The 250,577-nt window shown below is 36.4% G+C and overlaps 3 protein-coding genes across 5 annotated transcripts; 1 reads left to right on the top strand and 2 right to left on the bottom strand.

The window, feature by feature from the left end:
* Positions 1-19,883: 19,883 nt before the first annotated feature.
* On the bottom strand, positions 19,884-33,321 carry alx1 (ALX homeobox 1). The gene is made up of 4 exons (XM_028795177.2): positions 33,046-33,321; positions 30,527-30,840; positions 28,271-28,399; positions 19,884-21,137 (listed from the first exon to the last, which is right to left on the bottom strand). The coding sequence occupies exons 1-4, from the start codon at positions 33,260-33,262 to the stop codon at positions 20,817-20,819; spliced, it is 981 nt and encodes a 326-aa protein (XP_028651010.1). The 5' UTR covers positions 33,263-33,321; the 3' UTR covers positions 19,884-20,816.
* A 9,885-nt stretch (positions 33,322-43,206) lies between these two features.
* Positions 43,207-192,412, bottom strand: lrriq1 (leucine-rich repeats and IQ motif containing 1). Its single transcript, XM_028814864.2, has 27 exons — positions 192,315-192,412; positions 188,529-188,698; positions 181,738-181,846; positions 168,815-168,885; positions 165,091-165,175; positions 160,244-160,473; positions 157,320-157,394; positions 152,789-154,387; positions 150,145-150,297; positions 149,843-149,993; positions 148,561-148,754; positions 148,296-148,423; positions 144,909-144,982; positions 144,579-144,672; positions 136,578-136,754; positions 125,518-125,964; positions 124,653-124,875; positions 111,957-112,076; positions 105,719-105,808; positions 101,312-101,454; positions 97,682-97,765; positions 95,163-95,251; positions 91,714-91,815; positions 54,524-54,653; positions 46,937-46,997; positions 46,253-46,382; positions 43,207-43,436 (listed from the first exon to the last, which is right to left on the bottom strand). The coding sequence occupies exons 2-27, from the start codon at positions 188,652-188,654 to the stop codon at positions 43,303-43,305; spliced, it is 5,019 nt and encodes a 1,672-aa protein (XP_028670697.1). The 5' UTR covers positions 188,655-188,698; positions 192,315-192,412; the 3' UTR covers positions 43,207-43,302.
* A 12,860-nt stretch (positions 192,413-205,272) lies between these two features.
* LOC127525972 (tetraspanin-19-like) lies at positions 205,273-244,393 on the top strand. 3 transcript variants are annotated; one of them, XM_051919502.1, is made up of 10 exons: positions 205,273-205,410; positions 209,249-209,323; positions 210,347-210,459; positions 210,589-210,664; positions 215,011-215,144; positions 219,351-219,425; positions 220,004-220,117; positions 229,954-230,124; positions 239,325-239,408; positions 243,134-244,393. In XM_051919502.1, the coding sequence occupies exons 3-10, from the start codon at positions 210,367-210,369 to the stop codon at positions 243,194-243,196; spliced, it is 810 nt and encodes a 269-aa protein (XP_051775462.1). In that variant the 5' UTR covers positions 205,273-205,410; positions 209,249-209,323; positions 210,347-210,366; the 3' UTR covers positions 243,197-244,393. The 3 variants fall into 3 exon arrangements, with proteins under 3 accessions (XP_051775462.1, XP_051775464.1, XP_051775463.1); XM_051919504.1 differs by lacking the exon at positions 219,351-219,425; XM_051919503.1 differs by lacking the exon at positions 209,249-209,323 and having other exon boundaries at positions 205,301-205,410.
* The last annotated feature ends 6,184 nt before the right edge of the window (positions 244,394-250,577 follow it).

Genomic DNA, 250,577 nt, shown 5'->3' with positions numbered 1-250,577 from the left:
TGAGTATGTCTGCTGCTTTTTGTTACCACTTCATTCTGGAATTCTTTTTTAGCAGGATGTTGTACAGCACTGAATTCAGTTCATTATATTTTTCCTGCTACTGACTGCTGGTTGAATGGACAGTGTCACAAGTGGACTAGTCATAGAAAGATTAGTAAAAATGTTAAAGTGGTTTGTAAATCTATAAAGCATCCAATAAATATATTCCACTATTAAGAAGGCAATATTTTTAGAGCAGTGTAAAGCAGCACAACACCAAGTTTTCTACAATCAGTCTCAAATTTAGAAAATAATTGACCAGACTATTTTCTTGAGGTCTGTTATCTGGATATTAATCAAGTGCAATATTGATCATTTCTGGCTATACATTTAAAGTTGTGGCCCTTAGATCTCTCTGCTTTCCACAGCCACAGATTTACAAATGGTCTAACATTATCACCCTGGACTACAATAAAACTTCAAATGGCCTGTCCACAGAGAAGTTCAAAATGTACATATTTTTCATCCTCATACTGCCTGTTCTACAAGGCAGACTGAGTGCATAATAGAAAAAAAGCCTGTTTTTATAAGGTATCCACACACTCACATTAAAGTACCTCTAACATGGCAACCATCCAGCAGCTAACTCCCCAAAGGAGTCCATTTATTAATTGCTTTAGTCAACCCTTCAAGGTCAAATCCATTCTTGTAATGATGGATCTCATCTGCTGCGGCCACAGAGAAATGTTTTCTTTCACTTGCTGAAGTTGTAAAGACTCATTCATCTCTGTGGGATCTAGGGAGAAATCAGACATCTTCTGTGAGGGAAGGAGTATCCAAAGGGCAACTGATGGTCAACAAGATATTTTCCATTTGCTTTATGAATAGTTACATGTGTATGGTAATCTCTGAAAGAAAACAGAACTTACTTCTGGTAGACTTGATCTCTAATTTGTTTTCTTTTTTACTCAAGTGGTCAATCTATACTTTTATAAAAAAAATGATGTATAAATATAAAGAAAACAATGCATGAGGAAAACCGTGTAATATTAAAGTATTTTCTTGTTACTGCTTAGTATCATTTACATTTAATAAAGAAATATAACAAGTTGTTCATCTATTCATTACCAAATCTGACCAGAATGATTAGGAGCGCTCTGAAACTGGAATGAATGACCAGCACCTTACAAAAGCGGGGTTTATTATGAAAATGAGAGCACAAGAAAGGATCCAACACTATTATGAAGCAAAAATTACAAAAGAAAAAAATAGAAATCCAGGCTGTCTCACTGGGCCTAACTAATAGGAACTGCACTCATATGTGATGGGTGGGACCTTCTATGAACTTGCCTCTTCGTAACCAACACCAATATGACTCCTCTCTATTGAATCACTTTCCAATACAAATTTTATTGGCACCCTGGCCTCTCTTCCTCCTTCTACTGAGCTCTTATCTTCAGCCACTAATGACTTGTTTGGAGGTCTAGCTAAGAGGAGCTTTGATTCCTCAGAGAGTAACTAATTTTAGGGGTCCTCCAGAAATTACTTTTGGGGTTAGTGGTGCTTTGTGGAACTCCTGGAGTCATTCTTCTAGAGCTACAATTAGTGGTGAAAGGGTTCCCTGCAGTCCTGAGTCACATGTTACATGTAAAGGACCATGCAACCCCCATGTATTATGTAATGTTGTCACCTGTCAGACTGGGAGAATTCTAAACCATTATACATCATTCCTCAATGATCTGTACCCATGTTTGCAACACTAAAGTTACAGTACTTTTTTCAGTGCCCTTCCTATAAACTTAAGCTCTACCGATCTCTGGAGGTAATTCTTTTTTCTTTATGGGCCTGTGTTACCAGCAGTGTCGGTCTAAACCTTCACACTGTTCATTTCACTTCAAGGTGGTAAGGACAAGGCTGAAACAGTCCTGCATAGGGAACCAATCTCCAGGGGTCTCCAATCTTTTTTACCCTGAGAGCTACCTTTACAAAATGAAAATGGCCAAGAGTCACTCATGTTTTCTAACGTTTATTATCATAGCTTATTTCAACCCAAACAAACTGAATAAGTTTGTTTTGCCTGAACATTTACAAAATGTTGGTGTCCACAACTCACATTTTGCATTAAAACATCACAAAAAATATTTAGTTCACCTGCAAGTGCATTTTGTATGTCTTTATGCATTTTCTAGTGTATCTCACACTATTGAATTAAAAATAAATGCTGTCAAAACAAAACAATGCACTTACAAATACACAGATATTACTTATTAATTTGTCATTTTGTTACATGTCACTGTTTCACTTCACAAGAGTATTCACATGTCCAGTTGCATGTGTGATGAGTTTTTTAGTTAGTCAGATGACTGGCACTGCATGGAGTCAACAAGAGAGGTGTCTGGTGGAGTGGAGCCACTTAGGTTTACTCTTATGGAGTCATTTAAATGTTCGTCCGTCAGTCTTGTTCTGAACTTTGATTTCATGACATTCATATCAGAAAAGGCAGACTCACAGAGGTATGTAGACCCAAACAAAGCAGACATTTTCAGAGCTGCTTGGTGAAGATTCTTATAGTTATCTGCCTCTACTAAGCTCCAGAAATGCTGAGAATGCTGTTGAGAGTTTAACTCAACAATATTTTGAAGGTTTACTAATATATAATATATAAAATCCAATGTCTGTCTACAGTGGCACAGTGGGTAGCGCTGCTGCCTTGCAGTTGGGAGACCTGGGGACCTGGGTTCGCTTCCCGGGTCCTCCCTGCGTGGAGTTTGCATGTTCTCCCCGTGTCTGCGTGGGTTTCCTCCCACAGTCCAAAGACATGCAGGTTAGGTGGATTGGTGATTCTAAATTGGCCCTAGTGTGGGCTTGGTGTGTGTTTGTGTGTCCTGCGGTGGGTTGGCACCCTGCCTGGGATTGGTTCCTGCCTTGTGCCCTGTGTTGGCTGGGATTGGCTCCAGCAGACCCCCATGACCCTGTGTTCGGATTCAGCGGGTTGGAAAATGGATGTATGTCTGTATGTCTGTCCGCTTTTCACGAGAGAACTACTTAACGGATTTAGATCAGGTTTTTTTCTATAATTTGTTTGAACATTCTGGTTGATTTTGTGACTTCTTCTCTCATTTTGCTATGTATCATAGTTCACTTGTGGTACTGATTTATTTGGTGGAATCTGAGAAAAAGGCAGTGGGCCGAGGGGAGAGGCCTTCCTCACTCACTCGCCAGCTTCAGGGAGTGTACATTAACTTCGCTTAGCTAGCGAATGAGAGAACAATTGAATTAAACTTTGTTTAATATTTAAAATAAAGTGTTTCTTAGGTCTTGATGAGTTTGAGTCTGGATATTCTCTTAAGTGTATGCCACATTGAAAAGATAGATTGCAATTCAGATTGTGGATCGTGATTTTGTGTTAAAAGGATCGTGATATGATTTTTTGGAAAGATCAGCCAGCACTGATTTGACTAATCAACTTTTCAAATTTATGTAGGATTCATTAACCCTGTGGCGAGCTACTTGGAAAGGGGTTGTGAGCTACTTGTAGCTCACGAGCGACATGTTGGAGACCCCTGGTGTAGGGCATGTTCAGTCATATTGGTCCAGTTTAGAATCTCTGACAAATATGCACGTTAAACACGAGCAGAATAGACAGACTCTTTTTAGACAATAACAATGCTTGGATTTGATATTCAGGACTGTGAGGGAGTAGCACTAAATACGTTGCCACCGTGTCTATCTAGAAAAATTGCATTTTTTGCAAACTAGCATGACTGTTCTAGTTTTGTTTTGCTGCCATAAACTGGCTAGGAAGGAACCTAGTGTCAGCTACACTTCACCAACCTTACACATGTACATGAATGTTATATCATGTGAAGTAGTGACTCTGAGTTGGTATGCTTTAAAATATTTATTAAAATTGGGGCCTCAAAAGGCCCATATATGCCACCAACACACTAGATGACTGAGTAGGACAGCGTGTCAAACTTAATGACTCCAGTTACTGGATCTTGGTTCCATGAGGATGTCAGATTGCATAAATAGGAATTGTAGGGGACAATGATTACATGATTACCTCATGACTTTCAGCACAGTTTCAGTTTTTAGAAAGTATAGCAAGTTCTCTGCATTTTGATAGACAATTTATATGACCTGCCTGACATGTCAGGTGACAACACACATGGTTTCCAGATATGCTGAATTCATCTGCAGTCTTGACTTGTCTGTTTCCTTTTTCAATTCCATTGTAGTACATCACCACGTGAAACTGGAGAGTTTGTGTAGTCCAAAACACTAGCTTTCTTCTTCCTTGCTTTCACATTGTATGAGCCCACCCCTACTACTTAAAATAAAATTAAACCTGTTTTATTTTATCAAGGCAAGTTGCAGACTGTTACACTGAGATGCTAGGGATGACACACTAAACAACTGGAGGTGACAGATGTGTGCACTGTGACTCACTAAGAATATTTAAATGAGGGCTACAATTGAAAATCATTGGAAAAGTCATTTATCATAGCAAGGGCTTTACCACTCAATATTACTGTGATTTCCTTTGTCGTTTCAGCCAGTCAATCAAAGAAAGGTGTCACGGAAACTTATTGAGCATCCCCATTCTGCTTAATGACAATCTCCCCACTCATATAGTAAGGAATGTGAAAAGATGCTACAGTCATGCAGTTTTGCCGACCTTGCCCCTTGAGACAACCACCTGAGGGGTTTTGCCAATGATGAAGCTGTCAGATCAGCTAAAAAAAATGTCATATTAGTGGCATAGAAATTGCCACTGAGGCAGCGTGTTCTAAAAAGTTAACAAAAAGGGGGGCTGCACTGAGTGCTATGGAGAGGGGCGGGCAGAGACACAACTGCCACTCTTAATAAGAAGCCTCTGGGGAGCTAGGGAGGAGGGACTTTTGGAAGGGAGGTTCAGGTAAAAGAAGAGTGTGTTTAACTCATGGTGTGGGATGGTTATTGAGTTCAGTGGTTGTTTGTTTGTCCTGACAACGTTGTTTTTCAGCTTGTGAAATCAGAAGAAAATAAATAAAACCATTGTTTAGTTTTTTTGGACAATTACCACTACTTGCTTGTGAGATTTATTTGCCCACCTGGGAAGGGATACTACAATATCAAGTCTATCAGTGCTCATGGGGATTTTGTTGGGGAACAAAACTTGTTTGGTTTTATTGTTGTGTCTCTTAATAAGTCAGACTCAAAACATGTTAATCACTCCATATAACTGCACAGTTTGGATGTTTTCCTCATTTACAAGGGTGATTCTCCTGAGTGTTTTAGCTTTCTTCCAGATCTCAAAGGTGCACTGCTTGGTTATTTAGTGAGTCTAAATTGCATGCTCTGTTTTCCCTCCAGATGCCCTTATGGCATGTCTCCAAGACATAAAGACATGGATGACTCACAATTTTCTCCAACTAAACAGCAATAAAACTGAGGTGCTCCTCATTGGCTCTAAATCTACACTTGCTAAGGTTAACCATTCTTCTATTTAAATCAACAATATTAACACAAACATTTCTTCCCAAGTTAAGAGCCTGGGCGTTATTCTTGACAGTACTCTTTCTTTTTCTTCCCATATAAGTACCATTTCTTGGACTGCCTTCTTCCATCTCCGAAACATTTCTAGACTTCGCTCTGTTCTTACCCAGCATAAAACTGAAGTATTGGTCAATGCCCTAGTATGTATTCCTCACGTATAGATTACTGTAACGCTATTCTATCTGGCATGTCACAAAAACTTATTCATCGCTTACAGCTTATTTAAAATTCTGCAGCCAGGATAATAACCTGCTGTTCTAAATCCACTGAACATATTATACCTATTCTCTCTCAACTTCACTGGCTCCCTGCTAACTACGGAATACAATACAAAATACTGCTCTGAACATTTAAAGCTCTCCTCAACCTTGCTCCTCCCTACCTCACTGATCTCCTCCAGATTTACACTCCCTCTCGTTTACTCAGATCTTCATCTGCAGCTCTACTTTCTGTACCAAACATCAAACTCAGTTCTATGGGAGCCCGAGCGTCTCTCATAGTGCTCCTTAACTCTGGAATTCTCTTCCCTCTCATATATGTCAGCTCGATTCAATAGCACAGTTTAAAACTACCCTCAAAACTTATCTTTTCAAGCTGGCATATCAATTGTGAATTCTACACTCTTACTGCCTGTCATATTTGTTTGTTTACTAATTATTGCTTTGTGATTTATCATTTTCTTGTTTTTATTTTATTAATTATTGTTTAACTTTATTGTAAGGTGACCTTGAGTGATAAGAAAGGCGCCTATTAAATAAAATGTATTACTATTATTATTATGTGTGTATCTGATTACTATGCTAGGCACTGACTGACACATTCTTGATGGTTGCTTTTTGCCCCGTGATAGACTTCAGCTTCTCACCATACTGTAAGGGATTAAATGATCTCAGAAAATTGTTGGATATACTGTATATTTTTGTGCATACAGTAAAAAAAATTGAATGATTGTCTCTCAAAAACAACATTTCCTAAACTGCCTGTTCGGGCGCCGCTGAGAGTGGCAGCCTTTTCAGCAGCTCCGTGTATGACTGTATGTGTATGACTTTATTTTTTCTACTTTTCTAATTTTCTTTTTTCTTTTTTTTTATTGATCACTCCTATCACTTTATTTTATGTGGATTTCATTCCCTGGACACACTTACTTTTACAACGTGGGCATGGATTTTTACACGCCAAGACTCGTCTATTCAAGTACTCAACTTCGAGCGCTGAGAACAAATGCCAGTGTTGTGAATTTCCCCTTGGGATTAATAAAGTATCTATCTATCTATCTATCTATCTATCTATCTATCTATCTATCTATCTATCTATCTATCTATCTATCTATCTATCTATCTATCTATCTATCTATCTATCTATCTATCTATCTATCTATCTATCTCCTTAGTATCATTTTATCTTTATTTTGCATACCATTATTCATATGTTGTAGAATTAACAGTGTGTTTTAAAGATCAGTTTCATAGAAATAAAACTGAATGCTTTTCACATGTAGATACGGCCAATAAAAACAACAAAATAGTGCAAGTGAAGTGCAAGGCAGCATAGAAAATTAAAAGACCATTAATGATATCAGATTAAAAATGAGCTGTATTAGAAGAGAAGTAGATCCTACATTTGTTTTAAAATTTTGGAACCATAGGTTGTTTTAAAATAAACTCTTAAAAGACGTTCTCGATAATGGTCATAATAGAGCAAATTATTTTCAAAAAATGTTTTAAATAACATATATCAGGTGGGCCAACTATAACAAATTAACCGATAAGAGGCACGTCAAAATGTATTCAACAACTTGCTTAAGCAGCAGCATAATTGTGAAAAAGCATGAACGCGGTTTCTTTGTGCAATCAGTGCCTGAACAAGAAATGTTTTGTATCATTTTACTTATCTTGGCAAAACAGTATAGTTCTCTGTCCAAGACTGATATTATTTCTTCACATTGTTGTTTGCTAAGCACATAGTTCTACTATTATGTAACATTTCCAAGAAAGTGAAAAAATGATGCAGCAACTGTCAGGCTAGTGGTTAAAGAGATACTAATTGTTTTTTCGCTATGATAGCAGCACCATTGGGTATTCCTTAATGGGTGATTGTTGGCTAAAAACTCTGTAGATGGCAAATACCTGAGGACCTAAACAAGAAATTACATTTCAGATTTCAAAGTTAATATTTCTATAGCTAGAATATCACATTTGAATATAACATCTGTACTGTAAAGTCATATATGGAAAGAATGTCGGGACCAATTAAAGGGACAGTAAGTGAACTGGGCAGTGCATATGATTACTTGATCATAGCTAATAAAAGCTGTTTGTATCAGCCCCATGGATTTAGTAGGCTTGTGATCAGCAGTTTAATAAGTGCTAACACTTAATAAGGCTAAAACCAAGTGCATCAAGTCTGACACAAAAAAGATATACAATAATCACACAATACAAAGTCCAGAGAAGAAAGACTAGACTTATTCCAGGACTACAGGGTATGACCTACGAAACAATGAAGTTAAAAGTGAACTACAGATGGCAGAAGTGGTCAAAGTTATGAAGAGAATTATTAGGGTGGTTAGCCATCTTCTACCTTAAATCTGCTAGTTTAGGCTAAATTTGAAAGAAATGTTTAAAAAGGGCTTATTCACAGACAGCCATAGATACGTTAAATAAGTTAACAAGTAGTGTGGTAGATAATATTACTTTAGGAATATACAGATCTTGATGGGATACAATTTTGGAAAAATTAGGATAATAAGGACGGATGATGTATGTGGGCAGAATGACCAGTTTTCATCTGAATTGTACTTATGTTTTGTTGTTGAGATGTACACACTGAAGTACTATTCATTGAATGTACGTACAAGTGGAAATGAATATTAAACAGAAGCAATTTACAAACATCAAACAAATAAAATGTATAAAACTGCTTTGACAAAGAATTGTTTTCTTAAGTATGTGGTTAAGCATAGTACTGGGTTAGGGTAAGCCTGTAATACTGTAATGATTTGTTACATTAACGATAACAGTGCTGATCAAAAATAACCATGCTGTCTTTTACATGCTCTCTCATTATTAATCATTAAATTTCTAATAATGAAACACTTCCAGGTTTGCCTAAAGTAAGTAATATACAACCCCGAGATGAGAGGGTCCACTGTCCTTTTTTCCCTTACAGCCTCAAGAAACCGCCCCTTCAGGCTACTGAAGCGAAGGAAAGCCTGCCTCTTCTGGTCCTCCCGATATAAAAACAGAACGCTCCTGGAAGGTGGCGTCTCATTCCGATGCTGACCTTGCTTCTGTACAGACTCAAGGCAGAGCCTGTGACCAAGTCAATCCTGAGAGAAGGCTGTATGTTCTAGGAGGTGCATTGAGGTGCATATTTTTGTTAAATTTTCTTATTTTTCTATTTCAATTAAACAGGGTTTTGCCCAGTTGGCACCCCAAGCATTTGGCTTTGCCCTCCCTCTTCATTAGCCCTGCTACACTTTGTTCACCTAAGTGAACTAAAAGTACTCATTTGATTGTTATTTGATATGATAAACAAAACTAAAAAGAAAATATGAAAAATATATATTTCACATATATTTAAATCGAGTAATTCAGGTCTCTGTATCTTTACAGAGACTGGAAAGTAACTATTTTTCCCAGAGTAGCTAAATGTGAACTTTTTCAAGTCATTATTAAGGCTTTCAACTGGAATTATGCATCTCATCGCAGGCTCATTTTACTGGAGATTATTTGCATCAGAAACACTATTCTACACTGATTGATGACAGGATTTCATAAAAGGCTGGGCCTAAATTTGATATGAGTGGGCTTGTTTATAATTTTTAAATATACAATTATTTAAAAAAAATTGAAGTCCAGTCATGCCCACAAAAATAGTTATTAGTTTTTTGGGTTTTTTGTACATATAGATGAAGTTATCATTTTTTGGTTAATTTCAACTTACAAATGGTGAAAATTAACAGACTGCCTACCTTTTGATGATACCTTTGAGATTCTAGCCCATTGCAAGGTGCAAACAGCCAAATAACAGCCATTATTATTTTGGTCAATAACATTACATGACAGCAAACAGACGAATTACCATTTTTGCCTTTCCTTTTTATTTGTGAATTTGCAAATCGCTGCACCATGAGTTTCAGTAATCTTATGTTTTGAACATGACTGTTGAGTCTGTATCCAGTCTCTGAAACTACAAGTGAACCTTTTCAAATAGATTATCACCAACATCCCATCTTTCGATATCCTGTATTCCAGCAACACACTAAATCCGTTATACAAATGAGCTGTAAACCTGCATGCCTTACCAGCTGTAATAGATGTTGCAAACATTAATACTGATTGAGTTGATAATTCATGAACATCAGTCAAATCCACGACCTTGGCTGAGCCTTCAAAGTTTGGCAGAGGAATAAGTACAAATGTTTCTGCATACTCAGAAGTAGTGCTAGCAGCAGTCCCATTGCTAAAATTAGCACAGCTAACAGCAGGGTTCTCACCTGCCTTTGGAGCTTCATCAAAATTTTCAGTACCGACATCAGACTCTGGAACATTTTATAGTTATGTTCATTTCTTTTTACTAATGAAACATCAAAGGTTGTTTGTCAAGACATTGTTAACGCTTATCAAATTTCCCACCAACAGTACCTACCTATTCAATTAGTAATTTCAGTTACTAGTTAATAATGTCATGTTAACATCAGTTGTTTTGATTGAGTGTTATTGGTGATTTTGCTGTGTAGGTTTATAATATATTCATATTTTAATCAATAGAGATGTAAATCTAAATGCATTAATGCAGAATAAGCTCATTTAAATTTGTAAAAAAGATTTAAAAAAATCAAAAAAGTGAAACTACAAAACAGTGTGGGCCAATGAGCAAAGTGGGTGGGCACAGGCCTACCCAGGCCCTATACTGGCACTGCGCCTGATTCCATTACGAAAAAAATTACAGTCTTTTATTCATTTAATGATACATTCATGTTCCATGGAAGGTTCAAGGTTCCTTGTAATCTGCCACTCCATTCCAATATGTTCTTGTCATGAACATTTCTGGTTAAGCATTGAGAAAGACGTGACATCACTGCTTGTTTGCTGCTGGAGTTGTACAAAAACAATCAAGAATTTCCTCTGAATTTTTTTTTCTGGCAAAAAACGAAATGGCACGGAATAGGGTAGAAGTATAATTCTCCAAACGCATTGTGACCATAATTGAGATGATTGTTTTGATTTTTGGATGGTGCAATGAGGTAAGAGGTTGTGGTTATGTTACATCTTGATGAAATCAGGATTTAGAGTTATCTTCCCATCTCTTGTCTCTCTTCTCCTATACCATGAGACTGCGGCATATTTGACTCATTGTTTATATTAAAGCAGGGGTGTCAAACTCCAGGCCTGGGGGGTATTTTTCATATGTGGATTACTCGTTTAGCTGGATGTAATTGTTGATGATTTGGCCTGATCCTGGATCTGTCGGTTTTTTGAAACTCTTGCTGGATGTGTTGTCATAGCAGCACATCCTAATCCTCAAACCTGCTCGGAGCAGGATATATTGACAAAGGTCAAATATTTGATGAAGACACTATGTCTGATTATTCATCGGGAGGAGAGGTACATTTTCCAAATAATGTTTGATCAAACTCCACTGTGATCAGTCCCATGTGCCCCAATCACATTTGGAAATCCTGGGTAATGAGAATGTTAGGCTGATTGTGAGATTCTTTATGGAACTGTGGGTGTTTTTGCCTGTGTTTTACCTACTTGCAATGGCATGAAATGCCTCTTTTATTGTCTGCACATGCAGGTGTCCAGGAAACACTATGAAAACCTGAAGGAAATATTTCAGAGCCAAACAGACTTTACGAATTGCCTGGCAAACTGCACTTTTAGATAGATTTTCTGCATCGCCTACAGTATATAAAAATGTGCCACTTGCAAAAAAACTCAAAGCAATGCCTACAGGTTTGAGGATTAGGATGTGTTGCTATGACAACACTTCCAGCAAGAGTTTCGAAAAACCGACAGATCCAGGATCAGGCCAAATCATCAACAATTACATCCAGCTAAATGAGTAATCCACGTATGAAAAATACCCCCCTGGAGTTCGACACCCATGTATTAAAGTGTAACATCAGTGATGTAGAAAAACTATTATGTCTCTGATTTCCATGCATAAAACCGAGCAGCATATATGTCATCAGGCACAATTTCATTTAATGAAGGTGTCTCTACTCCTTTCTAGTATGAGGAATCTTTGACTTTTGCATATTTGGGGAATATGCTACAATGGACAGCCACCTTGTTCAGGTGTTGTTCCTGCCATATGCTTGCTAAGATAGGCTCCAGTATCCCCGTGACCCTGATCAAGACGAAGCAGGTTTAGAAGATGGATGGATATGGATATGGATGGATGGATCTTCAGGGCAGGAACCTCCTGTAAACAATTCAAACAGGAGGGCATGCCTGCTACAGAGACACACCCTACACCACAGACACTTCTCAGTTTCTAAAGCTGCATACTCAAATGTAAGGCTTTGGGGACAACATCAGGTGCAAGGTGGGAATCAAACCAATCCATTTTGAGGCACACATACTCACACAAGGGCTCATTTTATATCTGTCACTCGCCGCAACCAACATGTTTTTATGATATGAGATGAAACCGAAGTATCAAACTTCTGAGAACACTGAGAGTCAAAAGTATAAAAGAACAATTGCTGGGCTAGCATTTCAGTGCAAAACCTGTTAATCTTATACAGTTTAATGAAAACAATGAAATCAGCTTTTGTGCCAGTTTGTAAGTGTATTTAAGTCAGAATTATTGTTTTAAAATTTTTATGTAAGAAAACTACTCTTAAGACTACCTATTAATTTCCAATTTAAGTGCACAACAAGACAAGCTGGCAGCATTGTGTGGAAGGTAGGAACCAACACTGGAGAAGGTCCCAGTCCATCATAGGGTACACTACGGCTTGAGTTTTGGAGGTAAAATGAAATCCCCTGTGAAAACCCACATAAACACAGGGACAATCAGCATACTATAATAGTATAATAGTACAGCTGACTGCCTGAGGTGGGATTTGAACCCAGGAGTCGGTATCTTTAGCTTATCAACGCTAACTTTTACACATCTATGCCACCCAAGCCTACATTATGTATAAAAGAATAACATACATAAAAAGGACGAAATTCTTACATTACCAACACCATTTTGTTCATCTGTTCTTAACTTTTTACTGTTTTAATATAATCCTGTAACAAGACGTAACACTTTGAGATATAACCCATTTTTTTGTATTCTCTTTCATTTGCTTCTTGTGAATCATATGCAAAACTGTATTTGTTGAATTCAGCTTGAAAAAAAAAATTAAGAAACAAAAGAGGAAACATGTGGCACATACAGTGTTCATCCCTTCAAGTTTTCATATTTTTTGTTATGCAACATTGAATCACAATAGTTTGAATTTGCCTTTTCTAAGACTGTTTCAACAGAAAAAGACTCTTTAATGTAAAAGTGTAAACAGATCTTTGCAAAGCGGTCTAAATTGTTTTATGTTTCTAATTGATCACTTAAGAATTCACCCCTTTAATATGACACACCAAAATTATCTCTGGTGCAGCCAATTGATTTTAAAAGTCACATGATAAGTTGAATGGAGATCACCTGTCTAGGGTTTCAGTTGGCTGTAGCATAAATGCATCTTATCTTGAAGGTCCAACTTGGGGTGAGTCAGTATTGTCGCCTAATTTACACAATGAAGACAAAAGAACACTCCAGGAAAAGATGATTCAAAAGCACAAGGCAGAGGGGATGAAGACACGAAAATATCCAAGTCACTGAGAATATCCCTTGGAGATGAATTAAATCAGTCTTTAAGAAATGGAAAGAGTATGCCAGTACCGTAAATCTGCCTAGAGCAGGCCATCCACAAAAACTAAGTGATTGACCAAGAGACTTATATCTCTGAAGGAATTACAAGCTACGGCGACTGAGATTGAAGAGACAATGCAGACAACAACTGCTGCTTGGATGCTTCACCAATCATAGCTTTAGTGACAAAAAGAAAAAAAAATGCTCATGACATCTCAACCAGAGTTTGCCAGAAGGCACATGGGAGAAACTGAAGTAAGCTGGAAGAAGACTCTATGGTCTGATGAAACCCAAACTGAATTTTTTTTTGGTAATTATACTAAACATCATGTTATGTGTAAGCTAAACAATGAACATTACCAAAAACACACCATCCCCACCATGAATGCATGGTGACAACAGTATCATGCTGTGGGGATGCTTCTCTGCAGCAGGCCCTGGAAGCCTTGTAAGGGTAGAGAATAAAATGAATGCAGCAACATATAGGGAAATCCTGGAGGCAAACCTGATGTAGCATGCAAGAAACCTGCACCGTAGGAGACGATTTGTTTTCCAGCAAGACAACAACCTCAAACATAAAGCCAAAGCTACACAGGAATGGCTTAAAAACAACATTGTTAATACCCTGGAGTGTACAAGTCAGAGTTTAGATCTCAGAAAATTTGTGGATGGACTTGAAAAATGCTGTTCACTCACGATCCTGATGCATCGAACAGAACTTAAGCAGTTTTGCAAAGAAAACTGGAGAAACCTGGCAGTTTCCAGATACGCAAAGTGTACACAGACTCAAGGCTGTCATGGCTGCCAAAGGTTCATCTACTAAATGCTGACTTGATGAGGGTGAATACTTACGTGATCAGTTATTTTGTGTTTTATATTTGTAATTAATTTAGACCAATTTGCAGAGATCTGTTTTCACTTTGACATTAAAGAATCTTTTTTTTTTCCTGTTGATCAATGTTAAAATGTCAAATTAAATCCACTGTGATATGAAGGTGAAATGTTTTACATTAACAAAAGTTTTACTTTAAGCTAAAGTGTACACACTTCAATGCAAAGGTCATGCTGTGGAATTCAGCAACATACAGAGAATTATTTGCCCGGGACAGACTGATGTAAGAAAAGAAGCACTCTTAACTAACACTTACAGTATATACTGAATAACCCAAGTGCCATTGGAAGTCCAAGAATTATATAGTACATACTCAAACATTTTCAATACTGTCTCAGTTCATCCTGAAACCAGCTAGAGGTAACTATGCTAGGCTCCCATGGCACCTTGATATAAATAAAGGAACTTTTGAATCATCTGAGCTTTGACTGAATTATTTAGTGAAGAGAAAATCCTTGAAACAAGAAAATCTGGAAACTTCCAAGGGAGTGAATCTATTTTATGGGCACTGTATATTAGTGCAATCAAAATATTCAGTGTTTTATTTACTGTACTTAGGCCACTTATTAGTATATCTACTGTATATATGGCTCTATTCCAAAATATAAATTCATCTAAATGAAAAATATTACAATCAGACAGCTAAAATTCTAAGACTTTCACTGGCAAGTCTATATGTCACCAAGGGAATTTATCAAAGCATTCAGAAAGCCACCTGCTAACACATACAGCACACATGTTCAGTATTGTATTTTAATAAAAATTAGGTCTGACAAGTAAACCAAGTCATTTGAAGTCTTTTTCTACCAACGTGTATTATGCGCATCAGCAGTGGGTTAAAGCCTCATATGCATTTTGAGCTGGTGAGACAGGTTTTGCAGTTGTACGTACTGTATTTTACATTTTTGGGAGACAATGATTGTGTGTTTTTGTTCTCTTGTATAATCAATGGGCAACCTTTATTAGGTGCAAATGTATTATTCCAGGTGTATTACCCCTTTAGGGCCTTCAAGTGGAAGTAACAAATGGAAGGAGGGGAGGTTTCAAATGAAAGGAATTGGTGTTCTTCCCAACTTACTTTTTAGCTGCATTTAAAAAAATAATCTAAAGAAATTTCACGGAATTGTAGGTGGCTATGTCTATGCAACATAAGTCGCATGGCCTCTGATGATTTCTTTACTATGTGAAGTATATGCAGTATTTTGTTTTTATATGGACCCCAAAGTGGACTAATGCTTAGTCTAGGGTTACAGTTGTTCCTACTTTGCACCCTGTGTTGACAAAGAAAAGTATAGCCCCCATGACAGTGAATTTGATTAAGTATTCAAAGTTATATTATGTTATGTCATATAATGCATTTTTGTCAGCTAGTTATTTGCCAACAACTGCAATGGCAGTACCAGATGAAAAATTAAATGCAAGAATACAATAAAAATCACTCAGTACAATTAAGACATTTACTTACTTGGCTGACGCGTTTATCCAAGGCGACTTACAACATTTAGGATCTATATATATAATTCACTAAGCCGCCAGCAAGCAAGACACCCATGGAGCATGCAGGACGGAGCCACGCCCACCAACTCTAAGGCCATTGGATACGACGACAACTCGCAGAGCCACGCCCACCAACTCGGACAAAGCAACTCACAAAGCACGGCGTCATTGGATACGACGACAACTCGCAGAGCCACGCCCACCAACTCGGACGCAGCAACTCACAAAACAGAGCGTCATTCGCGTTCGTCTCTGCTACACTGCACATGCACCTCTGAGCCACGTTGACTTTTCCTTATTCTTTTCAGTTACGACGCACAACCGCGTCCACCATCGCAAACTGTTTTACACGTCATTGTCTTAGAGTTGGTGGGCAGGTCTCAGTGAGTTGCTCTTGCGAGCGGGCACATGATCAGGCGGTGTGTATGCTCCGAGAACGAGGGTGGACACGGCAGGACCATCTAAGAAGAGGCATGTTTGTCGCGGATGTGAATCATTGTATGCAGCATGTAAAACAGTTTGCGAGGGGTATCCCATGGTCTTAGAGTTGGTGGGCGGGTCTCTGTGAGTTGCTCTTGCAAGCGGGCACATGACCAGGCAGTGTGTATGCTTCGAGAACGAGGGTGGACGCGGCAGGACCATCTAAGAAGAAGCATGTTTGTCGCAGATGTGAATTGCTGTATGCGACGTGTAAAACAGTTTGCGAGAGGTATCCCATGGTGTTAGAGTTGGTTCGAGTGCGAGGGTGGACGAGACAGGACCATCTAAGAAAAATCATGTTTGTCGCGGATGTGAATCACTGTATGCAACGTGTAAAACAGTTTGTTTGTCATGGATGTGAATCACTGAATGAGCATGCGACGGCAGTCCTCCAATTGTCAGGCACAGACAATTGTATGTTGCCCTCTCCAGAGTTCCATCTTTTCATTCACCTACAGTCGTATCCTCAAATTCACCCCATTTGCACAACTGTGTCTTTCAGGAAGTGTTCACCCATCAATACATAATTATGCTGCGTATGCTACGCCGTGGGTTGGCTAGTACAATTGGTTACATTTCTCTTGGCATTTCCAATTGGAGCACAGGCAGACCACGTGACTTGCTCAGGGTCACACACTGTCACTAGTGGGATTTGAACCGAACCAACAACCTCAGGGACTGAAGTCCAAAGCCTTAACTACTACACCACACTGTCTGTCTTGTTATGTTTCGCAGGTCAAATTAAGCCGTGCAAGTCAAAAGTATCTGTAATTAACACATCCACAATTCAATACTCACAAATGGACTTTTCCAACACACTTAATCGACTACTACACCACCCTTTATATACCTTCTAAAGAAAATATTCTTGTTTGTATGAGAAACTATTTGTGAGTCATTTTGTCCAGCTCATAGCAACTAGGCTAACAATTGCCTCCTACAGATTTTTCATCCTGTCCAACCAAAAGATAACCTGCAAGATTAAAATTTACTGGTGGACATTCTTCTAAGTTCTCAAAATTCACCAATGGATTAAGCTGTAGTTTGAAGTATGAGGATGGAGATGATCACACAATATGAATAAACTGTTAATGGGAAACGTTTTTGAACCTAAGGAACACTTGCTGGCAAAAAAAAACAAAAGAATATCCTAAACAATATCATAATTGATTCATAGATTCAATACGCATGACACTTGATCTAAAAAAGACTTGAAAATAAATAAGATCTTGAGCTGAAAATCTGAAGACACATGAGGAAACATGACCTCAGTCACTTGTCTTAAACCTACAGTATTCTTGTTGTTTGATGATCATCCCGGAGGAAAAATTAAATGTGTTAAACAGTATGAACTTACTGTATATACAATAGCACCACAAAATTACAAATATTAAATGTATTAAAAACTATACATAAACATAAAAACATAAAACAGAGCTCTCAGTGTGCTCCAGAAATACTAAACTGACACTCTTCAAACATTTCTGCCTATGGCCTGTAACAATGCAAAACGTAATAGATAACACATTTCCGGACAAAGGCTTTTACAACAAACAGATTGTGTTCCTTGTGTGGTTTTCTTAAATATTCAGGGCTGTTTTTCCAAATACACAAAAAAGTCTAATCATTAACCAAAACCATATTTCAAAGTGGATCTATTTGCCAAGAGATTTCATCTGCACTTCAATTTTTATATGTATTTCATGCAAACATAAACTTTATTTTATAGAAAAAAAATGGTGCTCGATTTAACTATTGCAAACTTTGAAACTGCAGAAGTGTGATTTTCACAAAAAGATAATTCTACTGACATGACTTGAGCTTTAGTGTTCAGTACTCCATAATGCACATCAGATGTCAGTTGGTACTGGCGATCTCAACTTACTTATTAATATTTTATTATAAATTTATTAAAAAGTAATTGTTCCCATTCATTTGCTTTGACTTTTGTCAATTATTGGCTCACAGAAAAGCTGTAGCTTTCCTTGCGTCTGCCTCTTTTCATATACGTCTACTCCCCCACACCATCTGGACCTTCACTTGAATTCCTTAATGTATAACCTTTTGTAAGGAGGGTAGACCCTGCCAGGCTTCAACTTTCCACAGCAGCGCTACAAGACAGATAGAAACCCTTGAACTGCCAGTGTGCTGAAATACAAAATATTTCTTCCAGTTGTTAGCACATGTGATGGTATAAATGAAGAATTTATTAAACAGGCATCATCATGCTTAGCTCTCATCATTTTGTCCTTCCAACAAGGAGGAAATGAAGAAAAATGTTTACATTTAGTCACTTTTTATGGACAGGTAAGGAGACTTTAATATAACTCCAGGTTTTTTACAAACAAAAATGCATTTTACCTATTTGGACTATGACATGATTAGTCATAGTAACCCTTGGATAGATAGATAGATAGATAGATAGATAGATAGATAGATAGATAGATAGATAGATAGATAGATAGATAGATAGATAGATAGATAGATAGATAGATAGATAGATAGATAGATAGATACTTTATTAATCCCAAGGGGAAATTTAGGCTTCATCTTTAGTTTATGAAAAGCTAATGCATTACATTTGGTATTTCGTCTTTTCTTCATATGATTTTCAATGGCACAGTTCTAATTTTAATTCAGGTGATAAAGAACTAGAAATACAAATACAGGTGCCTGAGTTGTTATTCAGAGCAATGCCATAGGGGAACCATTTTTGGTTCCCAAAAGACCCACCTATGTGAAGGCTCCATTATTTATTTAGATTTGTAACAGGCTCCATACAGTAAATAAACATGAATGTGACACAGGCTTAGTCCAGGTTTTCTTAATCTGACAATGCCCTCTTAGGTACAGCCTACCATACATTAAAGATTTCATTTTTTTCCCAAATATTAGGTAGTATTTCAAAGCACAAAGAGCCAATTTCATATGCAGTGATCCCTTTCCAGTATAGAAAGGTTATTTGTCAAGAAATAGTTCGACGAGGATCCAGCAAAGAACCATAAAATGCCATTAAAAACCTTTATTTTTAAGAGTGTAATAAAATAGTCATTAACCTTTTTTCTATACCCCTTTTCTCTTGTTGGGCATACAAAGGGGTTAGAAGCCCACAACAGTAATGCTTACGGGACAGGAACCTGTCTTAGATACGAGGCATGTTCAAAAAGTTTCTGCACTTTTATATTTTCGTTGGAAACAGTGAAGGTGGGAGGAGTAGTAATTGGGCATTAAAAAGTTTGTACGACGCTGGGAAAATTGCATCGCATGTAGAATAGTGATGTAATTTGTTTTTTGAAATTCTTAATAAATAGAGTTCAAATAAAGTGTGGAAACTTTTTGAATGTCCCTCGTAGGATGCATTTCATACGTAATTTTACTTACACAAAGCCATTCTACACTCTTAAAAATTGACAGATCTTCAATAGTACTTTACTAGATTGAATGATTCCTCATAGACTTAATGCTTGACAAAGAACCATTTCATTTTGACATATATATATATATATATATATATATATATATATATATATATATATATATATATATATATATATATATATATTTATTTATTTATTTATACATATATTTTGACATATGACATTAACTTTGAAAGGGTTCCTAATATGTATACAAAACTGTAATATTTAATGTATAGCTGACTATATAGAAGAATACTGACAGACAAAGAGACCCTGAACCTAGCCTGTTTAATTGTGTGTAGCAAGAGTCATTTTAAATTCATGAAGCCATTGGCATTTAACAAATCTGTTATTATCTGTTCATAATTATTTAAGGTCACTGTTCTAAATAAATAAAGGATCTTTCTGGAACCTTCATGAGGATGCAGTGCTTGAAGGTAACAGTTTTAAGAAAGACTAAAGTCAACAAAGTGTTTGAAATAAACACTCATATAATTGCACCTTTAATACAGTATGTGGGTGGCATACAATGGGCTGGTGCCCATTACCAAAGCTGGTATTTGCCTTCTTCCTGATTTTTCTTTTTTCTTTTCCAGAATATAGCTCTGGCAGCATTCTAACTACAAAGACATAGGTTCAGAAAATGGATGGAACTAATGAAAAGGAGTAAACGCTCTTGTGAAAGTGGATTTTGGCTTCTTTTTTTAAAAAGAGTAAAAGTCAAACCCATCAAAATGCTGTGGAAAAAAGTAACAATTTAATGATATAGAAAAATGATGCTTTGTTACAAAGCAGACAAGTTCAAAGTACCCTCAACTAAACAATCATAAATTGTAAACAAAATAGAAACAGATAGTAAAAATACGATAACCCTAATGCAACTAGTATGCATATAATTATTTGAAACTTTTTACTTTATAAAAAAATACATAAAATTCTGAAAACCAAGTTGGTAATTTGTGTTTAACACACGATAAATGATATAATTCAGCTTTTAATCAAAGCGACTTTTAGCTATGCAGTTTGCCCTGTGAATCTTCATTGCATAGTTCCAAAAATGCCACCCCACTCTTAACAATTAACAATAAAAACTGAGCAAACGAAATGCAGCTCAGATATTCATCGGCAAGTTTGCGTGCTCATATGGCCCACGAGATGTTGGCAGCGTGCTCCTTGGCTTTCATTCGAAGGACAGCGATACTAGAAGACCTCCTTTCAAATTCAGGCTTTGCTTCAAAAGCGTGTCCATTTGGAGTCGCCGAGAGCAAGGAGTCTGTGAAGAAGTTATTGAGGGAGACGTGAGCAAATTGGTTCTGCTGGTTGCCGAATCCCACGTAGCTCTCGCTCCGTGGGGAGTGGGGGTATGATGTCACACAGGGGGAGGAGTCCCGAGCGATCATACAGGAGGAAACCACGGAGCTGTTTGAGGCGGGTCCGCCAGTCCACAAATTGTTCGGAATCTGAGACGTACAATAGAAAAGAAAAGAAAAGTAAGAATGAAATACAGTAAGTAAAGAGTCAAGCGAATTAGACTTAAAGGCACTCGACCTTAGGAAAATAACAGCCCGGTGGTCTGTGCCAGCTACACTTTTTTTCTGTCTGTTTTAACTGTGCACATAAATTGAATGGAATTATTATGGTGGAAATAGCACAACTGTTTAAAAAATGATGAGCTGTAAATTCCAACACAGTTTCCCTTTCTCTTTGCCTCATAAGAAAACATACAAGTGACACAACACAAGTATTATATGTATGTTATCCAAACACATCTCATATTGACTATACCACTGGGGACTGTGTACTGGAAATCTGTCTGGGTTTATATGTGAGATTCCTTCGATCAAAACATAACACTCAAATAATAAACACAGTAATAGATATACATTTATTTTGCATCCACTGCTATTGTTAATTTTAAAAATCTTTATCCATTACTAAACAAATTGTTCTGAGATTCAACTTTTTGCTCTTTTGGATTTTAAACAGATCAGTGAAGGCAAAGATATGCACAACAAATTAGAACTCTTTTATACTTGTCATACATTTTTTATTTGTGCCGAAGCAGTTTACAGAATGTGATAGATAGATAGATAGATAGATAGATAGATAGATAGATAGATAGATAGATAGATAGATAGATAGATAGATAGATAGATAGATATGGATGATGCTTCTTATATTACACTAAGGAACCCTTGTGCAATTCTGATGGTTTTACAGTAACTGTTGGTTAAATTCTAAATTCAATTCATTATTTGCATTTAGTTGCTACAATGTGGGGCGGCACGGTGGCGCAGTGGGTAGCGCTGCTGCCTCGCAGTTGGGAGATCTGCGGACCTGGGTTCGATTCCCGGGTCCTCCCTGCGTGGAGTTTGCATGTTCTCCCCGTGTCTGCGTGGGTTTCCTCCGGGGGCTCCGGTTTCCTCCCACAGTCCAAAGACATGCTGGTTAGGTGGATTGGCAATTCTAAATTGGCCCTAGTGTGTGCTTGGTGTGTAGGTGTGTTTGTGTGTGTCCTGCGGTGGGTTGGCACCCTGCCCAGGATTGTTTCCTGCCTTGTGCCCTGTGTTGGCTGGGATTGGCTCCAGCAGACCCCCGTGACCCTGTTCGGATTCAGCGGGTTGGACAATGGGTGGATGGATGGATGCTACAATGTGCTTTGGTGATTAAGAGAGTATAATATTATATTCCCCTCTCATATATCTTGGATTTAAATGATCTCATCCATTTGTTTAAGTAACTGTTTGTTCTGATGTCCTGTTTCACGGCACTCATGGTTTCCACCCATATCTTAAAGATGTGCAGACTTGGCTGACTGGCTATTCTAAACTGGCCTGGTATGACTGTGACTGTGGGTGTGCCCTGTGATTGACTAGCCTCCTGTCCAGAGCTGCGTCCTGCTTTTTGTCCTGATGCTCTGATGCTGCTGAGATAATGTAGTTTCCAGCCATCTGCTGTCCTGTATTTTTAACAGATTTTAAAAAAAGAATGAACTTTTTAAAACATGGCAAGAATTCATCTATTATATTTTAGAATTTGCACGGTGGGCCTGTGATTGACTCTTTTGTTACTGATTGTTTTATCACATTTTAAAAATTTTTGCCTGTTCTTTTTCTCTTGGGTGCAGATTGAATCATGTTTTGCTTTTTCCCCCTAGTATTTCTATTTTACCTTTGTCCATCCATCCATTATCCAACCCGCTTTATCCTAACTACAGGGTCACAGGGGTCTGCTGGAGGCAATCCCAGCCAACACAGGGCGCAAGGCAGGAAACAAACCCCGGGCAGGGCGCGCGCACACACACACACACACACACACACACACACACACACACACCAATGACAATTTAGTATCACCAATGCACCTAACCTGCATGTCTTTGGACTGTGGGAGGAAACCAGAGTACCCGGAGGAAACCCACGCAGACACGGGGAGAACATGGAAACTCCACGCAGGGAGGACCCGGGAAGCAAACCCAGGTCTCCTTACTGCGAGGCCACTGCACCACCGTGCTGCCCTATTTTACCTTTGTATTCTTCGTATTTATTTAGAAGTAAAATGAATGTTTCTCTTACAAAATGTTTGATTGCATTCCATTATAATGTTCTGCTTAACAATAATAAAACATAAAAACGAAGGAATTTACTTCAGCCCTATTTTGGTCCAGCTTGCTCTGTTTTAGATTAAGAGGATGCTGGTTCCACTTTGCGTGCCATTTGATGCACTCCATGCGATCAAGTAGGTGTTCTTTGTTTTTTCACCCACATTTAATTTTTTTTTTTTTAGAACATTGCAACAATTTTGATAGGATCTGGTACATTTGGTCAAACAAAGCTCATCAGTCTCATTTACCTAATTTCTCTGGTTCTCTATGTGACAATAAAAAAATCAAATGTTTTGTGCAAAGTTATGCAAACAGTCTCTGGAACTTAATTTGGCTTTAAACTGGTTTCAAAATGATGGATAGATAGCACATTGGATGCATGTTTATTGAATCTAAAGAATTTCAGTCATTTATAATTTTACAGAATAGTTTTAAAATGTAACTTCTACAATATTGGGTACATCTTTATAGGAAAAGAGTAACATTAACAGATTGAGGACGCAACATGTTGTTATTCCTTCTTACACTGCTCTCTATATTGAAGGAATGTAGGAATGTAAAGGGAAGTAACATGGATGAAAGTAATTTCACAAACATATATTGAATTAAATTAAATTATTCCAATTTGATTAGCTAATCATCAATTTGTCTCAGTATGTTATGCATATGATTGTTAACATTTTCTATGATCTCTGCACTAGCTACATGACTTTGTAGGTTATTATTTACACAACCATTTCTTAAAAAGAAGGTCAAGAGAAGAGCAAGTAGGCTTAAAGTGATCTGGCTATATAAAGAAACCTTTCAGCCTACACTCTTAAAAATAACCTTCTAAAATGACACTTTACTAGGTTGGGTGGTTCCTCGAACAGCCATCGCTTGGCAAATAACCTTTTAATTCTGGGAAGGGTTCTTTGAAATAAAATTGGTTATTTAGGCTTTGATAAGGTTCTTCATACATGGACAAAAAACAAATATTTAAAACACAGTAGGCTGCCTTGCAGGAAGCTGACAGATCAGGAACTTTAAACGTGGTCTATGTTTTAAGATTTAGTTGCAGTCCATTTAAAACCTGGATCATTCACAAGACTATTATCATCATCTATTCATGCTGTACTTATTTATCGAACCTGTTATGGATCAAAATAAATAAAGGTTCTTTTTGGAACCTTCGTGTGGATGGTCTTTTGGGAACCCAAAATGGTTCCCCGCTATCAGGAACTAATTTGGTACCTTTAGTTTTAAGAGTGTACGGTGACAGAGGGTACATAGTGAAAGCAATTTTAAATGGGAAAGGAACTAGGCAAGGTTGGTGCCATCTGTTACTTATGAATAAACTCTTAAAAATGGACACATCCAGCCATATATATAGAAATGGATAAAAGTGAATTTTGCACAAATGTTTGAAACAATTTGTTTGTACTTAGTATCATAGATGCATAGAGCCAGTTATCTAGAATTGTGCATAAATACTGAGATTACATTTGGGTGCAGTAGGTGAGTAACAATTGATGAGCTATTTAGGCCTAAATGGCCAATCTAAAACTTGTTTTTTAACTTTTGAATTAAGGATTGCTTTGTGATAGTCATCACTGTTCAAAATATATAGATTGATGCCTAAACGTTTTATATCCTGAAGGTATATCAGCGACAAAATATTAGTCACAGTAACATAGCAGTAAGTGAAGAATCCTATTATGAAATGAACATACTGTACCACTATAATGCTTTCTTGTTTTGTTTTCATTCATCCTGCTTCACTAGAAGAATCTGCACTGCATTTCTTTGACATAAATTAACCATACAGTGCAATTAATGACACAGCTCTCTCATATTCCCGTGATTTTGGGTTCAAGTATTAGCTCCGCAGACTGTTAATATGTTCTGCATGGCCTGTCCTCCGCGGACTCCCGTTTTAATCTGACATCGCACAGACAGGTTAGGTTAACTGACACCATCATATTGATTCATGGTGGGTGTATGCGTGAGGGTGCCCTATAATGTCCTGACGCTACGTCGCCATCCTGTGTTGTTTCCCTTCCTGCACCCTGGCAGACGGGATTGGCGGCACGAAACTGGAAAAGCGGTTGGGTATGTGACTACACGTAAAGGTAAAAGAGTCATAGTCATTGATGAAATAATCATTACTGTTGTGAACAAAAAGCGCTGAGCAAACTGTAATATGCAGATACGTATTCGAAAAAGTGGTCCTCCCAGCTACAGTGTGCGTCGTGTTTTACTGGGCGGTGGTGGAAATGGAAAAAACGTGCACGGTTACATTGGCAGCAGCGGTCTGTGGTTTTCTGATTAAATCTATTTCAGGCATAAATGATTTGTTTTCTGAATGTATGCTTTGATATGTACATACTGTTTGCAGTTTAACTCATTAAGGTCACGGCCTATAGTATAACGAGTCCTCTGTGCAGTCATTACTATAACTCCACGAAACGAACCAAAAAACAAGACACGTAGAACGAAGTCCCCCAACTTGTGAAATGTAGAAGACTGGACACTGTTGGAAAGCGAAAACTGGAAAAGCTAAAAAGAAGACTCGCTTTATACGGCACTGCAAAAAAAAAAACACATTTACCTGACAGCCATAGCACAGCATTTTTTAGTGAATTGTTTTATTTGGAAACCCCAGGTAGAAAAGCAGAGTCTAAAATGCAAATGTCTCCAGGACCTCTATGATCGTCTGGCTGGAGCACCGCTAGTCGCCGACTCGTACGGCTGGGGATCTTTTAGCTACTGGCCAGTGGCGCTGGGGCATGATTATCATTATGTATGGCGTGTATGATCTGCAGTGTTGCAATAAGTGGGTGCCACTTCTTTTATTTCATTTTTACACTTTTATGACTTAGCTGGAACAAATTGAGCTTCCCATCAAAAATGTGCTATCACTTAACTCAGATTATCACTATTAGGTTTCTTCATTATAAGGGATTCTTCATTATAAGGGATAAACATTCATATTATTTATATATACACAACATTAAGAAACTGCCAATGGGACATGCGTTGTATATTAAGAATTTAAGCAGATCGTTTTCCGTAAATAAATAAGTTAAAATTCAGTGATTCATATTACTGCATTGCGCTTTACAAAAATAATGTATGTAAGCTCAATAAGTAAAATGTTGTGACCATAACTGCTTTTCTGCAAGAAAATAACCCTCACCCATTATCTATCTATCTATCTATCTATCTATCTATCTATCTATCTATCTATCTATCTATCTATCTATCTATCTATCTATCTATCTATCTATAGTCCTTTGAGAATAATATGGGGAAGACAGATTTGAATATTTTGTACACAAAATGTGGAAAGGAAAGAGAGAGGTACAAAGAGCACAATAACCAGTTCTTATCAAATCGTATTTTTAAGAACACTTGCTCTTAGCATGTCACTCTCAAAGAAATGAATTCAAGTTGCACGTCAAAAGAAAGAACGTATTATATTATCAATTAAAAAAACTTAAATTCGAAAAAGGTAATTGTGGAAAGTAATGGTTTAATCTTTAATTCTTTCTTATTCAATGAAGCTGAATGTCGCACATAAACCGTGTTTTTAAAAAAATACATATCAATAAATCTGTTGTGTACTATTTTTACGTATATACATAAACGTTTAAATTCGCTTATTAAAATGGAACATCACTGTCGTGTTCTAATTACTTTTATACCATTGAAAACAAAAAACGGCTTTTTACTTACTCGTTTGCCCACTGAGACGTCATTCTCACGTGTCCTTGCAAGCACCTACTGTGAGAAACCTAAGCCACATATGCCACAATAGGCCTACAATGGGACGTACGCCACAGGGCCATTGCAGACCATTAACTTCAAGATATTTTACAGCCTGGCAGACATTTATTGGTGTCCGACTAAATTAATTGAACTTTTTTTTGGTATCACAGTATCACTGAATGACTACATCGTTTTAAACCTTTCTCATTGTTTGCCTTTTTGATGGGCAGAAGAAGAAACGTGATCTGAATAAAACGTAATACCGTTAATCCTACCCATCTGAAATGTATGAATTGAATTAGCCTTGAAGCCACTAAAATAAAAGAAAGAAAGAAAGAAAGAAAGAAAGAAAGAAAGAAAGAAAGAAAGAAAGAAAGAAAGATTCTATTTAGAATATACAATAAGTATGTCTTTGGAATATGGAAGAAGAAGCGAGAAAAGCCCACTGATACATGAGCAGAATGTGTAGGCTCTTCATAGACAATAATCAGGGCACCCAGGGCACAGGAGAAGTGAAGGAGCAGCACTGACCACATTGCAAACATCAACTCTTAAAAGAGAAAAGTGTCAAAGTGGTTCTTCAGATGGGAGCCGTTTTTGGAACCCCACAAGAACCATCCACCTAAAGGTTCCAGAAAGATAATTTTAAATCCGTAACAGATTCCAAAAATAATCATAGATAACATATTTGTGACATATTAATAGGTTCGCGATTTTAAAAGAACTCTTGTTGCATACAGTAACACAAACTAAGTGCTAGTTTTCCTGATCACTTTGTATCCTGCTAGGTAGTCCATATACATTTATTATTTTTGTTTAGTCAACATACTAGAAACCTTTTTTAAAGCTTAAACAGCCATTTATATATCAAGAACCTTCCTAGAATGAAATGGAACTTTGTCAAGCAATGGTTCTACAAGGAACTACACAACCCAGAAAAGAGCCTTTGAAGAACGGTCATATTTAATAGTTTTGTACATGTTTTGTAAATTTTAAATACACCTTTTTTTTGTTTACTATTCTGGCACATGCACTCTTTCAGAAATGAATTATATTTACAATATGAAAAAAGTTAACCATGCACTTAACATGGATGAAAGATCCTTGGGTGAATTACATAAGAGTACACATTAGATACTTTACACATCTTTCTTTCTTTCTTTCTTTCTTTCTTTCTTTCTTTCTTTCTTTCTTTCTTTCTTTCTTTCTTTCTTTCTTTCTTTCTATTTAAAAGCTCACCTGCGAGTAGCTGTCCGCTCTTGGCAAGACTGAGATGTCGTATGTGGCCGCAAAGTGACTTTTTGCTTGCTGGATCTGACCGTAACGTTCTCTTTTTCTCCATTTCGCCCTTCTGTTTTGAAACCAAACCTGAAAATCAATAGAAACTCTTCTGTAATTAATGCTTCTTGTAAGTCGTGAGTTATCTGCATGGCAAATTATGAAAGGTAAAAATTATTACAATATTCTCACTACCATGTTACACATTTAAAAAGATTCTACTGTTGCTTTATATCGCCGACAGACGAGAGAATTTTTTAAACCTTTTACTGCTCTTACCTCTTCCTAATGTTAAATATTTCTTATATATTTAATTGTATTTGTTTATTTTATGATATAAGATGTTTTACAAATATTGTTCAATCTAATTAGGGCAACTATTTCTATTTTGCACTGTGGATGGTTACTTTGTTAAGAGACAGATCCAAACAGTAACAAATCAGAGACTTTTCAAGGCTGACACGGCTATGAATTTAACAAATCACAAAATGGCAATTCTAGTATGCAGGCAGTTGAGCTGGTCGATGTGTTTGGGTGTTTCATTGAAGCTATTAGTTTGCCTGTCAGAGGTCACAGGATGACATGTTCAGTAATCCAGAGGTGCCCTTGGCACTGTTAAAGGCTTGCATGGATTCGAATAACGGCATTTTACTCCGTTTTTTTGTCCTGCATCCCAAAGAGATGCCCATTGGGTTCACTGACAACTTCAATTTAGCCCATCGTGAGTAAGTATGGGTGTGTGTGGGGTCTTTCATCCAGGGTGGGCTTCTGTGTTGTGCTCAGTGCTGATTAGGATCGGCACCATCTCCACCTAAGCCCGAACTGGATTACTGGACAATAACGGCAAAATCAACTTTTTTGTTTTCAACCGCATTTTTTTTTTTTTCATTCTCATTCTAAATAAGCGATATTAGCGTTAATTTACATGCTCGCTTACACAATTAAAGAAGCATTCATTTTAATGTTAATACACCAGGAACAAAAGATACACATATTTTAGAGACAAATCCGATATTAATGAGGCATATGACTCATCTAAGTAGTCCCTTAATTGTTTTAAAGCGATTTTAGACCTGTACCGGTCATTTTACATCAGCTAGTATCTGCAATAGCAACAATGAGATGTAAACATTCGGCAAAACTGCTGGAACTTGCCGTTTGTAACTTATTTTTCCACCAAGACGATTAACATTTACCCATTTATCGTACATTTCCAAATTGTAATACTTATACACTCTTAAAAATAAAGATGAGAAAGTGGTTCTTCTGAACGATGCCACAAGGGGGTCATTTTAAGAACCATCCACATAAAAGTTCTAGAAATAACTTTTATTTATTTCGATCTGTAACAGGTTCAATAAATAACACTAACAAATTAAACCATATGTAAAAAAACAAAACCTGCGGCTTCCTGATTCGAAAAGGACTTTTACCAGCAAAGTTTAGGTTTTCTTGATCTGTCATTGTAAGTAGTCTACTATTCAGTAAAGAGTTCTGTTTTCTCAGAAACACTTTTAAAGCCCATAGATCCGATTTTTATAAGCAAAGAACCCTTACCAGACTTCTTTGTCAAGCTATAGACCACGGAGCCCAGTAAAGTGTCATTAAGAAACCGTTATTTTTAAGTCTACAGTAAGCGATAATATTGTAAAGAAAAAAGGTTGCAGTGGTTCATCATTATTTCCCATTAAGCTGATGTGTTTATATAAAGCAAAAAACAGTCCGCTTTAAGGACATTAGAAACACGAAATTCAGCATTAAAAGTAAGAAAATGAAGCAAGATAAATCAAATTGATAGGCAGTGGCAGAAAAAAAAGTGCATGATGCTTTTATTATAATTTATTAAGATTTCCACAGTAATCCATCATAAACCTTATCGTTTTGTAACACTGATATCCACACAAGTATAAGAAGGCATGTGGAGCTTTATGACTAACTCAATATGGCACTAAGGAGACTTAAGCACCAAATGATTTATCTGCTCGTTCATTTTTTCGAGTCGATCCTTGCAGCATTGATACCAGTCCATCTCAGGGAACACTCCCTCGCCAGTCAGCCTGAGCTGCAAGTCTTTGGCATCACGCAGGCTCCACACAGACTCTTGCTGTCCTGACACCTGTCTAACGCTCATTCACTTGGACTGACCTCCTAAAGTCATCTCTATGCGCAACCCCCGTAACCCCGCACCCCCCAAACCCACGTGTTCTTTCTCGATACCTGCACTCGAGCTTCGGTGAGCTCCGTCCTCATCGCTAGCTGCTCCCTCACGTACACATCTGGGTAATGCGTCTTCTGAAAGACTTTCTCGAGTTCTTCGAGCTGCACGCTTGTGAAGGTTGTCCTGTGCCTCCTCTTCTTGCTGCTGGAAACGTTGCTGTCACACTTCTCCGCCATGTCATCCATTTCTACTTTGTCTTGATTACCTGAAGTAACAGGCGACACGCTTAAGGAGCAGCAGCTGTCCATGGATCTGGCAAGGTCGTTGCGCGGTGTGTGTCCGTCGGATTTTGAAGGGCCGAAATTTGCGACAACTGTGGAAGAAATATTGTCAATTGATTATTCGGTACAGTAGCAATGTAGTAACGTGACAAATACACATACATATGTAAAAAGAAACAAAGAATAAGGAATAAAAAATAAAATTAAACACAACTTCTGTTCCATCCTTCCATCGACAGATTTTTTAAATCTGGGTTTTCTAGTTCATGTTTGCGGGATGCCGGAGACTATCTCCGAATATTATTAGTGGTGTCATGTTGTCAGATTGAGTCACATAAATCCTTATAACCGCTTAAACATGTCAGTGTTAATTTGACATTGGTAAAGTTGCTGTGCTTTAGTGACAGTGATGGAATTAATACCACGATATTCGCGAAATAACGGAGTGTGCGCCTTACTTATTGTCAACCATAGCTCTGTAGTTGTCACCGAAATGCAACATTATACATTACAGCATATTCATTCAGCTATCACAATATAAGGTTGGGGAGCTTTAGGGGGATGAAGAACTAAGGCAATATCTATTGATATTAAATAAACAGTGTTTAGAATCATTGAGTAATAGAAAAGAAACGGTACGAAGAAGAAGAGATGTTCAAAATGACCTGCAGCGTCTGTACTTAACAAGAAACGCCACTTGTAATAGAATGTTAGACAACAATGCACATCTACTGTATATTGGTATCCACTTATAATAATTATAAAATAGCATCAGCAAAGTATTGGAAATAGGAATCATAATATAATGCATACTTTCAACAAACAGTATAATTCCAAATATTTTAAAATTAGAGCAAGACTTTGTCATTTTTTCCATTCTTAACACTGGCATTGTTTGTAAAGTGCCCAGGTTAGTAACGTTATATTATAATATCTAAAGTCGCTAATGTGAAGTGCTGTTTATGGAATTTAGAAGATAAACAGCATTCCATAAACATTGTACATATTGATTTTTATTGATACTAATATATTTGTTTATGTTTTCTTTTACATTATTCTTCTAATGCACAGTTTTGTAGTTTTAACAACTAAGCATTTTACTACATATTATACTGTGTGTATAAATTTTATGACAAATAAAAATTGATTTGATTTGTATTAAATTATTTAGAGAATTCGCCTTTCACTATATGTAAAAGTGATTTTTTTTCACCTTAAAAACAATCTGAAACGTTTGAAAGAAACACAGCACAGTGTAACGTATGCTGACGAGTGACCTAACTATTCACGTTTTCACCCGTAGGTGATGATAGAAATAACTTTTGAAATAAGAATGCATTATCTGAATAAATAATGTCTACACACACCGTTTTTTTCTGGAAGTTGCCCTAAATTGTTCTTTTAACACACGAAAGTTTTCACTAATAAATACACGGAGTACATTTTCAGCTATTGCGTACTGCCGTCATTAATATTTAATTGATTATTATATTCTGTCAGGTCACGTTCTCCATATGTTTTAAATGACTTTCATAATGCTGGACATATATATAGGCCTATATATATATATATATATATATATATATATATATATATTTGATGTGATATACATTATAAATCCCCGAATGTGGGAAATTAAACCATAATTATCCAATTAATGAATTATCCACAGTTTTGAAAACATTTTAAAACACACATTGACTCTTATATGAACTATTTTTCTACTCTTTTTGAATAGTAATGTTTTAAACGACAAAACCTTTATTCAATGAAATGACGACCTTTATTAGAATGCATAATTGTGTGTTTCTGTAAAAGAAACACAATGTAGTAGGCAGGATCATCTTTATAGCTCCAGATTTCTGAAGTACAATTTGTAATCATTCAGTTAATGAATCGGTCGTTTATACTGTGAATCACCTTTTACCGGGTTAGAGAGTTCATAAAAGCTCATCTTCACTGTAAAACTATAGTGTTCCATTTTTAACGGAAATCTGGACTCATAACAGAGGAGCGGGAGGAAAATCCTGTGTATAGCGCATTTATTAGTGTATTAATGTATACCCTGTTACCGCAAAGAAAAATTACAAGAACAATAAGAACGGATCTTGCTTCAGTTTCAAAGAGTAAAGACTCCCTTGCTTTTATTTAAAAGACCCCCCCATTAAGGATGCCCGTTCTGCTCAGGTTTCCCCAGACCCGCGAAGGCTCCCAATGTTAGCCCACTTGAAGTGAAGCGCTTTGCTCGGCCACTCCCCGCATTCCGGAGTCGGTGTGTTCTCTCCAGCATCACTTACCGTTTTGATCATCACACGGAGATGTTCGCCCCTGCTGCTCACCGCCTTGCAGATTAAATGCTTGGATGCACTTGGCCGACGCCTTGCTGTAAAACGGCACGCTCTCCATACTTTCCATAACTTGCTCCAACGTGCTTCCCGATCCCACGTAAAAATCAGCGCTTTTAACGCCGTGGTTCTTCACCACAAACTTCTCATTCAGAAAATCCATAATCATGGAGACCCAGGGTTGATCCAAAGCCCTCGAGTTCAATTGTTTGTAGGTGCAGATGTCTGATACCAGCAGTGATACTGTGGATTTTTTTCTTTCTTTTTTATGGTGACTTTTAATTTGTCTTGTCTTGAAGTAACCCGAGGCGTCCCTTTATATCGACAAGCGCAGCGGGATACCAAAGGCTGCCTCCGTAGCACTAATGAATATGGAGTAACAGGAGCTCCTCCCTCCCAAATGTACCGCGGGCTCTGACTGCGCCAGAGAGGCGGGGGGACATAAAGTGATAAAGCAGGAACTATTAAATTGCGCTTCATTAGCGGCACGTGCTTCAGTACAACAGTTAAAGCGCCCTGATTTATGACTATATACACAATACGCAGAGTGTTGTTACTTTTTCCTAAAGTGAACCGAGACACGTCCGTTCACACTTCCAAATAATTCAGAACAGACTGCTGGTCACTTGCCACTAAATTAAGATAAATAGAACAGAGCATAATTCGCTTACTGCTTCTTTAGGTTAATAGCATCGTCAGATCGTAGTAAATCCTAATAATATTAAAGTGCTCGCGATTTTTACACTTGAAACTGATTAAAAAGCGATGTTAGCGTTGTTTTTATGTTACTGACACTGACATTTGTTTCCTAAAGCCAAGATGCCATGCTCGCGAGAAAGGCGCTATATAATTAAAAAGTATTATTCTTACTACTCTTCCATTACAGCAGCATCTTTTTTGATCGAATGCAAGGCTTGCACTGACTCGGGTCGGGATGCCGGGCCTCCTCAAGACTATTGAAGCGCCCTTTTCAGTTACCTAACAAACCTAACTTACAAGTCTATGAATTATCGGAGAAGAGGGAAAAAAACTGAGACGGGACACAGAGAGAATCCGGGCGTTCATCCGAATCCGCTCTCTGGCAGCAGTGAGCTCGAACCGTCCGATATTTAAATGCTCTCATAATGTACTTTAAATTACATTTATTTATTTTTCCGAAGCCTTTATCCAAAGCAACTTATATCTTTTGCGATACAAATGGTTACTTTTTTTCTTTTTCCATTTGGAGCGAAGGCAGGTTAAGTGATTTGCTCAGGGTCACACAGTGCAAGTAGGAAGATTGGAACCCACAACCTCAGAGCTTTAAGTCCAAAGCTTTAACCACTACGCCACACTGTTACACACATTTGACCTTGCTGCATTTTAAAGTTCCTTATTCTTTTAAATGTTAGTGTTATTGCAAATATTGTTTATAATTTTGAAATAATGAGAGGAGTGCTGTTCTTATATTTTACAAAATGAAGAATTTGACAATATGCTATATTTCATAATTATATTAAATATATTTGAAAGCGCAGTATTTCACGTTCGCTTTGTCCGCTGACTGCAAAAACACCCAGACACACTTCAACTAACTTGTTTTTCACACAACGTTCTGCATTGTTGTTTAACGCTATTTTCAGTTTTCGCATTTGAAATTCAATTTAGTGTGTCTACATTGTATGCGGTGTGTTGGGTGGACGACGCACTTCCATTCACCACTGTTTCCCTCATGAAGGCGCTATACAGTCACAGAAAAGCAGTCCGTGAACATTTGATTGGCCACATTCTCACGAAAATTTTTCTTTTTGCACTTTCCTTACGAATATATTATATTACTTATTATCTGGCTCATATCTTTATCATCTGAAGCGTACACTATTTCAGATATGATTGATTATATTTTGTTTTGTATTTCCAGTTGGAACGCACTCAGGTAAACGGACCTGGTTACTCAGTAGTGGGATTTGAATCCACCACGGTAGCGCACGAAGTCAGAAACACTTGTTAACGAACCGACCGAATATGTTTTATATGTCTTAATATCATTTTTTATAAATTCTTTAAATTTTCTGATGACACTTTTTATATATTGGGTTGTAAGGAAGTTTAGAATTAAGATTTTCGAGAATTTTGCATATGTCAATTTATTTTCTGAATCTTCGGAGAGCCGAATATATAAAGAGCTAGAACGGATATTGTGCATTTACCCTTTGGATCGGTCGTTTTTGCGATTTGCAATTAACAAAGTGTGCATTGTGTTATAAAATGTTTATTTCCCCCAAATAGTACGAACACTGCACACCACTAATCAATCACAGAATGTGGTGTATTTATTCAGTACATAATATGCACGGAATTACGTTAATGTGACTATATAGCGCAATCCGAAATTTTAATTACTTTTTAGCATCACTGATATTCATTCTTTCAATTTGAATTGTACGTTCAGGCAACGCATTTGCATGCAAAACTATCGATCTTATTTAAAACGAGATGGCTGCAGATATCCATAGTGAATTGTTTAAAACTGAAACGGTAAAATTAGCAAATTGTATTCTTTCGTGTACAAGTCCGCTAATCTAATGAAGTCATCAACTACACAGCGTCCATATCCGATATAAATCAGAAAACGTATCCATCAGGAGCAACGCACCTATTGAAACGATCTTAACGCACCAATTCAAACAATCTAACACCAGCCGCCATTTGTTCAAAATGTCCTTGGGTTTTCAGTCAATTTGTCTCTCCGTTCATGAGAATCGCTTCTATTGAACACGTCCTTCACTCGTGACACACTTCTGAGCGCTACTCACCTGCGCACTCCCACACCCGCTCAGTTAGATGCGATTGACACGCGCTGAGGTGGCTGCTCAAACGTACCGTGGAAATCGGAACTGTGATGTGTCCGGCAACTGCAGCGTTTTAAAATGTGTGTTTTACAAGCTTTCCAAACGGGACTACGCTTTTTACGGGCTAATTTGTTTCAATTTCCGACTAACTTGTAATCTCGACTATTAGACTGCTGATATCAATGCCTCAGTATTTTTTTGTAGTTGTAAAGAAGTGCAAGTTGCGAATTCCTATAAAGTGTAAGAAATTTCCACAATATCGAAGCTATGTGTAAAGAGGAATTTTTAAAGTCCGCACTTGAAGTTTTTGAGAAATTTCAAAAGCATTGCTCGATAGCGAATTATTACAAGAATCATTCCGTTGTAAGAGACGGTTATTTGCTTGTGAAATAAGTTACTTTGAAAATCGCAAACTGAGATTAAAATAAACTGGTTGCTAAAAAAATTAAAGTCTTCAATATTCCGCAGACCTTCTACCGGACGGATTAAGAAACTTCTTAAATTTTTGTTTTCATGAAAACAATAATAAAACGGGAAACATAAAACCCATTTATGATTATTCGTTTTTTCCATGCATTCTACATTGCCATTAACTTAGACTATGACTGTTAGGTGCATTCATTCTAAATGATGAGATATATTTGCATTTCATCCAATGTTACGTTTTTGTTTTCAGCGTACAGGTGGGATATTTGTGCATATAAACAGTTTTTAGAAACTGCCAATGGGACCTGTGCTGTAAATAAAGAATTTAACCAAATCGTATTGTGTAAAATAAATAAATAATAAATGAAAATTTAGTGTTTGGGAATGCTGATTACTGCACTATGCTTTTAAATATCCTGTATATCAGCTTAATATACTGTTTAGTCAAGAAATATAACTATAACTTTCTTTTTCTTCATGAAAATAGCCTTCACTCATCTATCTATCTATCTATCTATCTATCTATCTATCTATCTATCTATCTATCTATCTATCTATCTATCTATCTATCTATCTATCTATCTATCTATCTAAAATTCAAAGGAGCAAAAAGTTGAATCTCAGAACAATTTGTTTAGTAATGGATGAAGATTTTTAAAATTAACAACAACAGTGGATGCAAAATAAATGTATATATATTACTATGTTTATTATTTGAGTGTTATGTTTTGATCGAAGGAATCTCACATATAAACCCAGACAATAATCACCAAAGCACGTTGTAGCAACTAAATGCAAATAATGAATTGAATTTAGAATTTAACTAACAGTTACTGTAAAACCAACAGAATTGCACAAGGATTCCTTATTGCAATATAAGAAGCATCATCCATATCTATCTATCTATCTATCTATCTATCTATCTATCTATCTATCTATCTATCTATCTATCTATCTATCTATCTATCTATCTATCTATCTATCTATCTATCTATCTATCTATCTATCTATCTATCATTAGTTACTATGGTGACTTGTATAATGGACTATTTGTAGGGCAGACCTCAGTTTGTGGGACTCGAGGACTGTGTTCCTGATAGTGATGTGAGCAACACTGGAGCACCACAAGGAACAGTCCTGTCTCCATTTCTCTTCACTCCATACAACAGAAATTGTCAGATGGTTTTACACTTATGGCATTTATCGATTAGGGGAATGGGACAGGAGTACAGGAGTCAGGTGGAGAACTTTGTTTCTTGGTGCAAATCTGCAGCTTAACATCAGCAAAACCAAGAACTGGTTATTTATTGACTTTCATCACACCGAAGAGCCTCATTGTCCAGCCACTATTTAGTTCCATTCCTACAAGTATTTGGGGATCCACATCAATGACAGGGTGAACTGGTCTCTATATGTTAGAGTGACTATATAAGAAAAGGGCAAAGCAGGCTCTTCTTCCTTAGGAAAATGTGTTTCTTTAGTGTAGTGACTTCCTTCACTTCTTCTACAGTTCTGTGATGCACAGTGGATTCTTCTATGCTGTAGTGTGGTGGGCCGGTAACATCACTTCAAGACAGGCCCACCGAATCAAGAAACTGATTAAAGGGACAGGCTCAGTTATGAGACATATTCTGGGCCCCTGGAGGTTGTAGCAAAGCAGAGAATTAAATCAAAGCAATGCTGCACATCCTCTCTATGACATAGTCATGCCGAGTACCTTCGGCCAACAAATTATTCAGCAGTAGTGTGTCAAGAAATGCTACTGGGGCTCCTTTATACCAGTGGTTGTATGCCTGCTAAATGTCTCACTAGGACTGCTCTCTTATCTTTAGCCAAGTCACAAATCATCTTCTTTTTATATTTCTTTATGCATGTCTGATGGAATTATTGTTGTTATGATAATTCTGTAAAAGCTAAATTTCCCCCAATGGAGAAAAATAAAGCAATATCTATCTATCTATCTATCTATCTATCTATCTATCTATCTATCTATCTATCTATCTATCTATCTATCTATCTATCTATCTATCTATCTATCTATCTATCTATCTATCTAAATATAATATCCTCAAAACATTAAATCCAATTCAGTACTGGAGACAGAGCCTATGCCAGCAGTGTTACTTTTATCTTAAGAAAGATGCTATGTGTATCTGCTTTAAAATCAATATCTCAAAACAGGCTTTCATCACAAAATAACAGTTAATTCATATACTATGTCTATGTATTATCTTCAAAAAGAAGCATGTACTCTTTAGGGCAAACAAATATATAAATCTTTTTGCTGACAAATGATAAAAATCAACAGATCCATCGGTTCAGTTTGATGCTTTTTTTATCCACTTCAGGTTTTTAAGGAGCATTTGTTTTAAAAATGAACACATTTTCTTTTCATGAGATAATGGCATAACAGAACAGAATTTGTATTGTCAAGTCAGTCTGTAAGGACTTAATCCCAACACATTCACTCGATGTCCTCAGTGCCTCAGAATTTCTCTGGAATGTGTTTTACATTTGGATTATTTGGTATTCCATTTTGTTACCGTGATATGTGCGATTTTAAGTTGCCTTATAATAATGCACCCAATGAAGATGCCATATAAAATAGAATAGTCGATGTCCAGAATTTAAACGTGCATAAATAAAACATACTTAAGGTTTACACCAAATAGGGAACTATGACATAAAATACTGCGAGGCACTTCTGTTATCTTACAGCGTCTTGCCAATTTGTCTTTCTGATCGTTCTGTCTGTAATCTACCATAATGCATTTGCATGTTTACAATTAAAACAATACAAAAATATATAAATTGATACATCATTTACATTAGAAAGAACATTTTTATCATTTTAAACTGAAAGATGAATGTGCAGATTCCCTGGCTGTGACAGACTGCCATCCTGTCCTGGGTTGATTTGTGTCAATCACTGTCACCTTTGGGTTACCTGCAATCCAGTGTTGGAATAGACAGGGTGAGAAAACAGATGCATGATGGAGGCAGAGCCACTAAAAATACTGGACGAGTTAAAGATGATTTCTGTTGGGTATTTGAGTGCACAATATGACCAGAACTTTCAGTCCTATTAAATGGATTTAAATGAGCGTTTTTCCAGGCCTAATAAGTAAAGGATCTGTGTGTGTACTGATGAAAGCCAAGCACCCTGACCTTTGTGTTGCTACCCTTTCCCTCTTTTACGTGTTGAGATAGCTTTAATGTATTTGTTTTTGAATTCCAGAATCAATAAGAACAACTTGTATTTTCCTATAGTGTTTTCTATTAATGCCAAGGCACTTTATCACAAATGTTTACATGCATTTTATACAACTGAAACACAGGCAGGCCAAGTGACTAGCTTAAGATCACACATGTCCTTACACTTTTCAGGAGAGGGAAGACGGGGCAGGCAACCTTGAAGTTTAAAGTCCAGTGCCTTAGTCATAATGCTGAAGGGCTTTAAACTGCATTATTGTTAAGCCCAAATATTTATCTGCTGATTCTACTTCATGGTCGCAAGGACCCAGAACAAATGAGGCCAAATGAAAACAACTTCTTTAAAATGAATGTATTAAAATAGTATCACCTGGAAACTGAAAGATAAAAGCAAATCAATGTCTTTGAATAAATATGGGTGGGTGCATGAGTGAGTGTGCCCAGAGATGGACTGGCTTCCCATCCAAGCTTTGTGTCCACTACTGGGATAGGCCTTGGTCTTCCTAGTGCTCAAAAGCGATCACACAAGATCCTCACACAGAATATGGATTTATGGATTGACTGAATGAATGGCAAATTAAAATGTTCATTTCAATATACCGTGTTTAAAAGAAAGTGGCTTCTTAGAGGTTTCTGCTGCTGTCACCAATGCAACAATTGTAAGCTCAGGCCATATTTTCGCTTTTTTTAGCCTTCACTTACTTCTTGTGACCCTGGATCTATTCTTTAATTATAATATATTCAGACATCCTTGTTTTATTGAATACAAATGTCAGGTTTATTTCGTTTACTTGTTTGTGTTCTCAAGATCACGTCTTTACGTTTTTTATTTAAATTGTCATATGTTATACACATTTTGGCTAAATAGGCTACAGCCTCTGCAATCTTAAACCGACATACACAGGGCAGGAAAACAGATGAATGGCTTGATGGGTCCAGAAAATGAAAACACTTAAATGTCTCTTAGTGTACATTTATTTCTGTTTATTTACCCCAGTAACAGTTTACTTTCATTATGACGTATATTTTGCTTGTTACCGTCTTTAAATATTTGTAAACCCTTGTTATGTTTCTGAGTCTTGTAAGCTGTATGACATGAAATCTGTATATCTCATGTTACCTTGAAAAGACATGTCTCTTAATGGAACGGGTTCTTTGGGCATGGCTTTGTCGAACTGAAATGAGTTTCAGTCCTAGTCTGCACTATTATTGAGAAAGCGGTGAACAAGCTTGGAGTGTGCGAGAAGCATCTATAATCTCATCACTAGATGTTTTTAAAAAAACTCTCCCATATTTGAAAATACAGTAAATACATTATGTACCAAATGTCACATATGATTTGCTTTTGTGCCTAAGATAATTTAGCATAATGATTTAAGAAATGAGTACAGTTATGCCACTGCAAAAAACCTGTCCCCATCTTGGTTAAAAAAAATAATCAAAGTATAAACCAAACATGTATTTTACTATAATCAATTATGCATTCTGTTTGGCCCCTTAACATCATACTGTTACTAAATGACAAAAGTATGTACGGTTGTTTGTCAAACACTACAATCTGTCCACTCCACCAGAATAGACTGCAGCCTCCCACTCCAAACTTTAAGCAAAAAGGCTTTGCCACTGGACTTAGTATATTGTTCACTACTTAGATAAGGAAGAAAATTTTATATGGAAATCTAGAAGAAATTATTTATGTAGATAATGGTGGGTGTCTCCAATGAACAGTCTAACACCTATTAGACTTACCGTGTCAGAATGAGATGATTACAAGAATTATTTCTATAAGCTGCACTTTCTTACACACTTTGCATGTATGCTCTTTGTTAAAGGCCTTATGATCAGGTGGAACTACTGTATATAGCACAAAGTCTGCATTGTTCTGTTTAGCAACTGTTATTAACCATAATGACGTGTCATATAGATATATCATATGTGCTGTTTACTATATGTATCTGAATTTTTATGATGATTAGAATATGTTAACGTTTTTGCACAAACATACAAATCACATTTTGCTGTGATTTGCATGTTTTAAACATTTAATAATTTCATTATTTTGGCAGTGTACATTGACACACAAAGATGGATGATTTACAAATGAATAGACTATTCTAAAATTCTGTTTAATGCATCAAAATCATATTTTATCTATCTATCTATCTATCTATCTATCTATCTATCTATCTATCTATCTATCTATCTATCTATCTATCTATCTATCTATCTATCTATCATAATGATTAAAGCTTTTTACAGAAGGACAGGAAACAACCCCACACAAAGAGTCACAAATCACAGTACATAGAACCCATCTTGGCTTTTCCTAGTGAGGGTCACAGTTATCATAATATACATTTTTAAATAAAGGGTTTATATAAATAACAAAACATACCATGTTCTCTATACAGTATAAACAGAACATGAAAATTACTAGTTTACCGAGTACCTATGGTCTATACCTTAGGGGGTAAAATTTTAATATCATTGCAAAAGGGAGGCAAAGTCCTAAGGTTTCAAAAAATAACAGAACTTTCATCATGAAGTAACCTACGTCTCTAGTGTAGACAAAACTTGGGCAGTCAAAACACAAAAGAAAAGGATAAATCCTGACATAAAAATAAACAGACTGTGGTTGACTCTTGACCGAGCGCTTCTGTCAGCTATTTTATATTTGATTTTGGATGTAATTTTAAAAACCAATTGGGTATTATTGCACGATAAATCCAGTAGTATTGGTATTTTTAAACTATCAGTTGCAGTTGTAGTAAGTACAGTATGAAGCAATGGGTAAAGCTTTTCTGTTTCTATTTTTGATTTCATAAAAAAAAACATAGCTTTGAAACAGCATTTGTAAATTGTTGTGGAGGAAAAAAGGATCATATTAAGGAAGTCTTTTATAAGTAGTAAGGGTTCATATTTTCAAGAGTACAAAATGAAATAGTACATGAAGTCTAAATGTATTTCTAACATTAAACATGTGAAAGTATTTGTATATATTGTGTAAAGCCAACAATGTTTTCTAATAATAGGGACCTACAGCCTTGATTATGATAACTATAGTACTGTTGCATTCTTCACTCTTCAGTAATGCTAACAACTGTATTTTTTTAAAAAAGGTTGCAGTTTGTAGACATTCACGTTCTTGGCTCATTAGTTCTTTTCCACTTTGAGTAGCAATCCTGTCTTCCTTTTCACTGTATCAGACTGACTGATAACTGATTTTGAAAGGAAGTACAAAGTTTAGTGTCATTCTCACTTGGTTTTGTCAAAGTACTGCATATATATAATTTTAGATGGCATTTTAATGCAAAATATAAATGGCACAAATGAGTGTTACATGCATTAGTTTAAAGAATACTGTGCTAATATTTTGCTATAGTTATTTAGTTCTAGAAATAAAACAAAAAATACATAATTCATTTTTATCTGTCACTACCTGCAACTAATACTGAGGAATTTTTTGTGTATATTCATGTAAATGTAAGTCCATATTTAATATTTTTTAATGCTGTACAGCATATCTATTCTAAAAGTATGGATGATTACAAAAAGCATATTATGATTCAATCAATAACTAAATATACATCTTATATAAGCTGTGCACAATAATTATTTAGTTAAGGAAAATATGACAATAGTATCAAAATGTAGTATTGTTTAATTTTAAAAGATATATAAACACTTAGCAACTAAATGTGACTAACAGAAACTACAATACACATGTATGAAGTGTCCTTCAGGAGTTAGGCCTTGCTTTCTTCTTTCCACTGCCCCAGCCAGCACTCAGTTGAACTGGGTTTACTCGAAAAGAAATTTTCTCCTTTTTGGCTGGTGAGGACTCTGCTCTTAGAGGTAACGGAACTTCTTTTTCTGCAATAAATAAATAAATACATATAGAAACATTATCCATTTTTGTAAAGGCAAACCATATATATAATGTAAGTTTTTATGCTTTGTTTAGGTACAGTTATGAAACTGCTATCAGGGCTCTTTTTCACAGCTCTTTTAACAATACAGAGCTGGCACTCTTCATGTTATATGTCTGTATGTTTCCTCACTCCTCAATATATTTACACATACACAAATATATAAATAAAATAAAGAATAGAATTAGTACATATTACAATACCTCTATCTCTCTTTATTTACTCTGCCAAAATTTCCCTGGGGACAAATAAAGTTCTATCTATCTATCTATCTATCTATCTATCTATCTATCTATCTATCTATCTATCTATCTATCTATCTATCTATCTATCTATCTATCTATCTATCTATCTATCTATCTATCTATCTATCAAATTCTTTAAACTGCTTCGGCACAAATGAAAAATGTATGACATGTATAAAAGCGTCCTAAGTTGTTGTGCATATCTTTGCATTCACTGATCTGTTTGGCATTTCCAATTTGTGCTGCTCACATATTCTTTAACTTTCATGTGAGCTTTTTAACCTTTGGTCCTTTATTTCATGAACAGTATCTTCAAGTCAGCATATTTTATTTCCTAAATAAATGTAATGCAAAAAAGAATTTCTCATCTTTGTTTGAAATTATTTTATCATATGAGTGTTAAGAAAATAAAGATATTATTCCACACCGCCTTTTTCACAAGTCACAGGTAATGTTTTGAATTATTTTAAGGCTGCAACTGGCATTAAGCTAACCACAATGATTTTGGTAATGCAAGCAATAAAAATAAATATGGGGTTCAAAATGAGTTCTATGGTAATGGCCCAGTAAGAAGCCAGAATCACGTTACAGTATTTACATATTTTTACTGTGTGCCCAAATAAATGTATTCTCAAAACATTTAAAGCTACACACTGATTCAACAGATTTTACAAACTAAAATTGTGTTTTTGTTATAATATATTTCAAAGGGGACATTGTAACAGAGTATTAGCTCTCATTTTAGATTAAGGGCTGTCAAAACCTACAGACAAAAGATCATCTATACAAACATTCTTTTTTTTTACATTTCACTTTGAAAGAAGAAAAAATAAAAGGAGACCATATGATTTAACTTCATTGATAAAATTACAAACGTAAATCATTATTTGAACATTTCCAATATTTGCCCTTTTGAAAAGTATTATTTTCTGTTATAATATTTAGAGTATGTTCTTCACTAAAACCTGCTGTTAAATCAGAGCCACAAGGTCTGCAGCATAAGTTGGTTTTATTTAAGGATATATAGTCATTTCTCATATATTTGGTTTGTGCCTCTCACAGTAACTTCAAGAGACGTTTAGTACTAATTGAAACACCCTTCTCGTGGGTTTAATTTTCATTTTAATTAAAATCTAATTTGTCCTTGTTAAAATGGACAGTGTTTTCTTTTATTGAGATAGGCCTAGAAAACTTTGTTAAACTTTTCAATGGCTTGTTCTTCTTGATTTTCCACATGTGTAGAATCTTTGTCACACAAGACCCTGAGGTAAACCTTTGACAGAGGGGCAGTCTTCCTTTTAAAATGGAGCCTCTTGCCGTTTCCTGCCTGACATTTTTGTCATGTCCTCTGAATGACCCCCTTTCCTTATTTCCAGCAACAGTAAGCAAATAACATTTATTATTTCAAAATGAAATAGTGTGTCATATTACACAGTAGAATGGACATTTTATTATTGTCCTGCTAGAAAATGAGTAATGCTACTAAAACAAATCTGTATTTCACATTATTTCACAAGTATAACAATATACTTTATTTAAGTGCATAGTACCATTGTCTGTTTTAAGAGTAATGTGAATTGGTGTTAATTATGTATAATCTTTTGGATTTATTTTAAAATGTTATACATCAGCCTTACTTAAATTAATATACAGCTTTGAAAAACTGTTTTTTGAGTCCACTTTGGTTGCTTTCTGCTCAGTTTTTAAAATGAAACTTGCAACAATCACTTTTTAAAAGAGATCTGTATACAAAATGATTTTTAACACATATTTTTCACAGCTGTTTTTTGAAAAAAAAAAAAAAGACGAATTTTACTTTCTCTCTCTTAATATCATTGGTTCTTTATTCTGGTTCATCATGTTTGAATGAAAATTTCTTGATCCTTTTAAACAAACTTGTAATTTCAAAAGAATATTTGTTAAAATTATTATTTGCTGCAGAGTAATTCAGGTGTTTATACTCTCTAATATAGCTGTCATTCATAGAAAAATATCATATTAGTATACCTTAAATTATAACAAAAAATAACTTAATTCTGTAATAAAGTATAAAACATGTAATTAAATAATCATTGCAATTGCAACATCCGGCAACCCTGGAAGCTGTTTGAACATTTATTATACATCTTCATCTTGGACATGATGATAGTCCATCATGTTCACTAACACACACAACACACACTTAGACACTAGAACTTTAAAGCACTGCTAATAAATCTAATAGCTTCTTTTTAATTTAGGGATAGAAAACTTCTGAACAATATGAAAACATCAAAAGAAAATCATCTCAGATAAAAAAGTGAAGCATTTCAAGAACAATTGTTTTCCAGGATTAACCACAAAATATTAAAATGAAACAGCTAGAAGAAATATGTCACACAAGTGTTTTAGTTTCACTTGAAGTAGCAATGTATATCACATATAAAATAAATGTTATAAGGGGAGTAGCCACTGTGCCATTATGCCTGTATAGCAAAAGTACTTCTAACTCTGAGTTGTATGGCACCAGACTCACTTGAATGTCCTGCTGAGTGTCTGCGCATTGGTTTAAGTCCTCTGCTTTCTTTACTGGCCTGAGACAAAGCACTCCCATTTGCACTGGGTGCAATCTCATCACACAGACTTTCTGTTCTTATGGGACTTGCCTGAACCACAGAGAAAAAAAGTACATACATTTGTTGATAATGGTGAGAAAGTAACAATGAAAAATATTCTCATTATAATTAGAGTTTTAGAAACTTTCTTGAAGTTCAAACTATGTGTCATCATTCTAATTAAAGTTTGAAAAAAATAAACATTTAACTCTTTAATAATGTAAAGAGTTTAAATACTTTAGAGCATGAAATTTTTGTTTTATAGACTACATTAATAACTAACAAAACAGTTACTACAGAGAAACAAAGTTTTCAGAAATGTCTTTGCATGCAGTAATAATAATTCCAATGAATAAAATAAAGCCATGTGCAAAGTTTACTACTAGTAAAAGTAATAGTTTACTACAGTAAAGTGACCTAGAATGTACACTTAATTCTTGATCAATGCAAAACATAATGTATTTTAAATACATAAGACACTACAAACACTACACTTCAGAGAACACATATTATCTGTATCTGATGAAAACCAGCATTTTGATAAATGGTGCAACTGAGTAGAAAAATACAAACTGAATGTTGGTAAATTAAATATATGAATTTACCACAAGCTGAACTCTTCCTCCATTTAATACTTCTGGATGAATGTGTGGTAAGAAGCCGTCACTGTGAAAGCAAGTATAAAGTGTTACATAAAGAGGCTGTGTTAAATACAACATGCTCAAACATATGCATATAATATTTTGAAAATAATACACACACACATATATATATATATATATATATATACATTACATGTTACAAATTGTTTATGTGGTAAAAATAAAACTTCTTAAAATAAGTAAGGGTTGTTTTTATTGCAAAGTCTTTAAAACAACTTCAGTATTATTTCACTTAAATCAAATATTAAAATAATTTAAATATTGGTATTTTTTCATTGTCTCCAATTAAAACTGTAATGGTGGAGAAAAGGGTGCCTTACGCAAGTGTAAAAAAATGTGTAGAGTCATCTGTGGGTTAAATCATGGCTGATGAAACAGATTCATTGATTTTTGGACTGATTAAGCAGGAGTCTGATGTTCATGGTATCGATGCAGAAAGCAATTTATTGATATACCTAACAATTATGGTCTGTATTCTTCCCTATTCCTGTAACTGAAATATGGGCAAGTGAACAGAGACACCTAAACCACCAAAGCAATGCCATTAAATGTGCTGCATTATATTATGTAACTATCATCCCTTTGAAAGCAGGCCATTAGCCTGTAACCATCAGTTTTCTTGTCAAAATATCTGACTCCCATTGCCCAAGCTCAGCCAGGGCAGATGCAGTAGGAGGGAGCAGAGAATGGTATTGAAAGACATGAGGAAAGGCAACATAAGCACCACATCTTCAGTGCTTGTCACATGCAGGAAGTCAAGTGGAATGGTCCATATTAGTTATTTCATTACCAACCATATCAGGTATCATTTTCAACAAAAGAATTAACCTGAAATATGTTCACAACCCTTACAATACTATTTATTTAAAATACTTTTCACTTGATGGGTACAATAATTTAAAAAACATTCAAGAAAGCTCATTAGTCCACAAAAGACAGGAAAAATGCACCAACTCTTGCAATTGTACAGCCAGTTTATAAAACCAATTTGGGCATATTTAACTTGATTCTGAAAAATAAATGAATCTTCACTACAAGAATTTGTATAAAACACAGAACAATGCAATACACAGCAACAATTTTTAATTATCCCATCTTTTATTTTACTTTGCTTAGTTGGTACTCAGAAAAGTACATCAGCCTGAGATTTACATATATAAGAAATTTAGAAATATTATGTTATTACAATAGCTTTAAGTTCTTGCTTTTATTTTGTCATTTTCTGACTTTTACCTAATCATATCCTCACAGTGAATATTACTAGGAAGTGGAGTACAGACCAAGGGAAATGATACTGAATGCAGAAAGGCTGCAGCTACTTCAGTGTCATAGCCACTAGCATACGTTTTTAGTAAAGAATATCTTAAATAACCATGGGAAAAAGGGAATAAAATTTATAATGATGAAAACGCAAGATAAAAAAAAACTAAATTATCCCCACCTAATAGACATAAATACTTGCAACATTCTAATAAAACTTAAGTAAGCCCAGTTTTTCAAGCTAGAAAAGAGCAACTTGCTTTATTATGGTCTAGGTAGAAGTAAAATTTGGTTGGGGTGAAATCCTGTAGCCCCAGGGTTCCCCCATGAAAGAATTTGAGAACCACTGCTTTAGAGAATATCTTAAACTATGAAAATCAAAACGGGCTGGAGCAATTAACAGTTTTTTTACTTGAAATCAAAGTGTAAGCATAAAGTAAAAATAGCCCCATGTCCATCACCAAATTAGTTCTGCATTTCAGGCTTAAGAAAGAATAAAATGACACAGCTGAAACATGTTATTTTTGCCATGTTGAACAAGACTAACAAGAAGTTACATGGTATTTACCAGATAAAAAACTATTTTTTTAAATCACGATTGGACTTTTAGGGCTTTTCTTAATCTTTGTTTAAAAAGAAGCAGACACTTGTTTTAGATACACAAACTCAGTTTTATTCAATCCACTGACTTAATTTTTATGAGTGCAAATACATTTATGTTTACAAAAAAACACACTTGACAAACTCCGGTAGATGTTAATGTTTCCTTAATGTAAACAGTAAAGCTGCATTTATGCTTATTGTGAAACATTAAGATATTTTTCTCTATGTTAGGTATTTGTCTGAAAGGTATTCAAAGTGTTGCTTAATCTGCAGTGAGTCTAGGACAGAACGAATCATTTCAATATCATCAACTTTTCTACCAATGACCACAATTAGCTAGTTTCATCTGAGCAAACTATGGTGCTGTGTTAAAAACACAGAATGCTGAAGGGAATAGACACATCCTTGGTAATCAAAAACAAATACAAAATTATAAATAAAATAATGAATGAAAATTAAAAGTTGTAAGTGTGATTGTCCAACAAGTATAGATAGATAGATAGATGCAGGTGACCAAAGGAGTATGGCCAACAAAATAAGAGTCAGTGACACTGCTAGATAGATAGATAGATAGATAGATAGATAGATAGATAGATAGATAGATAGATAGATAGATAGATAGATAGATAGATAGATAGATAGATAGATAGATAGATAGATAGATAGATAGATAGATAGATAGATAGATAGATAGATAGATAGATAGATAGATAGAACTTTATTTGTCTACAGGGGTAAACTGCATACCTATCATACAACATAAGAGGACCACACCTTTTTCACTTTTAAGGGAGTCAGTTAATCTGAGATTACACAAGGCATCAACAATTCAAATTAAATGGAAGATTTCTTAATTTTGAAATACAGAAGTAACATACTAATATAAAACAATGAAAGAATAGGATGTGCAAATTAAATTAGTATGAAATACTTCCAGCATAGTTATATGCAAAATACAGTACCTACATTACTTCAGTTTAGAAAAATGGAGATGTGGCATTTGTTTCAGAAGAAGGAATGATAACTGTATGAAGCGTGGCAAGGTTCACTGAAGATGACTGTTTAAGAAATAATGCAGATAGGCAGCACCGCAAAGTGATTTAATGAAAGATAAAAAACAAATCTTTGCTAATTAAATTTGGTGCCTCATACAAGAATACAGCATAATGCTGATAACATTTATTCAGTAGTGGGTGGCTTGATTGCTATAAGCTTTATATCACTTGACAATGGCCAGAAGTAATCAAATCCTTCTAATTGTAGTCAAGTCTTTGCTGTTTAAAAGAGTTCTCTTCGATTGCAATTTTGTAGTCTATTAACTCTTTGGTTTATAGAAATGACAAGTATTTATCTTACATGTCTTTTTTATTATTGTGTCTTTGTGTCCTTTATGTTATAGATACTGGCTAATTCCTAGTTGTACTCAACTCCACTCCATCTGTATATCCTCTAACCAAGTCCATTAAAATCACTCCACACACATCTCATTGTCCACTGCATTTACTCTCTGTTCTTCATTTCCTCACTAACTACTACAGATGCACAATGGGGTACATTAGCACTGTCTGCGTAACATCCTGGTATGGTACCTGATCGGCTCAAAATCATAAAGCACTGCTGAGTGGTGAAGGAGGCACATAACATTATGAATACCCAGCTTCCTTCTGTTAAGGACATATGCAACACTTGCTGCTTTAGAAAGGCAAACTGTACAATTAAAGACTTCAGCCATCCTGCACAGATGCCATTCTCACTATTTGTCTGTAGAAACTGATACAGGGTCACTGGCACTCACATTAAAGGATTTAGGGCAGTTTTTAGCCATTAGTCATCATTTTATTAAGCAGCCAGTTATAATAAAAATACTGAAGAATTACTGCAAGTTAAAAAACTCTATACATATAATAAATAAACAAATACTTGCAAATATATACAGTATTATATATAGTGCATATAATTGTGTATATATTTGCATGCTACTTATACTTTATGTGCATGCGTCCTGTCCATACCAAAACAAATGACATATGAAGAACAGGATGCATTTTTTGCAAGACAGATTTAAAAATATAGATGAATGCTTAGACAAGACCTGATAAGATTGCATTCTTGAGAATTCTGCCTGGATTATGCATTAGTCCAGGTAATATTATGGAGATCAAAAAGTATGACATAGTTCAAACCATTGCATATCGCAGGCTGGGTTCAAGCATATGGGTCATTAGGTACATCACAGGATCAACTGAACCAGTACGGCAGGGCATGGCTTCATGTGAAGAGGAAGGACGCTGATAAATCAGCAAGGCATTTGTGCTGTTTACCTGATGGTCTGTTTAAATTGGAGACTAGGAAGTCAAGGAGCTTATACCATGGAAGGCTAAACCAGTTCCATATGTAAATGTGTGCAAAAATGGAAATCTATGGATGAGATAAAATATCACTTTACTGTAATCCAGCAACAACATAAGTTTATGAATTTGATTTGGCAATACTGTAAGTAGAATCTCTGTTAAAAAGAAATTGTATTTTTTTTGACAGCTGGAACATTAATTCATTTATTGAGAAGAAGAGGTTACATCTCCAATTCACTGCATAAGCTCAAAGAAGACTTTCCTTTCCAGTTCAAAGCCCGCTAAACAGTTTAAGACAACACACTTAAATTAAGTGAAAATTATAGCTGTAAACTGAGGAATCCTAAGAACAAAGTGAGAATGCCAAACTCAAACAAAGTGTCTTCTTCTTTTGTAAAGTGCATTAAGATTTTCTTTGCTTTTTCCCCACACAAGACTAACGTCTTTTCATAATACAAAATGCTACACCATTCTTTAACTCGTAAAAAAATCTATTTTTATTTGTTCTTTTCCTTCCCGAGGATTAGATTGTCATGAGCAAAGGTCTGGGACATCTCAACTGTGTAGAGATGCTGGATCAAGTAGGTACATGCTTATTCTGCCTTGGTCATTTTGGAAATGTTCTCTTGCTTCAAACTATAAACGCAGTGAAACAAATTGATTTTCTTCTTAAAAATGCTTAAACAAGAATATCACACATTTAAATAATGTAACTTTACAACTTGAGCAAATTGTGAAACATTGTTGTCAGATGTGCAGTGCCCTCCATGATATTTGGGACAAAGACATCATTTTCCTTAATTTACCCCTCTGCTCTGCAGTTTAAAATTACAAATCAAACAATTCAGACATGATTAAAGTGCACATTGCACAATTTAAATTAGGAGAATTTGCATACATTTTGGTCACACCATGTAGAAATGATAACACTTTTTATAAATGGTCCCCCCATTTCAGGGCACAATAATGTTTGGAACTCAGCAATGGCAGGTATATTAAAGCATTCATATTTAGTACTTTGTTGCCAAACCCTTGCATGCAATGACTGCTTGAAGTTAGCAATACATAGACATCACTTGGTACAATAATTGTGATAAACACAGCAGCATAGTGTCTAGTTCTGCTTTCTTAAGAATCAAGTATCCTGGGTGTGAATCCCACAGCTGATCATTGCCTGAGTTTCCCCACACGTCAAGTGGAAATACTGCTGTTCACCTTTGTCGTGACATACTTCCTTTCCTGTCAGCTCGTCCAGACCTAAACACCCATCATGAACTGTGCAGCCAGCTGCAAAGTAGCAAATCATACTGTAGTTCAGTGACCTGGCTTTGCCTGCAGAGCAGCCAGCACAAGCAGCATGTACTATTTCTGCTCCCATGCTTGCTTATATAATTAATATGCAGATACTGGGAAAGTTAATTTAGTACTTTTTTAGTTAAACTGATTGGATACTCATATCTTTCATATCTAATGATATTATTAAGTGTATGCAGCAAACACAATCATAATCTTAAGAAATTATGTTGTTTTTATAGCAAGTAGTCTTGTAGTGAAAAGAGAAAAAGAAAAAGAGACTATTCAAAAACAGTGTTTTTCTTACATTGTAGACATGTTTACCAAGATAGGCCCTGGCTCCATGTGATCATTGCATTAAAACTATTTCAGTTCTGCCCCTTAACAGTGAAATTAAATTAACATTATTAAGACCATCCTTGTCTGTATCCAGTCAGCTATTTTGTAAGCATGAGACAGAGACGAAGCCGGAAACCAGCTCTGGAAAGAACACTATCAGGTGAGTTAAACTCAGTTACAAATGGCTATTTTACAGTCAATAAGCAAAATTAGAATCCAGGAAATAAACCAATATAAATACAAGGTTCTTGAAAAACCCTATATTATGCAAGCAAATTCATATAGCAGGGGTCAGCAATGTTGCCTCTCACATCCCCAATTCTCAATCCCAGCCTCCACCAAGTCCTGTTAGTGTTGAACTCAGAAATTTTACTCTAGCTATAGTGAAGTCTATCAATTAGCATATCTTAAGTGGATGTCTAGCATCATACACATATACAAGCTGCAAACAACAGCTATGCCACCTTGTCCTTCTGATTAGCATCATGCAGAACAGGAATATGCATTTAGATACTGTGTGCTAATGTAAAAATGACTATTTCGTTGGCTAGATTAAGTTATTAGTGTGTACTGAACCAACTGACTGTCATTCTATAGACCAGTGCTTTAACACTACTTAGTTAAGAGCATAGAAGGCAGAAGCATGTAATTTCAAGGGTAAAGAAGTGTTTCCACAAAAGCAATTTATAACACAATGACATGCTTTTATAGTGTATTTTCTGGGACTCCCCCAGAATTTAGATTTTTGGCTTCCACAGTGTTAACTAAAGGGTTAATTGTGTGTGGCTGGCCCAGGTCACCAGGACCACCCCTATAGCTTATACAATGGTCAAAGCCTTAAACAGCAAAGCAGCTACAAAACAGTATGTCCCAGTACCACATGTGTGGCTTGTGCCAAATATGTCATCTGATATTTGGGTAAAAATAAAACTACATTCACATATCTGTATAAAGTTACTTCTTCTGAAGCCATTCTCTAAACTGAAGATGATTTTCTTTCTTTCTCGACTTTCCATTAAGATCAGGTTGTGCAATCTCTTTTAGACAGTTAATTTACAACTCTTAACATTGAGTCCACCATGAAATACCTTAGGCAGCTTTCATGTTAACCTGAATTCTTGTAGTCTACTTTGAACATCCTGCATTTGGGCTGAATTTTTTTTGGAGCTAGAATTTGCTGGACAGCCTGCTTTGCGTGGTATAGATAATTCTTTTTCTTGTGGAATGGTTTAAATACTGTACATCTGAAATTATTTTAAAAGCCCTCCAAGACAAATGGCCATCAGCAATCTACATAAATTAGGCTTTGACAACTCTCAATGGTGGAATAATGCTTTACGATCATTTGTATGGTTAAGGCCAAATTATTTGATAATATTATAAATTTTATTTCAAGAAAATGTTTTTGAATGATCACTGTAAGGGATAATTAAGTTAAGTTTTTGAAGTTAATGAAATTACTTTAAGATTTTCTGTTGACGTTTTATCTTGCTATAATTTATGACTGAGTATAATGTTTATTAAATGGTAAACTAAACTTTTAACAAAAGATTCTGCTTTTAAAATAATACCTTATAATTACCATAAAATATGTCAAAAGCAATGGAAAAGAGTCCCTTAGACACCTTTTACTTCATACACAAAAATTAAATACATACAACATAACATAACTAAATGAACTCACCCTTTCATAATCCTTGAACTGCTTATTTCATAATCACTAACTTGAGTATGAAGCCACTGGTATGTTAATTCTTTTTTTCTTTCTTCTATTTTCTGTGATGAGAGAATTCCATGATCTATAAATTCCTGAGCTACATTTAGAAAGAAAGAAAAAAAATGCATCGGATTAAATTATAGGTATTTAGTTTTAAACAACCTAACTTATCAAATTATTACCATTTCATGTGAACATTTACTTGTTCAATTTACAAGAAAAGAACATTTATTGTCTGCGGTGGGTTGGCACCCTGCCCAGGATTGGTTCCTGCCTTGTGCCCTGTGTTGGCTGGGATTGGCTCCAGCAGACCCCCGTGACCCTGTGTTCGGATTCAGCGGGTTGGAAAATGGATGGATGGATGGAACATTTATTGTAAATATGCAATCTTCAGCATTGTGAAGATGAATACTGTAAATGAAGCAAGGCATTACTTTTTATTAAAAGTCTTCTTCACCTACTGAACTTGCTTCATGATCAACTTTTTACCCCTGAAAGTTCAATACTTCAAGATGATTATAGCTGATTGTTATAGTTAGGTTGTTTTACATCTTTACTTATTAAAATTATGAACAATATTTAAAAATGCAGTAAATAAGAGGAGCAGTCTTTCTAGTTTGAGGAAAATCCAGAGTGAAACCACTTCACTTTGCTTATCCTGAAAAGGGCCATGGTAAGGACATTTTAACACCTCATGCCTTTTTAGATATAAGAAAAGTACTATGAATTGTTACAATTTAATACCGATAATGATTAATCACCATATTGTGACAAATATGTATTATAAAAAATCCAATTATTCTATTATGGAACCAGTAAAAGTTACACTTCTGCAAAAAATAAGTATACCATGTTTCAGTTTTATTCTTTCATATATTAGGCCATTAATCTCATGTGTGAAACAACACATAGCACATTTTACTTTCCATATTTTTTATGATGTATTCAACATATTTGTCGATTTGGCCAGGAGTGACAGTCACAGAAAATGTACCCAAAGATTAGACCGCATGATGCTCTAAGGGCTCAAACGTTACACTGAGGGATCTACAAGACTCTGCCAGCATGGTAAACATTACAGTTAAGGACTTTACTGTCAGATAATGCCTGAACAAGTATAACCATAACAGGTCTCCAAGAAGGACATGGCATCGCAGCTTTAGTTTTCCAAGTAGCATTTGAACAAACCACAAGATGCCTGAAACAATGTTGTCTGTACATAATATATCAAAGTGGATTTGTATGGTTGTTATGCATAATCCTATGTTTGGCAAAAACTACACCAAGTGTATCATTAAAGAAGCTAATGCCAACCATCAAAAATGGGGGTGGAGGGGTGATAATTTGGGGTTGATTGGAGCCACAAAACAGCCTGCAATGAGCTTTCTTTATAGCAACATATTATAGAATAAAATGTGAAGCCATATGTTTAACAGTGAATCCTTGGCTGAAATTTTACCAAGGAAAAGGAAAATAACCCTAAACAGATCAACAAATATACAACTGAGTGTCTTAAAAGCAAACATATATATTTTGGAACAACCAAGTCAATGTCAAGACTTCAATACCACTGAGATGCTGCAGGAAGTTAAAGGATAAGTTCAATATTTTTCAAATATTTTTCAAATCAAAGCTATTTCTTCACAGTCATGGTACAGTAATTTAATATTCTGCCACATGAAATTGTATTCTAAAGTGAAACACTTTTTATAAATAACTTGGAGCTGAAGGGCCACTAGTTTAAATGTGAAAACAAAAGCCTTAAAGCTTACCAGATTCTGAAGCAGCAAAATTTTTGATTTAAGAAAATATACTTTATGTGTTTCTGATGCATGTTTGTAGCAACAAAATGAAATTGGAAGTAAGGAAATTGATCACGTATTCATGTTTTTTTTTTGAGGTAGGCATTTGCCATCAAACAATTGTGACAATGCGTGATTGTAAACATGAGTCCTATGTAAGTGAGTGTGCCACCTTCCAGCATTTTGCTCTCCACTCCTGGCTTGCCCCATACATCTTCTCTTTTCTCCACATGATAATTGGTAAAGGCGGTGGCTAGTTACTCTAAGTGTGTGAAAAACATTGTAAGGCAAGTACTGGTGACTGATTTTATATATGGTATTTTCTAACTGTAATTATGATCTGTAGAATCTGTGGGGTAGTATGATTGTGGCAAAGGCTATTACATTCTGGTTTGTTATATTTTGCATAGCGTATGGAGTGAGACACATGAAGAGTGGTAGCATGTTGCATGTTGATCAACTGTGCACATAATAGCTCCATTGTACTTTGTCTATGATAATAAATTTGAACTAAACTGATTACATTATATTGTATTTTTTTGTCAAAATCTTAAATTTTTGAAAAAGCCAAAGCTAAATGCACTTTGATACTAAAATTCACAATACCAATCAACACTCAGTATTATACAGGTGCTGGTCATAAAATTAGAATATCATGACAAAGTTGATTTATTTCAGTAATTCCGTTCAAAAAGTGAAACTTGTATATTAGATTCATTCATTACACACAGACTGGTGTATTTCAAATGTTTATTTCTTTTAATGTTGATGATTATAACTGACAACTAATGAAAGTCCCAAATTCAGTATCTCGGAAAATTAGAATATCAATTAAGACCAATGCAAAAAAAGGATTTTTAGAAATGTTGGCCAACTGAAAGGTATGAACATGAAAAGTATGAGCATGTACAGCACTCAATATTTAATTGGGGCTACTTTGGCCTGGATTACTGCAGCAATGTGGCGTGGCATGGAGTCGATCAGTCTGTGGCACTGCTCAGGTGTTATGAGAGCCCATGTTGCTCTGATAGTGGCCTTCAGCTCTTCTGAATTGTTGGGTCTGGCGTATTGCATCTTCCTCTTCACAATACCCCATAGATTTTCTATGGGGTTAAGGTCAGGCGAGTTTGCTGGCCAATCAAGAACAGGGATACCATGGTCCTTAAACCAGGTACTGGTAGCTTTGGCACTGTTTGCAGGTGCCAGATCCTGTTGGAAAATGAAATCTGCATCTCCATAAAGTTCGTCAGCAGCAGGAAGCATGAAGTGCTCTAAAACTTCCTGGTAGACGGCTGCGTTGACCTTGGACCTCAGAAAACACAATGGGCCAACACCAGCAGATGACATGGCACCCCAAACCATCACTGACTGTGGAAACTTTACACTGGACCTCACACAACTTGGATTCTGTGCCTCTCCTCTCTTCCTCCAGACTCTGGGACCTTGATTTCCAAAGGAAATGCAAAATTTACTTTCATCAGAGAACATAACTTTGGACCACTAAGCAGCAGTCCAAAGGCGAGACGTTTCTAACGCTGTCTCTTGTTCAAGAGTGGCTTGACACAAGAAATGCAACAGCTGAAACCCATGTCTTGCATACATCTGTGTGTGGTGGTTCTTGAAGCACTGACTCCAGCTGCAGTCCACTCTTTGTGAATCTCCCCCACATTTTTGAATGGGTTTTGTTTCACAATCCTCTCCAGGGTGCGGTTATCCCTATTGCTTGTACACTTTTTTCTACCACATCTTGTCCTTCCCTTCGCCTCTCTATTAATGTGCTTGGACACAGAGCTCTGTGAACAGCCAGCCTCTTTAGCAATGACCTTTTGTGTCTTGCCCTCCTTGTGCAAGGTGTCAATGGTCGTCTTTTGGACAACTGTCAAGTCAGCAGTATTCCCCATGATTGTGTAGCCTACAGAACTAGACTGAGAGACCATTTAAAGGCTTTTGCAGGTGTTTTGAGGTAATTAGCTGATTAGAGTGTGGCACCAGGTGTCTTCAAAATTGAACCTTTTCACAATATTCTAATTTTCCGAGATACTGAATTTGGGACTTTCATTAGTTGTCAGTTATAATCATCAAAATTAAAAGAAATAAACATTTGAAATACATCAGTCTGCGTGTAATGAATAAATCTAATATACAAGTTTCACTTTTTGAATGGAATTACTGAAATAAATCAACTTTGTCATTATATTCTAATTTTATGACCAGCACCTGTACTCTTTATGTGATAGATTGTGTGAACATGCAATAAAAATTACTGGGGAAATAAAAAAGGCAGATTATGTGATAGAGTTAAACCATGATAAAAATGGCTGAGGGGCCTTAAACCAATTATTGAATTTTATAACATATGCTGAGTCACTTATGTTGAGGATATGGTAATAAAAGAACAACTGTGGGTAAAAGTAATTAGTAGTGTTCAATTTTTCTTCTCAAGATAGACTCACGCCCATAATATGATGAGGTAGTTGTGATTTGTACAATTTTAAATCAACTTGTATCACATGAATTTTGCTTTTACATTTGGATTTTTACCCCTTGAAATCCATTTTAAGCATGCATATATTTTACAGGATTTACTCCAAATGTGAAAACAAAAGCCTTAACATTTACATTATATATCTGTTTACTTAACAGCAATAAAAACATGATTGTGAACAAACAACTGAACATACAGAAATGCCTTCAAATATCAATGACTCGGTCTTAAAACAATGATTGGGACAACATTCCTTTCATATAATGTGAGAGACTGATACATTAAGTAATTCCTTCATGTTATTTCAACAAACTAATGAATTATGCATTTTGGTTTACCTTTTGTTAAAAAAAGTAATAATAAAATGTGCTTTATGATTTATTTACTTTTTAGCACTTGATGAGGACTAGAAAATTGTTAATTACGTGGTCATATTTAAAGCTATAGAATTGAACAAAAGTATACACACCTTTAACACGACTTTAAATGTAATTAAAAAATAAAAGATAAATACAAATATCTTTGTAAGTTGTGTACGTAAGTTTATCACTATAATATTTACCAGTAAAGTAGAATTGTTATTCTATTTTTTGCAGCCAATACCCAAATAGGAGTACATATTTCCCTCTTTGTCTTTAGGTTTTTTAATTAATCCTTGTTTAATGTTTACTGACCCCAGAAATATGATTTGCTGTTTTATTATAGTGTCAGGAAGCATTAGCATAAGCTATATTTTGTTACTTCTCATTGATATTCTCTCGCTTGTCATTCATCAACTCAAAACTTCTCATTTGTCAATTCATTCGTATTACGCATCACTTCTCACTTGTCTAAGCAATGTAATTTACGATTACTAAATCGTTTTTTTACATTGTGGTCTATTTATTGGGGGGAGGGAAGGGAGGTGTTACCTTTAAATATTGATGTATCGAAATTTCTTTTCTTAGGGAATACCCCCGGTCCTAAATGTAACAACCTGAGAAGTTTCTACTTTTTTAACTAAACGGTAAATAGTGTTTTTGTTGGTGAGTGAGTATTACAAATATATATATGTTTTAATAATCTAATTATTTAATGTCAAAGTAAATGGTTCAGGGTATGATTTGTAAACTTCTAGTGTGTGGAGAAGTGTTAGAACAAGATCTCTTAGTTCAAGGTATGGTGGGTCTCTGGAAGCAAAAGAATTAGATCTAAAACATGTAAAAGGATTAACACTGCTAGTGGTGGCATCACCTTTTCTTTATCAGATACCTATGTTGAATGAATGAGAGTAATTTCAACATTGCATAAAAGCGGTGGAAAGTGAAAATGTAACCAAACTAATACATTTTATTTCAACAATTGTTCTTTTTAATCCTTATCCTATGGATCCTCAGTTTGGTGTTTTCACTATTGCATGTCCATTCAACATGTGGGGAAGTGATACATATTAAAATTTGAAAGTAGATTGACCACATACAACAATATCTATTTTCATAAAAGTCAAGGTAAATAGCTTTGAGATTTTTTTCTGCTGTAGATTTGCACATATCTGTACATTTACATTTATTTGATTAGCAGATGCTTTTACCCTAAGTGACTTACAAAAGAGGTTAGCATAACTGAGTAAACATAGTATTTGGGAACAGGAACAAGTGTCACAGGACAAAGTTACAAAACTGATAATAATAATAATTCTTTACATTTACATTAACCAAAATTAGAGAACTCAGAACAAAAACACAAATGAGTTCCAATTCCTGAATAATAAAAAAACTAATAGAGAACTCAGAACAAAAATACAAATGAGTTACAATTCCTGAATAATAAAAAAACTAACAGCTAATACTGGTTAGATAAAAATTCACCAAACAAGACAGTTTCGAATTATTCTCAAACATATTGAAGAAGTCAGAATTCTGAAAGGAAGTGGGCAGCTCATTCCACCAGCTCATTCCATATGAGTTACACATGAAAAAAGTCCTGACTGAAATTTTATACCATGGAGAGATGGCATCACCAGATGTCATTCACCAGCAGACCTGAGTGGTTGAAAATAAGCATAAACTTCACAAGTGTCTCTATACACACCGATCAACCACAACATTAACTAACAGGTGAAGGTAATAACATTGATTATCTTGTTACAATGGCACTTGTCATTAGACAGCGATTGAACAATCAGTTCTTGAAGGCGATGTGTTGGAAGCAGGAAAACTGGACAAGTATAAAGAGTCAGTTTGACAAGGGCCAAATTGTGATGGCTAGACAACTGGGTCAGAGTATCTCCAAAACATCAGGTCATGTAGGGTGTTTTTGGTATGCAGTGGTTAGAAAGTACCAAAAGTCGTCCAAGGAAGGACCATTGATGAACCAGCAACAGTGTCATGGGTGCCCAAGCATTACTGATGCCCCTGGGGAGAGAAGGCTAGTCCATCTCCTCTGTAGAACTAATAGCTGAAAAATTTAAAGTTGGCCATGAGCGAAAGGAGTTAGAATGCAAGTGCATCATAGCTTGCAGTGTTTAAGGCTGTATAGCAGCACATTGGTCAGAGTGCTTAGGCAGACCACTGTCCATTGCTGAAATATCCTGCAATTGGCACATGAGTATCCAAACTGATTATTGAGCAATGGAAGAAGGTAGCCTCATCTGATGAATTGCATTTTCTTTTAAATCATGTGGATGGCTGGGCGAGTGTGCACTGTTTACCTGGGGAATTGATGGCAATTGGATGCACAATGGGAGAAAGGCAAGTTATTGGAGGCAGTGTGATGTTCTGGGCAATGTTCTGCTGTGAAACCTTGGGTCCTGACTTTCATGTGGATGTTACTTTGACACGTTTTGAGGAATGTTACAAAGAGTTCAGGGTATTGACTTAGTCTTCAAATTTCCCAGATCTCAATCTGATTGAGCATCTGTGGGATATGCTGAAAAAGAAATCCAATCCATGAAAGTCTCACCCTCACAACCTATGGGACTTAAAAGATCTGCTGCTACACACAGAACACTTTTGTGGAGTCCATACCTTGACAGGTTAGAGCTTGCTTGGTGGCAAAAAGGGGACCTACAAAATATTAGGCAGGTGGTTTTAATATTGTGACTGATTGGTGTATATAGCTACAGATCCACTGACTTCTCTGTAGGTAAGCATTAATGATTTGAACTTACTGCTACAAGGAGCCAATGAAGTAATCTGAATAGAAGAGTCACATGTGCCTGTCTCGGCTGATACAACTCCAGATGTGCTGCTGCATTTTGAATCATTTGCAGCAGCTAGGTGATACAACTGGTACTCCCGCCAGCACATAGCTGCAGTAGTCCAGATAACACAAGACCAAAGTGAAACTGCAAGGCAGTGAGACCACAGCAACATGGTCCCTGATGAACAGCTGGTCCTCAATCACCACCCCAAGGTTGCTTACTGACTTGATGGGTGTTTGTGATAATGAACCAAGCTGAAAAGAGATAGGAGCGCTGAGATAACAAGAGGCTCTGTGTTTGCCAAGTCAAGTTGGAGAGTTAGTTCCTTCCTCCAGTTGCAAGTATCAGTGAGACATGCAGAGATTTTAGCTGATATCATATGGGTCTCTAGAGGGAACAACAAGTACAGCTGTGTATCATCAACATATCTCTCGTAAGTGAAACCATGGTGCTGGATGATAGGGCCCAGTGAGAAGGTAAGTAGGGAGGAGAGGGCCCAGCAATGATTCTTGGGACACCCTTGTGCTTGCCTATATACGCATTTATGTTTATATTTTGTGTATTAATTCTATATTTTACTTTTTACGAAGAAATATACTACCTACATTGCTAATGGTTTTTAGCATAAATTGCTTCAGAATTTCAAAAAAAAAAAAAAATTGGATAAAGAAATAATAAATTAATAATGGGAAAAGACAGTTCAATCTTAATGTCTTACAGACTTAACTTTGTGCACTAACTTACTGGTTATTTCCTTGCTCATGCATATATAGTAGTGAAAGTATATTAATAACAAGACTTGAAAATTCTACAATTCTTCTTTAGAGTAAAATATAGCAGCTGTTACGCACAATCAAGCACATCTTTTTTTAAAACACTATCAAGTTTTATAATGTATATTGAATAAATTTTAAAAAAATTATTGAATGGCATCTTTTTATTCCTTCAAAGTAGCTGAAATTTATCATTTATTAAAGAAATCAAATCATTTACATACAGATTAAAATTTGTATTACATTGATAATTTTTATTGAAAAATGCAATATTGCAACACAAATGTTACCTTAAATGACACATCTTTTATACATATACATAGCAAAACTGCTGTGAAACTGTAACCTTTCACCTGGTTTTTGATTTGAGCTACATTTCTAAAAAGATTGCACTTTTCACTACTTTTTACATCCATACTTTCTCTAAATCTGCCCATTTTGATGCATAAATCTAACCCTTTTAAAATGTGTGTAAATTTTAACCAACACATAGACAGGTGAAAACCTGACCAATAATTACCAAAAAGTGAATTCACATTTCAGTGGCCCCTGAATTGTTATTTTGATTACTATCAAATGATCACTATCTTATTATCAGAACATTTAAACACTGTAAATTTTCAAACTTTGCTTAATAACAGAAAATAAGTACATTACTTTACACCCAATTTTAAGTAATCTTCTCACAAAACGTCTCTTTGCAAGAAGTGTTAAAGCCATATTTTCTTTTAGTTTACTTTAAGCTCCAGACGCTCCTTTGAGCAAAACAAATCTGTCCTTTTATATGGTTGCTCAAACGTAATTAACTCAACCTCCATGTGAACATTTAATATGCCTCTTTCCTGTTTTACTACTTTTTGCTTAATAATGTCTAAATTTTAGAATCGCATAATGCTGTTCAGCACATTTAATTTCTTCACCACTTTTTTAATGCATTCTATTCTCCTGATGAAAGTATTTTTTAGTTGTTTTTATTCAGTCTTTAACTTCATCTCCATATCTTTAAAAGTCAAAATGTGTAAACATTATTAGTAGAAGTTCTTTGTTTCTTTATGTCTATTGTGAAGTCTCATTCATTTCTTCCATTATCTTTTATTCCCAAAATATGCCTGAAAGTTTGATGGGCTATGCATGAGTAAGTGTGAGTGTGGGTGTTTGAGTGAGACAGCCTTGTGTCCCACACAGAGCTGGTTCTGAATTACATCTAATAAGGTTGCTGAGCACTCTGGCTTCCCAAAACCCTATGTTGAAATGTATTAATACAGGAAGATGAAGAGCTTTGTAGTTGAGAAGATTTTTATACTAAATATTGAATCTTAAATTAGTGCAATTACAGTAACATTAGAGCTAAAGCATACTGTATAGTCAGTGAATTTAAGCAGTAGAATTCTACACACAAAACTGAATCAAACAAAACTTTAATAATGACAAAAAGTCTACTAAAGAAAAATGTAAAATTAATTATGCTTAGATTAAAAGAATAATTTTTAGGAGAATTTAGGAGGCAGTCAATATTACTTTGTTTTCTTCAACATCTGGATAAAAAGTACTGAAGATAAATGATTAGTGAAGTGGCCAATTAATTCACTTTTAAATACATGTAGAATTCATATTTAACTGTAAAGCAGTATAACGTCTGTGGTAATGTCTTGCTATATGCAACCAAATGGGATGTGTTATTTAATAAACTGTGTTTACATTAATCAAAGGAGTAGTACCTAAGGTGATGTAAAGATGCTTCAGTACACAAACTGGTATACAGTATATTTGACAAATAAAATGTAAAGCAGATAAGTGGGAGAGCTGAGGCTGTATAGAATGACAAATAAAATAAACACAGAGACAGACAGACAGACAGACAGACAGACAGACAGACAGACAGACAGACAGACAGACAGACAGACAGACAGACAGATAGATAGATAGATAGATAGATAGATAGATAGATAGATAGATAGATAGATAGATAGATAGATAGATAGAACTTACACACTTCAATTACTATAAAGCGAGAAAAATTAAAAAGAAAGAAGAGTTCTGACTTGGCTGTCACAGTACCAGTGAGGCATTATGCAGGCATATTACTTTTGGCATAAAGGTGCCCCAGTAGTGTTTCTTGACACACTTCTGCTGAATAATTTGTTGGCTGAAAGTATTCAGTGTTATGTGCAGTAGAATGTGCAGCTTTGTTTATAATGGCACTCAGTTTTGTTTAAATTCTCTCCGTTGCTACTACCTCTAGGGGGTCCATAGTGCATTCTATACCTAAGCTTGCCCTTTTAATTAACCTGTTGATTAATGGGCCTCTCCTGAAGTGAGGCTACCATCCCAGCACACCACAGCATAGAAAATCACACTGGCCATGACAGTTATAGAAGATGTGGAGGATGTCACTACTCACTTTAAACGCAGTCTCCTAAGGAAGAAGAGCCTGCTATGCCCTTTCCTATACAGTTCATCTGTGTTCTAAGACTAGTCCAAACTGTCATTAAGGTGGACCCCCAAGTACACGTAGGAGTGGATCACCTCTACATCTACTCCCTGAATAGTGACCAGATATATCATGAAGACCTTTGAGAGACTAGTCCTGGAACAGAAACAATACAGGATGCTTTCCATGGCAGTGGCACTTTCTGACGCCTTAGGGACAGATTGAACAGGTGACAGAGGACACCACAAAGTTGGTCAGCACAGGCCTTAAGAACTTGAGGGCTGACTCTGTCTGGTCCCACAGTTTTTCCTGTGTGTAGCTTCCTCAGTTGTCTCCTTACTTGGTTTTCAGTTATGGACAGTCCACACTCACAGTGATGGTCTCAGGTGGACATGTCACTAGCAATTCCAGTTAATGTGGTAGAAGCTGTTGATGTAGTAGGCATGTTGTGGGAAGACTGGTCATTGGAAGTGGGAGGGAAAATCTATTAAAAAGTTGGTTTAGGGTGTTAGCTTTGTCTATATTCCCTTCTAGTACCTGCACCCTGGTTGCTTAAGTACAGTAATTATACCCAGTCCATTTAAGACATCCTTCATGTTATTCTGAGTGAGTTTGGTTTCGATTTTAGCTTTATATGCTTCCTTTCCTTCACTCAGCTTTTTTTCTTTAGAATACGCTGTACATCCTTCAAAGCCTCTTTGAATGCCCTGTTTTTCTCATTCAGGAAACCTTTTAGTTCCTTTGTAATCTAAGGTGCATTGTTTGGAAAGCAACACAAAGTCTTTTTTGGGTACCACTGTGTCAACATAGAAGTTAATATAGTCTGTGACAGAGTTCCTTAATACTGTCTTAATATATAATTTCCCTGCCTGTCATTTGGAAGCAGTCATTCAAAGCCATTTCACCATCCAGGCTACACTTTTTCACTAATTTGGTGGTACCAGGTAGCTGTCTAATAACCGGCTTGTAGCTTGGAATAAAAAGAATCAAGTTGTAGTCAGATTTGCCTGAAAGAGGAAGAAGATTACACTTAAAGGCATCTTTGACATTTGAATACAGCGAGTCCAGCTTGTTATTACCTTGAGTAGAACATGGCACAAACTAACAGAAATTTGTCATCATTTGTTCCAAAGTCATATGGTTGAAGTCACAACATATTCTAACTGCAGGGTCAGAGTGAGTCATCATTAAATTATTGGTGACAAAATGAATCATTTCCGTTACTAGGTCCCCTTTTGTGGAGGGAGGAATATAAACATTAATAAGGATGATGTAATTTATCTCCATGGGCAAATGATGTGGACAAATTTCGACAGCCAGAATTTCTAAATTTTCTAAATTACAAACTGTAGTTCTAACTAAAAAATGCTCCCTTCTTTACCAATCCTCATTCACATAGATGACCTGTCTTTTAACACCGCACTGGTTCTCTGTCTGCATGAATAAGATAAAATCCGTCCAGCATTAATAAAGTGTCAGATATATGAGGTTTAAGCCAACTCTCCGTAAAGCACAATATCTACTATATTTTAATGCTCTATGATGTTCTATAAGCACAGACAGTTCACCCATCTTATTAGAGAGTGACTGAATATTTCCCATTACAAAAGATGGTAGACCAAGTCTAAAATCTTTTCGATTACATAAAATAATATTCTCATATCTACTAAATCCAAGTCAAGCTCAACAAAGGGGTCATAGGGGGCTAGACTATCCTAGCAGCAGTGGATCAATATACATTATTTTTTAACATAAGCACTAATGTGATGAACCTTACACTTTAATTGAAAAGTTATAAATGTCCGTACCAGAAAAATCACAATAAACAAATCATTTTTATTATACATTACAGAGGAGAGATAAAGGTCAAAGTTATGTCACATATTCACCACCAAAAAAGTTGCTTCTCTATTTCATTTTATCTCTCATTTCTTAAATCCGATGAATACTACATGAAGGCTGCAAAGGAAACTTAAGATTTTAAAATGTCTTTAAAACCAATGAAAAGAAGGCAAAGTATTTCCTAGAATTATATTCAATAACTAAAAAACATTTTGGATAGGCAATGTTTTCTGTAATTATATAATTTTAAAGTTAGAGTAGACTGAAATTTTATTAAACATTTTTTGCCTAACAACATATTGTTATAAAAACATAATATCTGGTTTTGTTCAAATGTATTTTATTATGATATTTTATTACAGGACATTTGCAAATCATGATCACATTTCCCAATTACAATAATGACCCTATAAATCTATAATAGTATGAAACAGAAAGCAAATTTAATGATTCCGTTTTCAATTATAAGAGTCAGTAAAATCATTTGGGTTAATCTAGCAATTTGACAATAATAACAGTGATTGGCTTTGCAAAGAGAGATGCATAACCACAATCAAGTAACAATAACTCTTTCTCAGTCCCAGTCTCAGTCATGCTTATTAAAGATGCTTTTCAAAGTTATCATGCAATCTGAGGTCAGCAATTCACTTCATTCACTGCTAGTTAAAAAAGACAAGGTTTTTAGCAATTAACTCTTTAAAAGTACTGAATGTATGCACTTTAAGAAGCCTTATTTGAAAAAAATAAAACAAGGGTCAGTTCTGGGTTACACTGAACACGAGGATGTTTAGGACACGCAAAAGGAAAAAAAAAATAAAAAAACAGCAATGCACTGTCTTGCAGAAAATTGACTTTAGCAGTTTGCTGACACTAATGATAATGGCATGCAAGACAGATATAAGAATAACAAAAATGAAAACTGCCAACCAGCACACCATAAATCCAAAATAAAAAAATTCTGCTAATATTCCAATTTAATGTTCAAAACAATTTGTTTCAGGATATACATTTTACACACAGGGTATACACTTTTTCTTTTTGATGAAGAAAGTTTCAGAAATATACAAAACAATATAAAAATGAAACGCTTAAATAGCCCTTAATAGCAGCTTATTAACAAAAACTTGTAAAAGCCTGTTTAACAGGAAATTGTTTATTTTTTATTTATTTGATTATTACAATAAAGGGAACAACAAATCATTTCATTTATAAAGCAAAATAACCCTTTTTTGTAAAAATATATCAATAAAAATATTATGAAAATTAAAATTAACATATTTTCTAGTATGGAAGTTTATTGTTCATATTAATAACTAAAGTGAATGCTTCAAAATATAATATAATAGTGCTCTGAAACCATTTAACTGTATGATACTTATTCTTAATTTATTTCTAAATTAAGAAATTGTGTCCAAATAAATTAAATGATTAAAAAGTCATATATATTATGAACAAAATACTGTGTGGTTAGCCAAGGTTTGGAAAAGTTTTCTTCCTAATACTAATGGCATTAAAATATTTACAATTTTAACCTAAGTCAGGCTTTCTAGATTTATCTTTTGTAATTAATTTATTCTACAATTAGAGGAGGGTCATATCCTAAATGTGTACTTTAAAGTTATATATACAGTTTATTTCTCACTTTTTCAAGATATTCTTAATTGATATTGCTTCATGAGAACAGTAGGTGTAATTGTAATTACCTGCATACTTGTTTACCAAAACCTATTTAAAGTTATTTAATTTTCTTCATCTTGAACATACTGTATAAATTTGGTGCAAATCTAAAATATTGATTCTGTGATTCTGCATTTATCTCTTCCCAGCTGAAAAACATCTAGCTCTAAGTCATTTTGTAGATTGTAATTGCAGGTGATTCAAAAATGATTACAGGGTTCTAGCTTGATACATTTGAATCCCAGTCCTGGTTGTCCCAGTCCTGTGGGGTTTCCTGTCACATCCTACAGGTATGAAGTTTAGGGGGACTGCCAGGTAGCCTGTGTGGACCATGTGATGGTCTGATGTCACATGCACTGTTGGTTTGTGCTTTGCACCCATTACTGATGGGATTCTGGTCCTCTGTAACCCTAATTGGACAGTGTATATATATATATATATATATATATATATATATATATATATATATATATATATATATACAGGGTGCGCACAAAATCCGTATACCCCTATCTTTGGAAGGATTTTGAAAGCTAAAGGTTACCTCTTAGGAATCCAAAACATCTGTATGGGTCCGTCCATGATCTCTGCATAGCCGAATGCACCGCCACGTTCTCCTGCTCATGTTCTGTAACATTTGCGGGGTGACTTTCTGGAACACTGCACGAACCGCATGTTTCAGTTCATCGTTCAATGAATAACGGCGCTTCCGCACGTCTTCTTTGATAAACCCCTAGAGTGCATTATCTATGAGTTGTGAGATCAGGGCTTCTCGGAGGCCACGGAAGAGGAGCAGGATTGTTGTTTGATCCTCGTCCGATCCAACGATTCCCAAAAACATTGTTGAGGCGATCATGCACGGTGATTGCGAAATGGGCAGGTGCCCCATCTTGTTGAAACCAAACACTGTCAAGGACACCCTGGTTTCTCAGTTGCGGGATGAGCCAGATATTCAGCATTTCCAGATAACTGATTTGGTTAACAGAACCATCAAAAAAATATGGGCCAAACAAATGCTGTGCTGTCATTCCGGCCCAGATCATCATGTGTGGTGGGCTATGCTCAATTTCTTCAAAGAAATGTGGATTTTCTTTTCCCCAGAAAAACACGTTTCGATTGCGGGAGCTGTGATAAATCGCGCACTCATCAGAGAACATAACCTTTTCCTTCTCAGCATTTGTTGGAAATTGGTGCAGCATCAGATCACAAGCTTCCTGACGTTTGTCCAAGTCGGCATCTGATAATTCGTTAACGGGCAATGGACGCCAACATTTCATTTGCAAGTCCTGTTTGATGTGTTTTCGCATTGTCGATTCTGCTATTCCCAACTCAGCAGCATGTTTACGAATGGATTTCATTGGGGATCGTTGGACAGACTCTGCCACATCTGCACATGTTTCATGCCTTGTGGATGGTCTTCCACTTCACGGCGCATCTCGGACGCTGCCCATTGCAGAAGCCTTCTTCTCCCATTGCAACAATGTCCTCTTTGTCTGCGATGCCTTCCCAAAACGCACAATAAAGTCATCCATGACATTTTTTGATCGATTTCCCAGTAACAGGCCGCTCATGAACCCACACAGTGGCCACCAAACGCTCCTCAATCGTGAAAACACTTGTGTCACCCATCGCTTCGTCTTGGAACAACCGCCACATTGTTGCGATTTCTTGAGCGGCAGCAGGTGGCAGCACCAGACGGGATGTCGGAAACACACCTCGGAATACCAGGAAGACTTGGGCTGATGTCCACAGGAAAAGAATTGTCATGGTTATTCCTGTAAATGCTGCTAAAGATAGGGGTATAGGGACTTTGAGCGCACCCTGTATATATATATATATATATATATATATATATATATATATATATATATATATATATATATATATATATATATATATATATATATATATATATATATATATATATATAGTGAGAGATGGCCGGCACTCCCAGGCCACTAGATGGAATCCTCCCTGCAACATGGAGGTGCCCTGAATTCCCGCAGGGTATCATGGACAATGGAGTTCGGCTTCACAGCCCTGCTGAATACCGTGGGGGCTGCCAGGAGATGCTGCAGGGAGGCACGAGTGTTTCTATTATAGCCCAGAAGTACTACCTCGTCACGGGGACGGAAGAAATGAAGAGTTTTCATCTGACCCGGAAGTGCTATGGAATCACATGGACTGAAGGACAGAAGCACTTCCAGGTCGACGACTATAAAAAGGACTATGGGAAACCCAGCAGACTGAACCGGAGTTGGGAGGAAGTGCGACAGAGCTGCTGGGTAGAGTTGAGGAATTGTTTATTATTGTGTTATTGTTATTGATCATTGGAAGAATTGTGGAGGTGGAGGTGCTTTGTGCACATTATTGTAATAATAAATTCATTATTGGGACTTTTTACTTGGTGTCTGGGCGTGTTGTCTGCGGGTTTGGAGGTGCAACAGCTCCCCCTACTGTCACTATATATATATATATATATATATATATATATATATTATATATATATATATATATATATATATATATGTGTATATGTGTGTGTGTGTGTGCTTGTGTGTGTGTATTGTAAGTGCCCAAGAAGAAGAACAGGCATCCCAGCCAGAATGAAGGATAATTTCTTACCCGGACAGGAGGCCAGAGTGGAAGGACAGATGAGCACACCGGCCTGACAAAGAAACTGCTTCTTGCCCAGCTGGAATCATATGAGTAATGGACCAGAGGAAGCCCGGAGGCCAGGGGCAGTTCCATCTCTCTTACGACAGGTGGCAGTGGTCATCCAGTGGTGTCCTAATTTAGACACCAGCAGGGATACATGGGAATTGGAATTCAGAAGTGCAACCCAGTAGTGGTCAGTGGGTGCCATTAGAGGGCGCTATCAGTGGAGGATCTCCCTAGTTTCCATACCACTTGGAAGTGCTTCCAAGAGGAGACCCTGTGGCACCAGAAGCATCCCCGAGTCTGGCTTAAAAGGAACCTGCCAACTTCCATTGGGGAATCAGAGTTGGGAGGTAGAAGGTGACACTCTTGGAGGAAGGAACACAGAAAAACTTGATTGTATTGTATATTGTGACTGATCTTTGCCCTGGTGATTATTGGAAGGGTGATTTGGGTTGGGCTTTACTGTGTCTGAGGTTTGAGACTCAGTGGCACCCCCTTGTGGTTAATGTATATATAAATGTAATCACATCTTGCCTGAAGCGGGGGCCTGAGCTGCCTCAAAAGCTTGCATATTGTAATCTTTTTAATTAGCCAATAAAAGGAGTGATTTTGCTTGACTTCTCATTGCAACAGTACCTACTAAAACACAGTATAAACCGTGTAAAGTAAATAACACTGAACATCTAAGTCTGTATAAATATAAACAATGAAAGGTATTTAAGAATTATTACATCAATTGACAGCCTACCCAACATTTTATACTTTTCTGTCAAGTTTCATCTGTTAATATTCTGTTTTGATAGTTTAAAGAATAAAGATAGTTGTATAATACAAATAAAAACATTGAGAAAGGGGGACAGAAAAGGGACAAAAGTATATAGAAATAGCTGTAATCAAGATTATACATTTAAATGAGACTTGGATTATTTTATGTAATTTCCTTTAAATTCCAATTTAAGACTTAATTTCTTCCCTTGACATGTAGCTCTGTTGAAGTGGAGGAAGCAGTGAAAAGTTTAAATTTCTAACAGTCTTACCTACCATTTCCCAAGCGCCATGTATTATTTAAATAAAGTGCTTTTCTAAAAAGTGTAATGGATAAAAAATAGTGTGCATTCTTACTGGGATGTGGCATTGCTAAACTTTGTCCTAACCATAAAGTGTCATTTAGTTTCATATGTTAGGTGTCCTAATTTGTTTTATAAGATTTCAAACTTTAACTTACATTACTCATTTTTACATATATTGCATATGTCACAATATGCTTCATCTGGGCTCAGTGTTATCTTAATTAAATATTTAGTTTTGTTTCCCTACATGTGAAGTGTTAATTCAGGATTTTGCACATTTTAAAAATACATCACAAGTTGATTAGGGAAAATATTGGACAGTCATTATTATACTAGCTGAAAAATACAATGAATTCAGAACTCCCTCAAAACTGCATGGCTAAACAAAAGTATAACATCTGAACAAAGAATAGATAATCTGAATGGAACTGATTAGGAAAAAAAGCTTCTTACGTTTACATTATGGGGAAACACAATAGTGCAGTGATCAATGTTCCTATTTCAGAACTGCACCATTTTCAGTCTGCATGTTTTCCCTGTGTCTGTGTGACTTTTTCTCTGGATACTACTTATAAAATAAGCAGTGCATGTCAATTAACTACATTTTATAAAACAAAACAAAAAAAGAGACAGGACAAAGAAAGGCTCATATTTAAATACAATTATTTCAAAAAGTAATCATTTTTTCAATAATTGTGTAAATATTATTGGATATCCTTTGTCTGTTATTTGGTAGACCATCTCCACTATCTATTAAGCTTAATAAGGATAGGTAACAAATATAAGTAATTTTCCAGTCCTTGATGTTTTTAGGTCTATGCTCATAAATTTGTACTTTTCAATTGAGAATGCAGGTTTATAGTCAGGTTTAAGTCCAGAGACTATTTTTGAATTTAGTTAACTAATTGTTTATTGATTTTAGGATGTTTATGATTCTTTTCATGACAAAAATTTCACCTGCAATAATATCAATTCTTTCTAACAGAAGCAACCACGTTTCTGGCAAGAAAATCTTGAAAAATAATTAAGCCTGATAGCAGAACAGCCCTCAACATAAGTGTTCCATTGGCATATTTTAGGGAATGCTTGCATTTCTTTTCTGAATGTATCCCTCTCCTGCTCCATGAGTTATCAATCCTTCGTTTTTAACCTCATTTGACCATAGTACATAGATTTAATATAAGATCCAATGGCATTTTGGAATCTTGAGTAATTTCTTTTTTGATGTTATTAGGGATTTTCATTGAATGCTTCCAAATGACATACTATAGTTGTACTGTTTATATATTGATATGACAATCTAATAGACCTCACATACAACAAGACAATAATTACACAGTAACTACACCTGCTTGAATTTTCTTTGCCTCCATCACTGTTTTCCTAACAGTACACAGAGACAAGAAACATACTGTACATGTTCTCTTCCTGACAGTTTAATTACTATTTTAGTGGTTTTTAATTTCTTCCTTTGTGCAAAGTGGTAAATAAAAATTTTAATGCAATTGTTGTTAGCCATTTCCTGAAATATAAAGATTTACAACAGTCACTTTTAATTTGTCAGTTTTTTGATATTTTTTCAGATTTTCTCATGCATTTTACTTCTTTTTCTGCATATTGGTGAAATTGCAAAAAAATATTTTTAGGACCAAGTTATATTTAAATAATATCATGGCAGATACAAGTTTATTTCATGTAATAATGATTTCACATTGAAATATAATTACTTTAATATATATATAAAACAGAATGTCTGTCTGTCTGTAGGTTCCCTATATAATCCTACACTATTTCACTGATCTTCAACAAATTTTGCATAGTTGCTCTCTAGGACCATATAGACAAGACAGACTATTTTGGAACCCAAAATTATGACCCTGGTGGTCCCAGTCATTTTTTTTTTCTGTGTGCTATAATTTGTACAGAAGTGCCATCTGCTGGCTCAAAGCAACTGAAACATCCAAACAGACTAAAGTCAGACTAGCAAACAAAATGACTAGGGCTTAACTTTACTTACCTCGGCAAAGCAGCATGTAGCTTTTATCCATTGTAATATAAAAAGTGCCATTGTGCGCTTTTTCAGGGTGGGCATTGAGTGAGGCTTGACCGAGAGTGGAAGTGCAGCGCAATACAGTGGAGAATCAAAGGGTTATTGCTAATGCCTATTTTGCCTGCTTTCCTTCATAATTTAAACACTATGAACTACTTATCATGAACTAAGAGAATGAGCCAGACACAACAGCATTCATGGTTACAAGCCAGTAAGGAGTTACTGCAATTCTGGAATCCAAATGCACCTGAAAAGAACAAAATTCTCAAAATGCTTTGTGCTGCTTTCATCTAATCTAATCTAATATATAAAGGAGTAACTTCACCTCTTGCAGGGGGTGTTGGGTGACGTTTAATTGAGAGTGGAAGTGCAGCACAACATAAAGAAAAATACCACAATTCTGGAATTCAGTAAGGCACAAAAAGAAAAAATCTCAAGTCACAAGAGACATCGATAGAAAGGTAGTGTGGGTCATGAATCGGACAGCTAGCAATAACAACAGGGTCACCATTTGAAACACACATAAACATTTCCTTTCTTTCCTTAACCCACTCTACAAATATACCAGGGCAACGGTGGGTACTTCATCTAGTAAATATATAAGAATGAAGTGCACAAATGTGTCTGTAATTTATTTTCAATGTAGCGTAGAATATATTTTATTATCAATGTTTTTTTTTCTGCTTCTTTACCAAGGTTGCCAATATATTTTCAGCCACTTGTCGAGGGAGCTATATTGAGGCAGTACAAATTCATTCATTAAAAATTACTTTTCATTACCTCTCACTAACTGATATCCTCTCAGTTGCAAGATGCAGATCATAAATATGTGATACAGTATCTAATAAATAATACAAAGAGTACACAACATGTGTTTTGCCATTATTGGGGCTTGTCAGGCAAACGCAGTTTTGCATCCTTTACGGAGATCGAACCTTGGACGTCAGTGCCCAACGCGAAGTCTCGAACACTGCACCACAGCAGCTGGTTTAATTATTTGGTAGGGTCAATATCAGAGTACATTCTTTTTAAGTCTCGAACACTGCGCCACAGCAGCTGGTTTAATTATTTGGTAGGGTCAATATCAGAGTACATTCTTTTTAAGTCTGAATCGCAATCTGATTATTAGGTGGTTACCTACCAGGTAACACTTGTGGTTGGTCTGCCAGTCGGCAAACATCCACCAAGTACTCTCAGATTTATTTAAAAAAAATGATATATATATCATTTATACATATATACAGTGGAACCTCGGGTCACGAACGTCTTGGACCACGTACAAATCGGGTTACAACCAAAAAGTTCACCAAACTTTTGCATCTGTTCACGACCACACACTTGGGTGACGAACAAGTCAGTTTCCCTTCCGGTTCGTATGCGCCGATGATTTCTGCACGTGTTCAGTCTCTCCCTGTGCATTCCCTGTGCAGCGAGCGAGAGAGAGAGCACGAGCAAGCGAGAGAGAGATAGCGCAAGAGATCTGTTCTTTCTATCTGTCTTGCAATATCAGTTATAAAAGAAACATGGTATACACCTAAAATGCTAGACTTCCAACTTTATTTTACTGATGGTTAATCCTGAGAACTTCAGAGATCTAGACTGACAAATTATGGTGTATGCCTGCTTATATGTGGTTAACTTCCAAGATTGCTAATGCCCATAGGGTACATTTATGTACAGATATTCATCACAAAGAAAGAGGTGAAATACCCATTTATTTATTCTATATAGAGTTCTTAGAATTCATCAGGAAAGACAAATGCCAGTCATTTTACTTTATATATCTGACTAAAGATCTCTTTAAAAGGTTCCCTTTTAAAGTAAAACAGTCAAGCACTTTAATTGTATTCTTGTTTTGTAAAAACCTCTTATTAGTTTACCAAAGAAAATAAGAAGTTCAGCTGCAATAAACAGGTTGTATGATGTTAATAAAGGCTACACTGCCACTATTTTGATTTACAGAATAATTACATTCCTGGACAGTGTCATGAAATATAAAAACAACTACATTAAAAAAAGAATTTAAAATGGAACATAAAGACGAAGCACTTAATAGAGACAATTAATTAGAGAGAAAGGGATTTGCATCCTTTATTTTTAATCATTCCAAGTAAAAAGTTTACAAAACAAAGAAGAATGTGGCTTTGAAAATTCATGCATCATCTGATGGGAACTGAAAACTATTTAGATGGTCACCTTGCCTGAAGCCATGTGTGATATGATTCCCTGTATTCCCTCATTTATTTATTTATTTTTTAAGAGAGTTTTATCTTTTTTCATAGAGTAAAGTGGCTTCATCTTGCCAGCCTTGGATAGATTAGGAAATAAATGAGTTACTTTTCATTTAAAGCAAACAGGAAACTTTACCACTAGATATACCCATGTCTGGTGAGCTTCACTAATGCTTCGGTGTTAGTAAAATGAAAGCATTTGCTGCCAGTTACCTAAGTTGTGCTCTAAAGTAGCATTAAAGCATCAGTAAAATTAACACTGCTTTGCTGTTGTCTGATTACAGTAGTGCATGCTTTTCAACCTTAGGCACTTCATTCATAGCTCTGTAGTTTATTTCATATTTACATTAAATGCATGGTGTCCTTCTTTGTTATTAGGGTATATTGTTTCAATTTACCGTAAATGTTTTAAGTCTATAGAGGAAAAGATCTATAGTCTTTTTCTTCTTCTTTCGGCTGGTCCCATTAGGGATTGCCACAGCATATCATCTTGTTCCATATCTTCCTGTCCTCTAAATCTTGCTCTGCCACACCCCTCACCTACATGTCTTCTCTCACCACATCCATTCTCTTAGGCCTTTCTCTTTTCCTCTTGCCTGGCAATTCTATTCTTAGCATCCTTTTCCCAATATACCCAGCATCTCTCCTCTGCACATGTCCAAACCAATGCAATCTCACCTCTCTGACTTTGTCTCCCAACCGTCCAACCTGAGTTGCCCCTCTAATGAACTAATTTCTAATCCTGTCCATCCTCGTCACACCCAATGCAAATCTTAGCATCTTTAACTTTGCCACCTCCAGCTCTGTCTCCTGCTTTCTGGGCAGTGCCACTGTCTACAACACATATAACAAAGCTGGTCTCACTACCATCCTGTAGACCTTCCCTTTCACTCTTGCTGATAACCGTCTGTCAAAAATTACTCCTGACACTCTTCTCCACCCATTCCACCCTGACTGCACTCTTTTTCACCTCTCTTCCACAATCCCCGCTAGTCTGTACTGTTGATCCCAAGTATTTAAACTCATCCACCTTCGCCAACTCTATTCCCTGCATCCTCACCATTTCACTGACCTTCCTCTCATTCACACACATGTATTCTGTCTTCTTCCTACTGACCTTCAATCCTCTCCTCTCTAGAGCATATCTCCACTTCTCCAGGTTCTCATCCACCTGCTCCCTATTCTCACTAAAAATCACAATGTCATCAGCAAACATCATAGTCCAAGGGGACTCCTGTCTAATCTCATCTGTCAACCTGTCCATTACCATTGCAAATAACCTCCACGTTGAATGAATCCGTCACTCCTATCACAGACCTCACCACTGTCACACTTCCCTCGTACATATCCTGTACAACTCTTACGTACTTCTCTTCCACTCCCAACTTCCTCATACAATACCACAACTCCTCTTGGGGCACCATGACATATGCTTTCTCCATGTCCACAAAGACACAATGCAACTCCTTCTGGCCTTCTCTATACTTCTCTATCAACATCCTCAGAGAAAACATTGAATCTGTGGTGCTCTTTCTTGGCATGAAACCATACTGCTGCTCACTAATCATCACTTCCTTTCTTAACCTAGCTTCCACTACTCTTTCCCATAACTTCATGCTGTGGCTCATCAATTTTAATCCCCTGTAGTTACTACAGCTCTGCACATCCCCCTTATTATTAAAAATCGGCTACAGTACACTTCTCCACTCCTCAGGCATTCTCTCACTTTCCAATATTCCATTAAACAATCTGGTTAAAAACTCCACTGCCATCTATCCTAAAAACTCCACTACTATCTATCCTAAACACCTCCATGCTTCCACAGATATGTCATCTGGACCAATAGCCTTTCCATTCTTCATCCTCTCCATAGCTGTCCTTACTTCCTCCTTGCTAATCCGTTGCACTTCCTGATTCACATCATCCAACCTTCTCTCTCTCATTCACTCTATTCATCAGCCTCTCAAAGTATTCTTTCCATCTTCTCAACACACCCTCCTCGCTTGTTAGTATGTTTCCATCTTTATCCTTTATGACCCTAACGTGCTCTGTCCCTCTGTCTAGCCAATCGGTACAGGTCCTTTTCTCCCTCCTTAGTGTCCAGTCTCTCATACAACTCATCATACACCTTTTCTTTAGCCTTCACCACATCTCTCTTTACCTTGCGCCTTATCTCCTTGTACTTTTGCCTACTTTCTGCATCTCTCTGACTGTCCCACTTCTTCTTCACCATCCTCTTCCTCTGTATACTCTCCTGACCTGTACTTCCCCATTCCACCATTTCCTTTTCCTCCTTCCTCTGTCCAGATGTCACACCAATCACCCTTCTAGCTGTCATCCTTACTACTTCTGCTATAGTTGCCCAGCTGTCTGGTAACTCTTCACTGCCACCCAGTGCCTGTCTCACCTCCTCCCTAAACTCAACCTTGTAGTCTTCCCTTTTCAACTTCCACCATTTGATCCTTGGCACTGTCCTCACTCTCCTCCTCTTCTTGATCTCCAACATCATCCTACAGACCATCATCCTATGCTGTCTAACTACACTTTCCCCGTCACCACTTTGCAGTCTTAAATTTCCTTCAGGACTAGATCTATAGTAAAGGATCTTAAATCAAAAATAACATTGCATTTGTAATCAACAATACCTGATGTGCTTATGTTTGAAATTTGTCATCTGTAATCTTTTGGGAGTGTCTCTTAGAGAGCTAGAACCATCGGTGGAGAATTAAATATCAAAAATATGATCATATTCATTTTAATGGTTTATGAAAAGGAGCAACTGTGACTCCTCATATTCCATTAGGGGGTGAACCCCTGAGGTTGGTTAATGTGGCATGCGCAATTTCAAGTTCTTCTAATAATTTTTGCTGAAGATAATTATTGGTATATTTTTTATCATTAGGATGTAGTTTCCTGCACAGAATATGGTCCAAAATGGCCTACAATTAGTGTTTTTTGGGTGTACAGGGCCAAAAATCATGGGAACCCCAAAAAGCTTTATATATTGCATAACCAGACATCAAGATGCATTGAAAGGCATATCATATGTGGGGGGGTTTCTTGTGCTGGAGCGTCAGGAGGTGCTGCACAAACAAAACCAAAAAAAAAAAAAACTGAAGTGATTTCAAAGCATTCATAACTAATTCTTATAAACACAAAAGGAATTTCCTCTGCATATAGGGAGATAATCCTGCCAAAGTGCTTCCTGCCTTGTGCCAAATGATTGCTGGGATAGGCTCCAGATGCCACATGACCCTGTCCTGGATAAATCGATTAAGAATATGGATGGATAGATTTTATTTTAAGGGCTATATGATTGAAAGTAATTAAAAAATTTTAAATCAGTTCAGCTTGCTTTGAAAATTAACTAAAAAAAAGTTACATGCATTTAATAAGCTGATTCTTTCATCAAAATGCACAATAATATAATATTTTTTTTTAAATTTTGAATTAGAACTTAAGAATGCAGACTTAGAATTTTTAAAATACTTCTGATTTCATACTCTGTAACATATGCATGTTTTATGGTACAACAATAGACAGTGAATTCTAAATCTGTGACAATATTAATGAAAAGAAATACTTTTACCTATTTGTAATACACCACTAAGAGTTACCTAAGCTGGCGATGGTCAAAGCCTGCCACAAAACAGCAGCATGATCCAGCTCGGCCATAAATGACAGCATTTTCTCTGGCACTATCAATGCATATCTACTGCCATTCCCAGAGGACAAGCACCACCACAAGGCCCAGAGGACTGTGACAATTGTAGGTGCCCAAAAATATTTGTCTAGGACCACCAAAGAAAGGTGCAAGCTTATGAAGAGGCTAGAACACCTCTTGGCATGCAGTGGACACCATATGATTTTAAATCCAAAAAGATGGCACCATGTTACCCTTTAAGAGTGAGGTTTTAGGAAGACTGGTAGGGCATAGTCATCACCTGTCTGAATGAAAAGCATGGGACTGTTTTGCTATTTTAAAGCAGAGAAACCAGGTCCTTTAAGGGCTTAAGGGGGGACAGGTAGTCTATGTGACATCCCCAAAGGCAAAAAGGGTATCCTCTTGTAGGGGTTTTAAAGCCATATCACAGAAGAGGAAGCAATCTGTATGAAGTTGAATGGAGAGTTTGGTGCAAAGACTCCTGGTGATTGGTAGAAAAGATCAGGGTTAAAGAAGAAGGTATATACAAGGTCATTTTACGAAGTATTTTGTGTGGTGCTTGACGTCTCAATCTGACAGAATGGTTTAGATTGTCCAAAAACATAGCAGTTATTTCCAGTTTTATTGTTCCTTTACATTGTAGATCCTCACCTCAGTGACACTTTCCTGTGTGTTTTGTCCACTGAATACACCTATGTTTACACATAGTTGAGACAATGGCAATGTTCTTGGTGTGAAGAAATGTAATAAGTGTATCCTTTACACTTATTATTTCTTTGTATGCACAACACTAAATTAAAATAAGTGGGTTCCAAAAATTGATGGATGAATTGATTTATTTATCACACACAAAATAAGGAAATCATGCAACCATTAAAATTATACATATACAGGAAATTGTTAGTTAAAGAGTTATAAATAAATACTAGCTCTGCTACCCGTCTAAGAGAGGTTGAAATCTAAGTAATCAACACAGACCTCAGCATTAACATTTGCAGTGCACCATGTAATGCATATGTCTCTGTTAAATGCCATTTGGTATAGGATTCATAAAAGCAATGTTAATGTATGTGATGCGCCATCTACTGGAATGACAAATGCAACAAATTTTATTGCTAAAAATGTTTGCAATGCTCCTCCTTTTGGAAAGACAGAGACGCAGTAACCAGACAGACACACAGACAGACACATAGACACTTATATTTTTCTTACGGTGGATATACTCACGAACAAAGCATCATTAGGTACATACGTGCAACATGTCCATTACAAGAAAATCAAGAAACTAAAACTGTCAACATTTGTTAAAATGCAATAGGATTATGGTGCAGGGAATCCTTATTATCAGCTCAGTTATGCCATATGAAGTAGATCTAATTAACCATATTAAAAAAAAAAAAGTTGAGCTGTGTTAAAGTTAACTCTTTCCTGCTCTCCATATGTAGGGTCGAGACCTTACTTAACGAAAGGAAACAACTACCTGGTCATTCAGCGGTCACATGAGGAAGCTTCTTAATAAATATTGCCATCAGTTGGCATCACTAATAAAAATAAAGAATCATTCAATTTGAAATAGTGTATCAGGTATAGTGTATCAGATAAACAAATGAACTTATTTTGGTTTGTGCACACTAAATTTTCCTTTAACAATCATGCATTTGAAGGAACTGTATGACTGAGCATACCTAATTTTCAGGGAATCTGCGTGGGTGTTTCTATATGTATGTTGAAGCATTATACTTTGTATTTTCATGGCAGGCAAATAGAAATACCTTATTTCATAAAGCGTGAAGGAGACTAAATACAACAGCTGATAGACAGGAGGTTGTAAAATTAGGTACAGATTTCAGGTTTAGTTCAGATTTGGTTTATAATCAAAGATAGGCCCTTTAAACTGTAACTGAAGCCTGGATGCGTGCACAGGAACAGCTCCTGCAGCCTTTTACAGCTTTCTTTGAGAGACAATGTTGTGAACTGGCTTTGCACTCTGCCAGCAGAGCAGCTCTGACCCATGGAACGCACTCCTTCAGATCAACACTGCCTCAGGCCTCACTGCTTTCCTCAGCAAGTCTTACATTTCAGGCATCAAGTAGAACCTCTTCTGGAGATGATTAACCCAAACCCATGACAGATTTTTTCCAAGATATCTAACTCTGTGTGTTTATTTTATCCTGGCTGTTTTGTGGATGTACTGGACATGAGTAACCTACTTGAAATGGCTATCAGTTTACATGTGCAGGGACTGTTAAGGAGCCATGAAAGTCCTCAATATGAGAAAATATTTCCTTTTACTGATCTCTATTGTTAAGTAAGGTCTACTCTGGCAAATAAGAAGTCAGCGTCCCCCTTGGAGTCAGACAGAAAATGAAATCTTTTTTTAATTTGAAACTTAAACATTTCATCAGTTGCCATTCTTTTTTGTTTTAAGTTTGATATTACACAGTCATTTATATATGTAACAATCCTAAGTAAATTTGTTCTATACAGTATATGTTTATTGTTATGCTCTTATTCCACTTTTTAAATATGAACTGGCAACATCTCATTGAATGTTACATTGTTTAATCAATGTTTTTAATAAGCATTTTAGAAAAAAAATCCAGATTTGAATATAAGATAGATAAAATAATTAGATATATATCATGAATGCTTGATAAAAGGTACACATAAATATTGGGAATTTAAAAGGTTGTTTACAGGTTGAAAGTTTAATATGTTTAATTCCAGGCATTAAAATATCAACATAACTAAATTATTTTCTTATGGTTAAGATTTACAGTTAGTCTGGTCACAGCCACAAAAGATGCTGAATAAAAAATGAAAGTGAAAAAATAAAGCATCCATAATGACCTAGTTAGGATGGTAAATCTATTATAGAAATTATTAACTATTACCTAGTTATTAATTTTAAGCCTAAAAAATGTAATCATATTCAATTAATTAACTGAAAAATACCTAAAATTATATTCTAGTCCACACGCACTCTTGTACACATACTTCACATCTTGCTCATGATTAAAAGTTTAAATATTTTGAATATGCCTTTTTTGCTAAAACATATCGCCTTCAAAGTAAAATCATTTTGTCGCTAGTCACATTTTTTTATTTTTGGAGATTTTTATCTTTACTTTTTACTCTGCTTTGTTATGATGTCTTTTCTCTCAGAGAGTTTCTTTGGTGCTAGCCTCAGTTGTTCTAGCTGCATCATCATAAAACTGGCGAACTTATTAGCTCACCATGTACAATACAAAAATATTTTCTCCTTTCTGCAGTCTTTTCTACCACAAGATAAGACAGGTTAAATCACCTGTAATGAAATGTCTTCCACCTTGGGGAACCTCACATCAGATTTACTATGTAACACTAAAACACCTAAGAGGAGAAGATCAACACAATTATAAGCAATTGTTCTTTTCTTATGGTCTTTCTGCTCCTTTCAATAATCTACACTCATAGCATAAATGGTCTTTTCATTCTTCACTACTTTATTCTGGAAAAATAATGACTTAAAATCAGGTAGGAGAGTAGCTATTATGAAAGGAGAGGTTAATCTAAACTGCATAATCTGTAGTAAAGTGTAGTTCAATTGTTTATTTGCTGCTGACAGTACAGTCTATGAGAAGAGAGAAAAAGTCATAGAATGTCAATATTATCTTAAGGAAATCATTGCTGTTGTATTACAAATGTCACCAGCTGACACTTTGGCTAGTTTATTCATTATTTTATCAATATATCTGAACCTATGATAAAATACAGTTGAACCTTGGATTGCAAGCATAATTCTGAAAAAACGTGCTTGTAATCCAAAGCACTCATATATCAAAGCAATTTCCCCATAAGAAATAATGGAAACTCAGTTGATTTGTTCCACAACCCAAAACTATTCACATAAAAATGATTAATACAAAATATAAAGTAAAATACATAAAACAAATTAACCTGCACTTTACCTTTGAAAAGAATCATGGCTAGTGTGAGAGAGACAAGAGAGGAGGGTTATTGTGTAGACGACTTTCACTCTAACTAACAGAATCCCTGCTATCTGTTGGCTCACTGGAATCTTCTTTTTTTGCGACTTTAACAAGGAAACCTATCCAATGACAGTTGCTTCTGCCTGAAGAGTCACTACACTTGGACACAAAATTAAAAAATGCTTTACGCACTGTAAGGTTTCTAAACTCTTTGGGATTCCACCCAATGGGAGAACACGCAGAAGAGCATCCCGAAGCAACCGCAGGCTCCCAGCGCTGTAGCAGTTCGCCATAAAAGCGAATTCGAAAAGATCGTGGACATGCTATAAGCGCCTGCCATTGATGAGTGATACAATGAACATTATAAATGCGCAGGGCACAGTATTACTTGGCCACTAACCTGGCCATGACCCTGCCTGACTGCTGTGACTATGTATAGGAGAGTGGCAGATCCCGCTACAATAAATAACCGTGCTGTTCCTGTTTCAAGCTGAAAGCTGGTATTGCTAAAGTACTGAGACTGAGCTTCGTGTTTTGGGGTGCAAGACAGGGATTCACATGTTACAACACACACACGTGGTCACAATACTATAGTAAACAGTAAACACTCATATGGATGTTGACTATATGAGTGAGGCACCCTGACTGAGAAAGAGAATGGGAGATGATCACCCACAATCCCACAGCGAGAAAGAGAAGAGCCATCTGCTCAGTTGTGATCACTTGACGATCAGCAGACTAAGCATATACACTACTCATAATGCAAGACCTCGCTTGTTTATCAAGTTAAAATTTATTAAAAATTTTTAGCTCGTCTTGCAATATACTCGCAGACCAAGTTATTCTCAATTTACTGCAATCCCATTGTTGCAGCAAGGCAGGTATTTATAACAATAAACTCTAATGGAGGACACTAAGAACTCTTTATTTAAAAATTCCATGTAGAACTGCATAGGTGTATGCAGTATACAGTATGTTTATATTATCATGGTGAGTAGGCACAAAACTCTAGATCTTATGCTATTTTCAAGGTTTTCATTTCATACTGCTGATTTGTTAACCATTTTTTACATTGTCTGATTTTTCCTACTAATTGATCCTCACATTTCACTCTATATCATCTGAGTAATTAAGCTGTCTAGTTCATACACTGCTTGGCAGCTGTGTGTAGGTTAACATTTCTCTAGATGGCCTCAATGATGTTACAGCCCTGACACTCATCTGGGATTTGACAATACTTATTAAAGCTATATTTAATTATTAGAATTGATGGAAATGGTACATGTTGAACCTTAGATTTTTGATTATTGAGAAACCAATTTGCCCTAGAACTGACTGACCTTGCTTATAATTTGGCGTTTTATTTGGAATGTTTTCCAATAGTTGATACTTCCAATACCTTGACATTTTTAAATGTTGCTTTTCAGTGATATGACATGACGAGTTTGTTTAGAGATGACTGATAGATTTCAAGGGGGCAAATTAGATTTCTAGCAGTACACTCCAATCTTTAATATCTTTATTTATTTTTACATTAGAACATTAAAACAATCTAGACCAGAACAGGCCATTCATTGCCAGTCCTGTCCACTTAGTTCCTCCAAAATAACATCAAGTCTTGCTTTAAAATTCCCTAAAGTCCAACTGTCTTTGTCCAAGTCTACACTGCTTGCTAACTTACTCCAAGTGTCTATGGCTTTCTGTGTGAAGAAAAACTTCCTAATTTTTGTGCAAAATTTATCCTTAGCAAGTTTCCAACTATGTCCCTATGCTTAATGAACTAATTTTAAAATAATATACACCGTACTAATTACCTTCATAATTTTAAACACTTCAACCATATCTACTCTTTAATCTCCTTTTGCTTAAACTGAAAAGGCTCAGCTCTTTTAATCTTTCCTCATTATTCATCCCCTGCAGCACTGGAATCAGCCTAATCACTCTTCTCTTGACTTTGTCTGCAATAATATGTCCTTTTTTTAGCCTCTAGACCAAAACTGCACACAGTACTCCAGGTGAGGTCTAACTAGTGAGTTATAAAGGTTCAGCATAACCTCCCTGGACTTGTACTCTACACATCCTACTATATAACATAACACTGTGTAAGCCTTCTTAGTGTCTTCTGATGAGTATCTTGACAGTTGACAATGACAAGTCCACAACGACTCCTAAACCCTTCTCATAATGTATACTTTCGATTCTCAGACCACCCATTGTGTATTCAAACCTAACATTTTTATTTGATATGTGTAATATTTTACAGTTACATACAATAGCAGCGGCCCTAGCAATGAGCCCTGGGGAGCACAACTCTTAAAATTAGCCAATTCTGATATAATTCCTCACACTATAAACCTCTGCTTCCTTTGTCTAAGACAGCCGTGCACCCATCTACACACTGCACACTGAACTCCAACTTCTTTTAGTTTGATGCTCAGCCACTCATGTGGCATCTTATCAAATGCTTTATAAAAGTCAAGGTAAATATCATAAGCTCTACTTTGATCATATCCTTTTGTTGCTTCCTCATAGAATTCCAGCACATCAGTAAAACACGACCTCCCTCATCTGACACCATGCGTTACCCAGTGTTTTCCTTAATAATTCCTTCCATTACATTTACCTGTGAAGCATGTTAATGTTACTGGCCTATTTTTGCTTGGATCTCGTCAATCATCATTTTTTATATAATGGGATAATATTTGCCAATTTCCATTCCTTCTGAATTTCACCAGTGTGCAATGAGTTCCTAGAAATATGTGTCAAGGGTTTATACATGTACTTGCTAACTTTCCTTAAGAACTTGAGGATAGATATTATCTGGTCCTGGTGATTTGTTTGATTTCAGCCTATTTAATTTAAGCAGTACTTCTCCCTCTACAATTTCCAAATTACTCAGTATCCATTTAGTAATCCTTTTTAGTGCTGGGAGGTTATCCACTTTCTCACATGTAAAGAAAGACCTCTAAAATGTTTAGAGCATCTGCTGTTTCACTGTCTATATTTTTAAATTCCCCTTTACTATTCCTGATGCACTTCACCTCCTTCTTGACTGTTCTTTTACTACTAAAATACAGAAATAATCCCTTTGGGTTATCTTTCACCTTCTCTGCTTTATTCCACTGTAACTGCCTTTTAGCTTCCCTAATATCCTTCATAGTTCTTCACATTCAGATGTATGAAAGAAAGGGATGGTGAATTTGAGATAGTTGCCTATTTGACTCCAACTATACTGTAAATACTTGTGAGGTGATTTGTGCACATGGATCATTCTGTGCATACATTTCTTTATATTTTGATCTGTCCATTCAGAAATATTTTAACTAGCTGCATGACAATCAATTAACATACAGTATTTTACAAAAGAATAAGGAATAACATATACACATGTAAAACAGCTTCACCAGAAATTTAGCAGGGCATCACAGCAAGAATACTAATATTGCAAGGCAGCAGATAGAATTGGAGCAAGATCAAACAAGTGAGTGGAACCTCAAAAAATTTGCTTTGGACTGACCAAAGTTAATCTGTATCTAATCTTCCTCTCTGAGGGCGCGAGCTGAATTTGCTTACTTCTGTCTTTAATTTAATATCAGAGATCAACTGTCATGCATGTACTGCTGCAATATTAAGAGTATGCACTTTGAGAACAGCCATATTCTCCATCAGAAACTAAAATGTATATGTAATTATACTATCAAAAGTTGTTCTTGCAAAATCTTAATGAATATTACTTTCAGCTTTTGATTTAACAAAAACATAAGCTTTAGAAAATAAACATAAAGTATACATGAATGATCTGCTAAAGGGATAGCTTGATAATATTTATAGTAGATGAGGAAGAGAAACATAACAAATAGCCAACATTCACTGGAAACAGAAAAATAATTATTATACGCTTTCTTCTGTTTACTGATTATACACTTAAAATCACTTAATTATTTGACTTGCCTGCAAAAAGCCCTATATGATTACCAAAAACTGAATATGGAAAAACTTTTAAAATTCAGAAAACTACAGTATGTTGCATTCATCACTATCTTAAGGAGAGAATGAGTGTAAGAAACTGATACTTGCTTGAAAACGTACTGAAATGGTATTAATAACATTATGTATGTTAAAGATTCCACCTAAATAGCTAAAAATGATAAATTAAAAGAAACGTAATGAACATAAAAGAAGTTCAGATACTTTCTTGCTGCTTGATATAACAGAAACCAAAGATAAGTAAAATTATGACATCAGAGATGTAAAGGCAGATAATAATGATAAAGAACAGACTGTTACATACTTTAGCATTGTAAAATTCACACACATGTACAGTAGACTGCAGGCATACCATTACTACACAACTGCTTCCAGGAAAGAAAGTCATGAGAACTTTGAAAAGGCAAATGAAATATAAATAGGACAATAACAACAAAAACCCGAAAAGTGAAAAAAAAAGATTTTCTCCTTTGGTACACATGACTTTAAATTCAAGAAAACAGAAATAAAATAGGTGCTTCTGAACTGTTTTGCTGTGAAAGATACTGAACAAATTATGGATTAAAACTGGAAAAATCAGTCATATCAAACCTATATCTTGGAAAGTATGCACTGTCAAAGTGATTTTTTCATGGACATAATACACACAAAAACAAACTCATCCATTTTCTAACCCACTTGTCCAGTTCAGGGATGGTGGAAGCCTGTCTTGGCAATATTGGGTACAAGGCTGGAACAAACCCAGAATGGAGTACCAGCCCTCTGCAGAACGCACTTACACTCATGTCACGCTAATTTTGAGTCACCAGATAATCTAATATTTATGTCTTTGGTATATGGTAGGAAACCACAGGAACATGGCAAAAACATGCACATTTTACATGGGCAGTGTTTAGACCAGGGATTTAAACTGAGAAATCTGGAACGCCGAGACATACTTTAAGCCAATGTGCCACCCTAATTCATATATTTGCTTTGAGCAAAATTGATCAGTGGAATGCTTAATTTATTGGCAATCTTTTGCACCTTGGATTCCTCAATGTTTATCCATCAGCACATGTTCTGCTGTCTTGTGACATAAGCAATGTTAAAAAGCATAGCAAAAGCAAAATCCTTACTAGCATCAGATCCAATAGGATACCCCATTGACCTCAACATTTAAACAAGTTTTACTTCTCTTCTTGAGAATTCCAGGTATTGTGTATTAGCACAAGCAAAAAGTATCACTTCTATGTACTATACAAAGTTTAGACAACAGTTGCCAAGGAGCTTAGTGTATGTGATTTTTACAATACAGTAGTCCCTCGCTATATCGCGCTTCGCCTTTCGCGGCTTCACTCCATCGCGGATTTTATATGTAAGCATATTTAAATATATTTCGCGGATTTTTTGCTGGTTCGCGGATTTCTGTGGACAATGGATCTTTTAATTTCTTGTACATGCTTCCTCAGTTGGTTTGCCCAGTTGATTTCATACAAGGGACGCTATTGGCAGATGGCTGAGAAGCTACCCAACTTACTTTTCTCCCTCTCTTGCGCTGAGTTTCTCTGATCCTGACGTAGGGGGATTGAGCAGGGGGGCTGTTCGCAAACCTAGACGATACGGACGCTCGTCTAAAAATGCTGAAAGATTATCTTGACGTTGCTACCTTCTGTGCAAGCTGCTTCCTGAAGCGACATGCTGCACTGTGCTTCGCATACTTAAAAGCTCAAAGGGCACGTATTGATTTTTCACTGTTTGTTTTTATCTGTCTGTCTCTCTCTCTCTCTCTCTCTGCTCCTGACACAAGGGGTGTGAGCTGCCGCCTTCAACAGCTTTGTGCCGCGGTGCTTCGCATACTTAAAAGCCAAACAGCCCTATTGATTTGTTTGCTAGAGATTGTTTTCTCTCTATGTGACATTCTGTGCTCCTGACACGCACTCCTTTGAAGAGGAAGATATGTTTGCATTCTTTTAATTGTGAGACAGAACTGTCATCTCTGTCTTGTCATGGAGCACAGTTTAAACTTTTGAAAAAGAGACAAATGTTTGTTTGCAGTGTTTGAATAACATTCCTGTCTCTCTACAACCTCCTGTGTTTCTGCGCAAATGTGTGACCCAAGCATGACAATATAAAAATAACCATATAAACATATGGTTTCTACTTCGCGGATTTTCTTATTTCGCGGGTGGCTCTGGAACGCAACCCCCGTGATGGAGGAGGGATTACTGTATGCAAGATTTGTGGGTTCCTAGGATTTTGTTGATCTTCATCAGGTAAATATGGTGCTTCAATCCTCTTCTACATCATTATGAAGCTTTGAGGATGTGTTGTATATCTGCAAGTCATTACTTACTGTGTTGTGTGTCTATCTTTATTTAAACCATATGTAATTTAGATGGTTTTGCATTAGATGGACTGTTCTGCATTTTGAGAAACATAGTAATACAACGGCTGTTATATAAAAATAATGTGTATTTAAGAAATACATTCTAATAATATATGAATAAATAATTGAATATAAAACATAATAAATATTTTTTATCAATAGGTCATGACATCTCTCCAAACTAGAAAACTACCAAAAAGTTAAACATACCAAAGATAGGTGTATTTGTCAAATATAGCAAATATGAGAGAGTCAGAAAATGGGAAAGCACAAGCACAAACGTCAACCTTCACAAGGAACTGCCCTGTCTATCAGAAAGGTTGGTTCATCTAATTGTCAACACAAAGCAATCTATTCTCACTCCCTACTTCAGTTTCAAAACCCTGGTCTGTTTCTCCTGCTAATGAGCCTCCATTTCATCTCTATTCTATCTAGCCTGAGGTCAGTGTAAAAACCTTGTCCAGGGGATACTTAAGTCGTTAGGACCAGACCTTCTAAACTACGGTAAAGCTCCTACTAATGCTTACTGTCCCAGCACAACACATCTTAAGAAGTCTTTAAAGGCGATGGTTGTAATTTAATATGTTCAGCTGCATATTTTGTTGAAATAGATTAATGAAAGTATGTTTCCAAAGTCATAGACTATATGATGTCTCATACCTCTTGAAAAGTAGTAGCCTCTCTTCAGTTCTCCCTGACCTTATACTAAATGGGAAAACCTAAAAATATGCATATTTTGGCAAAAAAAAACTACTGCTTCTGAATAAGTGTGATGCCTGATGCCTTACAGAATGTTTTTTTCTTACAACGACTAAACTGTTTTTTTCTATACTCAAAGCAGTACACCAAAAAGAATGCAAAATAACTAGAAATGAAAAAATGAAAGTTGTATAATTTATTTACAATAATTCACTTATCTAAATAACAAAATGTATACAATTTTTAAAGTAATGAAGAAAAGTACCTCTAACAAGGTCTGCTCTGGGAGGCCGTAATTTGTATGAAGTCTTAGGAGGAGGATGCTTATTTTCATTGTTTTTGAATAATGCCAGACGTACAGCTGGATCTATATAAGGAAATACATTTCAGAGCAATGTACTTTTAAGTATATTCTACAATTCATTAATCATATTAGAATACTGAAACATTTTTTGAAAAGAACAAGCCTTTCAGCCACATAAAGTTTGCCAATGCTAGTCACAAAAGTCAAGCTTTGGAGGTCCCCAATGTACCACTATCTACCACACTACTTGGGAACATATTGCATGTGCCCACGGTTGTCTTAGTGAAGAAAACGTTTCAAATATTACTGCAAAATTTACCTTTAACAAGCCTTCATCAGTGTTTTTGTTGAAAAACTCACTTTAAGGTAAGAGCTGAGATCCACTATGCTAATTTACTCCATAATCATAAAGTACAGTGTAAACACTAACTTGTATTTTTAATGTTGTCTGATGAAATATTTGGGTGTTTAAAACACGCTTAACAAATATGAATAGCAACTAAAACAGAAAAATGTCAGAGTATATTAACCTTGCTATTTATTAAGATGAGTTTAATGATCTGCAAAGGGCTTCCTAAAGCACAAATAGAGTTTGCATCACATTGCATTCTCTGTGACTCCTATTCTCTTGATGTTGTGTTGTATTCACTTATCCACTGTGATGTAAATGATAAATCTAAAATGTGATCTAATGTTCATAATAGATATCAACAATGTGGTTAAAACATGAAGCACACACAAAAGTGGTATATGTTATATCTTTACTGAACATATTGGTTAAATATTCAAGTTAGGGATGAAAAAAGTATTGTACATTTAGTAACTGGAAGGGTAACAATGACTTTATGCTTCATTTACTTGTAGCTGCCAATCAGATCTAAAGTGTTTAAAATGTATTGGAGTATTTCAATTTGTAGAACAGTTTCAGTTCATTTATATTTTTGGGATGTCCTGGTTTACATTATACCCCAGCATTTTAAGAATTCTGAAGTCAGGACTCTGATGAGCCCATTCTAAAATGCAGCATTTCTTCTGTTTAAATCACTGTCATTAGTTTAGTCCTGTGTTTGGAATCACTGTCATGCTGCATGACGTAAAAATATTTTAACTTCAGATTAGAAACAGACACTCCAGAATTATCCCCTTGGAATTTCATGACATGCCAAGATGCTCAATCCACCATGCTACTTACTTGGGAGGTGATGAGGCTTTAGTGTTATAATAAGTGTTTTATATTCTCCAAACAGATCACTATGTACTTGTACATAAAAAGATTCACTCTTGATTCATATCATTTAGTTATGTGAAATATTTAGGTATTTTTTGGAGAACCAATAGGATACACCATTGACTTCAACATTTAACAATGGCTGAAGAGTCATTATGGTAGCATTTCAAGGTATTTATTCACACATATATTTCCAAAATAATTAGACATCAGTTGCCAAGGAGCTTAGTTTTATGTGACTTTTACTTTGTGCAAGATTTGTGGGTTCCTTGGATTTTGCTGATCTTTTTATTCATTATGATGAAGCTTTGAGGATGTTCTGTATCTGTCTTTATTTACACCATATGTAATTTAAACGGTTTTGCATTAGATGGACTGTTCACCATTTTGAGAAGCACAATGATATAAAGGCAGATATATAAAAATGTTAATGTGTATTTAAGATATATAATAATACATGTTAGAAATTTTTTATTAATATGTTTTGGCATCTCTCCAGACTAGAAGAATACCAAAAAGTCAAAGATGCCAAAACTGGATTTATTTGTCAAATAGAGCAAATATAAGAGAGTCACATAAAGGGAGAAAGCAGGGACAAAGTAAAACAAAACACAAGCTAAGTCAACCTTTAAAAATAATTTGCCTGTCTTTCAGAAACTATTTTGGACAAAAAGAAAGAAAGAAAGAAAGAAAGAAAGAAAGAAAGAAAGAAAGAAAGAAAGAAATTGTCAAATCTGACAGTAAATAAAGAAAAAGAGCATGAAACGTGAAATGGAATGTATTTCTTGCTCATTAATTATTTATTTAGTTAATTTTATCCATAATTTTCTTCCAAATGCAACATGAAATATGGCTTGAATTTAAAACGTGACTTACTCTCATCAAACCTGAGACGGCAGGCTCTAGTGAGAACTGTTTTTTAATTGGTAACTCATCAGAAGAGTGGGCGTGCTTTGCTTGACTTGGGAATCCCGTGGCTCATGTGCATGCTCAAAGGTTTGACTGTGCATGTCGACTATGAGCGCAAGAAAAAGTTGTCCAGAATTACTCTGTGAAGTGGCTACTTTAATTCTATAAACTCTGAATTCATCATTAGGTGACTCCATCTGAATTGTTTGCTGTAAATGTGACATTTGATGGCCAAAGGTTTAAGTCTGGTGTTCCAACGATTCACTTCCTAAAGCCTGCCCTCTCAGCTTCAATGAGTAAAAGTGTCAATTTTAAATTCAAGCCGTACTTAATGTTGCCTTTGTAGGAATATAACAGACAAAATTATGTAAATAAATAAGCAACAAAAACATATTAAGTGACACATTTATTTATAAATGCTCACATTTCATGCTATTTTTCTTTATTTATTGTTACTTTTATTTGCGTATTTATTTACTTTTGCCTGAAATATTCCTTTATACTTTTTCCGTATTTGACCTTGAATATTTAAATAAGTTTAATGAAAATACATCAGTGTACAACTTTACAACTATTTGTTTAATCATATTATTATTCTTGATTATTATGGTTTAGATGAAGATTAGATCACATTTTAGGCACCATTACTGCAACAATCTAAATAACTGTAAAGGATTCACAAACTCTTCCACAAATTGTCTATGCAAGTTTAATTGGATTAAACAGGTTTGAAAAAGTTGTATTATGTTATTCAAGTTAGTGTTCCAGTGATGGCCTCTTGTTCATTCTAGGGCTGGTTACTTAATTGCACTCAGTGCTGTTGTGATAAACTTAATTCCCAATGACACTATGATAGACTAAGTAGGTTCATAAAATGAGATGATTGCTAGAAAGAATGATTGATAAATTGTATTAACACCTGTTAGCAAAACAACTGAAAACATTATTTGTTTAAACGCTGCTTTACAAAAGAATATTGGTGGGTGGTCCAAACATGTTTTTTGACACTGAAGAAGGAGTTAAAGAATAAAAAGAAACTATTTATTTTAGAACCTCCTGAGTGGAGGAAATGGTCAAAGCTATTTAGTAAAAGGCAGTATTTTTTATACATGAGGCTAGCATAATCCTACTTAAAGCCTATATGAAGCATTTAAAAATACAAACTGAACAGATGAAATAAAAGTAACTAATTCCTCAATTAATTGATATTTACATAAACATTTTAACTATTCTCACACAGATAAAATGTGTAAAAGTAATTTAGATAACTTACCAAGCAATTTCTTTTGCCATTCTTTCTTAGATTTCATTTTTTGTGCTCTTTTTAGCATTAGCTGAGCTGTATAACCACTTTTAAATCCCCTTTAGAACACAAAACACTACAGTTAAACATTATTCTAAAAACATCAGGACAAAATTTGTACAAGAGAGTAAATAACCAGTATACACAATATAAGATAATAAGGATACATATGTATAAAAATTTATTGCATGTATAGTATAAATAAATAAAGTACACATTCTGCATTCTTTCATCTTAAAGATATGCAGGGTAGGGTAACTGGTTATTCTAAAATGGCCTTGTACAAGTGGATAAAGGTATGTGCATTGACTATACTCAGATAGTCTGGCATCCCATCTATAAATGAAGTAGTTTCTCTATGACCATGTACTAAATGAAAGTGGTTTTAGCAAATGGATAATACCTTTTATCAGCAACTTCCATACACAACAAAAACATATATTCTCATTTAGCATAAGCAGTGCAAACAATTAGGAGAAAGATTTCAAATTTCAAATAGTAACAGAGAAGAAAATGTTATAAAATACAATTTTGAGCCAAAGGTTTCAGATATATTTTCTATACCTTTTTTGTCATATTTACGTTTAGGAAGACTTTTTTTAAAAAAAACACCTTTCTATTCATAATAAATCTGTTTTCATTCTTTGTCTGGTGTCTCTTAAACTGTTATTCTCTCGTTTATACTGATTAGTTCTCCTATGAAACTTGAAGAGTGACATCAAAGCTTCTATCCCATTATTTTCAAAAAGTGCATTCTCCTGATGTGTATTTCAGATATGCTTTGATTGCAGACATAATTACTTACTTACCTCTAAGCAAACTTTAAACAAGATTAATTCTTCTAATTGAAAATTTCAACTATAAATATTCAACTATCTTTAAAATTTTGTCAGGGATTATTTTATTGTCTGTATCAGTTCTGTTAAGATCTTATTTGATTTTGTTATCATGAAAGCTAATAAAATGAAGTAAGCCATCAATAAAACAAAAACAACATGCACTTTAACCTACAGAATAGACTAAAATGCTGTCTTTCTTTGAAGTTTTAAAGATTTAAAAACATTTGATTTACCCTAAAAAAAGTGATGTTTTAAAAACAATGGTTAACAGAAGATGGCTGTGTGTACTGCTTTATAGTTATGAACTAAAGATTTAAATTGTACAGCTTCTTAAAGTATATAGGAGATGCTAGCTTGACTTGGTACAAAACAAAGAATAAAGATGAATGAGGAAAAATATAAAACATTCAAAAGGCATTGATTAAATAACACTGACAGCATGATTTTTTGCACAGTCAGGTCAGTTCAAGATTCTGAAAACTAAATGAACCTATTTTCTATACAAAAAATACTGTAAGTCCAACATAAAAACTAGTCTTCTATATAATGGTATTGAGAATGACCCTGATACTAGTGGATTAGTCATGAACGGCAAGTGATGTAATTTATTTATTTATTTCAGGCTTTATGTGTAGAATGTTGCTACTTTCATTTTTTTTCTGATTTCATTTTGTTAAGTATATCCAAACCAGTTGAACTATGCCCTTCAAACATGACATTTATGGCATATGAAAGCTTATGTGTGATGGACGGGTTATGTACATTGATTACTACATACAACAAGCATCTTCTGTATGTATCAGCACCCAAAATTTATTTTCTGGTCTACTGAGTGTATCACCACAAACATTTCTTGCTTAATTTTTATCAAGCGCATTAATGCAAAGTACAGTATGTGACTCAGTACCCTTTTTCTACACATACAAGTTATCCGAGGAATTTAAAAATGCATTAAAGTTCACGCTCTTGATATAAGTCAAACATTTCAGGAAAGCTGAACCAGTGAACACCTAGTGCAGTTCCCATGATATTCCTGCATCAGTGTATGTTTCAATGAAATCCATCTTGTCCTAAAGTGCTGTTATCATGAATGAATGAAAGTCTAGCTCGATCGTTTCACAAACTTCTATTTCCTAGATGCCTGTAAGGCATGCTAGAATTACAAAACCAAGTCCAATGCCTTAAAATGACTTAAAATTATTATTATTTTTTTTTTTTTAACTTTCTCATAGTCCATATAGTCTTGTGTACTCAATGACTCAAAAGCACTAAGTGCCAAGTTTATCAGTAAGGTTTTCGAGTCATCTAGCCCCATTGTTTTTCTGGCCAAGCAACAGACCATCTCTAACACAAACAGTTTTACTTGGGTTTTTCAGTTTAGGGAAAGGCTCAGTGTTACTGGGCTGATGCTTACTGTATTGAATAGTCTCTATACACCTTTGCAAACAGACATCCTGATGCGTCATAACTTGAAAGATATGCAAAGTTCTCCTGGCTATTCAAACAACAGAAACTTGTTTTAACATTTTACAAAGATATATTGTAAAAATAGTAAAGATCTTTGTAAGATATGTTGAAATTATTTTTTTAAATTTGCTTATAGATTAAATAATTACAAATTTTCAAACATAAAGAGAAAGGCCTACTTACCATTCCTCTAATATTAGTTTTTCCTTTTCAGATTTCACACTGTTTACATCTTTTGATAGACATGATGGTGTTATGCTTACTGAACTAAAAAGACATAAAAGATTAATAACTGAGGATAAGATCTATATTAAAAAAATGTAAAGATTTTACACTAGAAATGTTTATTCTTGCATTATGCAACATCTGGGCTTAATCAACATACTTCCTGCATTTCCTCCTCTTCAGTACAAAAGTGCAGAAACCAAAGGCCATAACCTAGAACATGATCCTGCAGGTATATGTGGTGACTTCAACCTTGTGTCTTTGGAAGGAACAATGACAAGTTTCCATCAGTTTGTGTATGTTCAATTAATGGACACAACAAGCTGAACTTGGACATGATCTATTCAAATGTTAAAGATGCCTTTAAATTTAAACCTGTGGCATCACTGGATAGATCTGACCACAATCTGATCCATCTTACTCGCACTTATGTTGTTATTAGGTAGTACCTTGTTTCCACAATGATAGTGAGGAAGTGGATCTTGGTGTAAGAAACTGCCCTCAGTGGCTGTTTCCAAAAGACATCCTGGGAAATAATGTGCAAGTCAAACGGCGATGATATTGAGTGACAGACTTTATTAGCTTCTGTGTCAACCCTACTGGTTTCTCAAAAACAATGCACAACTTTCCAAAGAAATCTCTGAAGGGCATTGAAGAAACAGCAGAGTCATTGAAAATAGAAAGCACACTTACTCAGAATAACATGAAAAATATTTGGAATAGACTGGGCATAATTACTAGTCTTAAACAATCCACAACTCAGGTGCTGGGAGGCATCATTAACAAAGTTAACACCCTGAACCAATTTTTAATGGATTTTTCATCCCCAACCAGTGCCACCTCCCTCCATTAATCAGCCTCCACACACTGGCTCTACTGACCAGTTCTGTGATATCCTCTGTTGAGTCTTTCACTAAGGATCCAGAAAGTACCTCTGTCTTGGAAAACACCATATATTGTTTCAATTCAAAAGAAAGCAGGTGTCTCTTCATCTAATGACTACAGACCAGTGACACCTGTATCCCACATCATTAGAAAAATTCAAGAAGCTGGTTCTTGGGTCTATGAGTCCTATTGTCAAAGACCACTTGGATCCACTGTTGTTTGCCTTTCGGACAAAGATTAATGTGGAAGATACAACTACCATTCAGTCATCTCTGTTAAGGGGTAAACTCAGAGATATGAAAGTGGATTAGCCTATGATGTTCTGGATAATGAACTCTGAATGTCTCTCCAGTAAACCACAGTTTGTGAGGCTCAAAGACAGTGTCTGTAATGTGTGCAACACAAGGAAAACACATTTTCTTTTCTGTTCACCTCGGACTATAAATATAACATCAGGTCAGGTTACTTGCAGAAATTCTATTCTTCACTAACTGTATATATTGACAAGGGGGGTGGGACAGAGTATAGGAATCAGGCAGAGAATTGTGTTTCTTGGTGCAACTCATTATCAGCAAAACCAAGCAAAACCAAGCAACTAATGATTGACTTTCGCCATACTAGAACACCTCTGTGTCCAATAACTATTTAGGATGTGGAAGTGCTATACTGCTACAAGTACTTGGTGACCCAAATTAATGAGATGCTGGACTAGTCTAGCTAAACAGAGGAACTACCTAAGAAAGGGCAGAGCAGTCTATTTTTTTCTTACAGGAACTGCATTTCTAAAATGTTGAAAGTGGCATTCTTTACATGTTCTACAACTCTGTGATGGCCAGTGTAATTTTCCATGCTCTGGTGGGCTGGGCCAGTGAAATCACTTCAGGAGAGGCCCACTGAATCAACAAGCTAATAAAGAAGGCAGACTCAGTTATAGGATGCACTCTCAACCTACTTGAATTATTAATGGAAAAGAGAATGAAGAGAAACCTGGTGGCCATTACTAATAATGCTGCATATGCTCTCTGTGACATACTATCATTAAGTACTTTTGGCCAATGAATTATTCAACAGAAGTGTGTCAACAAACACTACTGGTACTCCATACCTAGCCAATGAATTATTCAACAGAAGTGTGTCAACAAACACTACTGGTACCATACCTATGGCAATATGTGTTTATAATGCCTCACTGTGACTGCTCTCTTATCATTAGCCAAGTCAGATTTTTTTTTTTTTTTTGTAATTCTTGTGTATGTGTGAGGGGGTCATTGTTTTTGTTAATTATAAAAGTTATTTCTCAAGCTCCTGTAAAAGTTACAATTTTCCTTACAACAAATAAAGTACTAAAGAAAAATGGAATTTAAAGGCATTTAACTTTGAGGATATAGCACATAAGAAAGTGAACTAATTCAAGCATGATGAAAATTTCCTATGCAAGGATAGGTTTTCATAGCCTTCTTGCAGGCACTATGTTTATGTACCTAAACAATATACAAGTCTGAGTATAAATGGTGATCATAGCAACAACATACCAACCACTCTATTATGCATGATTATGCATGGGGGGTTAAACAAAAATGTAGATCCTGACTTTGCTTTACCTTTGTGCTTCTTTAAATTTATTTATTGGACTATTTATTGCATTGTTTTTAACTTCACCTTTTACACAGGAATTATTTATTGGATTATTTATTTATTTAATATGGGAAGATGCACATTTTTTTTTCTTTGAATTGTTCTTATAAGCACATATGGATTAAAAACTCTTTTACTTTAACACCCATCCATTGCAGTTGTTGTGTGTGTATCCTCACTTGCCACGGCCCAATACTCGGTTATGACTATTGACGGGTTCAAATGGCTCCTATTATGGTTTTGGGTGAGTGGAGCCAACCTGCACCGTCACAGGTGTTTTCTCATTCTCCTTCTGTTTACACTTGTTTTACCTAAGACATTGTAGGTCGATTCGCAGTTCCAAAAACGGGCATTTCTGACTTGTGCTTAGTGCCACTAGGACAAGTTTCACCACCACCCGGAAGCAACCAATCCGGAATTACATTAATAGGTTTTTAGAATATCGTACCATGTTATGTTAATTGTCTCAAAGGAAAATGTTTCATGCAGGGTGGTTATGTAAGCATACACTATAATTCCAAATATGCAGTAACATAAATGAAGAAAGAAATGATGCAGCTTACAAAATCTGGGATTTTCACAGACAAGAATACTGAATTTTATCAATCCACTGTATCATCCATCCATCCATTATCCAACCCGTTATATCATAACTACAAGGTCATGGGGGTCTGCTGGAGCCAATCCCAGACAAAACAGGGCGCAAGGCAGGAAACAAACCCCAGGCAGGACACCAGCCCACCGCAGGGCACACACACACACACACACACACCAAGCACACACTAGGGACAATTTAGAATCGCCAATGCACCTAACCTGCATGTCTTTGGACTGTGGAAGGAAACCGACGCACCCAGAGGAAACCCACGCAGATACGGGGAGAACATGCAAACTCCACGCAGGGACGACCAGGGAAGCGAACCCAGGTCTCCTAACTGCGGGGCAGCAGCACTACCCACTGCGCCACCGTGCCGCCCATCCACTGTATCATTTAGAGTTTATTTATGTAAGATAATTTGCATTCAAATTAATATTTTTCAGATAATTCATTTTATGAGGAATACCCACCTTTCACTTCGTTGAGTTTCCTTTGGTGATGACTGCAGCTTACTTGTCAATTCTATTTGACTGTCATTATTAACCCATGCTTCTTGTGGTTGCCATTGAAAAGATGATGGTATTTTTTCACTTTCATTATGATGACTTGAATGCTAGAAAATATTACATTTTAGCAATAATACATAAGTAAAAATGACATTATAATCAACTTGGCTAAAATATAACTATTACATAATCTAGACATCCCAAAATATTTTACAGAAAACTGAACACTGCATTGTTGTATTTCATATTTAACATACTTGACCTTCAATGCATCTGTAAATTTCTTGTCAATTAATTATTTTCAGTAATAGACTTTATCTGGTTTATCATGTGCCTAATAAGATCTTTAGACATGTCTAATATCAAAGCTAGCAGAAACCCAGCTAATCTGACAACAGTGAAATTAGTGACTGATAGTTTCAGTTCTCATGATCATAATATTAACTTAAAAGACCAAAACTCTAGTGCCTCAAAAGACAGTACTTTTACAGTCTATTCTATATAAATGTTTGAAACAACAGACAACTAATTTTTGAAAAGTATAATTCAGATTTATGACTACTTTCTTTAGTGGAGTCTATTGTTTACTTTCTGAAATGCTGCTTCATTTGGTACATTCAAATTTGGGCATAAGTCCCTTCTGTATGGCAATTTTAAGATTGAGATTAAGGCTGATGTAAGATTCGGGGTTCCTAGTTATCAGGGGTGGATATATGGAGTGCTAAGGTGAAGTACCTGCTGCATACATAGGGCCACACTTGACCTGGATATAATTCTAAAGAACAGCAGAATGTGGTATAAAACTAAACATTTTCTAGGGCATAGGAAGCTAAGACTTGGGAGAGTACTGTTTGGCAAAAGGTTAACTGTCAGGGGGAAAAGATACCAGAATATTGAGAGATAAGAAATAAAAGGAGTCTTTCTTAGGAATAACACAGAGGAGGAAAAATTAAAAGGCAGTCCTGCTTAATACGTAGAGGTTCAATCAGCCATGCAGGAAGGTCCAGAAAGGCTTAACTATGTTATTTTCCATGGCTGCTCTCCATTGTGATGTCTCTCTTCAATTATTTTTGTGTTACAATACTCCTAAAATTTTGATAATGTGTTGGCCTGCTTGGCCTTGTGTATGTTTGGGAGTGCTGTGAGAAAAACCATGAGTGTGCACACTAGGTTGCTATTTATGATATACTCATGATGCAGGTTTTGGTGGTCACTTGCACTTAAATCTTTACACTTGCTCATTTTCCCTTACACACAAAATCCTTTGGTCATTTCCTGTCTACCATAAGACACTTTGTCAGCATACAGTATAAAATGTTATTACTCAATGAACATTTAAACAACTAGGAAAGACAAGTGTTTCCAGTAGACAACATATATAAAGTTGGGCTCTGTACCATAAGATACAATCCACTGGAACCTAAAAGACAAAGCATTTGCAGCCAATTGATAGGAAGATAAAAGAAACTTCATTGACTTTTCCATTTTTTTCTTTGTTATATGCTTGCTGTCTATAAGAAACTCTTTAACAGTTGGTTAAATTGTAACATAATTGCTTGTTTAAACCAGAATATTATTATAAAAGGATGCTTAATTTCAGAGAATAAAGATATTAGAATTAATTCTGGCTCTGCATAAGCCTTTCATTAAAAATACCCTTAAAATAAACTGAGGAAAACAGAATGTTGGGAAATATAATTCTCTGGTTTGATTTTATTGACTTTCAATTAAGTTTGAGGTGCATTTGGCATAACTCATTTCCTCCTTTTAACATATAAAGCCCTAAATGGCCAAGGCACTACTTACTTGTCTGAATTTACAAACCAGAGCACAAACCAAGATCTCAGATGCCAGCCTGCTTAAGATTCTAAGTACAGTATTAATAAAATAACAGTGGAAGGTCAAGCTTTAAGTTACAGGGCTGTGGAACTGTCTGATAATATAGGAGATGCCAATTCAGTCTCAGCTTTTAAATCCGGGCTGAAAACTCAATACTTTAGCTTATATCCTGACTAGATCGGCTGATTAGCTGTATATACTGCTTTTCTATTTGTTAGTTATAAGTAATAACAATATTTATAAACCATTATTAACCCTGCTCTATTCTGCTTCTCTTCCCAGTATGTTGATGAGGCACCTGGTGCCACAGCTCTACTGCTAAGCTGGTCTCCTACATATGGAAAAGTAATCCCAGATAAAGGAATCATCAGATGGAGATATTCTCTAATCCAACTGGATGGCCAAGTACAGACTCCACTATAGAATACCCAGGAGGGGGTGGACAGCTATTTGGCTGAAGTCTCCGTTACAAGGACCGTGACAATATCTGACTTTGTCTTTGATTTTCTCTTTTACAGTTTTAATCTCCGCTGTTGTCAACAGGCCATAGGTCACTAATTAATTAATGGACAGATAATGGTGGTTCCTATTTACATTAATCAGTTTCTATTTTATTTTCTGTGTGTTTAAAAAATCTATACTTTTACATTTACTTATTCTATATATAGTAATTAATATAATCTATTCTTGTATTTTACTTGTAAATTTGTTCACAGCATGCTGTGCCTCCACTCAGTGAAAAATATGTTGTACTGTATAGTTTCCAGGAATATATCAGCTAGGTTGGTAGGGAAGAAGATTTACTTAATTCATTCAAAATTCAAAATACTTTGTTCACTCAGATACTGTTCAAGTTAATTTTACTGTTAGTTTTTAACCTTGTCAATTAGCAAAGCTAATTTGTATGCTGTTAATACCAGATAAAAATACACAGTAGGTTTATATTAAAGGTGCAAAGACAAATATATACACTGTGAGATTTTTGAGCTCTTTTGAGACCCTCCCCAATGGTGCTGCACAACACATAATACATTATAAATAACAGAAAACTGCAGGGAAGACTTTACAGCACAGACTCAAACATACATTTTTTTTTCTATTTTCCTTCCATCATGTTAAACAAATAGGCTCAGATGACTTTTGCCATAATGTGTGGTGGGAAATGTAGTCCCGATCTTTGTAAAATACATTAATGCTACATGGGTTCTTAAATTTTAAGACTTTCACCAAGCCAAAATTGCTTCTATCTCTTTCTTGCTTGATCTTAAATTAATAATGCTTCTATTCAATTTTATGCCAGTCAATTGGGCAATTAAGAAGTGGAAATGTATTTCAAAAGTTTGAACCTTCCACTTTTATAAAAAAAAAAAAAACAAAGAAAGAAACCAAGCCAGTTTAGATTTATGTTTTGTGTTGCTCATTTAATATCTTGCATCTTTATACTGCATACATGCAAATATCCATCTTCTATAATTCCTGCATTATGAATAAACTGTTTCAGTTTATTTATTACAACAAGCATGTTTGGCATATCTGTTGAAAAATATTATATGACTATTCCCAGGCCATGAAACACACAAATTAAAGGTGTTTACATTAACCTTTTCTAATTTATAACCTTAGTTGTTAAATTGAATTTAATGATTTCCTCCACATAATTTCATCGTCTCTGTCAAAATGTAAGCAGAGGAATCCATACCTGATAAAATCTATTTGATATATAAGCCTATTGACCACATTTTGCCCTTGTTTATATCAGTTTTTTTTTAATCTTTTTTTACAATTTTTATTTACCTTTCTTCTTAGTTTGTTGAAAACTATAAAGAATTTTTTAAGTCTGTGCCAGCGCATTTTCCCAATATTTCCTATATTTTGTGCTCCTGCTTATTTATTTAAATCTGTTCATAATATCTCTTTTTTCAGCACTGTGGTATTTATTTTATGGATTAGAGGCAATTTTAATTTTTAGTGCAAATTATTGCAGGTTAAAAATTAAGTGCAGCGGGAAGAGGTATCTAAATACTACCTGTTCAAATTAATTCATATTTTCATTTAAACTTAAAAAATGTAAACTTTTAATTTTTTGCTTTTCTATATAAAAAAGATATTCTAATATCTGAAAATGATACTGGTATTAAAAAATATAATTATATTCTGTACAGTGTGTGTAAATGCACACTACACTAAAACTATAAAATTGAAATAAAAAAAAATACTACAGCATACCTCTTTGAACTAATTTCATTCTCACATTCATTTGAAAACCAAAAAAAGCTACATGCACAGCTGTTGTACATCAGTGAATTGCTACTGTGATGTAAAGTGCTGAAAGCAATCCAAAATAAAGAATGAAAAAAGCACAAACCAGCAGAGAAAAGACTGCCTGAAAAGTTACATCTGGTGATGCAAATAAAGTCAGAGGCTTCTTAAAGTAATTTTGTTTTTCAAGGTAATAAATAAGAACATTTATCAAAGCACTGCTGCTTTATTCTCAAGGAATAAAGAAATAAAAATTTCCATGGAGGATGTTACCTTTGGCAAATGCAGATGGCTTAAAAATTGTTCTGGTGTTGAAAAGGAGGGTACAGAATCTAAGGTGATCCAGTCTTTTTCCAAAGATGCCTACAGATTAAAGAACACACAAAAATCTTTACAGTGAATTTTTAATATGCAACAAATTATTATTTCTCACAAAACAAAGCAGTATATTTTTCACTTACATATTAGGTTTGTCTTCCTGTAATTTTTTAAAGAAAGTTTATGTAGCGTAAGAGTTCCTAATCTATATATATAAAAGCCAAATACCACTGACTCACTCATCACAAAATCTCCTGAACCATGAGGACTTGGGACTTGAAATTTGGAATGTAGGTTACCCTTGGCCTATAGGTGCTCACTAAGAAACGGTTTTAAAAATTTCGTGATCGTATAATTTGCTTGAACATTCCATTGATTTTGCGACTTTCTCATTGAACTAAGTATCATAGTTCGCTTGCGGTACCAATTTATTAGCGCAAATCCGAGAGAGACTTATCGGGCTACGGGGAGGGGGCGGGGCCCTCCTCACTCATGTGTCTGCCTCGGGGCATAATCTTAACTCCGCTTAGTTAGCGAACGAGAGAACTACTTAACAGATTTAGATCTTTTTTTTCTATAATTGCCTGAATATTCCGGTTGATTTTGCGACTTCTCTCATTGCGCTAAGAATCATAGTTCGCTTGCAGGAGTGATATATTCGCGCTAATCCAAGACAGAGGCTGTGGGCTGAGGGGAAGGGGAAAAGTGACGTCAGGAGTAGAGAGCTGGGCAGAGCCCTCCTCACTGTCCTGTTTCACTAATACGTGGGCGAAGCTGCAGGGGACGGCTAGTTATCATTATAAAGGAAAAAAAGAGTACCAAAATTGCCTTCATCTCTACTTTACTTAACTATAATGGAGGTTGTCTTGTTCTTCATATTATTGATTCACTGACACAATGTCTTATTTTTGTTTCTGAATGGATTAGTAGTAACTTTCTCAAACTAAATAAAGAGAAATCTGAAATTTTAGTGATTGGCAATAATGGATATAATGAGGCTATTAGAAATAAACGATACATTAGGATTAAGAGTCAAGACGGAGGTATAGATAGATAGATAGATAGATAGATAGATAGATAGATAGATAGATAGATAGATAGATAGATAGATAGATAGATAGATAGATAGATAGATAGATAGATAGATAGATACTTTATTAATCCCAATGGGAAATTCACACAGAATTTAGGGGTAACTGTTGACTGTGACCTGAATTTTAAATCACATATTAATCAGATCACTAGAACAGCATTTTTTCACTTAAGAAATATAGAAAAAGTTAGACCTCTTATATCATTGAAAGATGCTGAGAAATTAGTTCACGCTTTTGTTTTCAGTTGAGTAGATTACTGTAACACACTCCTCTCAGGACTACCCAAAAAAAAATAAATCGATTGCAACTAGTGCAGAATGCAGCTGCTAGAATCTTAACTAGGAAAAGAAAATCCAAGCACATTTCTCCAGTTTTGATGTCACTACACTGGTTACCTGTGTCATTCAGAATTGACTTTAAAATACTGCTTATGGTTTATAAAGCCTCAAATAATCTCGCTCCATCTTATATTTTGGAATGTTTGACACCTTACACTCCAAATCGTAACCTTAGATCTTCAAATGAGTGTCTGCTTAGAATTCCAACAGCTAAACTTAAAAGAAGTGGTGAGGCGGCCTTCTGCTGTTATGCATCTAAAATCTGGAATAGCTTGCCAATAGGAATTTGCCAGGCTAAAACAGTGGAGCATTTTAAAACACTGAAAACATTACTTTAACATGGCTTTCTCATAGCTTAATTTTAGTTTAATTCTGATACTCTGTATATTCAATTAATTATCATTATTATTCAAGGTTGCTCCAAAATCTGTACTAACCCCTATTCTCTCTTCTGTTCTTTTTCCGGTTTTCTGTGGTGGCGATCTGCGCCACCACCACCTAATCAAAGCAGTGTGATGTCCCTACATTGATGGATTAAAGACCAGGGGTCTCATGTATAAACGGTGCGTACGCACAGAAATGTTGCGTACAAACGTTTCCACGCTCAAATCGCGATGTATAAAACCTAAACTTGGCGTAAAGCCACGCACATTTCCACGGTACCTCTTACCCTGGCATACGCAATTTCTCCGCTCGGTTTTGCAGACTGGCAGCACCCAGCGTCAAAGCAGTGCTACTGTTCCTGTGTGATCACCCTTTCTTGCTTAGACCCACATTCCTGATGCGGCTTTATAAATACACTGAAATTAACTGCATATTGTTTATTAGTGTAATGCATCTGATTGTAATTAACCTGTAGCAATATAATGGTCCAGGGAATAGCCATAGTATTCCAAATACCATAACTGCTTTACCGTTGTTACGCTCACTGCGTCTTCTTCTTCTTCTTTCAGCTGCTCCCGTTAAGGGTTGCCACAGCGGAACATCTTTTTCCATATTACTCTCACTGCACCACTCGGAGTATTTATATAACTGTATCTGAGTGGGGAATCACAGCAGCAGCTGATCGGAAAGAGAATTATCGGTATACAGTTTCAAGCACACACTACCTCAGCCACGGCAAAACGCATCAAAGCTTTTCCTGTACAGACCTCGCGTTTCAGAAACAGTTTCATCCCAAGAACTATAAACGCACTCAATCAAGTGCTCCTTGTAGAACTGTTTTTACTTATAAGTACAATTACCCCACTGTAAACTTGCACTACAGTTATAATATTGCACAACCTGCGCCACTTTATAAAGCGCGTTTGATGACGATATCATTTTTAAGATGAAATGCAGCAAAATATGTTGCTTATAGTATACAAATACTAAAAATAATCTGTGTTGTTAATAATTAAACATGTGAGGACACGGTGCCGCAGCGCTAACTAGTTCACGGATAGTTCCTGCCTTGCGCTGTATATTATTGCTGGTGCTGACGCGACACTGGAAGGATAGACGGATAGAATAATTAAACATGTACTATGAAGATATTTCAATGTTCCTTAAAAGTTTTGAATAATCGGCGTTCTAAGCTTACAGATGGCTTAACGTCTATTACAGAGCTGATTGTGTGGCGATTGGGTATTTGGAGAAAGAAAAGTAAGGACAGGAATTGGAGGTTAGTACGTTTAAAAGAGACAGTACTTCTGTAATAAATTATTTCATCAAAGGTCGCACATGGCGCAGCAAGCCTCTTGCATGAGATATGAACAATCACTGCGCCACCGTGTTCCCATGTTTAATAACATGCTTTCATTCCTATCATCATGAAAAAGATATCACGTATACTTGTCAGTATTTTAATTATTCAGAGAGCTGTAATATCACAAATGTAATGCATTCTGTGTCCTGTCGGAGAAAGAGAAACAACAGAAGCACGTAGTGATTCACACACATAGAGCACATAGAAGATCAAACACAGAACAAAGCATTTAACGTGCTACTTGAGAAACTAGTAAAATAAACGATTTTAAGATGAAGTTTATGATGTTCTACTTTAATGACAAAATAAATATGTGATTAAAGTGGAAATTTCGAGATTAAAGTCGACATTTCGTGCTTTTTTCCCACTGGGTGCCTATTTTTTTTCTCTGTACCCTAATAAGCTTTCATATGACACTCAGACGGTCCGCTATGAGTCGCCTTTTCATGCCGACTTTGATATGTGACTTCTTTCTTATTTCGGCCACTGTGCGACTTTGTGAACTTGAGCTTTCGAGTTTCTCCGACACGCTATGTCACTCGATCAACTGTCTTTTGTTGATTATACCACTGTTTAAACCAACAAATAGAATGTTTTTCCTTTGCCTCCACTTGGTATTCGCTGAAATTCTTAGATTTTCCCCCGTGCTTTTCCCATTGTCTTTTCACAGAAGGCTATTTATATCGATTTGCATATTCAAAGAGGCATAATTCTGGGAGGAGTTGGGGCGGGACAAAAGGCGCGTGCACGTGCGTTACTTTTCACGCTGATCGGGATTTATGTAGCGGAAGAATCCAGCATCTGGATTTTTCTGTGCGTACGCACATTCCCGCTTTTGTGCTTATGTCATGTTATAGTGTGAGTTCTACACACGCCGTTATACATGAGGCCCCAGAAGTCCACGTGACCATCATCATCAAGTCCTTCCATGAGAATCCTGAATACAATGAGGACTGATTGAGGACTGATTGAGGTCATTTATGTTAGGCAGAATGTCTGGAGTTTTTTTGTTTTTTTCTGTCCTCCCTGGCCATCGGACCTTACTTTTATTCTATGTTAATTAGTGTTCTCTTATTTCAATTCTTATTTTGTCTTTTTTCTCTTTCTTCAACATGTGCACTTTGAGCTACATTATTTGAATGAAAATGGGCTATATAAATAAATGTTATCACATCAAATGTTGTTGTTATCTGGGTGATTGCTCCACTTTCCCACATTAAATGTACCACTAAGCAGTCTCCTTCTAAACTCTTTGATTCTCTCTGTCACTTCCTTCAGCTACAATTACTTCTCCAATAAGCGTTTGCCCCAACTGAGTATTAACTTATAAATCCCATTTAGTGTTCCAAATCCACCCCAGCAAGCATAGTCGTAGTCGTTAAGGCTATGGACTTCAGACCTGGAGGTTGTGGTTTAAAATCCCACTACAGTCTAAGTGTGACCATCACTTGAACTGCTTGTGCTCCAATTGGAAAATCAAAAAGAAATGTAACCAATTGTATCATAAATGTTGTAAGTCGCCTTGCATAAAGGCGTCCACCAAATAAGTAAATATTAATATAAATGTTTAACCTCATTCGGTAAACTGCGGACCTTCTAATACAAAGTAGCTCTTAGGGAATCTCTGAGTTAACCTTTGCTCATAGGGGCCAGCAATCCATACTCTCTTTAGTGCGTTTTACTAGCATCAGCAAGAAGTCACCAGCTTTTGCTTCAGCCTTCATGCATGTCCCTTAGCATCCTAGAAGAATTTTGCTGCAGTCCAGGCTATAAGAACATATTGATCACTTGTTTAGGTGCTCCCCAAAATGTCCAGTGCCTCAGCAAATTCCTTTCAAATTGCTCTTTCAAATGGCTTCAGGTGTCACTGTACCCAGTCTTCACTATCATTAAAGAGTACAAAATTAATACCCTGAGCTACTTTTGGACTCCTTACTCAAAAATTTGTAAACTGTAGCATCCATCTGATGTCCCATCCATTGCTTTTCATTCTTTCTCTATGACCCCCTTCTCAAACTAGAGCCTTCTATAATTCAGTCTTTAGTAGTCCTTCACATAACAAGATGAATCAACATTTGACAACACTGGTTAATTTTCATGTTGTGTTCTAATAATAATGAGCCTTTGTGGACTCTTTCTGCAATTGCAACAATGTCAAGAAACCCAAAAATGGGGCATTATAATAAAAAGCACACACATAAAAGTGATAAAGAGGGAATAAAAGAAATACATAATTCATTAGACAAAATAAGATGCTCGCAGCCTGCTTGGGCTACCAACACAGTTTCAACTCCCGTCTGCCTAGTGGGATGGTTCATTCAGTTGCACACCATAATACATTCTTATTTTCATTATCCTTGCCTCTACCTTCTGGCAGTGAGAACTCACCCTAAAAACTTGTGCACTATTCAGACTCAAGTATGCTATAAGTAAAGCATCTGGCACCTGCTGGGTGATCTATGTTTTTAAAAAATCTTATCCTTCTATAGCCTCCACACACCTATCTCCCTCTCCTTTTCTTACCAGTGTCTCTGTGTGCTGCAATTCTAGGGAATCAAAAGAGTAAACCCTGCATTTCTACTCTTCCTTTTCTCTCTCAATCTCCCTGGAACTTCCCTATGTCCAGTCAATAGCAAAAGAAGAACAAAGGAATATGCTATGTGACACACTGTGTCTGAGGATTTTGTTTGTTCTCCTTATGACATTATGGGTTTTCTCCAATATTCAGAAACTTGTGCAGAGTTCTCATTGGGTCAGGTACTGTATGTCTCAGTTACCCACAGAAAAAGTGGCTAATGGTTGAACCTTAGAATTTGTTATTTGATGATGTCTTTATCTCTTCCTCCTTCCTACCAGACAAGAACTCCTTTACATTTCTAAATGTCAATCTTATCTTTAGAACATTAAACATACAGAAGTATATCAAAAAACGTTAAAGCTGATTATGTTTAATGGCTAAATATTAACCAAGTGTAAATAATTGTATATAGGGACTGTCAAAGTTAGAAATATACCTCATCAAAAGTAAAGTCTTCTAAATCAATTTCTTCAAAATCATCTTCTACATTATTTATTCTTGCAGCAGAAAGTGCGGAATCCAGTTTTTTTCGTAAAATATAGCCTCGCCAAGAAGCCTTAAAAAGAAGAAGAAAATTTGTGTGATCACACTAAAATCTGCATATACTGGATTATCTCATTAAAGGCTAACACACAGTAAGCAATACTTACAGTTTTCTATGAAAACGTTTACAATTTTTTGGGTAAAACATGAACTTATTTGCACTATTATTAAAGAATGTTTAGATCTGCATCTCTTCCTCTTTAACAAAAGCGTAGATGTAAAGGTGTTTACAAACAATTCAAATATACTGAGCAGAAAATGATTTCTTAAACCAGGCTGACTTTATTGCTTCCATTCTACAGATAATATACACAGATAAATTATATCATTGATATAGTCATAAACTCCAGTACTCATTCTATCCTTCTCTTGTTCAACTGTCTCAAAGATTTACATGTTAGTAGCAATGATGATATGAAGTTTTTGCAATGATGCTACACTTGTGAAATGTCAGTGTAGTCAGGCCAATTTACATTTAATGTAATCATGATAATTTTGTTTGAGAAGTCAGAAGACCATAGGAGATACAATTACAGGAGTATATAATATACAGTGCATCCAGAAAGTATTCACAGTACATCACTTTTTCCACCTTTTGTTATGTTACAGCCTTATTCCAAAATGGATTAAATTCATTTTTTTCCTCAGAATTCTGCACACAACACCCCATAATGACAACGTGAAAAAAGTTTACTTGAGGCTTTTACAAATTTATTAAAAATAAAAAAACTGAGAAATCACATGTACATAAGTCTTCACAGCCTTTCCTCGATACTTTGTCGATGCACCTTTGGCAGCAATTACAGCCTCAAGTCTTGTTGAATATGATACCACAAGCTTGGCACACCTATCCTTGGTCAGTTTCGCCCATTCCTCTTTGCAGCACCTCTCAAGCTCCGTCAGGTTGGATGGGAAGCGTCGGTGCACAGCCATTTTAAGATCTCTCCAGAGATGTTCAATCGGATTCAAGTCTGGGCTCTGGCTGGGCCACTCAAGGACATTCACAGAGTTGTCCTGAAGCCACTTCTTTGATATCTTGGCTGTGTGCTTAGGGTCGTTGTCCTGCTGAAAGATGAACCGTCGCCCCAGTCTGAAGTCAGTAGAGCGCTCTGGAGCAGGTTTTCATCCAGGATGTCTCTATACATTGCTGCAGTCATCTTTCCCTTTATCCTGACTAGTCTCCCAGTTCCTGCCGCTGAAAAACATCCCCACAGCATGGTGCTGCCACCACCATGCTTCACTGTAGGGATGGTGCCAGGTTTCCTCCAAACATGATGCCTGGCATTCACACCAAAGAGTTCAATCTTTGTCTCATCAGACCACAGAATTTTCTTTCTCATGGTCTGAGAGTCTTTCAGGTGCCTTTTGGCAAACTTCAGGCGGGCTGCCATGTGCCTTTTACTAAGGAGTGGCTTCCGTCTGGCCACTCTACCATACAGGCCTGATTGGTGGATTGCTGCAGAGATGGTTGTCCTTCTGGAAGGTTCTCCTCTCTCCACAGAGGACTTCTGGAGCTCTGACAGAGTGACCATTGGGTTCTTGGTCACCTCCCCGACTAAGGCCCTTCTCCCCCGATCGCTCAGTTTAGATGGCCAGCCAGCTCTAGAAAGAGTCCAGGTGGTTTCGAACTTCTTCCACTTATGGATGATAGAGGCCACTGTGATCATTGGGACCTTCAAAGCAGCAGTAATTTTTCTGAAACCTTCCCCAGATATGTGCTTTGAGACAATCCTGTCTCGGAGGTCTACAGACAATTCCTTTGACGTAATGCTTGGTTTGTGCTCTGACATGAACTGTCAACTGTGGGACTTTATATAGACAGGTGTGTGCCTTTCCAAATCATGTCCAGTCAACTGAATTTATCACAAGTGGACTCCAATTAAACCGCAGAAACATCTCAAGGATGATCAGGGGAAACAGGATGCACCTGAGCTCAATTTCGAGCTTCACGGCAAAGGCTGTGAATACTTATGTACATGTGCTTTCTCAAATTTTTATTTTTAATAAATCTGCAAAAACCTCAAGTAAACTTTTTCATGTTGTCATTATGGGGTGTTGTGTGTAGAATTCTGAGGAAAAAAATGAAATTAATCCATTTTGGAATAAGGCTGTAACATAACAAAATGTGGAAAAAGTGATGCGCTGTGAATACTTTCCGGATGCACTGTATAGAACACTAGTTGCTACTCATACAGATAAATGTATAAAAGCTATACTTCCTTCCAGTTCAAAGAGGCTGGGGATGTTTTCTGTCTTTATTTCCACTGCTTTAAGCACTTTGGCAAGATGATTCCCTTATATCCACAGGAACTTATTTTTCTCTAAGTAATGTGCCCTTATTAAGTTTTTCATATGCCCTAGAAATTCATCCATCCATCCACCTATTTTCATAACCAGTTTATCCAGGGTAGGGTCATAGGGAAGCTGGAGTCAATGTTAGCAAGCAAATGGCACAAGGCAGGAACAATCGCTGGATGTTGCACAAGTCTGTCACAGGGTAAATAGGCACAAATCCACCCAAACACAAGGGCCGATTCACCTAGCCAGCAAGTCGTTGGACTTTGGGATCAAACCAGAGTACCCGGAGGAAAAATACATAAACATGGAGATAGCATGCAAAACTCTACACAGGCACCACCTGAGACATGAACCCCAGTTTTCCTTTTGTGAGGCAGCAGCAATACCACTGTGCCAACCTGCCCTAGACATATGTATGTAAAACAAAAAATTAAAAGATAAACCAAGTAAACCAAGTCGAAAGAGTACACCTGCATCTAGTTCAGAAGCTGCACAAATAAACAAACAAACAAACAAACAAATAAATAAATAAAACAAGTAGACCAAGCTGAGAAAGTACACCTTGCAAACCAGTACAGAAGCCAGTTTAACCATCATGGCATTTATACATTTTACTATGTAAACTCATTCTCTACCTCCAGTTAACTATATTTTGTAAGATTTAAAAAAACATTAAAAACTAGAAACACAAATATACAAAGTGTGGACAAGAGCATAGATTTTAAAATTCAAAGCTGACTTGGATGATTCATAAATACATAAATTCTTCATAGAAACTGATATAATATATAAATAAAGCAAAAAGGTTCATATACAGTAGTAAGTAAAAGAAGTTAAGAAAACAGACAAAAGTTAACCTTTACTAACTACATTAATCTTCTTTCTGACTTCTGTGTCTAAAGTTATCTGACTTAATATCAACTGTTTCCAATATGTGATAGTATCCTTTTATGATTTGCATGATTAGCCAGTTAAAAATATACAAAGTTGGTTTCGTCCGTTATAGGAGATAGATATCTGAAGCAGAGCTCCGCTAGAAGCGGCTTTATTTTCCCACATATTTCATATTATTTAGAGGTATACTGTATTTAACCTGACCAAGGAACTTCCACTACAATATACAAGCATGAGTAACAAGAAAAAAAATCAGAAAGAACCGGAAAAGAAACTTAAAGCTGCATCAAAGTCTGGACAGACATCCAGCCCGAGTGCAAGGTATGGCCTCTCAGAGACTGACCTGGAACAGGCAGACGAACGCGCAGATTTCCTGGGACCCTGCTCCATTGTATTGTCACCAGTCGAAAGTGAAAATGGGAGCGAAGGGGCAAGTGATACAGGTCGCGATGGATTGCTGATTTCTGAGGATCATTCGAGACTAGAAAAGGCCCTGCAGGATTTGCTCTCATCTACTCATCACGAGCCTGCAGCACCTGCTGTAACAGGAGCTGCATTTCCACTCGCGGAGCACAAAATCCGAAACGAACTGTCCAAACTAAAAGAGATGATCGCTACACTGGCCATTGCCATGGCTACAGCCATAAATGAGCTTAAGAAGTCTAACATTGAGCTTAAGAAGGATAACAAAGACCGGGAAACGCGTCTATTTAAAAGTTTTGACATGAACTTTAAAGGCATGTTGGAGAAATTAGAGGAACACATCGAAGAAAATAGATCCAAACTGAAAATACTTGCCGACCAGATTAATGACGTTACAGATCAGCTGGATGACGTTAAGCAGGCATTCACGGCTCAAGTTGAAACAGCGGAACAATTGGCGTCTAACGCAGATGAAAAAGCTACAGCTGCGAATTCCGAATGCAAAAAACTAGGAGACAGACTTGCGGCCCTGGAAGATGGGTACATAAGAAATAATATAGGAATTGAGGGTATACCTGAGAAACAAGAAAGCTCAAGCCTAGTGAAATTTGCAGTAGAATTACTCTCTAAAATAATTGGAGATGATTTTAAACTCGACATTGAGATAGCAGCAGCTTATCGCATGTACAGATCAAGCATCTTTAAACCTAGGTCTTTTATTGTCCGCTTCGAGCGATTACGATGTAAGCTTGATGTGATAGCACTTCTCAGACACAAGCAAGAGATTATATTTGAAAATAATCTTATTCATATTTTCCCCGACTTCTCACCGTTAACAGCTGCAAAACGCACAGCCTACTTTAACATTAAAAAGTTGCTACAGAAAGCCGATATCAAATACAGCCTCCTGTATCCCGCCAAACTGAAAGTGGAAGTTCAAGACCAATATTATGTATTTTCAAGCAAGGAGGAAGCTGAAAAGGAACTAAAGAAGCTGTTTCCGGCACTCTTTTGAAAGTTAATAAGGAGCTGTATTCTGTCAAGACATGGGAAGGACCTATCATCTGCTGTCGGATCCACTTTTAAAGAGACTGGTATTATAATTATACATCCTTTTCTTTACTTGGATATATGTTTATGTCTTAATTACAGTTATAGACGTGAGTGTACTCTTGGTTTATTGCTATTTCTACTATTACATTACTATTACTATTACATTTATACTATTACATTATACTATTACATTAGGATTTACTATGTTTATCCTAGACTACTTTTTAAAATCATTCCCAGGGTTCATTCTTTTATTATCTTAATATCTTAAAATTGCTGAAGATTATTTTAAGCTTAAAGACTGTTAATGATTTTATTTTCGGCAGATAGTATTTAGAATTCAGCTGCAATAGATATCTCTTTGTTTTAATTCTTAAACGCCGCTGCGGGGTGGGGTTTGTTTTGTTTTGGACGTGCTCTGTCTCTTTGTATGTCAGAGGACCGGGACATCACGAAGTGGGATCAAGCCTCATGTGGGGAGGCAAAATGGGGGGGTGGGGGGATAAAGGAGCGAGAGAAGGAGAGCAGGCTATATCTAATCTATTCTTCTAATCCTTATAACTATAAATATCAATGCAACAATAGGCTAAAATGCAATAACTCATGGGGAGTTTTGAAATTAAGATTAAAACTGCCTCACTACCAGTTAAGACTATAAAATGACATTAAAAACTCAGAATCAATGTCTCCATGATGCGACAGTTAACTTTGTGAGCTGGAATGTTAAAGGCCTGAATCACGAATTAAAGAGAAAGAAAGTATGCTCTCACCTAACAGGCTTAAACGCTAAAATAGTATTTTTACAGGAGACCCACTTACTAAGCAATGATCAGTTCAGACTACAAAAAGACTGGACTGGCCAAATGTTCCATTCTAGCTTTACAAAGAAAACTAGAGGGGTGGGAATTCTCATACACAGAACAGTTCCATTTGTAGCATCAGATGTAGTATCAGACCCTGAAGGGAGATATGTGATGGTCATGGGCAACTTATTTAACAGTAAAATGATTTTGATAAATGTTTATGCACCCAATGTCGATGATAAGGAATTCATGCAAAATCTATTTGCATCCATTCCCAATGTGAACACTCATAAAATTATAATGGCTGGGGACTTTAATTTTGTTTTAAATCCACTCTTAGATAGGACTCCTGTGATAGGGGGGACAACATCTAACACTGCAAAGACAATTACACAGTTTTTAACTGACCACAACTTTCTGCAGGAACACTCTGGGAAATTCTAAAGGTCTTCTTAAGAGGACAGATTATTTCATATCTTTCCCACAGAAATAAATTAGAAACCAAGAAAGTGTCAGAGCTAAGAAGCGAAATAGAATAGATGAAGAACAAGCCAGGCGTCCAAGTGAAGCTCTTCACAGGAAAAGGCAGGCCCTGCAAACAGAACTCAACATCTTAACAACTAAAGAAACTGAACAACTTATTTATAAGTCAAGACATCATTACTATGAACATGGAGAAAAAGCTAATAAGCTTTTAGCTCAACAAATTCACAAACAAGAAGTTCGCAATGCAATACCAGTAATCAACGACACGAATGGAGAAGAAATCATTGACCATAAAAATATAATGCACGCATTTAGAGATTATTATAAATCCTTATATTCTACTGAGTTCAAAGAAGACAACAAACAATCTAATGCATTTTTGGATACGTTACAGACACCACAAATAGATGCTTTAAGTGCTGAGGAACTGGATAAACCTCTGACGCTAACAGAATTACTAGATGCTATAAAGTCACTTCAAAGCGGGAAATCAGCAGGCCCTGATGGTTACCCCGTAGAATTTTATAAGAAATTCTCCACTCAGCTAGCTCCACTCTTATTGGCAACATTTACAGAAGCTAGAGACAACCAAATACTACCTCAAACATTTCGTCAAGCATTAATCACCGTCTTTCCTAAACAAAATAAGGACTTGTTACAATGTGCATCATACAGACCAATTTCACTCCTGAATAATGATGTTAAGATACTCTCAAAAATTCTAGCTAGAAGGATGGAGAAAGTGCTGCCCTCAGTAATATCACAGGATCAAACTGGATTTATTAAAGGCCGACACCTATCTTCCAATCTCCGACACTTGTTTAATGTTATATATTCACCAGCAAAATCAAACACCCCAGAGATATTACTATCATTAGACACAGAAAAAGCATTTGATATGATTGAATGGAACTACCTTTTCACTGCATTGGAGAAATTTGGGTTTGGCCCGAATATTTGTGCATGGATCAAACTACTGTATACCAATCCAGAAGCTTCAGTTTGTATTAACAACATTCGTTCAGACTACTTTAAGCTAGAACGTGGTACCAGACAAGGATGTCCCTTGTCACCACTGCTGTTTGCTATCGCCATTGAACCACTGGCGGTTCACTGTCAAAATTCTTATCAGATAAAGGGGATTATCAGAGAAGTACTGGAACAGAAAATTTCTCTATATGCAGATGATATGGTTTTATATATATCAGACCCAGAAAACACTGTGCCTGCAGTTTTAACAGCACTCACAGAATTTCAAAAGATATCTGGTCTTTGAATTAATCTGAATAAAAGTATACTCTTTCCAGTGAATTCACAAGCATATAATATTAGATTGGACACCCTACCTTTTACCATAGCAGATCAGTTTAAATACCTAGGGGTAAATATCACAAGTAAACATAAAGCTCTTTATCAACAAAATTTTGCCATCTGTATGGAAAAAACTAAGCAAGACTTGCATAGATGGTCAACCCTTCATCTCACTCTAGCCGGAAGAATTAACGTTGTTAAGATGAATATCCTTCTTAAACTTCTTTTTTTATTTCAAAACATTCCAATATATATCAATAAATCGTTTTTTAAGCAATTAGATTCAACAATAACCTCATTCATTTGGAACTCAAAACACCCACGTATCCGAAGAGCGACCCTACAAAGACCTCAGGCAGAAGGTGGAATGGCTTTACCTAATTTTCAGTTTTATTACTGGGCAGAAAACATACAAGCCATAAAAACCTGGACACAAAAAAATGAACATACACAGGCTTGGTTCGCAATAGAAGTAAAATCCTGTAGTACTTCTTTATACACCTTGCTCTGCGCTCCAATAAATGCAAGTTATCGCAAATATACTAATAACCCAATTGTGCTTTATTCACTCAGAATATGGAACCAACTTAGAAAGCATTTTAAGATGGAAAATCTTTTATCAGTGGCACCTCTGCAAGAGAACCACCTCTTTCAACCCTCGCAAACATATCCAGTTTTTAATACCTAGAAAAGTTTTGGGATTAAAATGCTCAGAGATCTTTATATAGACAACATATTTGCATCTTTTGAACAATTACGTTCCAAATTCAACCTCCCAGCTACACATTTCTTTCACTATCTTCAAATTAGAAATTGTGTTAAACAGAAACTGCCCGATTTTCCTCACCTCGTACCCTCGACCATGCTGGAAAAAATACTGCTCAATTTCGAGGAATTAAACACCATTTCCGCATTATATAAAATCTTATTAGAGGTACTACCTTTCAAAGACCCAAGAGGACATCAGGAAGAAGATATCTTAATCAATATATCAGAAAAGGAGTGGAAGGTAGCAAAGCAGAGAATTCACTCGAGCTCCATATGCGCAAATAATAGAATTATTCAACTAAAAATTATATATCAAGCTCATCTGTCTCGCTTAAAACTGTCCAAAATGTTTCCAGGGCAAGATCCAACCTGCAAACGCTGCAACCAAGCTCCTGCCTCACTGGGTCACATGTTTTGGGCCTGCACCAAACTAACATCATTTTGGACCAAAATTTTTAAGTGCCTTTCAGACAGCCTTACCCAGCCAATCCCTCCTAAACCCATTAACAGCTGTGTTCAGTGTTCTTCCAGACGGACTTGAAGTGGAGAAGGACAAGCAAACAGTGATTGCATTCACTACGCTTTTGGCACGCAGACTTATTTTGTTAAATTGGAAGAATCCTAACTCTCCTCTGATAAGTCAGTGGGAAACCAATCCATCCATCCATCCATCCTCTTCTGCTTATCCGAGGTCGGGTCGCGGGGGCAGCAGCTTGAGCAGAGATGCCCAGACTTCCCTCTCCCCGGCCACTTCTTCTAGCTCTTCCGGGAGAATCCCAAGGACGTTCCCAGGCCAGCCGAGAGACATAGTCCCTCCAGCATGTCCTGGGTCTTCCCCGGGGCCTCCTCCTGGTTAGACGTGCCCGGAACACCTCACCAGGGAGGCGTTCAGGTGGCATCCTGATCAGATGCCCGAGCCACCTCATCTGACTCCTCTTGATGTGGAGCAGCAGCGGCTCTACTCTGAGCCCCTCCTGGATAAATGAGATTCTCACCCGATCTTTAAGGGAAAGCCCAGACACCCTGCGGAGGAAACTCATTTCAGCCGCTTGTATTCGCAATCTCGTTCTTTCGGTCACTACCCATAGCTCATAACCATAGGTGAGGGTAGGAACATAGATCGACTGGTAAATTGAGAGCTTCGCCTTGTGGCTCAGCTCCTTTTTCACCACGACAAACCGATGCAGAGCCCGCATTACTGCGGATGCCACACCGATCCGCCTGTCGATCTCACGCTCCATTCTTCCCTCACTCGTGAACAAGACCCCGAGATACTTGAACTCCTCCACTTGGGGCAGGATCTCGCTCCCAACCCTGAGAGGGCACTCCACCTTTTTCCGGCTGAGGACCATGGTCTCGGATTTGGAGGTGCTGATTCCCATCCCAGCCGCTTCACACTCGGCTGCGAACCGATCCAGAGAGAGCTGAAGATCACGGCCTGATGAAGCAAACAGGACAACATCATCTGCAAAAAGCAGTGACCCAATCCTGAGTCCACCAAACCGGACCCCCTCAACGTCCTGGCTGCGCTTAGAAATTCTGTCCATAAAAGTTATGAACAGAATCGGTGACAAAGGGCAGCCCTGGTGGAGTCCAACTCTCACTGGAAACAGGTTCGACTTACTGCCGGCAATGCGGACCAAGCTCTGGCACCGATCGTACAGGGACCGAACAGCCCTTATCAGGAGGTCCGGTACCCCATACTCTCGGGGTACCCCCCACAGGATTCCCCGAGGGACACAGTCGAATGCCTTTTTCAAGTCCACAAAACACATTGCCCACGTGAGCATTGAAGTCTCCCAGCAGAACGAGGGAGTCCCCAGAAGGTATGCCCTCTAGCACCCCCTCCAGGGACTCCAAAAAGGGTGGGTACTCTGAACTGCTGTTCGGTGCATACGCACAAACAACAGTTAGGACCTGTCCCCCCACCCGAAGGTGGAGGGAGGCTACCCTCTCGTCCACTGGGGTAAACCCCAATGAACAGGCACCAAGTCGGGGGGCAATAAGTATACCCACACCCGCTCGGCGCCTCTCACCGGGGGCAATTCCAGAGTGGTAGAGAGTCCAGCCCCTCTCAAGGAGATTGGTTCCAGAGTCCAAGCTGTGCGTCGAGGTGAGCCCGACTATATCTAGCCGGAACCTCTCAACCTCGCGCACTAGATCAGGCTCCTTCCCCTTCAGAGAGGTGACATTCCACGTCCCAAGAGCCAGCTTCTGTAGCCGAGGATCGGACCACCAAGGTCCCCACCTTCGGCCACCACCCAACTCACACTGCACCCGAGCTCCTTGGCCCCTCCCATAGGTGGTGAGCCCATGGGAAGGGGGACCCACGTTGCCTCTTCGGGCTGTGCCCGGCCAAGCCCCATGGGTGCAGGCCCGGCCACCAGGCGCTCACCATCGAGCCCCACCTCCAGGCCTGGCTCCAGAGGGGGGCCCCGGTGACCCACGTCTGGGCAAGGGAAAACGCCGTCCAAAGTTTTCATTCATCATAGGAGGTTTGTTTAACCGCTCTTTGTCTCATCCCTCACCTAGGACCAGTTTGCCTTGGGTGACCCTACCAGGGGCATAAAGCCCCGGACAACAGAGCTCCTAGGATCATTGGGACACGCAAACCCCTCCACCACGATAAGGTGGCGGTTAAAGGAGGGGGTGGGAAACCAATGTTTTATATTATTTGAAATTGGAAAAAATCAGATTCTCAGTTAGAGGATCTGTACAGAATTTTTTCAAAACCTGGCAGGATCTAATCAATATTATTTTAGAATAAGAGAAATAACTATTACTGCATTTACTTCCCTTCTCCATTTTTTATTTACCTATATTTATTTCTTCCTTTCTTTTTTATTGTTGCCTTATTAAAAAGCCCTAAACAATTCTCCTTTGGCTAAGCTCTCCTTCTCAGGGGTGGGGTTTGATTTGTCTTTCATTTTTTTTTTTGTTATAAATTGATCTATTTGTATGGAATGATTACAATAAAATTAATAAATAAAATTAAAAAAAATATATACAAAATCACTCATTAACAAGCTATGCAATGTTAACTGACTGGGCATGGAAAGGTGGTATATAAATAAAATGTACAGTATTATTATTAAAGGATGGCCATGGACATATAACAGAATATCATACTGGAAGTCAGAGCACAACATATGTGCTGTCAGTGCCCCGGAAAGTTATTTTCTATGGGCACCAGAAAAAGAACATATCCTGTAGGTCTACCAGAGGATCAGATAAACTACTCTTATCCAACACATCCAAAACCCCTCTAGGAATTAAGAAACCAAAATTTAGAGCTCTAAAAACCACTCAGGGCTCAATTCTCTTTCTAGGCACTAGAAAAAAGGCACTCTGCCTGTGAGTCTGCATATTCTTACATGATGAGGAAAACAAACTGACACAACTAAAATATCTAATAGCTGAGCAAACAAACACATGTCACTAAAGTTAGTTAAGTACTCAGCCTAATGCAATACTAACAGAGATCTTGTTTGTCCAGAGTTAATTAAGAAGGAAAAAATATCTTGTGTTACATTAGCACAGGTCAAGGAAGTTAATGCAAACTAGAATATTGTCTGCTGTTGTAGTATCCAAGTGATAAAAGGGACATTACTGCACAAAAAATAAAAGATAAAAAATAAAAATAAAGAGTAGTTCCTTTGGTAATTCTAGAAATTCTGGGTAGAGTTTGTCTAAAAGTAAATATTCATGGAGCTTCAAGGAAACTCAGGTTTAGAGGTGGCTTGATACAGGACTTTAAAACTATGCAGGGAATTAGTAAGGCTGATGTTTTTATTTTAAAAATTCTCTTTCATGGAACAGGCCAGATGGAGGCTTGCAAATTGTATATTTCACACAAACATTACGAAGTATTTCTTCACACAGAAATCCACAGATACTCTGAATAAGTTAACAAGTACTGTACTTGATTTACTTTGGGCCATTCAAAACCTTTTTGGAAGATATTTTGTATAAATAAAGCAAACAGGGACTGGTGAGCTATGTGGAGTTGACTGAATTATTTATGTCTAAACATGTATGTTCTTATATAACAGCATAATATCAACTTTCATGGCAGATGTAAAATCATTATGAGCATGCAGTAAAAAAATCAAAACACCAGACCTTATGTCTACAGTTTCTGTGGGCCTCTCCCCATATTTCACTAAAGTGTACAAAAGAAATGTACACCACTTGTATTCTAGGCATGGTCACTGTACATTGCAGGAGGCCACATATAAAAATATTGATGTCTGTTAATGTAGAAAGAATGTACTGTGCCACAGAAACTTATTATTTACCTTAAATTATCAAAAATAATTCACCATTCTATTAATAAGCTTGCAAACTCAAGTAATAGGACGAAAATCACAACCCAACAGAAAGTGAACAATAATTCATTATTACAGTTGATAAGCTAAAAAACTATCATAGTATATGAAAAAGAAAAATGGCAAACAAGGGTGGATATCATCACTAGACCAGATGTTTGTTATGGTAAATTTTACGGTTTAAATGAAGAAAAACAAAAACACAAAACACACACATATACATACTTGAATGACTGTTGCAGCCTTTTCCTTCATATTTCTGCTTTCACGCTTTATTGTATCACTATTCACACAAATGTTACTATGCTTCTGCTCCAAGGATGCACTTATACTCTGATCTTCAAATGCTTGAATAACTTCACTGTTAGCTTGTGAAGAATTATGAACTTCTTTCACTACAGGACAGATTAATCCTTCACGGTGATTGAGAATTACTGTATTTGCAAAGCTGCAAAACATAAATGGAAAATGCTTACAAAACTTCTTAAAAATCAGATTTGTAGTCTATAGTTAAGATTTAACAAAGAAACTTGCAAATAAACATTTTTACAAAACCATAATTGTCAAAATGAAATAATGGGTGCATGTTAACAATGCATAAAACTTTGTAATTTTCTGTAAAGCAAAGCAAGAAGTGATACATTTTTATAAACAATATGAAAGATATATCCATCCATCCATTATCCAATCCGCTATATCCTAACTACAGGGTCACGGGGGTCTGTTGGAGCCAATCCCAGCCAACACAGTGCGCAAGGCAGGAAACAAACCCTGGGCAGGGCGCCAGCCCATCGCATGAAAGATATATTACACCTATAACATGCCATATTGCCCAAGATATTCGCTTTATATCAGACAAACATAAAAATAATGATATAAAAGTACCAAAAATGTAGACACATTTTAATCCATTCAAGGATCACAGACAGCCCTAGTACATGCTACAGTTTGGGAAAAGAAAAGCAATTAAAAAGTATTTTGGCAACTTTTAATGATCACAAAAAGGAATACATATTTCATACATGTAACATACTATCATAAAAAATCATTATTAAATATTACCTTGAAGTCTGTTTTAAGGCGAACATACCTTGCAGTGTTACTTTTGCTATCAATGTGGTCTTCTATTATCTCTTGGTAACTTTCATGGCATTGTTTTCCATTTGTCATTTCTTCATTAGCACAGGTCAGAAAGTCAATTTTCAAATTGATTGGCTTATCTTTCTGTTTTCTCTGATATTGACAGTCATCAGAAGAACTCATTATGTCCTGAACTTGATCATAAGGCATACATCTTTGAAAAGAAGCTGTAAAGTCTTGGTTATTTTCCATACACCGTGTGATAAAAGGAATATTATTCTGACAGCTTTCACATGAAGCTTTCATCGCATGACCACACAAAGATTCTGGATCAGTTTTATCATTGATGCTTGGATCTCCATACTCATGACATAATCTGTGCTTTTCAGCCAGTTTCATCAATGCATTACATTGTTGACTGTAGACTTCAGCAGTATCCAGGGGAGACATTGATTTGCTAAAAAAAAGACATTTATTTAACATGAGACTCCTTGCATTAACATTTTCCTATACTGTATTTCCTATATCCTAGTTTGTTTTTAATACAAGTGAATTTTCTACTACTGTTTATGATAGTGTTACACTAAAAGATTTAATGTAAAGGTCAATATTCACAGTTTTATTCTAGAATATTTACACAACTCTATGTTATCTCTGTATGCAGTAGTGTTGCTCATGAATTTACCTCCATAATATGGCAAATATAACACAACAGTGGATGTTTGACCTATGTGCATATAGAACTCTTTTTAGCAGTGTTGTCCTTTAAAATATGTTTGAATGTTGAGACATATGTGTTGTACACACTGTAACTATTTAATTATTAGTATGTAAAAATAATTCCATTGTTTAGCTTTTAAACAAAATGATTAGTGTGAAGCAAAATAAATTTAAATCAGCAATGTGTTTTTGAGTATAAAGCTGCAACATCTCTTTTTATAAATATTTAAAATATGAAAAACTGAAGAGACTAATTATTTTATTAGTGATACTATGTTCCCTTTTCCCATCCTGTTGACCTTTGCTTTACAGACTTACATAGCTCAGGTCAGCAAGGTTGTGGCTCATAGCCCTAGGTAATGCATGCCAATCATCTGTCTTACTATTACAATGCAGCCAGTATGTGAAATTTAAGCAAGACTTTCTTTAAAAAGGGTCAGTCAGATACCTGAAGGTTCATCACTAGGTCACTGAGCAGCTTTTAAATGATGTTGTGTCTGTGTGATTACTTTATCTGAGCCTACTAAGTGTACTTGAAAAAAATTCTTAACATTTCTTCCCATTAGCAGCCTGTAATTAAATTATGGAATAATTTTCTAGACCTGCCGACAATCGGTGTTGTACAGTAATCACAGCTTCTTCTGGCTGCTAAGAATCCATGCCCAGAATCCTAGCCAAATGACCACAATCCTACATAAATATCAGAGAATCTTTAAACTTTATGTAGTACTTCTTTTATAATTCTCTTACAACTCTAAAAGATGTTCCTGCTTCAAATGAAAATACAGTGTGCCAAAAAGCTGGAATAAGTTACAAGGTTACAAGTTTGGTAATTACCAATACTCATTTACCCTGAGCAAGTCACTTGTCTGTTCTCTAAATGTATACATATGCACTTCTATGTAAAGTGCATCAAAGTGAAGCTCTATATGAAAAGTGTACATAAAATAAAGTTTGTTTCCTTATATTTTACCCATGGGACTTTAAGCTACATAGTAATCTATATAAAATATTCAGGCTTAGAGTTGGCATCACAACACCTTATGAAGCCTATTGTTCTGAGTTCTTTCTGCACAAAATACTCAGTTGCAAGAGACACTCTTCTTAATGCATCTTTTTAACATATGTTAATAGTAAAAAGGCAGATAGCTTATTTAAATGGACCTGCACCAATTTCCTCCAAAAGTGTTCATATTTAGGAGACACATGAGCTTGTGGACAAGACTCCCAGCCAAACTTACTGTAGGTGTAACAACCATAAATAAATATAATTTTTAAACTGCAGTCTGAAAAAAACATAAAGCAAATATTCTGATAAGTCATCAATGCTCTAATACTGTATAATAAAGATTTCCTGCATTTGAAAGGTATGCTACACATTCATTTGATATTTGAAACTCTAGTGCATGCTTTTCATCTTTTTACTCCACCATATAAGTAATGTTAGCTTTATAAGGTATCTGTTGCTATTGGTTTTGTTTGTTTATTTAATTTGTGCTGCTGCATGAAATGTTTCATATAATTATATTATCTATCAATTTTCTAAATTTTATTTCTTCAGGACAAGGACAGGAGAGCTAGAATCTATTGTGGCAGCAAGCAATGCAAAGCAGCAACATCAGCAACACCATACAATAAGCTTATCATGACCTTTCCTAGCCTTCTATTTCTTGATTGTTCTAAACCAAATGTGAATCTGTGATCTTCCTTCCGGAGATATTTACAGCTTGCAGTCTGTATAGCATTGGCTATGCCCACTCAAAGGTCAAGCTAAACAAAGGCCTGTATTGGAAGATCTAACCTGCTGAGAGGATAATCTCATCAATCCACTCAAGGTTTTGTGACTTCTATTTCTGTAGTTTTATTACATAACTTTATACTTAAAGGCAAAACACACATAAAACTGCCAGTGAAATCAAACTGATATTTGAACTCAATATAACTATACTTCATTAAAAGGACAATCATCAATTTCCTCAGATTGTATTTTCATCTGCTACTTGAATAAAACATTAACATTATACTAAGTTATTGTCTGTTTTTTACCTGCATTATTATCAATCTTTAATTTAATATTGTTTTTTTGTATCAGTAAGGTGCTGCTGGAGTATGTGAATTTCCCCTTGGGATTAATAAAGTATCTATCTATCTATCTATCTATCTATCTATCTATCTATCTATCTATCTATCTATCTATCTATCTATCTATCTATCTATCTATCTATCTATCTATCTATCTATCTATCTATCTATCTATCTATCTATCTATCTATCTATCTATCTATCTATCTGAATAAAATGATAAAAAAAAACTTTAATAAACTTAACCTGCTAACCCCACCAGAAACAAATTCAGAGATAAAGCACACCTTATATATTGCATATTTATAACCTGATTCTTTTCTGGCTTCATTACTCTTTACGTGCATTGTAAGAATGATGAAGATGAAGCTTATGATCTTTTGTATTTTTTTTATTTTCTGGTTAACAGAAGAAGAGATAATAAGGTACAGACAACTACACAGTTTACTATAGTTTAAATTACTATAGTTTACTGTAGTTTAAAGTTTAAAAACAAATGTAATTAAGATAATAAAAAACACGACACTGTGCTTATTCTTTCTCTGTCAGTATAATTTAACATAGGATTGCTCTTTAGAAATTTTGCAGGGGGCACACACTTTTAATAAAAAGGAGCCTTACAAAATTCTTTTAAACACACAAAAAGATCTGAAATTTTTTAAGCAATTCAACAATTTACATGTTTAGTTCCATCTTAAAATCTATCAACTGGTATCTTCAGGCCTATATTACTCAGAAGACATTTATCTAAAATTAACATGCACAGATCTCTGAACAGACCCGTCAGGCCCAGGTCCGGGGGTCATTATGAAAATTAAACAAGCTAAATTTCCAAGGCTGAACCCACATAATGATTTTGGGTCCCCTGAAAGGTTCCAGTTTTTGGATTAGACAGAAGCATGAATGAAGATCTCTGTTACAATTAGCATTCTTTATTTCTTCTCTTCTTGCGCTTCTACTATATTTACGCCTGATAATAGCTGTTGGCCTTTATTGATTTGTTGAGGTATAGGGTTTATAGGCCATTACTGTCACATGCACAGAGTTCAAGGAAATTCTTACTTGCATGTGCTAATCAAAATGTAACAAATTGCCACTGTTGGCACCATCATTAGTGGAAAGAAGTACTTTATATGAAAACGTCTGTCATCCTTACCTGAGAAACATCATGCTATATTTCAAAAGAGTAATTGTTCATTAATATACAGTTAGATATAAACAGTCTACACACACTCCCTAAATTGGCAGGTTTTGTGTGATAAAAAAATGAAACCAAGAGAAATCCTGTTGGAACTTAATCCACCTTTACTGCAAAATTGCAATCTATATAAGAAGGTGAAAACAAATCAGAAACTGCTCAGTGAAAAAAGGAAAAAAAGTCATACAAAAACCTGGTTGCATTACTCTGCATATCCCCTAAATTAGTTGAAACACCTTTTGAATTTATTACAGCACTCAGTCTTTTTGGGTAAGATTCTATCAGTTTGGCACATTTAGACTTGCTGATTTTTGCCCACTCCTCCTTGCCAAAAATCTCCACATCTGTCAAGTTACGAGGGAATCTCCTGTGCACAGCTCTCTTCAGGTCACCCCATAGATTTTCAGTTGGATTAAAATCTGGGCTCTGGCTGGGCCATTCCAGAATATAGATCCTACTTTGATGAAGCCGCTGCTTTGTTAATTTTGATGTATACATTGGGTTGTTGTCATGCTGAAAGGTGAAATTTCTCTTCATCTTCAGCTTCCTAGCAGATGCTTGAACGTTTTGTGCCAAATTAGACTGCTACTTGGAGCTATTCATGATTTCATTCACCTTTACCAAAACTTTAGAAAAACAGCCCCAAAGCATGATGATGCCTCCACCATGCATTACTGTGGGTATGTGTGCTGTGTTATTTTTGCGTCAGACATACATTTTGGAAATATGGCAAAATAGTTTAATCTTGGTCTCATCGGACAATAATACATTCTTTCAAATGGTTGAGGGAGACTAGGTATACCTTTTTTGCAAAGTTTATCTGTGCTTAGATGTTCTTTTTAGTGATGAGTGGCTTTCGGATTGCTACCCTAACGCACAACACAGACATATGAAGAATACGCCTGATCGTTGTCACATGTAGGGAACAACAAGTACAATCTTGGAGGGACATCCTGATCTTGGTAGAATCATTGAGCCATATTTTCTCCATTTGTTGATGACTGTCTTCACCATGCTCCATGGGACGTTTAATGCTTTGGATACTTTTTTGTATCACTGTCCTGAATGATAGCTTTCAATGATGAGATCCCATTCATGTTTTAAATGGTCTTTGTGGACCATGGATTTTGGAGTATGTTTCAACCAAGAGGATATCAGAATAATCCTACAGGAACAAACTTTATCTGAGCTCACTTAGAGCCAATATAATTGGTGAATAGAAGAAACTTATTGTGATAAGTTGATCCTGAACACAGGCACATCCTTAATTAATAAATGGTGTGTACACCATTGCAACCAGGCTTTTGGATGTTTTTTTTTTTCCTTTTTCACGAAATAGTTTCTAGTTTGTTTTCACCTTCATTGTAGCGATTGCAATATTGCAATAAAGGTTGAATAAGTTCTGACAGGATATATCTAGGCCTTCATTTTTTTATTACACAAAATTACACAAAAGGGGTGTGTAGACTTTTTATAACCACTGTATAACCCACAGAGTGACTAAGAAACAATGATTAAAAAGCAGGTTAATGTTTCAAAATGGTGATATATTTCAACCAAATTGTAGTAAAATCAATGCGTGTATTACAGTGCTCTGAAAATAACAACACAAATGTGGTGGTTATAATTTACTGTATGTTGTTATTTTCAGAGCACACTAATACATCAATTTTTTCGCAATTTAATTGAAATATATCACTTGTGTGAAAAAATAACCTGCTTCATTAATCATTATTAATCAAAATATATCTGTCAAACAGGAAGCATGTTTGATAAGGCTGAGCTAGTCAATATTACTCAATGATTATTTTAGTAATATTTATTTATCATTGTGACTAGGGGCCTCATGTATAAACAGTGTGTGTGCACAAAAATGTTGTGTACACCCATTTCAACTCACACTTTGAGGTGTATAAAAACTAAACTTGGCATAAAGCCATGCAAATTTTCATGGCAGCTTCACCCCATGCATACACAAGTTTCTGCTCAGTTTTGCAAACTGGCCGGACTCATCATAAAAGCAGTGCTACTGTTTCTGTGTGGTCTCCCTTTTTTCAGATTGGGATTTATGAAACACCGAAATTAATTGCATATCATTTACAAATTTAATTCACTTGATTGTAATCATTCTGTAACAATTTAATGGTGCATGGAATGGCCAAGCTATTCCAACTACCATAGCTGCTTTAGCGTTATTAGAAGACATCGCAAATGGAAGAATTAGTAGGGAAGACATATTTATAGATGATGACTACTGGCTTCTAAGTCGATTTTGATTTCCAAGAGCTATCCTCTTTCAGCTGTGCACTGAACTGGTGCCTGCTTTAAAAAGGCAGACTTTGAGGAATTGTGCTCTACCTGCTCCTTTGCAAGTTTTTAGCCACAGGAGCTTTTCAGCATGAACATGCTGACCAATCGGGTATTTCACAGACATCACTGAGTCATGCCATGCCAGCTGTATGGGATGGTATTATGTGCTTGTCATTCAGATACACAAGATTTTCTTACACTGTGGTTGAACTGGCAAACATGAAAGTGCAATTCGCAGCAACATTCAGTTTTCCATATGTAATCGGAGTGGTCAACTGCAAGCACATTGCTATTGCAAAGATGCTGGACAAGGTACATCAGCCAGGGATGAATCACCAAAAGAACAAGCTGGCATTACATCATCTACAGCAGGAAAGCTTATAAAAACTGCAACTCCGCACAGTCGCAGGTGCTTTTTCCAACTAGTGCAGCAAAAGGCGAGCAGTCCTTTTAATGATAGAGAGTCACCTCAAAGAGCCATGTAAACAGGAGAGAATCTATCCATTGTGAGGCTACACTATAAAGGCACCTTCAGAGAATGAATTTGCTTATGGAAAAAGAAAGCATTTCTACTCTGATAACGTGCTACTCTATAGTCCACAGAAAGTGTGTTGCATTGTGCAAGCATGTAGCATGCTGCATATTGTGGCACACAATTGTGGCTTGCCTGTATGAAGAGGTGCGGTATGATGAACCTGACCCACCAAATGATAAGACAAAATGTAAAGCTTTACAACTTCATTTGAATGTAATTAGCAGAATATGAAAACAGGTAATCAGATGCAGCATTTATTTTTTAACCAATTCATTTAATTTGTGGTCAATATCAAATAGTATAGCCCTTATATTCCTTAGTGCATTAGCTACAGCATCTACTATTGCATTTTGTAAGGGGTGTCCATCAACACACATCCAGATGGTCGCCCACTGGTTTCTGAGGCAGAGGTGTGTGAGCAGCCAGCGTCTGAAGATGTGCTGGGCACAGTAGCATCATCACCGCATGGATTTGCGTCCTTGTAATGGGGGTCAGCTTTTGTAATATTGTCTGAAACAGAATAAACAGATGGTGTGCTGCGACTCGCCTTGTCACATTGACTTTAATATCTGACCACCTCTTTTTTTATTTCGGGCACTGTGTGACTTTCTGAATTTTCGAGTATCCCTGCCACGCAATATCACTCCATAACTTCCTATTGTTGCTTATACCACTGCTTATGCCAACAAATAGTATTCACTGAAATTCTTCTTTTTTCCACTTGCTTTTGCCATTGTCTTCTGCACAAACACGGAACCAAGGTTATTACAGTTAATGAAAACTAAAATCAAAACTGAAACTATTATTAAAAAAACATTTTCGTAAACTGAAATAAAATAATTAACAAAACTGAAATAAAAAACTAAAACTAAACAAAACTATTAAAGTAGCTGGAAAGACTAACTGAAATAAAATAATAATTTACTGAAATATTTTTAGTTTTCATATTTGAATGAATATTCTTGCCGTTAGTCTTTAACCCTTGTAAGTTTTAATTCTAAAACAGAAAGTCATTCACCATGAGCCGCCCACACGTATTCATCCAGTGAACGGTGGCTGGTGACGGAGGGTGGGTGCGTAAACCGTGAGAGATAGAAAGTGATTTGCGTGCCGCCTTTCTTTGCGCTTGTTGTATATCAAGATGTAATTCAAAAGGCTGAAATCAGAATGTGCTGGTAAACAAAAATTTTACCGTATGGACAGAAAAATCATGAGTGAGCGACATTTCAGTTTATTTCTCAGGTGACTGCTTTTTGTTGACAGCAATTCACCTGCCACTTTGCACAGGAGAAATTGTTTTTACTTTCTCATATATGAAGTATAGAGAAAGTATAGTAATCATGAAAAAATTCAACCTCGATATTTTGATGAATCTTGGTGTTATAGACCTCCTAGAGTCCAAGCATACTGTTTTTTGGAATTGTGTGTGTGCGCGCGCGTGTATGTGTAAACACGATAACTCAAAAACGCAACTAGATAGATGGATGAAATTCGGCATATGGTTGTTACACAACAATTGTAGATCTGTATTAACTTTTGGGCCAAATCCATCACCGAACACATATTTTTTTTTTTATTTATACAGAATCCGATTTATTTAACATCCATCCATCCATTTTCCAACCTGCTGAATCCGAACACAGGGTTACGGGGTCTGCTGGAGCCAATCCCAGCCAACACAAGGCACAAGGCAGGAACCAATCCCGGGCAGGGTGCCAAACCACCGCAAGACACACACACACATACACACACACACCCACAAACCAAGCACACACTAGGGCCAATTTAGAATCGCCAATCCACCTAACCTGCATGTCTTTGGACTGTGGGAGGAAACCGGAGTGCCGGAGGAAACCCACGCAGACACGGGGAGAACATGCAAACTCCACGCAGGGAGGACCCAGAAAGCAAACCCAGGTCTCCTAACTGCAAGGCAGCAGCGCTACCACTGCACCACCATGCCGCCCTTTATTCAACATTACTTTTATAATAATTGTTCAATATATTATTAATTTGATTTGTTGGTGATGGTTCCTTAATGCACATAGTATAAAAGTATAATCATTGTTTTGTGGTTTACTCCTCAAATGTCCATCCCCATATCTGAGTATGCAAGAAAGTTGAGGGGAGACCACTCACGATTTTTAAAATAAAACGGCACTGATTAAGAGACTTACTAGGTCATCATACAAGATCAGCATATTGTTGCTGACCAATCACTTTTGCTTTAATAATATTGTTTAACAATGAATTGATACAAACAAAGGTAGAGAGTCTCACATGTGATGAAAAACTAAACATACTAATGGGTTTTTGTTTTATTCTATATTAATTAATTTCTACATTCACAACTCAAAATACCTGATCTCTGTTGTTTTCTGCCTGTCCATATTCCTATTACCTGCTCTTACTCTGCTCATTATGGGTTTACTGTAGGCTATTCAAGACTCACCACCTCTAACCTTGACACTACATGCTTGTTGTTCTTTGTTTCCCTCAATACAGCTAGGTGGGGTCTGCACACTAATTCAAATCTAAGAGCCCTGTTCTTCCTAAGCCCCTGTGATTTTCATGAGAAAATATTTAAAAAATTATAAAATTGTGTAAAATTATTCATATTCAATATCTAGTTTTGATTATGCTTGTTTTTATCAGACAAAAACAAAACCAGATAGTAAACCAGGCTGTGTAGTAAGCTTCCACTAACATTAAACTCGTATCCAAATCTGTTAAGTGTATAGTTCTGTCTGATTGTGACACAAAACTAACTCCGTAGGCGCTCCATGCCATAATTACTAAAACTAAAACTGAAACTAATATATATAAAAATAAAATAGAAATGTCTTTGTGAAATAAAAACTAAACTAAAACTAAAAATACATGATGAAGGAAAACTAAAACTAAACTGAGTTTCCAAGTAAGGTCAGAAAAAACTATAATAACCTTGCACTGAACAGATGGGGCTATTTATATTGATTTGCATATTCAAATATGCAAAATTGTGGAAGGAGTCGGGGTGGAGCTGTAGACACATGCACGTGTGTTAAATTCCACGTTCATTGGGGTTTATAAATGGGAAGTGTGTGGAACTTGGTGTATGCAGTTCTATGAAACTGGATTTTTTTGTGCGTATGCACATTTCCCTTTTTGTTCGTATGCCATGTTTTAGTGTGAAGTCTATGCACAGCGTTATACATGAGGTTTTATAAACTGTGGATAGGAACTTCCAGCCTGTAAATAACCTTTACTTTTCTTCTTCATTCAGGGGTGTAAATTCTGACTAATTTGATATTTTAGTAACTGTAAGGAAATGGATAGTTAATCACAAAAAAAGACTTTGGCTGGGACTGCCATGTAATACACTGAAAACTAAATTTCCTACTAATGTACAGGCAGGATCAAATGTTTATCTATCTGAGGAAACAAATGTAGAGAAAGAATACATCTTAATATATAAATTACCTGTCAATTTAACATACAAGTCTATATACCAGTGATGCATATGGTACTGTATGTCATGTAGGTCTCCTTTGTTAACGCAATCCAGGCATCTACTCTAATTGTCACATGTTTTGTATTTAGAGCTTCACTTTGTGGCTGTAGCTATTTCTTTACATCTGGAATATTAAATAGAGATATCATTGATGGCAACAACATGTAAATATTCCTTACATTTTTTGTTGTCCTGTATATATTTTAACAGTATTTCTTCTTTGAATTTGTGTCTGCTTTTTTTGTACTTGCACACAGACAGAAAGATAGATAGATAGATAGATAGATAGATAGATAGATAGATAGATAGATAGATAGATAGATAGATAGATAGATAGATAGATAGAAAGTTATTGTGCATTTTAAGTTCATTAGTTCCTAAAATATGCTTATTATTCACTGGAGTTTAAAGCTAAATATTTTAATAAAAGATAAAAGAAAAAGAAGAACAAAAAACTCTTCTATAATGTGCAAACTAAAACACTTAGGAAATTAAATACCAAAAAACAGCAAAACTACATAACATTAGTAGGTAATCCCTGCAAAAAAATCTAGGGTGGAACATGAATACAAGTCAAATAAAAAGTCTAACCTTAATCAGTATTTTGTATAGCCAATAAAACCAAACTTAAAATGTTCTAGCATCTATTGCTGTTTAATACTCATATTGTTAAATTCAAGATAAATCACAATTAAACACAATAAAGCAGAGAAACTAAAAAAGAACAATTACTTGAATTCATCATTTTGGCTCTGGATTAACAGATCATACTCTTCAAGCTGGGATTCACAGATTGCCAAAAAACCTCCTGTAGGTGGCCTTATGCATATTTCAGCAGATTCCTCTATAGAATGGGCTAGTTCACCATTAAGCTTCTTTAGACCAGGAAGAACATTTAACAAATGTGACCTAAAGAAAAGTAAATAAATTTACTTTACATTATAAATAAGGAATATAATTTTTATAGGTCTTTTTCACATATTGACAGTCTGTGACATTTTTCAAATTTATTTTTATAAATGTAATATATTTTGACTTATGATTTACAAAGCCATTATCAGGCACTGTTATGATAGCTGACTTGCCAGTTCAAAAGATATTACCCAAAATGTATGTGATATTTAAAAACCATAACACAATTTTTTGTTACAATTCTTATTGCTCACTGATTAAATAATTTTGGCATTCATTAATTTTAAAGACACACAAAAGCAGAAGTACCTACAAAGTAAGCATATTAACCAGTCTAGAAATAAGCCACAACATTACTTATTCATTTAACAAACCATAAGTAATTGATTTAAATGAATGATCTTTAACTACAAGGTATTTGTAAATTATTGTAATCATATGCAGTATATGTCTACTTAAAAAAAGTGTAAAGGATTTTTTTAAAATTGTAGATTAAATCTACTAAATCTCAGCCTAACCATGCAAATAATAATGCCACAAGATACTGTATATGTTTATGGGAATAGGATTAATACATTACCTTTATTTATATGCATTTATTGTACGTTATATGTTATCTAGCCTTTTAACTTTATTTACTGTTCAAACTCATTGACAATTCACTTATTATAGAAAGACATAAAATTCTATTATTAACCTTTTCAGGATGTATTTCTGATGGTACACAGTATCGATGTTATTGAGACTGACTCACAGATCCAGAAGACTTGGTGTGAATCCTTGGTGTGAATCTCAGTGTGAGTGGACTTTGCCTTTCATTGTCTCAAAGACATGCATTTTGGATTGACAGGTAATTCTAAACCGATCAAAGTATTTGTGAGCAGTAATTTATGATTAAGTGTGCCCTGTGACAGAATGGCATCCCAACCACAGACGGTTAATTTCTCAACTTGTGTCAGATGTTTTCGCTGACATCCCCATGACTGGACTAAGCAGATTTGAAAATGATAGATTTCTCAACACCATGCAATATGGCAATGGAAGGCAGTTACATTTTGATATAAGAATTCTGTAAATGTACTACACATACTTTTACTTGACCATTAATGGTTAATATAGTAAAAACTGTCTTTTTACATTTTACATTTCTGATTAAACCACTCTTGTACTAAAGACTGAAATGTCTACCGGAATATATAGTTTAATATACTGAAATCAACAAAAGCTTATTGCAATCACTAAAAAAAAAAATATTGTTTTATCTCACAAAAACAATTGTGTTATTTCACAAAAATATTTAATTATTTTATAAAATACTGCCTGCCGCTCACATTGTGAATGTGCATGCATAGTTCATCCACTGACAGCTTCTAAGGGAAAGATTAAGCACACAGGTAAGAGTGCAATTAAGTGAAAAGAACTGAACAAAATATTTAAATATACATTTAGGTTTTTAAAACCAGGTTAAAATTTAGTACATCTGGTACTTTTCAGTTACCAAAATTACTTTTAGGCCTTCATGTGCTGTAAAGTATACAACATACATCCCTTTCTTTAATATCCAACATTAGCTCTTAGAATTTGAGGTATGAACACTGGCCGATGAACCTTCAGATCACTTGTTTTCGAAACATCAACAGTAGATAACTGGATTAAAACTGAACACCTACTTTATTTACACATTTCTGTTACTAGATAGCATGCAGCACACTGCTTTCTGATTGACTGTGTGCTTACACACGGCAAAGGACTGGAGTACCATTCACCACAATTGATTCTTGTCTTAAAAATTGTTTTTCCAAAAAGAAATTCACAACCTTTCTAAATTGCAGCACTCAAAATGATATAATAAATTAATCTACGTTAGAGTAGAGTAGCCAAGTAGCTTTACCTACAGATACTGAATAGTAATAACAAATATAAAATTGCTAACATTTATATAGCCAGTTGTAATGACAGGAACGATTTTGGGAAAACCCTGGATAGGTAAATTAATGAAGAGCGCCCTCATCTCACATCACATTTCACCTGGCAATATTGATAAACACGCAATGATGAAACAAAGACATTTTACCAATAGAAATTTAAAAAGTGGAAAAACTATAAGTGTCTTTGTTGAGCTTCCAGATACTTTTGGCTTCATACAGTATTAGATGATTGACATTGGAGGCTGTGATTCATTATGTTCATCAATGGCATTCATTCATAATAAAATAACAATAATAAAAAGTACATAATTTCTATGAACATATGAAACCATTTATATTGTTTGGAACAGTGTACTAAGTCTGACATTTACTGTATAGTAGAAAATATTAGGAAAAAAATGTCACAAAAGACAACAGAAATTTCTGCTTTAGGCCATCCTTATTGGAAAAAGTAATATGCTTTGACACATTACTTGGATTAAAGTTTGTATAGAGATTCCAAATAATATCTTGATTCTAAACTGTAAACAAAGTTTTATTAGTTTAACAAATAAATTATTTATATTACAAAAAGCACCATTATTTACTCTTAATAAAACATACAGATATGACAGTATAAACTATATCATTCTGAACAAAAACACTTTCACATTTGTTGAGAAAACTTCCATTTAATTGTTGTGTAACACCAAAAAGGGACTATGTTGCAAGGAAATTTTGTAAGAGCTAGATGCTAAGGCATGAGGCCTTGTTTAGAGAGAAAAAACACAAACAAAAAAGACTATTTAAGAAATTACTCGTAAACTTAAATGTTAAATTATGCGTCAAAGATTGATAGAGCAGGGTTTAATTAAAGGATAGGTCACGGTCTCAGTGCAGTTTAGACATTCTCCCTAAATATTTCTGCATTTTCTGCAGTTACTTCTTTCTTACTTATTCCTAAGAAGCAAGCATTAGGTTTTCCTGGAGACTGTAAATTATTCAGCTGCAAATTGTGAGTAAGTGTGGATATGTGTATGAGCATGCATTGTGATACACCCGTGTCCCGCCATGTCCTTGAAAGAAAATTGAGAAAGCCTTTTAATAAAATAGAGAAACGTTTTAAATAATAAGTTTGGTATTTTTCAAATAAAAGTAAATTCTTCACAACACTAATATATATTGATATGCTTGTTTCTGATGCATACTTTGTGACAACAAAAGCAAACTGGGAATAATACATTTTTTCTGCAATTCTGTTTGCCCAGCAGTTATGTTCTGCCGTGGCTTCTAACAATGGATATACTGTATGGTCACTGAACTCATATGATTATTTTTTCCTAAACATGGCCTAATTTTCACCTGTTTTATTCTGTAGTGTTATTTTATATAACCTGCAGGGTGACTGTTATGCCGAAAGGCAGCCTCGTGGTGAAGGGATGGTGAACATACAGTAAGAGTTTCATTGTATTTTGTATGCATAACAATAAATATGAATTGAACTGTTTAGAGTGCATTACATTTTTTTATAAAAGCCTTACAATTTTCAAAGATCCAAGCCAGTGTACACTAATACCATCTTAAGTTCAATCTGCACTCAGTATTAATTCCCCCAGAGTGTTGTGCACAAGTATGTTGAATTTTATAGTGCAAGCTGAGTGACTCTTCCTGAGGATATTATAATAAAAGAACCAATGATAATATTTTGGAGTGAGTAAACTCACTGATGCCAATCAGTCCAAAAACACATGGGGAGAATGTGAAAACTCCATGCCGATCTGGGCACTTTACAGCAGGAATGACAACTCTGCACTACATTCTGCCCATGCTAAAGCATCTGTAGTAAAATTACTAAATATATATACTAAATATATACAGTACATATCTTATTTTGGTACTTGATTGGCACTATATGTATGCTCAACCATCCTAGATATTTGAATCATGCATGCACATGATCGTGGCAGCCAATGTAGGCAAAATATGCATTTTGTGAAATGATACAATAAATTTTTTTTTTGAGTGGTGGGAATAAGCTTTCATGTACTGAAAGACTGTGAGTAAAGGTATGTGTTCATTTATTTAGTGATTATAGTCTAATTCTTTACAGAACAGGGACAGCAGTTCACATCTGGGCATCAATATTAAATAAACTGCACCCTGGCCCTAAAGGGTGCTACAGAGGAAGACAGGACACAAAGTGAAATACACAGATGATGTCCTTTTAAAATGTCTGAATCTCACAAAAATGTTTTGGCTTTTTTGCTTTTTTCTTTTTTTTTTTTGGCAAAACATGAAAGAGTATCCTACTTCATCTTTTTATTCAAACGGTGTGTGAGGTCCAGTTCTCACATACACAGATATGTATACGCAGATCATAAGCATTAGAGGGGATCAAAGAGTTTACATGTATTTATATATTGTAAAGTTTTGAGAACGGCATTGTCTTTTGGTGTTCCGTAATAGTGTTTGGTTGTAGAGTATGTATTTATAATACATATATAATATAATAATTTGAAATTTACAGAAAGGGAATTTTAAAACTGATTAAGATTTTTAGAACCTGTGATTGGTATCACATAATTAGTTAGTTTGAAAACAAGATTCCTAACTAGTGATAACTGAACCCTGCAGAATTCGCTTCACTGTGAGTTTGGCATAATCACACAAATGTTCAGGAACTTTGCCAAACCCAAAAAAATGCATTAAAGTCAATGGGGAAGGAGGAACCTGAGTGGATTATAATGGTGCAGTGGTCTTTTAAGTGTCCCTGAGGGTTAAGGAAGCATCTTCCAGCTATGTTAGACCAATTATTTTGGCAAAAAATATGATCTGTGCTGTGAGGCAGCAGTGCTAAACACTGCAAAACAGGCCTCAAACAAGAAAAGATATGGACAGAATGATAATCACAAACAAAACAAAACCAAAATGGCCGCAAACTAGAGGTAAAAAATACATATATTATTGTGCTCACAGAGTTCCAATGTTGGGGCACACATTGATCATGACAAGAAGTGACAGTGTGGGACTGTATTGTTTCACTGTTTGAAGTTGCAGCTCCAGGTGTAGCTGGAATGTCTTTTTTGTTTACAGTATATCAGTGCAGAAAAATCAGTTTTTTCTTCTATCAAGAAAAGCCTTGTAAATAGTAAAACTGTACATCTTTCCTTATTACTTTCCTTATTATTATTTCACAGGTTCTGTGTTTTCTGATACTTGTATTAACTAGTATTTATGGCACTTGGCTAATTATGTATGTAAATTAGTTATGTGGTGCTGCAGGGTTCAGTGTTATATATCTGGTGGCAGTACTCATATTATTCTCATTATGGTCAGCTAATGTTCCCCTCAAATGAAAAAACTGCAAGTTTTTCTTTCTTTTTAATGGACAGTAAATGCAAGGTGGAAGGCTAGAGTATTGATCAGGTCATGAAAACACATGTGTGTAAAGAATACTGCCTACAATCTTACATTATGCATGCATGGAAGTTCTGTACATGGCAGATACAGCTCTGAGATTTCACACAGGCCTTGAGAGGCATCAGGGGGCTCTGGGATAAAAATATTTGTCTAAGCCAGGCACTAGGCAAATTGGCAGAAAAAAATTGCATCCTGGGTTTTCCCTGCGTGGAGTTTGCATGATCTTCCTGTGTCTGCAAGGGTTTCTTCTGGATGGTCCAGGTTCCATCCACAGACACGTTGGTTAGGTGGATTGGCATCTTTAAACTGCCCATGATGTATGCATGTTTTCCAAGCAGTGGGGTTTTTCAGCAGGGTACCTTAAGTCCCAATTACACCGGATCACAAGGCTTGGCTGAGAGTTCAGTGAAAACAGTCAAGAGGCTTATGGGGCTTCACAAAGTCTAATAATTTGCAGAAGTGTACACTGGAAAATAGGTTTTCTCCTGCACAATGCTAATGTGTGAGATAATGCACAGAAATTTTCCAATCCACAAAGACCTTCACACTATTCCACTATCAGCTCAGTTATACAGCAAGGAAAACAGACAAAGTAAAGAATTTGCATAACAAGAGTCCAACTTACAACCAGGAGATGCACTGAGACACAGGGATCATAATACAGGAACACAGATGCAACAAGGTGCAGTTGATAGGCAGGTTGCTCCTTGTTTAAAAGAATTTGAGAATGTAAATGGCCAGATTCTATTTAGAAATCAACTACACTTAAAAATTCAGCCTACCATTAGAAATGAAATGACACCACGTATAACAACTCCACACACTGAATCCATCGTAAAGCCAACAGAAGTGTTCCAGCAGGCAAATGCAGATATTTCTAAACAAATGCCATAAAGAAACATAAAACCACCTGAAACACCGAAAGGAACAATGTGAAAATAAAGCTGAAAAGAAAACTAAAGTAAGAGTTAAATGTGTTAATAGTTATACAGTACTTCAGAACATAGAAATAATACTGTTAATACTGCATGGGCAAATAGTGAAACAATTTAAGAATAGCGTTCCTCAATGTAAAATTGCAAAGAATTTGGAAGTTCATATCTACAGCACATAAATACCTTTAAAAGATTTAGAGAATCTGGAAAAATCTCTGTATGCATGGGTCAAGGTTGAAAAACAATATTGGATAATGCTGATTTTTGGGCTCTCACGTAGCACTGCATTAAAAACAGACATGGTTTTGCAGTGGAAATTACTTCAAGGGCTCAAGAATGCTTCCAAAAACCACTGACTATGAACAAAGTTTGTCGTTGCATTCACAAATGCAAGTTAAAATTCTACCAAGCAAAGAAGAAACCATATATAAATATGATCCAGAAACAATCCAAACAAAGATGGAATGAGGTGAAGTGGTTAACTGTCCTGTCGTCTGATGGATCAAAATTAGAATTAGAAACAAAATTATAATTTTGCTTTGCAAATCAAGAGGAGAGCTTGTAACAAACGCACCTTCCATCATCCATGATGGTGCATTAGTGCACATGGCATGGTAAGTTTGCACATCTGGGAGGTCACCATTAAATGCTGAACAATATATACAGGTTTTGGAGAAATATATGCTGCCCTCCAGATGACATCGTTTTCAGGGAAGGCCTTTGCTTATTTCACAAGACAATGATAAACCAGATTCTGCATACATTACAACAACTTGGCTTTGTAGTAAAAGAGTCCAGCTGCTAAACTGTTACCCATTGAAACAATTTGCACATTACGAAACAAAAGATATGACAAAGGAGACTGTGAACTGTTGAGCAGCTAAAATTCTCTATCAGGAAAGAATGGGACAACACTTCATTTACAAAACTACAGCAACTGGTCTCTTCAGGTCCCAGATGTTTACAGAGTGTTGTTAAATAAGAGGTGATGTAATACAGTGGTAAACATGAGTTGTCCTAGCTTTTTTGAAATGTGTTGCTGGAATAAAACATAAAATGAGATTTTTCAAAAAACAATACTTTTTTTAATATTTGATATGTTGTTTTTGTACTACTTTCAATTAAATACAAGGTTTATATGATTTGTAAATCATCTCATTCTGTTTTTATTTATATCTTACACAGCGTCCCAACTTTTTTGGAAACACGAGGGAAGTGAAGCAGCTGGAATTAACAGTCAGATAAAACAAGAATCAAAAACAAAATTCAGAATATTGATGAAGGTATTTTAACAAGTGTATACAACATAATTCTAAATTTTAAAAAAATAACGGAATGTGCCAAGGTTAAAAATCACTAGTGCATGCTTGTTATGTGTTACAAAAATACAATGTGCTATATAGGATAACTAATAGAAAACACAGATTAGACACTTCAGCACTATCTTAAAATGGTTCTGGCTGTTTATGCCAATCTAAGTCTACCTATTTATTACCAAATGTTTCTCGTTTTATGTCTATATCTTATTTTAACATATAATGTACATTAAATAATCTTACCTCCATTGTGCTTCCTTCTGAAAAGGATTTCCAGCAATATCCAGATCACTCAGATTCTGACACCCTTTAAGGCAATGTACAATATTCTCCAGGTCTGAAATATATCATATGAATTAGTTCTCTGGTTTACAATTGTATCCCTGTTTTTCAATGATTTTTTTATTTTTAAATATATACTTCCATGTTAATAGAGCACTGATTTTTCTGCAGAACATTTAATATTTTAAACATTTAAACAACCTTGTGACCCTGATCAAGATAAGTAAGGTTGAAAAGTGAATGACTGAATGGATACTTAAACAATGCTATTAATAAAACTAAATCCCTTACCTGATAAGCAGACATTGTTAATTTTGAATTTTCTCAAAGATATCAAGTCAGAAAGGGGTGAAAGTTGAGTAATACTGAAAAACATGACAATATTGAAAATAAAATTTAAAAACAATTCTAAAAGTCTTTTCTGAAAACATTTCAATTATTGTACACTTTTCCATATATACAGTATCTTTTCTGAAATGGCTAACATGGATGGCTAGAATGTATAAAGCAGTCCAACAAAATACTTTGCATACTTGAAGTGCATTGTAATGGTGTGTTCAGTTCAAATTGATTAAGTAAATAGGATTTGCAAGAACAAATAAAGCTTTAAAAATAACATTATATAAAACTAATTAAGACATATTTTCATTTGTTTTAGATGGTTTAAAAGCACTGTTTATACTTTAATGGTAGTTTCATAGGCAAAATCTGAACAAAGTGATTATTATTTACATTCTGAAAAAAAGTTATAGTATCTGCTGTGAAATGAAAGTAATAAAATGTAACATTTTGTTTTTATTAAATATATATATATATATATATATATATATATATATATATATATATATATATATATATATATATATATATATATATATATATATATATTTTTTTTTTTAACCTGAAATACTTTAAACTAATGCTGTTACTCTGCAGTTGTTCACTCTACCTCTAATCTTTTTGATTACTGAGGTCAAACTCTATGAAATAACACCAGGAGTATTCAGTAGGTACTTCTACACTTTTTAAATCTGGAAAAATGTTGAAAACATTAAATCATAGTGAATTAGAAAAATCATATTTACAGCATAACACAATCTGTACCTGAATAAGCCTGATAGACTCTCATGTGCACTCCTCACAATTTATTGCTAAAGTTTGCATTTATTTGGTATCTGAAAAATAGCTTCAATTTAAGTGAACTAAAAAAAATTCAGATAATCTGAGACGGATGGGATAATGAACTTGTCATGTCTATTAGAGGTTAGCAAATCTGAAAGGTAGGAGAAACCGATGTCAAAAGGTCAGGTAACTTAAAAAAAAGTTTATACAGTAAATGAAACACGATCATTTAGTCTGATATGTTGCTTTACCAAATCATCCACCTTTTCCACTGCAAGGTCGCTGGCAGGCAGCCTATTTCAGAAGTACTTGGTGCAAGGCAAGATCCAAAATGAAAGCACAAACATAGACAAAAATACACCCATGTATGCTCATATTATCAGTACAGCTCAGACAATTAGCACAATGTGCACTTCTTCTGAATATAAAAGTTCAAGAATCAAATTCAGGTCTTTTCAGACAGTCAGAATCTTTAACCACTGTACCACTTTAAACATAGTTATTGTATAGTATCATATTCAACTCTGTATTACAGGCTAGTACTTGTCCCTAACCTAACATACTTTGGAAAGAGTGCTTTAAATCTCATATGGTACCCATGCAACACTGAAACTGCAAAGAATTAAACATAATAAAAGTCTCAAAAAAACAAAACATGATGCCACTTCCCCTCTTTTTGAAAACAGGTAGTTAGCTTGAAACAAGTTCAATATGTCCTTTATCCGAATAGGGTTTAAAAATAAATACATTGGCATGTAGCAGCTAGCAGTAAAATACTGTACAAGATGCATGCGGGGAAAGTACATGAAGCTTTTCATTGAGAAACAAAAGATCAATGGGTGGTTTACAAGTTCTGCCCAGGGGTTCCCTATGGTTGAAGACTTTGTTCCAACCAATTTCAAAATCAGAGGATCATTTTTAATTTAAATTGATTGTATCGTTTAATGAACTGTAGTTTTTTCCATCTTATTCCCCATTCAGAAAAGTATAGAAGTTTGAGATTTACATTCTGTAAGAAATTAAGAAAAATAAACATTTTGCCCATATCTTTAAAGTCTTAGCTCCATTGTGTCAATTTGTCATTAATTCAGTTTTACTGTGGAGTTGGTTCTCTTAGTTTGGAGATGGAGGCATGTTTCATGCTGGTCAGATATGCAAGTAACAATTTCATCATCCTCTGTACTCATGAAAAAACTGTTACTGCTTCAAATAATAATTAATGACAAGCAGTGTAAACATCAGTGCAAACACAGCTATTTCAGTATAACCCACTTGTGTGCTTATTACTAAATAACAGCTTAAATGGCCAACATATTAAAAAAGAACTTAATACTAAAAAGCAGAAACAGTTAAGTCTTACCTATCAAAAACTCATACAAGCCTGCTTCATTAAGTAAAAATTTAGCATAACCATTTTGTAATTTCTATCTAGTATTGGAAATGGGAGATATCAGTTTTCTTAATTAAGACAGAATCCAGCTTAAGTGCCTTGAGCATGGGAAAGGCGCTATATAAATAAAATGTATTATTATTATTATTATTATTATTAAAATAAGAAATACATTCAGATACTTTCACCCACTCAGTCACAACATGTTAGTTCAGTGCAGACTGCAGACATTAATATATTTTCATTCCAACAGAGCTCATGTTTAAAATAATACAAGAGTGAATGTAAAAAGAGGGATTACATTGAATTGCATCGAAAATATCACTTATAACCAAGGTTTGAGATGGATTAAGCAGGTTTAAGAATATAATATTACTCATGTATGTATACTTAACTATTGCTAAAGATATTAGGGTACTTTATTAGAATATTAGGGTAACTTTTAGAATATAAGTTACTGTATATTTAATCATCTAGTGCTGTGTTTATTTCTATTCACTACACTCAAAACATACACACCTATTTTAAAATCTGAAAAGACCAATACAATCTTGTCTAGCTTTGGTTTACACAACATGGAATGTCTCTCTTTGATAAGCTAAAAAATAAAATCAATGAAAGACTTTACAGAAAATTTCCACTAAAACAACAGAAAAAGCCTCATAAATTTCTATGGACTCTAAAAGAAAGACTAGATTAAAAAGAAAAAAGGCAGCATATTTTGTTTTATTTTACACATATTTTTCAGGTTGACTGGAATAAAGCTACCTGAACTTTTAAGTAGTGGAGATTCTGCTGCTTTTTTTAAAATGAAACTAAAAATTAGCTACCAGCTTTTATAAAGAAAACTGGATAACTAAATTGCCTGTTCTTGTTTGAGAAGAATTACAGTAGATATACTTACATTGTGTACTTCAGCTTGATTTATCCTATTTTAGCAGTTCTGAGCTTAATCCACATTATAAAGCTAGAGTACCACAAAAATTGTTTCCTGTCTTGTGATGGTGTACATAAGATTGCTAAAAATGAACTTTAAAAAATAAGAACCATATCTTTACTAAACATAGCTACACAAAAACAGAACTTTTTTGTCAGCAACTGGCTGATTTATACAATAACGCTTGATGTCTGGTTAAATTAATCCTCATTTATTTTGTACTACTTACACATTCTGTGAGACTGAAAGCAGATGCAGGACTGGTAACCAAGATAATGATAAATTCTCGAGTGAAGAGATGTTATTGTCATCTAAATACAGTTCTTTCAGCAAAACGTGGTTCAATAAATTAGGAGGCTAGAAGTATAAATAAACAAAGCAAAAGTTATAAATCCATATGAAAATAAAAATATGATGCATGATATGTTTAACTAAAAATACTGCATTTCAAAAAGAAACAAAATAGTATCAATTAAGTTCATAAATATATTTACCTCACTAAAGTTATTGCCCTGGAGGTTTAAAGTCTGAAGCAGAAAACAGTGATCAATGCCTTCAATATTGGAAAGATGATTGTAGGCACAATTAAGATGTAGAAGAGTAGGTGTTTCCTTCAGTCCTTTGGTGTTAATTAACTGATTGTGATCAATAACAAGCCTCTGAAGTTTCTTTAAACTTTCCAAGCCACCTATAGTATTAAAACAGAAACAAAATCTGATTTAGCTAAGCAAATCTTCTACAGCTTATTCTTTTTAGTTGTCACAAATACTAATATTCTCACTATGTGCTAACTTCACATTGTTATCAAAAACATGGTTTACATATTTAAAAAGTTACATAGAAACATTAAAATTTCATTAAAATTATTACAAAAGTATAGAAGATAACAAAGTAAACTGCTTTGTATCACTTCTACAAGCTAGTACAACATGTACTTGTCTTTGAACCATTTGCATTAATAAAGTGGTAACACTGCCACCTTCAGGACATTTCTAGATAAATAAGCAATCTATACAATGTATTCAAGGTATAATGGCCAAAGTTTCTTATCTTCAATCTTAAGAAGTATGTCAAATTTTGACATTGTCATTTGATATAATTATATATTAATACAATGCTATATTATATATTAATACAATACTATTTTAATGTAATGTAACGGGAAATGAAAATATGCACACTTGAATGCTTTTGGCAACTGTCCACAGAAAAGCATTCTGACATATCTTCAATTTTGTATCAATTTGGAAAGTCCTGAAAATTTTGTACAAAATCTGAAGTTTGTACCAAAATAAATTTATGGATAAGTTATAATGCTGAACTGGTAAATACTGTAAACAAAAACATGACTGCAAGTTACATGTAAAAATATGTATCTTTGCATTCAATTTAAGGATCTTTATTTTTAACACATAACTGTACAAATACTGTACATACAGTACCTTACAAAAATTTTCAGAAACAATAACATTTCTTGGATATTGATTTTTGCTTAAGATATCAACTGACAAATTGAATAAGATGTGTAAGCATGAATTTGAATCCAATGACATTTAAAAAATATTTAAGAATTTAAATACTTTGCAAGGAACTGAAAATAAGTTAATTTCCATTTATAATCACATATAATTAAAAAAGTAAAATGGTATATCTTGATAGCACATATAAAACATTCAAGCAGAATTAAAACATGTGATAATGTATGGTATAATCTTTTTATGCGCGGTAATCCTATAATAAAGAGGCTTCAAGAAAAAAATACGAAACACAAATTACCAATTCGTGTGATGTTGTTATATGACATTTCAAGAACCTGCAGATTAGACGCTCCATCCAGGCCATGAATTGATGTCAACCTGTTTTTACTAATACGAAGGACACAAAGCTTTTCCAGATCTTGACAATTTATGGACTGTATGAAATTTTCCTTAAAGAAGAAAAAGTAAAAAATAATAATAAATTGAATGTTTTTGCTAAATCAAAAAGTAAAACTAATTCAAAGAATGCATACGAATTGGTTCAATCAAAACATTGTACAAAATATTATAAAGTGCATATTAAATTAGAGACCTATTTACCTGGACATCAATGTATTTCAGTTCCTTACACTGATTGATTCCCTCAAGCACTGTCAACCCACAGCGTCTAAGAGTTAAAGCCTGTAATTTTCTGCACTTAGAAAAAGTGGACAAGCTGCAGCCAGGCAAGTCCTCAAGAGTAACTGTGGTGACCTAAAATAAATGCAAAAAAAAAAAAAAACTTGCAAACAGTGGACATACATTAAAAATTAAAACCAGGAAATCAATATGTTTAAATTTCATTTAGAAGTTCAAAACAAGAGATGGATAGTATAGTGAGTAGTGAATGATCTGTCATTACATAATTTCTAGAAGGGCACACTAAACCACACACTTACTCACTCATATAGAGCCAGTAAGTTTTTTTTTTTTGCATTTGAGTATACAAAATAATACTGTTCAAATAGCATACAGGATATCTTTATAATTCAGTCAAAATCAAGTAACACTGAATAAATTACACTATATATAATGATTACATACTGGTAAAAGGACCTTATACCACCCTTTCCAATTTTAAGTACAAGTTTAACTTAAACATTGTATTGGCCATTTGGAAAAAGTACCACGGTACATGGTAAAAGTTACATGAAATATACATATTCATGACAAGTACTACTTGAAGTGGGCTGGTACGGTGTGTCGTCTTTTTCTATTTTAAAGCGCCTTGAGCATGGGAATATAAATAAAATGTATTATTATTATTATTCGCAGTATTGTATTGGCAATAAATGGTTGCATACCAAGACTTGTCGTTCTGACCTTTATGGCAGAATTCCCTCCAACCCGAATTACGATCTGAAGTACATATGACATTGCACTCAAAACTCCAAGGGGACTGACACTCTTCTGTTGAACATATTTGTGTCACATTGCTTGAAACTACAAGGGGGTCCCCAATGTAATGTATAATATGTAATGAAATAGAAGAGGAGGAGGACGAGAATCAAGGAGCTGACAAAAACAAAAAGTATGGGCACTTATTTGTTTCCACTTGAAGCACTTTATAGTAGTGTATGCCTGAATACAGTAATCCAGATTATTTTCTGGTAGTGTATGCTTGCAGTGTTTACTGTGGATAGAGTTTGATGTTACAACTCTATGCAGAGCCCTTTTCCCGTTGCTATATGTCTTCAGGCACAGTTTTTCCTTTCTGTATTATGACCTTAGAATCCTTGTTCTGCAAATAAATGAATATAAAGCAATAAAACAGTTCCCAGCAATGAAGAAAAAGAAATGTCTCTTCTCATGTCTCCTGAGTTTGCTTTGTTGTCATTCAAAATCTTGTCATTATCATTGATCAGCCCGATTATTGTGGGGTCATCAGTAAAAACATGATGAGGAGTCTTTTATTATATTTGGCTGTAAAGCATCAGGCTTGAAGAATTTTAGTGTTCAAAGTCATTGGTGTAGATGAGGATTTGTTCCTTATCTTAACTAACTACAGTATAGTCTCTAAGGTACAAAGTCCAGTATATACAGTTAAGGGTGAATTTCTAAATTTCAAGAACAGCTTAGAGACAATTGCTACATTTCTGTGGAATATACAGTATCTATAGGGTGAATAAACAATATATACAAGATATATATACAAATAAACCACAAAATGAAAATATACATTGACGAAAAACTGAAATGTTCTGAAAGCTACCCAAGAAAAGTAGGAATTTTTTACTATTTTATTATATAGGGGCATGTCCAATGTCTATATGCTTAGTTGTGATGTCACGGCAGTCATATCATTTAAGAGTGAGCTATGTGCTCATAACTTGAGATTGTTTTCTAAAGGCAGGAGGTTAATTTCTCTTTTTAAAGTTTGTTGTTGACTTTTGGTTTTGACCTTGATTTGTTTCTGACTTTGATCCCATCTTTCTCTATTAATTTGGAAGATGATCCTTTCGACCTTTAGTGTTTTGACCTTTGCCCTGTTCTAACAACTCTTCCACTTTGTCCTAAAGTGTCTCCAGCTCTCTCTAGTTATTTTTCTAACCTTTCTGATCCAGTCCTTAGGACAGATCAAAACACTTAAAACACCTTTGAGCAGGGTTTCAGCAGTTTTACATGAAAGGTTTCAAGTGTTGCATTATTTGTCAAAAATTTTATGATAAACGGTGCTGTTGTTTTTGCAAAACAAAATATTACCGCCTCTAAAGTAAATGAAAACAATCTTAAATCATTATCATAAATTTCTGAAACAGGAGATGCAAAGCTAGAGCAAGCCATGTGATTAAACAAGAATATTGTTTAACAAAAAGTTTTGTCACTCAATTTAAAAAATGGTTGGAACAAAAACCAATAACCACAAATGGCATTTCTGAACCACTTAGCTAAAGTATACTGGATATCAGTGCCTAAGTGTAAAAGCAAGATATTGACCTTTATACACATCTGACCTCAATGATCTGTTCTTATAGCCCGATTCTGAAATGTCAAATCTCTGGCACTATATTACTTTAAAAATACATTTTAGAACATTAGAATAGAACATTAGAATAATAATTGTAAACTAATTATTAAATAGTACTTATATCTCTAACCTATGTGAACAACTTCTAATCTGAGAGAAATTATTGTAGATCATTATAATAACAGCCAAACTACAAGGTAAAGTGCTTAGAATGACTAACTGCATACAGCTATATACCTGTTCAAGTGAGTTCCAAACACCTGTTTGCAGAATTAGTGCTTCATTCAGGGGAGGAAGTTGAACACTTGAAACTTTTTGTGTCAATTTTCTTTTGACTACCTTCTTCCTTCTGTTCTCCTCATATATTCTGGACCAAGGAATGCAAGTTTTCATCCATGTAACACGTTTCTGTTCAGTAGCACATGAAAGACTTAATTTGGAATTTTCTTCTGCCATGGCACTGTTGTCAGAAGGAGATTTCATTGTGGTACACTTGTCTGTGTTTACATTATAATTACTATCTAAAGAAGAATTGATTATTATATCATCACTGCCTGTTTTGCAAGGAACGCAACAACTGTTTTGCTCACTACCATTTGCAAAGACATTGTTTTCAGTATCAAGACTTTCATTTTTTTCTACAGTTTTACTTTGATTTATAATTTTAGCAGCATCTCCTTCCTTTGCTAAACATTGAATTACAGTTGTAGAATGAAAATCACTCTGTTTCCTTTGGTTGTCAACTTCAGCATTCTGTTCTACTGTTGTTTTGTATTTATCTACTACCAAAGGAACCACTTTTTCTTTCAATACTTTATCAAGTGGTTCTTTTTCTTGTAATACTTCAGAAATGTTTGATTCATATATATTTCTCATCTGATCAACATTCAGTTCCTCCTCTAAACATTGTAACTTGTCTTTTTGATTTTCTTTTTCACTTTCCTTTTTGAGAGTTTTTATCTTTTCTCTTTCCAAATGCTGATGTTCTTTCTCTGTTTTTTTGGCATGTTCATGGAAATGGTTTATTTGCTCCTGAGAAACTAGATTTTGTTGATGCTTTTTTAGCTTTTCATCTGATTTAACATACTCGACAGAGTTGGTGTCCACCTCTGAACAATTTAACTCTTCTTTTGGTTTTGGTTTATTAGTTTCCATTTGCTTTTTGACTTTTGGAACCTTTGGTGTCTTTTCCTTTTCCAAAAGCTCATGATGTTCCTTTGTTTTTTTATCATACCCAAAGTTTAACTTTACTTGCACATCTAGCACTTGACTTTTGTGTTTTTCTTTGTTTTCCTTTTCTTGATCTTCCCCGAGAGTTCCAACTGATTTTCTATGAAGAATGTTTTCTTCTAATTCTAACTTCATTGATTCTTCTTTGAATTTATTTTCCTCATGTTCTTTTTGATTTTTAACTTGTTCCAGCTTCACGAGTTTTTCTCTCTCTAAACGTTGACGTTCTTCCACCTTTTTAGTTTCATATTCATGATGTCTCTTTATTTGCTCTTCCAGCTTCAGTCTTTCCTCTTCCTCTTTTCTTTTCCTTTCTTTTTCTTCCAGGAGTTTTTGTTCTTCTAGCCGTTTGTTACGTCTTATCTCTTTTTCTTTCTGTTCCTTTATCAGTCTCAGCAATAACTCTTTTTTCTTCAGTCTCTCAGATTTTATATGGTTCAGTACAAAGGCATATTTCTTACGTGACAGGAAACCTCTAACAACCGACTGAATTTTTATGGCCGCCCTTTGATTTTGTTCTTCCAGTCTGAATTTCTCCATTGCTTGTTGTTCTTCAAAAGCTTTCTTTTCACTGTTTATATGCTCTTGTAGATTTATAATTACTTCCTGGGAAAAAATGAATAAAAAAACAACATATTAAAAGACTTGTTTTTAAAAAAGGATGGAGATTTTTAAGTAAAAATAAAACAGTATTTGGTCTCACTTGGATGTCAGGCATGGTTGCTTCATGCAACCGCTTCCCGGACATTACTTTTAATTTTACATTATTTCTTTTAGGGATCAATTATTCAAATTAGGAAGAAAGCTTTCTACGGTAATGACCAGATATGTCTCCTAAACAATTACCAAAATCAAAGAAAAGAACAGTTCAACCTGGCTGTTCAAATTGAACTCCAAATGGGAGAAAGATCTGAGGCAATACGTGCAGGTCTAAAGAAGGCCAAAGCAACAGTAGCAGAAAAAGAACAAGCAATTGGTGTCACATTTTGACAGCTGTGCTTCATTACCACATTCTTCAGCATCAACAGTTTGCTTATCATTGCTATCTGCAGCACCAAGCTACAATACTCTGGCATCACATTAAACAAAAAGTTGTCTATATACAGTATACATAAAATTACCAAATGTCCAGTGTTTGTCCATGGCCAGTGTAACATACTAAACTTTTTGGCATCCTTCCATGCTCTGGAGTAACACAGCAATAAAAAATATATTAAATATTCTTAGTTTAAAGTATCTTATAAGAACTGGACAATTATATTTCCCTGAACTGAAGTAACCTTACTTATTTGCTTTACATATTTAATTTTAACAGAGAGTTCACTCACTCACTGGCACTAAAGGATTATAAAACAATTTACACCATAAACTAAACATAAGAACTGAATTTCCATTGCTTCATTTGACACACACTATATGTAACCACTATGCAATCTACTTTTCTGTTTTCTCTGTATGTAAAACAACAAAAAATCCAGCATCCATCCATGGCCAGCCGTAACATACTACATCTGATGTGTGTCCATGCCCAAGTGTAACATCATAAACTTTTCAGCACCTTTTCGTGCCCAGACATAACACTGCCAACTTTCTGCCATCCAACAGTGCCCAGGCATAAATAACATTACAGCGGTGGTCTGGTATTCACAATGATATCTTGTAGCCTCTTATACACATGCTCTCCTGCCGGTGGGACACAGCCATATTTCAAAGTTGTTTGTGCATGTTGCAATAAACCCAAAATGCTTGGTCACTTGCACTACATGTAATAGCTGAACATAAACAGAAATAAATATAATGCCAGCGCAGTTTAACTGCTCATTGTTATGCACTGTTACGTATTGTTGCACACACAGGTTAAGTCAGATTCTAAAGAAAGTTTTGACTATTAAGTATGACATATTTGATGAAGGAATCGAGGTTATGCTTGACTTGTAAGTACTCTTTAGTATGACTTTGAAGTGTCAGAGTTTTACAATTCAAGCATCAGGGGTTCAATTACCATGAGCTATCTGCTGCCGGTTCTCTCTGTGTTAGTTTTCTAAGCAGTGCTCTTTCAAATTCAATATAAAATACACTGGCAATGTTTCTTAGCATAGCAATGAGTACTTGTTATGCCATACTTGTGCTTCATGAATGCCACTTTTTAATCACTCTGCTTGTATTGCTGTGTTGCAAGTATGTGAGGGAAAAAAACAGCCCCCCTACACCGAAGGGTTAGACAGCACTGTGCATGTTCTTTTTATTTAATATTTAATCATGCTCGCTACTGCACAGCTCCCTCAACAATGGCTACCCTGGGAAGGGGGAAATAAGTGTGGTTACAAAAGGGAAATAAAATTGAACAGTGGCTTGGTGGCCAGTGGGGTTGAAGGGAGCACAATTAGAAATTGGATTAAGCAGATTTGAGAAACTTTTAAATATTTTCATATCTGATTATTCTATTAGACAGGTTGACAAATGCTTTGATTAAAAATCAACAGATTTTTTTTTTACTGTATTTACTATATTTCCTGTTTATCGAACTAAACTTTAAATTACCCAATTCTTGGTTATGACTCTGAGTGTAAAATATTTGCAGTTAAGAGTAGAAATCTCAGCATATTAATGTGATCTTGTCCTAAACTGGCTATGTTTTATGCTAAAGCATGGCCATAGTGCTGTAACTGACGCTCCCTCACAATTCAGGTAACGTGCCTCATTTGGGACTCCATAAGCAACAGCTCGTTTGACACAAAGTGAAACCAACGGTAGCCAAAGATTCCCGAAAGAGACACGGTGCACAAGGGGTCCAGTCTTCGTCTCTGGTCACTGGATAGCATCCATGTCTTACAACCATATAGCAAAACAGGAAGCACCAGGACTCTAAAGACTTGGACCTTCGTCCTTTCGCAAAGATATTGGGAGCGCCACCCATCCCTTTCCAGCGACCTCATGACCATGTCCTCCCAATCCATCTACTGACTTCATAGGAAGAGACATGAATATCACTGCCGAGGTAAGCCTCTCGAAGAGGTCGATATTCTTTTCGCAGTCATGACACACTGCTGATGGCTGTGCTCAAGAGGTCATTAAAGGCCAGGATCTTGGGTTTGTTCCAAGACACTCGCAAGCCAAGACACTCAGATTCCTCACTCAGTCTCTCAAGAACCATATGTTTACCTTTGAATTAATTTATTACTTTATAGCGATAAATTTCATAAACAAAGGCAGCTTAATACTCTGGATTCAGTAACACCACCGATTCACCATTCCTTTTAATTTTTAAGACAGTTGACTATTAGTTAACCTATCCAGCCACTTAATTATAAAACTGAATTACTATACATCAGTTTTTTAACCCAAACAATCCTATTCAGGGTCTCAAGGGCTAGAGCCTCCCTTGACAAGGTTAGGTCCAGCTTGCCATTTCAGTCAACTTCAGGACACATTCATGCTCATAGTCACAAATATTATAGGAAATATTAGGAATAAAATGTTAAAGACAAAAGAATTATATTATCTGGTTATAAACTTAAAATTGTACTGGCAATAATACCTCCTGAATGCGTAATTCACTTTGTAATAGCTCTTCTTCCTGCCTAACCTTCTCTTCTAGTTCATATTTTTGTTTCTGGAAAAGAAAGAAAAAGAATCATTAATGAAACACTGATTAGCAATAATATCTTTTAAATATTTTTAAGTGTGATTAATGATAATATGTTACATATTTTTTAAAGATGTAATATTTATAAATCAGTATAATTAAAGCAGATGTAATTGTACACAATACGAGAGCAATAACACTAGGAAGCACACACAGGTGATCTAGATAGCTCAAACTCATATTAAACTTATAAGTCACATTTTGAATTTCCTGAATTTTTTCTTAAATATTTCACAGTGGCTGAGATAACTACAATACATTTAATCTAAAGAAATGAATTTAACAATTACTCACAAAAATCATTTACGCTGTTGACTTTTGTCATAGTAAAATGCAGAAGGCAGAACAAGTTTAAAGGCTTACGGAAATTAAAAGTGTTGATGATACCTTTAAAACATTACAAATATTTAGATAAAAACAGGCCATTCAGCCCAACAAAGCTCACCAGTACAATCCACTTACTTCCTCCCAAATAAAATCAAGTCTAGTTTAGAAGAACCCTAAATGTCCTACTGTCTATCACACTACTTGGCTACTTAATTCCATGTCTCTATGGTTCTCTGTGTGAAGAAAAATTTCCTAATGTTTGAGCAAAATTAACACTTAACAAGTTTCTGTGTCCCTGTGTTCTTGTGGAACTCATTTTAATGTAACAGTCTTGATCCACTGTACTAATTTTCTTCATAATTTTAAACACTTCAATCATGTCACCTCTTAATCTCTTTTGCTTTACCTGAAGAGGCTCAGCTGTTTTAATCTTTCCTCATAACTCATCCCCTGCTGTCCTGAGTTGGCCTAGTTACTCTTCTCTGGATTTTTTATAGCACTTCTAGGTCTTTATTGTAGACTGAAGACTAAAACAACACACAGTATTCCAGATGAGGCCTTACCAGTGCATTATGAAGCTTCAGAGTGAACCTCCTTTGACTTGTACTCAACACATTATACTTTATAACCTAACACTTTGTTAGCCTTCTCAATAGCTTCTGAACACTGTCTGGAAGTTGATAGTGACGACTTCTAAAGTGTACTTTCATTTCTTAGACCTCCCATTGTGTATTCAAATCTAACATATTTACTTCCTATGTATAATACTTTACTTTTACTTACATTAAATTTAATCTGCCACAAATTTGCCCAAGGTACTCTGTAATGATTGAAAGATTCCAGATTATCTGCCAATCCACCTAACTTAGTATCATCTGTAAATTTACCCAGCTTGTTCTGTATATTCCTATGCAAATCATTTATATATATTAAAAATATCCTTAATAATTCCTTACATTAATTTACCTGTAATGGATATTAAGCTTATTGGCCTACAGTTACTTGGATCTGTCCAAACACCCTTACTTCCTAAAAAGATGCATCAAGAGTTCATATTTGTATTCACTAACCTCCTTAAGCACTCATGGATAAATGTTATCTGATCCTGGAGATTTGTTTGATTTCAGTCTATTTAATCTGAGCAGTACTTCTCCCTCTACAATTTCTAAATCACTCAGTACCCCCTTAGAACCCCTGTTACCGCTGGGAGGTTAACCACATTTATTTACATGTGAACACCTCAGTAAAATGAAAATTTAGAGCAAATGCTGCTTCACCGTCTGCATATTTTAATTTCCATTTACTAATCCTGATACACTTCACCTCCTCCTTGACTGTTCTTTTTCTACTAAAATACTGAAATAATCTCTGTGGAACATCTTTCACCTTATCTTCATATTCCTTTCAGCTTCCCTATTCTTCTTAAGAGTTGTCCTCATGCTCACCCACAATCTACATTTAGCATTAAAGTTATTAGTCTTATACACCTTATACAACTGTTTTTTTCTTTGCATTTTTTTATCTCCTTACTTTCTCACTGCAGGTTTTTTTATTTTTTACTAATTTCAATTTTTGGGATGTACTTGTCCTGAATTACTGTATCTGTATAACCTTTTAAACCTGTTCCACTGCTCCATCACCGTCCTCATATTTAAAAACATATCACAGTTTATCCCTTCTAGGCTTCGCTGCATCTGTTCAACGTTTGACCTACCAAACTTAAACTTAAGGTCTAGTCTTTGTATCCATGCTCTTCCAAAACATTGAAAATCGCATTATATTACAGTCACTTGACCCTAGCAGTTCAATCACATCTACACTCTGAATTATATCCTGGTAATTACAATACACTAAATCTAGACAGGCTTCCCAGGCTTCCTGTATCATACTGTGTTAAAATATAGTAACTGATTACGTGTGTGAATTTCTGCTCTTGTACGCCACTATTTGTCAATTTAGTCCAGTCTATATTTGGGTAATTAAAGTCCTTATGACTATAATATTTTCTAGTAAACTTTCCTTTTAAATATTATGATTTATTATTATTTATACAGTATCACTCAGTTTTTTGAGTAATATTTTGTTATAATTTATAATTAATGTGTACAATATTACTATTTATCTATAATCATTAATAACTGACAGATCCTAAAATTGTTATAAAATTGTTACATTTTCTAAGCATAGGCAAAGGGTTTTATTTTAATTTGGGGTAATTCCAAGGTAAAATGGGGCATGTCATGTTGCAGGAAAACAACTTCAATATAATATGCATGCTTGAATTCAAATTTAAAAGCAATATTTGTTTAATATAGATTCTATATTTAATTCTGATATTTACTTCATAACCATAGTAATTGCTATTTACTGTAAATAAAGTATTAATCATGTTGAAACACAATATTCCTTTTTAGAATTATTGCATAATTTTAAATAAAGCATATTTATTTTTAAGGATTCAATAATGTAAAAAATAACTCATTAAATACCATATTGAGGTCTTGGATTCTTTTAAGCTCCTCATCAAATTCTTTTTGTCTCCATCTTTTTCTCTCATCTTCCTTTTCCCTTTCTCTCTCTTGTTGCTCTTTAAGTATTTCAAGCTCCTGAATTCTTTTGTTTTCCATTTCACTTTGTTTGTCCTCCCATACTTGCAGTTCAGATCTACATCGCTTTTCGACTTCTTCATATTCTGTATTTATTATATTTTCAAAACAATCTTGAAAAAATAAATTAGACCACAATGAGTACAAACACTATAAATAGCACAGTCTCAAGTGAATACTGATAGATACCCAGATTATTTTGTTCTTCTTAATTGCCAAGTAACATCCATTCATTAATTTTCTCATTACTTTTACTGCTTATACCATAAGAATATAAAACAGGAAAGTACTGTATAGGGGAGTGTCAAAATGTTACAAATTCAAGATATTTACACATTTTAGGTATTCCTGAATATCAATTGACCACATTTAGAATGATGTCAGTTTCAATGGGCATATGTCAAACTGAATGAAACACAGGCTGAGATACTTATATCTCATAAGCAGATGAAAAAGAATATACATTTTTGGAAAAATATGGTTCTTAAGTTTCCTTCAACATACTGTAATCAAATATTGGCCAGCACTATTTTACTGCTAAAATCATAGCTTTATGTAGGGAAATTCATGTGTTGTATATCTATATATATAATTCACTAAGCAGCCGACCATGGCACGCAAGACAGAGACCATGAGATACGCACGACAGAGCCCCGCCCACCAACAATTCACTAAGCAGCCGACCATGACACGCAAGACAGAGACCATGGAATACGCATGACAGAGAAATGCCCGTCAACTCACAGAGCCCCCCCACCAACTCTAAGACCATGGGATACGCACAACAGAGCCCCGCCCGCCAACTCTAACCCTCCTCCCACGTCATGGGATATGCACGACCGCGTCCACCCTCGCAAACTGTTTTACACGCTGCATACAGCGATTCCCATCCGCAACAAACATGCTTCTTCTTAAATGGTCCTGCAGGAACAGGGAAAACCTTTGTCTACAAAAACCTGATTCATACCATACTAAAAGCATAGTGCTTTTGTTGGCTTGCCCGCCTGCCCGCCACCCGCCTGACTGTTACCAGCATTCACCGGATTTCGGTGAATGCTGGATTTCCCTGACCCCATCAGATTCAAATTTGCCTTTTACTTTTACACGCAGACAATTTCCTGACCCCATCAGATTCAAATTTGCCTTTTACTTTTACATGCAGACAATTTCCTGTTAGATTAGCCTTTGCAATGACAATAATTAATAAGGCACAGGGCCAAACTTTCAAAAAGACATGCCTCTATCTGCCAACTCTAAGACCATGGGATACGCACGACAGAGCCCCGCCCGCCAACTCTAACCCCTCCTCCCGCGTCCACCCTCGCTTTCGAGGCATGCACACTGCCTGCTCATGTGCCCGCACGCAACACCTCACCAAACACCGCCTTAGTCGCTTTCGTCTCTGCTACAGTCCACATGCACCTCTGAGCCACGTTGACTTTTCATTGTTCTTTTCGGTTCCGGCTGCTTTTCTATATATAATCCACCAAGTCGCCCGACCATGGGATACGAACAACAGAGCCCCGCCCGCCAACTCTAACCCTCCTCCCACGTCCACCCTCGCTCTCGAGGCACTGCTTTTTCATGTGCCCACCCCCAACACCTCACCAAACACATCCTCACTCTCTTTGGTCTGTGCTACAGTCCACATGCAGCTGTGAGCCACGTTGACTGTTCATTTGCCTACCATGGCCACCGCTTCAAATGTATTTCATGGAAACAACACTTCTTTAAATGTTATACAAATTCCTGCATCAGTAACTGTTTGTTTCTATCAGTCGTTTTTTTCTGGAAAAATGTCATCGACGAAACTGTTGCTCTTGAACTTCGCAACATGGCTGTAACCTTTGTTTGCCAACATTGGGATAACTTCGGCGACGTGCTGTCTGTTGTTCTTAGTCACGGAAGCATAGTCATACAGTCTGCTCAACAATACGCTGACCACATGAATACTTCCGGAGTTTATGGTGGCGAAGCAGAAATTGTGGCAATGTCCCAAATGCTTCCAGCTACTATCACCATTCACTTCCGAGAACGTCCTCATGCCTCTCCTCGAGTTTACAATCCGGCCCAACGTCATATCCCTGCTCCTTAGCGGTCCTTTGGATCATGGGCATTACGAAGTTCTCTTGCCTCTCAAATACACACATGATGACCTTCTGGTGCCATCTATTGACAATGTCGGTATGTGCACACAGAGTACACACCCACGTGATCGCCACACTGATGTAACGTCACCTGTCCACTATCCTCTTCCTGAAAAACATTTATAAATGCATTTCACACCGGAATTTCAATGCAACATTTGCTTCAAAAACTTCACACTCCAGAAATATCTCAAAGCACATTTAAACACACACTCCACTGAACAAACGCATTCCACACAGGACTTTCAATGCACCATTTGTTCCAAAACCTTCCGACTGCAGAGATATCTCAACGCACATTTAAAAACAAACTCCACTGAACAAATGATGCAATGTGAACATTGCCAGCAATGCTTCAAAACAACTCGCACTCTCAAGAACCAATTACAAACTCATTCCACTCACACCTTCAGTTGCACATTTTGTAACGAGGACTTCACGGCTGAGATGGATCTCCTCAACCATGTGCAAATCCATTCAACACAAACATTTGTATGCAAAATTTGAAACAAACACTTTCATGCATGCACTTATCTTACTAACCATCTCAAAACATATTCCCTGACAAATTCCTTTCAGTGTCAGCACTGCACTAAATCATTCGAAACGTCATTTCTTCTCAACAAGCATACCAAAACACATGGGCATTACGAAGTTCTCTTGCCTCTCACAAACACACATGATGACCTTCTGGTGCCATCTATTGACAGTGTCAGTATGTGCACACAAAATACAAACCCACGTGATCGCCACGCTGATGTGACGTCACCTTCCCACTATCCTCTTACTGAAAAACATTTATAAACGCATTTCCCACTGGAATTTCAATGCAACATTTGCTCCAAAACCTTCACACTCCAGAAATATCTCAAAGCACATTTAAACACACACTCCACTGAACAAATGCATTCCACACAGGTCTTTCAATGCACCATTTGTTCCAAAACGTTCCAACGGCAGAGATATCTCAACACACATTTAAAAACACACTCCACTGAACGAATTATGCAATGTCACATTGCTAGCAATGCTTCAAAACAACTCGTGCTCTCAAGAAGCACTTACAAACTCATTCCAATTCCTTTCAGTGTCAACACTGCACTAAATCGTTCCATACATCATTTCTTCTTAACAAACATACAAAAACATATTCCAACATGCACAGTCATCGAATTCAGTTTTCCACTGCTTTTCAAGAGGACACTGCCATTCCCGCACTATGAAGCACTATGTACTTCTTGCAATGCTCTTCATTGGCCATCAAAGGTCACCACATCCGGAAATTACACTAAGTGTTGTCATACCGGCAAGCTGTCTTTGGCACCGCTATCCAAACATCCTCTTTTATTACAAGACCTCTTGACTGGCAAGAACCCGCTGTCCCGAAATTACTGTGATCATATCAGGGAATACAACTCTGCTTTAGCTTTTGCTTCAATGGGCGCCCACATCGCTCAACCATCTGGCCATGGACCGTATGCTTTCAGAATCCACGGTCAAATTTATCGCCAGGTCTCTCCTTTATATACCAATTCTGACACGTCACCACGATACGGTCAGCTATATATCTTCGGTTCTGCTGAGGCTACCACTCAACGTTTGCAAAAGGAATGTAACAGCGCTTGCAAAAACAATATGGTATGATGTTTTATCCCACTGTAAATTTAAAAACCATGCTTGTTTTCCAGATATTATCATGGGATAGGCTTAAAAAAAATCCTCTTTTATCAAAGGCACAGATTCTTTTCCTGTAAACAAACAGTTATATATATTATATCTCTTTCACTACTCCCTTTTGCTTATTCTTAAATTTACCAATGTTTAGAAATATACAGTTCACAGTTGCAATGCACCTGCACTCAGGACTACTGTCCACAAGCTTCTGTCAGTAGCTTTCTTTCTATCTATCTATTGTGAGGGATGGCCGACAGTTTATCCTGGCCAATACCCCCAAGCCGCCAGATGTAGCCATCCCTGCAACATGGAGGGGCCCCAAATTCCAGCAGGGCATCATGGAAATTGGAGTCTTTCATCACAGCTCTGCTGGATACCGTGGGGGCCGCCAGGGGACGCTGCAGGGAGGCTCAAGGACTTGTATTTTCCATATAACCCGGAAGTACTTCCCAGTCACGGGGACAGAAGAAATGACGTACTTCCAGGTTGAAGAAAAGAAGGAGTTTGCGTCTGACCCGAAAGAGCTGGGAAATCACACGGACTGAGGGAAAGAAGCACTTCCGGGTCAAGAGATAGAAAAGGCCTATAGGAAACCCCAGAAAGTTGAGCCGAGTTGGGAGGAAGGGTGACTGGGCTGCTAGGAGTGGAGGATTGTGATTGATTATTGATTGTTTATTGTGTATTGTGGAGTGGAGGGTGCTTTGTACACATTATTAGAATTATTAAATTAAATTCTGGGACTTTTATCTGGTGTCTGGCGTATTGTCTGAGGTTTCAAGGGGACGATAGCACCCTCTATCTGTCACAATATCTATCTTTTGTCAGAATGTATGTTACACATCAAATTTTGTACACTTTAAATAATATATTGTTTAATTCTTAATACAATTTAGAGTATTTTTCCCTTACCTTTCTCTTCATTAGATGTATCTGAAAATCGTTCATTGCGAAATTCAGATGACAAATTCAGTATTTCCTCAGCTTCCAAAATTAGCTGTGAAATAAAGTACATACATGACATATTTTTGGAGACATGGAGAAGTAATATCCTATTCTATCCAAATTAATTATAGTGCTATGATGATGCAGCGGGTTCTGCTGCTGTCTCATGGATCCAAATCCAGAGTTTGAATCATACTCTCAGCCATTGTCATTGTGGAGTTTGCATGTCTTTCCTATATCTTTCTAGATTTTCCTCCCACCTCCCTACACAAGTTTTACTTTTGATTTCAAATTGTAACTCTGTAAGAGCAGCTCTGTAAGTGAAAGGGCATTGTGATGGACTGCTGCAGTGTTCAGGGCAGCTTTCCTACCTTGTGTCCACTATCGCCAGGATAGTCCATAGCCTATCTTGCCCCCATAAATTGGACTAAGTCAATTTGACAGTTTACGTTATTTTAAAATCAAGAAATCAGTCTTAAAAACAACATATCAATAATACAGATAATATACATCAAGTGTATTATCTGTTTCAAATATTTAATTAAACAATGCATTATGTTTTCAACTTATGTTCTACTTTCAAAATGTTATGTCTTAAGTTGAATAATATCTAAACACAATGATAACATCAAAGTATCTACATTCAATAATACATCCAACTATGATAGTACGCAAGGAGTACTAAGTACACTAAATCTGCCTAATAGTGGACTATTTCTGTGATTTGCCCTAAGAACAGCTTGAGTTTATTGAGACATGATCTCAGCAACATTTCAAGAGTATGGCACAGACATGCTCACTCATATCAACTAAAGTATTTCCAAATTACCTGGTGTGTTCTACTTTGTAGCACTCATTCTGTTTTATTCCCCCATCAACAACTTGATTGACTATGATGTTTAAAAACATTTGACATTCAAATGATACTCTACTCCTATAAAGGGACCCTCCATCTCTCACTGAAACACAACCTACTGTATTACTTCTCTATGACCAGCTTGCTGTCTAGTATCAATTAAATCAAAATATTAGAGACTGAAAAGTTACTATGAGGGAAAAATTTTAAAAATGCAAATTTTTTATTTCTTAGTATTTTTTACATGTCAAAATATTCTGATATACAGTGCATCCAGAAAGTATTCACAGCACATCACTTTTTCCACGTTTTGTTATGTTACAGCCTTATTCCAAAATGGATTAAATTAATTTTTTTCCTCAGAATTCTACACACAACACCCCATAATGACAACGTGAAAAAAGTTTACTTGAGGTTTTTGCAAATTTATTAAAAATGAAAAAACAGAGAAATCACATGCACATAAGTATTCACAGCCTTTGCTCAATACTTTGTCAATACACCTTTGGCAGCAATTACAGCCTCAAGTCTTGTTGAATATGATGTCACAAGCTTGGCACACCTATCCTTGGCCAGTTTCACCCATTCCTCTTTGCAGCACCTCTCAAGCTCCATCAGGTTGGATGGGAAGCGTCGGTGCACAGCCATTTTAAGATCTCTCCAGAGATGTTCAATCGGATTCAAGTCTGGGCTCTGGCTGTGCCACTCAAGGACATTCACAGAGTTGTCCTGAAGCCACTCCTTTGATATCTTGGCTGTGTGCTTAGGGTCGTTGTCCTGCTGAAAGATGAACCGTCGCCCCAGTCTGAGGTCAAGAGCGCTCTGGAGCAGGTTTTCATCCAAGATGTCTCTGTACATTGCTGCAGTCATCTTTCCCTTTATCCTGACTAGTCTCCCAGTTCCTGCCGCTGAAAAACATCCCCACAGCATGATGCTGCCACCACAATACTTCACTGTATGGATGGTGCCAGGTTTCTTCCAAACGTGACACCTGGTATTCACACCAAAGAGTTCAATCTTTGTCTCATCAGACCAGAGAATTTTCTTTCTCATGGTCTGAGAGACCATGCTTCACTGTAAGGATGGTGCCAGGTTTCCTCCAAACGTGACGCCTGGCATTCACACCAAAGAGTTCAATCTTTGTCTCATCAGACCAGAGAATTTTCTTTCTCATGGTCTGAGAGTTCTTCAGGTGCCTTTTGGCAAACTCCAGGCGGGCTGCCATGTGCCTTTTACTAAGGAGTTGCTTCCGTCTGGCCACTATACCATACAGGCCTGATTGGTGGATTGCTGCAGAGATGGTTGTCCTTCTGGAAGGTTCTCCTCTCTCCACAGAGGACCTCTGGAGCTCTGACAGAGTGACAATCGGGTTCTTGGTCACCTCCCTGACTAAGGCCCTTCTCCCCCGATCGCTCAGTTTAGATGGCCGGACAGCTCTAGAAAGAGTCCAGGTGGTTTCAAACTTCTTCCAATTACGGATGATAGAGGCCACTGTGATCATTGGGACCTTCAAAGCAGCAGTAATTTTTCTGAAACCTTCCCCAGATTTGTGCCTCAAGACAATCCTGTCTCGGAGGTCTACAGACAATTCCTTTGACTTCATGCTTGGTTTGTGCTCTGATATGAACTGTCAACTGTTGGACCTTATATAGACAGGTGTGTGCCTTTCCAAATCATGTCCAATCAACTGAATTTACCACAGGTGGACTCCAATTAAGCTGCAGAAACATCTCAAGGATGATCAGGGGAAACAGGATGCACCTGAGCTCAATTTCGAGCTTCACGGCAAAGGCTGTGAATACTTATGTACATGTACTTTCTCAATTTTTTTATTTTTAATAAATTTGCAAAAACCTCAAGTAAACATTTTTCACATTGTCATTATGGGGTGTTGTGTGTAGAATTCTGAGGAAAAAAATGAATTGAATCCATTTTGGAATAAGGCTGTAACATAACAAAATGTGGAAAAAGTGATGCGCTGTGAATACTTTCCGGATGCACTGTATCTATAATGAATATTTTCCACCCAGCTTTTTGAGATAATCATAAGTACTGCAGCAAATACTGATATATAACATTAAGAGGTGCTGTTGTAAAGACCGTCCTTATGCAGAATGAAGAAAGAAAGAAAGAAAGAAAGAAAGAAAGAAAGAAAGAAAGAAAGAAAGAAAGAAAGAAAGAAAGAAAGAAAGAAAGAAAGAAAGAAAGAAAGAAAGAAACGCAAAAGGTTTAAAAATTGCATTTTCTGGCACAATAAGCAAGGTAATGGAATATGAAAAGACAAGACTAACTGTATCTGAGGATATATTAAGGCAAATAAGGCAGAAAAAAAGTAAATAGGACTGTAATAAAACACTGCAATCTCTTTGATTTCATATACATGCTTTCAATCCCTGCCTGTCTGGCGATGTAGTTTGCACACTTGCCCACCTCCCATCTCTCTGGCTTCCTCTTTTTCAATCTCCCTCATCCATTGCTTCTATTCCTATCATCAATTACCATCAATCTTAGATTTCATGCATTTTAAACCACCTGGGTCTCTTTTTAATATGTACACTTATAAGACACTAAATATACAAGGCAAAGAGAACAAAAAGAAACAAAATTTTAAAAAGGTAACAAAAATAACTTCAATATACTAAGTGTCAAAAATGTCTAACGTAGTGATTACTACAGTAACATATTGGGAATGAAAAAAAACTGTCCACTAAGTCCAAGAATATGAAAAGACAAGACTAACTGTATCAGACTACATGCTAGCTTTGGCCCCTAAAAGTCAAAACATTCATATTATGTTATGTAAGAAGCAAAAAGGAAAACAAAATAGTAACATACCCTTTTTCTGACATCTTCATCTGTGTAAGATTGCTTTGATTTAATACAGTCTTTATCATCATGATGAAAGCCTAAAACAAAACAAAAAAAATTAAAAAACACATATTGACTGTACTCAGTCAAGGACTATGGATACTTAATAAATAAAAAATCAATTCAGAATTGCATACAGAAAAATTGTAAACTTTTTGAAGATGTTTTAAATTAAGCGTTTACAGTCTAAATTAGATTGATAACATGCAGAAGTACTTCAATGCAGCCACTGGCACTGACAGGGCTGGTTATTAGGATTGTCTTGGTCCCCATGGGTCTGTTGACCGTGGTGAAAATGGCTCCATGTTCCTTGACTTTGCAAAAGGTCAGGGGCTGCGAATTGCCGGATCCTGGTTCCAGCGCCCAGAACCGCATCGTTGGACTTGGTACTCCAATACTGGTGGTGCAGTGAAGGAGATCGATCACATCCCCGTGGGCAGATGCTGGAGGCTCTTACAAAACTGCAGGGTCTACAGAAGTACCCAGTTTGTGAATTCTGACCAAAGACTTGTTGTTGCTACTCTTAGGATCCAGCTTAGGTTCAGTAGGTTACCACCTACAAGGAAAATGAGCCTGGACTTGGCCAGACTCAAAGACCAGGATGTTTCTAGTGAGTCTGCACTCAGTTTGTGTGAGGAACTTTCAGATTTGGGTACGACTACCGATCCTAATGTGATGTGGGAGACCTTCCGTGACAAGACCTTGAAGGTTGCAGAGGGTTGTGTTGGTGTTACCGGTGTGCCCAGAAGGAGGTGTTTCATCTCGCAGGGCACCCTGGATATCATTGAGAGGAGTCACAGTGCACAGCTCAATGGCAACTCTGGTCTGTACTGGGAACTGAGAGGAACAGCTGTGAGGGCTCTGAGGGCAGATAAAGAGGCATTTGTTAGAGGAATCTGTGAGCAGGTGACACACCATCTGTGGTCTAGTGACCCACATCCTGCTTACAGAGGAATAGAAGCATTACGCACATCTAAATCTGTTCCTCAGAGAGTTGCAGTGAGGGCGGCTAATGGAACGGTCCTTGCGGATGATACTGCAGTTGTGACCCGCTGGGCTGGCTACTTTGAGCAGTTGTTCAAAGCTGATCCTCCAGCTAGGATGTTGGATATCTCTGGGTTCACGGTCCTTGAGTCTGATCCTCCAATTAGCTGTGAACTACCTAATCTCACTGAGATTGCACAGGTTATGAACCAGCTGAGGGGGGGAAAGACTGCAGGGATCTGTTATATCTGGGGTGAACTTCTCCAGGCTGGTGGAAAGGCTGTCCTCCTGGCATTGCAAGCAATCTTTAATTCCATTTGGGAGACTGGCATCATCCCGACTGACTGGAAAATGGGACTTTTTGTCCCTATCTAGAAAGGGAAGGGTGATCGCCTGGATTGCAGCTACAACAGGGGGATAACACTGCTCTCTGAGCCGGGTAAGGTCCTTGCTAGGGTCGTCCTTAATAGGATCCGTGATTACTTGCTAACCTACCAGCGACCGGAACAGTCTGGTTTTATGCCTAAGAAGTCTACCATCGACTGCATCCTAGCACTGAGGGTTCTCGTGGAGTGCAAACGCGAATATCGGCAAAGTTTCTTTGCAGCCTTTGTCAATTTTCGCAAAGCATTGTACTCAGTTGATTGAGCTGTCCTGTGGGACATCTTGAGGGTTCGCGGGATCCCCTCGAGGTTGCTGGATATCATGGCCAGCCTGTGTACTGGTACTGTGCAGAGTGGATGCAGAACCTCTGCATTTTTCCCAGTTGATTCTGGGGATCGTCAGGGGTGTGTTCTTTCTCCTACTCTGTTCAATGCTTGTATGGACTGGGTGTTGGGCAAGGTCGTGGGATCCATCGGCTGTGGGGCATCTGTTGGTGAAGAAAGGATCTTTACTTTGCTGACGAAGCTGTGATCTTCGCGGAGTCAATGGAGGCTCTGATCGGGGCGCTCGAGAGACTGAGCAAGAAGTCTCAGTGTCTGGGCTTGCAAGTGTCCTGGATAAAAACCAAGATCCAGGCCTTTAATGACCTCTTGGGCACAGCTATCAGCAGTGTGTCTGTTTGCGGAGAGAGTGTCGACCTTGTCGAGGGGTTTACTTACCTTGGCAATGACATTCATGTCTCTGGTGACTCTTCCTATGAAGTCAGTAGACGGACTGGGAGAGCATGGAGGGTCATGAGGTCGCTCCAAAGGGGTGTGTGGCACTCCCGATATCTATGCAAAAGGACGAAGGTCCAAGTCTTTAGAGTCCTGGTGCTTCCTGTCTTGCTATATGGTTGTGAGACATTGACGCTATCCGTAGTGACCTGAGACGAAGACTGGACTCCTTCGGTACTGTGTCTCTCCAGAAAATCCTTAGGTACCATTGGTTTGACTTTGTGTTGAATGAGCGGTTGCTCATGGACTCCCAAATGAGGCACATTACCTGCATTGTGAGGGAGCGTCAGTTACGGCACTACGGCCATGTGGCGCGTTTTCCTGAGGGTGATCCGGCTCATAAGATCTTCATTGCTGGGGACCCGAGTGGCTGGACCAAGCCAAGGGGTCGCCCATGTAACACCTGGCTGTGGCAGATAGAGGGTAATTTCCGGAGGCTGGGACTGGACCACATGTCTGCCTGGGGGGGTTGCAAACCAAGATCCCGAGTTGTTTCGTCGTGTGCAGTGCATGCTCCCCAACTTGACTTGACTTGAATCATTTGAGAAGATGAAGAAAAGCTATGTAATGTATTAGATGATCAAAATTTTATTCAGCAGCCTCTTTGAGGTATACAGTGCATCCGGAAAGTATTCACAGCGCATCATTTTTGCCACATTTTGTTATGTTACAGCCTTACTCCAAAATGGATTAAATTAATGTTTTTCCTCAGAATTCTACACACAACACCCCATAATGACAATGTGAAAAAAGTTTACTTGAGGTTTTTGCAAATTTATTAAAAATAAAAAAACTAAGAAATCACATGTACATAAGTATTCACAGCCTTTGCTCAATACTTTGTCGATGCACCTTTGGCAGCAATTACAGCCTCAAGTCTTGTTGAATATGATGCCACAAGCTTGGCACACCTATCCTTGGCCAGTTTCACCCATTCCACTTTGCATCACCTCTCAAGCTCCATCAGGTTGAATGGGAAGCGTCGGTGCACAGCCATGTTAAGATCTCTCCAGAGATGTTCAATCGGATTCAAGTCTGGCTGGGCCACTCAAGGACATTCACGGAGTTGTCCTGAAGCCACTCCTTTGATATCTTGGCTGTGTGCTTAGGGTTGTTGTCCAGCTGAAAGATGAACCGTCGCCCCAGTCTGAGGTCAAGAGCGCTCTGGAGCAGGTTTTCATCCAGGATGTCTCTGTACATTGCTGCAGTCATCTTTCTCTTTATCCTGACTAGTCTCCCAGTTCCTGCCGCTGAAAAACATCCCCACAGCATGATGCTGCCACCACCATGCTTCACTGTAGAGATGGTGCCAGGTTTCCTCCAAACGTGATGCCTGGCATTCACACCAAAGAGTTCAATCTTTGTCTCATCAGACCAGAGAATTTTCTTTCTCATGGTCTGAGAGTTCTTCAGGTGCCTTTTGGCAAACTCCAGGCTGGCTGCCATGTGCCTTTTACTAAGGAGTCGCTTCCGTCTGGCCACTCTACCATACAGGCCTGATTGGTGGATGGCTGCAGAGATGGTTGTCCTTCTGGAAGGTTCTCCTCTCTCCACAAAGGACCTCTGGAGCTCTGACAGAGTGACAATCGGGTTCTTGGTCACCTTCCTGACTAAGGCCCTTCTACCCTGATCGCTCAGTTTAGATGGCCGGACAGCTGCAGAAACATCTCAAGGATGATCAGGGGAAACAGGATGCACCTGAGCTCAATTTCAAGCTCCATGGCAAAGGCTGTGAATGAATTCAATCCATTTTGGAATAAGGCTGTAACATAACAAAATGTGGAAAAAGTGATGCGCTGTGAATACTTTCCAGATGCACTGTAGTACTAATAGCCAGCTATAAAGACATAACAAATGTATGCTACTACACACATTAATTGTCAAAATGAATGAATGGAAAAGCAAGGTGTGATCTAGAATGAGCATGATAAGATTAAGAATAGATGGAAGTGCTTTGAAAAGATGTTGAATGAAGAAAATCCAAGGGTAGTATTTGGGGATGTAATCTCAAATGATGTGTTAGTATCAAGAATAAGAATGGAAGAAGTAAAGGAAGCACTGAAAAGATTGAAGAATAGAAACATAACAGGACTGAGTGAAACACCAGTAGAAGTGTGGAAGAGTTTAGGGGAAGAAGGAGTAGATGGGTTGAGGAATCTAATGCAGAAAACCTATGATCTACCTGTTTATATGGAGAATAGAGATATTCAGGATTGTGGAAACTATACAGGGGTAAAGCTGATGTCACATACAATGAAGATTTAGGAAAGGGTTCTAGAGAGAAGGCTTAGAGAACAGACCACCGTAGTGGAAGTAGACTTTGGGTTTATGTCAGGGAGAACAACAACTAATGCAATTTTTGTATTTATGCACATCAAGAAAAACAGAAAGGTTTGCATACATCATTCATTGATTTGGAATAGGCTTTTGATAAAAGTGCTAAGTCAAGAGGTCTGGAGGTGCATGAGAGAAAGGAGTACAAAAGAAGTATGTGAGTATTGTCAATGATATGAGGGAATATGAAGGAGTGAGGACTCAAATTAAAAGCAGTGTTGGGGTACCAGACAAGTTAGATTATGTCGGCACCAGGGATCTTCTTTGAGTTCTTACCTCTTTGATCTTGTTCTGGATGTGTAGACTCGTGGGATAAAAGACCAATCCCCCTAGTGAATGCTTTTTGCTGATTACATTGTGTTATGTAACACCAGAAAGGAAGAAATGGAGAGGAAGTTGGAAGAACAGAGGAGGATTTTGGAAGATAGTGGATTGAAAATAAATAGGAAGAAGACAGAATATTTAAGGTTTAATGATGAACAAGGTTCAGAATGGGGTGGGGGGCTACTAAAAAGAGTGGATAGGTTTAAATAATTAAAATCAGTGGTAGCTCAAGATTGAGAATTAGATGTAAAAATAACCCACAGAGTGCAATGTGGTTGGAACAATTGGAAGCCGGTATCAGGAGTATTGTGTCATGAAAGAATTAAGGTTAAGGTTAAAGGTAAAGTTTTTAAAACATTTGTAAGACTAGCAGTGATGTATGGAGCTGAACCATGGGCAGTAAAGAGACCACAGTAGAAGGAGTTGTATGTGACAGAAATAAGAATGCAGAGGTGGATGTGTGGAGTTAGAAAAAAAGACAGAATAACAGATAAAAACAATCAGAGGTACAAAAAAAGATACATAAGAATCAACATTCACTCTAAGCTGTGGTTGCAAAGTACCATGCACAAAATGTTTGTGCTGCTTATTTTGGTTTTATGTTTTATTGTTTATTAATGACAATTTGTTTAATTAGGTGAAAAAGTTGCCGTGAAATAGATTCATTTAAACTACATTTGGACTCTATGCCTGATTCTGCCATTTTATGCGTAGCCTACATGTCAGTGACTCAGTCTGTAACAGATCATTCTCATCTGTCACTCGTTTGGGTTAATGCCAACTGCGGGATAGGCTGAAGCAATACCATGTGTTTTGTGGGTGTTGGCCAAAGTTCACTCCAAAATGTAGGCCTCAGGGTGTCAGGCTGCAGGCTGCATCGGCTGCGCGCATCAGGAAGACCTCGGGCAGTGTTGGGCTAACAGCTGTAACACTGCGTGAGTTGATGCTGTAGCATGTTAATCACATTTCAGTTAGACACGCACATTCATGTAACTTGTTTGTCCAGTGTATACCATGTTTGTTCAACAGCTGTTTAATTTATACATACGCTTAAGCAATCGTTTTTTTCTGGACATAAAAATGTCGAAGTGCAAGTCAACAAGTGAGAGAATGCTGGATAATTTTGTAAAGAAAAAATGTGCATCTAAATTTAAACCTAGGCTTAGCAAGTTTGTTGAGACAGAAATGCTGACACCAGCAAAAAAGCTGATGACAACACTTGGCGAAATCTTTGTTTATCAAAACAACAAGAAAGCCACACACCTGGAGAATTTAGCAGAGGCAAACGATGGGACGATTGGAAGATGGACTATGAGAAGTGTCACCTGTCTCAGAAAGGTCACATGGATACAGTTTCAAAGCTGCATTGTAAAAAGTCAGGAGGTCTGTGTCGATTGTTAAACGAAACTGCAGAAGATCAACAAATGAGAATGGAGCCGTGTCAGCAGAAAACAGCTGATGGAGTAAAAGCTTTGATTGTTGACGTCTTGCTGGCCATTCAGATGACTATGTCGATGTTAGCAGTGCAAGAGTTGCATGAACATAAATCAAAATATGTGACCATTCCGAATAGATGGTGTAGCAAGAATTATGCTTTCAAATCTGTAGAATGCATAAACGATATTCTCCAGCAGGAAATCATGTACTGATCCAATCTGCAAATACTGCATTAAGCAGTTGGCCAACCCGCAGATTCGAGCTGCAATAATATTTGACACGTGGTTGGTGAATTAGCTGAATTGAGCAGATTATTACAGCGAAGCAACTTGACACCAATTGAAGCGTTTCAGTTTGTGAAGGTGAGAATATTAAAGTTGCACACTCAGTACTTGGGTGAGAACGTGCACTGGAGTGAGAAAGCAAAAGCCTTTATGAATGGTGATAAGGAAGTCAATGTGGCACCTATTGTCCGGTTTGTTGAACATATCTGTTTGCACATGGAGGCTCGCATCCCAGAAATTGATAGACTGGAGGTTGTTTGAAGGCACTGTTATTTCCAACAGCTAACTTTGATAATGGAGAAAGAGAAATCACTAAGCTGGTTTGAAATGTACCATCATTTCCTTCCCCAGTCAACTGAGCAGAAGGAGCTGTCAAAGGCAGTGATGATGCAGTATTGCAATTTTCAATTTGTCATGTTTGAAGAACTCAAAACTGGGCTGTTTCGGACATTTGCCGATATAGTTCAATATGTATTCATAGAAAAAGAATTTGTGATGCTGGCTTGTCTCACGGATATCTGTTTCAAGCATTGAGTGCTGATTGTGAACACGGTTTCAGTCTCATGAATGTCATTAAGACAAAATGTCAGAACATTTGGACATGCTGATGCACATAAAGACGTAACAAAAATGTAGACGAACAGTCAATTTGGATCATGTTTAACAGCGTTAGTGTGTGCACAAGGACATGTGTCAAAAACTGTAATGGTATAAGTTGTAAGTGTAACTCATTAACTGTCAATATTTAAATTTTTTCTAGCCTCATACAGCAGTGTGTGAAAAACATTACATTTTCTCTCACTGTTAAAAATTACAATTTAAAAATAACATAAATGGAAAGCACAGCACGTGTATAAATAAAAATCGGTTTCTTAACTCACTTAGCTCCATTGTGTTACTGCTCAGGTATTTGGTGTTCCGCATATGTGGGAAAAAAATTAGAGGGAACGTTGCTAAGAATATAGGAAAGTGTGCTAGAATGGTATTGAAATGTGATGAGCAAAAACAATGAATATGAGGGTAAAAGAGTAATGAAAACTGAAGTGCCGGTGAAAAGAATGTGAGGGAAGGCGAAGTGGAGTTAGATGGGATAATGAAAAAGAAGATTTCAATGAAAAGGGCTTGACTGGGGAATAAGGAAGAGAACCATGCTGTGCATGCAGAAGGTTCATCAGGCACATTGACCCCACATAGAAGTGGAAAAAGATGAAAATGAACAAGAATTAATGGTGTTGTGGGAACTGGGGACTAACAGAATGTAGTTTCAACAAGATATTTGATTAAAACACTGAGGACAACTATATTCATTTTTTCATCATCTATATAAATTTACAAGCAAAGTATTTTATTAGTTTTTGTATTACAAAATGCATTGCTTCTAAATTGCCATAGATGTCACACAGATTTTATTACTATACATAATGGTCTGTTCACATTTAAATTAAACAGTTGTAATTAATATTGTTTTCACTAATGACTGACCCAATGGAAATGGCTATTGTTAGATAATTATTGAAGAAACTCACACATAGATCTAAATAGGCTTAATGATTATATGCCAATTTCAAATGTACTTTTTTGTAAAATACTTGAAAATTGTAAACACACAGTTTCAGTCTCACTTATTTGTTATGACTTACTGAAAATGTCTGCGTAGCCTTTGTACTGGTCATAACACAGAAAAAGAATTAATTTATGTTGTTAAGAATCTCTTAATGTCTTCCGACTGAAGAAATGCTACAGGCATTATGTTAGATTTAAGTCATGCTTTTGATACATTGATACATAGTATTACTGACTATACTGTTTTATTGCAAAGGTTTGAAAATAAGATTATGTTCTAAAGTACTGCACTTACAGGACTCAGTTTTAATAATTATCAAACTGATTTCCATATAAACAGTAATGTAATGATAGTACTCAATCAGTTAACTTTTTTAGTTTTAGTGAATCATCACATTGCTTAGGTGTTATCTTTGACACTAATTTCTCCACATATTACAACACTATCCAAAACTTACTTTTTCCATCTAACTTTTTTAAGTATGCATTTATTTCAAGAAGAACTGACTATTGCAAAGTGTCATTTGCAGGCTGCTCATATATTTCACTTGTAACCTTTAAGTAATTCAAAATATTGCTATATGGATCATTACTAAAACAACGAAGTATAATAGAGGATGTCACACTTTCACAGTGCTTCAAAACATCTATATCAATGTAAACAGAAGGTTGGAAGAAATTGATTGGCAATAGTGCCCCGTACAACATGCCAGCATAACATTTTCTGGGGAACTAATAAGCAGCAGAAGGACTTTGTCCAAGAGATCTTAAGAGCAGCAGTTCTCAAACTCTTGTCCTAGGGATACCATTAAGCAAGCTGTTATTTTCCAGTTTCTATGATTTGTGGTCAGTGTAGAAATTACAAAATAAAAGTATACATTTTTATTAGAATATACCAACCATTTATGTATGTTACTTTTGATAATTTATTGTTTTATCTTGGCTTTTAAAATTTTTTATTATCATAATTATTTTTCAGGTGTTTTGGTTATTTCAGCTCTATTCTCATCAAGCATTCACTTCTCAACTTGGCTGTAACTTTGGCTGTTCATGGCCAGAAACCATAGCTTATAGGGTGTGGCCTTAACAGTGGTTAAAACATTCCCTTTATTCTGAAGGGAAACTGTGCTGGACTGGAAGGGTGTGAAGACTTGTCTGTGCTGGAGTTTGGACAAGAGTGCCATTAGTCCAAACTTTACTGAGAAATAGCAACTGAGTCATTCCATGTCAAATCAAACGATTTTACAGAAATTCCATGCACTTTGGTCTCAAAAAATTCTGATAAAAGATACCAGGTGTACCCATGTTATCCAGGAAACACCCTGTAAAATTATTTTGATGTAACATCAATTCTTTCCAAGATACCAATTTTGTGAGGGGAGAGGGGTGTCAAATTTGACATGACTATTTTTTCATCAATTTCACTGAACCACCTATCAAGGTCAGATTTTGCATACTGGTACCTTTATAGGTATAGTACATAACTAAATCAAAATGGTCCAGATGACAACACTTGGTAAGAGCAGACCTTCAAAATTGGAAAATAATATTTTGTGTCTTTGGCTTTGCCATGCTTAGGCTTTCAGAAAGCATACTTCTTTTTTCCATGTTTAGATACATACACAGGGCTTTTCAAAAGGTTATAAACAAACAAGAAACTGCATCAGGGTTTGACCAGCAGAGCTCTCAAATGTGAAAAAAATCATTTTATTATTTATTTTCAGACCAACTTAATGCATGGTGGAAATGTCCAAACATTTTTAAAATTATTTTTCTTGTATCCTACATGGTCCCTTCTTTCTCAAAAAACAAGTCTTACTTTTTTATGTGGCTCTTTCATTTTTATTTTCAGTTCTAAACAAGGGTTAAATTCACCATTTATCAGTAATGATAATCATCAAATTCTCCATCACTAACTTGGGTATAGGATTAATAAAAAAAAATAAATCACCAAAGACACATTAAGCATAACACATGAACAAAAGCTACTTGATTTAGCATTAAATACAAAACTAGTTTTAATGAAATGTTAACATCTTGGTTTTGCACTAATAATAATAATAATAATTCATTACATTTATATAGCGCTTAGCAGGAATGTGAACCATTTCATTTCTGCTTCAGGGCAGAGTGTAGGGCATCTTTGTCTTTGGAATCAAGATGGTACTGTCTCCCACTGACCGTTGTAGGTGCACTAAGCAGTGCAATGACATACTGTAAAGGCACCCAACAAATATCGTCCCTAGGTGGCCAATGGAAAGAATGTGCAGTATAGTATGGATGCATAAAACATATCAGGATGTTATTCAGCATTACTCTTCTCACGAATTACACCAATCCAACATTTTTCATCATACATGCACCCAACATTGCCTCCAATAGGATACTGGGGTAATGTGAAGGACACATCTGATCCATACGGAGTGTGATCATGAGAGGGCAGGATCTCAGCTGCTGCTTCAGTGGTGAATATTCGGACAGTCAATTGACTGTTTTCACTAGACACTTGTCTTGACTATGAGTTTGCCATCTTCTGTAGGGATGTAACAGTGGTATTCTCGAGTTCCAGTTACTCTTTTGGCTATGGAGAATTGCATTCTCTGTTCAGCAATGTGAGATAGGATATTATCGTTTGATATGAAAAAAAAGTTTGACATTTGTAATAACTTACCGATTGAAAACTCGGTGATTACCATTATTGACACATGGCGCATTCAGCCTATGTTTAGGATGGAAAATAAAAATGAAAGATTTGCATAAGAAAAGTAAAGTTTGTATTTTGAGAATGAAGGGACAATGTAGAATAAATGAAAAATATTTTTAAAATTATCTGCACATTCCCACATTCCATTAGTGTGCTCTGAAAATGAAATCCCAAATGATTTTTTTGGGATTTGAGAGTTCTGCTGGTCAAACCCTGATACAGCTATTTTTCTGTTATTTGCTTTTTCAGAAAGCCAACATAGTTATCAGAATAAGGAAAAAAAACAGAAGCCTGTGTTGGTTACAAATATGTGTTTCCGAGGCCTAAACATAGCTAGGCCAAAAATTCAAATTAAATTTTGGTCAATTTCAAGGGACTGCTTTGGCCATGCAGGGTAATCTGGACTAAATGTTTTAATTTCGTCACATACTATGCCAATTTGTGAACCACCGTGCAAAGTCTGAGCCTGCTCAGTGGTTTAGTTCTTGAGGTATGGACTTGTAAAGTTTGATGAAAAAATGAGGCTGGATAAAATTGACACATTCCTCTCAGTAAACTGGCTGTATGTTGGAAAGTATTGATCTTACATCACAAAAATTTTATAACATGTCTCCTGACCTGTCACCTGACTGGGTGGAGTGGTGGCTCTGAGGCTAGGGATCTGCGCCAGCAATCACAAGGTTGCTGGTTTGAATCTGGTAAAATCCAGAAGTGACTCTATTCTGTCAGGCCCTTGAGTAAGGCCCTTAACCTTTAATTACTTCGTCTTGACTATGACATTAATCTGCATCCAGCACTGCAAGCAGGTCCTCCAACTAACAGGAAAACTTGGAGGTTGGTGGCAGGATTAGCACTCTAGCCACCATAAAATGCCTCACACTGTTCCAGTGTAGGGCTGAGGTGTCACCCACTGCACTTGGGTCCCATTCCGGGTGGTTCTTTGTGTAGTGGGTGCGGCAACAGTGCATGCTCCCATCTCTCCTGATTAACATGGGTACGCCTGCTGTTCCAGAATTTTTTGAGTCCAAAGTGTATGGGTCATTGGTTGATTTGACATGGAATGACCCAACTACACAAGCAGAGAGAGATAAGAATAACTGTATAAGGAAGGCCACATGCTCATCTTGCTGAAAATAGCAAGTGACTGATCACCAGTTGCTCAGTAGGTATGATTTTGCTAGCAACAAGAGAAGTGACATGGTGTGCTTCATCCTCAAGAAGAAAATGTAGTACCGCCGACACCATAAGGTGTGACCAAGGTGAACAAAAGAAAGAAAGTGCACTAAAGATCCCTTTACATGTCTGATAAAAGCCAAGCAGGACAGGAACAAAGCAAAGCACATACACCAGAACCATAAATACACCCACTTTGATTTCAAGAACTAATAAGTGTACCTTAGTAATTAGGACAAATGCAGCAAATGCATTGTAATATTGGTATAACTGTAACTGAAATGTAATAATCTTTGTGAAGGATAATTTCTAGCTGAGTTATAAGTCTTTCTAAATCCAGAACGAAACAGTGAAGAAGCTCATATCCACATGCACACAGAAACGCAGTGTGTGAAGAAGGTAAGCCAATGCAGAGAATACAAATTAACTGTGAGTAAATGAACTCCACTTGCAGTTAATAAAAGCAGCTTTCATAAATTCATAAATGTTCCATGTAGTTGTACATCTACCGATTAGATCTAGGATAATGTACCAATTAGCTAAGCTCTTTAACATACTGTAAAATGAAAGTTATAGACTAAAACCATAAAGAGTCAACTCAGTAACAGAAAATGGTGAATGTGTTATACGCATAAGGAATGCTGATTTGAAATTTAATCATTATTAATGCTTTCAATTTAAAGAACTGATAATTTCTTACTAAATAATACTAATAAAACAAAGAAGAGATATTAGAAATGTTTGCTGATGTGTAATAAAAAAAAGTAGAAGAATTTTGAAATAAAACTTACATTCATTACCACATTCATTAAAATGCATATTAGCACATTGCTTCTTGTATATAGTATTTTTTGGTTACAATGAAAAACAATAAATATTTTGATTAAAGCATCACTGTATAAAATAAAACAATTAAAAGTAAAATACCTAATTCAGTGTCTTCCAAATCCTGAAGTATAACATTTTCAGCAAAATTCACTCTGTCTTTTGACAACTGGAAATAAGCAATTAGTGATTCTGGTAATTCATCTGTGTCCTAAAAGAATTATAAGGGGAAAGCTATTACGATAAAATAGAAATCAACAATGAACTATATAAGGAACACAATAACAGTTATCTGTTTAATCCAATTATTCAATTCAATCTCTGCAGGACAAAGAAATGTCTGTATGGGAGGTTTCTAACAAGGAACAAGTGAACACAGTCCTTCTATGATCTCACAAGGGAACATTTTACAAATGCCCAATGATCCACCAGAATAATGTAGTATAGCAGGAAGTTGACGTCTCTGTGGGGTAACCCAAAATATATAAAACAGTGTGGATTCAGAACCTGAATGCTAAGTGACAATGATATTTCCACTGCCAGGGACCAAATTTCAAATCAATTTCCAAAATAACAGACATGTCAGCTTTAAAGTTTTAAATAAAAGCAAAATGATAGTTTCTGTTCTGTTTCTTCATGTGACAACAGGATATATACAGTGTATGGCCGGGGTACATGCCTGGCCGGGACGCCCCTTCACTCTTTATTCAGGGGGAGCAACCCTGGACGGTGCAATACCTCCCCCTGGACGCTAGATGGTCGCCCCCCTGGGTTGGAGCAGTGCCTTGGTTTCTCGCAGGGCTCCATGGGAATTGGAGTTGAGTGCAGCCCTGTTGGGTTCCGCAGGCGCCGCCAGGGGGTGCTGCGGCTGGAACTCCTGAGCCCTTATAGGCAGTGTTTTCACCACACATGGAAGTGCAGCCGGAACTCGGCAATCAAGGACCTGGGGCACTTCCAGGTGAACTATAAAAGGGGCCAGCAGCCACCACTCCGGGAGCCAGAGTCAGGAAGAGGATGATGAGGTTGCTTGAGAGGAGTGGTGGAGGAAGAAAAAAGAGTACTTTGTGGTGTGTTTAATTTGGCGTTTGTGCACTTGGGACTGTGTTGTGCCTGTGGGGATTACGGGGAAGACGTGCCCCACAAGTGAAGAAAAATAAAAAGTTTATTTATTTTACACGTGCCTCATTGTGCATCTGTGTCGGGTCAGGCGCCCACATAGCGCCTTTGTTACAATATATATACACACACTAATATACAGTACACACAATGATCAGCCACACCATTAAAACCACAGACAACTGAAGTGAATAACACTGATTATCTTATTATAGTGGCACCTGTCAAGGGGTTGGAGACATTAGGCAGCAAATGAACAGTCAGTTCTTAAAGATGATGTGTTGAGAGCAGAAATAATGGGGTAATGTAAGGTTCCAAGCAACTTTAACCAGGGCCAATTTGTGATGGCTAGAAGACTGGGTCTGACTATCTTCAAAACGGCAAGTGTTGGAGTGTTCCCAGTATGCAATGGTTAGTACCTACCAAAAGTGGTCCAAGGAAGGACAACCAATGAACTGTCAACAGTGTCATGGGTGCACAAGACTCACTGATGCATGTTGGGAGCAAAGGCTAGCCTGTCTGGTCCAATTCCACAGAAGAGCTATTGCAGAACAAATTGCTGAAAAACATAATGCTGCCAATGAGAGAAAGTGTCAGAACACACAATGCATTGTAGCTTGCTGAATATGGGGTTGCGCAGCCACAAAACGGTTTTCATTGGAAGAGAGGACACGTTAGTTGCTAATACAGACAACCAAGGGAAAAACTTTTAAAAAGGCCCAAAACAGCAGAGAAGTAAGAACTGTATAGAAAAGAATGGGTGAAAAGAAATAATATCATGAACTATGTACAGTGTCCAACTGTTCTCTGTTCTGACAGTGAAGGATCCCATAATTGAGCTGTGCTAGCATTTAATCTCACCAAGGGATGCTGTCGCTCCTAGCTTGTGTTGGACATAAAGACGCCAAATTCTCCTCTGTTTCTTTCTCCACAGTCATAGCACCTGGCTACCATACTATTGCTTTATTGCCACATCCTCCTTGAGCTTTGACAAATCCCAGCATGCCCTTTTAAGTGAGTTCAATTTTTTCACTGAAATAGATCTACCCAAACTACATGGAATAATTTCTTAGGTGAAACCTTCCACCTGTACCCTTGACCTAGTACTAGTGCTAGGCGGTATACCAGTTCATACCAAAAAAGTTTTTTATTTTTGTTATGATATGGATTTTTTTTACACCTCAACACTGGTTTAAATAGCCATTCAGAACGTGGCACAGAGGGAAACTGTTTAAGGAGGGACTTTTTTACTGCTGCATCGCTAAACACGCATACAACGGAGTACATGCATTAGTGGAATTATTGAACGGTGAAATGGACAGAGAATATTCCAAAAACTGAAGCTGTAGCAGACAATAATGTTGAACATGATGACACAGAGGAACTTTTGCCGAAAAAAGGAGCCGTGTCTGTTGTCTGGAGATAGTTTGGTTTTCAAAGGTCAGATATGGACCATTATGTTCAAATGTGTGAATACTGTTTCTATACTACTGGATAATACTGCAAGCCAAGTTGTACTTGTTTTATTTTTTTTCAATACTGTGTTATGTACCTGGGTACTGTGTAATAGTGTGACGACATGTTGACTTTATTCTTCACATTTCCACTTTAATCTTGACGCTTATGACGAGAATAAAGTCGACATGTTAACTTTGTTATCGTAATTTGTCATTAAAGTAGAACATCGTAAACTAAACTTCATCTTAAAATGAATATTTAATTTACTAGATTTTCTCAAACCCGTCATAAGTTATGTAGCACATTAAATGCTTTGTGTTAAGTATTCCCGGAGCCATGTTAATCGCTACGTGCTTCTTAAACTGACTTCCTCTTGCTCAAAGGGGAGGCGCAGGCAGCAATCACCACACAGAATACCTTAATTTCATGATATTTCTGCTCTCTGAACATTTAGAATGCTAAGATAAATACTTGATATCATTTTCATGATGAAATGCATTAAAGCATGTATTAATCAGGTGGGGGCATGGTGGCATGGTGGTTGCACTGCTGCCTCGCAGCAAGGAGGTCCCGGGTGTTCCCTGCCTTGAATTTGCATGTTTTTCTGGTGGGTTTACTCTGCATGCTTCAGTTTTCTTTTAAAGTCATGTAGGATGTGGGTTTTTGTTACGTTATATTGACCCTACTAGTGTATGTATTGCTCGCATTCACCCTGCGATGTGCTGGCGCCACGTTCAAGATTTGCTCCTACCTCGCACACAATGCTTGCTGGGTTGGACGCAACCCTGAATGGTTGGCATAATTAAACATGTATAACGAAGATTTTTTTAAAGTTCTGAACACTCCATGATCTAAGTTTATAACTAGTTTTAATTAAACAAAGACGTTCATCATGTGGTGATTGGTTATGTGGAGAAAGAAAAAGGAAGGATAGGAACTGGGGGTTTGTTACGTCAGACAGAGACAGCACGCATGCAATACAGAAAGTCCGCTCAAAAGAACATCCATTAAATTCTGTGTTTGTGTCACCGACCACCAGATTACGAACCCAACATTTACACAATATTTAAGTTAAACCTGTGCGATACCCATTCATACATCCAGTTTTTTTGGAGCCTCGTCACACCTGCCATAAAGTTCCCTACACTGAACGTACACCTGGGGACCCCTTACTGCGAGGGAGCAGCACTACCGCCACACTACCGTGCATGTTTAATACCTGCTTTAATGCCTTTCATCATGAAAATGATATCAAGTATTTATCTTAGCATTCTAAATTGTCAGAGAGCAGGAATTTCATGAAGTGAATATATTCTGTGCGGCGATAGCTGCCTGTACCTCCTCTTAGTGCAGAGGAAGTCAGTTTAAAAAGAGTGTAGCGATTAACAACTGGGTCGGGGAACACTTAACACAAAGCATTTAATGTGCTACAATAGTTATGATGGGGTTTGAGAAAATCTAGTAAATTAAATATTGATTTTAGGATGAAGTTTAGTTTACGACATTCTACTTTAATGACAAAGAAGTGGAAATGTCGACTTTAATCTTGACATAAACTGCGAGAATAAAGTAGAAATGTCGAGAATAAAGTCAACATGTCGACTTTATTCTCAACATATAGTTTATTTTTTTTCTTCCCTGTGTCCGTATTGTTTTTCTTCACTGTGGCCCTAATTTGATTCTGTAGGGCTATACCACAAATAGCATTATAAATGCAAGTTGCAATTTAATTTTTTATGTATATAGCTTAGCTTGAAGCAAGGTCCATATTAATGAAATTTGCCTTACTAATGGTTCAGTTGGTAAAGATGTCATCACCAAGTTGCACTTGTTTTATTTTATTTTATTTTTATTCGGTGAATACTGTGTAATGTACCTTGGCTTGAAGTAATAATATTATTACTGGAAGTTGCACTATTATTTATTTTATTGTTATTATTTATTAGTTTAAATATTATGAAGTTTAATGATGGTAAAGTTGTTTAAAAAGTCACTTTAACATATCAGTGGACAGAGATTATTATCATTAACAGAAAGTGTAGTTGGTTTACAAAAAACATTTACTATTTATTCCTTTTCTAAGACATATTCAGTGCAATACAACTTTTGACAAGCACCTCTGGATATTTTACTAAGTCTAAATGCCTCTTTGGATGGTTGAAAATATGTTGTCAAAATTTTAGTTTAAGTTGTTTGCAAAATTTGTTCAATAAATAGGTTCAATATTTTGACTGCAACTGTCATGCAATGTGATTCCTTTTCTTCATTAGTTCCACCCCCTTGAAAACTATCACTTTATGGGGCCATGCAAACCTGTATTAATACTTGTGTGCACATTAAAATATTTTTTTGTACAATGTACAATTCTCATGAGAGTGGAATAGGTTATTCTTAGCCAGTCTACTGCAGTAACTGCAGTGGAAAATGTGGTTAACATCCACTCATGCATGGGAAAAAAATACCATTGAATACCATGAAACCGGTATAATTTTGATAAATACCGTGATATAGAATTTTGGTCATACCACCCAGCACTACCTAGTACTAACAGGCTTTTTCAAAGAAGTCTCTGATGTCCTCACTGATAGCATACTTGACATAGTGAACTTATCAATAGATATGGGGATCTTCCCTGACTGTCAAAAGACTGCAATTGTTAAGTCACTGCTCAACAAAAATAATCTTGACTCCTGTCTTTGACAACTTTAGACCAATTTCTAACCTGCCTTTCTTCAAACTAGAATCCCTGAAGCCCACGAAAAAACTTGTAGTCCTGGGCCACCTTAAATTCCTTTGCACCTCTCCATTCAGAGTCTTTTGTTTTGTTTTATAAATGTGTCGATCAGCACAAACAGCAAGCAGCCTTCTATCCCATCCCCCACTGCTGCAGAAAGGGCAAAAAGCTCTCCCAGCTCAAGCCTTGTTTATCTGGGAGTTAGGTACCTGGGGCTGTATAGGATAAATAATTGTTATTTTGAACACATGCATTTAATGTGCGTCTACAATGATCTATGTAAAAGTAGGATGACAGGAAATGTAAGAAATGTTGAACACATACCTAAAAGACAAACTTTTATCATGTTTTAGTACTAACAACCAAAATTTTGACATGAAGTGTATAATGTGTGAAGACTGAAGTCCAAATATCAAATAAACACTTTCACAAAAGGTGCAAGTATAACAAAACAAGAAAAAGAAAAAGAAATTGTGTTAGTGTACATTGGTGTCACGACTGCTTGGTAGTACAGCGGTAAGAACTACTGACTCATAATCAGCAGATCGCAGGTTCGACCATGGAAAAGACAAGGGAGAAGGTGGTAGACTTCAAGCAGTCCAAGCCCACATTCTTCACGATTGCTAATGAAATCCCACTACTACAGATTAGGCTGTCAAAATCATTGAACAAATAAGGCAGGCTGGCTTTAGATTCACTGGAGACAGTAGTCAAGAGAGGGATACTTGAGAAACTACCTGGAGTCATGGGCAGTGACACTCATTATCTGAAAACATTCTGGATAAACAGATCAGTATTTTAGGAGTACACTTATCCAAGTGCAGTGCTGCATACAGGCTATTTGAGGTAATTTCTTCTAGTGTCATTATGTTGTATAATGAAACCAGGATGGTGCTGATATAATATTTTCTGAAGGGTATTAAGTTGTTGATGGCCTTTACATTGATCCACTCTTTTTAACCATATTTTTCCATTTCCTTTAGGATTAAAATATCTTCTACTTGTCTTTAACACTTGAAAGTCACATGTTTTCGTTCAAAGAAATGCATGAGGAAGTTAACTGCAGAAACAGACTCTATCAATGAATGACTATAAATAAGTAGCACCAAGTCTGTACAGAAAAAAAGGCACTGCAGGCTCTAATTTGTTTCTTGTGCTTACCAAAACAGAGTACAAGTTTTACATGGGTATTAGATATCACCCACTAAGAAAATCAAAAATGAATTTAAAACTACACTTCTAAGACACTTTAGTGTAAGAAAGAAATTTGTGGAATAAATCTCCATCAATGGCTACCAAAACTGATCAAGATTTCATGGATTAAAAGGATATATCACATTAGCCAAGAAACATTAGTATATATATATATATATATATATATATATATTGATATGGATGTGCAGAAAAATTTAACTTTGCTCTTCTTGCATTTCTGAATGAATTTGGCTTCAATAAAAGATAAGCTTTTTTTTAAAAGTAAATTTTAAAAAACATATGACACCTATTAACCAGATAAAACAATATCAGACACACATGGTTTACATTTCAATTTCTGTTAATATGAATAAAATATATCATCTCTTACAATATTGTCCTGGCAGACAGGTTCATCATCTGAGCTGTCTTCTAAATCTTGAAGTTTTAAATCCCCAACATTTATTTTCAACAATTCTTGTTCAATAATTTTGTCAATTGACTGGGAATCATCCATCGTTTTCTAATACAGCCCAAAAAATCTTATGATGAATTAGACATCTGAACATAAAAAAAAAAATTCTAAATTAATAAATGTTATGTTTACTAATAACTTAATAAAATAAAGCATTCAGTCCCACATACAAGCTTGTCAGATCCTACTTTTCCAAAATAATATTGGTAAATATGAAAACTGAGAATTCTAAGGGACATATATTATTTTATCCCAACATTTGTGTGATGATACAGTGATATTGCAAATTTTATGTTTTAAATTATAAATCATTGTAATTCAGTTGTATAATACAGGCTTCCCTCACATTACAAACAATAGCTTTATAAAAAATCTGGTATATAAGAAACTGTTTTAACATGCTTTTTAATCTCAATAAAACCACAATAAAAGTGAATTTTAATGGTTATAAAGACCATATCTGCAACAACTTCCAAATGAGAGGCTACTAACACTAATACCCGATCATCATCATAGTCATTCAAACTACACCTCACACTTCATGGGAAGCATGCACTGGTAACCACCCAGACAGACACGCGGTCCAGTCCCAACCTCTGGAAATGATCATCTATCTGCGGAAGCCAGGTGTTACATAGGCATCCTCTTAGCCTGGTACAGCCTCTCTAGTCCTCAACAATGAGGATCTTGCGAGCCAGATCTCCCTCAGAGAATCGTGCCACTCCTGCAGTGCTATAACTAACACTCCCTCACAATGCAGGTAATGTGCCTCATTTGGGACTTCATGAGCAACCGCTTGTTTGACACAAAGTCAAACCAGAGGTAACCAAGGATTCTCTGGAGAGACACAGTACTGAAGGACTCCAGTCTTCGTCTCATGTTACTAGATAGCGTCCATGTCTCACCACCATATAGCAAGATAGGAAGCACCAAGACTCTAAAGACTTGGACCTTCATCCTTTTGCAAAGATAACAGGAGTGCCACACACACTCCAGCAACCTCATGATCCCATATGCTCTCCCAATCCATCTACTGACTTCATACGAAGATTCACCAGAAAGATTAATGTTGGTGCCAAGGTAAGTAAACCTCTTGATGCAAAGTCTCAGGATGTCCCATAGGGCAGCTGCCCTGTGATCGAGCTGCCCTTATGAAACAGTGCGTGGCAAAATGTTTGAAGCAGGACAAGATGTTGCCAACATGCCATTACAGTCTCAGTTATTTGCATGGGTGATGATTCATTCATTTTCTATGATTCAGACAACCTATCATCACCAGTTGTAACCACAAGCCTGGATCTGACACAAAATTAAACTATTATGAGCTTATGGATGTTCATTTTAGACATTAAAGAGAGAACATTTACTGTAAAGTGTTTGTTATCTCAATATAGTGATTAATTTCAGATTAATTTAGTTTAATTCATTCTCCCATCCCAATAACTATAAACAACATAATTTATAAATAATGTATCCGCTACCAGTCACTTACTAACATGAGCACTCTTAATACTATTACTAACACACTAATAAACTAAAACATTGCTAATATTAGATTATTAGATCAGGTTATTACAAAGTAGGATACCAAAAACACAAAGTCATTTAAACTGGGATTAAGCCAATTCATATAAGATATGGGTTAATTAAAACAATTTTCAATTAAAGAATAGCAATTGTAATTTAATAAATTAAAACAAAAAATGAAAGGCTGAAAGAGGAGAACAAAATCTTTACACCTTCCTGTCATTTAATGTAACTGCTAACACTTTCAAAAGTAACTGTATTTAACTGCATTTGGACCTTTTTTCTTTCCATTATCCATCCATCTCAATTCTAGTTGTACATTTTGAACAGGAGTTGCAACATTACTTACAAAATACACGGACGACCATTGAATAAACACGGACACAAGATTAGCAATAAAATAGATCAATTACATTATAAAAGCCATCATGCTCATCTGGATATGTGCTGTGTACAGAGCATTGGTAAAAGTAATTACTTGATTTTTATGTGATTTTAATAGCAGACTAAGAGTTCATTATTAAACAAGCAAACTTGATCACAAAGGTATTAAAAGACAGGACAATATAAGTGTAAAAATTCATAAACATTATTCTTTGACATAAAACTCAATCTACACTCTACAAATACAGAAAGCAAGTTGTTAAATTAAGCAAACATTTCAATTCAAAGCAGTAGTTGGCCTCAGATTAGCAGACTAGTTGCAATAAAATCTATAGTTATGGCAGCCCTTCACTCTCCTGCATCTGGTAAGCACTTAACCTCACAACCTCACAGATATAAAGACTGTAATTAGAATATATAAACAATATTTACAAATAAAATATAACAATGTACAGTACAATTATACGGTATTTGCACTATTAATTTAATCTGGCAGCCTTAATCTGTTATAATGATTTCCATGAAGATAACTACACATTATTAGAGCCATTAATACTAAGATAATAATAATAATTCTTTGCATTTATATAGCGCTTTCCTCACTACTCAAAGTGCTCAGCAATTGTAGTTTAAGGGCCTTGCTCAAGGGCCCAACAGAGCAGAGTCCCTATTGGCATTTACAGGATTCGAACCGGCAACCTTCCGATTGCCATTCAGAAACATTTTCTCATAACTGTATATAAGACACGCACAATTAGCTGTCTTTATTTATCCTGAATTGTAACTTGCCACTCTTAATAAATTTCCTCAGAATAAATTCACCTCTCTGCAGTGGTAGCGCTACTGCCTCGCAATAAGAACACCAGGATTCGTGTCCCAGGTCCTCCCTTTGAAGAATTTGCATACTCTCCCTGTGTCTGTAAGGGTTTCCTCCCGGTGCTCTGGTTTCCTCCCATTGTCCAAACATGTGCAGGTTAAGTGAATTAGCGACATTATTTTGGCCCTAGTGCATGTTGGTGTGGGTGTGTGTGTTTGCCCTGCGATTGACTGATACCTGCCCTGGGTTTGTTCCTGTATTACATCCTATACCAGCTTAAATGGGCTTCAACAAACACCCCCAGCGACTCTAGTCTGGCTTAAGCTGGTTAGAAAATGACATGACATGACATCCAACTCTCTGCTATTCAGATCTGTTATACCCACATTTTTATTACATTCATCTCATTCCCTTTGCAATAGCTACATTTCTGTCATCTATTCATAATTTATATATACTGTACACTCTAGACAAGGGGCGTTTTCTTAGCAATTGATGCACCTAATAAGGGGAAAAACAACTTTAAAAGTAATTTATTTTATTTTCTAAGCATACGACTAGCTATTTCTTGAATTATTTGGTTTGTTTATTTTTGGCGCATGTTCTGTTTGACCTTATTACTTACGATTTGTTTACAGCAATTATTATTGTAGTTACTACATATGTAAATTGGACTATACTTGCCTATCACTGCAATAACATGAATTTTGAACTATTCTAAACTAAACTGCACCAATCCATAAACTCGACACGTATACGTACACACCCTTGTAAAGCACACAACAGTAATATAAATTGTGACTCACGATAACAAAAGTGCAGGATGAAGTGCTTTCATCTTCTGATATATTTCTCTTTTAAAAGTTATGTTTAAATGTAATTATCTTTTGCCCCCGGAATTTTATTTTGTCATTTTAAAGTCTTATTTTAAATTTATACTCGGAAGAAATAATAAACAAATCCGCATGCTGTACCTTTTCGTTATTCTAGTTACATTAAGCTTCTGTTAAGGTGTCACGTAACATGAAATCACCGTTAAGGGCGACTGCACTTGCCATTTTCTCTTTGTGTTATCTTGGTATCCATAGTGATAATTACGTTCAAAATCTACGGATAGGTACGTAGGTCAAAATAGACGATCGGTCTCGGAACAACTGACTTCCTCTTTTCGTGTGCTCCACTCGCTGAGTTAGTGGTAGTTAGGTCTCAGGTTAAACGAAGTTCTGCTCCGGTAAACCAATAAATTTAACGAGTGATACGGATGGAATAAATTTGAGACAGAAGATGAATATCATGGAATTAATATGACAGAAACGGCAATACAATTAGAAACATTTCGAATTAGTGTTACCTTCAAAATCCACAGAGCCATTGAATATTGTGAGCCAAACAAAACAGTGCTTATTTTTGCCCTCTCATTTCGAAACTTATTTTCAACAGACGAGTATGTTCACTGACATCGTTCTGGGATACAAAAAAGGCAGTACAATTATAAAGAAGGGTTTCAGGAAACGGTTCGTCTAGTCCGTCATGTATTAGTATTTATTTAATTTATATAATCAGTATTATTATAAAAAGAGACTAAGCACTCTTTTTATTGACATGATCAGCTGTTTTTATGACCAAGGGTAAAAACAACTGACACTCGACACATATTCTGCACTGTGTAATCCAATTTGGGGTCACAAAGAGCTGAAACTTTTGTTGATGTTACTGTATTGGGAAACAAAAAGTAAATTAACGACCGATTTATTTATGTGTGATGTAATACCATCAATTACAAGCAGGTGTCGCCATATTAACAAATAATTACTGCAGAATGTTTTTCTTTTTTAATATACAGTGGTGTGAAAAACTATTTGCCCCCTTCCTGATTTCTTATTCTTTTGCATGTTTGTCACACAAAATGTTTCTGATCATCAAACACATTTAACCATTAGTCAAATATAACACAAGTAAACACAAAATGCAGTTTGTAAATGGTGGTTTTTATTATTTAGGGAGAAAAAAAATCCAAACCTACATGGCCCTGTGTGAAAAAGTAATTGCCCCCTTGTTAAAAAATAACCTAACTGTGGTGTATCACACCTGAGTTCAATTTCCGTAGCCACCCCCAGGCCTGATTACTGCCACACCTGTTTCAATCAATAAATCACTTAAATAGGAGCTGCCTGACACAGAGAAGTAGACCAAAAGCACCTCAAAAGCTAGACATCATGCCAAGATCCAAAGAAATTCAGGAACAAATGAGAACAGAAGTAATTGAGATCTATCAGTCTGGTAAAGGTTATAAAGCCATTTCTAAAGCTTTGGGACTCCAGCGAACCACAGTGAGAGCCATTATCCACAAATGGCAAAAACATGGAACAGTGGTGAACCTTCCCAGGAGTGGCCGGCCGACCAAAATTACCCCAAGAGCGCAGAGACGACTCATCCGAGAGGTCACAAAAGACCCCAGGACAATGTCTAAAGAACTGCAGGCCTCACTTGCCTCAATTAAGGTCAGTGTTCACGACTCCACCATAAGAAAGAGACTGGGCAAAAACGGCCTGCATGGCAGATTTCCAAGACGCAAACCACTGTTAAGCAAAAAGAACATTAGGGCTCGTCTCAATTTTGATAAGAAACATCTCAATGATTGCCAAGACTTTTGGGAAAATACCTTGTGGACTGATGAGTCAAAAGTTGAACTTTTTGGAAGGCAAATGTCCCGTTACATCTGGCGTAAAAGGAACACAGCATTTCAGAAAAAGAACATCATACCAACAGTAAAATATGGTGGTGGTAGTGTGATGGTCTGGGGTTGTTTTGCTGCTTCAGGACCTGGAAGGCTTGCTGTGATAGATGGAACCATGAATTGTACTGTCTACCAAAAAATCCTGAAGGAGAATGTCCGGCCATCTGTTCGTCAACTCAAGCTGAAGTGATCTTGGGTGCTGCAACAGGACAATGACCCAAAACACACCAGCAAATCCACCTCTGAATGGCTGAAGAAAAACAAAATGAAGACTTTGGAGTGGCCTAGTCAAAGTCCTGACCTGAATCCAATTGAGATGCTATGGCATGACCTTAAAAAGGCGGTTCATGCTAGAAATACCTCAAATAAAGCTGAATTACAACAATTTTGCAAAGATGAGTGGGCCAAAATTCCTCCAGAGCGCTGTAAAAGACTCATTGCAAGTAATCGCAAACGCTTGATTGCAGTTATTGCTGCTAAGGGTGGCCCAACCAGTTATTAGGTTCAGGGGGCAATTACTTTTTCACACAGGGCCATGTAGGTTTGGATTTTTTTTTCTCCCTAAATAATAAAAACCACCACTTACAAACTGCATTTTGTGTTTACTTGTGTTATATTTGACTAATGGTTAAATGTGTTTGATGATCAGAAACATTTTGTGTGACAAACATGGAAAAGAATAAGAAATCAGGAAGGGGGCAAATAGTTTTTCACACCACTGTAAATTCAGCCTTAATGTAATCTCACCTATGTATGCAATAAATAGATAAACTTAAAATTTTAAAGTCTGTAAAAGCTGCCACATTTCCTATTTATTCAATTTTACATTCAGCATTATGATCAAAGTTACATGGATTTTGCACTTAAAGCATTTTCTGTCCAGTGCATTTGGATCATCACCAGGCACACCTTTGAAAACAGTCTATTCATATTTATTTACTTTCTTCCTGTATCTGCTTTATTATACTTTCCACAGTTACTATATTCTGAAATTATGGTTGATTCTGCCATATCTGTTTTCCCACTTATGAAAACAGTCATGTTGGTTAAAGTTTTAAAGTTAACATTTAGCTAAGATCATATTTCCCTGCAGATTTTAGCAAAAGTTTTTATGATATACTATAAACACTTATTCTCATTACTACAAAAATATTGAGTTATTATATTGTATTATTTTAAATATTGTGCAAAAGTATTGTGCTATTTCAGAAAGGTATTACATTAATATGCAAAAGGTATTGCCTGGTGTGTTTACTATAATTGTGCATAGGCATGCACTGGACATTCTATGACAACTATTAAGGAATAGACTAAGGATGTGCATAGCGTGCAATCAATTGACAAGGAACGAACAAAAGTCACAAGTATAATTCTTCATGTGCTGAGGAAATCTACAAATACATGATGAAAATCTCCAAAATACTTACAGACATTAACAGGCATGGTATATAAGCCCGAAGCAGTAGACCAGTGAAGCAGCAGCATTTAGCATTCATCACAGTGAATTAATTTTAAATTATTGGAATAAAATACAAGTTAATCATAATAATCTTTCATGTCTCATACATCTGAGTAAAACTGAAAAATAAGTAGTAATCTAACATGAATGTTTATCAGAACAAAATTTATTTCAGCATAACAATCTTATATTCAGTTATAAAACATTTAAATAAAGCAAAAAATGATAATAATTGTAAACTGATGTCTAAAGCATTATTATTTGTGTAGCTTTGATTTTTGTAATTTTGGTCACAAGGAAGTCTTTTCATACAACAATAAGAGTACAAAGAATGAAACAGCTTTCAACAATGTGTTACTGAATATTATCATACATTAAACATAATGCAAATTGTGATATATCAAAAGTGCTAAAAGTTAATCATAACATCAGCGCCAAGATTAAGGGTTTATGTACTATGTGAAATCTGAATGAAAGAACAATTAAGGTTGCCCCAGACAGAAAATCCAACCACTTATATCTTTATGAAATATGAAATTCCACATATTTCTGATAAAGAAATACAAACCTAAACCGCATAATGAGGACATGGACAACATACAGATGGATATCAGTCACAGGGGAATCACACTACACTTTCTAGGTCACAACACAAAAGTTCCTCTTATTTGGTGAGGCTTCACGCTTCCATCACTTCAGTGACACTGCCAAATGATACTTTTTCTTCTGCTCTTTAATAAGTTTTTATAGCCACCAAAAAGGATGTAACATGGTAGCACCAATTTTTAGGAACTGAAAAAAGCTTTTTTATAGAAAGTTCTCAATAATGCTGTACTTAAATATGAAGTTCTTTGAAGCAGGTTAGCAACTTTAAAAAGCTCATGGGAAATGTCCATCAGTTGCATTCATTGGTAATGTCTCACACTGGGACAATTTGGAATTTTTAATTAATTTAACCTGCTTGTCTTTTAGAAAATGGGCACCCACACAGACAAAGGGAGAATGGAAAAACCTAGCCATCTCTTTGCAACCTAACAATCTGTATATCCTCAAGTCATGCAACTTAATTTAAGTAAACAACCATGCTTCAATCAACCATATGTGCAGTCACCATCAAAATGCAATCCTTATATCTACACTCCCTACAAACTAAGAATCTAAATGTATGCAATGGATGCCTTTTCCTGGTTTTGTTGATATCTACAGTATGTAGCTTGTCATTAGTCCTGAATGTAAAACTCTTGGTTGTACAATGCAGATGTGTTACAATGTATTGGCTGTGTTAAATGACTTTTTAAACAATAAAAAAGAAGGATAACTAAAAACAAAATATTTCTGGCAGATATGCGATTATTTTGAGATAGTAGAAATATCCATGTTTTAAAGTTGGTTCGCATTTTCTCTATTTCTCTCTCCTTCTCTTTCTCGCCCTCTGTCTCTTGTTCTATAAAAAAGAAGTGCATCTCAGCTAACTACAACATCATTATGCTGTTGATAGAAAAATCAAAAAGAAAATTTATAGATAGGCCAATGGAGAAAGCGAAAAGGAGGGCCTTATAAATCTCTTATACAAGGTTTCTTCCTGTCTATGAAGAAAACAGACACATCACATTTCCCATGTTTATCCTTTCTTATAGACGTACAAGTATATTTTTTAGTGTTTTAATTAAAAAAGAAAAATCATTAGAAACATGATTATAGACTTTTTTATATGGAAAAGTAACAAATTATTTTTTATTAGACTTAGTTAAAATATACTGTGGTTGCACAGTGCCACACAGATTGAGTATTCTGGTTTAGTTCAGAAGCTTTCTCTTTGGAGTTTAAGTGCTTGATCAGTTGTATGTTCTCACTGTGTCCTCATGGGTTTCCTCCGAGTGCTCTGATTTTCTGCAAGAGTCCAAAGACATTTAGGTTTGGTGAATTGGCAATGCCAAACTGGCCATAGTTTGTATGGTGTGTGTTCACTCTGCAATAGACTGGCACTCTGTCCAGAGGTTGTTCCTGCCTTGCACCCTATGTTTGCTGGGATAGGCTCCAGCTTCCCCACAACCCTACTCAGGTTAAGAAGCAGGTTAAGAAGATGGATGGATGTAGTAAGCTAAACTAGCATTTTTAGTTATTGTTTTATATTTTGCACATAAAGTCTATGATTGTCTCTTTTGTGTTGTCTGAGTTTTCTCAAAATATAGCACCCTGGCATTCTGATATTGGTTAAATGGGCTTGTAAACAAATGGATAAAAGTGCATTAAAAGTAGTTTTAAAATTTTATTCCACATTTATTTTTTACATATATTTGCACATATTTTGAAGGGCATGCTTATTCATATGATCCTACTGGAATTAGGCAAAGGGGATCATAATAGAGGGTTTTAGAAGAGGCTAGAACAGTGGCATCCTGATAATGCTTCTACGGTTTTGAGTAGAATCCCCCCATCCCCTTACCACTCTTTGATCCAACTTCTATGTACTACTTGCACAAAAACCTACAGGGAACCCCCAACCCCCCGAAAAAACGATATACGACTTACTCAGTAATCATTGGCTAATCCTCTGATATCTGCTAAAGCTAACAACATGCCTGACTAGAGGGACCATGTTTTTGCTTGATTCCTTTCTGGTGCTGAAGTTCTCAAATAAGATTCGTGACCCTGGCATACTCCACTTACTTCTCTGACACAGCCATCTCAACTACCTTTAAAAGTAGCTCTGACAGGCTTATTATTGTGTCAGAGGCAACAATGATGATGCGTTTGTGCTCTTTTAATTGAATCAATGTCATCATGCTTCTTAAGGACAGAAACAATGAAGCTGAAATAATCCTTGATCATTTCTTATTGAAGGCAATAACTTAACTTCCTTATTGTTTTATTACTATACCAGATTTTGTTGCAATAAAATAAGATCCTATTTTATGATTCAGCGTTTCTCCAAGAAGAACAGAGGGGAGAGTGCTGGAATGTCATAAATCCATCTATCCATTCATTTTTTAACCTACTTAGTCCAATACAGGGTTATGAATAACACAAGCCCTGGAATAAGCTCTGTATACTATCAATGGAATATCAGGATTCAGATTGCGAATCAACAGAAGGATAGATATTTACTGATTTGACTGACTTGCATTTGTTTATATGATAGCTGAAAATCTGTTGGATGTTTACATTGTGATCACAAAAATACACAGAGTATGGAAAGGTCACTAATACCTATGAATCTTCAATGTCAAGGTAAGTCGCAATTAAAATATTATTTTTAACATTTTTTTCTAATATAGTCATTTACATGATAGTACGGTTGTAATGCCACAAGTTTTACAGATCAAGTTATAGAGTTTCTTGAGAATGTGTGAGCTGATGAATAATGTTTTGAACTTGTGGAGGAACAAGTCAGGTTACTACTTAATTATTAATGAAAGAGCCCTGTTAGCTCACCCAGACATAACTGTTTATCTTAAAGGGTTATTTAGTTAGACACTGCTGAAGGCACAGCAAACACATATGAAAGATACAACATAGTGCTTGTTGAGCCATTTCAAACAGTCTGTGGCATTTCCCCAACAACATTTCTCATTGATTTCCCCACCAATAAGAGTGCACGCTACCATGCTCACAACGGCGGGTACCTTATTTAGACTGCTCATGCAATTCTCTCATCCAGAAACCTTCCTGAACCACGTACAGGTAACATTTTTTCCTGCACTCTATCTCTCTCTGTGCCCTCAGATTACATTGAGGTTCTCTCTTTCTGCCCGCAGCTTACTCTGTTTTTCCTCACAGCTATGCTCATTCCCCACAACTACAAGGAGCCTCTACCACAGCAACCTACTCCATGCTCGTGCACATGTGAAGTCCGGTGGCCACTTGGACCTTCACACATCTGCATGCACACTGCCTCTCAGAGGCAAGTTATAAAGCTGTTTAAACCAGTTATGTAAATATATAAATGGCTTTAATATTTTATCTAAAGCAAATGCTGTGACATTGCCTTGTTACAATGGAAAGATCAGAGGAGTCCAACAAATCAAAAGGTGGAGGTATATGTTGCATGGTTAACAATAACTGGTAAGAGAGCTGGAATTAACAACTCCTGATGAATAAATGCAAACCAATTTATTTTCTTCTTCATTGTCATGGCAGTGTATATTCTACTTCAAGCAAACATTAACACTGCTCAGATAGAACTGTAAGAAACAGTCAGTCTCCACCAGGATGGTAACAAGGATTCAGCCCTCATCTTGGCTGGGGATTTCAACAAGGCTAGTGTCAGGAGGGAAATGCTGAACTTTTATCAGTACATTTCATGTACCACTTGAGGAGAAAGAATGCTGACTGCTATACTTCCTGTAAAGATGGCTATAAAGCCCAGTCACTTCTCCCATTGAGCAAATCCGAACATGCCGCCATATTTCTTATGCCCAAATTCAAACAGATGCTGAAGTAGAAAGCTCCAGGCATGCATGAGGCTCAACGTTGGACAGACAAGTAAGAGGCCTCTCTCCAACACGTTGAGTGTCACTGAGTGCAATAAATTTAAGTTCAGCTCTGATGAATTTCCCCTTGGGATTAATAAAGTATCTATCTATCTATCTATCTATCTATCTATCTATCTATCTATCTATCTATCTATCTATCTATCTATCTATCTATCTATCTATCTATCTAGTGATACTGTATGTAATGATTTATTATTATTAATTATAATTATATATAATGATAATGATAATAATAACTTTATATAATGATATATAATAATTTTAAACTCTTCCAAAGGACTGGCCATATAGCTTTAAAATCATTGTGGCTGACCTTCCACAGCTTTATACCATCTATTCCAGCAGTTGTCTGCAGGATTAATTCCATCATCTCTGATGACAGCCATCCAGCTCATCCCCTGTTTTCACTTCTGCCTTCTGGGAAGGGCTACCGGAGCCTGTACCATACACTCCATCCACTACATGTGTAGCACCAGGCCATATCTGACCTGCTGGTTTTTGTGTAATTGTACTGTATGTTACTTTTTTAACTATTTATTTATTTATCTTCTGCTACTCTTATTTACTTATTCTACTTATTTATACATTACCACAACTATGGCAAGAGAATTTCACTATGCCTTTGCAGTGTATGTGACAATTATGATCTCTAATCTAATTTAATCTAATGGGACATCGAAGTGTTTATGGAAGCAGCAGTAGGATTTATTGGAAAACTTGTGGATGATATTGTTCCCAAAGTAATCATAAGAAATTTCCCAACTCAGAAACCGTGGATTGATGAAATCATTTGTGATGCACTAAACACATGCACCACTACAGTTCAGGGCTTGTGTCTGGGAACATGGACAATTACAAAGCCACCTTGTACAATCTAAGGAGAGCTATGAAAAATGATAAGCAACATTATGGAAAAAAAAGAAAGCACAATTTAAGCATTCTGATCCTTGGAACATGTGAGAAGGTCTACGGATAATAACGGACAATAAAGTGAATTCCGCCACCATGGTAAGCAACACCTCTCTAGCAGATGTGCTTAATAATTTCTATGTGTGCTTTGATGTGAATGCAGCTAATGCCAGTCAGTGGTACAACATCACATATGCAACAGGAACTCTGCCAAGTAAAGAAACAGTAAGGAAATGCTTGGAAGAGGTGGGCCCGAGCACAGTTCAATAGCAATCGGGAACAGCGTGATCCTTAAACATGCCCAAGCACAGAAAACAGACATGACAGCAATGATGCAATAAGTCCAATAGTGCAACTACCATTTCATTCAATACCACCTGCCCTAAACGACTCTAAAACAACCACAAAATAAGTAAAAAGTGTGCAGAAGGTTACACGCAGTGTGAGTGCAGGCCATTGAGGAGTAGGATGGGGGGGCAATTGCACTTATGCATGCAGAGCCACCGACAGGGGAGGCAACCATGACACCTGTCAGGGGCCCTGAGCAGTTGGAGGCTCTCTTGCATGAAGCTAAAGCTGCGGCAAATGAAATGGAAATCCCTGTAGTGTTCAAATCAGGTCGGCATCGCAAAAGGCCAAAATGTCTTATTGAGTCCGACGGATATGACGCAGAAGCAGATGATCAGGAATCCCAAGATCCAGAAGTAAAATTCAGAAGAGGCACGTTTTTACATTATGATGGATTCCTTAATTTCAGAATTGTCCAGGCGTTTTGAAAGCCTAAACAACATATGTCGCCTTTTTTGTCCAATTTTAAACTTTAGGAGCGTGAGCACATAGGAGATCTCAGCCTCTTGTGCAAATTTAGATGCAAAATATTCAATTGATCTGTCACATCATTTGAAAGATGAGGTGATTCACGTCAAGAATGTGTATGACGCAAATGTTAAGGTCCAAAGGTGGGCGCTGTGATCGTTTTAGGTCAGATTATCTCGGGACATAACGTGAGCTACCACAGCTATGCTGATGACACACAGCTGTATTTATCAATAGCACCTGATAACCCCCATTCTCTTGATTCACTAACACAATGTCTAACCTGTATCTCAGAATGGATGAATAGTAACTTTCTCAAATTAAATAAAGAGAAAACCGAAATCTTTGTGATTGGCAATAATGGATACAATGAGGCTATTAGAAATAAACTTGATGCATTAGGATTAAAAGTCAAAACGGAGGTAAAAAGCTTAAGGGTAACCGTTGACTGTAATCTGAGTTTTAAATCGCATATTAATCAGATCACTAGGACACCATTTTTTCACTTAAGAAACATAGCAAAAATTAGACCTCTTATATCATCGAAAGATGCAGAGAAATTAGTTCACGCGTTTGTTTTCAGTCGGCTAGATTACTGTAACGCACTCTTCTCAGGACTACCCAAAAAAGACATAAATCGTTTGCAATTAGTGCAGAATGCAGCTGCTAGAATCCTTACCAGGAAAAGAAAATTCGAACACATTTCTCCAGTTTTGATGTCACTACACTGGTTACCTGTGTCTTTCAGAACTGACTTTAAAATTCTGCTTATGGTTTATAAAGCCTTAAATAATCTCGCTCCATCTTATATATTGGAATGTCTGACGTTTTATATTCCAAATCGCAACCTCAGATCCTCAAATGAGTGTCTCCTTAGAATTCCAAGAGCAAAACTTAAAAGAAGTGGTGAGGCGGCCTTCCGCTGTTATGCACCTAAAATCTGGAATAGCCTGCCAGTAGGAATTCGCCAGGCTAATACAGTGGAGTACTTTAAAAAACTGCTGAAAACACATTATTTTAACATGGCCTTCTCATAACTTCACTGTAATTTAATCCTGATACTCTGTATATCCAATTCATTATAATAACTTCATTCAGAATCTGTACTAACCCCCACTCTCTCTTCTGTTTCCTTTTCCGGTGTCCGCCACCACCATCTACTCAAAGCACCATGATGTTCCAACAATGATGGATGGATTAAAAGCCAGAAGTCTGTATGACCATCACCATCAAGTGACTCCGTGAGAACCCTAACTACAAAGAGGACTATTTCATTTATGTTAGGTAGAATGCCCAGGGGGGACTGGGCGGTCTTGTGGCCTGGAACCCCTACAGATTTTATTTTTTTCTCCAGCCGTCTGGAGTTTTTTTTTTGTTTTTTCTGTCCACCCTGGCCATCGGACCTTACTCCTTTCTATGTTAATTAATGTTGTCTTATTTTAATTTTGTATTTTGTCTTTTATTTTTCTTTTCTTCATTATGTAAAGCACTTTGAGCTACATTTTGTATGAAAATGTGCTATATAAATAAATGTTGTTGTTGTTGTTGTTGATAGCATACCATTAAATACACATACATAAATAAAAATGTTTCAAAAAGATACGTTGACTCTGTTAGTAATTTTAATTCAGAGCTACCAGACCCTCCACACATCATGAGACACAACATGTGATACGATATTATATAAATTTAAATATGGTTGCACGAAATTTCAATGTGATTGACGTTAAGCTTGAGTGTAGTATAGGCACATCTCTCGATCAGTTGGGGAGGCAAAATTATTGTAGTACGCTGCCAGGGGGCCCAGGTGCTCAGTCATAATTGTCAGGGGCCAAAGATTTTCTGGCAGTTTGCATATTGCTTCAATACAGATCCATGGACAATGCCAATATCCTGATTCTACGTACAGTACTGGCCCACCTAGAGAATGGGAGAGGGAATAATGTGTGAATGCCTTTAATAAACTATACTATTGTATTTGACACAAGAAACTCCTCTAAGTTCATCACCAATCTCAGGGTCCTGTATTGTAACACTTCACTGTGCAGCTGGGTTTTAAACTTCTTAACAGAAGGACCCCAGGTAGTTTGAATGGAAAGCTACTTCATCATCTCTCACCCTCAACACAAGGACTTTGCATAACTGTGTTCTGAGTCAACTGCTGCACTACCTCTTTACATATGACTGCATGGCTGAATATAACCCATCATTGACAAGTTTGCTGATGACACAGCTGTGGTAGGCATGCCACAACAATGAGCAGGCTTACATGGATGAAGTGGAGAGTCTGTCACACTGGTGTTAGAACAGCAATCTACTCCTAAATGTAAGTAAGACAAAGGAGCTGATTATGAATTTTGGGGAAAAATAGAAGAGGCACTACCACTCCCTCAGAATTGACAGCACTAAGGTGGAGAGGGTGGACAGTTTCAGAAACCTCAATGTACACATCACAGATGACATGACCTGGACAAAGCACATTGACACCTAGGTGAAGAAGACATAATGATGTCTATACCACTTCAGACAACACCTCAAGGATTTTTGCCATCCCAGATGCTAAATAATTTCTATAAATACACCATCGAAAGTATTCTGGCAGCAAGTATTACTGCCTGGTTTGTAAACAGCTTGCAGCAGTGCCTGAAGACTCTGCACATAGTGGTGTGGTCAGCTGAATGCATGAGTGTGCCCGCCTAAGCTTCCAGAACATCTATGCCAAGCAATGTCAGACCAGGTCAAAAAAATGACGAGAAATACCAGCCATCCCAACAATGGCCACTTCTCTGTGTGAATTCAGGGTTATGCTACTGCTGCCTGAGGGCCAGTTCAGAGAGACTGTGGAGGAGATTTTTTTCCACAGTCCATCTGCATCCTAATTGAGGTCAGTGCCTGGAGCGTCATGATGCTTAATTGTTAATTCTCCTATAGTAAGTTATTTATATATTATTTATTTTAATATTTTTATAATATTAATATAATGCTGTAATTGTATATAATGATATTTATAGAGTTCAGCATTTAATATTTATTATCTTTATATATTCTTTTAATTCACAGTCAACTAAGAATTTCATTACATATTACAGTATATTGTGTGTAACTGTAAGTGACAAATGAAAGTTGATTTGATTTAGCTTGTTTGTTACTGATTGTTGTGTGATTTAACAAGTGATACCTTTTCATTCAGTAATTGAGTTTCATATTAGGTAGAACAGGAATCAGAGACCAAGGATACAACCACGCAAACTCACTCATAGTTAATGAAGGCCTGCTAATATGAAGGTAAAAATACTATAATTATTATTCACAACCACGAACTACTAGTATGAAGATGAATATTATCCACCACCATGGTTACAACTGTTTTGAGGACATTACTATATATGGTATGTGTTTTGTTCTTTGATTTCCTTGTTTCTGAGGCGAATAACTAATATATTTACATAAGAAAGCCACTGCACACCTTACTATCAGTAAAAATATTATCTGGCAAAGCAATCAAATGTTAAAAAGTAACTAACTGGCAGTCTTGTACTTTGGATGGAATGAACCAGGAAGAATGAAGTTTCCTGGTACAGACATACAACTTAGATATGTAATGAAATGGACTACAGGCAAGTGTTATTCTGGGCAAAAAAGGAATTTTAAAAGTAAGTAAATATATATACAGTATATATATAAATATAATATAATGATATAAATGTAAAAAATATATTCTGTATGACAGCTTTAGGATTAATTCCATATTTGTGTTCTACTCTAATGCTTCCTTGCTTAAGAGCTTAAGAGATGATGTTAACAGATTATATACATAACTAATCATATTCATGACATTGAAAACATTGTTGTCTTTAAAATTAAGATCATAGTTAATGAAATATACAATGTGTTCTTTTGTCAACATTTTATTAATGAGCAAATACTACTTGAAAATAATAAAATAACTTCATCATCTGATAAATTAAACAATCTCCCCTCAGGGGCTCCGTAGATTTTTTTGTGGCTTGTTAAAGATTCCTGTTTTTTCAGTTTTCCTTTTTCTAATCATATCTTTCCAGTTGGGCAAAATATGTAGTGCTCTCTTTAAAAGTTACTCTGAGTTGTCACCAAACACTTAATGTAATTGGCAGCTCAGACAGTCACAGCATCATATTCAGAAGAATAGATGCTATCATCTCCTGGAACTACTGTCTCAGGTTTTAATGTAGCATATTGTAATTTACATTTTATTTCTGTTCAGATGCTATCACATCTGGTCCAGAAATCTGTCTTTCAATATGTGTCCTAGGGAACCAAGTGCCACTTTCATTTCACCAGCTATCACAAAGGCCTAGGTCATCAGAGGTCATATTGCAGTTCCATCTGATTTTGTGACTTTTCAATGTAAGAGGTGAGCCAAAAGGTAAATCTCTCGATTTACCAGTCAGTCTCTGTTCCTGCCCTCACCTATGGTGAAAAGCTTTGGGTAGTGACTGAAAGATGTAGATTGCAGATACAAGTGGCAGAAATGAGCTTCCTTCACAGATTGTCCAGACTCATTCTAAGAGAAAGGGTGAGAAGTGCAGACATTCGGAAGGAGCTTAAAGTAGAACTGCTGCTCCTCCACATGGAGTCAGTTGAGGTAGTTTGGGAATCTGATTTGGGTGCCTCCTGAATACCTCCCTGTGAAAGTGTTTCAGGCATGTCTAACCAGGAGGAGACAATGGGACTGCCTTGATATCCCCCTGGAGGAAATGGAGGAGGTGGTGGGAAAAGGGGACATCTGGGCATCTTTTCTCTGACTGCTGCCTATGCAACCCAGACTCGGATAAGCAATAGAAAATAAATAGATGGATGAATCAACTTAAGGGTGCTGTAGGCTTCCACGGTTTTTTTTTTTTTTTTTACAACTTATATTACACAAACTTGCTTTCCAAGTATCCGTTTGTAATTTGACCTTGTGCATCTTCAATACATGAGACACTTTTTGATCTATTTTGTTACTGCTTAGTCAGTATAAAAGCAGAAAATGTTATTTAAAGAGTCATGAAGGAGGAAACATCAGCTGATTACCCCTAGGATGATTACAAGGTATCTGGGTAGCCATCCACCACCAACTAATTTGAAACAACTTTGGACACCCTGAAGTCAACACTGATAAATATCTCTTTGCCACACATTTCAGAACCTTGTTGAATCTATGTCTAAAAGAATTCTAACTGCTCTGATAAAAAAATATGTATATCAGCTCATTTTAGTTAGGGTTACCTAATAAAATCACTATTCAATACGCAAAATATTTTTAACAACATTCATTGAAATGAGTAAATATAGTCATGTTTAATTTAAAATATTGTTTTTCAGATTAAGAGCTATCTTAATTTTAACAAAAAATTACAATACAATATTTTAAGAATAGTAGTTCATGTTTGTAGAAAGGTCACCATTCCTCTGTGCGTGTTGGAAAAGCTGACTATGGCATATAACCTTTAAATCTCTTTGATCTGAATGGGTAAAATCCAAAGAAATCTGTGGACACTCCTACTTGTGCATATTCACTAAGGAACTCAGGATGAACCGATTGAAGAAAGATCATATCCTGTTATTTTCTATTAGTTGAAAATTAAAAGGCAGCATGGTGATGCAATGGTAGCACTGCTGCCTCACAGTTAGGAGACCCGGGTTCGCTTCCCAGGTCCTCCCTGCGTGGAGTTTGCATGTTCTCCCCGTGTCTGTGTGGGTTTCCTTCAGGTGCTCTGGTTTCCTCCCACAGTCCAAAGACATGAAGGTTAGGAGCATTGGCAATCCTAAATTGTCCCTAGTGTGTGCTTGGTGTGTGGGTGTGTGTGTGCGTGCCCTGCAGTGGGCTGGCGCCCTGCCCAGGGTTTGTTTCCTGCCTTGCGCCCTGTGCTGGCTGGGATTGGCTCCAGCAGACCCCCGTGACCCTGTGTTAGGATATAGCGGGTTGAACAATGACTGACTGAAAATTAAAATTAGGTACCAAAGGCCTGACTGAACCCCTATTTAAAAAAAAGCTCATACCAACTACTAGCTTTACTCAGTAATTTTGCCAAATCTCAAGATCTCTGTTTTCTTATTTTGTCATGCCTTATTATTTTGTGTTTATCGACCTTTTTATTGACCTTTCCCTTGCCCTTTTCATCACTTGTGATGTGTATATGACATTTTTCTTGTAGCCATTTATCTCGCTAGTCTCCTTTGCAGCTATATAACTTTCTTAATTTTTGTCATCTAAATTTGTTTCCTAACTGATCACAATTGGAAACATCCTTCCATATATTTTCTGAATTTATGTGCTCCTTTTTGGATTTCTGGAGCCTGTGCCAATATCTTATGAAAGAAGATATAAACGTGGATTACATACTAGTCCATCACACCTACACTCACTAATGCTGAGCTTATTTTAATGATGGTGATACCCCTGAACCACTTGATTTGGGGTTATGAGTGGAAAATTTGCACATAATATGTGAGGAACCTATAGTACTAACCATGGGCCCATCCCCTGTGGAGACATTAAACCTTAGAAGTTAAATGAAACCTTACATTTACATATTTACTGCTGTATATTTCCATGGATTTGTATACTGTATATATGCATACAGTATGTCTGCCACATAATGGAAATTAAATAGTGTCTTGATAAAGTGTTCAGTCTCTTGATTAATTCTCTAATTCTACTAAATATATCTATAGTAATTTTAATTCAAAGTACTGAAAGTTGAAGTCTTTTTTTTCCTTCCTTTTTAAAATAACATTGTTTTATGTTTGGAAAAAAACAGTTTGTGGAAACGCGGGAAGTTCTTATACTCAGACATCATGTGGTATATGGAAAGATTATAGGATACATGGTGGCAGTAAGAGTGAATAACATTTGGAAGAAGTTCCAATCTTATTTTTCAAAAGAACCTCTCCAACACTGAATATAATGTTTTATGAAAGCTTTGTGAGCATCTCTGTGTTCTATACTGTAAGTATAATGAATGATACATGATACATAATACATGAATAAAAGTTGCAAAGGACTGAACTAGGAATTATTAAATTGATTTGCTGAATGTTTCTGATGGTGAGTGTATAACTGAGGAAAACATTAATGTGCTGGCAATAATCAATATTTTAATAACAAATTGTTGAAATATTTTGGCATGTGGAATGACTAGGGCAATGTACACAAGGTAATAGAATTACAGTTGAATAAGGCTATGGGAGTTGATAAAAACATGAATAGCAAAAACAGTATTTGATGAACTGAGTTAGTTGGGTCTCCTTGGGTAAGACCAAGGAAAGTGAAAGAAGCATAAAAAAAGTATAGTAATTGACTATGGTAAAGGTGAAAATGATAGTCTATTGGTAAATGTACTGGTGTCACTTTTAAAAATTGCCGTGCTCTCACTCAGAACATTTTGAATGTATAAAGTTAAATACATTACAGAATCATGAAAAATATATTCATAATCTCCATTTTCACTTTATTTTTTTAATTAGAAAGGTCATTGTCAGGATTTACAGTATTTTGAAATGGCAATCCAGATTCTCAAATAAGTGACACAGTACTTGCAAGTAATGATATTTTCTAATATAGTTTTAACTAAATGCTTCCAGGATAGGCTCTCAACCAATGTATCCATGAATTGGCTCTACCTGGTGTGAGAAAGGTATGTTATTTATGTTATTCTAATTTTTAAAACAGATTAAAGAAGAAAAATCACATGCTATAACATATACTGTAGATATAGTCAAAAAACTGCACTGTACTTCAAACAGAACATTGAACATTTTATCTAGTACCATGAGTGATATGCCATTTTACCCATTCAAAAGCATCCAAACTTCCTATAAGGTAAGACATATCTTGTTAATGAATATTATGACTTATAACCAATGAGGACGAAAAATAATTTCATGAACACATTTAATGCTTGCCCGGGATTGGTTCCTGCCTTGTGCCCTGTGTTGGCTGGGTTTGGCTCCAGCAGACCCCCGTGATCCTGTGTTCGGATTCAGCAGGTTGGATAATGGATGGATGGATGGATGGATGGACATATGTTTTATTTACAACAACCACCCATTCATCTACAAACCCGCTTAGTCTAGCTCAGGTTCATGAAGGTCAGGGCCTATGCCAGCAGTATTGAGTAAAAGACATGAAACAACCCCGACCAGTTCATCACAAAGCCATACACACACTTTCATTTAAATCGAGCCAATTCATAGCCCCAATTAGTCTACCTTGTGGGAGGAAAACTTTTACTCAGAGAATAAAACATGTGGACATGGGGAGAATGTGGAAGTTTCACACAAGCAGTGTCCATACAATAATTTCAACCAAGGGCAGCAGTGCTAATTCCTTTTCTATGGTGCTGCCCTTATTTGCAACATTTTTTTTTATAAGTATATTTTCGGATATTCTCAATTTTTAAATGTATACTTTCAGGATATGCAAACAAATAAAAAATTTACAAAAAAACATATTTTAAAAAAATTCTACAATTCATTTGTTCCTAATTATTGACTGGTAGGAATACTAGTTATTTATTCTTTGTGTTATCCATTTATTTTTACTTTTTTTGCTTTTATCAACAGACAGCAATATTGGTCTTTAAATGGTAAATGCTTTTGGACCCATCACAATGAATGTTCACCAGCAAATTTCTATTCTGAAGTACTTTTTAATGATTTTCAATGGAATTTTCTTGGTAAGAGACCTTAGTCTAAATTAAATGTAACAAATGTATATATATATATATATATATATATATATATATATATATATATATATATATCAAATAGTTTAATTATTTTTTAACTTATTTCTATAATTGCAGATATTAGGAATTGTTATTCTTGGATGTGGGTTATGGATTTTATTTGACACTAACAGTTTCCTAACAACACTTACCAGTAAGTACACTATGCAAGTAGGATTTTCAACATACTGTATACTGTATTTGTAATTCAGCAACATTATAACAGTTGAATTGTATGTCAATATTGACTCATAGCTTCACTTTGTATCCAAAATTTCATAAGCTGCTTTTTTACTAACAGTGTGTGTAACTGTGTTTGTCAAGGGTTTCCAAGTAGCTCAAATGGAGTTACCATAAAGGTGTTCCAGCTGTAGCATAACTAGTTGTACAAAAAAAACCTCTGCAGTCCCAATGTCTTCATTTTAAAGATTTGAGTGAATTTCAAAACAAAACGTTCGCACAAATAAATAAGGAAAAGGGCAGATAATACATGCAAAAAAATGTGGAAAAAGGGAAACTTCTTTCCTATGATAAGAATCTAGGTTACAGTTCTTAAGGTTTCTGCTACCTTATTCTCTGCACATATGTACATAACGTACATACCATTCAGAATATTATATGCCCTTAATGCCTATCTGTCTGACAGTTCATGTTTCTTGCTTACTGTCTGACTTCAGTCTAAGAGCTGTACTATCGTCACAGAGAGCTAATAATAAGAATATTCCACTACCTTTAACTTATATGGGGTAGAACAGAATTTTCCATTATCTATGTTAAAGCTACATTATATTCAAGTTCAAAATACGCAAACACTAATGTACATTTGTAATTAACATTAACTTAAAGGTTTTAGCTCTTAAAATGTGTCTGTATACAATAGTATGTTCTGCTTTACACCTCATTGGAAGTTGACTCAGTGCCTTTTCTTATTATCTGAATGAAGTTGTTTTCAAGTTCTATTAAGCCAAAAAGAAAAGGGTAATTCTGAGGCTGAAAACATCTGTTTGTCTGTTTCTATACAGGGTTCTTGTCTTGGTTCACAGCAATTACAGCTGACCCACAATTAATTGAAAAATTCAATTTAATTCAATTTATCCTTCTTGGAAGCTGTATGATTTCAGTGCAGGTCATTTGACCTGAATGATCATAATTAAATTTTACAAGAATGGTTAATGTGAAATTTAAAGCTTTAAAGTGGAGAGAAAACTCAGCATGTCAGATTCTAAAAGCTATTATTTAACTAATTGTAATAAAAAGGCATTTTGAGAATTCAATTTTACAAGTCTTTTGAACTATATTTAAAAAAAAAAACGTTCCTTGCATCATAACACTTTGTTTTTGACAAATCTCCATCCATCAACAAACTGTGCTCTGAACTACTGCTTTAGTTTGTTCTCTAGCCTTTTTATGTAGTACCTATGGAAAGCTTTCTGAATATCAAAATAAGTAATAATCACATTTACTTCTCTGATAATATGCTTTAGTTCAGCATGTTACTGAAACACAACCTTCATTGTCTAAAGCAATGTTGACTGTTTAATAATACAGCAGTTCTTGCCGTGCAATCTTTTCCTTAATTCATTTACCTATGATATTATGTTTACTGACCAATGGCTACTTGGATCAACCCAATCTCCTTTCCCATATAATGCTAACACATTTGCTAGCCTCTGTCTGTAGGAATTGCCCCAGTGTGTAGTGATTTATGAAAAACACCTGTCAATGGCTTATGTATATACTCACTAACTTCCTTAAGCCCTCTAAAATAACAGTGATATGGTTTGGGTGATCTGTTTGACTTCAGTCTTTCTAATCTAAACATGACTACTTTTTTCATAATCTCTGACTACCTTCTTAATAGCCATTGCAGCTTCTCAGAGGTTACTGACCTGTGAACTTATAACATTTGCTGTTTCATTAACTTAACGTTCTAGTTCACCCATACTGTTCAACTCTGCCTTGACTGTTCTTTTACTATTAAAATACTGAAAGAATCTCTTTGGGTCATCTTTTGCTTTTTCCATTATATTTCTCACCAGTGGCGACACTTTAACTTGCACCTAGCTCTTAAAACAACAACAAGCGACAAGCAAAACACACATCTCGCCAGTAGCAGAAACCCAGCAGATGATCCAACCGCTTCTCCTTGCGTGCGTTCAGCCACCCTACAACGCAAGCGGCAGAGACGCGAAGTGCCAAAAGGACAGCTGCTGTACAGGCTTAAAAATGATCGATGGGCAGCACGACAGCAGCAACAGCAGATGATCCGACGGCATCTCCTTAGCATGCGTTCAGCCACCCTAACCCCACCCACCCATCCCCCAATTCAAAACGCAATCGGCATAGACGCAAAGTGGCAAAAGGACAGCTGCTGTACAGGCTTAAAAATGATCGACGGGCAGCGCAACAGCAGCAGAAAGACAGCAGATGATCCAACGGCATCTCCTTAGCATGCGTTCAGCCTTCCCCCCTTCCCCTCTTGACAACACGAGCAGCGTTATATGTCCTGCGAAAAAGATTTAACCACACCCGGGGCCGGAAATAAAGGTATTGTTTTTACAACGTCACGTGAGACAAGGCAGTGAGACATCATTTAAAACAAGTCCACGGACATCTAACCTGGCAGTTGTTGGATTGCTGTTGGCAGACACGCTTCATGTGCTCCCAGCTCTTAAAACAATGACAAGCGAAAAGCAAACCACGCAGCTCGCCAGCAGCAGAAAGCCAGCAGACGATCCAACTGCTTCTCTTTAGCATGAGTTCAGCCGCAACCTCTTCACAACGCAAGCAACGTTATACGTCCTGCGAGAAAGAGATGTACTGTAAGCATGCCCAGGGCTGGAAATAAAGGACAAGTATTGTTTTTACAAAAGTTTTAAAGTAAAAGTGAAAATAATGCATATGTAACAATTCCCATGAAACTAACAATCTCTTTAAATTGTATATCCAGTAAACCAAACCCAGGGATGGGCGAGTGAAGCGAGCAAGGGCCGGAGCCCCCTAGTTTCCCTTAATGCTAGATCTAAACCCCCTGACCTCCATGCCTTAGTTTAATCAGTCCTTGACTATCTTACTCATACATCTTCTCAATTCATTACTGACCCTTGGTTCAAATGTATCTGTTCCTAAAGGCACCTAAATTCTTCTAATGTAAATGATTATTGGCTTGAGTGCTAAGTAACTGACTTCTTCTTCTTCTTTTCCTATAGCTGAATTCCTCTTTATTAGGAAATGCTTGCTTACTTACCATTGTGCTGGATATTTATTTATTTACTGACCATCTGGCTCCTACCTTTACCTGCACTGCTCCTGTGTGGGTCACTCTTTAACATGTACTACAAAGCTGTACACAATGCCTTTCATACATTGTAACGTTTCTCCTATGCAGAAAAAAAAAACTTCTAAAGTAAAAAAGGACACAAAAAGTGCTACACAACCCATTAGTGACAACCAAAAAATGTTTTGGGAGTAATTTAATTTAATAAACTGGCACACAGAAACAGCACAGAACTCTCACTGCAAAAAAGATCATGTCAGCTCACCATGCACATTCCGTACATCAACAAAGAAAAGTCTTTCCTCCACTGCAAAGTCAATCCTAGTAACTGTGTACTTAAGAAGGCCAAAAGAAACATTGTGTTGTTGTTTTTTTAAATGTATTTTTGTGCATTTCCCGCCATGTGTTTACTTTGAATTGAATTAGCACAACTTTTTGTAAGATTCTTTCTTTGGCATTACTCTGAGTATGAGGACAGCTTGACAGAATCCCCATATTTCCCAGTATATTCTGGACTACATAAATGAAAGAGTAATATAGACAAATACATTAAATGAAGCAGTGATTCAAGTGCAAATGATGTTGGAAAATACTGGTGAGAGTCCCTCACTGCAGTGAGGGTACTGCCCCAAAAGATAACAGTGATGCTGCCTGCCAGGCAAGATACAGTAGGTATGCTAAGTAACAAATCTGTGTTGAGGCAGTGAATTCAAGGATTCACTTCATACATAACATATAGTTTTACACTGGAAAAACTATTTTATATTCAGTTATAAGTAATGCAGCACTTTATTTAGATATTATATTCAGTGTTAACTACTGAAATTTCTCCCACCCATATTCATTTCTTCAATGACAAAAAATACTTTTAAGAGAATTTTAAAAATGAAACTGATTAAAGTTATATTTGATTTTGGATAAAGGGCTGCACCAAACCTCTTTAAAGCTTAAAAAGATCACTACGTTTATAAAAATGAAAGTTGCCACAGTTTTGAATTTTCAGATCAGCTCAGTAAAGTTGTTAAATATTGCATTATTTGCATGCTCAGCTATGCTCTACTTTGTATGAGGAAGAAAAGGATGTGGGATCAAAAGAAAGTCAAGTACTGCACAAAGGTTTGAGCAAAACTGAATGCTTGTTCCCCTGTCCCCATTAATGGTGATTATAACTTTGACATGGAATCAACTAATATGTATGTATTTTTGTTTCTGGCATGATATAGGTACTACAAATGGAACACTCAGTGCTTTAGGAATTATTGGTTATACTTTTCTGGGAATTGGATTTTTTACTGTACTGGTTTGCTTTTTCGGATGCCTGGGTACTTACAAAGAAGTTAAATGTCTTCTGATTATGGTAAGTTGAGTGCAGTGCTCAATTGTGCAAAACAATTAATTCGTTTTAGAAAACCTTTTTGATATCTTTGTTTCAAGCATTTGAGTGCATTGGTTAAAACATCAAGAACCAGGCTTTAGTGAATTTCCCCGTCACTGTCTATATGGTGTTAATACATTCTCCTGTGTTGTGGAATGGTAATAATGAGCATGGGTATGTGTACGAGTGTGCACTGTGAAAATCTAGCACCCTATCCAGAATTAGTTTATGTTTATGGAAATTTTACGGGGTCACCTTGCAAAGAATTGCCTAAGCCAAAGACATAGACAACAGTCACTTCAACAAGAAAGAAAAACTCATATAAAACAGTGAGGGCAAACCTCTGCACAAGCATTGTGGTCAAAGGGTAATAGCTGAAGCATTGTATGTCTCCCTTAGCATGAGTGTTGTTAACAGGGAAGAGCGGCAACAGCATCAGTGCGCCAGCGTCCCCTCCTCTGGATTTTCTCAAGTGGCCATGACAACCCAAGGGTTTTGTTCTCTGTAGTTAATAAATTACTTCAACATGCATCTGGCCCAACTACCTCTTCTACTGAAGTCTGTGAGAAATTCCTTCACTTTTTCTGTAACAAAATTAAAGATCTAAATAATTCAACTAACATAAATACATCATCTGTTTATATCTTTCCCTGTTTTCCCACTCCATCCAGCTCCTTCTCTAAGTTCTCATCAGTCACATCTGCGTTTGTTAATAACCTGCTTTGTAAGATGAAGCCGACTACTTGTGTACTGGACCCCATCCCCAGCACACTACCTAAATCCTGCCTTCATGCCATAATCCCGACTATTACAACAATAATAAACTCATCCCTTGACACTGGCTTTGTGCTGCTCACTTTTAAAATCGCTTCTGTAACCCCAATGTTAAAAAAGTCTGGTCTTGATGCTGACAATCTTAACAATTTTCGGCCTATTTCCCACTTACCTGTTCTGTCAAAAGTTCTTGAGCGTGTCGTAACCTCCCAACTCACCAATTACTTAACCTCTAATAACTTGATGGAACCCTTTCAGTCTGGTTTCAGAGCGCAGCACAGCTGTGAAACTGCTCTGCTATAGGTAACCAATGATTTGCTTATGGCAGCAGACTCTGGACAAACCAGAATATTAATTCTGTTAGACCTCAGTGCAGCATTTGACACTGCCAGACATGACATTCTACTGTCCAGAATGGAGAACATGCTTGGGTATCTCTGGCACTGCTCTCCAGTGGTTCAAGTCCTATCTGACTGATAGGCAAGAGTTTGTTAGTCTTGGCAACAGCAGATCCAACTCAGCGCCAGTCACACAAGGAGTCCCTCAAGGCTCTGTCCTTGGCTCTCTTCTCTTCTGTATTTATATGCTTCCCCTTGGCCATATTATTCGTAGCTTTGGACTGGGTTATCATTTTTATGCAGACGATACTCAACTCTATTTCAATGTTAAAAGTGAAACTTCATCAGAGCTTTCTCGGCTCACAACTTGCCTCAGTGAAATTGAAACATGAATGGAGCAGAAATTGCAACAAAACTGAACTCCTCGAAATTGGGACTAAAGTGCAGCTTAATAAAATGAGCTCCTTCCCAGTCCATCTTGGCAGTGATCTCATCAGACCTAGCTCTACTGCAAAGAATCTTGGTGTCATTTTTGATTCCTCCCCTTCTTATTCTGCCAACATAAATCACATTAAGAAACTTTCTTACTTTCACCTCCATAATATATCACATGTTTGTTCCTTCCTCTCCTTTTTTAACGGTAAGAAACGTGTCCATGCTTTTATCACATCCCACATCGATTATTGTAATTCCCTACTGGCAGGTTCCCCTTTTAATCTTATATCACAGCTCTAGCTTATTCAAAACTCGGCTGCAAGAGTCCTTACATGGACCAGCAACAGTCAGCACATAACACCCACCTTGCTTTACCTTCACTGGCTCCCTGTGTCTTACAGAATTGAATATAAAATTCTATTAATAACCTACAATGCCTTAAACAACCTTGCGCCAAACTACATCAGTGACCTTCTACATCACTATGTGCCTGTCCGCCCACTAAGGTCCTCTGATTCTGACAATCTTGTTGTACCCCACACTAATAAAGTATCTATCTATCTATCTATCTATCTATCTAATCTACACTCCATGGGTGAAAGGCCTTCAGCTGTATAGCGCCCAGACTCTGGAATGACCCACCGAAATTAATTAGATCAGCTCACTCCATGAATTTTTTTAAAAAAACCTCAAAACTCACCTGTTTAGGAAGGCTTTTAGCGCTACCTGACTTTATTACCCTTCTTTCAGTTTATCTCTATGTCAAGATGCTCATGTAACTTTAACCTGTATGTGTGTGTGCTAGACCATCAATTATGTTGTCTGTTAGGCTTTTCTCTGAATTACTATCTTATTCTTCTTTATTTATTTATCTGGTTTAGTACAATGCTATATACTGTATACCCTGTCGTTCTTTCTTAAACTCTGTGAAGTGCCTTGAGCATGGGAAAGGCGCTATATAAATAAAATGTATTATTATTATTATTATTATTATTATTATTATTATTAGTGGTGGACCACAGAATTTGAATGTTCAGGGATGCCATATTAAGGATTGCTAGATAAATTGTAGAAAACCATATACAACTCCGTTAGGTCACTAAAAGGATACTTATAGGCTGGACTGTAGAAATGGTCATGTCTAAGGCCAAGTAGCAATCCAGGTACTTCAGGGGTTTGGTCCCCTGAGGACACAATAAAGTTAGGAGACATCTACTGACTATAGAAGCAATCCAGGAACTTGGCCCAGATGTAACCCAGAAATGAGGCTTAAAGTCCACTTGTCAATGTAGAAATCATGTTTACCTACTGCAAGTAGTGCACATGTGTGCTAATAAACCATCAAATATTCAAACCATCTTCCTCCATCTTCAAAGTAGGCAGTCACAGAGCCCAGATGAGAATGCAAAACATTTCCCTATTTGCACAGAGTTATGCAGAAATGTCTTAGTTTATGGAGTGAGCATCAATTAAACAGTTCATTTGCTTTTACACTTTTACTAATTACCATTACTTCATCTAATACATCATGTCATCTGACTCTTAACATGCAGAACTTTATTGCTTCCTCTAATGAACTAAGGCCACCAGTAATTTCTGACTCATGTCAATGTTCCCATTATTCTGAACAGCTCTTTGTTAAGAGGGGTGTTTTGTGAGTTGTCCTATAGATCTTAGCAAAGCTTCTCAGGAGGGGTATATGAGCTTTCCCATCAATTTCTCCCTGCTTTCTGGAGGGGTGTTCATTATTCATTTACCTCATTCTACAGTACCTCACACACCTCTACCTCTCCCGCTCACGTTGTGAAGAGGGGGGCTGAACGCACCCCAAGGAGACGCGGTTGCTAATCTGAAACCCCATCTTAAACAGTGATACAATGGGAAACAAATACCATTTTTTACCTCCTATTTGCTTGATTAGCTACTGGCTTGCTGCTGCTGCTGCTGTGCTGCATGATCTGCACCTCGCACAGTGCTTTGAACATTTAAAAGCCTGTAAAGCAGCTGTCCTACTCTTTGTCTTTTATTTCCGTCCCCAGGCATGGTTAAATCTCTTGGCACTCTTGCTTAAGTCTCGTCTCGCAGGATGTGAGTTCTTGATATTTTTTAGTTTATAATTTAAAAACGGAATAAGAATCTGAAAATCTAACAACATCACATTAAAATTTGATAAATGCTGAAAAGAATGATACAAAACATATATATGTAGTTTTTTAAAATAAGCCAGATTTAAAGCATGACAAAAAAGTGTATATGATGTATACTTGTAATAAATTTTAAAAGATTATTATATATTAACTAAAAATACCATCACCCTAATGCAAAGTGTTACTTTATATTTGCAGCCCAAAGTTTAACAGTACTTTGATTGTGAGTCTCATTTATATTGTTACCTAGAGTAATGCTTTTGAGTAAATTAAATGTCTGTTTAATGAATATGTTCATCCCCACGGAGCGAATTGGTTTAAGCATGTTTTAGAGTTTTATGTTATGTTATGTTCACATTACCATCTCTACATTTGTTTTATATTTTTCAGTATATGTTATGTTTGGTATTCATATTTTATGTTACGTTATGTTACGTTATGTTATGCTATGTTATGTTCAAATTATCATCTCTACATTTGTTTATATTTTTCAGTATATGGCATGTTTGGTCTTAATATTTTTGGTACAGATACTGCTGTTGCTTTCGGTGTTTTTTACAAAGAGTGATGTAAGTACTTTTATTAAACAATTTAACTATCAAAATATAACATTATGTGTCTTGTAACCCTGTGGCATAAAGATTAAGAAATAATTAAAAAAGTGATAGGTCTCTCATAAAGTCTGATTGTTATGAAGGGGGTGAAGTAACATGGATGCACCGATAGCCATGATTATCTGAAATGGTCTGTCCAGGAACCACTGGTAAGTTCTGGAAATGATAGCTCTCGATTAATTCTTCACCTTGGGAGTCATCACACATCATTGTTTATTCTGGAAGTCTAAAAAAGAACAGTCTCTGGTACAGTGACACTTATAGAGAAATGGTAAAGCAAGCCTAGAAAGGATAATTTTCATCCTCTTCACAGATCCTGTCACCAAGCAAAAGAATTTACTTTATTTTTATCTGTGACATGTTGTATATTTCTATTCCTAAATTTTTCTCCTCTTTTAAATCTTTGGCACTAGTGAAGAGCACAACCTTGACAAAGTTGCATCCATATTCTATAACATATTAATTTAAAGTCTTTAGAATGTCACTCATTTCTGTATTAAATTGCATTCCTATAAAAAAGTATTTTTTTCCAGATTGCTAACTTATTGGATACGGAAATAAATAAAATCATAATCAATTCTGGAAATGTAAGTGCCACAGATTCTGATGAAGTTGAATGGAAACTGTTCGACCTAGTGCAAAAATCTGTAAGTTGGCATAAAAAATTAAAATATGCTTAAATGTTACTGTACAAATTGGCTGATTGTGCTGACAAGACTGCTTATGTCATTCGTTTTAAACTGAGGTTAGGGTTAGGGTGCTGAGCTAAGGGCTATGTATTGTTTCTTTGTGATTTCTGGTTCAAATTTAAAGATAAGAAAATAATTCCAGGTAAGTCAGTTAACCCAACCGTAAACAGGCAAGAATTCACTTAAAGAGACATTTAGTGGTGGTTTGGAGTGAGTGAAGAGCAGTGGAAAGAAAACATCTGAGAGTATTTATAATTGCAATACAAAGGTTTGCCAGTAGAGTGTAGACTCAAAGTAAAAGCTTTTCATGGTTATGCAGGTAATTGGTAGTTAGCACTGAGAAATGCAAACTGTCTATAATGTGCAATAAAACTTGTTAAAATGTTATTATTTTGAATATGAACAAACTATTCTTTAAAATACTGTTTTTTTATTAAAAATCCAGTCATAATGGCATTATTTTTATACTATGTGATAGTCGGAGACAGAAAATGGCTTGGGATGGCCACCCTGTATACTGAAAATCAGACAACAAAACAAAAATCACGTCAATACAAACAGAGTTCAAAATTCTGGTTTAAATGTTGCACAAGCAGGAAGAAGTGGTGTCAGGGAGGCCAGAAAAGGAAGTGATGCCTGTAGATGTGAGTTCTGGAATGGATAGGACATCATTAGAGGGTGCCAGAAGTGATGTCATCAGTGGGCGGGTCTGAGGTGGTGCTAGTGGAAAGTACCATCTTCACTCAGTCTGCAGAGGGTCAAAATAAGAGAGAATAAAAGAAGGCAGCGCCAACCCCAGGTCTGGCTGAGAAATGATACTATTAAAGCCTGTAAACTGTCTCCTATATGCATGTGTGTGATAGCTGTCATTTATAAACACCAGATATTCAATGCAAAGTAGAAGAAGCAGATATATAAAAGTCAATCAAAACCAGTCATTATTACACAGTGAATAAGACAGAGAAGTCAGATATTTCAAGCAAGTTTTCAATGGTTTGAGATCCAGATGTATAGGAGATAAACAATTTGAGCTGTATTTAAAGATCTTCAGCCAAACCAAATTGTGCTTCGGAGAGAATTAATATATGCTCCCTGCTAGAATTAAGAAAGATAAACAAGTGCATTGTTTTGAACTTGTGTATGAATACATTCATCCATGTGATTTTCCAGCAGGTAAAGACTTTGTGCAGCTTACTCAATATTTTGTTGATACGGCACAAAATCTAATCAGTCTGGTATCCACATTTGAATAGTGCTTCTATATGAAATACACACCAAAGTATATCCAGGTACATTTTGCTTTTCTCATTTACTTTCCAGCAAGCATATTTGTTCATCATGCACTTGGCCTCACTGCACTGGACACAGTTTCCATATCAATCAAGCAAACAAAAGTGGAAATTGCTGTATGAAAATAATGAGTAATTTTCATAAACAAAGATGTGTGTTTATGTCAAAAGTGCATGCCTATATTAGAAATCTTGGTTTTGAGATGGTTTAGCAATTAAAAACAGTCTGCCACACAGCTCTAATGTGAATGTAACATGCATATACCCTGGAGCTGCACTGGTACTCACTGTGTCTCCATAACTTCATTTACATGTTGGTTTTTGCTATGCAGTTGAAATCACATGGCGACTCCTGCTAAGTTCAAACCAAATTTTACTTGCTGTTGGCATATCTAGCCATCCATTCATTATCCAACCTGCTAGTGTGTATTTTTATTAATGTGTTAACCAATAAAAATTGACAAGATGTCAGTATATGTGTGTTTGTAATGAAGAAATTGTTACCAAAAAGGATTTACTAGCCATGCACATTTGTTGCAGCACTCATTTCTTCTCTGCGCAATTGTCACCTTTTATAGCACACATTTGCTGCCCTGCTTTGGTTACATTCACTTATGTCATGCCGCTTATTAAAGAATTACTATAGTAAAGTTACAGTGCATCCGGAAAGTATTCACAACGCATCACTTTTTCCACAGTTTGTTATGTTACAACTTTATTCCAAAATGGATTAAATTCATTTTTTCCTCAGAATTCTACACACAACATCCCATAATGACAACATGAAAAAAGTTTACTTGAAGTTTTTGCAAATTTATTAAAAATAAAAAAAACTGAGAAATCACATGTACATAAGTATTCACAGCCTTTGCTCAATACTTTGTCGATGCACCCTTTGGCAGCAATTACAGCCTCAAGTCTTTTTGAATATGATGCCACAAGCTTGGCACACCTATCCTTGGCCAGTTTCGCCCATTCCTCTTTGCAGCACCTCTCAAGCTCCATCAGGTTGGATGGGAAGCTTCGGTGCACAGCCATTTTAAGATCTCTCCAGAGATGTTCAATTGGATTCAAGTCTGGGCTCTGGCTGGGCCACTCAAGGACATTCACAGAGTTGTCCTGAAGCCACTCCTTTGATATCTTGGCTGTGTGCTTAGGGTCGTTGTCCTGCTGAAAGATGAACCGTCACGTCTGTCTGAGGTCAAGAGCGCTCTAGAGCAGGTTTTCATCCAGGATGTCTCTGTACATTGCCGCAGTCATCTTTCCCTTTATCCTGACTAGTCTCCCAGTCCCTGCTGCAGAAAAAATTCCCCACAGCATGATGTTGCCACCACCATGCTTCACTGTAGGGATGGTATTGGCCTGGTGATGAGCGGTGCCTGGTTTCCTCCCAAACGTGACGCCTGGCATTCACACCAAAGAGTTCAATCTTTGTCTCATCAGACCAGAGAATTTTCTTTCTCATGGTCTGAGAGTCCTTCAGATGCCTTTTGGCAAACTCCAGGTGGGCTGCCATGTGCCTTTTACTAAGGAGTGGCTTCCATCTGGCCACTCTACCATACAGGCCTGATTGGTGGATTGCTGCAGAGATGGTTGTCCTTCTGGAAGGTTCTCCTCTCTTCACAGAGGACCTCTGGAGCTCTGACAGAGTGACCATCGGTTTCTTGGTCACCTCCCTGACTAAGGCCTTTCTCCCCCGATCGCTCAGTTTAAATGGCCGGCCAGCTCTAGGAAGAGTCCTGGTGGTTTCAAACTTCTTCCACTTACGGATGATGGAGGCCACTGTGATCATTGGGACCCTCAAAGCAGCAGAAATTTTTCTGTAACCTTCCCCAGATTTGTGCCTCAAGACAATCCTGTCTCGAAGGTCTACAGACAATTCCTTTGACTCCATGCTTGGTTTGTGCTCTGACATGAACTGTCAACTGTAGGACCTTATATAGACAGGTGTGTGCCTTTCCAAATCATGTCCAATCGACTGAATTTACCACAGGTGGACTCCAGTGTAACTGCAGAAACATCTCAAGGATGATCAGGGGAAACAGGATGCACCTGAGCTCAATTTTGAGCTTCATGGCAAAGGCTGTGAATACTTATGTACATGTGCTTTCTCAATTTTTTTATTTTTAATAAATTTTCAAAAACCTCAAGTAAACTTTTTTCACGTTGTCATTATGGGGTGTTGTGTGTAGAATTCAGAGGAAAAAAATGAATTTAATCCATTTTGGAATAAGGCTTTAACATAACAAAATGTGGAAAAAGTGATGCGCTGTGAATACTTTCCAGATGCACTGTATATTTAACTTAACTGGCTAAAGAAGTTCACAACACACATTTTTAAAGTGAGGTCAATGCAATGCAAGTACTTTTGGATGCTGGACATTTTGGAGTATTGCTGTGAAGAGGCCTGCTTAAAGGAGGACTAAATATGTGGGGCATATGTTATTCCAATAACAATAACTATTGTATCCGAGGTACAATAGTTAGCTGTGTAGTACTAGAGAACTGGTGAATCTTGCCCAGGTATCCATTATGGAGAAAGTGTACATCCATAAAGTGGCACCGAAAAAAAAATCAAGACCAGAGAGGTATAGATAAGTGAGTTATAGTTGGATGTAAGCACAAGGTAAGAGACACACATTGCACACATTGTTCAAGTGCATCAACTCCAGAGTTGGAAGTGTCGATTCATTTTCAGGGCTTGCAGAATTTAAACATGACTCATATAAATGTGTAGTGGTGGGCAGGGATGAGCAACTCCAGTCACTTCAAACCTGGTCCGTAAAGAGAAAAAAGTAATAATTGTGGGGGACTCAGATGTTAGAGGAATTGAGACTCAGGTTTGGTCCAGAAGTATGGGGTCTTGTACAAGGTGCTGCCTTCCTAGTGTACATGTAGGAGACTTCCATGGATATGTGAATAGGCTGTTGGCCAGGGCAGAGGTCGATCCAGTTGTCATTGTGCACATTGAAACAAATGCCATCAGTAAAAGTAGTTTCTCAGTTCTGCTTTCCAAATTTAAATAATAACCCATGGAGCAGAACTGACAAGAATGTTTAACATATGGCTCAAATCTTGGTGTAAAATAAAGGGTCATATGTGTATGGCATACTAGCTCTGCCTCAAATCTAAGATGGGCTAAAATCTAAGAAATCAAAGCAGACCTCAGCATATTCAGCATTAACGTTTGTAGTGTGCCATCTCTTGGAATGTATTCTGTAATGCATGAATTAATAACAAACATTGCATTTTCATTGCAACAGATGGCACCTCACAAACATTACCACTTCTTTTACAAATTCCATACCAAATGGCACATAACAGAGACACTTGTCTTTTTATTAAGGTGGATTAGGGCTTCTTCTGTAACTGATAGGACTTGTGTGGCCATTGCAGAAAACAGTTAAACCAAATGGACAACAATGTATACATTTGAAAATGTATGCACAATTGAAAATACAGAGGAGATTCCACATATATAAAAAAGAACTTGACTACATACCTTATCTGTTTCAAATGGGAGATGAACCATTTCTTAGATAGATAGATAGATAGATAGATAGATAGATAGATAGATAGATAGATAGATAGATAGATAGATAGATAGATAGATAGATAGATAGATAGATAGATAGATAGATAGATAGATAGATAGATACTTTATTAATCCCAAGGGGAAATTCATATACTCCAGCAGCAGCATACTCATACAAAAACAATATTAAATTAAAGAGTAATAAAAATGCAGGTAAAAATAGACAATAACGTTGAATAATGTTACCCCCCCGGGTGGAACTGAAGAGTCGCATAGTTTGGGGGAGGAACGATCTCCTCAGTCTGTCAGTGGAGCAGGACAGTGACAGCAGTCTGTAACTGAAGCTGCTCCTCTGTCTGGAGATGATACTGTTTAGTGGATGCAGTGGATTCTCCATTATTGACATGAGCCTGCTGAGCGCCCGTTGCTCTGCCACAGGTGTCAAACTGTCCAGCTCCATGCCTACAAAAGAGCCTGCCTTCCTCACCAGTTTGTCCAGGCGTGAGGCGTCCTTCTTCTTAATGCAGCCTCCCCAGCGCACCACCGCGTAGAAGAGGGCACTCGCCACAACCATCTGATAGAACATCTGCAGCATCTTATTGCAGATGTTGAAGGACGCCAGTCTTCTAAGGAAGTACAGCCGGCTCTGTCCTCTCTTACACAGAGAATCAGTATTGGCAGTCCAGTCCAATTTATCATCCAGCTGCACTCCCAGTTATTTATAGGTTTGCACCCTCTGCACACAGTCTCCTCTGATAATCACGGGGTCCAGGAGGGGCCTGGGTCTTCTGAAATCCACCACCAGCTCCTTGGTTTTCCTGGTGTTCAGGTGTAGGTGGTTTGAGTCACACCATTTAACAAAGTTCTTGATGAGGTTTCTATACTCCTCCTCCTGCCCACTCCTGATGCAGCCCAAGATAGCAGTGTCGTCAGCGAACTTTTGCACGAGGCAGGACTCCAAGTTGTATTGGAAGTCCGATGTATATAGGCTGAACAGGACCGGAGAAAGTACAGTCCCCTGCGGCGTTCCTGTGTTGCTGACCACAATGTCAGACCTGCAATTCCCAAGACGCACATACTGAGGTCTGTTTGTAAGATAGTCCACGATCCATGGCACCAGGTATGAATCTACTCCCATTTCTGTCAGCTTGTCCCTAAGAAGCAGAGGTTGAATGGTGTTGAAGGCACTAGAGAAGTCCAGAAACATAATTCTTACAGCACCACTGCCTCTGTCCAAGTGGGAGAGGGATCGGTGTAGCAAATAGATGATGGCATCCTCCGCTCCCACCTTCTCCTGGTATGCGAACTGCAGAGGGTCGAGGGCGTGTTGGACCTGTGGCCTCAGGTGGTGAAGCAGCAGCCTCTCCATGGTCTTCATCACATATGATGATTAGTGAGGATGTCTGGATTCAACTAGAAAGCATCAGGGATAGAGGCCTAATATTGGGAGTGTGTTATAAACACAACATGCATAAAATAGTTTCAACATATGTCTTTTTAATAATATTATAAAGCAATATAAGTGTAGGATATTACATTCAATTACCCAAATGTTAACTGGACTAAATGTTTAAATATTGGAGCAGGAAATTAGGGGTTTCTGAACATAATCAGTGACTGATATTTAGTACAGTACTGTATGTTAAAATAACAACAACAAGAGCAGAAGAATGTTTAGATTTAGTATTTTGTAATAATCAGAATAAACTTTAGGGGTGGAGATGATTGAACCATTAGATTCAAGTGATTGTAATGTAATACGATCATAGTGTTTTGGTAGATGTCCCATTCAAAACTGAAACTAATTGGCTTAACTTAAATATAACACATTTTGAGTAGGTGTAGTAAAATAAAAAAGGTAAACAGGGATAAGTGTTTAAATGTAGAATTAGTGAAGGAACAGTGGAGTAGGTTTAAAAGCATTTTATGTACCATTCAGGGCAAGTTCAGTACCAAAATTTGAAGCAGTAAGAATCTAAAGATTGAATAAATCAGTAGATAAATCCAGAGTTAAAAGAAAATAAAAGAAGCTACAAAGAAAAGGAAGGTGTACAAGACAACTAAATCCAGTGCTCTCTATAGGGATTATGAGAACATGACAGCAAATGTTTTAAAGAATATTCAAAATATTAAAAAAGAATTAGAGATACAGTAAATACTAAAAAAATAAAAGGTAAAAAATGACTAAAATAGTTTTTTTTTCTTTATTTTAGTAGTAAAAGAACAGTCAAGGAAAAGGTGAAGCATATTAGAAACAGTACTGGAAAAATAAAATATACTGACTTAGATATATGTCTAAATACTCTAAATAGGCACTTTTCTGAAGTTTTCACATATAAAGAAGTTGGTATGCTTCCAGCAGTTACAAGTGACTATCAGTAAGGTATTTAGCAATTTGTAAATTGAGAGAAGAGTGATGGCTAGAAGAAAAAGGCTAAAATCAAATCAATTGTTACGGTCAGAAAATAATTCTTCTTTGTTACTTAAGGAAGTTAGTGAGTGTACAGTATGTATTAATTTTCTGTGTATATTTTTCAAATGTCACTGCACACTGAAGAAATTTCTGAAGACCTGAAGATAGAAAATGCTTTATCATTTTATGAAAATGTGATTAAGCTGATTATAGTAACTATAGGCCAGTAATGTGCATCACAAGTAAATTAATGCAAGCAATTTTGAAGAAAAGATCAAGAATCACATGCCAAGAACAGGTATTAATGAACAGCCAACATCGATTAGACAGAGGATACTAATATGCTGAAATTATAAAGGAGAAACAATACAATAAGAAAGGTTCATATTAGTGATCTTGATTTTCAGAAAGATTTTGATAAGGTTCCACATTAGACACCAGGCATCAAGGTGAAAGAAGTGGGAATTCAAGGCGCAGTGTGTAGATGAGTACAAACTTGGCTTACACAAAGGAAGTAAAAGGTTATGGTGCAAGTGGCTTTTTTTTAATTAACTCTAAGGTGATGTCCCTCAGGGATCATTTCTGGGGCTACTTTTGTTTTTAAAATACATAAATCATCGTGATAAGTATATAAATAATAGGCTGGTTAAGTTTTAAGATGATATAAAATAGGTGGAATGGCAATAAAATAGAATTAGCAGGATCATCATTAGACAGAATACACCTTGGGTAGATTTTGGCATTTAAAATGTAATATAATTAAGTGTAAAGAATTACATAGTTAAAATGTTAGATGTGAATACAAAATGAGAGGTTTGAAACTGGAGAATATAACTTATTAGAAGCATGTAGAAGTTAAAGTGGATTTTTCACTTTCTGCATCCAGGCAGTGTACAGAAGCCAATAAGGACTTTAATCAGCATTTAAGTTATATATAACAATATGTAAAGTACAAGTCAAGGGAAATTATGCTTAAGTTATATACTGTAACTCACTAGTGAGGACTCAACTGCACTACAAAGCACAGTTTTGGTTTCTGTATTACAAAGACATGGCAATGCTAAAGCAAGTCCAGAGGTGAGCAACTTGACTGAATCCAGAACTGCAAGGTATGAGCTACTGTATGAGGAAAGATTAAAATAGGTGAAGAGGTGACATGATTGAAGTGTTCAAAATTATCAAAAGAGTTTGTATGGTGGATCCTAGCTGTTGTTCTAATTCTTCAATAAAGACAGCACAGATGGAAACATGTTAAGGATAAATTATGCATAAACATTGGAAGATTTGCCTTTACATAGAGAATCATGGAATACTTTAGGAAGCAGTGCTGTAGATATCACTACTTTGTGGACCTTCAAAACTTGTCTTGACGTTTTTTGGAAAGGTTTTAGGTAACTAGGACTAATCAGTTTGTTGGGCTAAATAATTCTTTGCATTAATATAGTACTTTTCTCACTACTCAAAGCGCTATCCACAGAGGGAGGACCTGGGAAGTGAACCCACAATCTCCTTAATGCAAAGCAGCAGCACTACCACTTTGCCACCAAAATTAGAAGTAAAGCTTAAAAATAAGAACTGAGCTTAGCCAAGAGTATTCTTCAAATCTATATTCCTTATGTTAATTCTGATTTTGCTTACAATTTACAAAAAGATTAAAATGTTCTTTGTTAGGAATGGGCAGCATGAAGTGCAGTGGGTAGCATTGCTGCCTCATGGATTCTGTGCCCTGTCATTCTCCATGATATGGAGTTTTTACATTCTAATGTTTTAGTTCCATATAACCCAAAGGACTGTGTGTCAGGTTAATTGGCGACTCCAGTTTGACCCAATGTAACTAAGAGTGAAGGTGTGGATGAGTGGACAGGTATTCTGTCCAGAGGTGTTTGCTGCCTTAGTACTGCTGGGGTAGGCTCCAACTTTCCTGGTGACTGTGTGTTGGATAAAGCAGGTTGAATAATGTTGTGTTTAGAATTATCACAAGTATCTGCTGCATCCTGGTATCTCTCTGAATAATACCACTCATGTGATCTATCCTTATTTCTGAAGAATCTTATCATTTTTTTTAGTCCCAAAAATAGTTTTCATCTTTAAAGTGCATCTTAGTTTAAATGTACTTGACTGAATAACAGTTTATTAACTGGCATGACTAGCATTGTGGTCTCCTGAAAGTAAAACTGAAAGGTCACTATCTTCATGGAGTTTTGTACACTCTCCATGTGTCTATGTGGAGTAGTAGAATTTTCCTTACACATCACAGAAATGTGTTTGCTAAGATATCTGGCACCTCTAAATTGACCTGCTATGAGTGAGTTTTGTGATGGACACGGACCTTACCTAGGTTTGGTTCTTGCCTTGCACCTGATGCTCCCATGACAGGCTTCAGCTGTCCTAAAACTTGTATTAAGAGTGTATAAGAGAAACTTTTTTGTACCCCTAACTTTCTTGTGTCAAATACAACCTTTCTATATTTCACATTTAACATCACCTATTCTTTTATTATAAGACTTTGTTAGCATCATCTCTATTTCTAACTTATATATTTTTTATTTTTTTCTAGTCAGAATGCTGTGGAAATAACAACTTTACAGACTGGAAAAGGAACAAGTACATTGAATCTTCTTCTTTGAATGACACAGTTGTTTTGCCTTGTTCATGCATCAAATCATCCAAGTCAGATGACATGCTCTTCTGTAAAATTTCACCAGATTCTGATAATTATTACAAGAAGGTAAGTCAATCTTCATATTGTATTTAAAAACATGTGATTTCATTAAATTAACATGCCTAGTAGCCAGGTATTTCTAATAAAATGAATAAATAGAAGGAATTATTGATATAGATATTATCCTAAAGCACATTCAACATATAATTTTTTATTAGGATGACACTATGTTGTTGTGGTTAGCACAAATAAAGTGTCCTAGTTGTAAATCCCACACTCAGTTGTTGTCTATGAGGAGTTTCTCTCACCTCTTTCTGAACATGCAAGTTATGTTTATTGAGAATGTAATTTTCTGAATTTTTTTATTAGTGTGCAAACGTTTGCAGTTTTATATTATGATATTCTGTTATATTGAATAGTTTGAACATTTCCATTGCTTACGTCACCTTTTAAATACAGACATTTTCTGGCATTGCCTTTGTCATTTTTATTCTAACTGTAAATGATATACTACCTAGTTGGAAAGCTTTTTAATACTTTTGTGAATTAAGCTTTTTGATGCACTTAGCTTGCAATGCCCTTAAAGTCAAGAAGGTCAAAGGTGCTAAAGAGAATTTGTGTTCTAAAGAATTTTTTTAGTGTCCAGCCTTTGGGGAGGTTTGGTACTTTCTAAGAATGTGTTTTTGAGGGAGGGTGGTCTCTTTTAAAAGTTTTTTTTTTTCCTGTCTGGTTCAAATGTTCATTTAGGAGTCCTGCCCTTTGTAAGATATATGGGAATCTCATAGAAGTTTAAATATTTTGAGAAGCAAAAGGAATATTATGCATGTAGAGTTTTAGACACATTTATTTTGTTTATCCATTTTGCAATGTAGTATGTGTCAAAAAAAAGTATGTGTACTGGAGGCTATTTTGGTTTCTCTAGATGTAAAATCTAACCAAATATTTAACAAAAAAAAAAATTGGAAAAAACAAGTCTTATTTAAAAAAGTCCAGCCTTTTCTTCACATATTCTGAGTCTGAATACACTAAAATAAATGCACATTAGGTATGCCAGTTTTACAATAAATCGAAAAATGAATTCCAAATGAATTGGGTAAAAAAATAACTGATTTTTATTTCAACACTTTACTTAGAAAAAAACAAAGCTGACCATCATCAACGGAAGCGAAGATGGATAAACAAGCAAACACTTGGCTTGTAGGAGGTCATCTTTTGTGATTGATTTTCAATTTATAATAATTGACTCAACATGTCTTAGAATAATCAGTTTAAGTCAGATTATTACAGTGGAGCAAGCTGTAACAGAAACTGGTATTTTAGACTAAACAGTGGAGTTCATTCACCTTAATCCTTAACAGAGCTAATCAACACACAGGAGTTTCAAAATACAGGCATAGTAGCTGGGAACACTTGAATGTGTGGCCAGAGGAAACAAGTGCTTTTCTGTTTCTTATATTGTCTGAATATAATTCTGGGTAGCCTATATTCATCACATATACTCATACTTGGTAATGGAGGGTCAGAATAGCTACAGGTTTACATCCTTGCAAGTTTTTTAATTTTTGATTTTCTTGTGACATGCCATTTACATAGGAGGCCTGCATATGCTTTCAGTTGACTACATCTTGAGAAATGCCAAGAGAGGTAGAAATGAGATATATTCTTTGAGAGTTGTGGAAAAAACATTTTTGTATTTAGCACATTGTAAACTAAATGAAGATAAGATGTTATTTATATAAATATAGTAACCAGGTTTTAAAACTGCACCCAAAAATGAATACAGAATATTTCAAAGTTGAGTTCTACTACTGCCACATAACTGTTATGTTTATTTTATAACTTTTTCAATGTTTTCTTTTTAAATAATACATATAATGTAGCATGATTTAAAACAGCGTTTCTCAACCTTTAAGCATTTGCGACCCGAGTTTTCATAACAGTTTTAATCGTGCCCCCCTAACGTTTTTTTGAAACCCTAATAAAATTTATTCCTATATTTTTTGCTGCCGAAACACCGTTACAAGTTTAAAATTTCCCTACGAATACCGAAATTACGCCACATATGGCAACATTCAAAAAAGGGGGCATGCCCCACAGTTTGAGAACCGCTGATTTAAAATAAAAGTATTGATACACTGCAAAAAATGCATATGCAAAAACTAGGCAAAAAAAACTTTAAATGGGAGTTGCTTTGTTTTTATTTAGCAGAAAAATCTGCCAATGGGGTAAGCAAAATTTACTTGACAAGATTTCTTAAAGTAAGCTAAATAATTGAAAATACAAATTTTTTGATAAGTCAATAATTCTTACAATAAGGAAAACAAGATTTAACATCATGATATAAATACTTTTCACTTGCTTAGATTTCATTTTTTGCGGTGTACCCCCTCAACTCTGAAATGGATTAAGCAGACTAGATACATGTATAAATGTTTGCATTGATATACAATACATAAGTAGGATAACTGAAGGGAACAAGATGGCACCAATCAGGGCATGTGTCTGTTGTTTTGTCCGTTAGTGTTGTCTTTTGAAAAAAATGAAGATTACTTACATACAAGATCAGCTCTTATCAATTGGGATTAGACTTCATTCATTCTCAACCGATCAAGTATGCTTACATACAGATTTACTACTTATGAACCCCCTGATTGCAAACTTGTGCGGTTCAGGAGCCGTGTTTTTTGAGCTTCTTTTCCCGGTCTAGTTTTATCTAATGTCAGATAACTGAGGAACAAAATCGACAAACAATCTTCTTCTCACAACGAGTAACAATTATTTTCTCTCTTCAGCGTATTGCTTTGTGGAGACATGGCTTAAGGCATCAGCTCCCGACTCTGCATTAGAACTGCCAGGATTTTTACTTTACAGAGCAGATGGAGATGCTGATTGTTGTAACAAGTCAAAAGATGGCGGAGTGTGCTCCTATATTAATAAAAATTGGTGCAATGACATTTCTATATTATTGCAGCACTGCTCCAGCAATGTGATAATATTTGCTATTAACTGTAAGTGATTCTATTCACCTAGGGAATTTTCATCAATACTGTAATTCTTGTTGGAGTTTGCATCCCGCTTGAGGTGAATGTGAATTAAGTGCAGCAGCTGTTGGCAAATTACATCACTAGTTTGAAGCATGTGAATTCATCGATCATAGTGATGGGCGACTTTAATAACATAAACCTAACCATCAGGTTTCTCAGATACAAACAGTTAGTTAAATGCCCCACCAGTATTGGGAAGACTTTGGATCACTGCTGCTGCAATAAAGGATGAATACCAGGCGTTATCTTTGCGCGCCGCTTTCTAATTCTTAATACAATATGCTACAGTGGCAACCCGCTTATAAACAAAGGCTAAAATTGGCTAAACCAGTACAAAAATCAATATGTTAATGGAGTAATGAGTCAGTTGAATCATTACAAGATTGTTTGGACTGGACTGATTGGAACATTTTTAAAAATGCTTATGAAAACATTCATGAACTGACTGACAGTGTTATTTCATATATCAGCTTCAGTGAAAAGGTTTGCTTTCCAGGAAAAACTATTGTGATTTACAATAATGAAAAGTCGTGGTTCACCAAAGAACTAAGGAATCTATGTCAGGTAAATAAAAAAGCCCATAAAACTGGTGATAAGAACAAACAGGCCAGGAATCAGCTAAACAATGCAATCAGATATGCTAAATATAAAATGGAGCTTCAATTGCACCTCTGTATGAAGAAACCTTCAATCTGTTACAAATTACTCAGATTTATCCCTCCCTGTTAAACTTAACAAGTTTTATGGCAGATTTGAATAACAAGGTGCTGACTATGACAAGGTGCTGACTATCTGCAATCCCTCTGCTCCTCCAATTCTGAAATGGTTTTGACATCAGCCACTTCTTTCCAAAAGCTTCACCCCTCTTCTTCCTTTTCTATCAAGCTGTTTGCAACACAAAACTGCGAAAATCAGCCGGTCCTGATTCTGCATCACACGCAACAAATAAACACTGTGCTAGGCAGCTCCCTCCTCTCTTCAAAGACATTTTTAACCAGTCTGTTGCACAGTGTACTGTACCAGATTGCTTTAAATCTTCTATTACTGCTTCTTTTCCCAAAAGTGATAAAATAAGCTGCCTCCATGTCTACAGGCCTATTGCTCTTACATCATTTCTAATGAAATATTTGAACAACATGTTCTAACCCATCTGGAGTCTGTTACTGCTACTGATCTTGACCATCTTCAGTTTGCATATCAAGCATATAGATCTGTGGATGATGCCATCAACATGGGCCTTCATTTTGTGCTTCAGCATCAGGACTGTAAAGGAACCTACAGTATGCCAGAAAATTGTTTGTAGACTTCAGTTCAGCTATTCACACCATTGTCCTTGAACTGTTGTTAACTAAACTTCGACAGACTAAACTGAATCCTTCCTTCTGACAAACCAGAAACAATATGTTTGTGCGGGCTCCCACCTCTGACTGTTCTACATATTAGCACAGGTGCCCTTCAGGGCTGTGTACTTTCCCAAATACTTTATTACCTGTACACCAATGATTGTAGGTCCACTGATCCTTCAGTAAAGGTCCGCTGGTGAGACCACCATTGTTGGACTAATTACTAATGGGCCACCTTACAAAAAGGAGAAGTCTCGTTAATGGAAATGGTCATTGACTTTTTGCAAACAGCAGTTACAACCTCTCCCACAAGTAATTAATGATTCTGCAGTCAATATGGTGGAATCCTTCAAATTTGTGGGCACAACTATCACCAACACTCTCAACTGGGATTTTAACACCACTTCCATCGCTAAGAAGGCTCAGTAGCAGTTGAACTTCTTACACCAGCTAAAGAAATTAAATATTTCCCAGCCAATCCTAGTTCAATTTTACAAAGCCATAACTGAACGTGTATTCACATTCTGCATTGTTGTGCGGTTTCGTTTAGCAATGGCACACTCCAAAAATAAATTATAGTGTATTGTGAGGTCTGCTGAAAAAATAATTGACTTTGCTCTTCCATCTGTTGTAGACCTATATATATCTCGTGTCACTAACCATGTCAAAAGGATCACCGTGAAGTCATCTCACCCAGCTCATCATTTGTTTCAAAATCCCCCCTGTGGTAAACACTTCAGGTCAATTAAATCTAAAACTAACAGATGTGAAAATTGTTTCTTTCCCAAAGCCATAGCTATCTCACACCAGTAATTTAGTCTATCTTCTTTGCATATTTATGTGTTCTGTCATATACTGTATGAAGATGTGTGTATGTACAGTATATGTATACGTATGTGTGTGCATGAGCATACACACTACACACTTTCACTTGCACATCATCATTTGCAAATCTCCTTTATAATTGTACTATTCTGCAACTTTATGTGAAGTTTTTTCTTTTTAACATATGCTATTTATGTTATTTGTAAGTGATGTTGTGTTATGTTATAAGCAGCTCCAAATCTACCAAGTCATATTCCTGTATATTGGGTACGGGCAAGTAAAAATTATTCTGATAAGTAGGATTTACATTGAAGATGCTCAAACTGTAGGAATATCTTGCAGAGCCTTCATAGTTTTAGTAGAATCATTTGTGGCATGACATCATTTCAATTATGCAACCACATATTGCTTGGATTAAGACTAAAGAAGAAGGTGTAGAAAGCTGGAGGGAACTGCAAAGACAAAATGTGGCAAAGTTTAATGCCAATATAACTACAAAAGACATTTTCATGTGAGCTTAAAATTGATGAATTTGGTGAAGTATCAGTGCACAATGTTCAACATTTTGTCAGCACTTTCATCTTAGTAAAATAACTAAGTCACCATTTATCTTTGCCACCTGGAATGGCAACATTAGTGTAAAAAGTCACCAAACCACTGAAACTCTTCTATGTATTAGGAACTTGATCTATAGTACATTAACTGATGGGGGAGTCCTGGTGTTGAAAACACTTTTAACTGAGCAATTAGAAAAGTTTATTTTACTGCAGGAAAAAATAATACAATAAATGATCATTAAACACTTTATATGTCTATTAATGAAAAGTGTGAGGTTTATATTCCATTTTAGCAGTCTTTGGAAGTCTTAAATGGAACCTCTTCCTCAAACTCTACTCCACTAGTATATGACTGACTTGACACATTGCTGTGGATTGAGCCTCCTCTGAATGACAAGAAGAATATCTATCTCTGTGTTTGTTTTAGTGACTTTATAGTTTTATCAAGTTCCTTTTACTCCTTGAAACATGTTAATATTTTAAAAGCAGTACCATTTATCAGCTCTGTGGACTGCTGCAGCTTCCTGGTGATGTTAGAAGTGCTCAGGAATGGTTACAGAAGCAAATTAAGGATCCTCCATTGGTGCTTCCATTCCTTGGAAATTTTTCAGGTTATTCAATGCATTATTTGCTTCACCTCAGATGTTTTCATTTATTTCCAAAATGTATATTTCAAGAGAAGAGAAAAAACTTGCATGGTCATGGTAATAGATCTGGTTATAACAGTTTGTGATATTGCTATGGTTGAGGATCTAACATTTGTCAATGTCATGTTGAAGAAGGTCTTGTGTCAATGAAAAACAAGCCTAGGATAAAATCTTATCTTCATAGGCTCGTTTTAAGATTTTGCATGTCTCCTTGTACATTTGTGATAGTTCACGAAAAATTTGATGGCATAGTGTTGCTCTACTAGTTTGTTATGTTCCATTTACTGTTAGTTATTTCCTAGATTACCTAGAATTCAAATAATTAAGCTGTTATGATTTTGACTACTTTAAAAAAATTATTGTGTGCTAGTTTCAGTTTTTTTATCTCATTTGTCCTGTTTTGTTTTACTGAAGTACTGCATCAATTTTTTTTCACTTGTTTTTTGTTATTATTTTCAGTTATTAATAGAAATAATTGTGCTATTTTTGACACTATTGTCTTTTTAATAGGTAATACCACTTTGAGTCACTGACAGTGTTGGCTGCTATAGAGTGCATCTCCAGAAATAACATAATTAACTTATCGACATGACAATATAAAAAGAGCAACATCAGGCAACATTACCCGACTTTGCAGATATTTCTGAAAAAAACACCTTTCTTGCATGTGTGTGTATTCTAACTGCTTTGTTCCTAACTCTTTGCTTTTGTTTCTTTACAACCAGTTGGTTGTTTAACATTTTGGTGGTGAGGAACAGTAGGAAAGATCTGTAGTTTTGACTTTGGCTTAAGTTAATGTTCCTCTTCTGGTCATCTCCATTTCTCAATCTGCCTTTCCTTGTGCAAGGAGTAACAGAAGGAAGTGAGACTGTCAGGAAACTGTCTGAGCTTTCTCTTGTCTCCATTTTTTGCCTTTTTTTTCTCAGCCCTTGACCAAATTATTTGTTAATTATGTTCAACTTGGTTCAGAGCCAGAAGGTACTGGGCTTGGCACGACTACAGTCACATGAGGATTACATACACCATTCTAAGAACAACTGTACCTTATAGTGACATTGTTTTGAGCTCTTTGAGGTTTGACATTGGAAGCAAGACTTCATGGCTTGTTTATTATTTTTTTCTTTTTAAAAAAAATACTGAATTTAAAGTTCATGCCACAGCTTTGCTTAAATTATTGTTTGCTTTATTTACAGTTCTTTTGTGCTGCTTTGTTTGCTAATCTAATTAGTCTTTATACTTTTATTGTTAGCTATTCTCACTCTTTATTAGTTACTTTTGTACTATTTGCCCCCCTCACATTTGCTGTTTCTTAAGTTTGTTTGTTATTCATTTACAATATATTTTTGGATCTTGTTTAAAGCTGATTTTCCGTGAGTTGCCAGTGCTTCATTTGCTAAATTCTGATTAAGTTCTGTTTTAAAGAATCATTTTTATTTTTCATTTGCACATTCTTCTATAAAGTATAATAAGATCTTTTAAATTAAAAATCAAGATAATTGTGGTGTTTTCAGTCATTTTTGGCTGCCGACTTAGAGCCGCAGCAGAAAAAAAACAAATCTTTTTACGTTCAAAAACAATGAAATGGCATGATGTTGAGAGGTCATGGAGGCAGTATTGCTATAATACATTTATTCAGTACTTTGCAAAAATATTCAGTCCCTTGATTAATTGTCTAATTTAACTTAATATAAAATTCTACATTTATTTTTTTTTATTTTAAATTTTTATTTCAAACAACTGAAATTCAGATTTAATTTTTAAATATTATGTTAGTTTATGCTTCAAAAACAAACATTAAGAAGAAAAAAGGAAATATGCTGTTTACATATGTCATTAATCCCCTACTGTTTCTTTGGGTCTTTGCCTAGGTCTTATAGGAATAAAATCTTTACTTATTTCTTAGCCAGTCTTACAATAAATTCCCCATCCACGTTACAACACAAATTTGATTTGGCATGGCACCTCTGCTTACTGAACAATTAGATTAGATTAGATATACTTGACCAATCCATTACAAACATCAAATATAAAAATACCAACTAAAGTACAATATAAGACAATATATTTAAACATATAATTCAATAAATATTATACCAAAAATCACTGTAGCAGAAGATGAACTCGAATTTGATTAAGTAGGTTATATTATATCATATAAGCTTTGTCAAATTCCTCTAAAATTTTCAGTATCAGAATTCACCATACTACTTTGTAGAAAGCACAAGGAAAAAGTTGGCAGAGGGCAGGTGGATTTTGACCTGGTTTTATTTTCCTTGGTATGGAGCATATCAGTTTGTTTTATCTTGTGTCACTGTAAATAAGATAATTGTTTTTCTTTCTCCTTTACTTGCCAACTTGCCTAGTTTTAATGCAGTCATATTTTACCATTTACTTGTACTGTTCATATTTTGACAGCTATGGTAACAATGAAAACATAAAAATTGTTTACAAAGGCACAGTGCTTTTCTGTTTTATTGTACATTATTTTAAATATACCTTTTTTATAAAATGGGTGGAGCAGTGTTTAGGCACTGTGCTCTCAGATCTTTCCCTTGATCTGCTCAAATCCTAACTCAGTCAATGTTTGTGTTGAGTTTGTTTTTTGTTTTTTATGTTCCAGAAGCATTTATATTGGGTGGCTGTGTGTACCCTACAATAGTCTAACACTGCATCCAGCATTGGTACATGCCTTGCCATCCTGCTAAAATAAGCTCTGGTTCATTAGAATTCTCATAATGGATTAAGTTTAGCAGTTGGAAAAATATTCTGCTAAATATATACAATGCTTGTAAGTGGGGAATACATATTTTGTTTAATTTATGTATTTTATTTCTTTCACTTTTCTGAAAGGGTTGCGGAGCAAAAATAGAAGAATGGTTTTCAACGAATATCCTTTCAATCTTAGGAATTGAAATTGGATTGGCAGCAATCGAGGTAAAAATTTAGAACCTAGAATGCTAGAATAGTTTCAGATGTTAGCAAATTATCAAAATAAATATATTACATTTTTATGCTATGCATCTATTCAAAAAAGCTCTTAAATGCTTATGAAAATATAGAAGGATATTATTACTTCCATGAATGTGCTGCCCTCTGCTGGATAGAAATAATAAAGAAGTTAGAAAACAGCATTTTGCATTTTTTGAGATTGCAAGTCAGTACATATTTAGTCTTCAAAATTATATTGGATGAATCTTTTTCTTCTTCTTTTGGCTGCTCCCATTAGGGGTTGCCACAGTGGATCATCTTGTTCCATATCTTCCTGTCCTCTTCATCTTGTTTTGTTACACCCATCACCTGCATGTCCTCTCTCACCACATCTATAAACCTTCTCTTAGGCCTTCCTCTTTTCCTCTTCCCTGGCAGCACTATCCTTAGCATCCTTCTCCCAAAATACTCAGCATCTCTCCTCTGTCCAAACCAACGCAATCTCGCCTTACTGACTTTGTCTCCAAACCATCCAACCTGAGCTGACCCTTTAATGTACTTGTTCTTAATCCTATCCATCCTCATCAAACCCAATGAAAATCTTAGCATCTTTAACTCTGTCACCACCAGCTCTATCTCCTGTTTTTTTTATCAGTGCCACCGTCTCCAACCCACATAACATAGCTGGTCTCACTACCATCCTGTAGACCTTCCCTTTCACTCTTGCTGATACCCGTCTATCACAAATTACTCCTGACACTCTTCTCCACCCATTCCACTCTGCCTGCCCTCTGTTGTTCACCTCTCTTCCACAATCCACTTAACTCTGTGTTGCTGATCCCAAGTATTTAAACTCATCCATCTTCGCCAACTCTACTCCCTGCATCCTCACCATTCCACTGACCTTTCTCTCATTTACACACATGTATTCAGTCTTGTTCCTATTGACCTTCATTCCTCTCCTCTGTAGAGCATATCTCCACCTCTCCAAGGTCTCCTCAACCTGCTCCCTACTCTTGCTACAGATCACAACGTCATCAGCAAACATCATAGTCCACAGAGACTCCTGTCTAATCTCATCTGTCCATCAACACTGCAAATAAGAAAGGGCTCAGAGCCAATCCCTGATGTAATCCCATCTCCACCTTGAATGCATCTGTCACTCCTACTGCAGACCTCACCACTGTCACACTACCCTCATACTTGTCCTGTACAACTCTTACATACTTCTGTGGAACTCCAGACTTCCTCATACAATGCCACAACTCCTCTCGAGATACCCTGTCATATGCTTTCTCCAGGTCCACAAAGATACAATGCAACTCCTTCTGGCCTTCTCTATACTTCTCCATTGTCAAGCCACCAGGGCGTGTACAAACACCCTAACCAGACAGGCAGGAGACAGATTTTGCCACACAACACCCGTTTATTTACAACTGGGGAGCATTTCACCTTGCTCCCCACAGCACAGTGCACCAATCACCAGACACCCAACAGACAGTTCAGTCCTTTTCTTGCCGCCAGTCCTTCTGCCTCCACTCCTTCTCAGGCTTTGTCCTCTTCCTCCCGACTTTGGCCCCTGAAAGTGGGACTGGCCTCTTTTTATAGGGCACCCTGAAGGACTTTAGGTGTCTAACGAGCTTCTTCTGGCCACATTTCTGGGTCCTGGAAAGGTCTATGTGCCCCCTGGCAGTGGCCATGGGTTCCAACAAGGTTGAGATCCCATGCTTATGACCCGTGGTCCTGCTGGAAACCAGGGGGGCTGCCTCTGTCCCAAAAATACTCTCTCCCCCAGTCCTTCCACACTCTGTGTGTCCGGGGCGGACAAGAGTTCCGGCCACCTTCCACACCATCAACACCCTCATAACAAACATCACATCTGTAGTTTCTCTTCCCTGGCATGAAACCATACTGCTACTCACTAATCATCACCTCATTTCTTAACCTAGCTTCCACTACTCTTTCCCATTACTTCATGTTGTGGCTCATCAGTTTTTTTCCCCCTGTAGTTACTATAGCTCTGCACATCCCCCTTATTCTTAAAAATCTGTACACTTCTTCTCCACTCCTCAGGCATCCTCTCACTTTCCATGATTTCATTAAACAACCTGGTTAAAAACTCAACTGCCTTCTCCCCTAAACACGTCCATGCTTCCACAAGTAAGTCATCTGGACCAATGGCCTTTCTATTCTTCATCCTCTTCATAGCTGTCCTTACTTCCTCCTTGCTAATCTGTTGCACTTCCTGATTCACTATCTCCACATTATCCGACCTTCTCTCCCACTCATTCTCTTCATTCATCAGCCTCTTTTCCATCTGCTCAACACACCCTCCTTGTTTGTGAGTATGTTTTCATCTTTATCCTTTATCACCCTAACCTCCACATCTTTCCCAGCCAGTATCTCTGTCTAGCCAATCGGTACAGGTCCTTTTCTCCCTCCTTAGTATCCAGCCTCTCATACAACTCATCATACACCTTTTCTTTAGCCTTCTCCACCTCTCTCTTCACCTTGTGCCTTATCTCCTTGTACTCTTGTCTACTTTCTGCATCTCTCTGACTATCCCACTTCTTCTGAACCAACCTCTTCCTCTGTATACTCTCCTGTACTTCCCCATTCCACCATTTCCTTTTCCTCCTTCCTTTGTCCAGATGTCACATCAAGCACCCTTGTTTCTGTTTTCTTACTACTTCTGCTGTAGATGCCCAGCTGTCTGGTAACTCTTTATTGCCTCACAATGCTTGTCTTACCTCTCCCTGAACTCAACCTTGCAGGCTTCCTTTTTCAACTTCCACCATTTGATCCTTGGCTGTGCCCTCACTCTCCTCCTCTTCTTGATCTCCACCATCATCCTACAGACCACCATCCAATGCTGCCTATCTACACTTTCCCCTACCACCATTTTGCAGTCTTCAATCTCCTGCAGATTGACCCTCCTGCATAGGATATAATCTACCTGTGTGTATCGTCCTCCACTCTTGTACATCACCCCGTGTTCCTCCCTCATCTTAAAATACATATTCACCACAGCAAAATCCACTGTCATCTGACCTTCTTTATTCCTCTCCTTAACACCATACCTACCCATCACCACCTCATCTCCTCTGTTCCCTTCACCAACATGTCCATTGAAATCTGCTCCAATCACCACTCACTGTCCCTTGATTACACTGTAATACACTGTCCATCACTTCATCCAACTCACTGCAGAAATCTTTCTCATCCACCACACACCCAACTTGAAGGGCATATGCACTAACAACATTCATCATCACACCTTAAATTTTCAGTTTCATAATCATCACACTGACATGCTTTTCACCTCCAAAACACTCTTGACATGCTGTTCCTTCAGAATAACACCTACCCCATTTCTCCTCCTATCCACACCATGATAGAACATTTTGAATTCATTTGAATCCATCCAATTGAATGGATCTGAATCCATGTATTTTTAATCCATTTGAATCCATCCAATTTGAATTACATTGGGTGAATCTATGTACAGTATGTAAATGTCTTCTTGATTAATTAATAATACAGTATAACATAACAACATCTTACAAAGTGAAATATTTAACATTGCAAATCAAGTGTTTGCTACTGCAAGGCTTGCAAATATTAAAAAGTACAAAAATGACTGATGAAATTGACATTATAAGTCTGTGTGTATGAAGATAACTTTTGGAGGGATAAAGATTAATATATATTACTGTGTATTTTTTCCTCAGATATTTCAGTTCACGTTTGCTTTGGTTTTATATAAACAAGTTATTAGAATTGGAACGCTTTAGCAGAAAACTCAGAAGTCAAGCAATCATACACTAATCTGAAGATATGGACATAAAATGCTGGATTGTCACCCTTTTACATTTTTATATTCAGTTAATCCAAAATAATTTTTGCTGTTAGTAAACAATATAATCTGTATATTTGCTCTTACAGTTGTCTACCTGCGTCCTGTAACTATTTAAAAAATAAAAATTAAATATTATACAATTGCACATGAATAAACATAAACAGATGTTAACTACTTGAGTAAATATTTGGGAATAGCCGGTCCATTGGAGAAATTTAAAATGAGGTCCTCTTGTGTAAAGTAGGGGAGTTTCAATCTACTCCCAAATACAAAAACTTACAAGGTTTACCCTAAGGACATAGTAGTATAATAAAATGATATACATTTAGCATTTATGTTTTGTGATTGCCATCATACTATATTTTCCTGGCAGTTTACACATTAGCCAAATCAGACATCACAATTCCATGTTTCCCTTAATAAAAGGGAAATAAAAGTATGAAAACAATTCAAGTAATTTGGTACGGCTCTCCTATTATTCTTCTTGTTGCAGATTATCTCCCTTTTCATTGATTTTTCAGTCTTGATTATATAAACAATTCACAAGAAATTGGGCTAGAAGATTAAAGTGGATGTTCTAGTAGAGTGACTGTGTTTGGCAAAATTTTATATAGAAGATAATCCACTTGTAGTGTGTGTGTTACAAATTGGAAAACATTAGCTTTAGATATTTAAAAATAAATGTTGCTAAACAATCTTTACAGACAGATATAACATTATATTGTACAACATAAGGTTGTATCATTTGTATACTCCAGTTTAGACTGCATCTAGATCTTATTTCAGTGGCACCTTGGGAGGCAGAGCAAGAAGGCTGCTCCATTCAATGTGTTTTACAGAAAACAGGTGTGATGTTATGTTAATCTTTCTTTAACTGCAGCCATATCATTTTTGTGCTACTTCATCTTGACTATTTATGTTGATAAATGTGTGTGTCTTCAGGATATAATATGGAATAACTGAATTTACATTGAATATGCTGTTAGTATACAGTACACAACACCAACAGAGAAATAAATACATGGAAATAAGCTATTGTTGCAACATTATATAATAAATCAACCAAGCTACATCAATCCATCTTCTAAAAAATGTCTGTAAGACAGGGGCCAAACTTTACACAGCACTAGTCCACAAAAGAACATCAATTCACACAGCAGCTTATACAGTGTTAGAGTCACATAATAACATAACTTGTGTGTTTTTAGGAAGTGAAAAGAAAGCCAGTGATTTTAGAGAAAATGTCACAGGTAGAATTTGCAAACATCACTCAGACAAAAAACAAGCACAGATATGACACCAGGAAACCGAAAATATGAGGTTCTGTCAATACCATGCAATAGAAGTTATAGCCAGAAGCTATACAAGAAGGATTTGTGTTGTGGAAAATACTTAGTAAATCAAAAACAGTCTTGAGCAATCATTATATATGAACTACAAACATGGATGTTCTTTATTTACAGCAATAGGTGTGCTTTGTTCAATGCATCATGGCAGACTTCCTCCACTGAGTCAGCACCTTAATATGGCAGAGTGGTTTGCATGATCAATGATTCCCCTGAGAAATGCTGATAGGAGTCATGTACTCCTGGAAGGGCCACCCATGGAGGCAAGGTCAGAGGTAAGGTTCTGACTAAGACTGGCTCAACTACCTCCCCCCTGCTCCTGTCCCGCCAAGGGTCAATCCAATGTTGTGCAACTTCATGCAGTCCCTTGTCATCCTGAAAATGGGTTGCCACATGGATTCCCACCAGGAAACAGTGTGATTGAGGATTGCGCACCCTCACTACCACCAACATCAGCAACTCCATTGCACAGGCTCTTTCTTATGTGCAGCGTCATTGTTGGATTGGCAGAAAGCCACGACTGAGTGACTGATGGCAGACTGAAGAAATCTAATGGAAAGCTTCTTATTTCAGCTAGGTTAATTTACATATAATGATTCTGAATCATTCCAAACACACCAATCAGCATACTGATAAATGGTATAGTCCAGAACCACAACTCTGAATAAAGTATTATGTAATGTCCCAAAATAGTTAAACATATTAAGAGTTGTAGTTAAATACTTTGTTAAAAGAAATTAGACTTTTTATATGTAAATTGTTATCAGAGAACAAAATATAAAGTTAAATGTTGATTAGGATAACATTGCAGTATGTATCCAGGAACACAATAAGGGGACAGAAAGCCCATATCATCCCAGGATGCTTTGTGGAAAGTTGTGCCAAGAGGCAGCCCATGAACATCTGTTCGCTGGAAGTAGTTTAAATGGTTATGAAAATCTTATTTCACAAGAATTTAGCCTAAACTATGAGCTGAGTGATACAGCCAACAAGGAAATAGTGGACCTTGCAAATGTTGTGAACAAAGAAATGATCAAGCAGTGAAGAAATGTGCTAAATGAAGAAGAAGGAGCCTGAGATCTAACATCATTGAAGACAGTGTTTGCTACAATGAATGCCCATCTCTCTCTCTCCCTATCTATCTCAGGACTCTTGTCTCTTCTGCCTGCCATGTTAAAGTCTCCTGACAACTCCAAATTCATGTCTGGTGCAAGAATCGTTTCAGTCCCCACTCAGGCTTACTTACTGTTGTGGTCACAGATTGATGCTAGAACATCAGGCTAGAAACCATCTCCACCCTACCTCAGTCTCCCCATGGGTTACCCCACTCCAAATTTCTATAGGTACCCCTAAAAAACTTCCATGTAAAAACCAAGTATCCTACTGTAACATCCAGACTCCTACTAATCCTTTTATTGACCAGTATACAACAGAACATGCTGTATGACACTGTACATGCTGAAACAAAATACATGACACAATATAAAACAAGGAGTAATTTGTTTCTTTTAACAGTCCACATATGTTACATATACTATAAGACACAGTGAGATAGTTCTTTAATCTAAGAAATCACCTTCCCCCATTTTACAACTAGCCAGCCTCCTTCCAGACCAGTGTTGATCAATAGTCAGCGCTCTTTTATAATAATAATTCTTTACATTTATATAGCACTTTTCTCACTACTGAAAGCACTCTCCACACAGGGAGGACCCAGGAAGTGAACCCACGATCTCCTTACTGCAAAGCAGCAGCACTACCACTGCGCCACCTGTGAGGATAAGACTCCATTAGTAAGTGAATCAGGTATGGAACACCACCACCTTACATCTGAGTTTGCTGCTGTAGGCAGACAACTGGCATCAACTGCAGAGTCTGATCATCACCAGAAAGAAATTACATGTGGGCACATGAACCTCACACAGCTGTCACTGTATTGAGGGTGGAGTGGTGGCTCTGAGGCTAGGAAGATGTGCTGGTATCGCGAAGGTTGCCGGTTTGAATCCCCATCACAGCGAAAAGAGTTCCTACTCTGCTGGGCCCTTAAGCAAGGCCCTTAACCTTGAATTGCTCTAGGAGCGCTGTACAATGGCTGACCCTGCGCTCTGATCATGCGAAAACTAAAAAAATCCTAATACAAGAAATTGTATAAGGTGAAATAAAGAACAAAAAAAAAGAAAAGGCACAGTTCGCCCAGCAGATTGTATCCTTTGCTAGAGGACAAATCTGTGGATCAGTCTTTCAGGCTGCACAGTAATGCCTCCCATTAGGGGATGTGTCCATTACATGACTACATGACATAAAGATGTATTTTTAGCCATACATTATTGCAGATAAATATTTTATTATTTTCAATAAAATAATTACATCTTGTTGAAAAATGTATATTCTCCTTGCCACATTATGCTGAAATTGGGGCATGAATGTGTACCAAAACATAATAATTATCTCTGTTGGAACATTGCTAGCTTCCTTTGCGTTGTCAGAATGTATCTGTTGGACTTCCTTCTAGGGAATACTCTAAAATGAAAAGCATTCCATCTGTCAGAAATTGACTACATCTTCAGACCTGTCTTTTACCTACAGTTTGGCCCAGCCCATGCCATCCCATCTTTGTTTTTTGTCTGTTGCTATGCAACATAAATTACATGCCAGTCACATGATAAAAGGAACAGAACTAATACAAAGGAGACTCGCTCACCTTATAGCATTGCTTTTTGTGTGGTGTACTTTGCGTCTTTGCAACAAATAACACTTGAGCCTTTGTGTTTTGTGCATTGACCTGTTTTGGGTTCTGCTTTTTGTTGTCCGCTTTTCAGAAACTGATGCCTGATCATACTTCATTTTCTGTGTAGGGCGATTTTCCTGTTCTCAAAATTTTCTTTTGCATTAAAGACATGCTAGTAAAAAAGATTCATGCCTTTTATGAAGATCGACATGCCAAGGTGCATTACTTGAGAACATGCCATGCTACTCTTTCTTTGCTTTTTATTCTTCCAAAGTGCTTTCAATTGTGAAGTAAAATGATGGGATAGAGGAAGAACCTCATCTTGACATTGTGTTTTATTAGTCTTTATCTGAGCACACCAGCATGTAGGTGAACTCTCTGTATGTCACTAAGGACTTTTCATTATCACACTGTAGTTCTTACTAGATCACTTTCCTATCATTTGCCATTCTGGCAGCCCCATGTAGAGGACTGCTTCAAGACTGGGATCCTAGACCTCATGAGACACAACATAAAGTTTGCAGGTGCAAGAACTTTTCTCTCTTATTTGGCTGGGAATCGGTACTCAGAACTGAAATATGAGACATGTTCAGAATGGCAAACTGCCTGTAATACTAAAATTTGTCATGTTTGTTTTAAAAATCCAATCATAATGCCATTACTTTTGTGATGTAATTTCTGAGCGCCAGATACTCAAAGCATATTAAGAAAAGGGTGCCCACAGGTATATAAAGTGCAATCAAAGCCAACCTGAATGGCACACTAAAAGCTCAGAAATTTAGACCAGTGTTTTAGTGATTTTATATTCAGATGGGAATAAACAAAACTTCCTGAGCTGTGACAAATATCGCAATGGTTTAAAGCAAAATATACACAGATCAGGTACATCTGGCTTGCTCCTACATGTATTCACACACCATGGAAAAACCAAGCTGTGCTTCACAGAGAAACAAAATATATTTTCAGAATAGACAGGAGAGGGCGGCATAGGGTCGCAGTGGCCATGGTGGATCTGTAAACTCTTATACACTGGTAAAGGAGTGTCAAATTATCAACTGAAGACAGTATAACATTTCTTATCTAAATTGTAAAGGCACATCACCCATTCTAACTTTTATAGGGTCTCTTTGATTCATCAATCTTGCATCCTACTAGTTTGAGTGACATTCCGAAAATATAAGTCAATGTTATTCAACGAAATAATCTCCAAGACTACCCCTGTACAGAGGCCGCGATCCACATTATAATATAAATTTACACACTGCATCATTCAGCTCAAATAATTTTATAATAAAATAAAATTACAGACCATATAAGAGGACTTGAAAATGGAAGAATAAAAGCATGAGTAGACAAAACAAAAAATGACACTTAATAAAGCACAAAACTAAGAAAAGGAGAGGCGCTATATGTAATGGGAAAAGTTTTGTTAGGTTGGGCAGGTGCACTGATTACAGAGAATTGCCACACTCACATGACGAATCTCCTAGATTGGGACCCGAGTGTGGCGGGTGACACTTCAGCACCATACAGGTTATTTATGAGTGCCAATCCTGCCACCAACCCCCAAGTATTCCCTGTAAATTAGAAATCCTGCTTGCAGGGCTGGATGCAGATTAATGTTATACCCAGAACAAAGCAATTGCAGGTTAAGGGCTTTGCTCAAGGGCCCAACAGTTTTGTTAAATGACTACTATTATTTATAAAAATTAAATATTTTATCATGTCCAATTGGTAAGAAATGTTAGGTAATTTTAAAGCCTTGCTGTACTGACTGACCTGTCTTTGTTTAAACCTTTCTTAGGTTGTTAAATAAAATGTTCAACACATACACAAGCAGATAGTCTTTTACAATTTAGTTATTTAGTCACAAAGGTGAAGCAGTTCCTTACTAGATAGATAGATAGATAGATAGATAGATAGATAGATAGATAGATAGATAGACAGACAGACAGACAGACAGACAGACAGACAGACAGACAGACAGACAGACAGACAGACAGACAGACAGACAGACAGACAGACAGACAGACAGACAGACAGATAGATAGATAGATAGATAGATAGATAGATAGATACTACTTCTTTTTAATTCTCCATCTTTTATTCATCTTCTTAAATAAATCATGTGTAACAAAAGGCGCTATACAGGCACCTGACCCAGCACAGATTCACACTGGAGGCACTTATAAAATAAATAAACTTTTATTTTTCTTCAGCTGGAGGGCACATCTTCCCCATATCCCCCAGCCACAACACAGTCACCAAAGCACCAACACACCACACACTTTCTTCTCCTGCACCACCACTCTTCCCAGGCAACCTCATCCTCCTACACCTGACTCTGGCCTCACAACTGTAGAAAGGCAGACCCTTTTATATGATGTGCTCCTGGTGCCTCCTGACGTCCTTCCGGCAGCACTTTCTGGTGTGGTGGAAGTGCTGCATGAACACCCGGAAGCACTCCAAGCGTCTCTGGAAGTTCCTCCTCCAGCACTCCCAGGTGTGGTGGAAGTGCAGACATCCCGGGCTCTGTGAAGCTTGGGGCCCCTTCCTGGCGGTGGCCACAGGCCCTAATGGAGTTCTGTGTTGAGCCTCCATGCTCTGTTCTTGTGGTCCCCACACTAACCAGGACAGTTGCCCCCTCATGGCCCGGGGGATGTATAGTCTGCCTCCTGGTCCTTCTGGGCCTCCCGGCTGGGCATGACCCCCAGCCACCCGCAACCATGTGCTTTTCAATTTCTTTTTTTTAGATCGTCTTCTAGCAATTTACGTTCTGAGAACTCTGTGGGAATAAAGTGTCTCGTCCTATTCCACCAACTAATTTCTATCATTAAACCCTAGCTGTTCCCTTTGCATGGGATAGCAAAGTTTGAACACAACCTGAAAACGTCATACCAAGTCTAAATGGTAAAAATCACCCCATCAGCAGACCTTGTCCAGTCCTATTAGCAGCAGGACGCATCTGCTCATTGTTGATGAGCAAGGTGCTCACATTCATTGTTTGTGTGTGTGAAAGCCAGACAGAGACCAGACAGCTCCAGCTTGCAGATCAGAAAAAAGATTATGACATCAATGGAATCCTAGTCCAAACAAGTAGCAAGCCTGAATAGTATTAGTGCTTTCATTATCTTTATAGATGGCTCCTCGCGTCCTGTGAAAATCAGAACTCACAATAACAGCAGTAGGGGAGTAGCAGCTAGTAATCTGTAGGGAAACAGGGACAGTCAACTAGAAATACT

This window comes from Erpetoichthys calabaricus, chromosome 1 (genome assembly GCF_900747795.2).
Source record: "Erpetoichthys calabaricus chromosome 1, fErpCal1.3, whole genome shotgun sequence".
Taxonomy (NCBI): domain Eukaryota; kingdom Metazoa; phylum Chordata; class Cladistia; order Polypteriformes; family Polypteridae; genus Erpetoichthys; species Erpetoichthys calabaricus.
This window is presented reverse-complemented; position numbering and strand designations above follow the sequence as displayed.

Coding starts and splice junctions, on each gene's coding strand:
- lrriq1 (XM_028814864.2), bottom strand. CDS start 188,654: ATGGATGATTCCCAGTCAATTGACAAAATTATTGAACAAGAATTGTTG. Junction 150,298..152,788: donor TTTGGAACTCACTTGAACAG/GTATATAGCTGT, acceptor CATTTATTTTAG/GTCACCACAGTTACTCTTGA. Junction 91,816..95,162: donor ATGGCAAAAGAAATTGCTTG/GTAAGTTATCTA, acceptor TTCCTTATATAG/ATCCAGCTGTACGTCTGGCA.
- alx1 (XM_028795177.2), bottom strand. CDS start 33,262: ATGATTATGGATTTTCTGAATGAGAAGTTTGTGGTGAAGAACCACGGC. Junction 28,400..30,526: donor TCACCGAAGCTCGAGTGCAG/GTATCGAGAAAG, acceptor ATTGATTTTCAG/GTTTGGTTTCAAAACAGAAG. Junction 21,138..28,270: donor GAGCGGACAGCTACTCGCAG/GTGAGCTTTTAA, acceptor TGTACGTCTCAG/ATTCCGAACAATTTGTGGAC.
- LOC127525972 (XM_051919502.1), top strand. CDS start 210,367: ATGGTAAATGCTTTTGGACCCATCACAATGAATGTTCACCAGCAAATT. Junction 230,125..239,324: donor CTGATAATTATTACAAGAAG/GTAAGTCAATCT, acceptor CTTTTCTGAAAG/GGTTGCGGAGCAAAAATAGA. Junction 239,409..243,133: donor TTGGATTGGCAGCAATCGAG/GTAAAAATTTAG, acceptor TTTTTTCCTCAG/ATATTTCAGTTCACGTTTGC.